The sequence below is a fragment of the Aulonocara sp. 'chitande type north' Nkhata Bay genome, linkage group LG17, assembly GCF_057382095.1.
Source record: "Aulonocara sp. 'chitande type north' Nkhata Bay isolate Kocher_YH1m ecotype deep benthic linkage group LG17, A_spYH_male_GT1.1, whole genome shotgun sequence".
Lineage (NCBI taxonomy): Eukaryota > Metazoa > Chordata > Actinopteri > Cichliformes > Cichlidae > Aulonocara > Aulonocara sp. 'chitande type north' Nkhata Bay.
Window position 1 is genome coordinate 5,000,878 of NC_141360.1, and position 288,358 is coordinate 5,289,235.

The following is a 288,358-nucleotide window of genomic DNA, read 5'->3' on the forward strand; positions in this document are numbered from 1 at the left end:
CTCTAGCCTGCTGGATGGCTGTTCCAGTTCCACTTGTATTTTCTGACAGACTGATTACACCACAAAGGTCATTCAGTCGAATGTTTTGGCTATACTGGATGATTTTTGCTGCATCTAACTATCATTTTGCAAAAGGTCAGGTAACGTTCCTTAATCGCAAAGTCATTACTTGTGCGGAGAAAAATCTTGTGCAGTTCCTGTCAGCAGTAAAAGTACCCAAAAAAAAGAAACAAGAGCTGAGGCAAAAACAATGGAAATAAAAATTAATGAAAAGTCGGTGTATTCCCTGTAACATCCAGTAAAGGGCAGCTATGGTTAAAAAAAACAAAAAAAAAACAAAAACAGGTCTGATTGTATATTTTCTTAATGACTTCATTGTCTCGTTTGGTAGATTCAAGTCTTAGTTGCACCTAATTATGTAATGCTCATTATATAACTTATAAGAAGATTAAGCAGGGAATGTATTAGGGTCTGGCTACTCTGGGATTCCCTTGTCTGGCGAACAATTGTAATGAAAGACACCCAAAGAATTTGACTTTTGTTTTTTTTCTTCATTTTTGGCAAGTAGCCTACATTTTATATTAAACTGCTTTTTCACTAGCCAAAAACACCATTCAAATAACATCACACAACATTACCGTAAAAACCAAGCTGGCTAATCACCTCATATTTCGATCCAAATATAGTGGCATGTGTTTCAAAAGACCATCTATCTCTTTTTGGTATAAAAGATAGTAAATTAGAGTAATTGTATTTCTAGCCAGTAATAACATCCAAATAATCAAAATGTCAGAGGGGAGTCCGGTGTAAGCTATATAAGAGAAAGCCAGGAATAAGGTTTGTGTGAGAGGTTAAATTATAACATGCTGTACCTCTTCCAACTAAAGATGGTCCACCTCCATGTGGGTTTCCACCTTGTGACAAATGTCTCCTCTGCATCTCGTTCAGTGAGCGCCTGCACACAAAGAAAAAGCTTCAGATGAGCCGAATCACGACATTATACTCAGTTTGTTTCTGTGGTCATGTAAATAGAAATGGGTTTGACAGAATTATACAGCAAAACCTTTGTTAATTTGTAAGTTAGTCGAGCTGCAGACTCTACTTTTAAATTTCAATCCTTTATTAAATCACGAGGAGTTTTTCTCCACAAGAAGAATAGAAATTAACACATTTAGTCTGAAGAAGCTCAAATCGTGACCAGGTCAGTCCTCTCTCTGAATGCACACCTGCCCATTGAGTCCATCTCGTCTTGCAGCTGGGTGTTCTGCTTCTTCACGTACTCCAGCTGAGCAGCCAGACGCTCCTTTTCTTCGTGGAGTTTCTCCCTCGCTGCTCTTTCTGCGTGGAAGTCGGAGGAGTAGATCTCTGCCTGCAGAAAGTACAGAAAAAACAAAAACACGATGACTACCATTAAAAGTGGAGGCAATCCTGTTGTGCTGAGGCCTTCTGATTGTTGGGTTTAATGCTAGATTATATATTTCAAGTGCTCACACGTAAAGAACCACTGACCTGAGCCTGGAAAACAGATATGGTCTCCAGCTCCTTCTCCTTTTGGAACATGTCCTGCTTCATCTCATCGATCTTTTTCTGCTTAATAGCGAGAGCTTCTTCAGCTGCTGTCAGCCGCTGCTGCAGCTCCTCCGCCAGATGAGACTGCAGAACCAAACAGGATGGTAAAGGTGCCAGTTATCTCTGATTTTTTTTTTCTTAAATGCCATCAATATTTTTTTTTTTTTTACTGCATCACGTTTGTGAAAATCAGTACGATCCACACAACACAACATAAAGTTACCTCTTTTCTCTGTTTCTCGTCTTTGAGCTCAGTGTAGTCCTCAAACAGTTTGGTGTAGGCGTCCTTCAGCTGCGCCAGGTTGTTCCTGTGTTTAGTAAATTGTGTTTAGCGATTTGTGTGAAGTGACCCGATTGCTTTACAAAGCTCTGTGTAGTCAAAGTACAGTAACACAACCCGATGAAAATCAGTGTCACAATATGACGTTTCTGCACTCTCACACAATCAGTTAATGTGTATGTATGCTTGTGTTTTCTCTGACTTCTCTTCTGCAGTCTTCCTCTGCTCCATCAGGCTCTGGGCCTGCATGCTGTTCAGCTGGAGCTTCAGTCGGTCATTCTCCGTTTGAACGGCCTGTTTCTCCACCAATTGGGCCTTCAGGGTTGCCACATCCTGCTCCACCTCCCGACATCTTCAACCCCCCCCCCCCCAAAAAAATAAGACATATATCAAATAACACAGAACATCAGTTAAACGAGGTATAGCATTTAGTTTAGGTGGTGTTATCTTTCTGCACTTTTCTGTTTTTAAGTTTAACCCTGGAGAAACCATGGGGTCAAATTTGACCCCATGGTTTCCCTAGAAAACCAGTGGGGTCGGCTCTGACCCCATGGGTTCTCCAGGGTTAAAATAATCATTTGCAAGTGTGTTTGTGTGGCCCAAACCTGTCCTGCAGGTTCTTCTTCATGCCTTCTGCTTCATCCAGTTTGCTCTGAGCCTGCTGCAGCTCTTTGTAGAGTGTCATCATCTGAGCCTTCAGATTCTCCACCTCAGAGGCCGCCTGAAATATTTGCAACAGTCGCACACGAAAAGTCACAAACTCGACGCAGGAAGGGAAAGGATTTACCCAATAATGCAGCTTTCAGCAGGACAGATCTACTGTGATATATAAAAAAATGAAAAAAGAAACAAACCTTATCTTTTTTCGCAGAATCCTCTTTGGTCTCTGGCTCAGGTGTCTGGGTGAATTCCTCTACACTGGACTTTTTTTCTTCTAGCTTTCGAATTCTGTTGGATAATAGGTGAAACTAAATAATAAACGGATTATCCATAACATATTCTGGAAACAGAACTGTGACTGGGTTTTTTTTAATAGAGCAAAGACATAAGCAGACTGCTACAAATCTGTTGCTTCATTTTCAGAATAAAAACATTTAAAGCACTTTCACAGCTGAGAAACGTTTCCTTTTGTTGCTGTCTCGTACCTGGCCGTGCAGGCCTGCAGCTCGCCTTGCAGCCTCTCGCTTTTCTCCGCCTCATTCCTCAGGGACTGCAGCAGCTGGCTAACCGTCACCTCCTCATTGTCCATGCGTGACGCTGTCATGCTCGCATCCTGGCGTCTGCTGCGCTCTGCTCCCAATGCCTCGTTCACGCCATCGATACCTCCATCCTGGGAGGAAAAACAATACTAAGACACCAAGCTTCTCCTCCTGTTTGTCATTTCACCAAAATCAGGCTGAATATAAAAAAAAAAAAAGAGTGTTTGATGATGATCTGTGCTATTCATCCGTCCTCACCGACACTTTGATGATCTCAATAAACGAATCATCCTGAGAATCGTGCTCTGCCTTGAGCTGTAGCTCAGAGTTCAAGGCCACCAGGTCATTCTTCTCTGCCTGCAGCCGAGCAACCTGAGCGCGCAGGGCCTCCAGCTCTGCAATCTGATTGGACGATGACATTACATAGCATAAACGCAGAAATGACTAAAGTGTCCATAAATCTGCAGTGCAATATATGCGCAATATTATCAGCTTCACCTGCATTCCTCCCACAGCTCCTCCGGTCTTCCCGGTGTCCTCCAGCCCCCTGCTCAGCTCCTGGTTTTGGAGGGTAAGTGCTTCCATGCGGCCACGGGCCTCCTCGAGCCGGCTCTCCAGGAAGTCCCGCTCTTCCTTCTGTTTTTCCCGCCACGCAGACAAACCTTCAAAGCGCTCTTTCATCGTCAGGTTGGTCTGACGGAGAGCCTCTGAGAGAGAATTAAAATAAATGCGCGTGTTACAAACTCACTCATTCCAACTATCACCAATTTTTCACTATTTGTCCTCTCCCTAACTGCTCTATCCTCGGTCATCCCTGCTCTCACCTTTCAGGTCTCTGTTCTCCTGAATGAGGATGTTCATCTGCTGCAGGGTTTCCTCCAGTGTGCCGGGCTGATTGGCAGAGCGAGAGATGTCGCCGTTCATCACGGGGCCTCCAGACGCCATGATGCTGAGAGGAAGGACGTTTTGTCATGTTTTGTATATTATTTGTATATTAAACAATCGGAAACACTGGCAACAAATAAGTCATCAAGAGAAGGTTGAGAACAAAGCCAAACAGTTACAGTCATGTGAAAAAGAAAGCACAGTCACTATACACATTGCTTTGGAGGGTGGTTGCTTCCTGACATTCCTGGCTCTGGTTGCCTGAGTAGCATAAACTACCAGGTCATACGTCAATAAATATTATTCTTTACCCTCACTGGTAGTCGCTTTGCTCACTTGGAACATGAGAAAGGTTTACTCCGGGCGCACCTACTTCCCTTATCCAGCAGTTACTCGCTGGTATATTGTCTTTGGATAGACAAGACCAAAGTGAAGATGTCTGGCCATAATGTACAACACTAAATTTGGTGTGACCGAAACACCAGCATATCAGCACACACACCTAAAAGCAACTATCAAGCACGGTGGTGGATGGGTGATGATTTGGGTTCTCTCTATATGCCAAAATATTGTAGAGTCAAATGTGAGGCCGTCTGTCTGACAGCTAAAGCGTGGCTAAAACTCTGGTCATGAAACAGGACAATGATCCCAAGCACAGAAGCACATCTACAACAGAACGACTTAAAAAGTAAAGAATCAGTTATACTGATAATAATATATACAGTTATACTCAAAGTCCAGACCTTAACCTTGTTGAAATGGTGCAGAGGTTCTTTCAGAGAGATGCATATGAATAAATACCTGCAAATGTCAAAGAACTGCAGCAACATTGTAAAGATGACTGGGCCAAAATTCGTCTGCAACAAAGTGATTCTTCACAAACTGTTTTGGTATTTTGGTTTAATTTTAGGTGAATAACTAAAGCTAAATTAATAACTCTAAACATAGGTTAATACATCACACACTGTTTTTCATATGAGGCTGTATTTAAATTATTTTAGAACCTGATGAGGACCTGATGATTTTCTTTGTTATGTTCTGATATAATGTTTAGATGTATAAAATTAAAAAGGGTGCACTTTTTTAAAAATAAGATGACTGTATGGTAAGTGTTGGTGTTTGCTGTTCCCACTAGGGGGCACTGAAGCTCACACTTCCAGTTCTACATATAGTGGCTTTAATGCTGCATTCCTCACGTGGAACATTTATCAGATAATATAAAATCAAAATGATCCCATGTTATATATTACGCACTATAAGTTAATTTAAAAATAATTAATACATTCGGGATTTATGGTTTCAAATAATCACAATCACAAGAAGAAATTGACTTAAATACTAACGTTGATCTTTTTTTTTTTTTTTTGTAAATTTAACAGCTAATTTTAATGTTTACCAAAAATAAAAAATGAAAAAATGCGGCATTTTTAACTGCGAATACGTTTGTGTTTAATCTCATTTGGCTTGTTGTTGCCAGTAAGACATGTTTAAAAAAAAATGTCTGCTGACATCACTCAGTGACTCAGTGCTTCGGGAGCCGAGAAGGAGCATGCCGAGGCGAATTATCCCATCAAGAGTCACATGATATGGCAATTTGATTTCAATAACAGAGACACTGTGTTGTCCTTTCGCCCTAACGCCATGGTATACTACATAATGGCCTAAATAAGATGTAACATCACATTTAGAAGCTCTTAACAGCGGATATCACCGTTGATCGCCAATTTACAAGTACGAGTCGGAAATCTCACATGCTAGTTCAAAATAATCGTGTAATACTAGCTTGGAGGACACTAAGTTCGGCCAAAAATAGTTATATTTGTTTTGGCCTTCTTTCAGTATTGTTTTACTTTCACTTTCTTGGAATAGGCCTATCCTAAGTGTGACTTTTGGTAAACAATAAAAAGTTACCAGTAACTTAAAACGAACACGGACGAGCTTTAACCTCAAACAAACTGCGTCACACCAAACGTCAACCGAGTTGAAAGGTTTTAACTCACCTGCTGGCAACTCGAGAACTAAACACAGCCTGCCTGTTCGCGCTGACAATACATAGGCAGTATCGCAAAGGTGGCTGTGTATGTCGAGTAATATTGCTCTTCTAGTTAGCAGGGGCGTTGAGCGACGATACAGAAAAAACGATATTTGCTTCCGGTTGTTCCTTTCAAAGTAAACTCATTAACTGGCGCAGTACTGATAAACAATGCATTTTTGTGTTTGTTGATTTATATCGAATAAATTAACTTTCTGCGTTTTGCGTTATCAGTGATAATCGCGTAAGAGCTCATTATTATTATTATTGTTATTATTGTTATTATTATTATTATTATTATTATTATTATGTTTTGTTGAATTATTATGCTTGCTATTTACTTTCTTTTGTTTTTAGGTATTTTTAACTAATTTATTGGTTATTTTTATGGATTAAAAATTTTTTTTTAGAATCTATGATTATCTCAGTAAATTGGTACCAGCATGCATATATGCCTAGTTCTTGGTTTGCTTTCTTGCAAAAATAAATCATTGAAAGGCCAAGATTTTGACTGGAAATTTACTTTGTGTGCATATGCACCTAGATCACATCAGTGACTCTTTTGATCAAGAGCTTTGTTTTGATTTGTGACAAATAACAACTATAGAGCAATTATAGTGACAGTGTAGTTATCAGTTTAAAATAATATAAAAATAACATTTTCCACTAATGGGGGTTTCAAACAGTAAAGACTTAATTCAACAATTCATCTGAAGTTTATTTTAATAAGCAGTAGATGAATCCGCTAAACCGCAAGACAAAATCAAAGAAACAAAACAACAAACAAAACAAACAAATCCGCAATTGCTACCAGCACTGCAACATCTGCTGAAATTGAAATTCCTCCACCTAAAAATAAATAATGTCTTTATAAAATTAAATTCATCATCAGAGGAAAACCATCATCTTGCGCTGGAATTTAATAAGGCTTATTTCATTAGCCTTATTTAATTTCATTACTATATTCATTAAACTGTATTGTGTGTAGCTATTTTCACTTCTATTTATCATATTAAAAGACTACAGTGATTATTTGTTCTTTCTGAAGTCCTTAGCTTTTGATATTTGTTTTTAGGGCAATCTTAATTCATTCTTCAAGAACGCTTTGCTTTTATTTTGAAAGCCATAGTTCCTATCTAAGTCGGTCTAATTTTCGACAACTCGACACCGAGTTCACTTGTGCGGAGTTTACGGACGGTTTTCATTTCCTCGTAGTGACGTCACGGGGCAGAGGACTGATCTGAGAACAAAGAGCGCCTGCGCGTAAGCAGCGCCGCCGCGGCACGGGTCCATCCGCATTTTTTACACATCGGCAAGAGGCTGACATGTGTGGGGGCGGGGCTAGACCATCAGCTGTTAGCGGGAATTCCCCCTCAGGAGTCACCTTACACTTGCAAACAGGAAAGGAAGGACTGGAGATTCCCTCTGATGTCAGCTTTGAATGATAAATGGCGACGACAGTGTAACTGATTCCGATGGGATATCTGTCAATACTGTAGCATAGAACACTCAGAGGCTACTGTAGTAAAATACAATGGAATGTCCGAGAAACACCATTTCTGCTCTTGTTTGTGCAGCTACAGCTATACGTTTATATATACAGTTATACTTACTTTCCACTAGATGGCAGTCTTATTCAAGAGCAATCTACTGATGTTCATGTTCAGGTTAGTTTAAAGCAGGGGTAGGCAACTCCAGACCTCGAGTGCCTGTGTCCTGCAGGTTTTCGAGTGTCCTTGATCCAACACAGCTGATTCAAATGGCTAAATTACCTCCTCAACATGTCTTGAAGTTCTCCAGAGGCCTGGGAATGAACTAATGATTTGATTTAGGTGTGTTGACACAGGGTGATGTCTAAAACCTGCACTTGAGGCCTGGAGTTGCCTACCCCTGGTTTAAAGCAATCAGAGATGGTCACTGTACTTACTGGAGGTTGAGCTTAGAACTGTATGGAAGACTGTTAAAGTGGTTATAGTTGAGGAACTGAAAGTGATTATTAATCTTTACTATGATCTTATTTATTTATTTTATTTTATTTTTTTAGAAAGAGGGGCAATAGATATTAATGAACATTTTAACAAATGTAAATATGCCAGATTATAGCCTTGGGCTAATTTCCATCTGCAGACCCTCTGGCAGGTTGGTGTTAAACACAAGTTAGTAAAAACATACAGAGACACTATTTACAGGTCATGTGACAAGGACAAAAACAGTGATCACATTATACTAGAACAAACAATGACAAGGAGAGTGGACACAGAGGACAGTATAGATAACAATAACGGAAACACATCAATTATATTGCACAAACCCCAGTATTGTACATGCCCTGACCATCGTGATATTGCGTTCACCCATTGCACTAACAGTTGTTTTCCTTTTTGTAATACACTAACTCTTTTTCCCGTCCAATATAAAACATGATTATTAAACATGATTACATGTTTGTGTGTCCCTCAGCCGCCCTTTTAAGTGACTCTTAAAGATGGGTAGACTTGTACTTTCCCTCACTGACAGTGGAAGACTATTCCAGAAGCTCACTCCCTGATATGACAGAGCATTCTGTGAAAAGGTGGTCCGCCTGAGTGCCAGTTCACAATCACCTCTAACAGTGGCTCGAGTCAGTCGAGACCCAGCAACACTGCTAGACTTTTGTTTAATAAAATCACTCATTGGTGGAGGCGCCAGACCATGTATAACTTTGTATATTAGACAGGCAGATTTAAATAATTTGAAATTAGTAAAATTTAAAAACTTGTATTTTTCTAAAATTTGACAATGGTGATATGAAAAAGGTTTTTTATCTAATATTTTCAATGCTCTTTTGTAGCATACTTCAATTGGCCCAATAGCAGCAGAGCTCATATAGGACCAACTTGTAATACAATATTCAATATGAGCCAGTATCATAGAATGCAGGAATGTAATCGCTGCTGTGTCTATTAATGATGTGCGGATATGTCTAAAGTTCTGTATATTAACATTTACAGTTTTCACTACTTTTTTAATGTGTTTTTTAAAGGATAATTTAGAGTCTAGTAGCACTCCCAAATACTTAAATTCCTCAACATTAATTAATTCTTGTGCACCCAAGCAGACTTTTACTGCAGCCACGGTTGTTTTAGGCTTACTAAAAAACATTGATACGGTCTTTTTAAAATTAAGGCGCAAGCATGAGTCATTCAGCCATTTTTGTAAATCATGTAATGCCAGTGAAAGCTGATGGGCTGCATCATCAGCAGTTTTGGCTTGCATAAAAATTTTATCCTTAATAAAATATTTTAGGTATTGTGAAATGTAATCACATTATAGAGTCCTGGTGCATCCCTTATCTCAGGTAAAAAAAAAAAAAAAAAAAAAAAGAAGAAAAAAGAGAGAGAATCCCTGGAGGATTTTCACCACAGAAATATTGTCTCCCTCGGGATTTCCCTTAATGCTTCAAAACTCCCAGTGATCCTTGTCCAGGAGCCACTGGACCCCACTGACCCACAATAGGTAGCCAAAATCAAAGATTTGTATTAAAGGTCTATCAGAAAGAATGTTGGGACTCACACAACATGACACACTAAGTTCCCAGAATAGCGCTTGAATAACCAAAAAGACCCACTGTACCCCCAGTGTGTTGTAAAACAAATTCGAGGTACCCTGGAACCCAGTGGAAACTTCAGCAGCACCCCCCTTTGGACCCATTCAAATTCTTCTCAGATGCTTTGATTTATCTTCCATGGAACTTCCTCCAGCCAAAACCTGGCTCCTGTGATACCATCTCCCACCACAGCGATTGTCCCTTTATAATCACGTTTAACGCCTTCACATGCCGAAAAGAAGAAGTCGATTCCTCAAGGAAGTATTCGTTTCATGAAGCGACGCGTTTTGTGAAGAACCTGGAGTATATTTGAATTAATAATCTTTTTGATCGAAAGAGTTTTATACATCATGTGGGTTATAATATTATGTCTGAGGTCAACAGGTTCAAAACCTCAGGTTCATCACCTTTTCATCAGGCAAAATACCACTTCAACGCATCGACCACCCCTCATTGAAACTCTAAATATCAAAGCAGCGCACGAGTCCTTGAAGGCATCACCATCGCTCTGTTTAAACCTCGCCTCCTCCAAGCAGGAGAACGGACAGAGCTGCAGGTTGGAGCGGTTAGTCTTTGCACATTCATATTAATCCGACTTTATTCTTTCCAAAAGTCTTCAGACGATTGAAGTTAGCTTGAGTTTGTGTTAATGCTCAAAAACTCTGTCTGAAAAATTATTTTCATTGTGATTTAGCATCATCAAGTGGTTGAGGTAAACACATGTGCATAACTTTTGCAAAATCAACCAGATTTGTTTACTTTCGGCCACTTGGCTGGGTCTCCTGGAAACACTTAGGAAAAAGGAAAGACTCATCAACGCAGACTTTAGGAGGTGCCAGATAAGATTTTGTACGCTTTTCGGGATGTTTCCCACGACTATCCTCCTCGCAACGCTCTGCGTTTTTGCGCATCTGGACACCTTTACGCGTGGCTGCCAGCTCCCCTCGGAATGGCGGCCGCTGAGCGAGGGCTGCCGGGCGGAACTTGCGGAGATCATCTTGTATGCCCGGGTCCTGGCAATCCACCGGGAGCCGGTGGGCGTTGGAGTGGGCAGTCTGTACAACTCCTTGCCCTTCGGGTTCGGATACGGGTACGAGGGCGCAGAGGAAGGGCTGCTGTACTCTGCAGAGGTGGAGCTGCTGTGTGACCAAGCCTGGGGCAGCATGCTGGAGGTACCCTCTGGATCCAGGCTCAACCTGACCGGGCTTGGTTACCTGTCCTGTCAGTCCCACACCGTGATGGAGAACTACTCCTATTTCTTTTTCCTCAGGTGAGGTAGAAAAAACGGTCACTTTTTATTTCAGAAAATTAATTTGATATATTTTTTTGGTTCTATTTTTTTTTTTTGCAAAAAAAATGAAACCAAACCAAACCAAAAAATAACCCATAATTAAAAACTATTTCAGCTTTACCTGAATTTGTCAAATCTATTATTGTTGCCACATAAATGAAAGAGCACCTTTAAATTAACACTGTTTGTATGTAAATAATCAAAGTAGTAAAACAAATGAGTAAATACCACTTTGCAGGACTGCCACTTTTGGCTTTGGCCTTCATCAAGACTTTTTATTACTGTACACCTATCAGCTATAAATTGGAGTTATTAGCAAATGATCAGTTTATCAGCCACACAGATTATGACATCATGATGTATTTCTGTTCTCTATTCTGGCTGTTAAAGCAGACCTACTAGTTATTTTCTTATAGTATACAATACATTGGTGGATGTTCATATTGAAAATGGCCAAAGTTTAAAATAACAAGATCAGTAGATTTGCAAATAATTCCTCAGAACCAAATAGCCAGGGTTCAGAATGCTATTTCTAATAAATTTCTAACATAAATACTCATTATTTTAATTTGTGAATCATGCAAAGCTTCTCCGGTACAATCCAAGAACAAAAATATACTGGAAAGGAGCAGAGTGCATTCTTTTTAAATGCAGATTCAAATGTGCTGCTTACAGTTGTCCCCTTCATCTCCTCTGTAGGATGGATGAGAACTACAGCATCCGACCTCATGGGGTCAACTTCCAAGATGCCATCTTTGCTGACACGATTGAGAACAGACGCACGTTTTCCAGTCTGTTTCAGTTCTCCAACTGCACTCAGGGGAGCCAACCATTTCAGACTTTCAGCCCCGAGTGGGACATGCAGGAAGACAGCAGGGTAAGGCATCACTTAGTCATAGTTAGCCTGTTAAAGTGTTGTACATGAAGAAGAGAAACCAAATGTCTATGATTAAACTGACCATTGCAATCTATAATAAAAAGCTTCATTACCTTCTTAGAAATGTTGGTGGGGTTTTGCTGACACTGCAAACAAACACAAAACTATCTTGTTGTCACAGAGATAACAAATAGTCCATGGGATCATCAGGGAGCAAATGTGTTTTATTAAATTTGGATCTTTATTGCCTTTTATATATCCCTACCCCCCCCAACAAAAAAAACCAAACAAACAAAAACCAAACCAAACAAAAACAAAACAAAAAACAAAACGTAGAATTAAAAAAAAAACAACAACAACAACACCCCCCCCCCCCCCCCCCCCCACACACACACACACACACACACACACACAATGAATATGAGTCACAGTGAAATAAGTATTTGATCCCCAGCAACCCAGCTAGACATCTGACTCCCATGGGTGGGATTTCAAACAACCAATTAATGACACAGATTTCAGCTTGTTATTTGTATAAAGTACACCTGTCCAAAGAATCAGTTTCTTCCATTCCAACCTCTCCACCACTGTGAGCAAGAGCAAAGAGCTGTGAGAAGATGTCATTGAAACCAAACTCAAGCTCTCTTGCTTCACCTGCCATGTTTGTAGAAAAAATGCTGATTATCACCCAAAAAACACCATCCCCACAGTCATGCATGGAAGCGGAAATCATGCATTGGTGCTGTTTTTCTGCTAACGGTACATGATGGCTTAACATATATTAAGGGAAAATGGACAGGACCATGTACCAAAATCTTGGATGAGAAATCTCCTTCGCTCAGACAGAACACTGAAAATGGGTCATGGATGGGTCTTCAGGCATTACAATGACCTGAAACATACTGACAAAGCTACAAAGGAGTGGCTAAACTGGCTGGGCCACTTCATGACCTTAATGTGCATCTTCACACACTAAGGTCATGAAGTAGCCTAGCCAGTCTCCAGACCTCAGTCCTCTAAAAAATCTGTGGAAGGACTTGAAGCTTCGAGTTACTAAGCAACTGCCAAGAAATCTAAAGGGTTGGAGAGTTTCTGTAAAGAGGAGTGGTCCAAGATTCCTCCTGAGATGTGTGCAAACCTGACCTGACCAGCTACAGGAAACATCTTACTGCTGTGCTTGCCAGCAAGGGCTTCTCCACCAAGTAGTAAGTCATGGTTAGCTAAGGATCAAATACTTATTTAACTCACTGACATGTAACTCAAATTTTGCAACTTTTATGTCATGTGTTTTTGTTTGATATTTTGAATGCTTGTTTTGAACATAGCTAAAGGTTTGAAAATTATGTCACTGTATAAATAGTAGCTAATTCCCAAAATCACAGGCCTCAGATGGCTCTAAGGGCTCCATTCCCAACAGTTTTTTTCTAGACTTGGCTATGCATGATGTCATTGAGAGTACATATAGTCAACTTTGATTGGACGCAAACACAGGAGCACCACTCACACGATTCTTCTATTTACAAGGGGCAGCCAATCAGAAGCAAGTTTGCTTATAGAGCTGTTGACCTTAAAATGAAAGGAGCTATTAAAAAAAAAAAAAAAAAAAAAAAAAAAGAGCTTCTTAGAAGAATGAGCCTAGTCAGTCCCCTGTTTCAAATAGGCCAACTTTTTGTGGGGGTTTGCAGAAAATGTAAACCCCCACAAAATGTTTCTTTTAAAAAGTTGTGGTCATTTAAATAACATCCTGTACATTAGGTAGATAATGGATGCGCACAGGCATCCAACCAGACACTTCCAGGGAACGTGGCCGATCGTGTGACTTTAAAAACCATGTTGTTACCATGGTGATAACAGATTAAGGGTCCAGACAAACAGCAGTGTGCAGGGAACTGGAACTGGAGCAACTAACATTATTAGGGTGTTGTAGTTTCGGTAATGTTTGAGTCAGAAACTGGCAATGAATCAACCGCTGTAGCTGAACTATGTGTACGAGCAGAGGGAGGTCTTGGTTTGTGTGTGTGGACACCTAATAATGAGCTGAGTTGTGAGTCCGTTGACAGGAATGTGGGAAAGAAAGATCAGTCAAACTACCCTCTGGCACTGCGCAGAGCTGAACACACAAATACCCACACAAAATGGATTGATTCTCAGAAGGATGACAAAAATGCCCACATGCACAAACAAAAGAATCAATTGTACTGTTAATAAAGTTTTAATATGTGATTGGCCCGACGTAATCAGGTCCCAACCTGTTGTAGATCAAAGCAAACTGATGAGTCGAGGTCCTTCCAGGTTGCACCTCAGGCATATCGGATACTGTCCGTGCACCCTGGGGTCAAAGATCAAATAGCAGAGATCGACGACTTTGACACCACCAGCTTGAAAGCGTGTCAGTCTGCAGCTTTGATCTGTATCAGCATGAAGCAACATATCACGCTGACCTCGGACCAGAGATAGGCTGAAGCTTGTGATGGGAGCTTTGCTGCTGGGATTCAGACATTCATTATCACATCTGCTCTGACTGATTCAAGCTCGCACCTCAAACAAGACAGGACACGGCAGCTGGAGACAAATTTACGACACGTCTTTGCGTTTATTTTGAAAAGGTACAGCTGAGTGGTTGCTGAATAGTTTTTGTGACACACCAAAGAAGAGGCCCTCACTTTGGTGTTTTAATGATGATGAAGAGCACAGCAAACCTGGTGCCCTGTGGATGAAGGCAACATCACACCCTGGAAGAAAAAACATCCTTCAGGATGCTTCTTGAAGGGATAAAGATGATCAATTAAAACACAATTTATGGTGACACTTCACTCTTTGGCAAAGGTGACACTGATATGCACTTTATGTGCTCATTCGCTTCAAGTCTTCCTTCATATCATAACTGATTTTTTTTGTCTCAGTGTTTTGGGTGTGGGTTTTGTTTTCCTTGCATGATTTGGAAATAATGGAGATGAAAATAAGCACAATAGATCCCCTTTAAAGTCAGTGCGATTTACAGACAGCGTCTCTATTACAATCATTTAATACATCCGGTGGACCGTGGAGCATTACGTGGATCTTTTTCATACACTTGTATCCATTTATTGCACTCGTTATCATCATCTTAACACTCTGAAGGATGTTGTGCCTCATTCCTGGCTGACTTTTTCTCTACTGCCTGCAGCATTCACAGCTGATTTACCTCTTCAGCTTTAAATAATCTCACAGCTAATTTAGCCACAGCATTATTTAAGAGCAAGAATTTAACTGTTAAAGGGCTGCAAAGTGTGGTGTTGTAGTGCCTTCTTTTCTGTTTCTGTTCTGGTTTAAACTACAGGATCTAGCCTCTGAATTAAGGGGTCATAGTTCAGGCAAAAAGGGGTTAAAGGTGCTGTTATTGTAGAGGAGGATTCACGTGCTCCTCTACAATAACCTTTAGGCAAGGCAGGACAAAACAGGTGTTTTGTTTGGGAATGTATATGGAGACATAAAAAAAAAAAAAAATGGGGAAAGAAATCTCTCTTCTTTCTCTTTTTATCCTTCTTTAATCTAACAGCCAAGAACCAAGCCTATTAATACTTTTATTATCTAAAGTTAGCTTCCCTCTGTGCTTTCATCCTTCAGCTGCATTTAAAGACAAAAAAATAAATAAATAAATAAATCCCTAAAATCAGAGCTGGGAGGAGGTTTGCTTCTGATTTCAGCTTTGTGGGAACCAGATGCCCCGCCAGAAGGATAGACAGGAGACTTCCTTCACTGCACTTTTCCTGCCAAAACCTTCAATTAGCTTTTGTTCAAAGGCTCATCTTATCAGTAGTGCTCAGAGCTGCTTTTACCACAAGCCAGGTCAGACACTCCTGTGGGTCTAATACAGATATAATACATACATATCATAGGAGTTCTTTGATAGGTCACAAGAAGGCAGGCAGATGGCTCGAACACTTCCTAATCACTTCCATATACAGCACATTTTTACTGTGTATGCATACAGAACTGGTTGATTGTACCCACGGTAAGGGAAGGCAGAATTTTGAACCCTCATGCAAACCCCTTTAACAAGTTTCCTGACTCTCATTAACATTTTATGTACGTGCTTACAGAGGGGTAAAAGGGAGTGCCTGTTTCACTCAAGAGTTAGACACTAAAGCTCATAAAAAATACATTATCAGACTGTTTTACAGAAATAAAGGAGAAAAGTGCAGAAGCCGAGGAGAAATGCCACCCTATGGAGCACCTCTTCACCACCTTTATTTCTTTTCTGCTCTCCGTCTCTTCTTTGTTCCTTTTGTCTCTTCATCACTTTTTCTTTCCATTTTCTAGCTTTCCCTTCCCACGCACGCACAGACAATATAAAATCTGCACAAGGAGAGGAGAAACCCTGGCTTGGCTCTTTAACGCCAGCAGTGGAGCTCTAAAGCCACTAACTGTGTGTAAAGGTGTCTGGCCATGTGTGTTGTCTGTGTAATTGTGTGGACTCCTGCTGAGATTCTACATAAAGTTAGGGAGAGAAATCAAAAAGTCTGCAGAAATGAATGAGGAGTCAGGTCAAGCTGGGCGCAAACAAAAACACCTCTAAATTCTTTCAAACATGATTACAGCCTTTGGGTTTTTTTGTGTTTTCTTTTCCACTTTTGCTTCCATATTTGACATTGTGTCTTTTTCTTTTACTCAAACAAATGAGTTAAAAAAAAAAAAAAAAAAAAAAAAAAAGTTTACATAAATTCCTCAAGTTTGCTCCAGAGCAAAATGTTCTAAAAGCAAGTTTAGCATTGCTAGAACTGGACTGGATGGCCTGTGGTGTCACAGTGCAAAGCATTACAGTGACATTAAACTTGCTGTCATGAGGTTTGCATGGCTGATTTAATTTCTCTGACCTTCCTACATTTGCAGCAGTTATGAGTTATAAACCCCCAAAACCTACAGCCATACATGTTAAACACAGGACAAAGTCTGAGCACCACATTTTTTTCAAATTGTTTATCCAGAGTTACCAAACACCTTCACCTGCTTCACTGTTGCAAATATGTTACAGACAGAATGTTCAGCAAACGCAACTTCACAAAAAAAAAAAAAAAAAAAAAAAAAAAAAAAAAAAAATCATTATTGCGATGAAGACAGTCACTGACAGGTCAGACTTTTCAGTGATGACTGTGATCAGAGTAAGAACTACTTTGTTGCTTTCAGCTATTTGCAGAAGTCTTTCTTCAGAGTTTATTGCATACCTTCAGCATCAGACAGAAGCAGGGTAAGTCCATTAGTGTTTTGCAGCCCGGCAGCACTAATTACTCATGACAAAAGATCTAACACCGAGACGGGATCGATCAGAATCTAATGACAAACACCAGTGTGTCCTTCAGTCAAGTAAGCTCTCACACAGATTTAAAAATCTGATCCGTTCATTGAAGTTTACAAAAGCTTGCATGGATGCGTTCTAATAACGGCACATAAGATAATTATAAACCGAACTACCAAAATATATCCACCATGTTAAGAAATCTCTGACTTCATGTTATTTCCAGTCAGGCAATGTTTCATTATGACATCACTGTTAAGATGTGGTACCTGCACTGATGAGCCAAAATGTCAGACTGAATCAGAACAGACTGAAAGGTTTCAAGGACCTGAAGGGTCACATGTGACCCAACCTGAAGGAAACTGCAACATAGGGCGATCAGTCATTGTAGCCATTTTAGACCACAGTTGCTGTAAATGTTAATTGTTAAATAAATAGAGTTTTGAACAAACTAAGACGACATCCCCATAGTTTCTTGCCTCCCTTTACTGACTTTTGGATACTGAAGAACTTGAATGTTTCTGTGTTCTGTCTTTCTTCACTGTGGACCTTTGTGCATTCAGTTGTCGTCACATGTCCTCTAAATACTGTTTATACAGATGATGCTAAGCAGCAGGCAGGTGTGACCCGGATGTTTTGACAGTTGGTGTGCGTTTGTGTGTCCGTGTGTGCTTGATGCATCCCACTGTGAAATTTCCTAAGAGAACTGAAAAGGCAAGGCTTCAAACTGTTTAAAAAAAAAAGAAAAAAAAAAATATGAATTTGACTTCAGTCTTACTGAATAGGAACAAATGCATGAAATATTTTCTCTCCCTGGTGGATTGTATCCATGCAGAGGGATTTGGTTTTATTCACATGGGTTTCTACCTTTACACTGATAAAAAGGTAAATGGAATTTTATTGCTTGCTTGCACTACAAACAACATGATCTTGTAGTCTGTGCATACAGTGCAGTATCACCATATGGCCGGGTAACATTGTCCTCGTGAGATTATCTTCATCAGTCTCAGTATGAACTATTTAGACTTTAAAATGAAGTTTAATGTAAAGGGGTTTTTTTTTTTTTGTTTTATTTGGGTGTATTGTATTGCAAAACTAATTCCAAGAAAGGTAGTATGCCATATAAAATGTAAATACAAATAGACCTAAACGTCCAATAACTGGTCTTCTCTGTTCCCAGACTTTTATGGACCATTGTTAAAAGAAGAGGGAATGCCACACCTTGGTAAACATGACCACCCTCCTACTAATTTCTGAGGAGGCTTACACTAAGAGGCTTCTTCAGTTTGTAGTCTTTAGTCTAAGCTAAGCACTAAGCTAAAGTCCCTCCAGTTTTAGCTAACAGACACAACAGTAATGTCTTCTCAGTATTTCTTTAACATAGTTTAAGACAATTTTTCAGCAATTGTTTTCCAAAACAAATGGCACTAAAACAAACTGCATTATATGCCAAAACCATACGAGTGTCCATTTTTGCGATCCTTGGTACCACAGTACAAAACAGCAAGCTAAAAGAACAGGGGCTTGGCCTTAACCTCGACTGTGGTCATCTGAGTATGTATGCAGAGTGAGACAAATAGTGAATGTACAGTACATACTTTTAGTTCACAATATTTTTGAGTTTGTATATGTTACTTGTGATAAAGTGCGCCCATAAACAGAGGAAACCAAACGATACATTCCCACTGGGACGTCAACAGCTGTCACCTTTGTGAACCCTGTCGGTTCAGGTCAGCTCTCTTCCATCAAGAACGTGCAACATTAGGGTCCCAGAAACATCAAAACATGTGACCCTTGCATAGGGATGAGAGGTCAATAGTACATTTATATTACACAGGTACCCAAACACACATGTGTTTTTGAAATGGGAGTAGAAGCCTATAGAAAAGTAAATAAGACTTCCTGCTTAGCATGTTAGGCTTGTTACAGGATAAACAACATGCACAGGAGAGAAAACACACACACACACGACATGTAGAGCTCCCACTCTACACATCTAGCTGACGAGATAGCAGCTGGAAGTCTACAACAGTTTGTCAGACACTTAAGACAACAAGCCTTCACGTATGCTAACTAACATCACTTTCTTTCCTCCTTACCCCCAGCTGCTGTGCTCCTCGGTGCAGGCTGCACTGTTTGAGGAGGAGGAACGAGGCCGGAAGCTGCAGGACCGGTTGGCTGCAGCGGAAAGGAGGAACCGGCAGCTGAAGGAGCGAGTTCGCAAGGTGAAGCGTTCCTTGAGGAACGCCCGCAAAGCTGCACGCAAGGCTGAGCAGCAGGCACAGGAGCTGCAACAGAGGCTAAAAGCCTCAGAGAGAATGGCGGGACATCACCTCAACACTATAACACAGAAGGAGCCTCCACTCGGGGGTTACACAAGTGCAGCGATACGTCACAGGATGCAACTTTAAATCGTATAAGTACCACTCACCTGGACTGCAGAGTGGTTGTAGATCTGGAGAGACTGCTGGGCGGTCTCTCTGCAAGGGACGGAGAAGTGTCACTTATGAGTAAAAACACTTTAAAAGCAATACTCTTCACAGTTGTCTTGTAAATAAACTGCTATCCCTTTTCTTTCTACCTGGAACTCCTCTAATAAACTGTGGATAAGCGTGATTCCCACTTATCTGATAAAAATAAACAGTTTTCTGAATGAGAATCAAACATTTCTCTTTTCCCACCGATTCCTTCTTTGGTTGTTCAGCTCTGCTGCCTTCATGAGTGGATTAAGTGGCAGAGCTGTGCTCATCTCGAGATGTTGTCTTGCTCTGCTCTGACACTAAGAGCAGCTGTGAGCAATAGTAACAGCCACAGTGGGAGCTTATTGAGATGTGAAGGACAATTAGTTCTCTTTGCTTTTCAGCTGTTAATTAAAACACAGTTATGATTTTCACAAGGCACCACTTTTACCTCAGTGGAAAAAACCTGCACCAGGGAACTATTTAGGGATAGAGTTCAGTTGCTTTTAAGTTTCATGCCAGAATTCCAGATAGGCAAAGTTTCACAAGCTATAGGTGGTGTCAGCTTTACAATAAAGTCTATAACAAGGATTTTGGCCTCACAGTTTCTCTGGTATAAGATCTGCATTTGCAAATGCCAAATACTGAATAGTACATATAAAAGGATGCATGTAAATTAATAGTCAAATACAAGTTCTTTACCATTTGATCAACCAATCAATTAATGAAAGCCCTGCATTACACTGACATCCTGTCCAGGCTCAGCTATGGTAGCTGAGATAGGCTTCAGCTGATTCATGGAGGGCAATAATATATTCTCTAAATGTGGTAACAGTTACTTACATATTTTCTGATCATTATGAAAACATTAGGATCGTTTTGAAGTCAGGTAAACTTTTGAAATTGGGAGAGCAATTTTAAAAACAAAAGCAAAAAGTAAAGGACTACATATTTGGATACCAATTGGGTTTGAGGTCAGTCCTCATAAGATGACAGCTGATGGTTTCGAGAAGCACTTTAAAGCATGCTCAAAGTTCATTGATCAATACTACAATGACTACAAATAGACTACAGAGAGAAAGCGGACATTAAAAAAACAACTTACAGTCCCAAAACTTTGTGTGCGTGCTGTTTTCACCTGCATAGGTATGCATACAGCACATTTTCAAAGCTGCTGCTTGAAAACAGCTCCTTGTTGCTTCTACACGCAGCTGCCAGTGATGCTGATGAGAACAATTAGACTGAAATGAAAAATTAGAGTTGACGCCCGGAAAAATGAACTAACCGACACGCCAAAGATCAAAAATATAGGATCACGGCTGAGTGACACAATAAGGTACAGCTCGTCCAATATCAGTAATGCGATGATGAAACAATTCTTGGATTTCTGAGAGAAGGCTCATTTATTTTTAATGCAAGTTAAAGTCTGTATACACAGCTAGCTTGTGAATATTTTTGTATGAATGATTTTTCTGTATATAAAATTTTAGTTTGTTGAACTTCAGAGTGGAAGTTTGAAGGAGAGAAAAAAAAAAAAAAAAAAAAAAAAAAATCTAGGTCACTAGAGTACAAACAACAAATCCCAGCATGAGCAAGCACACACAAACGGTGTGCTAGTTAAGCTCTGCAGTGACACACAGAGAGTGTAAAGAGAGGTTAAGGGTAGAGGAGACACTGTATGTGTGTCTGGTCCATCAAGTGACTGGAATGTGTTTGTGTGGGCAGCAGTGTTCTGAGCAGCAGGATCTTGCTGAAATATTCCTCTGGAGGGAGGCCATCGCATCACGAGACCTCACCGAGTGGAAGGAAAACAAATCACTAAAGCAGGACATATTGAGGGGCAAGCCAGAATGGGATGTAGACGCAGGGGAGATCTTTTTCACCAAAAAACTGATTCACTGTGTCTGTCTTGATGAAAAGCTTCGTGATGATGAGGTGAAGAATAAGGCAGGAGTTTATCACCTGCAGTGTAACGATTGATGAGATCCTGGGGGGGAACAAGCTTAGAAAAGGAAAACGCTCCTTTTTTGTACATCCTGCCGAGAGACTCTTAGGTAGATGAAGTAGCCATTTAAAGTGACCGTGGTTTGATTTCATGGGAAAGCTGTTGTTTGTGAAAAATGTTAAAATATTTGAACATTTTGCTGGAATATTGTATCCCTCCAGGAAGAAAGCATGTATCAAGAGGAAATGCTGTATCCAAATACATACAGTGGTGTGTGAAAGTGTTGACCCCTTCATCATTTCCGATTATTTTGTATGTTTGTCACACTTAAATGTTTTATATCAAACACATTTAAATATTAGCCAAAGACAACACAAGTAAACAAAATGCAGTCAACCTTAACCCTATGTCATAGTCTGCTGTGTGTATTGTTTCAGTTCAAATCATATAGCACCAAATCACAATGGTATATTGTGAGGTAAAGACCCGACAATAAGTGAGAGAAGACCCCCAAATCAGATGAAAAACAATGTGCAAGCACTCGGCGATAGTGGGAAGGAAAAAACTCCCTTTTAACAGGACAAATAGAACCAAGTAGAACCAGGCTCTAGAAAGAGAGGCCATCAGCTGTTTGGGATGAGCAGCAGTAATGGAAGTGAGATACAACTACACAGGACCATAAGACTAACTTTGAAACACAAAATACAACAGAAATGAGACTGATGAAAGGAACAGAATGGACGGACACACACACACACACACACACACACACACACACACACACACACACACACCTAATTATAAACCTGAAGTCACCAGTAACGTCACAGGAGACTCAAGTAACAAGACCATTACATCAACCCTAAAGCATCCAGAAAAGATAAGATAGCCAAGACTTGTAAACACAAGTAAATGGTAACAACTCTATTGACAGAATGGCACTTGATGTGCTTGCAGCAGAGCATTTTATTAAAACCTCGTGCCAACTCAAAGGAATGGTGGTAGAAATGTTCTAGCAGTCAAAAGTGCAACTAGGAATTCTACATTTTATCAAATTGTGCTCGAAAATGATGAGAAAGTCCATCTGACTGGACTTTTGAACAAGCACAACGAAGAAGAAAAGGTTCAAAAGGAAGAATAATGAGGTTAAAGGCCAGATCCAAATCTCTTTGAAATATTGTGACAGTGGTGTTTGCTTATTCTTAAACATCTTGCAACTGAGTGGTCAGGTTTTAGCTACCAAAACTCACATACAATTAATCATTTTACAGGATTTAAAAAAAAAAGAAAAAAAAAAAAGAAATTTTTAAAAAAATGTTTAAATTGTTTTACAGCACATATTTTGGCTTGTGATGAGTGGAATTAAAGCGCCGTTGTTCCCTTTAAATTTCACAGTCGACATACGTGACCTGTGCTTTCTCTGATATGTTAAAAAAAAAAAAAATTGCAAAACATTTGCTGGTTTGTAGGTGAATCCTCCCTTAGTTATGCTGCAATAGGCGTAGGTGTTATGAAATGGCTGCGTGCAGGCAGGAAAAGGACCCAAATTGCAGAATCCGGAGACAAACATAAACTCAAATGCTGATCTTAAACAGAAGAAAACTAAGAATCCAAATAACTTACACATGCAGCCAGAACACACAGCATATATGATGGCGGATAAGGGAGATCACAACATAGACACAAAGAAACACGGGGCTTAAAAAATACAGAGGGAGCAATCAGGGAATGAGAGACAGGAGGGAAACACAGCTGGGACAAATCAGGGCTGACGAGACAAACGAAGCAAAACGAGACACATTAACATTAACTTTCAAAGTAAAACAGGAAACATAACACAGAGACGCAGACTTGTCACAGGGATTCAGCAACTATGGAACAGAAGAGAAATCAGAAGGCACAACTCTGACAAAGAAACCAAAAGACTAGAAATGATAAATAAAGGCAAAAACCAAAGTACAATAATAATGAAAAACTCTAAACTCTGGGTCAACGACCCAGGCACCCTAACAGTAGGCTGCTGGGGGATTCCCATGATGCATTGAGTTTTTCTTCTTCAGTCACCTTTCTCACTCACTATATGTTAATAGACCTCTCTGCATTGAATCATACTTGTCATTATTATTATTATTGTTATTATTATCTCTGTCTCTCTCCCACAGCATGTCTTTCATCCTGTCTTCCTTCTCTCTCCCCAACCGATCGCAGCAGACGGCCGCTCCTCCCTGAGCCTGGTTCTGCCGGAGGTTTCTTCCTGTTAAAAGGGAGTTTTTCCTTGTCACTGTCGCCAAAGTGCTGCTCATAGGTGGTCATTTGATTGTTGGGTTTTTCTCTGTATGTATTAATGTAGGGTCTACCTTACAATATAAAGCGCTTTGAGGCGACTGTTGTTGTGATTTGGTGCTACATAAATAAAATTGAATTGAATTGAGTTGAATCGAATTGAATTGAATTGAATTGAATTGAAGGGGAAAACTATTTTTTGAAGGCTTCTTTTAATGGCATTTCTTTTTTCATCTGCAGAGTCTTTTTCAAAGAAGGAATCAATGTTTCTTTTGCAATATGTCAAATCATGAGTAGGCTGTTGAGGTGGGAGTTAGGGACTTATCTACCTCATCATGCAAGAAATTAAAATGCCCCTCTCCGTGTACAATCACAATTCCACAAAAGTTGGATTGCTGTGTAAAATGTAGATAAAAAACAGGGTGCAATCTTTATCAAATCTAATAACACACATTTCATTAATGATAGAACCTAGAAAACTGACTGGTTTAAACTGACAAAGATTTTTAAAAATGAGGTCATTTTGAATTTGATGGCAGCAACATGTCTCAAAAAATTGGGACGGGCCAACAAAAGGCTGGGAAAATGAGTGACGCTACAAAGAAAAGCTGAAGGAACAGAATTGAGGTTAAACGGCAACAGGTCAGTAACATGATTGGATATAAAAGAACATCTTAGGGAGGCAGAGTTTCTGAGAAATGAAGATGGGCTGAGATTCACCAATCTGCAAAAACTTGCAACTACAATTTGTGGAACAATTTGAGAATAATGTTCCTCAATATAAAAATGTGGAGAGAATGCTAGAAAATATCTTTACTGAAACCCAAAATCTTTTTCTATTATCGTAAAAGACCTTTTAGAATCATCTCTGGTGTAACTATGGTGGTGCAATATGATTTTCAACTTTGTTTGGTTGTTAGGGGCAGTAAAAGGAAAATATATGACTTCCCCCCCTGCTGTTTGCATCCAGAGCTGTCAACCCAAATGACACAGATGATCTTTGCACACAACACGCCACAATCCCGCCTCCATTTCCTGCGACAGTGCTATCTCTTCGTTTCAGACGATCCGCCTGTCATTAGCTTTATAGAATACGCACGATTTGCCGCTCAGCAAAGAACAAAACAAGCAGCGAGCCAAGAGGAGAGGAGAAAACCCTGCAGTGAGAAATGTGATGAAGAAGAGGATGCCTTACAGAGAAGTGGCGAGGAGGGGGGAGAGAAGTGCTGAATTATAGATGAGGAGAAATCAGTTTAAGAAGCACAGAGATCAGTGACTCAGAGCACAAACACACTTACAGAGCCCTAAGTGTTTTTCAAGTTAGCTTGGCAGCCAATTTCAGCGAGAAATGTCTTCAGCGTGCGAGTGTAAAAATGAAGAGCAGTTTTGATTAAGCACAAATTCAGTTGGCAGCTTTCCCATTTGTATGTCTCCATGTATGAATATGTGCATATGTTGTTGTAAAGTGCTGCAAAGTGATGTAAAATACTTTGATTTTCACAATTTTCGTCTCAGTGCTTTGGACTGTGTGTCAGACGGAAAACTGATTTTGAATAAGTTAGCACATTCGTTCCTCTGTATTCAGCCATGATAAAAAGACAGTTGGGAGGAATGTCTCCAACTGAGATGGAGGGGAAAGTAAAGGAAGTGTGACGACCTGAACCACAGGAAGCTCCAACAGGCCAAACTCTGCTAATAAAGAACTAATATTAATACAGCTTATCTTTGATGAGCACATATAGACCTTCAGGCTGATGCCGCTCAGTGCGGTAAAGTCAACGTCGTCTTAACCACTTACTTCAGTTGATAAGAAAAAAAAGAAAAAGTAAACTTTCAAAGAGAGATTTCTTTTTTCATGTTAGCTGATTAACTGTAATCCTGAATGGGTACAAAGGCTGAGAGTATCCTGCAGCTTTCATTGGTGATCTCTTTTAAGCTGTTTTTGGAACCAGTGTGGAGTAAAATTTAAACATGGAAGAAAGTCAACGGTAGCTTAATCTGTGTTTCCAGGGTTCGTGGTTGTGGGGTTAGGGTGATGGGAATATCATGGGACCTTTGCAACATTGCGTTGGAATTGGAAACATAGGACCAAGAGACCATGGGACATGGCTCTCAAAACATAAAACATTGGGATAGAATCCTGGTAATATAGGATAGCAGGGACACTGAGAAAGTTCTTTTAAAACAACGGATAATGGGAAGATAGAAACTTATAAACACAGAACCATGGGACCTTGTGATGTGATCCTGGGAACATACATTTTTGGAATAGGACATTGGGTACATAGAACCTCAAAAACAGAGAAACAATAGGGATGGGAACCTGGAAACACAGGACAATGGGCACATAGGACATTGGGGCAGAACCTTAGGAATATAGGACCTTGAAAACAATGGATACTTTGCAACGAACCGCAATGGGATCATTGTCCCATTAGATAGAAACAACTACTAGTAATGACTTCATGAATTTATTTACAAATAAAAATTTTTTTACCATTAGGCAAATAATTATTAATAATACCCTCACAGATGTAACATTTTCTACAGCTACCTTTAGTACTATTCTTTTTTTTAGACTCCTTTTTTTCTATTGATCCTTCTGAGTTCATTTCAGCAGACGGACTCTGACAGTGGGCTCATCTACAGTGGGGCAAAAAAGTATTTAGTCAGCCACCGATTGTGCAAGTTCCCCCACTTAAAATGATGACAGAGGTCAGTAATTTGCACCAGAGGTACACTTCAACTGTGAGAGACAGAATGTGAAAAAAAATCCATGAATCCACATGGTAGGATTTGTAAAGAATTTATTCGTAAATCAGGGTGGAAAATAAGTATTTGGTCAATAACAAAAATACAACTCAATACTTTGTAACATAACCTTTGTTGGCAATAACAGAGGTCAAACGTTTACTATAGGTCTTTACCAGGTTTGCACACACAGTAGCTGGTATTTTGGCCCATTCCTCCATGCAGATCTTCTCGAGAGCAGTGATGTTTTGGGGCTGTCGCCGAGCAACACGGACTTTCAACTCCCGCCACAGATTTTCTATGGGGTTGAGGTCTGGAGACTGGCTAGGCCACTCCAGGACTTTCAAATGCTTCTTACGGAGCCACTCCTTTGTTGCCCGGGCGGTGTGTTTTGGATCATTGTCATGTTGGAAGACCCAGCCTCGTTTCATCTTCAAAGTTCTCACTGATGGAAGGAGGTTTTGGCTCAAAATCTCACGATACATGGCCCCATTCATTCTGTCCTTAACACGGATCAGTCGTCCTGTCCCCTTGGCAGAAAAACAGCCCCATAGCATGATGTTTCCACCCCCATGCTTCACAGTAGGTATGGTGTTCTTGGGATGCAACTCAGTATTCTTCTTCCTCCAAACACGACGAGTTGAGTTTATACCAAAAAGTTCTACTTTGGTTTCATCTGACCACATGACATTCTCCCAATCCTCTGCTGTATCATCCATGTGCTCTCTGGCAAACTTCAGACGGGCCTGGACATGCACTGGCTTCAGCAGCGCAACACGTCTGGCACTGCGGGATTTGATTCCCTGCCGTTGTAGTGTGTTACTGATAGTGACCTTTGTTTCTTTGGTCCCAGCTCTCTGCAGGTCATTCACCAGGTCCCCCCGTGTGGTTCTGGGATCTTTGCTCACCGTTCTCATGATCATTTTGACCCCACGGGATGAGATCTTGCGTGGAGCCCCAGATCGAGGGAGATTATCAGTGGTCTTGTATGTCTTCCATTTTCTGATGATTGCTCCCACAGTTGATTTTTTCACACCAAGCTGCTTGCCTATTGTAGATTCACTCTTCCCAGTCTGGTGCAGGTCTACAATACTTTTCCTGGTGTCCTTCGAAAGCTCTTTGGTCTTGGCCATGGCGGAGTTTGGAGTCTGACTGTTTGAGGCTGTGGACAGGTGTCTTTTATACAGATGATGAGTTCAAACAGGTGCCATTCATACAGGTAACGAGTGGGGGACAGAAAAGCTTCTTACAGAAGACGTTACAGGTCTGTGAGAGCCAGAGATTTTCCTTGTTTGAGGTGACCAAATACTTATTTTCCACCCTGATTTACGAATAAATTCTTTACAAATCCTACCATGTGAATTCATGGATTTTTTTTTCACATTCTGTCTCTCACAGTTGAAGTGTACCTCTGGTGCAAATTACTGACCTCTGTCATCATTTTAAGTGGGGGAACTTGCACAATCGGTGGCTGACTAAATACTTTTTTGCCCCACTGTATGTGCTTGTCCTGCTTCTCCTCAATGTAGCAGTTGATACTGTTAACCATAATATTTTATTAGAGATTACAGCATGCTGTTAATAGACCTCTCTGCATTGAATCATACTTGTTATTATTATTATTATTATTATTATTATTATTATTGTTATTATTATCTCTGGCTCTCTTCCACAGCATGTCTTTCATCCAGTCTTCCTTCTCTCTCCCCAACCGGTATTTAAAAGTAGAACTGGAGGCTCTCTTCTGTGGAACTCTCTGCCTCTCTTCTTACTTATTTTCACTCACTATGTGTTTATACACCACTCAGCATTTCCTCTCCCTCACTCTCAACAGGTCACAGCAGACGGCCGCTCCTCCCTGAGCCTGGTTGTGTTGGCATTTTCTTCCTGTTAAAATTGACTTTTTCCTTCTCACTGTTGCAAAAGTTGCTCAATTGCAGGGGGGTGTCATCTGATTCTTGGTGCTTTCCCTATATTATTGTAGGGTTTTTGGGTGGATGGGGTGGCTGTACTCAGGATGTGGAGCAGGTCATCTACTAATTGGCAGATTGGTCTTCAATCCCTGGCCGCTCCCAAATATCCTTGGGCAAAACACTAACCCCAAGTTGCTCTCTGATGGTTAATGAGGGATAAAGGACAATGGGGACGTAGATGCTCTCCAGCTTACAATAACAGCATTAGAATTGCCACTAATGTTATATGTTTAAAATGTTCGTTTAATATGATACTAGAGGCAAAAGATATGCATTGTAAGCATGACGTTAACTTCACCAAGACTTAGCAGCTAAATAATACAAAAAGTGAAATTACACCTGAACACCAGAGTCACGTAGTTGACACACAGCATATCAAATGACATGACTGGACTAAATGAAAAGTCAGAGGCTCCCACAAATGAGCAGGATTCATTGACTGGTGATGATACACATCTGTACAGCAGTTCATAACAATCAATCCCATAGCTGTTAACTCAGACAAAATTCTTATTTTAACCAAAACCTGATCAGCGCAGTTTAACAATGAATTTGTTGTGACGCTGGGCTGCTGAAAGGTTTATAAACTTCTGTCACTGAAAACTTCCGCTTATCCTTTTCAGGGTCGCGCTGGAGCCTATCCCAGCTGTCATAGGGCGAGAGGCGGGGTACGCCCTGGACAGATCGCCAGTCTGTCACAGGGCTAACACACAGAGACAGACAACAATTTGCGCTCACACTCACACCTGTGGAAAATTTGGATTAATCAATTAACCTATCCCCACAAACTGCATGTCTTTGGACGGTGGGAGGAAGCCGGAGTACCTGAAGGAACCCACGCAAACACAGGGAGAACATGCAAACTCCACACAGAAAAACCCTGGCCTGATGGTGGAATTGAACTCAGGACCGTCTTGCTGTGCAGCAACAGTGCTAATCACCATGCCACCGTGCTGCCCGTAGTAGTGAAAGCTATCACTACTACAAAAATACAGAGTGATATGTTGTATTTCCAAAGTTTTTTCTGCACTTTTATTGAACCCTTAGTTGCAATGACACATGAGGACATCCAATAAGTAGTGATAACTGGAGTGTAAACCAAAGGAGAACGTGTTCAAGTAGAGTGTTCACTTTTATGCTGGACAGTTACATCTGTTGAAAGGCAAGGCGTGCCTTTAGTGTTTGCAAGATCTGTCCTCTGTGTGTAAGCCATCTGCTGTACAGCATATACATTACATGCAGTCAGACTGTAGTAAAGAGTGTTTGCTCTAGTTCCAGATTCATGGATTCTTGAGTATGTGAGTGTTTAAATATTGAGAGATAACACACAGTCGAAAGTGTTTACATTTGCAGGAATGTAGTTGTCATTCTGACACTGTGTAGTGCTAATAAGTCAGTCTCATTTTGTCGAGTATGCACACAAACAGACAGAGAAAAAGAGTAAATGAGAGTAGAGAGTCATTTTACGATCATTCAGGATTTATTCCAGGAGAAAAGACAAACAAAACACAATCAGTCACTCTGGCCTGTGTTGTTATGGTAACTCTGATATGTGCACATGATTGTCAAAGGCATCTGATATACAAGCCCCATCAACAGAAAATCATCATCATCGAAATCATCATTATCACACCACATTTAAGTGCGGCAGGCAGTGGCCGCTCCGATAGGTGAGAGCATCGTCGACGTAACGACAGTGCACAGGATGAGAGTTTGTTGTGGTCACATGCAGAGAGTAAATACAGCCAGCTAAATTAGCAGGCTCTGGACAAGGACACCTACAGGGAGACACCAGGGGCCAAAGAGCAGCATGTGTAGAGTTTTAGTCCTACAAAGAAATCTTAGCGAGAGAGATTCTCTCAACTGGTCAGTTAGCTGTTCAGGTTAGAGGTGGTGGAGTGTTTTTAGCATCAGCTAAACCAAAGCTAGCTAATGCATTTACTAATGCTAACAAAGTCTAACAACTTTTTCAGTCTAAGAGGACACTGAAATAGTTGGTAACAATTCAAATACATGCTTGTAGTTCCTTGTAAGTTTCAACATAATGCTACTGAACAATTGTATAGACTTTAGCTAGGTAAAACCACCCCCGCTAATTAGTCTACATACAACACACAGTCAGTAGCTATATATATATTTTAAACTCTCTAGCCTTTGCATTTATGACATACAAATAAGTAAGGAAAGTATCAGAGAATTTAGCTACACAATATACGTTATCAACTTAGCCAAACTAAATAAAAAGCTAACGCACATATGGTAAGGTAACATAGTACATTTTAAAATCATAAAACTAAAAGTTCTTTATATTTGCACTTTTGATTCAGTTTTTAGATGCCTTAGATGCATTCACTTGCACTTTTCTTGAACAGAGCTTAATAGTAATCCCTAATTCCTAAATTTACTATTAATTTTCTTCATTGATTTTTCAGAAACTCCTTACACACCAAACACTTCCGCGTGTTAAAAAAAGGTCAGCTAGCATGCTTTTGACAACATCCATTAGAAACTACTTTCCCCACAATGCACTGCAAATTTTTAACCTAAACAAAAAACCTAGATGAAACTCAGCTTATGACCAACTACTGCTTCCATAAAATCTAGTTTTCAAGCAATGAAAGGCTCTTTTTGAGATTTTAAGTCATCTTGCTCATCTTCTGAATACATTTCACTTCCATACAACTAAAACCAGCTTTAAGTATAAATTCAGTGACACAACCACTATTTAGTGTATTTTCAATTTGCATAATAAAAACCTGAAAAAAGGGCAATATAAATGCATGTACTTCCAGTCACATGACAACACAGTCATTCTAATTAGCAGAATTAAAGCAACTTTCATAGTAATAAACATAGTTAATCCAGCAAATAATAATAGTGATAATAATAGTAAGTAATTCCAGGGGTAAATTTTGCCAGTTAGAACAAATACTCTGCTTGGCTCTTGTGGACCCGGTCATCTCAACCTGTGTACGTCTTCACATAATACAGAGATACGAACATCATACAAGGGCATATAAGATTATGCAAACACTCATGGTAAAGTTGAAATCTTGAAGCACTTTTTTTCAACATGCTTGTGTTTTTTCATGAAGGTGCAGTTTTTTTTCTTCATAAAAAAAAAAGAAAGAAAGAAAAGTCAAAGGATGGTGAGTTTAAAGTGGAGAGAGCGAACGTCCGTAACAGTGTGTTTCACAGCTTTGGATTTCTCCCGTTAGAATGGCAAAAAAACAAAAACGTAAGCCTGAGTTCAGTAAACGATGATTTCACCTTTTTAGTTGGACTGACACTGAAGTGATGGTGGAACACTGATGGCATTAAACTGCGCTGTGCAGCTCTGCTGATAGCAGTCGCGTGCTGCCAGACAGTTTCTGAAAGCTAACCGCAAAGTCGGGAAGTAAAGGAGACTTGAAGCTGCTTTTTTTTTGTTACATTTTTTTTTACATTAAAACATTCCATAGAGGATACAATCAACTTCCCTTGCAAACTCACTCGTTCATTCACTCACTCAGACATGCCTGTACAGCAAAGCATTCGTAAATATTACCTTGAAAATGATCATCAGTATTCACAATCTATTTACAGTAGCATGGAAAGACTCATTTGGATTACATTTATGTTCTCTCTCTCTGTAGCAAACAAAAACAGCAGACATAAAACCACAGAGGAGCATGAACCTGAACCCTCTGCCTGCCTCACAGCACATTCAGAAGCCCACACGTCCAAGCTAAAGTGTACGACTTCACATTTAATGAACGGTATTCCTAATTCATTAACCTCTTTGAACAACCTCTTAAATCCCTAATGTAGCTCATTCAAATTCAATAATAATAGGTAAATGAGTGAAATGGTCTTGAATAGATTTAAATAGAGCTGCTGATGTTTTCTTTTGTTTCCTGATCATGCTTTCCAGAAATAAAAAACATTGACAACACACTTCAAATGTTTTTAAAAAATGCATAGCAATTAATGGGTAAATCGACGCGATAACAGTGAAGAATAAGATTAAGGTGGTCATTGGAATAAAGCCCTTACACGGTAGAAAGTTCCCTTCGGTATACATTGACGTCACAGTCGGATTAGTTTCCTCTCAGAAAAATGTGTTGGAATAAATGCAAACCTTCAGAAATCTCAACTATCTGTGCGCAGGCATGTTCAAACATTAGAAGTTTGCTTCTTTTTTGACTGCCCTGACCCACGCTGCCTTAAATATTCATACTCATCGAACTTCAGACTTGCTTGGTTGCTACAGCATTGTGCATAAAGTAACAGAAGTGTTTTCAGCCAATGAATAGTCTTCATGACACCGAGAAGTGCATGCATCAGTAGTGTCACCATATATTATGCAAGTTTTACAATTTATCCTATAGTGCTTGAAAAACAGTACATTCTGCGGAGACTGTAGTTTTATAAACAAGAACTGCAGCATGATTAGTGGTTTTCGCAGTCTTCTATCCATTAAAAGGGTATTTAAAATGTCAAATATCCCACTGCCACAGACAGAATGAAAAGCTAAAGATATACTGACTTTTTATTTCTCCAATATGGGGTGGGCCCACATCCCATAATGTGACTAACTGAACTTAAAATACATAATCAGTAGTTTATGGTCTTTCTGCGACTTTACATTGTGCATTATAGCTGATGGATTTCTATGTTGTCATCCTTCAAAAGATTATAAATGACATTTTTCTTCCCCTGAACAACCTTCAAGCAAAGCCAATAACGAGCGCACCTACAAAAACAGGCGTTTTTTTGCGCATAATGTTTTGGCCGAAACCTATTAGAAACACATCACCTTAGACACACTGCTGGATTAGGCTGGAAATTTTGCTTCATCACACTCACATACTTGGACCCACATCTTATTTTTGAAAAACCAACAGAAGGAAGGACTCTGGGGTCAGAGCTTCAGATGGGGCAAGAACTTTGTAAACTAGGTAAGATACATTAAACACAATGCTGGTTTTGGACTTTTTGTGGGATTATGGCTTAGTCTATGCTAGAGAAAAATAGGATGATGACCTGGAACTTGCATTTTCAAGTTTTCTGCTTTTACTGACGAAAGCAACCAGTCTCCAAACACAGACTCTGAATGGCAGAATTTAGAAATAATTGGTGTGTAAATTAACACACTTTAAAAACAGACAAATTGCCAACACACTGCAATCAATCTCAGTCAGTGTGCTAGTGAGTGCAACTCATCTGCAAGAGGATTTGTCTCAACTGGTTGTAGTCTGGTTATATTCCAATATAAATGCAAGGTTGCCAAGCACCGATGCCATTTTTGGAATAAATTGCCATCATGCAGCAACTAAGTCATTACTTATAGAGCCATTTCTGAGTCTGTTTCAAATCTATGAGGTTCTGATGAATTTCTGTGTATGAAGATGGCAACAAATTAGCAATTTTAACCAATTTATCAAAGTTAATGAGTGTTATCACAAACAGACAGCATGTAATTACCAACTTGTTTCCATTCCATCACAAACTGATAGCAGACTGACTTGGTCTTATTGCCATTTTATTGCCTTCCTGACACACCAAAGTTGCTTTGAAGGGGGCAGCTGACTGCGAGTGGTTGCAGACTGGTCCCAGTGTTCGAAGCAACCATTTCAAAGGAAGCAAGATCATAATATCGTTCTACATCGCCACAGTAATTTTGGACATGCTGCAATCTTCAGCCACTTTTACCCTAGTGTGACTTTGTCATTAGCTGACGATAGGAAAAATGCAGAAATACTTTAGAAACATTACTCCTTATCCTTTCCAGTGAGGGCAAAAGAGATGATAAACTAGATGGTAGATGGAGTCTAACACACAGAACTGTGCAGTGAACCAAAAATGAATTCGAGAAAACTTCGGTGAGTGTAGATTTACTGTCATTTTCACCTTAACCCAAATTTTATCCAAATGTGGCCTCACACCCACCTCATACTGCCACATATCGAGACAAGCACTATGAACACAGTTTTTTAGCAAGACAATTCAGGCAATAAAAATAATGTAAATGGCAACAGATTTTGAAAAGATAAAAGGTCACAAAACGTTCTCTTTAGGTTATTTTGCAGCTATAATTAAGCCCTTAGTTTCCATCTTGAACAACTTCAAATCTGGCTAGTTTTGTTCTAATTTGTCAAGCACTGCAGAATGAACCAAATTGTCTTCATTACCAAGCAATAGTCTTTGGCTACAATTCAATAAAGGGATCGGTACAATTGCATCGAATAAAGACATGACAATCTGATATGTGTGAGTGAGCACCCTACATTGTACAGCTCTGCGTTCTGGGACAGGAAAGGCCATTAGCCATGTTCAAGAGTTCCATTAGGTGAAGAAAACAAAAGTCGGGTTAGTAGTCAAAAATACTGACTGAGTCGTGGATCTGTGCATTTATTTAGAGCCCTGTTTCCAAAAAAGTTGGGACAACATGTAGAATGTAAATAACGAAGAGAATGCATTGATTTACCATGTCCTAACCTCCGCACTGAATTGAAAATAGCATAAAGAAAACATGAAGTAATATTATATATCATTATATATTTGAAAACAGCAAAAAGTTTGAAAGAGTTGGGGCAGAAATAACGACTGGAAAAGTAGATTAATGCCTAAAAAACCTGGACTTGGGTGTTGCACGCATCACCAGTGACATCAGTACAGCCCTGTAATCTCTTAAAAGGTGGTAAAGCCTAACCTGGGGACACTTGCACATGTTTTAGGGCTACACTGACAAGCATAAACCGTCCATAGAGATCATCAACTGCCACCATAGGACAGGTTAGTTGCAAATTACTGCTGCTGCTTTTCTTTAATGGAAATCACTGCATGCATGTGTTCAGAAATGCTTCTGAAAGCTATCAGAAACATTGCGGAGCAGCTGAAATCCAATATCAAAGAATAGTGGGATAAACATTTTTTCTTTTAAAACTACAGCAATCGGCCTCCAGGTTTTTCAAAACAATTGAAATAAGTGGTGATTAGGAAATATGCCCCTGTCCCAACTTCTTTGAAAAGTGCTGCAGGTATCAGCCAGCGTGGTTGGTGAATCGCTGCTTTCAGTCTTTAATTACATTTCGTGACGTTTCTTGAAAATGCTTCAAAAAAAGCTTCAAAAGTAAGCATCGATGCCCTGCTGTTGCCTGCAGTGAGCCCACGTATGTATATGGTCAATAGAAGTCCAGGTCTAAATTATCAATGCTGAAGTCGCGCACCAACACAACACTACAGTAAGGACACAGCTAACGTCCTGAAGCCTGGATCATTAACTGCAATGCTGGCTGGAACAGCCGGACTGTGACAAACCCCAAAAATAAAAAGACTAAATCAGGAAACTGGTGTTCACCAGCGCACAGTGCAGCTGCAGTTTTCCCTGAGCACTTCTGGACTGGGTGCAGCTTGACAAATAAAGAAGGTGAGATCATGGCTTCGGTAGAGACATAAAGAACGACGGCAGGCTACAGCTTCTCCATTCTGGATTGTGTCTCTGAGGACCCACCAGGCCTTTCTTTTAGTAACTATGCTGCGCTGCCTGTAGCTCCTTGGGAAGTCTAATGACAATCCATCTTTAGTTTCTGACTTTTTTACCTGGACGTGTTTTCCAGTAAATACTTATCTCTATGTGTTCTAATTCTATCCTAAACTTATTCCATGTTTCATAATAACCATTATGTGTGTCCCTTAAAGGGCAATTATTATAAAAGTTTTAATAAAGTAAGAAAATAATAAACAAATCAGAATCTTTCAGACAATAAACAAGTTGTATAATGCTCTGACATCCAATCAATAAAGGTTTACAATCTCTACTCAATCTGATAAACACATGTGAATGGCAGCTAATCTATGTCTGATCCTTTCTGTGCAAAATAGATAAAGCGCTTACTCATGTTTCCACATCTCAACAGTCATATGGTACTTTTAAAGCACTTCTTAAAGCACGAACAAACAAACAGAGAACCAAGCCCATAAGGACACACAAATGTCTTAAAGGTGCTATGTGTGGCATTTTTACACGGATAAACCACTGTCAACATGAATTTGCTACATCTGCATCATTTGTGTTTAAAAAAAACAACGACCGCCTGTTTTCTGTGTTCCACAATTACCAGGTCAGATTGGCAGGGAGATGTGTTTGATTAACAGGAAGTGAGATTTGCTGTTTTTAGACCAAGCATCTGGCGATGATGGGAATTGGGTTCTAATTTAGATCCTAACACAACAACAGCTATTAATAAAGAGGAACTACATGTGGTTCATCTTGGGTATTGTCTCATTTGGTTACACTAATTATGCCAAGGTAGCAATATCAATTTGACAATGATATGTTTGTTACACATAGCGTCTTTAAATTTAACAGCAGTTAATAAAAGTAAAACAATCCGTTTGCCAACAGTCAAACCTAAGTCGGAAAAAAAAACTAAATAAATTGATGCGGGAAAGATCAGATTGAATGGGAAGGTTGAACTTGTATGACACCAGCAGCTCCACCGTGAACCACCAACTGCAGCTCACAGGTGGAGCAGTGGACAACCTTTTATCAGGTAATAATCAAAGCCAACTGTGTGAACATCCCCAGTGTGAGACCGTGGGTGTGCTGTGGCTGTGGCAGGACGAGTTTTACGCTGACATCCTGGTGGGTGTGCAGTATGACAATGGTGGCTTGAATCGGTGGGGTGGCGGTAAAGTCCTCTGCTCTCCCACGAGCAGGGCGGGGTACTGGCTGGGGGGCCTATCCGAGAGGCAGTAAAGCGAAGAGAGGGAGGGACAAAGAAGAGGGCGATCGTCTTCCTCACTGGTCGTCCTCGATCTCTCTTTCTTTCCCGCTCTCCCTGCTTCACAGCGCCGTGGCCTCCCAGCTGGTTCCCCGCGGGACCTGGCGTCACTTGGTTTCCGTGAGAACCGGGGCGGGGACCGCAGATGGGTGTGGCCGGTTCAGCTCCGTCCCCGTGGCAGGAGAAGAAGCTGCAGATGCCAGGCTGCAGGGTGTGACTGGTGCAGTGACACCTGAAAGAAGGGAATGAGAAGCTGCATCAGCTGCTTGTAATACTGAAATCCCTCCTTGATTTCCAAAAGAAGTAGAAGACCACAGGCTTGCATTTCTCACTAGTGACTGGATCACTAAGATAAAATTAGTTTCACTTTGATAAAGAAGTGAAGACATGAAACAGCTTTTGCACTGTACAGCTAAATATGTTGAGGAAAAATACAAAATAACGTAGGTAATAAATGTAACGCTGTTCTGGCCCTTAGCTCATGTAATTTAGTGTAAATTTTATTGTTCAGAATTGTATTACAAGCCCTGCCGTCTACTAACTCAATCTTCGCTGAACAAGGTTTACCACTGTTCATTTCTCTTGCACTAAAATCCAATCCATTTATGAGGTGTGTCTATCTCAAAGATGTAACTAGAGCTACACCAATAAACCGCACTGCTCCATCTTTGAGATGAAGTATTAAGTGTAAATCTGTACCGTACTTACATTAACATTTCCTCTCCATTGTCAGGGCTACCCCTCTAAAAAACCAGAAATCTTGCTGTTTATATTTTCAAACAGCACATTTGACTTTTATAATGAAAAGCAGTATTTTATAGAAATACAGTTAGGTCCATATATATTTGGACAAGAAAAAAGTATGAACAAGGCGTGGAACAGCTCATGATCCAAAGCATGCCACATCATCTATAAAGCAGAACCATTGTGATGGTTTGGGCGTGCATGGCTGCCAGTGACACTGAGACAATAGTGGTTATTGATGATGTGACACAGGACAGAAGTAAACGAATGAATTCTGAGGTGTTCAGTGACATACTCATGCTCAAATTGATTGGGCAGTGTTTCATAATACAGAAGGTCAGTGACCCCAAACATACAGCCAAAGCAACCCAGGAGTTTGTTAAACCAAAGAAGTGGAACACCTATTCAGTATGATCAGGTAAATGCACTTTTTCTGGAATTCATAACGTCCCAAATCCTGAAGACACTGCAAGGCACTGCGCTCCCACACTGTGCCCTAAATTTTGCTCATTCACTGTTACATACTCCTATGAACAGCTCACATATGTTCTCTTAACTTTCTGATGCCACTGACACCACTGAATCATACTCACAATCCTTGTGGGGAGCTGCTATGTTGTTATCGATGGAAGAAATCTTGCTGGCGACAGCGCTGGTGCTCTGGCTCTGCGCCGTCTGGCCGGTATTTTGGCTTTGAGCCGGCTGGTTCTGGCCCGCCTGGCTCTGGCTTTGGGCTGACTTCTGCGTCTGACTCGGCCTAGTCGGTGCGTTGGACGCATCAATGCTGCTCCCCATGCTGCTGCCAAGCTGCAGCCGCCTCATGTGCCGAACCACGGCAGTGGCATTGAACGCTTGCTGTGAAGAGCATAGAAACAAAAGGAAAATCTGATCACGAAACCTTGGGACAATGCACGCTGAGCCATCACAACTTAGGTCTGCACTAAAGTATACCCTGCTTTATCATCCTTCTGTTCACTAATGGGAACTATTGTTTAAAAAATTAACATCTAGCCGTATTTAAACAGAGTTCAAACTAATGACTGAGACCATAAACTCTTGAGCCATACCTTATTATGACGACAGAGTTCAATAACCTGGTAACGTTATGGTAAAATATATTGTGTTAAAATGACCTAGTAAATCATTTTCATTTGTGGAACATGGGAATTGTTTGAAATCTGAAGTTTGTTCTTATTTCTTCTGACTTCTTTAGGGGTAAATAGCTGTTGAGAGGTAGATCTTACCCACGAGACAAGCCAGGTTTTTATTGCTGAGTGATTCACCTTCTAAAAACAGTTGGCTGAGGAGCTGTAATAGGGTAATGTAGTCTATTGCAGTAGAGCCAAAACCACAGAGAATAAACTGCAGTAAACAAAATTTACCCTCCATTTGCTCTTGGCAAAGTTCTTTCTGATCTGCCGGCTGACTGACTCATGGATGTTCTTGCAGAGAGCCGTATCCCCAGCGATCCTGAGATATATATATAACGACACAAAAACACAATTTCTTAGTCAATACTTCTGAATGTACATCAACATCGATATCAATATTGATTTGATGGATTTTTGTGATGCTGTTGTGTGTGTGTGTTTGTGTGTGCATGTGTGTTTCTCACCAGGGGTGTCTGAGCGCCTGTTCACAAGTGAAACGCTTGGCTGGGTCTTTTTCCATCAGTCTGCTGATGAAATCCTTGGCTGGGAGAAAAACAAACCAAACATATAAACACCACATTGTTTTTTACCACGTTAAAACCCACTCACAAAACATTTTGCGACACTGAAAATCTTTGACATTTCGATCAGGGAAAGATGTTTTCAGATGTCAGATGTTGCACTGTTTGGTTTCTACTGAGAACGTGGGCTGTGTGTACCATCTGGTTTTCACTGTATCAGCCAAGTTGACCTCTGTTAATTCTACATTACTAGCAATGTGCAGGAGTGATTTCTATTTGCTCTGAGGAAACTTGACACTTCTGAAAACACAAAGCTTTTCTTGACAGTCCATAAATGCGATTTTATCCTCACTAACACAATAGACTGGTGACTGAAATAGACTTCCAGCCAATAGAACGCTGGTTTTACTTCCAGTCTATGCCCGTAACTGTGCTGGTAATGGATGAAACCACACATCGCACACTTACTCTCACATATTTTCATTCCATGCAGATTAAATCAGCGACTATGATGGAAAGGTGGTGTGTGGGCCATATGTGCCACATGATGGACCGAGGAGGCGGAAGGACAGATGGTGGAGGAAGGAGGAGGAAGAGGAGGCCTCACCTGAGTCTGATATGTCATCCCAGTACGGTGCATCAAACTCATAGTCAGCTTTCAGGATCTGCTCGAACAGCTTGGAGTCGTTTTCGTCGTAGAATGGAGGATAACCACACAACCTGCAGACGAGATATTTATTCTTTTGGTCGAATCTTTAACAGTCACTTATTTTCATTAATAAATGATTTCACTGATTACTACAGTCCCTTTACTCATTGTCACCCTTTTGAAATGACTGCCTTGCTTAGGACACATAGTGTTAAATGCAAACACATGTGTATGTAAGAGACAGACTAGATCTGTGTCTGTAAGGGAATACTGTAACCCAGATTAATCTTTGTAGCTACAATTTACATATGTCCCCTAAATGCCTCACATGTAGGCAACAGTGTAGTGCCACAGGCAGATTTGTGTTTCTAGACATGAATTTGACAGGTTTTCTTTTTCTCTTTTCAGGATCCCTGAATATGAAATGAATATATTTAATTTTTAAAAGGTAAAAAACTCCTTATTTAGAGATTTATAGCCTGTAAGGATTTTGCTACTCATGGCAGAGACCACAATTTGACTTAAAAATCCACCCACCCTTCATTTTTCTGTATTTTGCTTCCAAGAAACCAGACTTTCTTGTAATTTAAAAAAATCTAAATTTTCCTTTCTACACTGGCTGTTTTTTCACCCATTTTCAGTTCAGTTGTTGTATCCAATGATCTTCAGAGGATTCTTTTTTTTTGTTAAGTCACTTAATGCTGACCTCTGAATCACTGAAGCATAATAAAGCACATAACCCAAGGGACGAACCAGTGTTGTTTCTACACAGACAACAAACTGGCAAAGAGCCCATTTTAAATTGTATCTTAATGCACTTTGTTACTAGCAGCCTGCTGCACAAACACATCACTTGTTCCCAGATGAATCTATGAAGAATACCAAAGACAATGGCAGGTATAAACCTGTATTGTTGCACTAACAAGGTGATTCTCAAACAGCTATTTAGCTGAAAACCTGGTATATCGCAGCATGATGTTCAGTGTGTTCTTTAAAAGAAAATCCAAGGGAACTGAAAAAGTGGGGGACAATAGAAGATGTGGCAGGCTTAAAAAAACTAGCCACAGCAGGTGATCATCTGCTGTTCACTGAAGATTCTTCAGAAATAATCTCAGTGGAAGGGTGCTATAAAAAAGCCTTTGACAGCCAGGCTTTGGTATACCAAATTACACAAGACTAGACTAAAAATCTGTGGTAACAGATCTTATGGACTGATGAATAGGAATTTGAAATTTTAAGTTTAAATCACCATCAATATGTACAAGAGTGAGTGTCTACTGACATCTGCAAAACACGGTTCTGTCGTGGTTCCGGGCAGAATTTCAGCCAGTGTTGTTGTGACAACTGATGAAATTATGAACATAGAAAAGTCAGAGTCTGATTGGCAGTGGCTTCATTGTTTAGTATGACAATGATCCCAAACCCACTGCCAATGCAGACCTGGAGAGAAAAACACACAGTGGCCTACCAGAGCCCAGATCTCAACATTACTGAAGCAGTGAGGGATCGTCTCGACAGAGAACAGAACAAAAGGCAGAAAACATCCAAAGAAGAGCTTTGGATGTCCTTCAGGAAGCCTGGAGAACTATTCCCGAAGGCTGCTTAAAGAAATGACAAGATAGCTTGCCTCAGTTGTGTACCACTTTTTGAAATACATTATCAGATCAAAACAAAATTCCTGTTTAGGCTTTGGTGCTAAAAACAACTTTGTGAAGTACTGGGTTAGGTTTAGAAAAAGATCAAATATGTGGTGAAGATAGAAAATATACATCCTATAAAACTTAGTAAAAGATTATTGCTGACTGAGTCTGGCTGTAGGAAATCCGAGGTACTATCTAAAAGGAGGAATGTCCGCACTTCAGAATGCATCTGTGAAGGCAGGTTGTGGCTTGCAGTGGTCGCTTTAACACTGGTAACAAAGAACAATTTGCAGTCAAGATTTAAGTACTCCAGTTACTCTGCTACCCTCCAGTACCCCTGCTAAACTTGCAAACTTGAATTAATAGTAGGTGGTGTCGCAGTATTGTTGTCACATCTGGACTTGAGCTCAGAGCAGTGTATTACTGTGACTGCGTAGTAGCAGTGGTAGTTGGCTGTATCGCCTTAATCGCATTAACATGAGATTACTGGTTCTTGGTGCTGATGAGCACAAATGAACTTAAGTCCAAGTTTGATTTTCCATAACGACACAAAGCGGAGCAACAGCAGAGCTGCCGCTCAGCCCAAAACACCTCATTACCGAGGTTCTGGATGCACCAGGAGATTTTCATAAAAACTCATTAAAATGCCGTTCTCCATCAATACACACCGGAAAGAAAGAATAAAAGGGAAACGCACCGGGCAGAGAGGAAGGAGGACTCTGCCTGCCGTGAGGGGAAAAGGGCTTTCTGATTTGTTTTTTTTGCTTTCTCATTTGCTTAAAGACTCACTTTGTCATGTTACTCGGCTGACCCTCCACTCCATCGAACACACACACACACAAATACACTTGCACTCGGGATCCTGGCTGATTATCATGGTTGATTACCTGATGTGATCTTTCCACCTGAGCAGCAGTCAAAACCTAACAAGGTCTGAATCCCAACGCTAATTGTGCTAATTGCCAGCAGGGAGTTGCTCTTTCTTTTACCCTGCACGCACACAGCAACACACGGACATACACACGCACAGCCATTTCTACTGTGCTGTCAAATCCACCAAATGCTTTTTACTAGCAAAAGCTTTTACTGCACTACTCACCACAAAGTACAGCGTAAAACGGGAGAAAGACAGAGAAAAAGTCAGCGCGAGAGAGTCACGTGAGTTTGTTTGCGCCTGCTTTCCTCTCAACCACTGTGAGCTCTCTGATTGCTCCTCAGGTGTTAAACATAAATGAAGATGCAGAGGCAACATACACCTTAAAATAACTCCAACAGTGGCGTTCTCAACAACAAGATTGCAGTCTGAGCACACAAACATGGTTTCCATTGTTCACCAACACTGGTGAAAAACAAGAAAATGAAAATGAAATCTCGTCACAGACGAGGGTGAGAAGGGTGACAAAGGCTAGATGGAGATCCGCTTAATGAGCGTAAATGTGATGTGAATGGAATGCATGTTTACAAACAGATTTTCCAGTTAAGGTGTTTTCAATTTTGTGATTCATACATGGCCGAGCCAGGTCTCCATAGCCCAGCTGATGATTAGAAAACTACTAGTATGAAAATGGCTGTTTTGTTGTGCTGTTATAAAGACCTTCATTCTATTTAATTACAAAGATTACATCCAAGGGAACTTGTAAAACGACTTTAATAGCTACTCAGAGATTTGATATAATGTTAGATGGAAGATTTGGTAAAAATATGTCACAGGAGGAAAACCAAAGGTGTAAATAACACACTAATTAAACACGATTACAATAACCTAAAACTGCTTCATACCTGTGTCTAGACACGGGTTATTTCAGTTATTTCAAAGCCTGCATGGCCTCTAGGGGCGACAACTTCTCTGGTCTCATTGTATTGAAATCTATGAGAAAACGACCCTACTTCTTACTGGTTTTATGACTTTAGTTAACAATTTCCTAATTGGTTTTTTCAAAAAAAAAATTAATTCACCCTACAGCATTACGTGTATACAACGGATGGACAAGCTAATGGTTAGCAGTCATGTGACTCAATGCAAGGCAAACCTGTGAATGTATTTAGCTGATTGACTTGGCCGCATTTCTGGCAATGAACACGATTATCACAACCTTAATGATGAATAAGGCATCAAGAATTCAGATTTCCCACCGTGACCATGACCCGGTGCTAATGGAGCTTTGGTGCTTTCTGGTGATGTCAGTCATGGTGATTGATGGAAACTGCTTCCTGTACAGTGGAATATAAAGAAGTTTAATTGGTACTTACAAGATGTAGGCGATCACTCCAATGGACCAGCAGTCGACCGCTTTACTATACGGCTTCTGGGCGAGAACCTCTGGAGCTGATAGAGAGAGGGAGAAACAAGCAGACACAGCGGGGTTAGAGAAAAAAACGGCTTTGGAACGACCTCAGTTTGGTGGTAAACCTAACTACAGTGCGTTTTTACTTTTTCAGCTTGAGGTCCAGTAACAACTGCGGTGTGATTTTTATATGAAAAAGGGGCTGTTTAATGAGACTGAGTACAGAGAAAATATGCAGACACCTCATGTCTGTTGAAATTAAAATCACATGCCAGTTCGGTGCACGGTGGGAAATATTCTGCAGGAGGTACAGATTCTCATAGGTGCAGAAATACATGGTACAACTAGCTCCAACTAGCTCTTCTAGTTAGCTTCAGACCCATTTTCTCTGCTGCTGGTGTCGGTAAGGGAGGCTTTCCAGGCCCGACCTTTCTCTGCAGCTCATTACCGAAGGCCCTGGACAGAGCAAATTACTGATGACAGCGAGGTCGCCGTAATATCACCTCACATATACACACACAAGGCTCTCGAAATAGATTTGGCATGCTCACACACATACACACAGAAGGAACACCAGTCATATCTGAGTCAAAATATAAACTTTGCACACTTGTGCTGAATCTGAGTGCTTACATTTGCTTATTAGTCTAATCTGACTCATTGTGTGTGTGTCTGTTCTGGGTTTTCTGGATGCAGAACTCGAGCATTTTTACCCACTGAGATCACCGTGTCTGCAGCTCACTAAGTCCAGAGTCGGTATCAGGGTACAATCATAATGTGTAATTTCTTAATAGTCAATCACTGAACTAACCCCGTAGTGGGTCTTTGGCTATGTCCTATTTCCAAGCGTGACTTTTCTTTTTGCTGGAAGAAGCAAATTTAACAGTTGAAAGTTATCATAATGAGAAAATGAAAAAATAACAATGAAAACTGAGTCTTTCATTCAAACGCAGTTGTAAATTGTCACCTTCTTTGATTGTATTTTCACACAAAGCACCTTGAGTGGAAAAACTGCAGGAGTTCCTCTCACGGATGAGAGGAATTGATGCAAAGTTCTGACCTTTCAAAGTAAAACGATGCAAATTTTTTGCTGACTGGGTGAGAATGTGAACTGACTCTTTAAAGATAGTACACCAAAAAAAACCCTGAAGAACAGCTGGGTGCTTTGAAGCGCTTGAGCCAAAGACAGCTGGAGTTCTTTCAGGTTCTTGAAGATATTTCCCAACTCATCTAAAAGGCCACTCCAGTTCTGCGAGTGGCTTCGACTCAAGCACTTTAGTCCACCATGACACGGACGATTGAGAACCTAAACAGACACACAGCTGGATTTAGTAAAGCTGCCCTGCAACAAAAACGATTCAACATTTATGTACCTTTCTGTGTGAATAGTGGGAAATGATCTGTTTGTGCGACTTATACGACTTTTGCAACATGCAAATGTGTGTCACCGAACCTCTGTCTCCTGTAGAATGCAATCAAAGAAATGCTCACACACAAGCAGATTAAGCACACTGCACACAGAGATTCACACAAAAATGAGATATAATATGATACAGAGCATGACTGTCTGTCTCAGAGTGATAAGCATGACTGGGGTGTGTGAAGAGCACAAACATGCATCGCTCCAGATGACATGGGAAGAAAAGAGATGATGCAGGAAGTGTAAACGGCGTCAGATGGGAACAACATGTGCTCATTTAATTCATCACGTGTTTGTTGGCTCACAGGAATCATTACAGAAACAGCTAAGTCCAACTAGTCGAACTAGGTCAAACTTTGTAATGCTCGGAGAGGGTCGAACGAACCCAAAGAGCTACATCTTAGACTCTACAGGCCTAACAGGGCATTTAGAAAACGAATGAACAAGAATGACTTGTCAGCAAACAGCCTCTTCTCTCGAAAAATGGCAGCACATGTTCGGTACGTAAGGTTCCATTTGAACAAACCAGACTGTGGAACAATGTCCACACCAAAGTGAGGATCTTTGAACATGCCAGGTTGAGAGAAAACCAAATATGGCACGAACACGTCATACCAACTCTCAAGCAGGGTGGTGGATGAGTAATGATTTGGGCTTGTTTGGCAGCCACAGGACCTTGACAGCTATTGTGTCGACCATAAACTACTCTGTTTATCAAAGGATTCATGAGTCAAATGTGAGGCCATCTGTCCAAGAAAAATGAAGTCATGAAACAGGACGATGATCCCAAGCACAGCAGCAAATCTGCAACAGAATGGCTGAAAAAGGACAGAATCAAGGTGTAGCAGTGGCTCAAAGTCCAGACCTCAACCTGATTGAAATGCTGTGATGGGACCTTAATAGAGCCACGCATAAATGAATGCCTATAAACTTCACTGAAATGACGCAACTTTATAAAGAAAATGGGACATAAATTCCTCCACAATTATGTGAGAGACAGATAAAAGTCACACAAAAGACAATTACTTCAAGTTATTGCTGCTAAAGATGCTTCCACAAGCCACTGAATCATGGGGTACGGATAGTTTTGGGGGGGGTTCTTGAAAAACTGTGTTTTTCTCCTTTTTTGTGTGCAGTCATTAGTGTGTAATGCCAGAAGTGATTTGAAGGTCTGGATGAACTGGACCTTCATCTCTCGTTACAGCATTTTGCGACTTTGGACAAGTTGCAATTTATCTGTGTAAACAGGTAAGCTAGTGTTAGCTCACAGTTGTCAGACGAAACCACAATAGATTTTTTTATCTCCAAAAACAAATAAAGATCTCTTTGTTTGGTTCTGGCTACTGTTAGCTAACACTGGTTATTTTCTTGTATGTCTTTTAACGACCAAAAACAGTAACAGCACTAACAAAATTCAAATTCAAATTTTATTTGTCATGTACACAGTCATACACAGTACGATATGTAGTGAAATGCTTGGACAACTGCTCGTGATCTAAAGAAAACAAAAAAGGAAAAGGCTATGAATAAGATAGGAAATAAATATGAAAAATTAAAAAGGGTAAATTTAACTAGGAAGGAATAAAATATAAATTAAGGTTAAAAATGAAATAACTGTACAACACAAATTAGAATGAAGGGTAAATTTAACTGGGAAGAATAAGATAAAATATATAAATTAAAGTTGAAAATAAAATAACTGTACAACAAAATACACAATACACAATATAGAACTATATAAGAATGTATGAAGGAATCTAAATCTAAATAAATATATACACAATAACAGCAGCTGTACAAGTATTAACCGGAAATGAAGAATATAGTGACCAGTGTTGTGCAAAAACAAAGTCCAGAAAGTCCAGTGTGTGTGTAAGAACCATATGTGTGGGTCAGTACTGTGTGGTGGTGTGATTGAGAGACCGTATCGCCTGCGGGAAGAAGCTCCTCCTCAGTCTCTCTGTGTTGGTCTTCAGGGAGCGGAATCGCTTTCCTGACCTCAACAGAGAGAACAGTCTGTTGTTGGGATGGCTGAGGTCCTTCACGATCTTCCTGGCCTTGGTCCAGCACCGCCTGCTGTAGATTGAGTGCAGGTCAGGGAGCTCGGAGCGGATGGTGCGCTCAGCTGACCGCACAACCCTCTGTAGAGCTCGTCTGTCCTGCATGGTGCTGTTCCCGAACCAGGTTAAGATGTTTCCCGCCAGGATGCTCTCTATGGTGCAGGAGTAAAAGTTCCTGAGCACCTTGGAGGGCAGTTGGAAGTCTCTCAAGCGTCTGAGGTGGTAGAGACGCTGTCGGGCCTTTTTCACCACGGTGTTGATGTGACAGGACCATGACAGGTCCTGCGTGATGTGAACTCCGAGGTATTTGAAGCTGTCCACTCTCTCCACTGGGCACTCGTTGATGACGGGGGTCTGGTAGTTCCTCTCCTGCTTAGTGCTGAAGTCCACTATCAGCTCCTTTGTCTTACTGACGTTTAGAAGGAGGTTGTTCCTCTGGCACCAGTTCTCCAGATTCCTAATCTCCTTCAGGTAGGCCGTCTCGTTGTTATCAGAGATCAGGCCCACCACGACGGTGTCGTCAGCAAACTTGATGATGGTGGTGGAGCTGGTAGTGGCCACACAGTCATATGTGTACAAAGAGTACAGCAGGGGGCTCAGAACACACCCCTGGGGGGCTCCAGTGCTGAGAGTGGTGGAGGCTGAGACATGTCCGCCCATCCTTACTGCCTGTGGTCTGCCAGTTAGGAAGTTGGAGATCCACTGACACATAGATGAGCTGAGTCCCAGATGCTCCAGCTTGGTGGTGAGTGTGGAGGGAATTATGGTGTTAAATGCAGAGCTGTAGTCTATGAAGAGCATTTTAACATAATTCCCCCTTCTAGTGTCCAAGTGAGTGAGTGATGTGTGGAGGAGATGAGAGATGGCATCGTCTGTGGAACGATTTGGACGGTAAGCGAACTGTAGTGGGTCCAGTGTGTCTGGTAGTGAAGAAATGATGAAGTCTCTGACCAGGCGTTCAAAGCACTTCATCACTACTGAGGTGAGGGCTACAGGGCGATAGTCATTGAGAGAAGCAGGGTGGGGTTTCTTCGGGACAGGAACAATGATGGACTCTTTGAAGCATGTGGGGATCACCGACTGAGATAAAGAGATGTTGAATATCTCAGTGAACACAGGAGCTAGCTGGTATGCGCAGTCTCTTAGGATACGACCTGGGATGCCGTCTGGTCCTGCTGCTTTCCTGGTGTTCACTCTCTTGAAGGCTCTCCTTACTTCATGCTCGGAGATGACGAGCACGTTTCCGGTGCTGGCAGTATCTTCCTGTCTGCAGCCGTTAGCGCCGCTAACACTAGCATTGTTGGAGACCTTAGCTGCAGCCTCGAAGCGAGCATAGAAAGTGTTCAGCTCATCTGCCAGAGTCACGGCCGCGTTCGTCATACCGGTTGTTGGTGCTTTATAGTCCGTTATTGTCCTTAGTCCCCGCCACAGGCTCCTAGAGTCACTCTGTTGGACTCTAGTTTCCTCCCGTAGCGCTGCTTCGCCTCTTTCACCGCCCTCCGCACGTTATATGACGCGGCTTTGTACGGGTCCATGTCCCCCATCATGAGTCCCGTGTTGTAGGCAGCGGTGCGGGATCTCAGAGCGTCGCGGATGGTTTTATCCACCCACGGCTTCTGGTTGGGAAACGTTGTGATAGTCTTTGTCTCCACGGTATCATCCGCTAGTTTCCCGATGAATCCCACAACCGCTTCCGTAAACACGTTGACGTCATCGTCGGAGCTGTTTCTGAACATGCCCCAGTCTGCGTCATCGAGTGCGTCCTGTAACGCGGCCACCGATTGATCCGTCCAGCGCGCGACCTTCCTCTGAACCGGAACTTCCTGTTTCAGCCTTTGTTTGTATTTTGGCATGAGGAAGATGGCGGCGTGATCAGATTTGCCAAACGGGGGGCGGGATTGTGCCTTGTAGCCGTCCTTGACCGTAGTGTAGCAGTGGTCCAGTGTCCTTTCACCCCTGGTGGGGCAGGTGATGTGTTGATAAAAGTTCGGCGCTGCGCGTTTGAGGTTGGCGCTATTAAAGTCCCCCGTCACAATAAGCGCAGCGTCCCGGTGTTGTGTCTGATGCTGTGTGAGTGCCTCATGCAGCTCGCATAAGGCGGTGACCGTGTCCGCTTGTGGTGGAATATAAACGGCACTTACAATGACCGATGTAAATTCCCGAGGTAGATAAAAAGGACGACACATGATGGACAGTAGTTCCAGATTTGGTGTGCAGGAGCGTGTGAGAGGAACAACGTTCGCACTGTTGCACCAGTTGTTGTTCACCATTAAACACACGCCGCCTCCCCTTGACTTCCCCGAGTCCCGTGTCCTGTCCATGCGGTGAACCGAGAAGAACTCGGCCGGCTGGATGGCGTGGTCCGGCACCGCTGGGTTCAGCCATGTCTCGGTGAAGCAGAGGAGATTGCAGTCCCGAATGTCTCTCTGGAACTTTATCCTGGCCCTGAGGTCGTCAAGCTTGTTCTCCAGTGACTGGACGTTGGCGAGCAGGATGCTAGGCAGAGGTGTGCGGTGTGCACGAGCTCTCAGCCTGTTCCTGACGCCGGCTCGCTTCCCTCTAGGCCGCCGCCGCTTCCCTTTGTTCTCCCTCGAGATCTCACTCGGCCAGCTCGGATCCGGAGTTAAAAACTTTGAATTGTGAGTACATTGTATACCAATAGAAACAAGAGTGTCACTGTCATACCTAATGTACCCAATGGTGATGATTTTGCGGATTTAGAAACGCTGAAAACTAACTTAAAAAACAAAGACAAAGAAAAAGTGGTCGGAGCAGTCGTGACGGCAGCCGACCTCACCGGCGCCATCTTATCAGAGGGGATAAACTGTGATTTTAAGAGGAAAGAAATAAGAACGTTGAGGACAGGCGGTGACGGTGCGACCGGCTTACCCACATATCCTGGCGTGCCACAGGCAGTTGACATGACGTCACCGCTGCCCTCCATCTTTGAAAGACCAAAGTCACTGATCATAATCTTGGACTCGTCTTGAGGATTAAAATACAACAGGTTCTCTGGCTGAAGAAAGAAAGAAAGAAAGAAAGAAAGAATGAATTTTGGATTACAAACACTGTCACTTTGTTTAATGTCTCAGGCAGTTAATAGACAGACAACCTTATTGCTCATTTTACACAGTCTTGGTTAATGGAGGTCACTCTGACCAATCCATTCCTTCAAACAGCTGACACACACTACACTCACCCACAATGCACTGCATGTGTCGAGCTGCTGCCCTTATTGCAGCAGTAAATCAAGGGCTGTCAAGTGAGAATGAAGCACTTGTGTGGATTTAAAGTGTGGAATGGGAGAGTGAGTGTTTGTGTGTATGTGGGGTAAGACTTCAGTGAAGAAGCAGGGAATGTGTGTGTGTGTTTGAGTGTTTTACCTTCAGGTCTCGGTGCACGATTCCCATCCTGTGCAGGTAGTTAACGGCGTCCAGGACTTGCCGGATCAGCGTGCTTGCGTCTTTCTCCGTGTAGAATCCTTTTTCCACGATTCGGTCGAACAGCTCGCCGCCAGACACCCTGCAGGACGGGACAAAGGGTGCATGTGGGAAGAAGAAGACCTTACACACACAAACACACACACAGCAGTATCTGGTAGCAGGCTGGGGGGATTTGCTGGGTTGATATTTTTGGTAATTTATGAGCAGTACAGCTTCCCAGCCAAGAGTTTGTGGAAATGGTGAGCCATGTGCCAGCTCACACACGGACAACCAAACACACACACACACACACACACACACACACACACACACACACACACACACACACACACACACACACTGATATTCCCTGCAGCTTCATAATTGTAATATATACACATTTCTTTTGAAGATGTGCTAAAAGTTGGCAAAGCATCCTTTAAATACAGTGAATCCTTTCATTTCTTCCTTCATACACATTCACCACTGACTTAAATATTTTCTAACTTCTCCACGATTGCACTGCAGCTCTCAGAGTTTTATAATATTTCAAGAATATTCTTTAATCTTTATCCTACTTTCTTTTCCTTTCACTGCAGCAGAAGCCAAAGAAAAAGCTTAAGTTAAAATGTCACAGTGGAGCAGTGGGGGGAAAGACGTAAGAGCAAGAGGAGACAAAAAGGACCGATGTGTGTGAATTTGTGCGTTTGTGACGTGCGATATTACTGCAGTAGTAGATGATTAAAGATGAGCCTCAATCTTACAGAAAGGATAATTCCACTTCATTTGTTTTTCTTGTCCCAAAATGTGAGCGGCACATCAGATTCCATGAATACAGGGCAGCTCAATTTTGAGAAAAGATTATAAGAGAAGGACAGAAGACAGCGTGTAAGTATTCAGTGAGGAAAAAAACCCGTCTCCCATCAAAGTGATCTAAAGGTTCTGAAATATTTGCAATGCAGCTCACACTGTCAGCAGTCGGAGAAAAAAACTCATTTGTGACCCAAGAAAAACATTTAGGAAGTAAAAGGCAAATTTCTCCACCCCGGGCAAATTCTTTCAACAGTTAGTGTTAACTTTTATGACTCAAGAGCACATGAAACAACTTGTCCAGGTATACACAACATGCAGTTTATGCAGGTGAGAACAGCCCTCCACTTAGTTAACAGACACACAGCTCCCCCTACTGGAGAGGACCATCTTAATTGCCCCAGCAACATTAGCAGTAATAGAATACATTAATAGTATTAATATAAAGAATGAGCACAAAAACTTGATAGAAGTAGAACACCTTATACAGTATGCTTTGATTTACACACGAATAAAAATGACAAAAATAAATATACCCTTCATATATAGAAACACCCATGGCCAGGAATGTGTACATATGACAGAAAGGACACATGTGGATTCACAAGGGCAAACATGTCCACACACACAGATCAGATTCGAGCATACAGTTCACACTGACGACATAAAAAAAAAAAAATCTAAAAGAACCACTAAACCAAATTTTCTCTCCTCAAAGAGGACAGCGACTTGTTCGGTTTTAGAGAGCGCAATGCCTGGGCATGACAAAAAAGGGCTGAATACACACACACACACACACACACACACACACACACACACACACACACACACACACACACACACACACACGATACAACGGAGATCAGCCACCAGGCTGCATTGTTGCATAAGTGTTTGCGTAAGAAGACCATGGCAATCAGACAGGAGCTCCCACACAAGAACACAACACAAGTGCACAGTCACACACGTACAGATACAAGGGCAGGACCATATACACACATACACAATACACACATTCGCACACATGCATATACACACAGTGAAAAGGAAATGCAGAAATGCAGCGAAAGGCGAGCACAAACAGACCAAAATCAAAACACAAACACATGCAACATCGTAGACACAACACAGATCCTAAGACACACAAACACCAGAATAATGTCTGCCAAATTACCCGCATTCATCATTTCTCAATTGATATATCATTGCAAAATGCGGGAGATCAAAGATCCCGATGTCAACAATGCTCCACGCTGTGCTGGATATGGGTTTAGCCTACACTATTTCACCTAAAAAATCAACAACAACAAAAAGAGACAATCTGTTTGATTATGAGCTTTAAGCATCATACTCCCAGCCTCATGTGACCATGGCTCCACTAAAGCAGGTGTCCCCACCCAGGGCACAGCCCCCGACATCCGTCACTGTCAGCAGGGGAAGACTTGTTAAACACACACATAATGGCCAAGTCTAAAAACGCTCAAAGTATCACCCTGTTTTTTCATTTCAGGCAAGAATTTATGTCTTTGATGATAGCTACAAATGATTTTAAATGACTTTAATTCCACAGTAAAGAAATGTGATCAGCAGCTAAAAGCAGAATCATAGAGTACTACTCCATAATGTGAATCAGCATGGCATTTGCGGAGTACTCTCCCAGGACAGGAGAGAAATATGTTCCCCATGTTTCGTGCCTCAGTCTCTGTCTCTGTTAGCTGTTGGCTTGCGTTTTTAACTTCCTGTTTTATTTGAGCTTTAAAAAATTAGAGATGAGCTTAATGTTAATCCTGACTGCCTGTGAGTATGCATTTGGGTCCTCATTCACCTACATATGACAAGATGTTAATCCTGTCAGCAGTCTGGATTCCTCCATATGGAAGCCACAGTGTTGTGAAACTGAAAGAAACTGCAGGGGCCTAACCAGCTTGGAAATTTTCTTGAACAGTGTTTTGGTACAAGGTTTTTGTGTCATTGTGACCAAAGAAATTAATTGTACCATGACAGCACCTGATATCTCTGGCTGGAGCCTTTATAAGAACTCTAGTAAGAGGAGAAGGGCAGCAGAGGATGTGATGATGCCATTCCAGTGGTCCACTATGATCCTGGTGCCAATGGTATGGTGACAGCCTTCTCTAATCAAGAGTACAAAGCATGTATGTGGAATTGTCATAATTTGGTAGGTTGGGCTGGGTTTGGTTCACTTTCTCTCAGGTGGTTAACTCTTCACTCTCAGGTGAAGTTGCTGGTTGGACTTGGCTGACCACATCAGCCCAGCGTGCAGGAGTTCTGACCAAACTGGTCAGTTTCAGGTATGAAGCAATGGTAAATAGACTGGTTCTTACGTTATATTTGTCTATGCCTAAGAGCTTTCTATCTGACATTTACATTCACATTCAGTATCTTGCCCAAGGCGCTTTCAATATAGACTGGAGCAGCCAGGGAAACCTCCAAACCACCAACCTTCTGATTAGTAGATCATCTGCTCTACCTCCCAAACTACATCCCAAACGAACAATATACAGTGGGGCAAAAAAGTATTTAGTCAGCCACCGATTGTGCAAGTTCCCCCACCTAAAATGATGACAGAGGTCAGTAATTTGCACCAGAGGTACACTTCAACTGTGAGAGACAGAATGTGAAAAAAAAATCCATGAATCCACATGGTAGGATTTGTAAAGAATTTATTCATAAATCAGGGTGGAAAATAAGTATTTGGTCAATAACAAAAATACAACTCAATACTTTGTAACATAACCTTTGTTGGCAATAACAGAGGTCAAACGTTTACTATAGGTCTTTACCAGGTTTGCACACACAGTAGCTGGTATTTTGGCCCATTCCTCCATGCAGATCTTCTCGAGAGCAGTGATGTTTTGGGGTTGTCGCCGAGCAACATGGACTTTCAACTCCCGCCACAGATTTTCTATGGGGTTGAGGTCTGGAGACTGGCTAGGCCACTCCAGGACTTTCAAATGCTTCTTACGGAGCCACTCCTTTGTTGCCCGGGCGGTGTGTTTTGGATCATTGTCATGTTGGAAGACCCAGCCTCGTTTCATCTTCAAAGTTCTCACTGATGGAAGGTGGTTTTGGCTCAAAATCTCACGATACATGGCCCCATTCATTCTGTCCTTAACACGGATCAGTCGTCCTGTCCCCTTGGCAGAAAAACAGCCCCATAGCATGATGTTTCCACCCCCATGCTTCACAGTAGGTATGGTGTTCTTGGGATGCAACTCAGTATTCTTCTTCCTCCAAACACGACGAGTTGAGTTTATACCAAAAAGTTCTACTTTGGTTTCATCTGACCACATGACATTCTCCCAATCCTCTGCTGTATCATCCATGTGCTCTCTGGCAAACTTCAGACGGGCCTGGACATGCACTGGCTTCAGCAGCGGAACACGTCTGGCACTGCGGGATTTGATTCCCTGCCGTTGTAGTGTGTTACTGATGGTGACCTTTGTTACTTTGGTCCCAGCTCTCTGCAGGTCATTCACCAGGTCCCCCCGTGTGGTTCTGGGATCTTTGCTCACCGTTCTCATGATCATTTTGACCCCACGGGATGAGATCTTGCGTGGAGCCCCAGATCGAGGGAGATTATCAGTGGTCTTGTATGTCTTCCATTTTCTGATGATTGCTCCCACAGTTGATTTTTTCACACCAAGCTGCTTGCCTATTGTAGATTCACTCTTCCCAGTCTGGTGCAGGTCTACAATACTTTTCCTGGTGTCCTTCGAAAGCTCTTTGGTCTTGGCCATGGCGGAGTTTGGAGTCTGACTGTTTGAGGCTGTGGACAGGTGTCTTTTATACAGATGATGAGTTCAAACAGGTGCCATTCATACAGGTAACGAGTGGGGGACAGAAAAGCTTCTTACAGAAGACGTTACAGGTCTGTGAGAGCCAGAGATTTTCCTTGTTTGAGGTGACCAAATACTTATTGTCCACCCTAATTTACGAATAATTTCTTTACAAATCCTACCATGTGGATTCATGGATTTTTTTTTCACATTCTGTCTCTCACAGTTGAAGTGTACCTCTGGTGCAAATTACTGACCTCTGTCATCATTTTAAGTGGGGGAACTTTCACAATCGGTGGCTGACTAAATACTTTTTTGCCCCACTGTATGTGGGCAAAAAAGTGCACCGTTCTTCGCCAGAAAGTCATCGCTGCTACGGTGACAAACTCCCACGGTTAATTCCTTGTCTCAAAGTTATTCGTGCCTGGAATCTGCCTTGAAAATCTGTCTGCTCAAGTCACTCTTGCCTGTGGATGACACGAGCATCGCTCCATTGCATTGAGCCGGTGAATCTTGTAAAGGAAGGAACTCACCGGCTCAAAACCTGCCTGCCCGCTCTTCACCTGTACCGCCCCACCTTGGTAACCCAGCTGAGCTCCTATTTATCTCTGTAGAAGGTAAGACAATCTTAAAAAATTTAGATGACCTTATGCTATGTACTCACCACCCATATATGAGTATTAGCATTCTCTCTCATCTCTAATAGACCTACAGTATGTGTCATATCTTATTCAACCCAAAACACCTTTTAAACGTGCACACAGTTACCTAAGTCTGCTCACTAAGTCCGGTTTATATCTAATGATGATATTCTGGCCATTTTATTAGCTAGTAAAGACCGGGATGAGACAAAACACCCAGCATGAGGGGTCCACAAGCTGGTGTACTCCTAGTGCCAGTCCCAAGCCTGGACGAATGGGAAGATTGTATCAGGAAGGGCATCCGGAGTAAATTATGCAGATCCATCTGCTGTGATGACCCCTTGGGAAATAAGGGAGCAGCTGAAAGTACTTTACCTTTATTTGGGGAAGACACACAATTATATAGCTACTTGATATTATACAACCCCCTCTAATCAAATTTCCCTGTTATTACAAACAAAATATTATGAGACATAACAAGATTGAACGAGTGGTTCCTAGGAGCTCTGTAATCCTTAACAGCAAATAATCTAAAATGACATACTTTCTATCTTAATTTTGTGTCTTCACATCCATCTAGAGACGGCATCCATCTAATTTATCTGCATCCATCTGTGTGATGTTTGATGATGTCAAGCCACAATTACACACAGCAACACTGCTGTGACTACAAAAAGAACAAAAGAACCCACACTTCGTTTTGTTTCAATGAATTATTGAGCAGGCATGCTGGACGCTGATGCACGGGCCCATCTGCAAATCAATGCATCCTGTTTTTCGCTCTCATTTTATTCTTAAAGTTCTGACTGATGCTCAGAGTTCCAAGTAATGATATGTAACCCCACTGTTATCTTTGCCTGCCTGGTTTGCCAGACAAGTGCATCACACAGGTTAAATAGCTTTCACCTCACCTTGTCTGCAATGTGTCACAGTTGTGCTCTAACTTTGTTAACATGTTCTTGCATAGCCTGGACAATAAATTATAGAATTCCTTTATTTTAAAAAAACAAGCAGTGAGTTTCATCTGAAAAGCTGGTTTTAGGGCAAATTAAGACTGTCAATATATAAGACTGTCTTGATAAATAAATTCATTTAACACACTGTACGATCCTTAGTATGTGCAGAAAATTGAATTCCATGGAAGAAGCTTCATTGCCTTCTCTTGGCAGCCTGCCACGTCCTGTTCGGTGATATTAGGTTTCTTCTGAGGAAAACTCCACAGGATACCTAAGCTGTTATGGTGTAATGATGGAGAGATCCCTGTGTGACTACGACTGGCTATGACTATAGCCACCTTTAACAAGGTCACCTATAATGTATTTTTTTTTAACCCAGCCTCATATTGGTGTGCATTAGCCACACCTCTGCCACACTGGGCTGGCGCACTGCAATGTAGTGCAGGGCTGTAGGGTGGAATCATGACATCCTTGCTTACGATGCAAGAACATTTTTGAAAAGTAAATGTTGCAGCAGTCAGCCCGCTTGTCATGTCACTGTGCCTCATTCATCTCTCCTCTGTCAGCTGATGTGTTTACAAGCAGGCAGTGCTATTACTCTCACCGGACGATGGCTGTGCATCGCTGACGACGGCAAGCCTCGTTTTCTGCTCGTCACAGCAGAGAGACAGAGATCTGACCGCTGCCTCATTAGCTGAAATGTAGGGAGGAAAACCCCACTCCTGCATTTACACCTCCACTCTGCTTTTTTTGATCTCAAGCTTGTTTTTTCACGTGAACACTTAACTGAGATTAATTGTCTAAAATATCATGCAAACACAACAATTACCCTAATTAGATTAAACTCCATATCTGTGCAAACACAACCTGATTAACACAGCGAGACAGCTATTAAGCAACAGCACAAAAATAAGATCTTATTGTGGCATTTATTCAGGCTTTAGGAGAAAATGTTTCTGTTTCTTGTTCAGAGAACGCACATGCACACGTGAATATATATATATATATATATATATATATATATATATATATATATATATATATATATATATATATATATATATATAAGCTGCAACCACCAAGTACCTGCAGAGGGTCAGGCAAGTCCTGAGGAGTCAGCTGAATAGTAAGAACAAGATCCGGGCCATCAACACGTACGCCCTGCCCGTGATCAGGTACCCTGCTGGGGTAATAGGCTGGCCAAAGGAGGAGATAGAAGCCACTGACATAAAGACAAGAAAGCTCCTTACCATGCATGGAGGGTTTCACCCCAAGTCCAGCACCCTGAGGCTGTACGCTAAGCGGAAGGAAGGGGGCCGGGGACTGGTGAGTGTCAGCACCACATTCCAGGATGAGACAACGAACATCCAAGAATACATTGGGAAGATGGCCCCAACTGACCGAGTGCTCAGTGAATACCTCAGGCAGCAGAAACCCAAGAAAGAGGAGGGAGACGAGGAACCATCAAGGAAGGACAGGCCCCTGCACGGTATGTACCACCGGCAGATAGAGGAGGTGGCTGATATCCAGAAATCCTACCAGTGGCTGGACAAAGCTGGACTGAAAGACAGCACAGAGGCACTAATCATGGCAGCACAAGAACAACCTCTGAGCACAAGATCCATAGAGGCTGGGGTCTATCACACCAGGCAAGACCCCAGGTGCAGGCTGTGTAAAGATGCCCCAGAGACAATCCAACACATAACAGCAGGGTGCAAGATGCTAGCAGGCAAGGCATACATGGAACGCCATAACCAAGTGGCCGGCATAGTGTACAGGAACATCTGTGCCGAGTATAACCTGGAAGTCCCAAGGTCAAAATGGGAGATGCCCCCAAGGGTGGTGGAGAATGACCGAGCTAAGATCCTGTGGGACTTCCAGATACAGACGGACAAAATGGTGGTGGCTAACCGACCGGACATAGTGGTGGTAGACAAACAGAAGAAGGCGGCTGTAGTGATCGATGTAGCGGTTCCGAATGACAGCAATATCAGGAAGAAGGAACACGAGAAGCTGGAGAAATACCAAGGGCTCAGAGAAGAGCTCGAGAGGATGTGGAGGGTGAAGGTAACGGTGGTCCCCGTGGTAATCGGAGCACTAGGTGCGGTGACTCCCAAGCTAGGCGAGTGGCTCCAGCAGATCCCGGGAACAACATCGGAGATCTCTGTCCAGAAGAGCGCAGTCCTGGGAACAGCTAAGATACTGCGCAGGACCCTCAAGCTCCCAGGCCTCTGGTAGAGGACCCGAGCTTGAAGGATAAACCGCCCGCAGGGGCGTGCTGGGTGTTATAAATGGTATATGTTTTTTTTCTGCATTATTGTAGGATCTTTACCTTACAATGTAAAGAACCTTTAAGTGACTGTTGTGATTTGGTGCTGTGTAAATAAAACTGAATTAAATCCTTTAAGTCTTTAAAGGATTTAATTCAGTTTTAAAGACCCAAATAACTAATCTGATTAGGTCTTTAGGTGAAGCTAGCGTATAAGAAGTGTAAGTAGAGAGAGAAGAGTATCATGTAGGGCACTCTTTTAAAGGGTCATACTGTAGAACATAGAAGAGCTCTAATCAGGCAAATGCTTCTATAAATGGATCAAGTTGGGTCTTTAACATCAACTTTTTAAATTGCTAATTATAGCTGACTTGTAATTTAACTTTGGAAACACATTTTCTGCGCAACAATACAACCGAAGAAAAGACCACAAAAAAATCAATATGGTGGTCAACTCAGGACTAATTGCAATGTTTCAAGACTTTTGGAAGAGCCCCCACTGAACGGAAAGCTATCCTGCTCTTTTCCAACTCCAGATTTTTATTCTTTAATCGAGCAGCTTTGCATGACTCACAGGTCAACTAATCCTTACTTATCTCACACCGGGACTTGGTGCAGCCCCTGAGTTAATCCTCTGTCTGAAACAAGTTATTTTAGTTCCCTTTCCCCTCCCTTTAATCCAACTTTCTTCTCAGTAGCTGCCCCTCAGTCGCTGTGAACCTGAGATGACTATATTAAAGATATCCTCTGTCAGTGACATCTTACTTAGAGTAGAAAAAAGCCTGAGGATTTAGTGTTGTCTGAAGCCTCAGCTTTCGACTCACAGGTATCACAGCCTTTGTACTATTTTGGGGTTTTTTAAATAGTCCTCTATTTGAGGCTTTTCTGTTTTTCAGGTTTGTGGAGTTTTGCTTTTTAGTTTTGGGTAGTTTGAGGCTTAGACACATATTTTAAGTCCCTTTGCAAGGTTTCTAAGGTCCCTGCATTTTCTTTATTCTAGTGATAAATATTGCTCCCTCATTGTTCCCTGACTTCTTGTTAGGTTTTTTAAAAACTCAGGTCAGTGTTACTTTTGGTTACTGTTTTTGTTTTACATTAGAGGTTAGTTTTCTGTTGTTTGCTGTGTTAGTTTTGCTTCCTCTCAGTACTCCAGATTCCCTAATTGCTCTCGGTTTCTGTTAATTACGTTCGTCTTTACCTCATTTCTCCTGTTTGTCACCCCCCAATCAGTCCTCAGTGTATTATCTTGTAACAAGACCAAGAGCCATGTTCTAATGTTGCTTCAGTCTCATCTGAACACATCCAAACTGTACAAATGAACTGAAGAAGTGAAATATAGCCAACAACCCAACTGTCAGTGGACAAGCCACAACAAACAAAGGCTTAAAATTTTGAATACTGACAAAAAAAGTTGTCTGCTTCTGTTGAGTCCAGCTGATCACAAGCTTCCCACAAGCTCAATAGAAGAAACTGAAAAAGATGATACTATTCCAAAGGAATATAGAAAACTGTGTTAAGAATCCCAGGTGCTACTTTGTTTGGATTCATTGAAAGCCAGTTCTTTTATTTATTTATTTTTTACTGATATGCAATTCACAGCACAAACAGCATCAATATAAAGCCCACATTGCACTCGGTTGCATCGATTTTCATAGCAGCATGGTCTGATTGCCTCCCTGCGGTCAAGGTTACGTAAGACAAGCTATGATGAACAGGAATGAAGGAAATTCTGTCAGACTGCATTGATCTGCCATACTGCAATTACATGAGAAATCTGCAAAAATCCTTGTTTTTAAATGTGGTTTCTGATTACTGAATAAGAAAACCAGCACACCACTGAATACAAATGAGGTTAATTAGTACTGTAATGATCAGTAGAAATGCAGCTATTGCCAAGCTTCACTTTGCAGAAGCACTGTTGAGTTGGTGCTCTGGGAAAACGCAGCTTTTCAGTCACCATTTACAAGAACAGTTGGACACAGCTGCACAGGGTTAAAATAGATGCAGAGATGAAGCTGCAGTTCTGTGTTTTGCTTGGAGAAGGACAGCATGCAATGCTGATGCTAGATCAAAAAGGATTCTGAGCTACTCTAGCTTTTGATCCTTTCACATTGCCTTTTATATTATGACAAATTCATAATACATCTGGGCATCATAACTACAACTGACACACTGAAATAATTAGTTCAGCACATGTGCAAATAATCACTTTGGGCACATTTTGTTTCTATCCAAACTATGGTTATCTCAGGCAATTTTAGCTCTGAGAACCACCATGCCACTGTGCTACCCCTTGCAATAGTATAAAACATGTGCATATTGTTTGCAAATTAATATGTAAGTTACCCACATGCCCAATTTGTTATATATTCAAAGTGGGTTAAGCATTTAACCATGTTTGAAGCTGACCTGTGTTCAAGCAGATTGTACCTGGAAAAATAGTGAGCAGGAGGAAGATATAAAGAGAAGGAAAGCAATGAAATAAAAAAAAAAGCAGAGGGCAGATGGTGTGAAAGAGGAGAGGAAAAGGGGATGGAGGGTTAGAGGGAGATATCAGAGACCGGTCTTTCTTGTTACTGTTCTTTTTCTCAAAGAAATAAAACAGCAGGTACAGCCAACGTCTTTTGGTTACAGTTTTTTACAGACGCTAGGACACATTTCTCAATACTTAGGTCACTTTTGCAAAACACTTCACACAATCCTCCTAACTGACTGTCAGCTTGGCAAAGCAGTTCATTTCACATTCAAAATGCACTACAACTACCAAAACACTTCATTCAGGTCTCAAATAAACTCATTCTTCCAGAACACTAGCAAAGGTTGACAGCCGACAAACACACTTTGTCACCCACAAAACAATGACCTAAAAAACACTAACAACATGTAGCATTACACAGTGTTTACTTGTGTAAAACAAGGACACATCTCTGTTTATAATTTCAATATATGTTACTGGAATGAATCAGACATCATGCAGAATTCGTTAATATTTGTTTATGTATTTTTTATTTTTTTGCACTAAGTAATCCCAAAATACAAGAATGTGTATACACACCATCCACTGATTCACATACAATAGTAATGCTAATCTACTCGGTCTCCTCCATTTGGCCACAGGTTCTCATCCACATCACATCTTATGTCATCTAGGGCAACACACCTAGGAAAGAATCTTCTGGCATGGCAGAATTGAAGGAGTTGAAAAATTGAAGGAGTAACACCTGTGTAGATGTTCATCTACAATGAGAATCAGCTGTGGCTGGTTAAACTGCATTTTTAGATTTACAGTTTTTTACAGCCGCTAGGACACATTTCACAATACTTAGGCCACTTTTGCAAAACTCTTCACACAATTCTCCTAACTGACCTTCAGCTTGGCAAAGCAGTTCATTTCACATTCAAAATGCACTACAACTACCAAAACACTTTATTCAGGTCTCAAATAAACTCATTCTTCCAGAACACTAGCAAAGGTTGACAGCCGACAAACACACTTTGTCACCCACAAAACAATGACCTAAAAAACACTAACAACATGTAGCATTACACAGTGTTTTCTTGTGTAAAACAAGGACACATCTCTGTTTATAATTTCAATATATGTTACTGGAATGAATCAGACATCATGCAGAATTCGTTAATATTTGTTTATGTATTTTTATTTTTTTGCACTAAGTAATCCCAAAATACAAGAATTTGTATACACACCATCCACTGATTCACATACAATAGTAATGCTAATCTACTCGGTCTCCTCCATTTGGCCACAGGTTCTCATCCACATCACATCTTATGTCATCTAGGGCAACACACCTAGGAAAGAATCTTCTGGCATGGCAGAATTGAAGGAGTTGAAAAATTGAAGGAGTAACACCTGTGTAGATGTTCATCTACAATGAGAATCAGCTGTGGCTGGTTAAACTGCATTTTTAGATTTAAAATATGTTTCAATAAAATATTGCTGTTGAATTTTGCTGTCTTTTCAAGTTTTGCATTGTGTTATTGTTTTGGCCATAAGTTTAACAGTTTTGAAAACAGTATGTAAGCACATGCAAAATGTCCTGTCCGTACAAAGATTTTTGGCAGTTGTTGTGTCTGAGTGAGAAGATAATTCATGAAATTTGAGAGATGTAGTCATTGAATGCATTTTGTGCCAAAACAATGATAACTGGTCCTCAGTTTAGCCCACATAGACTTCTGTTGTGCTCACTGTGTGAGGAGTTTTGCAAACGTGACCTAAGTATTGAGAAATGTGTCCTAGCGTCTGTAAAAACTGTAATGAACTACTGAATTTTGAAACCTATGTTAGTCAAAGTAGAAAAAAAATCTTGCCTTTGATTCTTAACCTTAACTTTAACCACAGTCACTGCTAGATCAAGTGAGAGCACTCAGCGATAATAACTTGCTTCTTTACCAAACAGCAGTCAGCTCTGTTAACTGGTTTATCCATGACAACAGGAGATTTAATCAAAATGTTAAGATTGTAGGTTAACAGCTTAACCACAGTTAAGACCTTTGACTGGAGTCTGGCCAACAGAAGGATTTTAAGTGACGTAAAAGCTTAAGGAAACTGTTTCTTAATTTGTCATCAGAATGGAGTGAGGAGAAAAAAAGCGCTGCCCAGACGTAGTTAATCTGTGTTTGTTATGTCTGGAAAGTCATCCATTTATCTTGCCATCAACACATTGGCATCTTAGCTAGCTAGGACCTAGAGATTAGGTACAACCTTGGAAAAGTAACTAAGCATATGTAGATAACAAATTTACAAATTTTACAGCAATGTTGATAGGAATCTTTGCTTAGTACACTACAAGTAAAGTTTCTGCTTCTACATTTTTAGCTCGTAGACTAGCTTAATCTAGCTAATTTGAAACACTTCATAATCTAATATTACTAAGTGAGTGCTGACTTTATGGCGATTTAATGCTTTAGCTGGCACAATTATTATTACTACTACTGGTAATATTAATCTAACTATAATGATTGCATGGAACTATTTAACAATCTATATGTTTGTGTGTGTGTGTGTGTGTGTGTGTGTGTGTGTGTGTGTGTGTGTGTGTGTGTGTGTGTGTAGCAGTCACCAAAATTTGTATCCACAAAGGAATTTTGTTCCCCAGGGAAGCGTTTTGCTAGTAATGATAATATCAATATTGCATTTCAACGTCTCTAACATCTGTTTTTAGACATGTAATATTGCATTTCTTAAAACATTTTTTTTTAAAATAAGATTGCAAAAAGCCATTAAGATTGAGATCTTTTTTCAAGGAGAAAAGGTTTGGGACAAACTTGACAGATAAGGATCTGCAAACCTAAAACTGTTTTACTTTAAAAAGGGCTGGTAGTTTCATACTTTTTGGAGCTTATTCCACTTGTAAGCAGTTTAGTAAGTCGAGGCTATTTTAAAAAGGGACAGCTCTTAAAATGAACCTGTATTAAAATTAGTCTGTTTAAGGGTAACAAGAGCAGTACAGGGTAATAAATAAATATCATACTACTCCCTTAGCATTAATAATTGCATCCCAAGTTGCTATGACACAGTGAGTTATATGCAGTAAAGTATGTGGATGTGATGGCTAATAATGAGCGTCTATAGCTGCTGTGCAGGATTATTCTCATACAAATGCTTTTGACCTGGATGGAAAATGCCAAGGTTGTATGTACAACTCTGCCTGCTGCTGAACATAAATACCATTACAGTTTTTTCTGATTGCTTAAGCACATTTTTTGTAACTATTGGCTAATTTTGCAAAACTCTTCACACAAATAAGAAAACCTGTCACCCAATCATCAAAACATTGTAGTTCTCTTGCAAAAGCGAACACAGCTAGACTAACTCTTCACACCTTCGTAAAAATGGTGTTTCCGTATCAAACAGTGCACACAAGCCATCATCTACTAAGCACACAATGCGCCAACTGCACACTGATGGTATGAATACAAAACACATCTGGCTTTTGCTTTCTCTGTGCACAAGGTAGGCTATGTCAGTTTGAGCTCATACTTCTGTCATAGATCCATAAGCATAGAGGGATCCAAACGTCAAGTACTGGTGTTTATTCAAACACATCAAAACAAACACAAGTGTTTATTTTCAAGTATAGGATTATTTGCAGTCGCCATAATGACTATATGGGTTACTTGGTCTGCAGTGAACATGCTTCCTCTGCCCCCAGTATCTGGTCATCTAGCAACTCTGTAAAGTAACAATTTCAGTATTTTTACATCAATGGTATTGGTGTGTTTCTCATTGGCATATGGCAGTGCTACAAATCTTTGTGCGAAGTGACTGTACTGACCGATTCTCATTTCAAGATGTCCTTATGGTGCTTGCTACAGTGTAGCGGCTCGAGTTAGGCTGGACCCGTTGGCCAGCTACCCTCAGGGTCACTCCACGGTTGATTACATGGTCCACTATTGTAGCTCTGATGTCATCAGCAATTCTATTTCTTACTCTTCCTACCCTTCCTCTCCCCCCTCCTCATTTTCCTCTCCCCCCTCCTCATCTTCCTCTTGCTCCTCCTTGTCCTTGTCGTCCTCTTCATCCTACTTCTTCACCTCCACGTCCTCTTCCTCGGCCTCCTCTTCTTCTCACTCTTTCTGCTCCCTCCATTGTACTCCGCACACACAGCTTACCTGTATTATAGTGCTTAGGCAGATTGCAAAGTGAACGAATTATCTAAAAAAGTTTTCACATGTGAAAGTGTGCCAGACAGTTGGCAAATTAGTGTTAATGATAGCCATACATGTGTATACTTTTGCTAGGAGTGTGTTGGAAATTTGGTAATTGAGTGTTGTGCAGTGAATTGTGCCTACAGTTTTGCAAAGTGTGTGTTACAAAATTGCAAACTGAGTGCAAAGCAGTTTTTGTGCTTTTAGTTTTGCAAACTCAGTGAGTGGTTTTGCTATAAGTCTGAATAGTTTTAGAGATTGTGCTACAGGAATCACAGTTAGGGTTTAAGCATTCAGAAAAAACTGTAAATATCGTTGATGCCAGTTCAAACTTCCATTACTAGATCAGGTCTGACTTAACTATGTCACAGTAACCTCACCAAGTTCACCTAGCCCCATATTAAAGAGTTGGTGAAACTGCTGACAATTTATCAGTCGTCCACAGTAATAGGATCTATAGTATACTACGAGGCTTTGACAGAATTGAATGCAAATTCTTCTTTAATCTACATATTAACGTTTCTTTCTTTTAAAACCAGGCTTATCGTCCAGGCAAAATAACCTCATTCATGCTCAAATCTTTAAAGTTTAATTGAAAAAAATACTTTTTTGACTATGAGAAAGCTGATAGAGGTACATTTGCATCTTCTAACAACTGTGATCAACCAACATGGTCTCACTCCCAAAGCATAACATTTTACACTAGGTGACAAATTGTCGGTATATTGCGCTTCCGGGTTCCCAACACGTCCCTATATTACAAGATCAGAAAAATGAGGAAACATGAGAACCATTTGGAATGAATCTACACATGTAAGTTCGTTTTACGTAAATCGCTTTGAAAAACACTATCTAACGTCATTAAAGTGCTGGTTAAGGCTGGGGATAAGGTTAGGGTTAGGGATAAGGTTATGGTTAGGGCTGGAATACATGGCTGGAACGTGTATTACCGTGGGAGCGTCATTCTACTGGATGTCATCCATCACCCAGCGCGTAGCATAAGAGCGTGGAAGGTCACCTTTTGCGTTCCTTAGAAACGCCTTGGGACTTGAGAAATCGTCAGTATATTACGCCTCGGGAGTGAGAACGGGCTGGATCAACACCTTGAGAGCCTTTTTTATCCAAGAATTCCAACAGGGTGCAAAATGTCATAAACACAATGGCTTACCACCAAATAAGTGAGTGGATTATCTGCCAGCTGTCATAGGTAGGTTAAATATTAGCTTTAACTTATGAGCTTATTCATAAGTTAAAGACCTCAAAATCGTTTCCTGTATTGCCGCGAGTTGGCACAGAAACACAACCACCCAAACACATGCGGTAGGGGAGCAGATAATCCACTGGCATCGGCAATAAACACGCCACTGTTGTGTAAACCACGGCTCTGACTTCCACCTGAACTTGACTGATTTGTTTCCAGCTCGAATGCCAAACTTCCAGACCAACTCCTTATGTAAGCAGCTCTAACCTTGAAGAGGAGGTTAGTGGGACACCTGTGGGTGAACCCTTTCCTCTAGTGCTGACCATCAAAGCAGAGATGTACATCAGATGATGTAATAGAAGCCTCGTAGCGGTGTGGTGGGCTTTGAGTACGTGTGTCTGTGTGTGCGTGCATGTGGGAGGACTGGTGGGCTTTGTGTGTTTTTTGTGTGTCTATGTGATGGGTGGGTGGACAGAAGAACGAGAGGTAAAGTGTGAGAATTTGAAAACACTCTGTAAATTAGCAACAATTTAAGTCAGAAGCAAATAAGAAATACGCACTCCGACATCTGAAACATTAAATTATTATTAATAAAAATCAAAAACAGAACAACAAAGAATTTGTATTCTTGTCCCTCGCTATAAGAAAACCAAAATGTCTGCCAGAATAAAATCTGACCCACTCGAGAAAGATTTAACATATAAACTATAACTAATATTTAAAATGTACTCATTTGTAGGCTAAAATTTCACAATAGGACAGCTTATGCCCTCTATAATATGATATTACTTTTGTAGCACCAGCTTTGTCTTAAAGAAATAATATGTCTTCTTTTTTTAATTTCTACCCTACTAATACAATATTAAATAACAAACCCCAACCCCGCCCCCACAAACACACCCACAAATATATTACACAACAGCTTTTACAGGCTGACGAGTCCCATTATGTGACAGAGCAGAGCTTGCAGTCACTAAATGAAATGGTCTTCCAGGGAGATGTGGGTGATTTGGGGGTCTCTGTTCCCATCAGTCACATTGTTGAACACAATGTCCTAAACACAATGACGACAACAGAAGAAGAAAAAGAACATTGACTCACAGCTGCATAATCAAGTAGAGGTGGTCGGGGCTCTCGTAGATGTCTTCCAGTGCCACAATGTTCTCATGCTTGATCCTGCAAAACAAAGACAAAGCAATCAGTAAAGATTTGTTTTTTTGAATCTGTTTTTTTAAAGTTTCTGCCACAGCCACAGTCCAGACTAATGCTCCAACTGTCTTTTGTACACCTTAATATTCTGAGTTGTACATTGTTAACACTTTATGTCTCAACCAACAAAAAAGTGTCACCTCACGATCCATTTCTTAGCTGCTCTGAAGCTACTGATTGAATTAAACAATGAGTTTTAATGAGCCTCCCACATGCCCATCTATACTATCGCAAAGTAATAAAGTCATAGACAGGAAGTTAAATGACAGTAAAGTTCCTGATTTCTCAGTACTGATTATAGAAATTTCAGTTTTTAGTCGTGTTAAACACTTGTTGAAACTTATTTTTCATATATTAAGATGATTTTGGACATCCTTGCAAAATACTATAATAAATAATATATATTGTGTATATATGTTGTGTATTTTGTAAAGAATATGAACATACACATGCTGGTAACCATTAGTTACATCTTACTAGTACAGGGTTAGACCCACTTTTACCTTTTGTACTGCCATAATTCTATATATTACAATCCCAACAAAGGCCTGTAGTCATTCAACACGAAGTGTTTTCTTGTCTTCTTCTGAAATGTAGTTGGCTGTAAGTATTAAAAACTGGAATTACTTTATTTCTTTGCTTGCCCTGTCTCCCTCCCCTCATCCACAACCGGCTACAGCAGATGGCTGCTTTTTCCTGTTAAAAGGGAGTTTTTCCTTCCCACTGTTGCCAAGTGCCTTCTCACAGGAGGTTGTCAAATTGTTGGTGTTTTGTTTGCATTACTTTAAGGTCTTTACCTTACAAAATAAAGTGCCTTGAGGTGCCTTGAGTAGCGATTTGCCACTAACTAACTAACTAAGGTACAGAAAAAAATACAGCTGAAGGCAAAGGGGGTTTGGTTGGACCTTACTGAAGAGATTTACTGAAAAGGTATTAAACCAATAAGAATCACACTGAATTATAGGGCATTAAACAATTTATATTTAACTTTATACAGTGTGCATGTTTATCACAATCCTAACTAATCCAAGGCAGCTACCATGTTTTCTCTGCCTCATCCATACTCGCAGCAACCAGTGAAGACTGTGGTGTACACAACTCCAGAAAAATAAATAGCAATTGTACATTGAATTTAGATCCTTTTGTAATTGCAAAAATCAAGAAAAAGTTATTTTACTCTGATGCCAGCACAAACTTTTCACAGAAATCGAACCAACAATCTATTTCAACCAAAACCTCTTCACACTTTCCCATCACAATTTCTGCTCATTTTTTTTGCTTCTCTGCTGATTTCTCCATGGTTACAGCAGCATGATGGGGTGTTTCCCTTCTTCCGTGTGTGTGTGTGCGTGTTTGTGTGTGTTTGTCAGTGTGTAGCTGTCTGTTTGTTATCCTAATATGCCGTGCCTAGTGGAAACACGACTAATTTTGTGTGCGTGGTTGCAGGTTAATCATCTTTTGCACAGTAAACAGAGGTAATCCCCCCTGGCCTAACTCAGGCATATACACACAGAGGCGCACACAGCAGGTGTGCAGGTAAACATCTAACACCTATTAAAGAGCGTATGATCGCAGCGGCAGCAGGTATGAATCACAGAGCTGAGACGTGACTCATACTCATGCTCATACAAGTACTGGTTGAAAAGGGGTAATGTGTGTGTGAGCGTGTGTGTGTGTGTGCCCTGTCAAGGATAATGAACGGCTGACAGGAAAAGCCTGAGTGTAATGGCAGAGCAGATCCGGAGCGCATTCAGAAAAACCCTCTTTTTGCATTAAATGCCTGGTGTGGCAGTTAGTTGTTCTCATTCATGGATTTCTCCTGCATGTATCTCCTGTTACTGCTGCACATAGACTGGGTAAATAACGGGATTGTGTCATTCAGACACAGGCCTCTTCGACATTAACGCTTCCTCACGCCTTCATGCCGACATCCCCGCAACGGTGATGTGAGAGCCACGTTTGCCACACGTGCAAAAGACTCAACATTTGATCGTTAATTAATTAATTTTTCTCTGGCAATGTCACAAACAGCAAGGTTTGCGTGCTTGTGTCTTTGTGTTTGCTGCAGTGTGAGTTTCAAAGCATTGTGCCCTACCCCTAGCACATAGACACTAAGAAATTGATCTCTCTTCTGCAAAAAGCACGGCGCGCATCAGAGGCAAATATAGGAATCTTACAGCAGATTATAAAACAGAGTTAGTAAGATAGTGAGACAGGTGACCAGATCGCTCATTCAGATGTTAAAAGACACCTTCAGATGTGAGATCTGTACATATTTTAAAATATATCAATATATTTTTAAAAACAAGATTAAAACAAAATTAAGTAGATAATTGCATCTGTGCTTTTTGTCCAGATCAGCACGGGCTTGGAGAAGGCATTTGACTACATCCCTCGCAGGATCTTGTTCAGCAGGAGTATGGGGTACGTGGCTCATTGCTATGGGCTATGTGGTCCAGTGAGAGCTTGGTTCATATTGATGGATACCCTCCCCTGTGGGTGGTGGACTCTACTGGTGCTTGTTATTGATTCTGTTCATGTTCACAACTTTCAATGGGCAGAATTTCTAGATATAGCCAAGTGTGGTCTCAGGATCTCATCTTTGCTGTTTGTAGATGATGTGATTCTGTTCGCTTCATCAGACATACAGCTCGTACTGTGGCTGCTCGCCAAAGTGTGTGAAGCAGAGAGAATGAGAATTGGCACCTTAAAGTCCGAGACCATAGTTCTCAGCTGGAAAAGGGTGGCGTGCCAACTCTATGGCAGCAATAAGCTGCTGTCACAAGTGGAAGACTTTAGGTAGCTCAGTGTCTTTTTCATGAATTAGGGGAGACTGAAATGTGAGACACGAATATGACAGATGGATTGGTGTGTCGTCTGTGATGCATATGCAAAGCTGTTCATTTACCGGTTGATCTACACTAAGAAGTCTGGTGGAACGTGACGACTTCACTTCTTGTTGACAAGAGCTGTCTGATGGCAGGTAAAATGGTGCATGTGGTTTTCTCTGGAAAAAATCAGAGGTGGGACTCAAAGAAGCTGCTGTGAATGACATATTTTGCCTAAGCTCACCCAGAACACAGAAGTGTTTCAGCATGCGCTGAGGTGCTTGCAAGAAAAGTTGTGCTACTGAAGATAAGTATTTGACGAAACAAGATGATGCTTTTGTTAGCGCTTGGGGTCAGATTTACAGTTCTTTCCACCGTCTGCTGCCACCAAAATCTCTGAAACTTGCCATAACCTGATCCAGCAGATTTCCCTCCAAAGCTAAATTGGTGTCTCTGCCCTGCACAAGACTGCTTGAGACAGAATCTGCTCACTGATGCTCTCTAACATGCACTGAAATTACGCTCATTTGTCTAAATGGATGTCTGCTCTCTCCCTCGTGGATCCAATTTGCATTTTCTCTAATGTTAACAGTGAAACCAAATTACCAAAGTTATTGCATTTAATGGCATAATAATTGCTGCAGCACTTTGATTTTTCTGTGTAACTGTAAGATCACTTGTTTGTCTGTAGGGTGAAACAGACGAAGACTTCTCTTTCTTGATCATTTGAAATGATAACTTTGGTGTCTCTGTGATGTAGTGCTTAAAAACATTCACCTTTAATGTGTAAGATCTGTGATTTGAGACCAGGCGGTGAAACAAAGCCAGCCGAAGGCGGTCACAAACCAGCATGCTCTTAGTGTTGGTGTCAAGCCCAGACGAGGAGGGTTGCTTTAGGAAGGGGATCCGTTATAAAATCTGTATTAAATCAACATGTGGATCCATCTTCTGTAGCAACCCCTTTGGGAAATAAGTGAGCAGCTGAAAGAACCATGTCATTTGAAATGATTATTTTAACAGTTTGCAATGGGAAGCACACATTTCTTTTTGAGCTTTTCCTCATTTTCTGACATATACTGTTGTAGTGAATGCTCAGTAAGTTTTAAACACTGAGGTCAGTGCATGTATAACTAATTCCCATAAATGGTAAATGGATTGGTTTTTATATAGTGCTTTTTACTCTAATAATAAATGGACTGGTTCTTATAAAGCACTTCTATACTCTAACAAGCTGCAATGAGTCTGAATAAGTCTTCAATGAACAGAGCTCGAAGGGCCACGGCTGCCAACTGGTTGTATTCTGGGTATATTCCTATAGATCTATTATTAATACTAGTCTTTTGTCTGGTCAAGTACCTAAGGAGTTTAAGCATGCAGTCATACATTTACTTAAGAAACCAGGCTTAGACAGTTCAGTCATATCAAATTTTAGACCCATCTCTAAGCTTACCTTTCTTAGTAAGATTCTGGAAAGGAATGTTTATACTCAGTTGATGGACTATTTGAATGACTCTCAATTGTCAGAAATCTTTCAGTCCGGCTATAAGCCATTTCACGGTACGGAGACAGCCCTGGTAAAAGTTATGAATGACATTCTGATAGCGACAGACTGTGGTAAATATGCAGTGCTGGTCCTGTTGGACATGACCGCTGCATTCGAAACAGTGGATCACGATTTGCTGATCTCCCGCTTACAGCACTGTGTGGGAATTTCTGGTTCGGCACTTTTGTGGTTAAAGTCCTATCTTTCAAATAGGACCTTTTGTGTTAAGTTGGGGTGGGCTTCATCCTCTGTGGCCCCTCTGCTTTGGGGTGTGCCACAGGGACCTATTCTTGGGCCATTATTGGTCTAAGGAGCTTGGAAAGAAAAGCGTCTGGATTTCTTTGAGTTGCTTGAAGACGTTTCACCTCTCATCCGAGAAGCTTCTTCAGTTCTAAGGGTCAAATGGTGGAGAGTCACTGAGAGACCCCAGATTTAAACCCAGTGGGAGTTTCCCCCCAAAGAGGGACAAAGGACCCCCTGATGATCCTCTACCTAATCACATGAGCCAAGGTGTGAAAGCGGGTGTGGGTCACAATCAGCCAGGGTTTCGGGTGAGCTCCTTGTGAAACCTGGCCCTACCCTATCATGTGATTTCCTGAGGTCAGATGGCCCAGGACGTGTGTGGGCGTTAAGGCGTCTGGGAAGGGATCTCAAAACTGGATTATAGATGGCAGACAGTTGGTGTCGTAAACCACCACCTCTGTTCAAAGATGGTCGCTCACAGTGGACGTAAATGGCTTCTTTCACTCCTCTTTCAAACCATCTGTCCTCTCTGTCCAAAATGTGAACGTTGGCATCCTCGAAAGAGTGACCTTTATCCTTTAAAATCTCCTGAGTTTCTCTGATACACCGGCTACATAGGGGATGACTGAGAACCTTCACAGACATCTTGGGCCATTATTGTTTTCACTGTACCTTTTGCCTCTTGGTGCGATTTTCCGAAAACATAAAGTGTCATTCCATCTATATGCAGATGACTGCCAGCTTTATTTACCTTTTAGTCATTCTGATAGTCTCCCAAGTCAACCTCTGCTTGACTGCCTTAGTGATGTTAAAGCATGGATGGCAAAAAACTTTTTAAATTTTAATGATCGGAAGACAGAAGTGATCTTATTTGGCCCAAATCGTTTTTCTCATGCTCCAGATGTTGATCTTGCAGCTTTGACTTCCCAACTAAAGAGTTCGATCGCAAACATACAGCTGGTCATCTTCACCTACCTTTGATGACCACATAAACGGGGGGGTAAAATCAGCATTCTATCACCTCAGACGTTTAACGAAGGTTAAGCCCTTTCTTTTCAAGAGTGACTTGGAAAGTGTTATTTGTGCCTTTATTACTTCACGTTTAGATTATTGCAATTCTCTTTTAATAGGGTTGCTGCGGCACGATTTTTAACTGCGGCATGATTTTTAACTGGCAGAAGGAAATTTGACCACATCACTCCGATTTTGGCCTCTCTACACTGGCTTCCAATTGAATTTAGGATCCGTTTTAAAGTCCTTTTATTGGTTTTTAAATCTCTAAATGGTCTGGCACCTGTTTATTTGTCTGACTTGTTGAAGCCCCATGTCCCCATTCATTCCCTTCAGTCAGCTGAGCATTTGTTGCTTTCAGTCCCAAAGTCACGACTGAAACTTAGAGGAGACCGAGCGTTCTCTGTTGCAGCGCAGATGCTTTGGAATAACCTTCCTCTCCATATTAGACAGGCTTCATCAGTGCCAGTTTTTAAGTCCTTATTAAAAACCTATTTTTATTCCCTGGCTTTTAACTCTGTGGGTAACTTCCCTTTCTTAAATTTTATTGCTATGTCTGGTTTCTGCTATCTATTATTATATTTATATTTGTATTGTACAGCACTTTGGTCTACCAGGTGTGTTTTTAAAGTGCTATATAAATAAATGATGATGATGATGACAGAACAGGAAGGCTGCTGAGCGAAAGGTAATAGTAAAATGAAAATTTCTGTCCATGCAGACACATACACATATGTTTTTCAACAATTTATTTTAATTAATTGCTGTCATATCAGAAACAGACTGGATGCAATTGGCAACTTGACCCCACTCAATTGCAGACCGACTTTGCCTTATGTCAACATTTATGGCGTCTTTTAGTGACGGGTTGGTAGAAATAACTTACTACCGCAATACTAAGTATAATGCAAAATTCACAATAATATCACTTTGTGAGTGAAGTATTGTGATAATATTGTATCAGTGATTGAAAACGTCATTATCACGTCATTTTGTGTGTATTTGTATAACTGGCATGGGGAAAAAATATAAAAATACTGAAACCTTATTTTGGGGCAAAGTCAACAAAGATTTGAAGTGATTTTAAACCGATTTGATGACTTCAAAATAACTGCTCAAGTATCTGGGCAGAGACAATGTTCCTGCTGATTGCAGAGACTTGCTACTTAAATGACTTTGCTGTCCATTCAGACCTTTAAGCAAAATTCTAAATTCTGTTACTTAAGCACAAAAGTGTTTGTTCGGCTCTTGTGTGACATTGTAAAGTTGAATCTAACATGTACTTTAAACACCAACAAGAAACGCCGTATAACAAACAGTGTTCTTAGCCTAACTCTTGACGTTAATGTTTTGCAGCTGCTACACTGACAGAATTTTCAGTCCTGAATATTGTTTGTATTAGGGTAGGCAGGCTGTGGATCGTGACCTGGGGGGGGGGCTTGGTGGGGTATGATGCATCAGAGATGCACAGTTGCCCCGGTAACCAGGAATTAGTAGACTTATGTTTGTGTTCTCGTGTCACAGCACTCACTTCCTCAGCACGGCAATCTCATTCTCGATGCTGCTCTCCTTCCCCTTCAGAGCCTTCTTAGGGATGCATTTCACTGCAAACATACGGCTGGTCAGCTTCTCCTGGGCCAAGACCACCTCTGAAAACGCCCCTCTGTGAACACATGCAAACTCATGTGAGTCACGAGCAGACTTGTACATTTAAATATATATAAAAGACTGAAAAAAAGGTCAATAATTTCAGTGTCAGACAAAATGTATCTGAATATTTCTTATGTATCTCTTACAAAGACAAGCATGAAAAAACATAGATTACGTATTTGAGTACAAAGTTTTAATGTTTATCAAAAACATACTCCAGTTAGCACTTCCGCTTGAAATCAATTTTGGAATCTTCTGTCTGCTTTATTTTATATAATAATGAGCAAACTGTGTGTCCATCCAATAAAAACAGTACTTTACAAAAAAGCAAAAAGATTTAAAAATAAGTGAATTCAGCTAGTTTTCCTTTAAGATTCCATGTGCAGCAGGTAAAGTCTGATATTAACAGGCGGAAAATTACAATGAGATTGGATCTGCCAAGTGTAACGTGAGAGCACTGGCATTTTATTTTTTTTATTAGCTCAGAGCGAACGAAAAATAATTTAAAAGTTTTGTGTCTCATTTTATACACACAGACGATCCTCAGTAATAGTCATGAAACTGGAATTAGCCAATTGGAGGATTCAATCCAGATCCATCTTCCAGTCCTTGAACGAGCGTGTGTGTGTGTGTGTGTGTGTGTGTGTAAGTGGGCATTTGTGCATGTGTGCGTGCGTCACGAAGACGAGCAGCGTGATGAATGAAGATGAGCTTATTGCGAGTTAATCTGCCTGAACCGGGTGTTGACTCCTGAGTCGATCTGCCCTCAGCTTCACCGGCGCATTAGAGTAAACAAGGGGAGAAGAGATAAGAATGCATGTCTTTATCTCATCTCTAACCTCCTCCTCTTACTGTCCAACATTCTGACTACCTGCAGCTGACACAAATCCGAACTTTATGAAGTCTTCTAAAGGCGCAGCTGTATTGAATTTAGGAGGATAAGCTCTCTTAAGGCACTTTATGATCCGTGCTATTTATCTGAACTTTTAATTCCACATCCTCATGTGCAAGATCCCTAGTCACAACTTCTTTTACCCTTCCGAAATCGAATCCTTAGCAAAACTTTGCATCCAAGGCCCTAAATTTATATAACATTGGCTTGTTGGCGACGTTCCATCTAATGCTTTCATGCTGCCCAAACAAATCGTGTGCCAAGTAAGATGAAGCCTCGGAAACCCTGCAAGGCCCCTCAAAGCCCCTCCTTGATGAAAAAAAGGACCCTGTGTAGCCTTTCGCGCCCTTGACAAAGTATCAAAAGAAGCTGTTATTGAGCTATTTTGCTGCAGTTTACAACATGACTTCATTACTTATTCCTAACTACTAATTAGCCCTGACACTGAGGAAGGAGCACTCATGACAAAGTAATGAAAGAGTAGATTGCAATGTGTATTTTTCTCAAACTTGGACAGGTGAGCAATCACAGTTTTACAGTTTACCTTCAAGAAACCCTATCGAGTAATATATCATATATCATTTGCCCTACCCAGGGAGTTGCAATCTGACTGATCTCGTTCTGTTTGTAAATATGATCAGAGATGGGCAGTAATGCGTTACAAGTAATGCTTTACTGTAATCTGATTACTTTTTCAAGTAATGAGTAAAGTAAGAGATTACTACTGCAAAACAAGTAATTAGATTACTGTTACTTTCCCGTAAGCATGCTGCGCTACTAAACCGTGATTTTGTTTGTGAGAGTGTCTCATGACACTGACGTACGAGTGTGCGACGTCCGTGGCAGCAACAAAGGTGTGTTGATCAACAATGGCTAATATGGAGTGCGGGACAGAGTATGGCCATGCAGCGATAAAAGCTGGGAAGTACTGACATTACTTTGAGTTTGATTCCTTAAAAAGTGACAAAAACATTAGCGTCCACTGTACACTGAAACTTCTTTCTACAGCGAAAAATTAAACTCCAAATCTGAGCAAGTGTCACGACGTGTGGAATTCAATAAAGGACCCATTCTAAACTAAATATGTAAACGGCTGAATTAATGAACAAAATATTTACACAAATTTGCTGATGTTAAAGGGCTTTTAAGTTTACATGGATCAAAACTCAGCGCTTTCAAGAGGCTTTTCACAATAAAAGCATTTTTTCTTCATCTTTACAATGGCTAAAAAATTACTTCCACTTTGGGTTTGTTTTCATACCGTCAAACACCACATTAAACCGTTATTACAGCATCCCCGTTTTTTAATCCATATGTATTTTGCTGAGTATTTCTGGGTTTTAAGCATCACTGAGAGTGCAAGAGGATGTTGTGAACGGGCTTCCTTCTGCATCAATATGTTTGTGGCAACATACAGAAATCCCTTGGGCTCCCCGAAGCGCATTCAACAAGCTGTCCATCAGCCACAAACTTGAGTGCAGAGAAAAACGGTTTGTCACCATCTTTCCTGCAGTCGCTGGGGCTTGGTGTTTTTTCTCATGCCTCTCAGTGGGAATCATGTTTCTTCTCACTTGTACTTCCTCCTCCTCTCTCTCCCTTATCTCATCCTTTCTGTCTGTCATCTCATGCTTCGAACATATTTTACTGCAACAACTGATCAAAGTGATAAAAAATGATGATCTGTCTGACTACCGATTCTCAGTTGACTATGTGAACAAAAGAGAGACCTGCTTGCACTGATAATGGCAATTGTGTGTTTCGGTGACGTCAAAGCCAGACAAAAACAAGCAGGCCGTGATGTTTGTATTGTTGCTTCATTCAGTCAGAAGTGCTTAGAGCCTTTCATCCACAACCCTCAAAGAGAGCTATACATGAATGAACATCCAGTGCAGCATAAAACCACAAAGAGACACGTATATATACACTGTTAAGGCCACTCTCACGCACTGCCAGGCTTGTTTGAGTAAGAGCATTAACCTGCACTTAACATTCCTTTGTTATAATCCCATAATAATGGCTAATATCAAAATCACAAATAAACAAGAGCGCATTAGCCGCATCAAAACTATAGGTTGTAAAATGATACGGGACTTTCAGCTAAACAAGCCAGGTGCTCCCATTCTATGATAATTGTTGGCTTTAATTTTCTCTCACACTGATAATCTTTCTAATGCTGCCAACCATTAAAGCTTGTGTATTCAACATTTTTATAGTAACAATGAATCAGAGGATTGTGTCATTAAGGGGCCACTTATATGTCATGGAAACAGAGATCTACCACCCAAAACTGCTCTTTTCTCATTGTTTTAGTTTTGTAGTCTACAGTTCTATAACTTTATTTATGTATTTATTACATTAAACACTGAAATGATCATGAAATAAAATTATTAAAATTAAAAATAAACCTTATCACAACCCGGCCATATTTCTTGAGAATGCAAACCATTTGATACATTTGAGTAAAGATCCCGTTTTATATAGTAGTAAATCATCCAGCATGGTTGTTTAGCTAGCTAACAACTCCTACTCTGTGATCCAAATCTGGTCATGTCTTGGTTGAAGAAACAAGACTCCTAAATTTAAGGTTTTAAAATGGTAGTTCATGAACAATGGGTAACACTGTGGCCTTCTTTCATATACAGACTATGTCATTTTATTATCACTCCATGGCAAATTTGTTCTCTAAATCAAACTTTTCTAGCTAAGCCAGAAAAGCCAAATCTTTATTCCTACTATGCCTCTCACTTTCTAGATCAACCAAACTGATAAGCCATCAATGCTTTCATGGCAACCGATAACCTACTACACTAACGTGAACAGTTGAATGATCACATTTTGTTTTTACAGGCAGAAACACATGTGCATGCTGTATTTGTTCTTGATGATTATTTTGCAAAATCAAAATTAAGCTGAACTGCAGGAGAAAGGTCAGAAGAGAGAGCTGAAAATGTGACTGGAGGCAGAATGGACCTCATCACTGTAGTTCCATGCAGTTCCACACACACCACTACCAACAACAGCAGGAAATCAGCATGGTCCACTTCACATTTCGTCAACTCTAAATTCATTCACACACTAAGGGATATGTGGGGTTCATTGACTGGAGGAAGGGGAACCTGTCTAACATCTGGCAGCTGAGCTCACACGATGGGCTGTGTTTGTACATCTGTTTATCCCAGGGCTTGACTAGCAGGTAGTCCCCAGTTTGCTGTTACCTGCGGCAACAATAATTGCATTTCCTCCTGCAGGAACTTGTGTAATTGTGTCAGTCGAGCTCCCCTGCTTCCTTCAGTGCACTGAGCGGGAAATGTATTGGCAGCAATGGTGTGTGCATGGGTATGTTTCTCCACTAGATCACATATCCAACAGGGAAACAGTCTGTCTCACGTGCACACATGTGCACCTCAACCCACACACACAGAGTGTATGATAGATGTGTGCGTGTGTGTGTGTGTGGGGGGGGGGCTGCTAGGACAAGCTGACAAGGTGAAAGAGTGTCTCATTTAAACTGACAGGAGCCATCAGTGTTTGTCAATGTCAGGCTGAAAATACACTGATCTAAAGTTGTTCAGTCATCACATTCATCCATGTTTTGATAAAAGCACCTAGTAAAACTGCTATAAACAGATCTCAGATTTCCACTGGTGTCTTTCTTTTTGGTGTTGGGGACACTATTTCCAGGTCCCGCAGCGGGGTTGGAAAATTTCGATGGTTTCAAATGTCTGAAACGGCACTGGCAAACATTAGGTGTGGGTTTCAGTCTCTTTAAGGCTGTTCTCTCAGCTATTATGAAAACAATAATGCACAGAGAAAGAAAACTATTATTACAAGAGAAACCTGATCAGATTCCAATGAACCAGCAACACCAGGTTGGGGTTTGAGTGAAACAGAGAATGTGCTGACAATGGTGATGCTCATCATTGTAGCTGCTTTGCAGGTATAATGTTCAGCATGTTCAGAAGAATGGTTGGCTCATTATAGCTTGTGAACCAATTGGATGTCCTAGATTGTGTTTCCAATGTTTTGTTGAGGAAATCCTTCCACGTCCACTGCAAAAGTTTGCTGTACTGGTGTGTTTATGGGTGTAATGCCATATTGGTCACTTATAGACACAGAAAGTCAGTCTGGGAAGGTGAGCTGACCCAGCTCCACTGAAAACGTATGACATTTACACAGATAGGGAGGGGACAGTGAAACAAATGGATGACATGATCAAAGCAAAAGGCTAAGTTAACCAAATTATTTTCAGTTACCCTGTAGAGTCACTACAGGTCACAGAGGGACTGGAGGTTGTTTTTGCTAACTTCAGTCATTTAACATTTCCCATGTTCTAACTAACTGTCTGCTCTTTACTCAGAAGGTATAAAAATGGGTGTAGCTACCGAGTTTGAAAAGCAAATCCAATGTGCAAATTCCTTGGACCTGCATTCTTTCTAATCACCAGTAGGGGGTGACTTTTGTGGCTCCAAAAAGACATAAAATGGCCCCCAGCTGCCCCACACTGATGAGTTTATGGTCTCAAGTTTCAAGACTTACTGAATACAAGATGGTGTCCCTTTTGTAAATTGGTTAAAGTCGGGTGTGCAAATATTAGTCAGTGTTTGTGGGCTTTAAGTCGGATCTCATCCTTACTAGTCTGGTCAAGTATCAAAAAGTCAAAGCTCCAAAAACCGGACTTTGCAACCCAATGGGTTTTTGTCCCCCCAGCCAAAAAAAAACTACAACACCAAATCCAAAAAAGTTGGGATGCTTTTTTATTTACATTTCACAAACCATTTTAACTTCTTGGAATTGTGGTTATAAACTCCGCATTTGATAAAATAAACACAGCTCAGCTTTTTTTGTGGTTTATTTGGCATGATTCTCAACAAGGTAAGGTACAGCAGACTTGCAACAACTCTGACAATCTAAAATGTCACTAATGATAATTAATGACAATGAATTCATTTGTGAAAACTGTCAACACATCCCTCGGAGATTAGGGGAAAACACAAACTTCTTCTCATGACAATATCTCCACTGCCTGCACTCATCTCAAGTCCTCATCGCTCCAAAGCTTCTCTTCCCTCATTATATTATTATACCAATGCTGTATCTCTGGAATACAATCTCAGTTTTACAGATTTTATTCTTCTTCTATCTGAAGTCGAAATGCTCCTGAATGTGAGCAGTCCTGTTTGTCAAAATGAAAACTACAGGCTCAATAAACATTTATCCAAGAAATTACAAGTGCAGTTGAATGAGAGGAAGTGTTACAACAAAAAGCAGCTGGGAAAGAAGCTGTAAGCTCTCATTCATACTCTCTTACTCTGTCTGTGTGTGTCTCTCTCTCTCTCGCACACACACACACACACACACACACACACACACACACACACACACACACACACACACACACACACACACAGAGCAGGATAATGTCAGCTATGGAGGTCGGTGCTTGCCCGATCAATAATTAGCAGTTTAATCAAAGCAGAAGTGGTTGCCTCTGAATTGACTAATACACACACACATAACAGAAGGCCTGATAATGACAGAGCATGGACAAGGACAATTATACGGCACGAAACTAACGTCATCACCGGCAGAGCACAAACGCATGCACCATTATTTGCATGTGGTTTGAATACAAAGTAATCTGCTTGAATTATGTCTCACTGTCTTGGTGGCCATTCAAAAAAGAAAAAAAAGAAAAAAAAAGATTACCACATAGAGGAAGCTCATGACATGCAAATGAGAAAAAGAAGGAAACCCAGAGTGGATAAAAAAGATTAGACAATAGGAGAAACTGGTCGATAAAATGTGGTTGGCACATAGGACGTCTGAACTGGTGGAGTTTGGGAAAGAAGCCATTTGTCTGTTCAGGGCAAATATTTCACCTGAAGTAAAATTCACTGCTGGCCAGCCGGCAAAGTCGCTTTGGCTCACTGGGATTCCACCTCATGATTTTGTCACTGTTTATGCAGGTTCAATGAACCAGGAGAAAGAGGATGGGGAAGGGGCAACAACAGGATGTGATCTCACTTTGGGTTTGACACAGTGACAGTTGGCTTTGTTTTGTCGTATTTCATTAATTTAGGCAGAAGTACTTCAATCCAAAGGAAGGGAAAGTTTGTATATCACTGTATTTTGGCTCACCACTCAAAGGGACTGGCAGGTCAATAAATCTAGCAGGCCTAGCTGGATACTTTGCCTATCCAAATGACTATAATGTCTTTTGTTTCAGAACTGCATTGATTAGCAATAAGGTATTACTTGTCTTTGAGCTTGAGCACAACTTGAGTGAAGACCCATTACGTGTTCATTTTGTGTAGTAAATTCTGACTAATATTCTAGGTGGAGTAGTGTAATGACTCACCATAGACTAAACTTATTGGCCCTTTAGCCCTAGGAGCAAACAACCATGCAAGCCTTAATGCAAATGCAAGTCTTCAGCATAAAATTTATTTAACAGCAAATATGTCTGCTGTGAAAGGTTTTGTTATGTGTGAAACTCTGACACAGTCAAACTATTCCGGAAGGTAGTAGAGACGTTCAGCGGGGTTAGCAGATATTTGGCGGATGTTCATTTTGGCAATGGTTGTAGCATCAAAAATAATCTCGTTCTGTTATTTTCTGTTGCTTCTTAGAATCTTGGCGTTGCTTTTAGTTGCATTCACAGCTAGTTCAGATAGCATCTGCAGAGCTCAGACAAAAACATGCTGGCTGTGAATGCAGCCGGGGCAAAGTCTTTATCCGGAATCTGGAGAAATCACCTCAGAGATGAATTCGATGATGTGCCTAACAACACCCTAACAACATGTAACAACAAAGGCCCCAACTACTTGCTTTTTAAACAGCTGCTATATCTGCTACAGTAGCTTGAAAAGTTTAAAAGTAAAGTGTCTGTCAGCGTAAAGTGAGACACTTCCTTTGTATCGGCCTCATCCTCGACTGCTGGTGCCAGATGGATGTCCCAACCTGAGTTTGGTTATGCCAGAGGTTTCTTCCTCTTAAAAGGGAGTTTTTCCTTCCCACTGTCGCCAAGTGCTTGCTCATAGGGGACCACCTGATTGCTGGGCTTTTCTCTGTATTATTGTACAGTCTTTAACTTACACTTTACACCTCGAGTTGACTATTGTTGTGATTTGGTGCTATGAAAATCAAACAGAACTGAATTAAACTGTGGAATGTAGTTCTTTACTTGACAATTTCAGAACATCTTTCAGCTGCTTTTATCTTTCTTTTCTTCTTCACAGGGTTCTCAACAACAGATGCCTTTCCAGACATAACCCTCCAGTAAGTTATGTCTCCTTCTGATCAAGGGTTTGTCATGTTAAACTAATGTAACTGTCTATTTAATTAATTGGAAGCATCTTAGGTGGAAACTGTCATTAGAATATTATCCATAGCTTTAAGAACAGATTGAACTGTTTTTATGTTGTATACGTATATGTTGTAGCTCAGGAGGTAGAGCAGGTCACCTACTGATCGGAAGGTTGGTGGTTCGATCCCTGGCTCCTCCAGTCTGCATGCCAAGTATCCTTGGGCAAGAATCTAACCCCAAGTTGCTCTCCGATGCATCCATCAGATGCATCAGTGAATGTCTTTGAATGTAGTTAGAAAAGCACTCAGTTTAGAGTCAGTGCTTGTGAGAATGGGTGTAAATGTGGCATGTTGTATACAGCGCTTTGAGTACTCTAGGAGAGTAGAAACGTGCTATATAATAATCAGTACATTTACCATCTATGTCCCAATATGTTTTGAAATTTAACAGAAATTAATTCAACATTTAACTTTTTTCTATTAATAGTTTATGTGAACATTTAAAATTACTCTTTTTACAACAATATTGACAAAGGAATTACATCACAGATGATTATTCATTTATTTAGTTTTTTAATATTGCTGTTGTCCTCTGTTCAATTTGTCATTTACTGGTGATGGTGTACCTTCTGTCTCAGACTATCAGGTCTCAGCATGAATAATGGAATAAAAAGACCTCACGAAGCCTGAAGCAGTTTCAACCAGAAATTTCCCAAAAGACGTGGACACATTTTTTCTGCTTTGCTCCTCTGGCCTAACAGAAGCAATATTTTAATTTTTGATACAAAAGGGAAAAAAACTGGACATTAACAGCTACACAATATAACTTAGCTGATCAGTTATTTTATGTTTTAAATTCAAACGAGACAAAGAACTGTAACTTCAGCATTACAGTGTGCAAACATTTCATCATGCAATATCCCACCAAATTTATCAGAAGACCTTGTGTGGGGTTCTGACCCACAGGCAGAAGGCTGCTGATCTGAGTCACTATGGCAACGGGAGGTAGTGCATGATAGATGAGGATTTTATTATGACTGTTGTCTAAATGAAATGGAGCAGAAAAACAAGTCAGGTGAATACAACAGACCCCCTGTTTTTGCTTTTTCAGCAAAACTTCTCTAGCCTAGCTTGTCACCATATGTTAAAGACATAAACACTCGGAGTGAAAGAGAGCTGAGGAACCTCCTTCCATGTGTCTTCCTCCCTGTGTTTTGTGTGTGCGCGCTATATGGCTTTGTTGCAGAGCACGTAGGCTTAAATAGCACTGTTGCCACGGCAGCAATTAAGTGCCAATTATAGTCTGTATTCTCACTGTGGCTCTGACAGAAGAAGATGAAGACAAGAGACAGAGAGCGCACTGAAAGAAAATGCCTGTACAGTCTTCTGCGCAATTAAGACCAAAATCCATCCTTAGATACAAGAAGTTGCCCCGACAGGGTAAATCCAACCCACTGTCAATTTGGGTGTGAATAATTCACTCTACTCCACCACCAACAGATGGATCATGCATCCAACACTCTGTAGGACAAACATTAGGACAACATTCACAGGAACACATGAACCCTGTGAGGTTACTTCAGCTCTGCATCTATAGCAAGCAGCTAATGAAAACAGATCAGTTGTCATAGCACACCACTGCTTTGTGTTTTTCTGAGCCTCTGAGCCAGGATGGGTTGAGCAGATCTTCTCTAACCGTGTGGGGTGGAGTCTGGAGTCTTGCCACTCTCCGGCCAGTTTTGCTCTAGCCCGTTTTTCTCACTGGTTCAGCCGGTTTATGACATCATTGATATCTCCAGAGCAGGATTAACTGGAAGCCAAAATGGAGATTTCTGCTCCTGCTGAGTGGTAATTCGGCTCTCCTATGTTATTTGTATGAATCTCTGGGTCTTAAGAATGGAGCAAAGTGAAATACAAAATATTCATTGTGTTTCTCCATTTGCTGTGTAGTAGCCATGTCATGAGTGTGCCAAAAACAAACAAACAAGTTGTTTAAACTACCCTGTTTCAGAGCGCAGTGTAACAATGCTCAACACTAACTCACAACATTAGTAGATCCACACATTTTCTAATTGGCTAATTGTCGGTCCGCCTGTGGCTCTCATTGGACTGCTGGGAGTTTAACTGAGAAACTGCTGTTAAATGCCATAATACCAAATGAATCAGTCTACCCAGTCCAGCGTTACTCACCTGAATTCAATAATATTTAGCATAACACAACAAAACTCTCCATTTGGAAGAGGTCTACTTGGTGTGGTACATTTTAGTTTCGAAAGCTAGCGGTACTTTAACTACAAAATGTGCAGCTGGTAAGGTTACCAGGCATAAAAAGCACTTATCTGAATCATCTTGCCCTCAGGAAATGTGCACGCTGCTGAGATCGACGCTTGCTTCAGATGAAGCTGAAGACTTGAGTGTTGGCCAACTTGGCAACTGTATTTAGTTTAAATATATGTCCCTGGGATGCTCTTTGTCTATACAGTTGTATCAAACTGCTAGCATGGCACAAACACAAGCGCTCAGCCAACAAATTAAATTGATGTTTGCTGATTTGGACAAAGGAATACGTGATGTGAAATGAAACTATCTGCTGCAAAACAATGAAGATTTCCACCAAACTACAGCAAAAACAATATCACTTTCCCTCATTGCATTCAGAAACATGTACATGAAACTGCTTTTTTACCCCTGGTTTCTGCTTAGAACCAGATGAGCTGCTGATATGTCTCTGCTTTCATGTTTCTTTCTTTTCATTTACACTTTGAACAAAACGGATCTAAAATGTGAAAGAGTATAATCTGACACAGTACGGGGCCAAGATTTTAATCAGATCCATGTCACCCCTTCTGACATGCAAGACTTTACAAGCCTGCACAGTGATCAAAGAAGATGAGTATCACAGTCATCACCATGCAACATGCTGTCAGTGCTCACAGCGGTTCATCGGTTAATCTATTCTACATGTACTTTATAGTAACCCCCACCCCCCCAATATGAACAGAATAACATCCATGAATATTATTAACAAGCTGATTCTGTTAGTGTTTGATTATGACATCCATGATACAAAACTTAATTAAATGAATTTATTGAAGAGACCAACACAGTAGTATAAGATGTGTATGTGTGTAATTCAGTGGAAATGTGGAAGGACTGCACAGGAAAGAGACACAGACAAACAGTAATGAACAAGCGCTCTCTAACTCAGCTACTGAGGCATGGATTTACCATGGAAACAGCCTGGACCACTACTGGGATGTCAGGACACTCCCATTATGTTTACATTAATCACCATGGAAACAGCTTTGAGACTCGTGCGCGAGGAAGTGTGCGGACTTTAGATAATCCAATAAGACATGTGGAAGTGGAATACCCTGTTTATGTTCGCTACAAGGAACAAGTTTACAAGTAGGTGAGAGGGACAGTCCTCCGTTCAGCTTCTGTTATGTTTTCATATCAACTTTATAATGCTGGGCGTAGTTGTGTGTCGGGTGTGTCGTGGTGTTAACGGTTGGATCCAAGGACTATCGGCAATTACCAGTATATTGTAAACATGTAAGACCATGGCTTTGGTTTTTATTGTTGCCTATAATGTGATCATTCCTAAAGATAACATTTCAGAATTACTTGATAGTCTTTGATAAAAACATGCAAATCAAAAATAAAATGCCCACAAAAGCGTCCATGTGGCAAATAAAAAAGGTACAAGGCTGACTGCAGTGACGGCAACACAAACACTGCTAGCAGAACAGCAGAGCCTCGCAGTCAGTGCATGCTGAGCGCGAGACATATGGAGGGACAGAGAGAGCGAGAGACAGAGAGAGAGGACATTGAAAAAATTGCAATGCCAGAAAGGGCTAAAGATAAAAAATGGGCATTTTTTTATTTATTGATTTATGTAAAAGGGACAGTTTGACATCAATCCAGTACAATACAGCGTGTTGTATTATTGTCCACAATGCACAAACAAGACTGACAACATTTAATTACATAAAGCACAGCACACTATAAATACAAAACTACAAAGGATACTGTGTTCACATATATATAATCACACCTTAATGGTCATATTGGAGCATAAGTAATTCACACCAACATTTGTATCTGAGTGCATACTAATACAACCTTACATTTTATAAAAATGTCCCAACTTTAACCCAGTCCATAGACTGGGATATGAGTACAAAGACAAGACCTACATTTTAATGTTTTGTTTTTTTTATCAGCAAAAGACAATTGATTTTATATTGCTGTATAGGTGTCCAGCTTTAGAACATCATGTTTAAAACCTGGTAGAATAAACAGTTTTGATGCTCACTGCATCAGAGAAAAGGACATTTTCAGTTGTCCCTTTCGTGACAACCCCAAAAATTTCAATATGACTCATCACTGATTTAACTGTATTAAGGACTTGTTATGTTAAGTTATGTGAGATTAAGGGTGCGGCTGATTTGAGTGACAGGTGGCTACAGAAAACAGGGGCTGTAGCTGCCAGGCATTACCTCACCGAGGTATATGATGAATAATAAGACTGAGAAGCTATTTATGGACTCCCTGGTCCAGATATGTATTTTATTGTTTTATCACACAACCATAAGCTTGGTAATGTATCTAGCCTACCAGTTTCATTATCCACTTTTAACCATATAAAAGCAGTTTTCCTTGCAGCAATTAAAAATGAACCAAGCACCAACAACAAGAACATATTAAAATATGATATAAAACCATTTTAACTGTGCAGCCGATGTCTGCTTATGTCCACTAATTAAAGCAGGGTAAATGAGGTCATGATGAGGAGCGCTCCAGCTGGTATATATTCAGTACATGTACTATGTCTTCATGTTGGAAATGAAAATGTATTCCCCAGAGTCTCTGTCTTTCTCTCCTCTGTACCGCCTCCCTTTCTCAGATCTGCTGTTTTGTGTGTGCTTCTTCGTAATAGTGGGAGGATAGCACCACAATCAGTGAATACAACACTAAATCTTCTCAAATTGCTCCCTTAGCCCTACGTATACGCTACTTGCTAACCAAGTGCTAGCTGATAACTCCACCCTAAAAAAACACGTTCACTTCTGGCTCCAGCAAAACACCAAGAATGGGCAAACCACTGAGTGGCATCAACATGGTTAAATCTTTTCTATACAGACTATGCTTAAGGTTAGAGTTGATCTATTACACACTGTGAGGAAACGTCACTGTATAGGTGCTACCCTATTATTATATCTCATTTATCCTAAGCTGAAGTCACTCTTCCAGTCACAGTTCATTATGATTACATGATTTACCAAGTGTGTGGGTGGCTAGTGATATCCAACCATGTTCAGACAGGTGTACATCACGGCCTGACAATTCACTGAATGTACCTTGTTTGAGTTTAATAGAGGAGGATTAGTTCTTCCAGGAGTCTCTCTGTCACCGCCTAGACTTATGTTATCTAATCTAACTACGCTCTAAACGATTTCTTAATTAACGCAACAGTTCTAAACAAATGGACAGGTCTCTAATATGTGCACATATTATACATTGTGTACATTGTATCATGAAACAATGGAACCTCTGCAGACAACATTGTGGCATTTGGAAGTGTAAAAGTGAGCTTTACCTGGGGGTAACTGTGACCGAGGACCTGTCCTGGGGCAACCATATCACCTCAGTTGTACGGAAGGCCCAACAGCGCCTCTACTACCTGAGGAGACTGCGGAGCGCACACATTCCCAGATCTCTGATGTTGAACTTCTACAACTGTGCCATCAGCAGCGTTCTGACGTATGGATTTCTAGTGTGGTTCCCCAGCTGCACCAAGGCCGATCAGCAAGCACTCCAGCGGGTGGTGAAAGAAGCTGGCAGAATTATTGGAACAAGTCTGCCAGAGATCAGTAATATCTTCCCCACTCGCTGTCTGAGGAGGGTGCACAGTATCCTGCGGGACCAACATCACCCTGCGCGCCACCTTTTCCATCTGCTGCCCTCAGGGAGAAGGTACAGGTCTATACAGGCCAGAACATCCAGACTGGCCAACAGCCTGTATCCACAGGCTGTGAGGCTCCTGAACTCTCTGCCCCCCTCTCACGGACAATAACCATATCCAACTTCTTAATAGCAATGAACTGGTCTGCATTGGTGCATCATATCTTTATTCTCTTCCCCCTCCTGCCCCCCCCCCCCCCCCCCCTCTTTCTTAAATAGATAACTATCATATCTGATATCATATCTCACAGTACAATAATATTGAATGGGTTGCATTGTTGTATTTTGTCATGTTTCTCAGGTCTTTGTCTGAATTTCTACGAACATTATTGCTAAGGATTGTCTTATTGCATTGGAGTCACACTGGGTTAAATATGTACACTTGGGTTTTAAGGGGTATTTATTATTTTCTTCTTTTTTTTGGGTTGTATGGAAGCCCCAAACGCAATTTCATTGTTCTTGACAATGACAATAAATAAATAAATACTAAATACTAAAAAGCTTAAAAAGTGCATTTATAGTAAAGGAGACTATGAATGAAAATGTTATTACAAAAAGGAAACAATGCCTTCTCAGTGGCTGTCTAGTTTTATAGACATGTAACACAGTCATTAACAAGTCAGTCTTTGTCACCAATGGTTACCTACGTTTGTGTGATATTTAATGATGACATCACTATCAACAAGCCTACCGTAAATATTTAAAGGTGCTCCTTTTATGTCAGCAATAATAGGCAGCACAGTTGCCATTACTAACACGCACATGCTCATACTTGTTTTTATCAATCTGAATAAACTATGTAAATTCTTGAGCAGCTCTGCCGTATTATTTTACAAGCACACAAACTATACTGCCGTCACACCCAGACACAGTCACACGCTGCAGAACAGGTGTCAACATGATTGCGCTCCAGCATAATAGTTATTCTGGCTCTGTTCGACAGATTGTAAATCACTGCTAACTTCACAAACGCCCAAGTTACCCACACACACACGAGCACAACAAGAAGAGTGTAATCGGTAGCAGAGGGTTGCTTAGGGTGGCCTCCGGGTTGCAGTCAGTGGAATGAACTGTCACATCAGTGAAATGCATGAAATGCCGGCCCTTTATTAGGCCTGAAGTCTTCCCGGATGATGCAACCTAAAAATGATGTCAGCCCAGAATGATGCAGGGTCGATGAGTGAAGCAGGAGACATCTGTTTGGTTTTAAGGTGCTGCCAGGTTGAATCGGTTACCTTTGGTACCTTTCCAGTCTCTGTAATAAATGAAGCTAACAACGGCAGGCTGAGTGGTATTAATCCTCTCATTTAGCCTTAATTGGAGGATGTCGCTGACAAACAGACAGGAAACATGGGGGGAAGAGGGGAATGGCATTATGTCTATGTGAAAGCCGATTAGAAGCATGCTTAGTGTAGAGGACATGACCGAGAAATGGATGTTTTACAGCAGGGACGTAGCTTGCGTTACTTCCATTGCCAATTCACAATGGGAAAAAAAGAGTTTCCATAATGATTAAAAAAGGTCAGTGCAGAAACCAGATTTTAACCTAGTGCTTTAACCTATTTGTTAACAAAAATGGGCACCTTTAAGTGAATTTTCATGTACAATTCCTGCCCCGGGATTATGATACACTGAGCCAACGAGACTAAGTGGTGCTGTGTTAAGTAGTATAAAGTGCAAATCTACTTAAGAAGATGTGGTAGTTGCTTTACTCCAAATTCAAATGCTGAATAAAGAATCTTTTTTAATGCATATGCAAGCTAGACTGTGCATAGAAGAAAGAAAACATTTGTTTTTATAGGACAGCAGGTTTGCTGAGCACGATCCTGAGTTCTTCAATTATAATGATCATAATGTATGTATGTATATTTGTGTGTATATATACCCTATATTCTCAATTTGTAGGCCCAGTTCCACAACCAGCAGAGGTGTATTACAATTTTCCCAGTAAGTTAAATGCGTGTTTTGTAAGCTAATCAGTAAATCAGATTACTAGCTAGCAGGCAATACAGTGACTTAAAAATATAACAAACCATAATATTATCAGCTGAACACAAATGATGCTGTTTTAATAAATTAAAACGTATGTCGAATATTTTTAGCACCATCTCTTTTTATATCTTCAGCTTTACACTGAGAATTTTTATTCATTAACAGTAGGAGTTACAGAAAGATGGTTGATGGTAAGTTAAGGTGTGTGGGTGTTTTTTTTAAATATAACAACATTTTTTTTACAATCCTTGCTTCCTGTTTTGGCGCACCTGTCAATTAAAGTGGCCACATCCTACAGCCCAGTATCCCAGCGGATGAGTTCCATAACTGTGAACATTCTTCTTAATCCAAGTTAGGGATTTTAACTGGAAGTCAAGTAGCCACTTTGAGAAGCTTTTGACATTTCTGCATTGGTTGTTCGTCCGGTGGGAAGAGTCAGGGAAGAGCTGTGGGAGAAGGGCGATCTCTTTTCAAATTCTGACTTACTGAAGCTTCAACTGCATGTTAACACACTGATTCATTCATACATATTTAAGCATCTGAACACTCCCCTTTGGTCTAGTTTACATCGAGATGCTGAGAATACAGATCTGCATTCACAGCACTCTAATGTGAGAGACAAACAGCATTTTCCCAGACTGATTGGGGTAATATCCAAACATTTTCTTTGATTAGTTTGAACTGCTGTGGGCATCACTTGCGATACTGTTTGCATCCCAGTGGGTTTTTAAAGCACGCATCGGTTTAAGAGGGCTGACTGCATTTAATGTACATGTAAGCCCAGGCCCAAAGTGGCTTTCAGATAAAGGACTCAAACCTATAAAGGCTTGTGCTTGCCTCAGCTGTTGCACAACATCTCTTTGGGGGCAGGGATTGTCACGGACCCGGTGCCGGGGACTCGGGGTTCGTGAACAGTGTGGACCTTTATTGTTATTAGTGTATTGGATGTATGTTTGCTGCACTGTGCTCTTGTGTTCCATGCTGGTGTGTGTGTGTGTGAGGCTGGAGGATGAAGGACAGCCACCTGCAGGCCTGATGGGTGTGGCCCTGCCAGCTGCTGGTCACGCCTAGCTTACCACACACCTGCTTCTGATCAGGATCGTCGGGGGAGCTACTTAACAGAGCGATGGAGCTTCCTCCGGCGCAGGATCGTTGAGTTAGACTCCATGAGGACAGCGGAACACAGGACTGCAAGACACACGGGGTGTGTGAAGGCACAGGGGCAGAGAGCACGGGATACCAGCACTTGGGAGAAGACACGTCACGGGAGTCGAGGGAGCACTTTTGGAGATTTAATGTGTGGTGTACAATTACCTCACTGTAAATAAACCCACTGTTCATTCCATTAAGTCTGCGTTTTGGGTCCTTTCTCCTACATCCCCCACAGTCTGCCCTCCAGACCGTGACAGGGATAGCTCAGTAGGTAAAGTGGTCACCCCATGATCGGAAGGTCGGCGGTTCGAATCCACTTAACGGCTACCCTGAGGTACCCCTGAGCAAGGTACCGTCCCTACACACTGCTCCCCGGGCGCCTGCTTAGTGGGCTGCCCACTGCTTCACTGAGTGAATGGGTCAAATGCAGAGAAAAACAAGTAATTTCCCCATGGGGATCAATAAAGTATCCATTATTATTATTATTATTATTATCTCTCTGTCTCTGTCTCTCGAAGTTTGAGACATTTTAACACTTCAAGATTCAACATTGTGTTCTGCTCAAGGACGACATGAATGCAACTGGCCCAAGTCAACCAAGATACACACACATATGCACACACACACATTTATCTGCGTACAGTAGTGGGACTGAAAATAGGTCTGCTATAATACAGAAAAAGCCTCCAAGGTGAAGATGACTGTGTGTGTGTACTGTATGTGTGTGTCACTGTAAAGTGTAACGCTTACCAAAACACAATGTGTATGTGAGTCATTTAATAATATTTAAATATGTGTGTGTGTGTGGGTATGCGTATTAGTTTTGGTATGTTTTATGTTTTCCACAGAAATTCCACAGGATTAAAATTTGGTGTGTGTGATATGCTGACATTTTGTTGGCACGGTGTGTTTTCAAGACCTGAGTCATGTATATCAGAGTGAGTCTGCCCCTTTTGTGTTTGTGCTTTTGTGTGTTATTTTCTTGTGTTGTGTGTGTGTGTGTGTGTGTGTGCACCTATGGTCTGCCCTAAATTACCTGTCCAGAAGATAGAGTGTGTTCTGGCCAGCAGCAAAGCTCCTGCGGTGCTGCTTCCATTAATGGCAGCGATCTTTTACAATCTGATGGGCAACGGCTAAGTGTTACCACAGCAACACTACTGCATGGCTGCCAAATATTATTTGGGTACATCTTGTTATGTTATAACGAATCTGAGCCATCTAATTGCTATATATAAAGTTCTGAAAGGTTATTATGGTGAAATAAGAGTTGAGAAGCAAGTAAGTTGTTAAGAAAAAACAAACTATCTACAAAATTCAGAATGGCCCGTCCATTGATTACAATTAATCCCATATAAATGTATTTTAACTGCTATGAAATGCTTTCGAGTAGCTAATACGAGCATTCCAGGATAAACTGCACAGTTTCAAGTGTATTATGTTCACAGGTAGAGATTACTTTTATATAAGTTAAACATGTAAACCAAAGAAAGCGGCGGAAGAAATAAGCAATAAAAAGCGCTTAACTGTATATGAAAGATGGACAGTTTGTGGATTTGGACTGAAGCCCTAATTTTAGAACTGCAAAAATTAAGATATTGTGGTTTTTTAATATTTAATGACTGTATTAAAACAAAAAAACAAAAAAAAGGGTGGAAAGTTTTCAGTACCACTAGCGAGCTCCATCAGCAGAAACACAAACACAAGCTAATTAGTGCTAGCTAGCACTAGGGTTTCACTCACAAAAACACACAGACTGCTACTGCAATTAACTACACAACAAGCTATGCTGTTTGTCAGCTAACAGCATTAAAATACTCAAACACCATAAACAAAGTTAAGAGGTCCAGTTAAGTGAATCCATGGTCGTGTCCAAATTCATGGGCTGCATCCTCCTGAGGACCCAGCCTTCGCGGTCTACGTGGGCCGGGTCCTCAGAAGGTCGGGTAGGCCGGAAGTAAACGGCTGGGGAAATTGGACGGTCTAGCCTTCTGATTAGCGTCACCGCTATCTCGGTGGAGTTTAATAAACTCGGCCGTCTGCTCCTTGCTTTCTAAAATATAACCAGACACTGGCGTAAATTCTCGACCATCTCACACTTCTGTTTAATCAGTTTTCTGTTTGATGTTTATTCAGCTGTGTAAAAACCAAGGAGGAACCCACCAGGGGGATTAATAAAGTTTTATTTTATCTAATCTAAAAAAAAAAGAAAAATTAGAGAAACCTTCAAATGTATACAAAATATGGATATGGGTCGACTTTTCTATATGGATCATATGTGCAAATTGACCTCAAATGCGACGTGATAGTGAAGTAAGCCACAGCTTTTGGGTAGCTGGGGGTAACTGAGGGAAATGTTTATGTCTAGGGAGTCGGTAACGAGGGTCAATTACTTTAATCAGCCGCTTAAATCAGACATATTCAACTGTGCTTACTGGCATTGTGCCTTTTACAACACAGTAGGGTGTTGCATTCGTGATATCACTGTGTCGTTTCAATTTCTGTAGTAGTGCACGATAGGGGTGAAAGTGTCTGGGACTCGTGAGTGCTACAAGGCACTGGCAATGCTTCAGCTGGTGAAAAAGCTTAATGGTATCACCTGCATTTGTGGAAATATGCTTTCAAAACAAAATGCTGTGCGTGCTACTGTGCTTCTTGGTCAGAATTTAAATTGCCAAAATCTCAGTGCAAGAAAAGGTTGTGCAAGGGTGCAACAAATAGTAAATCAGAATCATCAAAATCAAAATTCTGAAGTTGTTTGAAGATAGTAAGAACAGTAACTAATTAAATTACACCTTATATTACAAATTATAACAAAAATTGCTCTAAGATATAAATATCCCGGTATATTATGCACAATTACAGTGGAACAATACCAAACCTGAAGCCTTGCCTGTTGGACCTGTTGGTTCTCTTCTTTTATTGTTGGCTTGTTTCAGCACAACAACTAATCTTTTGTTGGCCTGGATGTGCGTGTATGTCCTTACAGAAGCAACAAGCAGCAAAAGCAGTAGTATATTGTGCACAACTTCCCTGTTAAGCTTGTATTACACTCCTGTGATGACATGTGGAGCTGATGAGTACTTTCATCTACTCCTTAGGATTGGACTGATGGCTGCCATTAAGCTCAATCTTGATTCCAGAGACAAGATTTCAATAGCCGTCTGCTAATATGATTCAAAGGTATCCTCTGGTGATTTCCAGGGTCGGAAAAAAACCCAACACATTACTACGCATGAGTGCATCACTGAACTGAATGGAACAGACCTCTTTTGGAGTTTCCCTCCTCCTGCCCTAAAAAAATCAATCCTAGCAGGGCAATCTATTCTCCTGCTCAGTGCTACCACAGCAGCAGACCAGAGATAAGGGAAAGCACAGATCTTTATGTTTGTGTAGAGGACAAAGGCACTGGCGCACACAGCCTGATTGATCATTTTATTATGCATTCGAAGCACTGCATCCTGTCAGGTGCTTCTGGGACGAACCTTTAACGCCGCTGCGGTTTACCATTAATTAATTAAGACTGTGATGGCAATCGTGAATGTGAAGATTCCATTAGCTTCTACTCTGTGTTCTGCATAATGAGCCACTGAGCTGGACTGGAAGGCCGATCTGAATCGCTGTACAAAATAAAACAGGAAGACAAGTGCTGTACTTTCAAATCAAAAGCTCTGTTCCTAGTACTGGCAGATGGTGGAAGGAGTGAAAGGGTGACAGGGAAAAAAAATCACCTCCAGCTTACTTATTCTTTGGCAATGAAAGAGGACAACGCTCAGAGCCCCTGAGGCCACCCCCTTAGGCTTCTACTTGCTTCGATTCCCCTCCCTCATTGCTTTTCATTACAATTCCTCATTTCTTATCTCTTCTTCCTTCCCCTCCTCCTCCTCCGCTCTAGCATTTCATTTTTTTTTTCCTGGCTCTAATGGAAGCAATAAAGCCTTCAGGGGAAATATGCTAAGTTGCTTTCTGACTTGATTTCTGTTCAGGTAGAGGCTGCCACCCTGGTCAGAGCAGTGGGTATAACAGACATCAGCGTCTACTACTCAAGTGTCATCTGGGATAGGTTCAATCCTAACCTGGAAAAGGGGTTAAGAAAATGGATGGCTTGGAACACTTTCATAAGAATAAAAGTCTTCAGTGGCCCTCTGTGATCTACTTAGTGGATATCCAACTCAAAAAAGCACCACGCAGCTTTGTGTGATGGGAACTGGACAGAAAGCTACGGCGTTCACTGCATTCGTCCATCACGTGCTTCTGTGGCAATGCAAGGAATTATGGGAGAAGATGAAAATGAATTAAGCATTGAACTGAAGCCCAGGCGTGTACTACGGAACAGTGTGAGTCTTAAGCTAATTAATAGTATGGTTTGCCAACTGGGACCGCTTGGCAGCTCTATAGAAGCGGCAGCTACCTCTGAGTGGCACTAACAGGAAACACAGGCCAGGTATGGAAGCCTGAAGTGAAACTACAACAGAGAAAACAGCACAAAGCATGACATTTACTGACAGGCACTTCATTTTGACTTATCCAGGAAACTGCATCTGCTGTGTTTCAGTGACAGAGTGAATCACAGAAGCATTTCAAATCAGAATGATGGCATTTCGTTTCACTGTCAGGTCTTTGAGACTAGTTCAGTCTGACTCATACATGGTGTAGGCTTCTTAGCTAGCAGGCTGCAAGGGTTTTAAAGACATGCTGAGGTCAGAAGGTCTAATTTCCTCCAGCATGAAACAATTCTGCAAGGACATTGTTTTTATTTAACTAGCTGCTGAAAATATTCTTGTTCATTACATGTTTAGTCCATTATTTTGCTAAAAGCCTCGTTGCCACTGCTAAGATTCAACACATCTTTCTCATTTGACCACCAGAGCAACATTCTCAGAAACAGCGGCCCCTACAGGTACAAACATGAATGTACCCAAGAGGACTAATTACTGCACCTCAGTCTAACATGTACCTAAATGTTACATATACAGCATGTCTTACACATATAATATTAGATATTTGCGTATTTTTCCTCTTTGATATTAAGGTGTTACTGCTTAATCTTGAGGTTCTGAATGAATACAAATATTTATATGAAATAAATTAATGACTATCCATCCAGTGTAAAGTTGTTGGCCATTTAATTTAAACATATTCCTGTATTCCTTACATTATTTTGTCTTTTGTGGCATTATCCCAACTGGGCTGGACAATCTGGAGTCTGGACTTAAAATTGTGTCAAATGTGTCAGAGGCAAGATTTAAGAAATTAGTACAGGTGTTACAATAAAAACACAGAACTTGTTGAAAGCAGTGACTCACAGTCTTGCAGACATCCCGAGTCATAATAAACACGTCCATCAATGCCTCATCAAGCAAGCTGTAACAAGAACTTACCAAACTAACATAAACTATAACTACGGATATCTCTTATGTATTTTTTCCTTTATTTTAGTTAGTTTTCCAAGTTTACAAAATCATTTCATTTAGTTTTGTTTTTTTTTCTTCAAAATTTTAGGTTTGATTTTTATTGTAGTTGATAAGATAAGATAAGATGCCACACAAATTATTTGTGCCACTCCAAAAAAAATAATTTCTGTCCACTATAAAGGAGAACATCACAGCCTGATACCTGCAGGTCTGACAGCAGCAGGTGTATCACTCCTGTTTCTACCTGGAGACAGCAGTCGCCTCATTGTTCTGACACACAACACAAAATTATCCACAACACTACACACTAACTACACACTCCAAACACGCTAAACGTCACAAATCTCTCACATCTCAAAACTCTCTCTCTCTCTCTCGCCGTCACTCCTAATCCGTCAACCCCCCCCCCCCCCCTTTTTTTTGTGTGTGTGTGTGTGGGGGGGGGGGGGGGGGGGGTCGCTGCGCTGTCCTTAGATAGTAAACGTGACGAAACTGTTGAGGAAAAAACGCCGCGTATATATTGTTTATCATGGTTTTACGTGGCCTATCAACACAATTTATAAACTGGTATATGTCACCTTGTTGCTTTCTCTTTAAGTGGTCATGTGATTGGCTTACCACGACTACTTTATTCTTCCTCAGTCAAACAGCAGCACTCATCTTGTGATGTGCGGATCGATTCTGAAATATCAATTCCTCCGATACCAATCATTTATGTTCTAGAATCGATTCTCACATTAAAATATCGATATTTTAGTAATTTAGAGTAAATTTGTGGTTTATCATTAACAGGAACACAGTGGAAAGAAACTATAACATTCGGATTGTCTACATTCAAAGGAACTACTTCCTCTTCCGCCTTTCATAGTCATGATGTCATGGTGGGCTGGGATGATGGTTTCCTCTTAAAACCAACCACCCTTTCCTTGGTCTTTACAATCAAGAAAAGACTTGCCCTTTTCCATTATTAAATAAAATGTTTGAGAACTCCCTTTGTCTTCGTCTCCATTATATAAGAGGCTCATTGAAGATGCTATGATTATAGACTATTTTATTATAAATGGAATATAACTAACTCTAACTAATTTATATCTATAAATTGTAAAACGAGTTCCCATCCTAACTATCACAGGTAGAAGTTGCCTTGTGGGAGAAAGGCAGATTATTTGAAGAGAGCCAACAAAGGCTCAGGGAGACCTGTAAACTCCAAACAGAAAAGTCCCATCTGGCCCACCTTCTTGCTGTGAGGCGACAGTGCTAACACTGCACTGCTGAGCCACCCCCATGAATAAATCAGATTTGAGTTTAAAAAGCTTCCAAAGGAGCTCACTGGAGAACAAAAGGAAATCTGGGTTGAAAGAAAGATTCATTTTTACAATTTATTTATTTTTAATATATATATTTTTAAATAGTTCTGCCGGATCCCAGCAATTAACCTGGCGTTAACATGGTGGTGTCACTGTGAGGGTTCCCAGCCTAAAACGCTGGATTTAAAGTCCCGTTAACAGTTTTGTTGTTGATTTGTACACAGCACTTGAGAATCCTGTCATTACTGACCTAAATGTTGCCGGTGTTTGTTCTGGTTTGTTATGAATGAGTTGAGCATTTCCACAGGAATTAGCACTGAATAGCTGAAATCAGTTTGACATCTCGGCGCTGCTAAATTTGAGCTACAGCCTTGTAGCTTTTCCGCTCGCCAGCTGTGGAGACTCCTCATCACTAAATGCATTTGAGGCAAAACTGCTGGTGTGTCCATGTGTGTGTATGCACGTTTGCATGGGTGTTGAGGGGGGACACCTATCTGTCTGCACAGATTGACACGTGTTTCAGACCTCTGAGTATTAATGATCATAAACTTTAGTCCATTATCGGATCAGCGCTCTATTTCAAGCCTCCCAGCAACCGCATCCAGCTTATAATGGCCCCGAGCTTGAAAGCCTGTTGTCCCTGTGCTGTTGTGACACTGCTCTGGTGAACAGCTGTGTGCACACTGGTGTCTTGCTGCTCATGTCTAAATACAGCCACCTATTCAAATAGATGAACAGTGCGGGGAAGTTCATGTAGGAACATCAGAGGATTTGTAGGAACAGCCAATTTCTGTGCTGTAATACATGTTTTTGCTTTGCTTTGACATTAAAAACCATTCTTTATTGTAACCTTTCATTTCTTCACTCTATTACTCTCTCATTTACGGCACGCACTACCATTTGTTGTACATTAAAAAATAAAATGTCAGATAAATTTGAGGCTTGGCGTTACGCAGCAGAAACTTTTTTTTATATTTTACTGTGACTCCATTTTTCCCACTTATGGAAAACAAAATCATGTTTCCCCATTACTTATTAATTAATTAATTAATTAAATGTTAATTAATATTATATTAATTAAATGGCAGCCCTCAAATATGCTGCACTGAATACACTTTCTTCAACAAGAAAAAAACAAAACCCTTCCCTCTGCATGATATCCAACATGAGATGTACGGAGATGACAGTCGGACAAAATTAACGCAGGTGGCGTCGAGAACTGGACGGTAATCTTTCGCTTTGTTTTTCCTGACTGGGGGATTTGGTTTCAGACCTGTTGCGCAATCCTAAAGAGTTCTGACAACAACATCTGCTGTTCGAGAGGGAAATCAGGGATACAGCCTGCTGGGGCACAAATGCTTGTTGTGATGAGATTAGCAGTTGGGGATGACCCCCAGCACCCTTGTTGTCGTGATCAAAGAGGACAAGGAGTGCTGGGGGTCGGTAGACTTGCAGCAGCATGAGCAGTGTTACTGTTTTCCGTTGGCCTCTCGGAACATCATTAAACATCACTCGAGTATGTTCGGCCACGTTTACAAATATGTGCGTGGAAAGGTTCTTAACCTGCTCTTAAAGGTTTTTAATGATCTTTTATTAATTGCTGACTCTGCCACTTTAGTGCTTTTAGATCTGAGTGGATCATGGGATTATCTTGTCAGGACTGGAGAGCTGTGTGGCTATGAAGGAACTGCACTGACAGAAGTTTATCTTCACCCGCATCCACCCCCCCTTACATGTGGGGTCCCTCAAGGATCTATCCTTGGTTCACTACTTCTTTCCCTTTACATGCTCCTATTAGGATATATTTTCAGAAAATATGGAATCTCATGTCACTGTTATGCCAATAATTCTCAAATCTACTTTTACACTTAAAAAGAATTCTATGGATTCCCTAAAAATTTTGCTTGACTGCCTCGATGACATTAAATCATGGTTTGCATTACATTTTTTCAATGTTCAAAAAACTGAGATTGTACTGTTTGGACCTTCTGACCCTCGTTTTTCTTTTAGGGGTGACTTGGCCTTCTGGAAAATTGCAGTTTTTCATTTGAGAAACAAATAAATTCAATTATAAAAGCCAGCTTCTTCCAGCTCAGGGCCTTTGCAAGAATTAAAAACATTTTGTCATCTGCTGACTTCAACAAAGTGATTCATGCATTCATTTCATCCAGGCTTGACTACTGTAATAGTCTTTAGACCAGGCTCTGCTCTCTCGTCTTCAGCTAGTTCAGAATGCTACAGCCTGACTCTTGACAGGCACTCGTAAACACGACCATATTTCCCCAGTCTGGGCTTGTTTACACTGGCTTCCAGTATGTTATAGAATTGATTTTAAGATTTTATCGCTTGTTTTTAAGTCTCTAAACGGATTAGCTCTGTCAGACCACTCTGAAATTTCAATAAAAATACTCCAATTAGAACTCCCAGGTCAGCTGATGAGTTGCTTCTAATTGTTCCTAGAAGCAGACTGAAACACAGAGGAGACCGAGCCTTTGCGATTGCTGTGCCCAAACTTTGGAACCTCTTCAAATTAGGATCTCTCCAACACTCGACATCTTTAAAACCCGTCTGAAAACACATCTTTACTAACTAGCTTTTAATTGTGACTCCGTTTTTGTTTTGTTCTTTGTGTGCGTTTGCTCTACTTTTTACCTTTTTACTATATACAGCACTTTGGTCAACCTGTGTTGTTTTTAAATGTGCTTATAAATAAATTGATTGACTGATATTTTAGTGAATCAGACTTTTATCTGTATAAGGAAACACACTTACCTGGACGTGAAGCAGAGAGCAAAGCTTGCATTGCTAAGGCGGAGAAAGTGCGACTAGAGAAACTTAAATAATTGTGTCTGAGACCTGAGGAGGAAGCCAGAGAAGTGGCAGCTTTCCGAAGTGTTCCCATCTGAGCAACAACCATTTCAAATAAGTAAATGAATAAAAAGTTGCATTCGGGCTAAAATAATGGGGGTGCTAAACAGTGATGAGAATAACGGCGTTACAAGTTAGTACAGTTACAGTTACTAACAAGAAAATGCGGTCCGTTACTATTTTTCAACAAACAGATGGTTGAAGCTGTGTTCAGCTTACCGCATCTTATATCAGTTGCACGGAAGTAGCTGACTACGTAAATAATCTGGACGCTACAGCTTTAAGCAGCTACGCGTGCTCCCGCGGACGGTAATCACGATCACTGTCTAGCACAACACCTGGGGCCAAGGGGGCCAAACAATCGCATGAGTGCTAGTGATGTGCACTGATTTCCTTTCCGATCTGATACCAAGTAATATTCAGGGTTAGGGCTGTTCGATATAACGATATATATCGGATGACGATATAAAAACGTCTATCGTTTCATTTTACGCTATCGTTTGTTTCGTGGTGTTGCAAAATAAACTGTTTACAGCAATATTTTTTCATCGTTTTGATGTCACTGTAGTGGTTATATTAATTTCTTAAAGTTCCCTCTTTCTCTTATATTTAATATAACCACACTACGGACGGACAAGCGCCTGTTTTTATGCGTTATGGTTAGCAACAACGATGGTAACACCATTGCATGTCCGCTTGTTTATGTTCCACATAAACCTTTCACAATAAAGCTCAAGATCCTGTTGAGACTTTTCAAAATAAACTGTTTATCAGACATTTTCAACTTAATAATGCAGGGTTCATCATATAGAAATAAAAAAACTGAAGTTGTGCGCTATTTGAACACCTTGCCTGCCTGCAGGACTAAAGGACTCTGTGAGAGACGTCTGTCTCGCCCTAGCAGCACCTGTCCCTCTCCTCCTCTTCAGTTCACCTCAACATACGCTCGTCATATTCTGTGATATGATTTACTCTGAGGTGTTTGACAAGGTTAGTGATGTTGCCACAACCATACATGCCAACCCTCCCGATTTTTCCGGGAGAATATAGAATTTCAGTGCTCCTCCCGAAAATCTCCCGGAGCCACAATTCTCCCGAATTTTTCCAGATTTTCCACCCGGACAACAAAATTGAAAAACCATATCACAGATGTCGGCAGCTACTTAGTTTTAATATTACTCTTATTTCTCTTTCTGGGTCGCAAAAAAACTTTTAACATATTTTCAGGTGAGAATGTAGCTGTGTAAAGTTCAAATATCTGAGCCGACCAACACATCGTCTTCAAACCCCCGCGGTCTTTCACTACTCGGGTTAAACGTGATATATAAGTCACTTTGATAACTTAAAAATGTTATTGTTTGGCTTTTTCAGTGTTTTATTTGTTTGTGACTAAATCAGTTTGGCTGAGATTAAAGTTATTAGATTAGATTAAATTAAACTTTATTAATCCCTCTGGAGGGTTCCTCTGGGGTTTTATCACAGCTGAATAAACGTCAAACAAAAAGAGAGTTTACATCAGTGCCCGGTTATATTTTAGATAGCAAGGAGCAGACGGCAGAGTTTCACTCCACTGACGGAGCCTGCGACGTACTACCTGTCTTTCTTTAGACGACGAAGGCTGGGTCCTCAGGTGGAAGCAGCCTCTGAATTTGGACACCCCCGCTGTTTCCGGGCCGGCCAATAATAACAGTGACATTTAACATATTTTATCCGATAAATAAACCCTGTAAAATGTATTTATCACCCCCCAAACTAGGGCTGGGCTATATCATACCGTTCACGGTAATACCGGTGTAATTTTGGGCAACGATAGGAAAATGAAATCGCGATAGAATATGGGTAAAACGAAGAGAAGAGCGAAAGTGGATCGTTAAATTAAACGGATGAACCAGAATTGGTTTGTAAAAATGCTGCAACTTTAGTGGTGTGGAACTGGTTTGGCTTTCGTCCGTCAGATACACAACAAAGCACTATTTTTGGTAGAGCATGCTAGCGGGCCGTTGTTATTACCGTGTTTTTTGGAAAATACAGCACACTTAAAATCAATCCTTTGATTTTTCTGAAAATCGACAGCACCCCTTATAAACCCGTGTGAATTCTGGTTGTGTTTACTGACCTCGAAACAATTTTATGTGCACGGCACTCGAAAATCTGTCAGATGTTTTAGTACGACTTTGCTAAGCTACGAAGCCGCACCGCTTGATGGATTGTTGGAGCATTACGGCTATCATAGGCAGGAGCTTCGCGGAGTGATACGTACTGTGCTTCAACATAACATTACCGTATTGTGTGTGTATAACCTCTTTTTAAGTTTTGTGGAGATTATACATGGTTATGCTGAGGATATGTCGGCCAGTTTCCACTGGAAATGCCTTTTGGTTAAACTGTCAGCGAGGAATTTGCATTTGCACTGTTAAATATTTATATAACTTTAATGCCCATAAAAAACAGCTGCTTGTTTAAATGAAAATACATTGATGGGGTTTTTTGCACTAATAAAGTTGTGGAGTAGTAAAGTATTTTGTCTAGTGTCAATTATATCGTCAGTTATATCGTTATCGCAAATATTCAAATGTATATCTTGATAAATACTTTTGGTCATATCGCCCTGCTCTACTATCTATATTGATGTCCCTCCGGTACACCTGGACAAATCGTGTCCAGGGAGAAGGAGGTCTGAGCATCTCTGCAACCCTAACAGACCCACAGCTGGGTCTGGTCTGCAAAACACATGGATCCCATATAACAAAACACTAAACAAAACACTAAACAAAACACTACAGGATTATAAACAACTAACAACCAATCACAGTTTACCAGCCTGAGAAAATGACTCAACGGCAGAAATAAAGAAAATGGAACAGATGCACAGATAAGCCTGGTGACACACTGTGAGTTTTCAAGCCTCAAACTGATTGTGAAAAAAAAAAATCAACGTGCACGTACATATGTACAAAGTTACCTACCTACACCCCCCACACACATACACACAAACACACACAAAAGCATGTTTGCATACACGCACTTTTAAAAGCGTGGGCTTGCAGTCCACTAATGAAGTTGTCACATAGCAAACAATCATCTTTTGTTCTATTTTTAAGCTGCTATTTATAACAAGAAGAAAAGAAACTTTCAAATCGACATCGTGTATGTTGGCACAGCAAAGCTACACAATCGAGATAAGCAAAGTAGAGCTGCAGACATAAAGAGGAGCTATAGAGAGATCTCAAAGGTTGGAGAGATGAAGGGAGGGTGGACTGTGAAGTCCCAGAAACAGTGTAGAGAACGGTGCCAACCGCAGGGAAGTAGAGCATCAATTAAGGGCAGCGTGCCCTAGATGGGACAGTCAAGTTCCCACAATGCATCACCATCACGGCCACCACTTTACTTTCAGTCTCTGTTTTACACACACACAAAGCACAGCGCTAATGAAAGGTTTGGCATACACTGTACTCAGTGACACTTTTGCAGACCTCAACAAAATGTATTGTTAGACTATCTTCATGTATTTGTTGTTCAACATGTGCAGATATGAACTTTTCTTTTTTAACTGAACACATTACTGAAAAATGTTCACGGATGATGTTGTCACAGTCTCTAAGTCAGAGCAGCTTCAGTGTTTGTAGATTGCACTCTGCAGCACATGTAGCAGAGTAGCATCACAGGTAAGCACATGCTGTTGTTGAGGGCAGCAGTATTCAGATTTGACTGCCTTACAAATGCTGGAGGATTGGATGAATATATTGGCTTTTTGGCCAAGTTAATCACTGGTTGTTTTATTGTTTTGGTTTGTGAGTATGCCTAAGGCACAGTGATGTGGTGGTAAGCGCTGTTGACTCACAGCAAGTTTGCACGCAAACACGTCCTGTTCTCTTCAGGTACTCCAGCTTCCTCCCACAGTCCAAAGACATGCAGTTAGTGGAGTTGGGTTAAACAGGGATTCTAAATTGACCTTAGGTGTGAATGTGAGCGTGAATGGTTGTCTGGCTCTCTGCATCGATCTGTCCAGATGCATCACTGAAAACTCAACTTAGTAAATCATTCACTTCTAATCTCCTCCATTTATTCATGTACGTCTGGGTTGTGTGGATAGATGTCTAATCAAAGAAGACCTCTCTCTTCCCAGCCATCTCCTTTGCCTCTGGCAGCAGGACACCTAGGTGCTTCCAAGCCAGATGAGAGGTGGAATCTCTAAACATATCCTGGGTCTGTCCTAGTCCTCCTTCTGGGAGGACAGAAGGAGGACTAGGACAGACTCCTCCTCCAAGGGAGGAGGGAGCCAGTTGAGGTGCTGGAGAGATCCGGAATTGCATGGTGAGTCTCTTCTGAGGTAAGAGATAAGGTGAGTCCCAGTGACCCCTAAAGGGAGCAAAAGAAGAAGAATGGGGGCCTAATGATGTCTTCCCATAGACTTATATAGAACTAGAGGTACTTTTGAAACCATTGGAGTAGTACCCTGCAAACTAGGGCTGAACGATTATGGAAAATAATCTAATTGCGATTTTTTGCCCCAATATTGCGATTGCGATGCGATATGCGATTATTTTTTAAGGTCTTTGTCTTCTGTATTATTAAACAAAGACAAGCAATACATCATATAGTATGACCAATACTATATTACATTAATTTTAAACTGTTCTTTCCTGGAAGACAGACCTCTGTTATGATGACATGAGGTGATGCATGAATTGATGACTGACATTTTTATTTAACTTCTTCAATCACAACAGTATATTTGAACATACACAATAGTTTATTTTTAGCTTACAAACATCTGAGCATAAAGTGCTGACAAGGAACCCTGGTGTAAACATTAAAATGAAAGTCAGTACAATGTGCAGATTGCAGAAATATACATAAAAAAAATCAGTGGCTTTACCACACTCAGTTTTTCGACATCTGTGAACTACTAGACAGTCATTCAATTAAAAAATAATATTAAATAAATAAAACTAATAAATAAAAAATACACACATCTTACTGATCTCTGCAGTCAGTAACATTACACATAAAGTGCAAACATAATAGCAATTGTATAAACACACACACAAACACGCCTTTAAAATTTAAAGGCGTGAAATTGGACGGTCTAGCCTTCTGATTAGCTAATCAGAAGGCTAGTTCTGATTAGCGTCACCGCTGTCTCGGTGGAGTTTAATAAACTCGGCCGTCTGCTTCTTGCTATCTAAAATATAACCAGACACTGGTGTAAATTCTCGACTGTCTCATACTTCTGTTTAATAAGTTTTCTGTTTGACGTTTAGTCAGCTGTGTGAAAACCAAGGAGGAACCCACCCGGGGGATTAATAAAGTTTTATTTTATCTAATCTAATAACTTTAATCTCAGCCAAACCGATTTACTCACGAACAAACAAAACACTGAAAAAAGCCCAACAATAACATTTTTAGGTTGTCTAAGTGACTTATATATTACGTTTAACCCGAGCAGCGAAACTCCGCGGTGATCTGAAAATGATGTGCCGGGAGTTGTGCCGTTCTCGGCTGCATCAGTAACCCTCGAGCTCCCGGCTAGCTGTCGAGCTGGTGGGTAGCAGACGCCTCTGAAAACGTCGAAGCACTTTTGCAAATATGGGATATCTTGATAAACCGAGCAGATATTTGATGTTTACACAACTACTTTCTCGCCTGAAAATATGTTAAAAGTTTATTTTGTGACCCAGAAAGATTAGTATGAGTAATTTTAAAACTTAGTAGCGGCCGCCATTGCTGGAAACTGGAGTTTGGCTGGGCCGCGCTATGAATTCTGGGATATGGTAGTAATTTGGACAGCCTTCGGCGCGTCGCTGTGACGTAATCGGTCTACAAATGCGGCCTCAGGAGGATGCAGCCCATGAATTTGGACATGTCCAGAGTATAATCGCAGCCTTTGCGGTTAGAAAATTGCACTTGATCATGTCGCGATATTATCGCAAATGCGATATATCGTTCAGCCCTACTGCAAACCATAAAAAAGAAGACTGGTTTAAGGCACTTTAACCTGCATGTAGCCTTACTTTTCAGATCTGGAACCTACAGTTTATGCATATCACCAACCTCAGGTACTTCTGGCTCACAAGCCATCCCTACACTAACATTTATATTAATGATATCAAAGCACTAAATCGATATAGCAATAAAATCACAGCTAGTTTTCCTGTTTGTTGGTTTGCAAGCCTTAGCGTTTCCTCCTCAGTTCGCATTTGTCGCTCTCAATTGTGTCATTATCGCATTTATTTATGAAATGGAAAAACGGTTCAGGGCGCAGGGTGGGGAAGATTATATTTGGAACTCTGGATATGACCACAGACCCCGGATGCTTAAAGTTGTCCCGTTCGTCTTCATCATCATCCCTCCTGCTGAGAGCTGCAGCCTACCTGAGGCTCTCACACACGTGTACACACAAAGAACACACTGCTGTTAGTGCTGAATTATTGAGCAGAGAGCGACAGGGATGCACAGAGCATGCACACCAGGAGAGGGTAATAAGACACCAAGGAGAGCTTTATGTACATGACTCCAAACACACACATAAACACGAACGCACACACAGCTGCCAGCGTAAGCTAATCCTTCTGAGGTTTATCCAGTGTTAGGGGACACAAATATATGTCACACATTGGTATTAAGGCCCAGAACAGAAGAGGTGTTTAAGTGCACACAAACACACTATCCCAAAAAGAATCAAGGATGATCCAGCATGAGGAGACGGTGTCAGGTCTGTGACATCAAATCCTGTCGGTGCAGATGCAGCTCCAAAACGCTGACGCAGAGCACATTCAACACTGCAGCAACAGTCTGACTAGTCCTTTTTCAACTGCCCTCCTCAAAAAATAACTAAATAAATAAACGTGCTGCTACACCCGAACACAGTGCTGGTACCGAAGAAAAAAGTTACCCTGGAAACTCAATGAGCAAACACACTCAGGAATACAGGAATTTTTTTGTGAGCTGTTCCAGTCTGCTGCTTTCTTCCCTGATCTTCCAGCTTCATCACTCAAAACGGATCTGTTTCACATCCAGTCACCTCTCATCTTCCTCTTCTTCTTCCTTCTCTCCTAACAAATTACTCCCTCATCCCACACACACAGACACATTTGTATCCCCTTTCTGCTGATGCATCAGGTTCAAAGATCCGTCAGCAGCAGCCCTGGTTAATGTGTGGCTGCAACATGGCCGACTCGGATCACTGAATCCTGTACCAGCCTGCATCCTGAGCTTGTGCGTTTCTGTGTGTGCCTGTCTCTGTGTTTAATGTCGGGTCCAAAATTTGTGGCTGTTGTGGCGCAGAAGCAGACCAGACAAGCTAGCGGTCTAGCATCATTACACAATGTGACGGAACTTCCTTCCTATTCAGGGGAAGTTCTTCTAATCTGTCTGCTGTTAATCCCAATCTGTGTCCGCCCTGTTTGTCTCCCTCCAGGCTGCCGTCCAAACAGGCGCAGCTCACTGCTCGCAGCAGGAAAACAGAGAGGGCAGACAGATGCTCGCAGGGACTGGCTGTCAAGAGATTTGGGAGGCGTGGACCTGTGTTTCTGTTGCTGTTTAAATGAGGAGGAGAGGGAGCAAGGAGAGGAAGTGTGAAGGAGTCTAATTTGAAGTAGAAAAAAGCTTGCGAGTGCATTGGTGATACTGCTGTTGCTGCAGCTGCCAGGGGAATGAAATTCCTGCAGTCTGTTAAAGCCTCGCTGTCATCCACAAGAAAATCCCCTTCACGGCTACAGCTTAAGGTCACCTTTAACAACGCAGCAATCCTAAGTCACTGTAGAAGCCCCTATGTAAACATCCCATACAACAGAAAAGCCACCAGGAAAACAAACAAGAATACAGAAGGAGTCACTAAACGAATGTAAATCCATTCAACAGCAATAACTACTGTACTTACTTTGCAGGGAAATCAGAGACATCTGTATGCACAAAATTCAAGGAAAAACCAACATAAAGTGCCTTAGTAAGGCGAGTAGCCACCACTTACTGCCAAACCAGACGGGCTAGTCTTGAGTATTCCAGAAACTGCTGATTTTCTGGGATTTTCCCACACAATGCACTCTAAGGTTTACAGAGAATGGACTGAAAAAGAGAAAAAAGATGTGGTGAGCGGGCGTTCTCAGGATGGAAATCCCTGGTTGATGCCTGAGGTTAGAGGACAATGTCCAGGCTGCTTTGAGCTGATAGGAAGACAACGGTAACTCAAATAAGCATCTCTCAATGCACAACACAAAGACCCTGCCAAGTACCTGTCCTGACAACTAGGAACGGGAAAGTCAGGCTACAGTTCACACAGGCTCACCAAGACTGGTTGACACGAGTATGGAAAACATGGCCTGCTCTGATGAGTCTATCAACAGTTCAGCCTGCTGGCGGTGGTGTAATGGTGTAGGGGATATTTTCTTGGGAACCTCAGTAGGAAGTGAGCATTGTTTATTGCCGTTGACCATGTCCACCCCTTTATGATCACATTGAACCAATCTACTAGTGGGTAATGTGCCATGTCATAAAGCACAAATCCTCTCAAACTGGTTTCTTGAACATGACTCATCAGGTGTATCTGACATCCCCATATTGGTGTTGTTCCTGGATCATGTTCCTGGATGTTGCTAAAGGTTGTCTACTGATGTCTACGCAGGAAAAAAACATGACCGCAGTGTTGAACCTGGACCAACGCTAATTATGATGAACAGCAGGAACAGTACTAATACAGGTATATCAGATATCAGAACAGTTACCAGACCTCAACCCAACAGAGCACCACTGGGATGTGGTTGAACAAGGAAATTCACATCATGAATGCGCAAGTCAACAAAACTGGAGCTACTGTCTGATGCTGTCAAGTCAATATGGACAAAATTCTGTAAGGAATGTTTCCAACACCTTGTTGAATCTCTGCCACTAAGAATTAAGGTAGTTCTGAAGGCGAAGCAGGGGTTCTACCCGTTCATTATTAGAGATGTGTACTTAAGAAAGTGGCTGATGACTGTATAGGTATTTAGCAGATAAATCAACAGACAGGGCCAACATCAGCCAATATTAATAATATTTAAATGCATCGCTACCTCTAAAATGACAAGTGCACCCATGCCATACCAGTAAAAAGCCACCCATAGCATAAAAAACACCCTTTTTACAAATGATTTTGTCAGCTCTAACACAATCCTCAAGTCTCTGCATGTTTTGTTATGGAATAAATGAAATACGTGTACAGTCATTTCCATGGGAATCTGACAATGTGATGCCAAAGATGAGCGCAACAACATTGATTACAGCTACTCAAAAAGCTCTCAAAAGCCCTGCAAGCCTCTTTCAAAACATTACGAAAATACTACACTTGATGTGCTGATACCACAAAGCCCTGATTTAAAACCACTACAATCATTTATGTGTGTAATGTCACTGATTAAAAATATATGTCGACAGGCAGAACTAACGACGAGAGGCCGAAGTGGGTATATAAACGACTGAAAAGATAACATTTGTGAATTGTGAAGCTAGCTAAAAGTTCTCAATATTTGGTGTAAACAGTTATCACGCTAGCTAAAAGTAATCCCTAACAAACTGAAACAGCTGAACATCTTGTGTAAGCGGAATATTCAGCTGCTATAAAGTCATTAGTACATAGTACTCGGTGCTTTATTACACAGCGATGCCACAGCACGAAATCCACTGACGTGATTAAAGCCCCCCGCTGAGCAACCACAGAGCTCCGACAAGCATCCGCAAGAAGACTACAGTAATAGCAACACAGAAGAAGAATGTAGAAAGCGGTCCAAGAGTCAGCACTCATGCACATTTCAAGTCCATTTGAACGCTGCCCCCGAGCGCAGTAAGGTCACCGTAAACTCTCCCAGCAGCCCCGTTTGTAGACAGACACAAGCCCGGATGGATATTACTGGACTATCACTCAGACCAACGAGGTGAACTCAGACAAAAACCGTGTGTACTCACGTGCCGAGGACTTCTTTAAAATCAAAAATCTTCTTAATGTCGTCGACTTGTTTTTTCCACGTTTCCCCTCTGCCGGTGGTGTCTCCGTTCTCCCGAGCCATGGCGCTGCTTTGCCGGCCCAAGTCCGACCCCAACACTGGGCTGCGGGAGCAAGGATGCGAAAATAAAATAAGACTACAGGAGGAGGGGTGGTGTTGGGGAAGAAGACGTGGGCTAGAGTGTTAGGGGTTTGAGAGTCCTGATGGTCTGGGATCCGCTGCTGCAGGACCATGTGAGTCCTCCTGCAGGTTACCGTGTCCCCGCTTCCTCCTCCTCTTTCTCTCTCTCACTCTCTCTCCCTTTACCCGCTCCCCTCCTGCCTCCTCCTCCCGTCTGGATAGTGGCTGAGTAAACGTGGACGAAAGACAAAAGAGCCTCCGCCACGGTCTTTCAAAATAAGAGCATGTTACTTGACAAGCCAAAATTTAGCTGGAATAATATTATAAATAATATTTTTTCTTGCAACCGCCACAGCTATTATACAGTCTTCAATCAGCCCCAGAATCCCTAGGCTAACAGTAAACTCAAAGCATAGGATCTAAGAACGGGGGAAATCATTTGCTGACGCTATCAGACTTCATTAGCTTATGGTATGAACAAGGAAAAAAAAGGTGAAAAAAAAAAACCCTGTAAAACACAATAAAATAAATCGAGTAGACTAATTTTTTGGACTTTCACCAATGGGTGCGGGAAGTAGTAAACAAATTAATTAGTCTAAAAAAAACACTCTTTCAGATTTTTTATTTTCTTATCCAATGACGTTTTGTTTTTGTTTTTTCCATTCACTGGATAAGAAATTAACCAATAATTGAAATAACCTATTTTCTGGGTTTACAGTCAAATAAAATGGAAACTCATACTTCACTTTCACCAAACTGGTTAATCACGTCTCACTCTTGATAGATGTTTTATCAAACAGTTTCACATATACGCTATCTGGAGTGATTTATTTCACGCCACTCAATTTTTTTCCCCAAAAAATTTGTTTTATATTGAAGACAGAACCTCACAACTTCCGGCATCGCGTTTGTCAAGCATCTCTAACTTGGCGGCTAATCTGCCTCCACCTGCAATTCGATAAACGTCTTTAATAAACGCCTTTAATTGGTGAACCCCCCCCCCCCCCCATCAACATGTCGGGGGACCAGGAGGGGGGTTCCCACTGGTGCACAAAATATCTAGTGTGTTCAAATTCCACCTCTTTGCTTCTATGATTGTGATTGTTTATTTAACAACTGCGTCCAAGTCATACTCTGGCAGTGAGTGTTATGACATTAAAGGGAGCCGGTGGAATGCTGTTCCTTGCATCCTGCTACTTCTTTTGAGCAGCAAATTCGCAATGCGCCAGCATTATGACAACAGCTATCACGTATTCATCACCATGTGGGATCCCTAAAGGCGTCCATGTGGCTCAGCGGGGCGCCCAGGGATCAGCGGGGAGCCCAGCTGCAGCAGCGTGCTCACCTAAGTTACAGTGGTCCTCATAACACCTGGATTGCAGACGGAAAGAGCGGTGATCCCCGGGCTCTGACAGCTGCAGGGGCTGAGGTCAGCTCAGGCCGCGTTACTGCCCACAACACACGCGCACATACACGCGCGCACACACACTAGGTTATGTTTGCACTATAAGGAGACAGAGAGAGATAGAGAGAGAGGGGGGTGGAGGACAATGTGTTGCAGCTTCAGCTGCTCATGAGTATTCCGGCTGCAAACTACTGCAGCTCTTCCTCAGCAGCATCCGAGGAAAACTCCTCTCCCCCACGCTTCTCCCCCCTCATCCTAGTCTTTTTCTCTGAGTCAGCAAATCTGACCTCCCCCGGTGAAAGATGATTACCCGGCTGCAAAGGGAGGGAGGATCCGAGGTGGGTGTTAGAGCCATGGTTAAAAAAGAAGATGAAGGTCAAGGAAGACGAATGGGGCCCACTTACTGCCTGCAGCTTGAACACTGACATTTTAAATGCAGACATGTGCGCACGTACAGAAATCATTTGCCTGGCTGAGATGCTGATATACATATTTCCTCTAATGTCAAACCCTCCAACGATTTCACACTCTGAAATGGCTTGTATTAAACGATCCACTCCCAGCCCCCACCCTCAGTACAGCTTCCATCCTACCTGACATCTGACTTGATGTAATGTGTGGATGGATGAAAGGATTTCTTTAGCAGCTGATGTTATACTGAAATGCAGTCACGATCTACCATATTAAGGAGCTGGGGTTGACACATTTGCTTAGGTGCCAACCAAAGAAGCTGGATTTTGCGGTACTAAACATTACTGTCTTTGGAACAATAGGTCAGGGTTTCAATCCTGGTCAGGGAATGCATTCCATAAGAGTATCCACAAAACACTATACTAGCCTGGAAGTCAGCTGTTGAGGAACAACGACAAACTGAAAAGATGTCTGAAACAAGGCATACATGGACTCAATGAACTGGCAGCTGACTCAATGACAGCGGATATATATGCAACACATGGGAACTATAGAATAGCAGAAAACAAACATCCACAATGACTGAGAAGCACGTGGCAGCTCAGTGCTATAACACAAATAGAACACAGATATGACTGAAGCTGGAGCTCCAGAGGTTACTGCACAGCATTTAGCATGAGCAGCATGGATATGATGAGGCAGCCCTGGTAAAGGACATCAGTCTAACTGAAGCACATGATGCCCAACCACTTGAAAGGAGAGATGCTGAGGATCAAAATTGACGGCAGAATAAAGGTAGCAACCGAGGCGATCACACCCAGCAGAAATAGAGATTCATCAGACCAGGCAACATTTTCCAATCTTCTGCTGACGAGTATTACTTAGCCTGTATGAACTGTAGCCTCGGCTTCCTGTTCTTAGCTGACAAGAGTGACACCTGGGCCCTGTTTCAGGAAGCCGGTTTAGTGGAAAAACTGAGTAAGTATACCCTGAGTTAACGAAAACTCTGGGTTTTCGGTTTCACAAAGCGAGTTCAGCTGCAGCCTGAGTGAGTCACTATGACGACACACGCCGTGAAGCTAACCTGCCCCCTAGCAGGTTTACCACAACTAACCCTGACTGTCTCCGCCCCTTTGTCGGAAACCTGACAGTAGGAAGTCTCAGACATGGCGTGTCCCTTCCTTGAAGAGCCGGTAGATATCGAAGCCCAAATTCTCCGCAGAGCTCTCCGCCGGGAGAGAGTGATTCGAGCGCGTCTGGACATCTTATCATTACCTGATGATTTCCTGTGCGAACGTTACCGTTTCTCAGCACAATCTATAATTTATTTGGATAACATCCTCAGGCCATATATTACGCATGTGACACATCGCGGACATGCTCTCAGTTCTGTACATATTATTTGTATTGCACTTCGGTTTCTTGCAAACGGGAGCTTTCTGTATAATATTGGTGACGCTGAGCACGTTTCCAAGGCTACCGTCTGTCGGGCAGTCAGGAATGTTACAGTTGCACTGAAACGTCTCCTGTACTCGTTTGTGGTGTTCCCCGGTCACAGACCCACAAGATTCATCAAAGAGGGATGCCACAAAATTGCAGGTATCAGGATGAACAAAACTTAATTTATGATGTGGTGATACTTGAACTACTACTTAAATTTTACATTTATTTTCAGGGTTCCCAGGCGTGATTGGCTGTATAGATGGTACTCACATTCCAATTATTGCTCCTTCAGTAAATGAAGGAGACTATGTGAACAGGAAGTCTTTCCACAGCATTAATGTACAGGTACATAGTTCCCTGTAGCATTTCAAACTAACAAATTATTTCATCATAGTAATGGATGCTAATTTGTGTTCTCTGCACTGTGAAGATCATATGTGATGCTGCCAACATTATCACAAATGTGGAAGCCAAGTGGCCAGGCTCTGTCCATGACTCACAAATATTCCGTGAATGTACACTGAGCACAAAATTTGGACATGGTGAGTTGAAAATACTTTAAAATATATAAAGACCAATTGCTTCAGGGACATTTGAACTGAAGTGTATCCTTCTGTCTTAGGAGAGTTCACTGGCTACTTGCTTGGTGATAGGGAGTATCCATGTTTACCCTATTTGCTTACCCCTTACCCTGACCCTGAACTGGGCCCACAGCAGCGATATAATCTGGCTAATTGCAGGACAAGAGCCAGAGTTGAAATGACTATCGGAATGCTTAAGGCCCGGTTCCAGTGCCTGCAAAGACTCAGGGTCACCCCAGAAAGGGCATGTGACATTATTGTGGCATGTGTGATTCTTCACAACATTGCCACAATTAGAGGAGAACACTGTCCTTCTGAACCAAACATCAGCAGTGATCCAAACCATGAACATCCTGACCCTCCCACGGACATACAAGATGGAAGAGCAGTCAGAGACACCATATGTCACAATCATTTCCTTTGACCCATCACCTCAACATGTTGAAAGAAGAATAAACAGATTTTTTGTTCAACTGGCTTTATTGGTCGCCTGTGTTTCCTGTACACAAAGTATTAAAAGATGTAAACCTCAAAGTGTCTCTGTTGCTTCCTCCTCTGTAACAGCTGTCAATGTTTCTTCATTATTTTCCTGTAGTAAAGGAATAAACAACATTGCTGTTCTACTGTAAACTCATATAATCTGTGGAGTATTACTCACAACTGCATGTTGGTCTGGCTCAACAGGAGGCTGCACCAGATGCAGTACACCATCACCATCAACTGATAGAATATGAGGTTTATACAGGTCACTTATAACTTACAAGGGACCAAATGGCAATTAACAAACATACCAAGCACCTTACACTTCATTGTCATTATGCTCTCAAAGACAACCAAGACTGAGGCAAGGCAAAATCAGTAGGAAAATAACTTCACTACAAAATAATCCATTATGGTAAAGAGTTTATCAAATGAATGAGTAGCACTGCGAAGGTGACTGTGAAGAAAGGATGTATGCACATCATGTATTATTTTGAATTTACCCCCTATGTAGGCACTTGTGTCTTGCGGGGTTATTGCCTCAGAGGATGTCCCCGCAGAGATGCCTTCGGCCACAGGGCGCCCACTGTTTTGGCTGAGGGCCAACTGCTCAGCCTCTGTGAGTGGTGGTGGTGGAGGACCCCCACCTGTTTTTCGGGCCTCCGCTTTTTTTCTGTTGGCTATAACGGGTCACATTTGAGCATACAGAGTAAGCAAATATGTACTTGTAATGTGCTCAGATAATTTCAATAAGTGCTTACAGAAAGAAAATTTATGTAGCCTCTAACTGCAATTGATTTACATGGGACAAACAGACCAAGCACTATGGCTCATAATACAATTACACCTTACCTGTTTGGACTATATTTTTATATTTCATTTTTACTTGCTTCCAGGCACGTTTGGGGCCTGTTGGGTTGCACCTGCGCTCACATCACATCACAAGATAAAATGTATAAAATAACAAATAAAATAACATATGATAAAATAACGTGTTAAATGGGTGGAAATCCCTCGATCAATGTTTATATTAACACTCACGCATTGACTCTGTCGGCTATGTTTTGCCATGCATGCTTTTGCAGCTGTGGCTGTGTTACTTTTTTCCGCGGAATTTGCATGTTATCGGCATATGCTGCCATCAGAATTTCGGCCTCAAGCGCTGTAAAATACATTGATCACGCCTTCTTTCCCTCCGTCTCCATGGTGACTCGCTTAATCTGTGCTCCGCTTATCAGGGCTTTATGTATCCTCGTCCGCGCGCTTCACTTGGGGTTAAAGCAACTCCGCGTTGACTGAACTAATTGTTATCAGCCTTTCTGAAACGGAATATTCCGAGTTGGACAGTTCGGGGTTACTCAACCGTGAGTGTCGTTTTTCACTCTGAGTTTTCCAAACCGGCTTCCTGAAACAGGGCCCTGGTGTGGTCTTCTGCTGCTTCAAGGTTCAGTGTGTTGGATACTCAGAGACACTCTTCTGCATACCTTGCATACAAGTGGTTAATTGAGCTATTGTTGCCTTCTTATCAGCCCTTATTACTGCCATATGATTGGCTCATAGACATATACTTTAAACAGTTGAACAAGTGTACCTAATAATGTGAGCAGAGAGTGTAACTGCAGGCCTATCGTATCTGTATTTTTTTTTAGCTTGATGCACTTAATGAACTGGACTCAGTGCGATTGTGTGTGTGTGTGTACATCTATATTTTTAATCACAGACTGGAGTTCATCATTAGCTAAGCTTTGTATTTACCCTTTAGTCTTTATGATCACGATCAGATTTTGTGATTTGCCCCCTCCCCCCAGCAGCAAATACCCTTTGTCACATTTCAGCAGACAAGCTCGTCCTTATTTGCAGGTCAAACTGGATGTTTACATACACGTTTCAGTTTCATAATGATGACAAGTGGTGAGGCGTATTCACAATATTTGTGTCATGCACACTGTTGCTGCTCGTCCACAGCGGTTTACCTGGCGAGCTGTACCTCTGACACCCACTCTTTCATCTCCCCATAATTGCTCCATCAATCCAGTGAAGAGGAAAAGGGGGAAAAAAGGAAAAGAAACAAAAGTACTGCCCTGTGTCGTGCGTGCGCAGCTCATTTAGCTCTCGGGGTAATGAGAGCTGTTGCGTAACAGTGCAATCAATTTCTAATGTGCTGGTTTACAGCACCCACCAGACTGACAGCCGAGTCAATACACGACAAAGAAGTTTAATGGTGTTCTTTGGAGCAACAGTCTACATTGATGCGTGATGAGGGGAGAGAGAAAAAAGAAATAACAGGACTCCAAATGAGCGCAGGGAGCAATGACTGTGTCAAAACTGCTCAGAGGAAATTGGCAGGGAAAGATGGAGGAGCTGGGATTTCTGGCAAGAAAATTAAAGGTGACTCAGTGATGAAGGGCTTTAGTGTTAAATAGAGAAGTCTGTCAGCCCCATAGGTAAAGAAACAAACTGACACTGTGTGTGTGTGTATCAAATTGATTTCAAACCAAGAGAGACTGTTTTGAGATGTGATACAGATACACAGACTACTCCACAGGCTCAAAGTATAAAAGCAAACATTCTTTACATTGTTAATGAATACATCATTTTACAGTAACACAGTCCCCGCCCCCACAAAAAGTGAAATAACCAACCCCTGGACACGGCAGAGGCCTCTATTAAGATCGGCAATAAGGCGCTAGGCAGTGTCGAAGGAAATGAGTCCCTAAGGAACGGGTAACACGATCTGCTAATTTAACATGCTCCATTCGAGTAATGTGAAGGAGCTATTTAGGAAATCCCGGGTACACCGCGTACCATTCTGAGATTTAAAAAAAAAAAAAAGTAGAAGGAACTGGTGCTGAAACAGAAGAGAGGGTGAAGAGTCACTTCATGCAGATTTTATATGGAGAGCCGATGACGCTGATGTCACTGTGGCGCGTTCTCCTGCTCTTCCTCCTCCTCAGACTCTTCCTGTTGGCTTTTCTTCTGCGAACAGGAGAAGGAGGAGAGGAGAGTTTAACCCTTCACTGCAGTCACCTGTCATTTTACACTAGTGTAGTATAACATTAGAAATTAGTACTTTTCTTGTACGTTTTTTATGGTAATGCTAATCAAAAACTCTCCACATCATATGATTAAGATCACAGTAACGGAGTCAGCACCAGATGAGCTCAGCATGTCCAGTGGTTACTGATGGGATGCTCTCTAAAGGTCCCAGCTGCTAGTACAATGGTGGTCAGTCAGTGGTCAAACTTTAGAGAACCTGGGCTACATGCTGGTGCAAGACGTTGAGTCTTTTCTGCTGCAGCCGCAGCTGAAAATGCACTCAATATGTCTTTTGTTTCAACGCCTGAATGGCAAACAACGTTTGTGTTCATGCATGACAAACAGGTCGTCATGCATGAACGCAACTTTCCAGGACCTACCAGCTTGAGGAAGTCGATAAGTTTGTATGCATCCTCTCCTGTGGAGAGGTCGACAAAGTCCCGTGGAATTCTGTAGCTCAGACAGGGGCTGGGTTGCACCGTCACCTCGCTGGTGGTGTAGCGGAACGCCGGGCCTTCCTGCACAGGTCCACAGACACACTGAGCATTCATTAAGACTCCAGAGTGTGTTGCAATACGGGACATACAGTATACAATGACTGACCTGCTGCTCTGCAACCTCTCCAGACGTCAGCTCGCCCCAGGTGAACAGCAGCGAGTCAGTCACCTCTCCGAATGGGTTCAGGTCGATGAGCCACACCCTCCCCTGCGACACACACGAAGACACATACAGTAAATGCAGCTCACAAAGTGTGTGTTGGGTTTTTTTTGATTTATCAAGAAAAACATTCAGTATCGAGTTACCTGGCTGTCTCTGTAAACATCAAACACAACTGTAAAGCAGAAAAAAACATCTGAATGAGTAATCATTTAACATTCACACTACTGTCTCGCACAACTTCAAAAAGCAAACTTTTATTACCACCTCACATTAAACATTAAAATCACAATTAAGTGAAATGTCATCAGTCTTCGCTTTCATTTCCGTCCTGCCTAAATGACCCCATTTTTAACAGTACATATTTAATGACTTTCATTACTCCGCAAAAAGTCTGTTTCTGTCTGAGGAGAACTTACGAAACTGAAAATATTGCATTAAAATTTACATGTACAGGGAAAAATAAAAGCAGGCTGATGCTCACAGTCTTCATCCAGGAAGTTGTACTGGATGTGCTGGCTGAAGAAGTCCTGAATGGCCTGGCTTATCTGCTCCTCCTGCTTCAGGATGTGCTGGTAATACTGCGTGTAGTCTCTTGGGGAGATAGCTGGGAGATCGCACAGACACATCGTCAGCACACTTTAGATTACATTTTATAATTGGTTCTAAATTAGCCTCCTGAATAACTGTGCAGAGAATTTTAAAAAATAATTCCCGTCTCATGCATGAAGCGTACTCTCTTTATGTCCATTTGTAGCCACTCGGTGGCTAACGTGATCAAACGCAGTGCAGATATTTATGGACAACACTCGTGTAAAAGAAGAGGAGGGACAGTTTTTACCGATCAGTTTGTTTTCTTTGACAAAGCAGCGAAACTCTCCGCCAGGAATCAGCTCACTCCACTTCCTCAGTACCAGCTGAAGAAAGAAGACAAGTGTTAGAGTGTGAGACAACCATTAAAGAGGAGACACTGGCGCTAGTAAGCCAATAGAAATACTTAAATACGGCAGCAGATTTGTTGATAATACAAGGAAAGCCAAAGAATGTGTTAGTGCTCTGCATGCAAATTACTCCCAACTGAATCAATATGTAATGAAGTTTTCAGATGACACCATTATTCTTAGCTTACTCACATGCAAGTCTGACATTTTAAACCAGGACTGGACAGGCTTGTGAAAAAACTGAAGAAACGATGGTAGGTGCAGGATCCTTTGCAGATCAAACCTCTCTAACTGTTTTATTTGATCTTATTTAGTTGCACTATAGTATTTTTTACCCAGTCCTGTTATGTTCATGCAATTCCACTGAGCAATGCATATAAACAACAAAGGGATGTGAATATTACTGTACACAGCAATGACATTACACAGGTTACTTTGTACAAACACACTGAAAGTGCGTTTACTTGGCTCATAAATGTGGCCGTGATTGTAAAGCAATCAATCAGCATCTCCGTTTCCTTGGAGACTCCAGGATTTCGGTTCTGCTGCAATGTCTTTTTTTTTCTTTTTCCCCAGCGTGCTTCAGTCCACCTCTAACACCTGTAGTAGTCAAGTTTTTAAGTTTTAGTTGAATGGCAGGAAAAATCATGGGATCGACTTCCCCGACATTTTTGTATTTTCGCTGGCTGGCAGGATTTTAACCAATCCTTCACATGACTGAACTCCAAGTTTGTGCTAATAAATGCTGGTAGGAAGTACAGGCTCCCTTTGTGTAAGCACACCAGCTATAAACACTCATTTTTCTCCTCTGTCAGTTAAACTGATAAATAAAACAGCTCATGCAGAACAGAAAGGATTTAAGGCAATTCTTTTTTCTTTTTTTTCTTAAATTGACTCTTTATCTGTTGTTTACTTCAACTCTTTCCCTCCTTAGTCACGTATTAAGGATAAACCTTGTTTCTCTCTTTTGAACTGACATGTTTCTGTTGTATTTCAGGTCTCCTTCCAGAACTAAATGACTGGATGTGACTGGTGATCTTTGCCTGTATAGCTTATCTGGACTACCCTCGGGAAAAACCTAATACCCAATCTAATAGTTGACAAACTCCATCTTTATTGATATAAACTGAGGTGTCAAAACTTATTAGGGGAAGTCAGAAAAGGTCGCCACTTGTTGCTCTCATGTTTGTGGGTGTGTGTTTTTTGATGTAGCGGTTGGCTGACAATTATTAACTAATCTTATTTCATATGCAAACAGCCTAATGGCCAACACAGGATGACTCACCAGGTCACGAAAAACAAGCCTGTAAGAAAATGACCTCTCTTGACTTATGACCCAGTCATCGCTTTTCTGGTGAGTTTTCAGTCTCAGCTAGTTACTGAATACAATGTTTGTTTTTAAGAAATTACTGTTGTATTTGGAGTCAAACAGATCATAGAGATCAGGGTATGTTTTAGAAGTGGCTGCTGTATGGAAAGTCCTCAGGCTTTTTAGTCAGAGCCAGCGCTCCCTCATAATCTGCAAAACCAAAATAAGCTCGGGGTTATAATAACAGGTGCTGTCACAATGCAAAGAGACTAATCAAACATGATTTCTTTTTCTGAAAATGTTGAGGAGTGTAAATGGTGAAGTTTTTTGTGAAACCGTTTGTCTCCAGTTTTTTGAATAAGTCTTAAATTTTAATCTTTGCATTTTTCTGTTGGGTTCTGAAAATGCCAACTTTGGGAGCCAGCGAGTGACTAAAAAGACACATTTGTAGTTTGTGTTCATAAAGTGACAGCTCAGAAAAGGGTTTTACTTTTAGTTGTTTCTAGGTTTTATTCTTCTTAATCATAAAGAGAGGTGGCATTTCTTGACTCCAGCTATATTTGTTATTGTCAGAGGGATTTACTCTGCTGTGACGGCTCAAATAGAAGAGCTACAGCTGAACAGAAACGCTCTCTTGGTCTTGCTCTGAGCTCTGTATTACAGTGGGACAGCAGTATTACACTGTTTCACCCATCATCCTCACCATATGCTACTAACAGCTGCCACTGGCCCTCGGGCCATACTTTGGCAATCTTTTAACAGCGATGAGAGACACTGTGAGCTGATTTAAGTGCTCGAGTAATTTCAGTTATTTCCATAACGACGCGGGGTTGGCAACCAGCAGAAGCCAGAGGGGTTTTTTGTTCTATCAGTCCTTTTAAACAAGAAGCTAAACACTCAACAGCACCTTCAATATTTGCATCTGTTCAGCTGCTCATTAAAAGAATGATCTAATCAGCCAATCACATGACAGAAATACATTTAGGCATGTAGACATAGACAAGGTGGCCTGTTGATATTCAAACTAAGTAAGGTGATTAAAAAGACTTTGAATGGTTGTTGCTGCCAGAGAGTCTAATCTGATCTACTTTTTTGTTGTTCCAGATTTATGTTGTATTATATTTTGTGAACATGTGTAAAGCAAGAGTAAATTAAGCCTCAGGGTAATGACACAAAAACATATTTGGAGACTATTCTTCTTTATGGTGGGAAAAAGAAAGTATATACCTCATAGTTGATGACTGGGTCTGGGGAGTCCTGGTCGCTGCATTGAAGGAATCTGAACATGGAAATGACAAAAAAGTAATAATAAAAACCTTAAAAATTTACTTTTCACTTTCCCCACACTGAATGTTTGTCATGGAGTGTGAAGCAGCGAGAGGTAAATCTACAGCCCAGCAAACACTGCCAGTTCAAATGGGCCTGCGCACACCACACCAGGTGTTTTTCCTTTTTTCTTTCTTTAAACGAGCCCAGTTGTTTACGATTGTGATGTTGTTGTTAGGCAACGGGACTTACGGCTGCGTGAGGTCATGCGTGATGAAGTCGGAACTTTTGAAGAGCAGAAATATATCACTGAGGCTGCGACACTGCAGGGAGCTGTTCAGAGCAATCCAGTTCGCATCCTGTAGGGAGGGGAAACAAACACACACGTTAAGTTACACTGGATATAAAACGTGTGCATTCAGCTGTTAAAATGACAACATGCTGTGCTGTTAAAAAATGAGACCACAATAAATCATTTGAAAATGAGGCTGCCAAGAGTCCTACATGTTACAATCTCCCAGATTCTCCATGTGTCTCGACTATGAGGTAGGATGGCAATAAAAAAGCCTTTTCTTAGAAAGAAAAACATCCAAGCCAGGTTACAGTTTGCAAAAAATACATCATGTCTCCCAAAAGCATGCGGGAAAATGTGTTACAGTATGATAAGACTACACACACAATTCCAAAGGCATGTTTGGTGCAAAAACCAAGGTAAAGCATGGTGGTGGCATAATCATGATTTGAGGTTGCTTTGCATTAGTCAAGGTGAAGGGAATTGTGAACACTCCCAAATACCAGTCACTTTTAGCCTAAAACCTTCAGTATGACATGACAGAGAGCCTAAACGTAAATTCAAATAAAATGTAAATTCGAATGGCAAAGCTGGATTTCAGATCAAACAGAAAAATCAAATCAAAACAGAAAATCTGAGGGGAGAAGTTAAGAGGATTGTGAGACGGCCTTACAATCTGACAGATCTGCAGAGGTTTTGCAAGGAATGGTGGAAAAATGTTGCAAAGTCAAGTTTTGCCATGCTGATAGACTGAATGTTTTGATTATATCAAAAAGTGCTTCACTAGTATTAGCTTAAGGGTGTGCCCACTTATGCAACTAGCTTGTTGCACTTGGATTTATTTGGTTTGCACTTGAACTGTAAAGGTTATAGGTCACATGAAAGGTGGGAAACATGACTTATTATGGTTTCGTCACACTAACATCAGAAAAACCTGGCAGAACTATATGCCCTCATCCTTAATGAATAATTCATGAGGCATTTAGTGACAAACAGATGTTGGTCATGCTAACACTCTTCAATCTGAAGCAGAGGAAAGCAGTGTTTTTACCCGTGGTGCGCTCCAATTGAGTTTAGGGAATACACGCCCACCCAGGCTGTTTATGGCCTCCAGCACTTTAGAGGTGAACTCTGGAAACTCAGGAGCCTGGCAGAAACATGACATTTCAGGCTGTTATTCCCACCAAGCAAAATGATAGTACAAGCTTAAAGGTGAGGTCATGCACATTTATTACATAGATGCAACCTGATTTAAAGAAGAATGAGTTCACCTCTTTAGCTTAAATGCTTATATCTACATTAACATAACAGCACACATATGAAGAAACATATACATGGAAGTAATGTAAACTACAAACTGATACTCGGCTATTTTTTAGCAAAATGGTTTTACGTAATCATCCGAATTGACTGTCTTTGGTTTAACTGTAAATATATAATAACAAATAAATGAGGCGCATTTGGACCCATTAAGGACACTTACAGTGACTGTTGTAGTTGTTTCATCGTCTGACCACTAGAAGGGAGGAGAGAGTTAGAAACATGATCGGCCATGCTTCACAAGAGCATCCACCACTGTAACAGCACATATGTGACACCAAAGACGTAAAAGCTTAATATGTCCCATTTAAGGTTTTAAATTTGTTTCACACTTATTTAGGTCATATTCAGTGCGATAGTGACCGTGCGATCCATTTATGATCTCTGTGACGTTCTTCCAATCTTGAAAAAAAGGCTCCAGCTTACCTGAATGTCTTCCTCTGCATCTGAGTCGCTGTTGTTAGTTTGTGTCTGCTGTGTGTTGTGGTCACTTGAGGGAAGAGAGAATGAGGAAAAGTGTAAAATCAGAAGAGACAGCATGTAATCTGTGAGCAACTGTCAGAACGCCCAATTACGTTTAAATCATGATTTCCACGACAGAACACGTTTGTGAAATTTCACATAGGAAACATAACCGTGTGTGTGTGTGTGTGTGTGTGTGTGTAGTCTGATACCTTCCAGAGACTACCAGTGTCCCATCGTCCAGTAAATAGTCTATTACATTCTGAGGCAGTGGAAGAATCAGACTGGAAAACAAGACGAACCACATCACGTGTATAATACACAGAAACCAACAAAATATATGAAATAAAAGCACAGAAGTAGAAGAAGGGTGCACTGTTTACTATTTACACTCACAAAGACAGAAAGGGCAGCTGTCTGCTTTTTGTCTGTCGGCTAACGTTAGCAGCCGGCTAGCTGCCCTTTATTTTACAGCAACAATTATAAAAACGTTCAGTGGACTTGCTCTACAAACGTTAGCAGTTTACCTTTTAATCGTATGTTTCTTAAATATCGGATACCAAACCGAAAACTGACAGTTGACAACTTGCTCCTTCTTCATGCTGCAATATCCTGTAAAGGAAACGAGTCCATCAGTAAATAACTTCCGAATCTCTTTTAGAAACACATTAAAATTCTGGCTTGAAATTACACAAAATCTTCACAGTTATGAATCGATTTTAATGATTTTAATTTTACTCAGAAAACGGTGAAAATAAATACATTAGTTAGCTGTTGGTACAATTAAAAACCGTGCCATAAGTTTTCGCTCAGGGAATCATTTTCATGGTGCACATGTAGGCGTGCAGTGAGCTGACGGAGATCGTTTATTAAAAAGAAGACCTCACTGTGGATGCCTTAAACTACAATTGTAAACGTAAAAAAATAAAAAAATGTTATTTATTTTAAAGAATTAACCGGATTCATATATAGGTGTATTTTCCGTGAAATGTCTTTTTTTTTTTACTGCAAACAAAGCCGATAATTAAAACTAGAATGAAGTAATTGCTGGATTTGTATTGTAAATATTTCATTAAAAATGTTAACATTGAAACTGTTTATTGAAATAGATTTAAGTTTCTCGGTTCTTCCCATTATTGTGACGTTTGTTGTATCAGGAAGTGGCAGCAGAGTGACTCATCATCGTTTCTCTACTCTCTACAACTAGTCACACACGAAAGGGAGTTCACGTGAGTTAATTTGAGTGTTTTTTACAAATTTACCGGATTGTTAAAAGTTTGAAATACTCGAGCTCTGGCAGTTTGTAGCACTGTGAAGGGTAAAGCAGATACCCGCCGTTAAATAAACAAAGACACACAGGGAAGGAAAGCTAAATGCGGAAAGGTAGGGGGAAATTGAACGGTCTTGCAGTTGCCTGGCTCTGGCAGCTAATTGAGTAGCTCATGATCTGAAACGTCTCTTCAGCGTTTAAGCACGGGTCGATACAACTGCTGTATTTTCCTGCCCAGGTCAGGCTTTCTGACTCGTCTTTCTTTCATTTTCAGTCGGACAGTAACAATGAGCAACCACGAAGAACCCAAAGACACTGCAGCTCCTCACATTGTGAAAGAAGAGGTGTGTGTGTGTTTAAATGTTTGTGAATGAGGGCGTTCAGAAAAAAAAAATGTCGACGCTAGCAGTATAAAATTGCTATAATAGTGCATTGGCTATAAATTGGCTTCACTTGTGTAATATAAAAATTGTGTTATACAGTTTAAAGTAATAAAGTTTCAATGTGGAGCTTCCATGTTAGTTTACTGAACAGTAGGCATGTGATGAGCTGTGTGTATGTGTTTGTTTTCTAGCTTATTGCGGCAGGGAAATGGGTGAAGCTGGAAAAGACTACATATGTGGACCCCGCTGGAAACACCAGGTATTGTTCTGTCTGTGGGTTTCCATATTCTCAGTGAGATTAATTAACACTGATAAATAGTGGATAGTAATATAAAACATAGCCTGAGTTTAAAATAATGAGTGTATGTGCAGTGACAAAAAGATCTTTATTTAATTTAGAAATTTGGGAAATTTTGGTGTTTATCCAGACAAAACAATAGATTTAATGTGTAATATAATAGCTTAACTGAAATGGAGTAGCTTGAAAGAATAACACAGAACACATTGCTGGTCTGTTGAGGTGAAGAGAGAGTCAAATGTGAAAGCAACGGTACTGTTTTACTGTTAGTGCTACATCCCTACCCCCACCAATGGTCATGATCTATGGGTAGCAATGGAAAGAATGAGATCGCGAATCCACACTCTGGAAATAAGCATCCTCCGAGTGGTGGCTGAGCTGAGGGCGAGAAGGGGCTCGGGGTAGAACCGCTGCCTCTCCACAAAGGAGTCGTCTGAAGTGGTTTGAGCATCTAACATAGTGCCTGGGTCCCTTCTAGGCAAGGTATGTCTTACTTGGAGGAGACCCCAGGGTAGACCTAGGATTTGCTGCGGAGGTTATGTCTCTCAGATGGATTGGGGAAAAACTCTTTCCAATGGAAGACTTGGAAGAGGTGGCTAGGAAGAAGGAAGTCTGAGCATCTCTGCTTAGACTGCTACCCAGCGACGTAGACACATAATTCAGTTTTTTTCACCATCATCATTCATTTTTACTCTTAGCGAAGTACAAACCTGTCTGAAACACTCAGTTTCAGACAGGTTTTTTCTGCTCTTGTCTCTATACGATGTCAGTAGATGGTTATGTGGATGTTTCCTCTCAGGAGCCCCACCCACCAACTGTTCAAAAATGTTGATTTTGATGGGCAGAAGAAAGTTAGCTTAACTGGAAGAGGAAGGAAGGATGGTAGAACAGCACAACAGGTCCACCCTTAAACTACTTTGATTACCTGTTTTAAACCTCCAGAACCTGGGAGACTGTGAAACGGACAACGAGGCGGGCCAACACTGAAGCAGATGGTGAGCGTATCTTCTTTCATTTTCTGGTTGTTCAGCTTTTGCCAGAGTTATTGAAGGCTAACACATATTTCCTCCAGGTGTGGGAATAATCGCTCTGCTGAAACGGACGCTGCATAAGGACTGCGTAGTGATGGTGAAGCAGTTCCGCCCTCCTCTGGGATGCTGCACTCTGGAGTTTCCTGCAGGTCAGTTTTTTCACTCATGATGTGCTCGATGATGGAGTATGTTCCAGGGTAATGAAAAGTGCTTAATCATCTCCAAGTTGGCACTTTGTTATTTTTCTGTTGTTTAGGATTGATCGATGAGGGGGAAACTGCCGAGGCGGCTGCACTGAGGGAACTGAAGGAGGAAACTGGTTACACAGGAGAAGTAGTAGGAGTCACTCCAGGTACTATTACACACCATACTGCAGAAATTCAGGGATCGGCAGGATGAAGTGTCCATACACATTTTATCTTTGAAAATTCCAATAAGAGCGATAAGGTTAAGTAGACTGATAAGTTTGTTTTGGCTAACATTATTGCTGTGCTTGCAGCAACCTGTCTGGACCCTGGTCTGTCTAACTGCACCATTCAGACTATCCTGGTCAACATCAATGGTGACGATGTGGAGAATATCAACCCAACACAGAAGCTGGGTGAGAAAACTTTTCACAACTCAGTTTTTTCACCATCATCATTCATTTTTACTCTAACTTGTTTAGGACATAATTCAGTTGGCCATGTTGCCTTCATCACTTTTCTTAGATTCACTTACAAGCAGAATTCCTGTGCAGTAATCTGAAGCCGGTGCTAAAATAATTAAACTCTATTCTAGAGGGAAAACTTGATGACTTTCAAATATATATTTTTTACCCTGAGCTATGCTTGATGGGTCACTGTTTCATCTGACATGATCACGGACAGAAATGACTCCCCACAGATAGCAAAGTGACCCCTGACTGGATCGACCCCGGTGTCTATTGCTGTCTGTATAGGCCAGCAGTCCACTGTTCACCTTAGCTGTTTATATGCTGTGTGAAGAGTTTCCACATCTATTTACTCTGGAGGAGGATGTAAAACTTTGAAAGGAGTCTGACACAGGTCATGAGTCGGTGAAGCTCACTTCTGTCAGGCAGCTGTAGTGAGGTGAAAATTTGAGGATATGTTGAAGTTTTCTGTCAGTAAGCGCTGCTGTTTTTGAAGCTGTTAGCCAGCGTTTCTGAAACTGTCTTGAAGAGGATGTAACGTTGCTGAACTCCGAACTACAAGACTGTCAGGAATTAATAAGTATGTTTGCTCGTTTTTCTTGTGTTAGTCACATTGTTTCTTTCCTCAGATGATAAAACATAGATGTCATGAGACTTCAAGTTGTTGTAGATGGAACTACACAGTACTGTGTAGTGCTGTTAACAAAAAAAGAAATAGGCCTTCTAATCTGTACCAAAATGTTATGATTTACCTGGATAGAACTTTATTAATCCCTTGGGTAGGTTCCTCCAGGAAATTCAGTTTCCAGTAGCAGAACGCCAACAGAAATTTGCATAGTAAAGAAATAGAATGTAATATAAAGTAAAGGTGAATGAAAGAATATACTATTAGCATATATACAAATATAAATACAAAATATATAAATAGGCAATGAAATATACTCGTTTATGAGATGTAGCAGCCAAATGTCTATTGCACATTTCAACTATTGTCAGTCTATTGCACAGTGATTAGTTCTTCTTCAGTGATTGTTTGCAAACACTAGTTTGGTTTTCCCCACCCTCCTTTGTCCTTCCCTTTCCCCTCCCCTCCAGAGAGGAGTTAACCAGTTTGACGGTGTGTGGGACAAAGGAGTTTTTATTTGTACTATTGCTCCTGTAACATGATTTCTGTCAGAGTAGGAGAATATTAGCTTACTCTTAATTAGTTTTGGTGCTTAAATGCGTTACTGTAATGAGCTCCTTGGACAGCTTCTAGAATTCATTTGGTAGTTGGATCTTCACTTTTCTCATGCAGGCTTTTACATTGCTGGGAGTAACAAGAGGTTATGGTAGTGTAGTTTATTGAAGCACACACAAAGTATCTGCCTTAACAAGCCTGTGCCCCTTTTTTCTTAACAATTCATTCACAAATGGATGAAATGGTCATTTAGAGGTTTTGGTTGTGTTAATTAAAGTTAGGCCAAAATGAGTAGTTGGTTCATCATTTTTCCAATCTGTAAATTGAAGATTTTGTGATCTTTCTGTTAAAAATTAACAATACCTTCGTGACTTCATGTCACTGTAGCTCACCTGCTTGAGCAGCTGATCTAATGCTGAAGCCTACTGCAGCAGTCTGGGTTAGTGTAATGGCTCGAAAGTCTCAGTTGGTTTTGACATTCAAACCTTCCAGCCTCTGCAGTTCAATTGGCAATTTAGAAGCAAAGTATCAATCCTGTCGTGCTATTGATCCGATACAATACCAAGACTAATTGCATCTGCTGTCTCCTGTGAGTTTTACCTTTGTCATAAGCATCTGTACTCAAACATGAACTGTCCGTATCAGATTGTCCCACTGTTATGCAGCGTTCACGCGTTAAACCTCCTAAAACATGAAGAGAAACTCAGTCTTCCCTTTTTATGCTTCTTAAAAAACCAATATCATTATGTTAAACTTGTTCTCTTGTGTTGTTTTTTTCCCCCCCACAGATGATGGAGGTGAGTCATGTTTCAGTTCCCTTTTTAAGTAGCCCTCAGACATAAAGGCCCATGTGACCATTTCATTGATCTTCTCCTTCCAGAATTTGTCGAAGTTATTCTTTTACCGCTTGACGAGTTCCAGACCAAAATAGACGGTGCGACTTTTCACACACTAAAGTTTGTGCAAGCATTCAGACTGTAAGAATTAAAGCCTAACATGAGCTTCCCTCATTTTATCCCACAGATTTGTTGCAGAAGGAAAAAATAATGGTGGATGCTAGGGTGTACATCTTCGCCATGGGGATGGCTCAGGCCTTCTTTAAGCCAAGAGAGCTGCCTGTGCTGAAGCAGTGAAGGCAACCTGCTGAAGATGAGGATTGACAGGAAGAAATAGTCTCTTTTTTGTTACACGGGGCTTCTGCATAGGAGCACAAAATTTGGACGCGTGTTTTTAAAAATGAGGATTTTTTTTTTTTTTATTTCAAATTGTGAAATCAAAATATTTGTGCTTTTGAGACTAATAGAGCTATGTGTTTAAAATCATACTCAAAACTGAAAACTTGAAGTCAGAGGAGGAATTCAAAGCTGTGAGAAAGCAAACCTATGAAGAAGCCCTGTTTACACTACATGTGCTGGACCAGTTTTTGCTCTTGGTGTGAAGATTCCACCATAACTCATGGTTGGGCTTTAAGCCTGACAAATAGTAGTTTCCAAGTTTTTATAAGATAGCTTGACTTAACACAGGTTCTTGTAGGTTGTATTTACTGATTTGAAAACATTCCTTTACATGTGCTTACATACTGTTTGACTTAATGAGAGAAAAATCCACCTCAAACTAATTACCCGTTTAAAAGCTGGCTGTTTGGGCTTTGTGGGGAAAAAACAGACTTCACTAAGTTGAATAATTCCAGCTCATGTCTCCTTTGGTCATTTCAGAATGGAAAGGAGCCAATGGTCACAAAAACTGTCACAAAGTGATAACGGTAACATAATTGGCAGATATATTAACATTTTAAGAGCGTAACTTCTCTGTAATGTACAGCAAATGAACTCTATTGATTTCAGTGACTGCTGTGCCTCAAACATTGATGCGGTGCAATTACCTGGAGATTGGTACTGTATTTACCCTAGCACTTAGAAATTACTGACCCATGAATAAACATATTCCCCCTACTTGTTCTGGAATATGTGCTTCTGTTTTAAAATTTACACTTTAACAAACAAAGATATGGAAACTACACGGTTGTTTGTTTGGTTTTTTAAAATTTACTTTTTACTGCTTTGGTGAAGAAATTTGTGGAACAAAAAATGATTTGAAGGCAAATGCTTAGAGTGCTCACTTTAATCAACATCGAACTATTATGATGCATTTTTTTTTTAAATTATTATTATTTTTTTATTCTTTTGCTGTTACAGTTGTAAATGCTCATAAGAAACATGGCTGCCATTTCAAATAAGATATGGGAATGTGTAAATGAGCCCTGTAAGCCAAACAGAGTTCTATCTGTTATATTAAGGGTCTACTAATCAAATCAGTTTGTCATTTAAATAAGAGGATAATCTTTTATATTTTATTTAATCGTTTTTTAAATTGATTACATTAATCGTTCTTGCTCACTTTTGCAAAAACTTTGTAGCATCTGGATCAAGCCATTGAAAAACTGGAACTTAGCTCGATGTCGCAAAATGCGAATTTCAGCTTTCCAGTAGGTGGCGATGATGCGCCTTTCAAGTTGGTTTGAGATTCAAAGAAGAACAAACCGACCAATTACACCAGACCTGCAACTTCAGAAGCTTTCCTCGAAAACAAAAACATACATGAACGTTTTCTCCAATGAATCCCTGTTAACGTTAAATTAGTCCGCTTACATTTAGGAGCAGTCGCGTTTTTAAAGTAGTTTTTGCATTAGCAGTACTTCTGGGAGAAGTACCGCTAATGTTAGCAGGCACACACGGGCTAGCAGTGATCGTTTGTGGACGTTAGCTTGGGTGTATTTTCTGAGGCTGTTCGTGTGTAAAGACTTCTTTACGTGAAATTATGGGGCTTTGTTACTGAAAGATTGTAGGTGTAGCAGCAGAAAATGGAGGTGTCTGTTAAAGGTAAGTTCAGGATTTAAAGCTAAGTACACTGTATGTACTCATGTACTACTTTTGAAATGCACGTATACGAAAAATAAAGTTTTAACGAGATTTTTTAGACTTGTTGCCTTGTTTTATCCCACAAAACTGAATATAATCTTTAATGGTAAACTAGTTAGCAAACAATTGTAGGCTGAAATCTAAGGAAAGGCTTACCCTGCATGCAGGATAATCCCAGTACTGTGATTTGAATTGTTCTGCCACGGCTGGATGTTGTGTGGTTTCCTAGGAAAGGCCAAGAGGAGGCACCTGAATGCAGAAGACTGTGATGGACTGGGACAAAGAGCAGTCCTCACCCGGCCTCACACCTTTAACCAGAGGATGGGCAACCGTGATCCGAACCGGGGGCTTTACCCCAGGACACCCACTAAGCGGCCAAAGTTTGGTAATGTGGTGTAAAGCTTTTATTACAGTGTGGTGTGAGAAAAGGAACACTGAGCATGTGACTTGGTAAATGTTAAATGGACTGGTTCTTATATAGCACTTTTCAACTCTATATGAGCACTCAAAGTGCTTTATACAACTAATTAATTCACCCAATCAATAACTGTTAAGTGCTGACTGCTTAACAGATGACCTGCTCTACCACGTGAGCTACAGCCACCCCAGCTTCTTTGTGTCATGTCTTTAGGAGGAAGACACAGTTTTTGTAGTGGACTGTAAACCCAGCAGTCAAGCTCTGATTGAAGTGCACTGCATTTAACTGTAAATTTAATGCAATTTTAAATATGAGACCCAAAGATATGTTGGAGCAAATAAGGCTGAAAACCACCAATAAAACTATCAGAGATCGGCAAAGACCTTAGAATTTGATAAATCAACACTTAGCAGCTCAGTGACAAATGAAAGAACACAACAGACAACCTTACTAAACTAAACCAATGATTTATGGATGTATTTTTTGCCTTTTGACAAAAAGTCTAAAGAATCAGATTATAAATCTTTGTCCTTTTTCTCTTAGCACCTGCCACAGGAAGTCCTTCTGGGAGACAGAAGGGTATCAATGAATTTTTTTCTGTGGCGAGAGTCCTCAGCTCCAGTCTGCACAAATCCTCCCTGCCTTCCACCTCCAAGGAAGAGCCAAGAGCTGCAGAAGAAGAGGAGGATGAGGATGACGATATCAGCCTGTTGGCTGTACCTTTGGCACCACAGCTCAGGGTAACAGAGGAGGAGGAGATCGATGACAGTCTTTTAGCTGCTGTGATGATGCCAGAGCCTGAGGCAGGCGAGGAGGAGGAGATTGACGATGCCAGCCTGTTGGCTGTTGAGATGATGCCGCAGTCTAAGGTGAAGGAAGAGCAGCAAGTGGATTATCTGGAGGGAATGACGGCTGAGATGTTTGGGAATGATGATGAATTTGACCAGTGTGACATTGATAATGAAGAAGAGGAGGTGGAGGCCCTTCCCGATGCCCACTTTGGGCTCCTGGGCAGCAGAAGCGGCTTGCTGAAACCCCAGGGCTGCATGGACGACCTTCCAGAGGAGGTGCTGAGAGAGGTGCTGTGCCTCCTACCTGCCCAGGACCTGTACCTCAATGTCAGGCTCGTTTGCCATCGCTGGAGGAACATCGTCCAGGACAGCACGGTAAGATGACACCAAACAACAATCGCAAAATGAGCACGTGGAGCGAAATGTCAAAGTCATGTTGGATGTGCTTCTCTTCACAGTTTGTGCCTTTCAAGAAACAATACTATCGCTACATGATGAGAGAGAGGCATACAGAGATGGAGATCTGCTCCATCCTGAGGAACAGCGGTATAACAGGGCCAGCACCTTCAGAGCACAGCATACGAAAGCTAGTTGTGTAAGTTACTCTTTCTTTAATAAGAAAAATTACAAAACAGTTGAAGTTCTTGTAAAATGTCCACCACAAGAAGTCTCGCCTAGAACTGCAGAAAATTATTCATGTATTTCTGGTTAATATGATTCCAATATGACTGTTTTTGATCTGACTGGGAAGGTTGGTTTGGGAAGTGATGCAAGTCTCTCCTGTATACGAGTTGCTGTGGCCACCCTCGCTGTAAAAAAAAAAAAAGTGTAAATAAGCTGATCTCACATTGTGTGTGTGTGTGTGTGTGTGTGTGTGTGTGTGACTGGAATTTGATATCAATTTCTCATTTTTAAAATGTCACTCTGTGTGTTTGTGTGTGTTGTCTTTATTATCAGTTTAATGGCTCAGCATAAGGTTGGAGAGCGCTTGAGGCCAGATGACGTTCTGGAGCGTGTAAAGAAACATCGCCTTTTCCCTCAAGCTGAGGCCTCCATCAGACTGCGTATTTCTGATGTTCAGAAGCACTTTAACCTTGGAATTACTGTATGACTCACTCATTAATACATAAAAAATGCCATGTGATCATATAGAGACAATCTGAGTTTTAAAGTGTGTCCACAATGGATCTGATTTCCAGGGTCCTAACCCGTATGCAGCCATGGCTGTCATACTGATCCTGAGTGAGGGTGTTGGTGATGTGCAGGCCTTAGTGTCTCTGCTCACGGGCTGCATGTCACACTCGGCCATCACAGAGTACCTCTGCCACATGGCCATGATGCTGCTCGCTTTAGAAAGGAACAAAGTCACTGTCAGTAACAGGTAAGATGAATAACGAGTAGCAATCCGGATTTCTGTTCTCATCATTCGGCACACTGTTTGTTTTTCTTTTTTCTGCCTGCTCAGGTTGCATTACAACATTTACTATGTCCTTCACCTGATGGAGAATGGCCCGTTCCCTGTCAGCTCTCCACAGAGCAGGTGAGGTCAAAATATGTTAGCTCTGTAATACCGATACAGGGACGCTAAATATCGATATTTTATTCAATACTTTGAGAAGACTGAATAAGAGCGGCTCAGCAAGCTTTCTTTCTGTATGTGATTTGAAGCGTTTCTCTTGTTGTTGCAAGAATTTATTCCAACTGATCCTATAATTCTCAGCAGTTTCAGTCAGCTCTGGTAAACTCTCATTAGGTGAAGCCCATTAACCGATTAAGATAAGAAGAACTTTGTTTATCCCGAGGGAAATTCTTTTGTCGCAAACATGCTCAATGCAACAAGAGAAAAAATGAGCGCAGATAAAATAACATAACTATTACTACAAGTAATTATGACAAGTGACATAATGTTAGTGCAATGAATAAAGAGAGTAGCAGCATATGATGGGGGGATGAAACAAACATTCAGTAACATACAGGTGAATAATATTGCACAATCTGAGTGAGAACAAAATACAATCATATTAATCCTAGAAAATCATCTACCGATGAAAGAAGAGTTGTACAGTCTTATTGCCACCGGCAGGAAGGATTTCCTGTGGTGGTCAGTTCTGCATTCAGAGGCGATGAGGTTTTTTTCCTACGTGTGCTCCGATGGCCCATCATGGAGGCGTAGAAGGGTTGTCCATGATACTGAGACACTTTTCTAGCATTCTCCTCTCAGACACCTCCATCGGGTTCTCAGTCTGACACCCAGGACAGAACCAGCCTTGTTCAGCCTGTTGCTATCAGCTGTCTTCACCCCACTGCCGCAGCACAAAGCTGCAAAGAACACAACATTCTCTACCACAGAGTGATAGAACTTGGTAAATATTTTCCTACAAACATTAAAGGACCTAAGCTGCATCAGTAGGAAAAGCCAGCTCTGGCCTTTCTTGAAGACAGCTTCTGTGTTCTTGGACCGTCCAGTTTACAGTCAGTGTGTACCCCCAGGTACCGGTAGTCCTCAACTACCTCCACAACAGCCCCTCTGATGGTTACAGGGGTAGGAGGAGGAGCATGCTTCCTAAAGTCGACAATCAGTTCCTTTGTCTTTGCGATGTTAAGTTGGAAATGATTTAGCTCACACCACACAACAAAGCTGTCCACCACACTGTTGTATTCCTCCTCCTTTCTGCACATGACATGACTGAGACTTGTACCTGAAGTCAGACATGTAGAGGGTAAAGAGGAATGGTGATAGGACAGTCCCTGTGGCACTGTGGCTTAGGATGTTATTCGAGTGGCAGCTCTTCAGCCAGACATGCTGTGGTCAATTTGTTAAATAGTCCGTAATCCAAGCTACCGTTGATGCATCCACCTGCATTTTCTTGAGCTTATTGCCCAGCAGTGATGGACTGATCGTGTTAAAAGCATTCGAAGAACATGACCCTCACAATGCTCTCAACAATGTCCAGATGAGAATAAGCCTGGTCCAGCAGGTAGGTGATGGCGTCCTCCATGGCGATACGGGGTTGATAAGCAAACTTTAAGGAGTTCAGCCAGGGCTCCACCAGCAGATGCAGGTGAGTCTCTCCAACGTCTTCATGACGTGTGAGGTCAGAGCCACTGGCTTGTAGTCACTGGGGATCGACGGGTTGATCTTTTTGGGGACAGGAACCAGGCAGGATGTCTTCCAGAGTGATGGGACCCTCTGCAGTTTCAGACTCATGTTAAAGATCTGATATAGAGCTCTAGACAGCTGGGCAGCACAGCACCTGAGGGCCCTGGAACAGACGCTATCAAGGCCAGCAGCTTTGCTGAAGTGGAGTATGCACAGTTCCCCTTTGATGTCATCTGCTGAGAGGGACAAAGAGAGACAGGCTGAGGGAGCAGGAGGGGGGGGGGGGATGGAGAAGATGGGAAGAGCTGGGGGGGGGATGGAGAAGATGGGAAGAGCTGGGTGTGGGGACAGGAGATGCAGGGCAGTCAAACCTATTGAAGTGCAGATTTAGGTTGATTGCGCATTCAACATCCCCATCCATCCACACACCTCTTTTGTCTCAGGCCAGTAATGGCCCACATTCCCTTCCACACCTCCCTGGTATTGTTTTCTTGGAGTTTGCTTTCCAGCTTTCTTCTGAGGGACTTGTTTCCCTCAGCAGTCTTGGCTTTAAGCTCCTTCTGCACACATTTCAACTGTTCTTTGTCACAGTTTCTGAAAAATCTCTTTTTCTTGTTTAGCGTAGCTTTGATGTTACCTTGGGTAACAAGGTTTATTGTTGGGGAAGCAATGAATGTTTTTTTTTTTGGGAACCACATTTTCCGCACAGAAGTTGCTATAGTCTGTAACACAGCCAGTCAGATTGTCAAAATTGTCCCCATGAGCATTACAGAGAACATCCCAGTCCGTTGCCTCAAAGCAGCCCTGCAGAGTCTCTTCTGTCTTCCTTGTCCATCTTATAACAATTTTTGTGACTGCAGGTTGCCTCGGGATGATAGGTTTGTAAAAGGGCTGGAGGTGGACAAGGTTGTGATCAGCCCTGCCCAGGGGAGTAAACAATGATGATTATGACGAGGGAAAACTCTCACGGTAGATAATATGGTCGAAGACCAATTGCTAACAGTTCAGTATGTTTATTACGCACAGCCGTCCTCACCTTAACGTGACTAGAGGAACACCAGCGGTTGTTTACATAAAGAGCGAGTCCTCCTCCCCTTATACCGTCATAATTACTTGCAAGTTGCTTAAACCTTCCTTGATGGAGGTTCAGTCCTTTTCTTTTTTTTTTTCTGGATCTAATCATGTTTCAGCTCATGATGTTTGTTTAACGGTCTTAAGAGGGATTCAAACTGCAGGCCAAACTAATTCACTGGAGACCATTTTTTTCTGATTGATTTTTGCTTATTCACATAATAAACTAACAGCCAGTGTGATTTTCTTTTTTCTGAACTTGTATATGTAATATTCAGCAGACATTTAAATAATTAGAGCTGGACTGATGCTTGAGGAGTTTTAGCACTTTTTTTGTTTGTTTCTGGTGTCTCTGCTAGGCGGCCCCAGATCCACCTCACGCAAGAACAGCAGCAGATCCTCAGCCACAATATCCAGGATGACCACGTGGTTAAGATAATAGCATTTGCAGGTACAGTAAGGAAGTGGAATTGGAGACAGTGCCCTTACATGAATCTTTTAGGCCAGCCAGAGTATGTGTCACTGGCCAGTGGATTGAATGTTTATAGAAGAACAACACTGCAATATCCATTTTTATTAACTTTTCCCATTCGTTCCCATTGCGTGTACTGTCTGCACTAAATACGTTTAATGCTATAGGATTTGAGACATCACCAGGGGGCGCTCTTTCTCCTTTATAACACCTTGGTAAAATGGGTCTAATATGCTCATTTTTATACGCTCATTTCTTTATGTTATAGCTGTGGGATTGCCCTGGAGGAGCATTACATGAAGCCTTTTAGCCTGAAATGAGCCCTTTTACCTCCGGTCTCTTTAAGGTTCTGCAGCAGACAGTGGTATAAAGATGCCGTCAGCCCGTAGGGAACATAGATGTAAAATATGAATCTTTTGTCATCAGTGCAGCTTGTGTGATGTAGGCTACATTTGCAGATGACGGGTCTTTGTGTCGTAGCTTCATTAAAGGTCAGTGCTGTGTGACACAGGTACTGGGAAGACTACCACACTAGTGAAGTACGCTGAGCAGCGGCCGGACCTTCGCTTCCTTTATGTGGCCTTCAACAATTCTGTGGCTTCGGAGGCACGCCGCCGCTTCCCCAGGAACGTGGACTGCAAGACCGTCCACTCGTTGGCCTATAATGACGTAGGGAAGAGGTGAGAATCAGAGTTCTCAGATGCTCGTGATGGCAGGCCTTCGTTTTAATACTATCGTGCTCTCTTCTCTCCCTTTCAGATACAAATTCCGTGACAAGCTGACCTTTAACATGAAGGCTTTCGCCATCAGTTCTGTTCTGCCCAAAGGCCGCGGTGGCTTCACCAAGGCCAAAGTGGTTATGACAACCCTCAATGCCTTTATGGCTTCTACAGATGAAACCATCACTATAAGACATGTTCCCAACTCTCGTGTGACTAAAAACAACTTCCGCAAGGATATAGATCATGATGAAAAACTGGTATAAACGTTTTAAAGTATATAAAAGATCGGCGCTGTACCTATGAAGTAAATTATTATGAAGCTACATCTAAAGTGTGTTTTGTGTTATCATGAAATCCTTGTTTCAGTTGGTCGTCCGTGATGCACAGAGAATCTGGAAAAAAATGAAGGATCTGAATGAGAAGTCAAAAGATGCCTATTACATGACCCACGATGGTACGCCAACTGTGAAATGAAGAAATATAATTATGTTTACTACGTTGTGTAAAGAAATGATGGAGGATCCCTGGAACATTTCATTCCCAGGTTACCTAAAGTTATGGCAGCTCCAAGACCCAAAGCCTTGCTTGTCGGGTGCATACAATGCTCTTTTCATTGATGAAGCCCAGGACTGCACTCCCGGTACTGAAATACTCCCACAGGCTCACATGTTTGCAGAAAAGCAAATCCTTGATGATTTAGCTCAGCTTTTATGCTTTCATGTTGTCCACTGACTGTTGTTTGTTTTGTTTCAGCCATCATGGATGTGCTGCTGTCTCAGAGCTGTGGGAAAATCCTGGTTGGCGATCCTCATCAGCAGATCTACACCTTCAGAGGAGCTGTTAATGCCTTGAATGTTGTTGAACACACCCACATCTATTACCTCACCCAGGTACACACAACTACCCAAACACACCGTGGTAAACGTGGACAGAAAATGCATCAGATGTGTCAAAGTTGACAAATACAGCAAAAGAAGAAAGATGCACTATACTGCCAAAAGTATTCACTCACCCATCTACATCATTGAATTCAGGTATTCCAGTCACTTCCATGACCACAGGTGGATAAAATCACCCAGGCATGCAGACTGCTTCTATAAACATTTGTGATAGAATCGCTCTCAAGAGCTCAGTGAATTCCAGTGTGGTACCGTGATAGATGCCACATGCTCCTCGCTACTAAATATTCCACAGTCAGATGTTAGTGATATTATAACAAAGGGGAAACGATTGAGAATGACAGCGACACAGCCATGAGATGGTAGGCCGCATAAAATCACAGAACGAGGTCAGCAGGTGCCGAGGCCCATAGTGTGCAGAGGCTTTCTGAAAAATCAATCGCCGCAGACCTCCAAAGTTCATGTAAGCTTCCGATTAGCTCAAGAGCGGTGGGTATAGAGCTTCATGCCTGAGCAGCTGCATTCAAGCCTTACATCATCAAGCGGAATGCAAAGCGTTGGATTAGCCCCTTAGTTCCACTGAAAGGTACCTTTAACGCTTCAGCATACCAAAACATGTTGCACAACTTCATGCTCCAAACTTTGCAGGAACAGTCTGGACCTCAAATGTGCTTTTGGAATAATCATCAAAAAGAATGTTTTTGTTCCCATAAACACACTCCTACATCTTGTAGAAAGCTGTCCCAGAAGAGTTGAACTGTTGAATTTGGCATCTGTTTATATGAAAGAGGAGGCATCAGATACAGTCTGGTGACATGTAAACAAAGCTTAAACTCAGCTTTTTGGCCATCCGTTTTCCATTTTAGCACAGTGCGACCACACCGGCAGTTTCCTTCGGCATGTTGTCAGTCAGTTTGGAGTTCCAAGGAAAAGTTAAAACCTTAAATCTAGTAGTAGCTAATATTAGCTAGTAGCTCATAGTCATGCACATCAGCAGTTACAATGCAAATCAGGTTGCAGTTGAAGAAGATTAAAGGACATGTGACCATCTCACTCATTCAGCTTAAACGTGGGAGATTGCAGCTTCACTTGGGCTGATTCTTCCAAATATTCCAGCAGGAATTATGATGTCACTAGGAAAAACTGCTATCAGTTTCAAGTAGCATGTTATCTTCACTTAACCTGCTTATGTTGGCGTGTGTCAAGTAGCTGACTGACACCTGCAAGCAGGAAGACAACTGCCTCGTGTGCATCTTTTCCTCCTCTCACCCTAAATAAATCGGTCACAGCAGATGGCCGCCCCTCCCCGAGCCTGGTTCTGCCAGAGGTTTCTTCTTGTTAAAAGGGAGTTTTTCCTTCCCACTGTCGCCAAGTACTTGCTCATGTCGTATGATTATTGGGGCTTACAATAATAATACAATACAATAAAATAAAAACAATAAAATTGTATTGAAGCATGTTATAAAGTTTGCAGTTATACTTTCCCCTGCTATTCAACTGTAAATTCTAAATGTCTTTATTAAAAAAAAGGATCAAGCATGTATAATCTTTTTGCTCCTATTATTAAACCTTCATGCCATTTATGTTGTCCAGAGCTTTCGATTTGGTGCTGAGATCGCCTATGTGGGTGCCACCATCCTCAAAGTTTGCAAGGGAGTTCAGAAAATTCTTGTCGGAGGAAACCAGAAGGGTAAACTCTTCCTAAAAATGAAAAAATATGTGGTTTTTCAGAACCAGTTTCAGTTTTTTAAAGACTTGAGCATAATTGATTTTGACTGTTTTATTTATTCTGTAGGCGGGGTGTGTGACAATGCTGCAGACAGAGTCGTTGAGGCTGTGGGGGCAGGTGCATGCCAAAGCCGAGGGAAGACAGCCATCTTATCTAGGTGCAATTTCGGCGTGTTTAGTGAAGCTGTTCGACTTACAGATGCAAATCCCAGCTGCAGGCTCCACTTCATTGGCGTGAGTGTGTATCCACATATAATTATACGAAGGGATGCGTTACGTTGCGGGTTAAATTTGATCAAAAATGAAGACTTTATTGTTTGTTATCAATGTATGTAACGTTTAGAAATCAGTACCTGATATTGATATTTTCCCTCAGGATATAAAGAACATCGGGCTGGACCGTATCATGGATGTATGGCACCTGCTGCAGCAAACAGGGCAGCAGCTCCAAGAAGGAGAACGAAGACCTCACTGTAAGAATAAAATGATACACAGCAATGGAATATAGCATTTCTCATAGCATGAGACTATTGTGACAGGAGTATATTTGTGGTATATTTGCTTTGCCAAATAAATAAATTGTATGCATGTTTTAATCCATCTGCTCTCTTTCAAACTGCATTGACCACTTTTTAGACCATCTGCTCCATCTTCTGATTGGAGTGGCTCTATAGCTTGCCATTGATACCAGAGCCGAACATATCTTACCAGCCACTGTTAGATTGTGGGGACTGAAGGTGGCTGTTTAGCAGCAACTTTCAAAATCCTAATAATCATATTGTTGCTTTGTTTAGGGGAAGAAAAAAAAAGTAAATAACAAAGTGTATCTCTGGCCCATGAAAAGAAAGTTTTTATTCTGTAATTATAATTTATTTCCTTTAGGTAAAAGGCTTTTAGTGCTTTCAACAGCTTTGTTTGTGTAGGTTCAGTCATCCAGGTCAGGCGCTTAACTTGAAGGTAATGGGATTCATTTTTTAGGTTTCCAAAGACGTTTCACTTCTCATCTGAAAAGTTTTGTTCAGTTCAAAAGATTTGGTGGGGAGTCCGGTTCTCAAGCACTTTCATTTACTGTTTGTTTAAAAAACTCATGAAAAGTTCCCAAATGTGTTTTGGAAGTTCAGGTATTCAAAGATCCATGAGGTAACATCTTTCCTCTGATTATGATCCAAATATTAAAGATGTCCACGAAGTCCATAACCCTGCAGTGATAATCAACCTTATTCATACTCCTCCTTTTAACCACGATCAGGACATATTTAATAATCTCTTTATTTCCGTTGTTCTGTGCTGTGTTATTGCTCTAGTTTTACAAATGAAGTAAAAAAAGGAAAAACAGCGTTTCAAAGAACTCAAACTTCGGACACTAATGTTGAACTTTCTCTGCTTTCAGACATCAGGGACCCCCTGATCCGCTCGTTCGCCTCTCGTCGAAGTGAGAATCCCTTCTTTGCTTTCAAAAAATATGTTGAACAAACAGAAGATAATGAACTCCAAGCAAAGGTGACCATCGTGGAAAAGTATCGGAAACGAATCCCCGAGCTGGTGTCAAGACTGAAGGCCTGTTCTGAAAACGACTTATGCAATGCAGGTACACACACACACACACACACACACACACACACACACACACACACACACACTGCATTATCCACAAAGAAGCCTGGAAAAACAATAACTTAATAAAGTGACTTCAGTTACTAAAAAGAATTTAATTTATTTTTTTTAACCTTTATTTAACCAGGAAGATCTCATTGAGATTAAAAACCTCTTTTTCAAGGGAGACCTGGCCAAGATAGAAACACTTATTCCTTTCCTCAAATAAGGATGGCAAATGTCTTTTTGGGTATCAAAAGCGGGATTGATTTTAGAAGTTAAAATAATTTTGTGTTTGCTGAAAAATGAAGAAACGGCAGCTCAGTTTTTTTCCTGATTCTTGCTTGTTTCTTTAGGTTTTACATTCACTGAAAAACTGGATTTTGTATTTCCGTTTAGAACGTAGTAGGATACGATGTAACTACAATAGTGAGGAATATCGTGTCGTGGGAGGAAAAAAGACAACTTCTGCTTTCTACATGGTGCTATTTTAACCACACTCATAAAAAATCCCCTTCAGATTTTTGCATGCAGCCAGATTCAAATGTTTGTACAGCATTTCTGGGGAATTCAGACTTTTTTTTTTTTTTTTTACTTTGGTGGAGCATAAACATCCATTACTTCATTTTTAGCTATTCTTGAATTTGCTTGTGTTTGCTGTCCATTTGAAAGCTCTGCTTCCAGTTCCACTTCAGTTTTTGTTTCATGATGACATAACATAATCACAGACTTGCTTCAGATTTGTCAGCTGCACATACATGATGTGAATCTCCTGTTAGTGACGTAGATCGACCAGTAAATTGAGAGCTTCGCTTTTACACTCAGCTCTTTCTTCACCATGATGGACCGGTACAGCATCAGCATCACTGCAGCTGCAGCACCAATCCGTCTGTCGAACTCCCGCTCTCTTCTTCATCATTCGTGAACAAGACCCTGAGATATTTAAACTCCTCCACTTGGGGCAGAAACTCGTCCCTAACCTGGAGTGGGCGCTGCACCCTTTTCCGGCTGAGGACTATGACCTCAGATTTGGAGGACACAATGTACCCGTTTTCTGATGGGTACATTGGGACTTCTTTCATGTGGTTGTCATGTTTAAACAATGCTCAGTTGTTGATAATGGACCCAAAGGTGTGTCAAGAAAATCCTCCCTATATCACTACACTACCAGTACCCACAGCCTCAATGCACAAAAGTTTATTCTATTCATCTGGACGTAGCGTTTTCAGTGTGAGAAACGTTTTGTCACTCATCCAAGTGACTTCTTCAGTCTCAGCTCACTGCGGGTTTCCCCAATCTTATAAAAAGTACAGTTGCAGTCACTTGGATGAGTGAAGAAACGTTTCTCGCACTGAAAACGCTACGTCCAGAAGAACAGAATCTTCTTTGGGATTTACTTATCTGGATGACTGAGCATGAATCAAGACACAGCCTGAATGGTTGACAGAAGGCAGGATGGATCCTTTCATGTTTTTCTTTTTTTTTTTTTAAACTGGCAAACTGACTCCCAGCTCTTATTTTGTCCTGCTGCACCTTTGATTTCAGTCAGTTCTGCACAGTTCCTTTCTTTAACTGCATGTACATGTGAAAGCTCCTGAAATATGAATCTGCATCCAATAAAAACTTCTACCCTGGTTTGTTGTGTTGGGGTGGTCAGTACAGACTCCATCACAGTAAAATACAGTGGATTTGTTCTAAATAATTTGAAGATGATTCCAAATCCCTTTGCTGACTCATTCACATTAACCTTATAGTGATGTCTATAAATCTTCTCGTGATGACTTCATGCGTCATGCCAGGGGCTTAAATGACATGGATGACAGCCATCACTATAACCACTGCCGACACTCAATAATTTTCTATGTGTTTAATAATTTTTTATTTAATTTGATGCTGATTTGTTGAAATTGGAACAAGCACCAGGAAGTGAAGCAAGAGAAAAAAAGCAGGGGACTCGTCGTCTTCTTACTCAGTGACAGTCTTTGTCTCTCAAACCTCACCATCAGCAACTATAGACTATTTATTTTATTGTTATGGAGATGTTCACATGAGCTGGAACATCTTTTCTTTTGTCTCTCTTTTTTCTTTCAGGATTAGATGACTTTAATTGTCTGGAGGATGGAGTCTTTCTTTTAATGAGTGTTGTTTTTCCGCTCTGTGTTCTGGCTCTCCTTCCAGACTTCATAGTTGGAACTGTCCATAAGTCTAAAGGTCTGGAGTTTGACACCGTGATGGTCACTGATGACTTTGTCAAGGTTCCCTGTTCTAAGCACAACCTGCGCCACAGTCCTGAATTCTCATTTGGTATGTTATGTTTTTTGGGTTGTTGTTGTTTTTTTCTTGGACCTTTTTATCACGAGTGGCATGAAGCACGTCTAGTAAGGAGGATGATTTCTACCTGAAAGCGGGAATGTTGTTTAACTGTTGTTGTTTCTCCCCCCGACACACAGCTAAAATTCCTGACGATGAGTGGAACCTGCTGTACGTGGCTGTCACTCGTGCCAAAACGACTCTCATCATCACAAAAAACATCCGCCGCATCATCACAATGGCTGGGGTACGAAACTCTCACTGTGCATCTCACTTCTTATCCTATTGCTGTGCAGTTTCAGTAACGCCTTCACATGTAAACCTCATAATGGCATCGAAACAACACGGTCATGAGAATAGATGCACTTCATTTAAACCAAACCTTGAGAAATGACTGTGACAGCAGTTACAGCATTAAACACAACCTGGAGCACATTTAAAAGAATGAAGAAATGAGAAAATTTAAAGAACGAAAAAAAGCTGCCCCTTGCTCTCAACTCGGGACCCGCCCAGCTTCACGTTGTCAACCCTTTCGCCTATTGACGCTTGAAGCCACACAGTGTCGTTGACTTCCTAGTTTCAGATTACTGCAATGCTGCTTCTCCCTTACTGTGTGTCCCGTAATTTCCAGTAAGTGGCACTGAGGGTGGTTTGGATCCATGTGTTTTCCATTATGATTCAAAGACAGAATTTCCTCCAAAAATTACTTTTCAGCACATTTTACACGTGGCAGTACAGTATTCAGGACAAAGAAGTATTTCTTTGCAGTAACATGACCAGGTTCGCATGACTTTCAGTCCAAAAATGCATCAATCCCTCTGCTGCCTTCCGGACTGAAAAACCCCAAAGCCAGGTACAGAATGTGGCCGGGGAAGTTTAAATGCAGCTCCATGAAACAAACACAGTTGTGCTGGAAGTTTCCATACACTCATCATGGGCATGACTGTCATAATTATGTGGGTCTTTTTGGGGGGATTTCTTTGAACTATTCTTTTTCCAAGGTGGAATGATTACACAGCAGATATTTTTAATGACTTCCAAAAACAAGAATTGGGAAAATTAAATGGAGAATTGTAGATTTACAAAATTTGGTCATGTCTTTCTGAGCGATTTCTTAAAATCTGTACGTAAGTACAAGATATTCAGATGGGTCACTCCTTTCAGGATCTGGAAGACGACCCAAGCTGATTACAGGATTTATTCCAGGCAGCAGATCTTTCAGTGTGAAAATAAAAAAAATAAATAAAAAAGCAATGAAGTAGAACAGCGACTGCTATAACAGGCAGCTGTGCCAACAATTTAAAAAAAAATCTTTTTTTAATACCACTTCTTGACAGTGATCACTGTTTGACAGTATATACAAACACTAATCACCCTTTCCTCAATACAAAATATAATATAAGAAGGTGCTCAGTGTTTCCCTTTTGTCAGAGGAAAAAAAGACATGACTTGCTGGACACTGAAAGTTTTTCCTCATCTTTTTTTCTGACTGTTTCTCCACTAGTTTAGCATTTAGCTAAGCTAGGGTCAGCATGAGGAGGTACCTGGGCCCTACAGAGGTTGCACAGGTAGTCCAACTCTTTCACATGGGACATCAATGCATGTCTTTGCCAGAAGGTTTGCTGTGTCTCCCAGCACAGTCTGAAGAGCATGGAGGAGATTTCTAGGAGGGTTGTTACAAGCGTGAAAGGGTGTGGAGAAGCCATGGAGAACACTGTGCTTCATCATCAAACGTGGCTGGTTTGGTGGTGCAAATTGAAACAGCCTGCAGCATCATTTTCTTCACTTTGATTTTCAAGGTGTTTTTAAATTCAGCCCTCTGTGGGATGATCATTTTCATTTCCATCAAATGATGTGACATCCTTTTGTTATTTTCAAATTCAAATTCAAATTCAAATTTTATTTGTCACACACACACAACCATACACAGTATGACATGGGGGTGAAATGCTTGTAGCTGTACAATGCCCGACCATTAAATGACAGAAGAAAAGTTTTACAATATTTACAATTTACTACAAAAATTTACAAATTAACTTAGGAATTTACAGTAAAGAATGTGCAAATAGCAGAAGAGATTATAAAGATAAGGATTATAAATTATAGGAATTATAGGATTATAGGAAATGTGTGGTGGTGCGTGTGGTGACGTGTGTGAGAGTCCAGTCCTACACCTGGTTCAGGCCCCGAATAGCCTGGGGGAAGAAGCTCCTCTTCATTCTCTCTGTTTTGGCCTTAAGGGAGCGGAAGCGCTTCCCAGACCTCAACAGTGAGAAGAGTCCATTGTTGGGATGGGAGAGGTCCATCATAATCTTCCTAGCTTTGGACTTGCACCGCTTGGTGTAGATGGACAGCAGGTCAGGGAGCTCTGATTGAATGATGCGTTCTGCCGAGCGCACCACCCTTTGCAGATCTCGTCTGTCCTGCTTGGTGCTGTTCCCAAACCAGGTGCAGATGTTTGACGTCAGGACGCTCTCGATGGTGCAGGAGTAGAAGTTCTTGAGCACCTTCAGTGGCAGATGGAAGTCTCTAAGTCTTCTGAGGAAGAAGAGACGCTGACGGGCTTTCTTAACCAGGGTGTTGATGTGACAGGACCATGACAGGTCCTGAGTGATGTGGACACCCAGGTATCGGAAACTGTCCACTCTCTCCACTGGCGTGCAACTGATGATGAGGGGTTTGTAATTCCTCGCCTGCTTTGTAGTGAAGTCCACGATCAGCTCCTTAGTCTTGCTGATGTTTAGGAAGAGGTTATTCTCCTGGCACCAGGTCTCCAGGTTCCTAATCTCCTCCAGGTAGGCCGTCTCGATGTTGTCGGAGATCAGGCCCACAACAGCAGTGTCGTCAGCAAACTTGACAATGGAGGTGGTGTCGGATGTGGCTACACAGTCATAAGTGTACAGTGAGTACAGCAGGGGGCTTAAAACACAGCCCTGAGGCACTCCAGTGCTGAGTGAGATGGAGGGGGAGACTTGTTTTCCTACCCTCACTGATTGGGGTCTGTCTGTGAGGAAGTTGAGGATCCACTGACACAGTGATGAGCTGAGTCCTAGATCCGTCAACTTGGTGAAAAGCTTAGAGGGAATTATTGTGTTGAATGCTGAACTGTAGTCCACGAACAGCATCCTAACATAATTCCCTCTGCCAGTGTCCAGGTGACTCAGGGATGTGTGGAGCAGGTGAGATATGGCATCGTCTGTGGAACGATTATTATATTTTGTTCCCATATCAGTATAGATATCCAGTATGATTTTTTTTTTTTTCTCATTGATCTGATGTATTTTGAAAGCACTGTATTTGTTAATTAGCATTTCCAGTGACTCAAAGGACTTTGATTTTCAGCCCCTTATATTTCCAGTACAGCTAAACTAAAACGTTTTCTGTTTAGGGAGGTTTTATCAAGCTTTGATTATCTTTTGTAAACATAGACTGTTGCCTGAACTCCACGATAAAGTTTTCCCATTGTAAATACAGCCCAGTCGGTGTACAGATGTTGGGAGCCGAGTCAGTGAGATCAGTTTTTGCAGAAAGCCAAACACAGTTTAAAACGCACACTCTAAAAGGAGTGGTGGGGAAATTGCATGGCCATAATAGTCTGCGGTTGTTGTCTTTTCTTTTTGCTTCTTGGGTGGTTGTTGGATTCTGTTTGGGGAGGGGTATGTGGTAATGACACCTTCACCTCAGTTTTGTTTTTTGTTTTTTTTGAAAAAAAAAAGTGCACACAGAGTTTGAAACTTTGGTAACACAACAGCAATGAAGTTAATGCTGCCATCGCAAGTGCAGTTTACGTTTACAGTTTACCCTCTGTCTCCTCCTAGATGGTTTAAGGATTTTATATATACGTGTGATGGTTAAGGAAACAGATTCCAATACGATAGCAGCTTTAAACAGTGAAGGAATCTCCCTGAAGCAAGAAGAAACAGAAATAGCTGATCATGTTTGCTCTGCTTTTATACTTCCTGTGTTTTCTCAAGTGGCTTTCACTTCTCTGTCTATAAATTACTACCAAAACTTATGGGCCCTGTATTGTTTCTTTTTCATGGAGTGTTGTTACCACGGTAATTTCAGTGTTCATCTGGAGGACGAACTGCACCCACTGCACCACCGTAGGGTCTCACCAAGAACTTCATCTCGATACCTAATGGGAGTCAGGGTGCTTTTGCCTAACCTGTAGAGGTCTGTGTGTCCCTCGATGGATATGCTTCCCAGACCATCACTGATCCACTACCAAACTGGTCATACTGAACAATGTTACAGGCAGCATAATGCTCTCCATGGCTTCTCCAGACCCTTTCACGTCTGTTACATGTGCTCACGGTGAACCTGTTGTTATCTCACAGGGCATCAGTGGTAGAACTGCCAATTCTGATATCATATGACAAATACCAATGCCAGGCAGTGAACACAGGGCCCAGTAGAGGATGTTGGGTCCTTAGGCCACCCTCACAAAGTCTGTTTTAGATTGGTCTGAGACTGAAGTAACTGCCTGTCTGCTGGAATCTTCTCCATTCTCTTAGACTGTGCTGGGAGACACTGCAAACCTTTTGGCAATGAAAGATAATGATGTGAGACTACCTGTGCAACCTCTGTAGGTTCTAGGTATCATATCATGCTGCCAGCAGTGACGCTGACTCCAGCCAAATGTAAAACTATTGTCAGAACGGCCACCTTATAGCTGAGTCACTAAGACCAGCTACTGTTACTATGGGCATCTATTCGTTTTGTTCTTGTACATAGACGATTCTTTTCATGTTCAGCCTTGTGAAACTCAAAAGCTAAAAGTTGTGCCACATGTAGTTTGACATGGTTTATGCTTTACGAGTATCAGTGCACATCACAGCAACAGCTGGGTGACACGGGTGGGCTGGATCTGGCTCATAGGTTTGGTTTTTAGCGTGCGCGCTCCCAGACTGTCTATCAAATGTCCTGCTCCTTGTATTCCAGGCGGTTTTATCCATATAAATGAAACTGTCTGCCATTTCTCACTGTTATCTCTAGGAGTACTTTTTTAGGTCAGAGATGCCCAGTTCCCTACTGAAGAGCGACCAGCCTCTCCCATGCTCCATCGCAAACTGTCCCAACTGCATCACCCCAGGCTCAGCCTTCATCATGTGCCGACAGCAGATGCGATGTGTAAGACCCTTCTTTGATGTAAAGGATAATATTATAATATAAGAATATTATTTAATTCTTGTTTCTACTTTTGCCCTCCTGCAGACCGATGGGTTGTCTCAAGGCGGGCCGCTGTGTGAGAAGTGTGTGTGGACCCGCGTCGGGCCCATCGCCTTCCTCATGACCGAAGACGTGCTCTCAATGGCCGAAATCCCACAAAGACTCGACCTGCCGGTCCATCATGCATTTTTCCTGGAGCTTTTTTTCTAACTGCTCGTCTTTAAGGAGCTACAGTGATACGGTCCGGTCGGGAAAATAGATCGAAATGCTCAAAGCAGGACACAGACAACTGGGGTTAATGTTTAGTTAAACAGACCGACTACTGAAAAAGTATTTTGTCTGTTGTGATTATTTTTATACTTTTTGTATAATTTTTGTGATTTTTGAATTGGAGAGTAGAGCCTCCAGCCTGTGTGACTATTAAAAAAAGTTATACTACAGAATAATTTGTAACTTTTTGCAGTTTTTAAGAATGGTCCTTGTTTGTAATCTCATTTTGTTTTGCTTTACAAGCCCATCTGGTTTGTGTTCAAAAGCAATGACCGATAATTATAACAGGAAACTTCAGTTTCTGTATTGTTTCATCAAGTTTAGTTTTTAAACTTAGAAGTTAAACAACTTCCAGATGGCTGGTGGGGTGACAGAACAAATGTGTTTGCATGCACTAGTCTTAACTGAAAAGCTGTACAAGTTCCTTGAGTTATGGAAAACAACAAGAAAGACAGGAAGAGCAAATGTTACTTAATGACGGCAAAATGTTGACATATTTCAAGTGAGGTTACTGTGGAAGTGGTGTTATCAGTGTCCACTTCCTGCTGCCACAGTCTGAAGTTTGTTGTGAGATACGAGACTGCAGTGATCTTATTTGCAGAAAAAGAAAGCTGTAAGCTCACACTCAATACATTTAACACAACTTGTCAAACATGAGGCTTGGGGGCCAGATCCAGCCTGCCAAAGACTCCCAACATGGCCCACTGGAAAGCTTTGGAAAAGGTGAAGTCATACATAAACATTTAAATGACAAAACATGACACTTACATGACCCTGGTTTAGTCGGACAGCCCTTATTTAAACATCTAGCACTCACGCCCAAAGTAATGGTACGTATTTAGTCATGATGTGGATATCAACCTGAAGCACCGCACAAACAACTTTTTTTAGTTGCCATCATATGAAGGTCACAGTTACAAATGGAAACACCTGCTGTAATATTAACATTTTCCGTGATACTAAAGATATATATATATATATATATACAAAGAGGAGACTTTCAATTTCGATCTTTAGATTTTCTCAGGAAGAAGAGCAGGTGGTGCCACAAACATGTTTTGCCTTGTTTTTTTTTTTTAAACTTTATACAGAAAACTTTGGCGTGCCGCTGAGCAAACTGAAATTATCTCTATAATCTATAATCTCTCTTGGTGGTTTTAACACAGGAAATCAGTACCCTTGCAGACATATTGCGTGCAAAGAAACACACCTATAGTTGGCTGAAAAAAATATAGCAGATATAAGAAGCAAAGGTACGTTAAAAAAATATAATTAACATCCCAAGGCTACAAAAAGTTTTGCTTCAAATGCACTTATAGGGCCTCATTATGCAGAATCACGGATTGGCATGCAGACTGGACCACAGGGATCAAACCACCAACCTACTGATTAGCTGATGACCTATAATATCCACAAGGAGAGAGCTCTTCAGCTGACGAGAAGAATTTTCTAAGGAGAAGGACTTTAACACACCACAGATTTCAGCTATCATCAGAGAGCCTTAATTTAAACAAGCTGTCCCTAAATGCTTTTAGGTCATGACATGATGAGGAACAGGAGTGTAGGCTGATCACCTCCACCTTAGAGCAAGGGAAAAAGAGAAGTGAGAGAAGGCAAGAACAAAAGACAAGAAAACCTTGAGAAGCCCAGACACTTCCTAGATGTAAAAGTCTGGTACATTTCAGATTAATTAAGTGCTAAATAAATCAAAGGATGCCGTTCTGTTTCTTGACTGGGTATCAGTGGGGATAAACATATTTGGCTGGTTCAATAAAGAAACCAACTGCTGGCTGTTTGAACAAATGTTTCTTAAAGATATGCAGCTCAGCAGGAAGAAATTCCATCGCTTGATGATTTAATCAGTGTAACTCACAGATATGTTTATGCACAAGCCAGAGTTTGCCTAGAGGCAACATACCAGTTTGATCTGGTTTTGGTACCGTCACGGTAACAGCCCCGTGTCTGCTAATAGCGGAATCAACAGCTCTGCTCCTCGTATATGTGAAAAAAAAAGTGTAACCAAGTTGATCCCAGTTTGTAAAAGGGCAGATGCTACAGCACCAGAGGCATGCTTGACCCAAAGGAATGTCATCGTTAAACTTCCTTTGCGCAATTCTTGAGATCTGTCAAGACAAAACTTCCATTTTCAGTGTCTTCAGATGTGCAATTGATTCAATTCAATTTTTCAATTCAATTTTATTTATATAGCGCCAAATCACAACAAAAGTCGCCTCAAGACGCTTCATAGATACAGAGAAAAACCCAACAATCATATGACCCCCTATGAGCAAGCACTTTGGCGACAGTGGGAAGGAAAAACTCCCTTTTAACAGGAAGAAACCTCCAGCAGAACCAGGCTCAGGGAGGGGCGGGGCCATCTGCTGCGACCGGTTGGGGTGAGAGAAGGAAGACAGGATAAAAGACATGCTGTGGAAGAGAGACAGAGGTTAATAACAGATATGATTCAATGCAGAGCGGTCTGTTAACACATAGTGAGTGAGAAAGGTGACTGGAAAGGAAAAACTCAATGCATCATGGGAATCCCCCGGCAGCCTACGTCTATCCATCCATCCATCCATCCATCCTCATCCGCTTTATCCGGGGCCAGGTCGCGGGGGCAGCAGCCTAAGCAAAGAGGCCCAGACCTCCCTCTCCCCAGCCACCTCCTCCAGCTTATCCGGGGGAACACCAAGGCGTTCCCAGGCCAGCCGAGAGATATAATCTCTCCAGCGTGTCCTGGGTCTGCCCCGGGGCCTCCTCCCGGTGGGACATGCCTGGAACACCTCACCCAGGAGGCGCCCAGGGGGCATCCTTGTCAGATGCCCGAACCACCTCAGTTGGCTCCTTTCGATGTGGAGCAGCAGCGGCTCTACTCTGAGCCCCTCCCGGATGGCCGAACTTCTCACCCTATCTCTAAGGGAGAGGCCAGCCACCCTTCGGAGGAAGCTCATTTCTGCCGCTTGTATCCGCGATCTCGTTCTTTCGGTCACTACCCACAGCTCGTGGCCATAGGTGAGGGTAGGGACGTAGATCGACCAGTAAATTGAGAGCTTCGCTTTTACACTCAGCTCCCTCTTCACCACGACGGACCAGTGTAGCGTCCGCATTACTGCAGCTGCAGCCCCAATCCGTCTGTCGATCTCCGGCTCCCTTCTCCCATCACTCGCGAACAAGACCGAGATACTTGAACTCCTCCACTTGGGGCAGGAACTCATCCCCGACCCGGAGTGGGCACTCCACCCTTTTCTCAGGCCTCAGATTTGGAGGTGCTGATCCTCATTCCCGCTGCTTCACACTCGGCTGCGAACCGTTCCAGTGCGAGCTGGAGGCCCTCACCCGATGAAGCCAACAGAACCACATCATCCGCAAAAATCAGAGATGAGATTCTGAGGCCACCAAAGCGAAAGCCCTCCGCCACTTGGCTGCGCCTAGAAATCATTGACAGATAGAGCTGGGTGTCATCTGAATAGCAGTGAAAATGTATGCTATGTCTTCTAATGATGCTGCCTAAGGGAAGCATGTATAATGTAAACAGAATTGGTCCTAGCACTGAACCCTGTGGAACTCCATAATTAACCTCAGTGTGTGAAGAGGACTCTCCATTTACATGCACAAATTGGAGTCTATTAGATATGATACAAACCACTGCAGCACAGTACCTGTAATACCTACAGCATGTTCTAATCGCTCTAATAGGATATTATGGTCAACAGTATAGAACGCTGCACTAAGGTCTAGCAGGACAAGCACAGAGATGAGTCCACTGTCAGAGGCCATAAGGAGATCATTTGTAACCTTCACTAAAGCTGTTTCTGTGCTGTGATGAGCTCTGAAACCTGACTGAAACTCTTCAAATAAACCATTCCTCTGCAGATGATCTGTTAGCTGTTTGACAACTACTCTTTCAAGAATTTTTGATATGAAAGGAAGGTTGGAGATTGGCCTATAATTAGCTAAGACTGCTGGGTCTAGAGATGCTTTTTGAGTAAAGGTTTAACTACAGCCAGCTTGAAGGCCTGTGGTACATAGCCGATTATTAGAGATAGGTTGATCATATTTAAGATCGAAGAATTAATTAATGGCAGGACTTCTTTGAGCAGTTTTGTAGGAATGGGGTCTAAAAGACAGGTTGATGGTTTGGAGGAAGTAATTATTGAAGTTAACTCAGAAAGATCAATTGGAGAAAAAGAGTCTAACTTAACATCAATGGTACTAAGATTAATATCCAGCCAATCTGATTTGGATCTGGAGACCATTGCTTTCACAGAGGCTGCCAATGATAAAAGCTTGACTACATGATGTACAAGCTGTTCTTATCTCATCACCTCATTAGTAGGTATTTGGATGTCATGCTCATGTTGCATTGTGCTAGCTGAAGAGAGAGACATCACTTCGATCTCGTCCCAAGGATTACGTATAGGCCTACACTCGAACCTATACCTGTTACACAGCTGAACACCTTCAATTTGCATGCATTTACTGAACTTTGAACTCCCACACTTTCTTGTGGAATCCCTTGTAATTGCTAGCGATTTTGAATTAATCTATTTGTGCTTTAATGAAATTCCTTTGAGGAATTTCTGGACATGGAGCGTTTCTATCTGTAAGAAGCATCAAGATATAAACAAATCACAAAATAGAAGGAGCGCTCCACACACAGACAGGCAAAGGAAATATGAAAGAACAAACTTAAAAAATGACTAATCTCAGTTTTACTTAGCAGGGGGACAAATTTAGCTTATTTTGGTATTGAAACTTAACAGAACTTCAGATTAAACCTCAAGTTTGGTTAAACTAATGTCTCAGCCCAGGTGTGCTTTTTTTACTCTGAAAACTTCAGTCATTATGAATGTTTACTACCTCAACGCTTTACCAGGCGTTGTTGACTCTGTGATGGTAAAATGCTTCTGCTCTGCATCACATAACAGATGGAAGTGTGTTAATATCGCTCCAAGCCTGGTTGTCTCTGTGGTTTGGAGCATACTGGGATATTGATTCTGCACTCTTACATGGACAGCGGTGGTGGGGTATAAAAGACTTTCATGCACTTTACTGCACATTTAGAATTAATGTGATAAAAGCTGAAAGTACACGAGATATTTTGCATTATTTTACACTGTTTAATACAACTGCTATGAACTCTTTCTTTAATAAATGTAGTGTTTCTACTACCAGCACTTCTACATGTACAAATACTGCTGCCAAATCTGTAACAATTAAAGCTTAAGATAGAGGGTCCCCCAATATGACTATTACCTATTCTATTCAAGGCTATTAGTTATTCCCATAGACAAAGACGTGTGAACTGTGATATAGCTACTGTTTAATAAATGTGCATCTACCATCTTCTGTGGTCTCTTTAAACAAACTTTTTTGTATCTAACCACAGACTGTGGTTAGATACATTTTCATTTAAGTTTTAGTTTTGGTAATGTTGATACATATTAATTATTTGGAGGGGACAAAAATATTTTCTCTAATAGATGCCATAGCACCTCTCCTGGGCTACTTATAAATCAAGGGTTATAAATCCAAGGCCCATCTAGTGTTTAACTAGCTTGAGAATAAATAGTGTGGAAATATGTTCGTTCATAGTCATTAAGGTCGTTTTTCTTGCTAACCAGAATCTGGATATTTTTGATCTTGTGACTATAAATAAATAAGGCTTATGTATACACTGGAGCAGGTACTTGGTCCATTTTGGACCGCCTTTACTTTCCTTGCATCTGAGACTTGAGATCCCTGCTCTCCTCGCATTATCTTCTATACACGTGAGGCTAAAAGCGCTCCCAGTTTGGAAGCAAGCGTCTTTTGGATCCCCATTTAAACTGCTTTGAGGAAATTCAGGGGATGGACAGCTGCCTTTGGAGAAGTCTGACCTGATGTTTTTGTTCCCACAACTTCAAATTCCAGCTTAAATAATTCTTACTATCCATAATACACTTCAGCCACTTTCCCCCAGGCTACTCTGACGCTAGGATGTCTCCCTCTGAGCTCTCAACTTCTTTTTTGAATCAAAAGGCTTCACTATGGGAAGTTATTTGCTTAAAAAACGTTTCAGCATTCAGATGTGTTCATCTAACTGTTGTAGTGCTCATGAAATGAAAATACATTTAAAAAGAAATCCACACAAAAATCAAAACAGCATAATCATATCACATCATTCTGTTATCAAGGAAGACCTAGTGTCCTCTACACGGGACAGAAGATAAATATAAAGGGGCTTGTAAAGATAAAGATGTAAAGATAAAGGGGCTTGTAGCCTATTCATGTAAAGCGAAAGGTTGACATAAAACGTAAGCTGGATTGAACTAAGGTATCAGCTGGGTTCACAGGCAGAATTACGCATTGCAACGTGCGCATCGAACAATTTCTTACCACGGTTCATTGTTCATTCAGAATTATTCTTAAGCAGGGCTGGGCAACTCCAGGCTTTGAGGGCCGGTGTCCTGCAGGTCTTAGATATCACCCTGGGTCAACACACCTCAATCACATGATTAGTTGATTACCAGGCCTCTGGAGAACTTCAAGACATGTTGAGGAGGTCATTTAGCCATTTAAATCAGCTGTGCTGGATCAAGGACACATCTAAAACCTACAGGATACCAGCCCTTGAGGCCTGGAGTTTCCCCACCTATGCTCTAAAGCATTGGGCGTGCCAGTTAAATGGGTGGAAACAGAAATATATTTAGCTCGAGGTGTATTGTGGAGAACAATGTTTTAAGACAGCAGCATTAACGGCTAAAACAAACAAACAAAAAGGGAGAATTTCTGTGCATAAGGCACGACAACAATGGTTTTCGAAAACAAAACAGTTTTTACTTTATTTCATCATGAGTGAGAGGATTCTGGCCCCATTCCAAGTCTGTTTGCAGAGCATAAACAAACCCAGGTAATTAAATACTGACAATTTCCTTCTTGCATAGTTTTGTGCATACACACTGTGAAGAAGGCCCATGCTTTTGAATTCATTACTGTCAAAATGTCACTGATTTCAAAAATCCTTTTTCAGTTCTCTCTTGGTGGTTTAACACCTCTGTATACCCATACAGCTGTCCTTCTAGCAGATCTCCTTTTCTTGAATATCTGATTGTCTTCATCTCTGCCAGGATGAAGATCTTCATACTCTTTCTCTCCTTTACTAATTCCATGTATCACAATACACACTACAATAACAACTGAAGTGATGCTGTTTACTAAAACTCTGGGATTTTAATCTGATACTGGAAAGTTTAGTTTGTAAAAACAATTGAATGAAGTACCTTTAACAAGGTGGTAGTGAAGATAAAACACTAAAACACCACTTAATCATTCTCAAGTAAGAATGCTCCAATTTAGCGGCTGAATTAAGTAAAACAACTTCACTATAAGTTGAAACAGAAGAAGAAGAAAAAAAGAAAAATTATGCCTTAACAGAGTTAATTATGTTTATTTTTATTACATAAAAGAAGCAAACTGCTGCTAGGACAGAAACAACTTGTTAGATTTGTATTGTTGATTGTCATTTATGCTTAGAAATATTTACTTATATATGCTTAGAGTTTTGTAATTAGTTGTAGATTGGTAGAGGTTTTGATCCTTGATAGTCTGCAAACTTTGTGTGCATTAGACAGCACTTTGGGAGCATGAGAGGTCATACCGTGTCTTATTGTTTTATGGTAGGATTAACGTAGTTGCGTCTGTTCTAGTCTAAGTGCTCTTTGTTTAGATGAACTGCAGGACTTCCTCACCGTGTTATCTAGGATGAACCATCTAGGGTGAGGGGGAGGCTACCCTCTTCCTGACCAAGGATGTTTGACCCTTTGATCAGCAGTCCCCACACACACACACACACACACACACACACACACACACACACACACACACACACACACACACACAAAGAGTACCTTGCCTGTGTGTGTGTGTATGTAGACGTCATATGTTAATGAACTTATGCATATTCATGTAACCTCAATAAAAGAACAGTGGTACGGGAGAACGGACGAGAGCAACTGGGGTCAAGCGAAGGAACGGTGCCTGTCCGGTTCTCTCCCGTGCACGAGAAACATGAAGAAGCTTGCCTACTTGTGTCTTGCTTTGCAGTGTAATTATATTGTCTTCAACGTTCCAGCGGATGGGTTCAAGCTACAAACCTATCACAACTGAGTAGTCTTTTTTTATTTATTTATTTTTTATTAAGCTTCTTAGGCTATATAAACAACTAAAATAATAGCAAGATAGCCCTGATGATTTGGGAATGGTGTTGTTGGAAGTTATTAGGCTGTGACAAACACCATCTGACCAGAGTCCAGTTCTATGTGAGGGTAAGAGTCAGTGGGAAAGCCACAGGGTACTACAGTATCTACGAGTCCACTTCAGATGGGCCAGGATTCATGGGTTTTACTTCATCTGGCGTCTGCACTGGGATGTGCTTTTTTGACTTCCTGAGTTACAAAAGGGAGAAATGGCAATGAGATTGATTAAAAAACAATTAACTGTAACGTGATGGGTGCATGACAAAATTCATGCAAGCTCGCTGTTATCCAAACATTTTCTTATACCTTTGATACATTAAGGCGATGATGCCCAAAGAGCAGAGAATCACCAGTAAAACAATGACAGAGATGGATGCCAGCGTTGCTGCTTTAGAAGGTCCTGCTAATAAGAGAAAATACTGAACATCAATTTCTACCCACGTACTCCTCTCATTCTCATTTTCTCCACAGAAAATAACACATATAATATGGCATTTTATCAGACATGATGGCTTTGTGAATCTTTCAAGTGCTTCAGCGTAAACATCAAAGACTATAATGAAACTCAGTGGGATTCTGAGCTGTGCCTGCAGCGTGTCCTAGTCTAAAAAAAATCTGGGAGGGGGGGTATTTAATGCTAAATAGTGCAAAGGCTTACATGGTCCGAAAGCAGGAAGGAACGCTAGGGGAAACAAATAACCAGAAGCCACAAGTAATACATATACAGCTAACTCAAGGAGCGGAAACACTATGAAGGCACACAAGTATGTTGGGCAACTCAACAAAGGACAAGGGAGAGCGAGAGAAAATAAATACAAAATGTGATGAGGCTGGGGAACACAATGTGAACAAATCAGGGATGACAGACTGAAACATGCAAACCTGTCACAGAGAAAACTAATGGAAAGAATAAGAAAACAACAACAACAGACTGTACAAAATAAGCTTAACGCAGAATATTCATGAAAATAACCGTAAACTGATAAACGAGGAACTAAAACTCACGATACTTAGAAATGTGGCAAACAAGAATAAACAATAATGATGAAGAGATTAAGATCAAAGTGAAAATAAGTTCGTCTTTACCTTTGGTAAAGCACTGCGGCCAAGATTGAGTTACAAGAAAGACTTTGACCATTTAGATCACACTGGAGTGCACAGATGTTCTTCTCACTATCTCGTTTTCTGCCGGAAAATCCCCCACAGTCTATGGTGTCAGTAAATGACCACAAATTAGCAGCAAGGCTCTGTGGCAGTGTTAACTCTGTTATTAGAGCAGTGTGTTAGATAAGCATGTGAAACCTCAGATACATGCCTTTCTTTAGAGACTTAAGAGCTAAAATCTAAAAACAAGATATAGCTCAGCTAGCTAGCTCAAGGTGAGGCTTCACTTTGACTTCACACTGCTTTTCTAAAGAATACACACCATTCATAGCTTAGACTCATTAGCAGGGCATATTTGGCCTATGGGATGCCCTTGAAATTCCTTTTATAGGTGTTTGTGTTTCATCTGTGGTGCTTTTAAGGCAGAAAGATGAATTATTTCTGGATGCTACTAACTGTTAATTGTCAGTGTTTTGTTAAACTGCTTTGATGACTTCCTTAACTACCCATGTTTATCTGTCCTCGATATGGTGGTTAAGCTCTGAAAGGTCATCTGATGATGAATGTTCCAGTTATCTTCTCTTGGTCTTGAAGAGGACGAAGAGGTGAGTTCATAAGCACGTTGGAAAGGATGCGGTTAGTCATTCATTTTGGCTGTAACGCCAACTGAGCAGGTAAAAATAAACTGTCAGCAACAGCGAAGCAGAAAATTACTGCTCTTGAAAGAATGCGGTATTGCAATTTGGAGCATTCTGGGAAATAGACAAGGATTGCAAAAATTTCTGGCACAACTTCACCTACTTCCAAGGTGCATGGAGAGGATGAAAGAATTCACAATGCAGGAACTCCAGCAATACTTAAGGGAAGATGAACAACTTTAATAATTGACTAACGCGTTTCAGCTTGTTGCCTTCATCAGTGATTGTCTGGCACAGAAGAATATCTCATGCACTTTGGTCATATATTTAGTTCTAGAATGCATACATTTGATCAAAACTTGAGAGGATTGTGTCAGTTCACACAGTTTGTTTTAATGCTGATGCAAAGTCTTACATTTGTGACCTTGCGCTTTTTATGCATGATATGATAATATGCTAACTGCAGCAGTGTGTGCACAGTGGCGTCTGTGCACACAAAAAAAAAAAACAAAAAAAAACAAACAAAAAAACAAAAACAAACAAACCCCAAAACCAAACCAAAAACAGCCCAGAAAATAAAATACTTGAAATATTAGAATATTGCAGTATGTAAATTACTTTTCAACACTAACTAGTCCGAGGATTATACTTCAAGTACAAGCAACCACTGCTCAACAAGGTCCAGTGGGCACTGCAGTCTTCCCTTGTGTAGCTTATCTACACAAGGGAAGACTGCATTGACTACCACATGATGCTCATGAACACCCTTCACAAGGAGGGTAAGCACAGTATATGGAAGACCAGGAAAGTCAGTCCATGAAATAAAGCTGTAAATCACTTTCTAATGACTTTATAATTACTTCTATGTTGATAAAATATTTGATATGTTACCAGAGAATACCACTACTAATCCATCAATAAATACTTTATTAAACAATTAAAAGCCTTGATTACATGATTCATCAATGCAGAATTTAAAAACAGAGTATGTATGGGTGTGTGTGTGTGTATATGAGAGATATATATATATATATATATATATCTATATATCGATATCTATCTATATATCGATATCTATCTATATATCTATCTATCTATCTATATATATTTAAAAAAAAAAAAAAGGCAAAATGTGATCTCCCTACTGTAGTTCATATCTTACTGCATTTCCTTTTTCCATTCACAGTAACATGTAATAAATAATTTAGCTTCTCCTTTAAGATCAATCTCCATACCCAAGTAAAACTTGATGTACTTCGGTCAGACAAATCAGACTTGCCTGACTTAACAAACAGGCATAGCTAACAAAGTGGCCAGTGATCGTTTCTCTAAGGGGCTAAAAGCCAGGTATAAATAAGGACCCACACAAATTACTGAATGTTTGAGCAGAAAGCGTAGCAGCTCCAAAAGACATGTTGTTACTGGCCGAAATAATACTCTGCAGAAAATTGAACAAATAATTTGGTCTGCTTGTGTCCATCTAGCCTGATTGATACTGAAGATAGGAAAGTATTAACACAGTTAATCTCTGTGACAAAGCAATACATTGCATCAATGCCTGGCTAGAGACAACATTTAGTCTGAGTAACTCATTATCAGTTTTAGTATTTTCATGAGATCTGAATAATAAATAAAAGAAATAGAAATCAAACATTTCCCACCATAGCAATGGTTGACCCAGAGGGATGTGAACGATAAAGTTCCTATAGAGTTGTTTTTTGGTAATGTGAAGCTAGAAAGCTGTTAAGATGAAAGTTACAGATTGAGCCTCTTGCACTGCCATATTAACATGGCTGTGATTCTTTGGGATGACGTCCACAGAAGTTCAAATGGGTTATCAGGCACTGATGACAACCAGTCCTACGTGGAGGTAAGAGTCTATTCTTCACTGTAGTGGGATGTTGCTTTTGGTAAAACACTGCTGCAGCTCTCTGCAACCGCAACAAAGTCAGTGTCTTTTACTGGTCCACTGCAGGTGGGCGAGGACTCATGCATTCAGTGTGCACAGCTCCTCTGGGTCTTGGTTCACTGGGGTGTGCTCTCTTCGCCTCCTGAGACAAAAAGGACAATCAGGATTGAAATGGATTAAAACCAGCCAACTGCAAAACAATGAGTATATAGAAAGACAATCCAAAAAAGTCATTTTGTTTTTACCTTTGATACAGTAAGACTATCCCTGCAGTACAAAGAGTCACCAGTAAAACAGTGATGACTGTTGCCGCTGTGGTTGTTGCAGCGTCTGCAAATGGGAGAGAAAATCCTTAATGTGCTCTGATTCAGTTTCTTCACTGAAAAGAGGTATAACATGACTGCATCTCATTAAATACAACAATTCCAAGTCTGCTTTGTGAGTTAAGTGTTTTCAAACAATCTCAGAGAATGTACCGTCCTAAACATCAATGAGGGAATCCACACTGCGAGTCTGCTCTGTGGCCTTCAGCATTTCTAAAACGTCTTGCTTCACAAACAGCGTTTAGCCTCAAGGGACTCCCTGCTTGTCCATCGAGAAGTTGCATCACTGACTTACAAATAATACACAGACACTCGCAGACCATTATGACCACCTGCTTCCTTTTGCTACCAAAGCAGTCCTTACTTTACTAGACTTCCTTTGGATGTATCACAGTGGGGCCTGCGTGGATTAAAGTTTGATCCACACATCCCACAGATGCTTGATGTTCCTACTTGCTCACTAATATATGCCACATAACAAGTGCAATGATGAAGAGATAATCAGTGTTATTCACACCACCTGCTAGTGGTTCTAAAATATGTTATGGCTGATCAGTGTATTAAATGAGATCTCAGATAAGAAATAATAATGCCGTTGAAGCTTACCAATTTCAAGCGCAGAATGAGTGGCGTTCTTTATCGTGTCAGTCTGTCCTGTTGTCTCCATCACAGGTTCTGCTTTTCCAGTACAAAATAAAATTTATACAAATTAGTGCAATTGTAAAGGTAAAAAGACGTAATCAGTGTCATGCCTGAAAAGTTTCTTATGCATGTACATGCGGCTTTGTGAAATGCTGGGGGAAAAGCAGATATCAAAAGGTTATGCTTTATGTACCACTTAGTAAATTACCACAAGGTGGGGTAAGGTTGGGTGGCAGTGCTTGTGTTTTAATAAAAACACAAAACAAACACAAACAAACCCCATTGCATTTATGGCTTATATAACCTATGCTTTATTTCACAGGCTTATCAGCTGAAATCCAAACATACACATCCTTCTGTAACAGCTAACCAGTTCAATATATGTCTTGACTTTGATAACTCTTTGAAAGTCTGCTGACATTTCTCAAACAAACGATCCTTGGTTCATCACAATTGATTCTCCTGAGTTTCATTCTTTTGGTAATCTGCAGATTCAGGCGTGGACAGTTACTGCATCTGCCCAGCAGGGGGAGCTCCCAATGCAACAGTGTTTTTCCTTTAGAAAGCCTCACTTAACACTAGTATTTCTTCATACATTTTTAACAGAGTAAATGGTTACATGTAAATAGCTGTGTCACCATTTCAAAGTCAAATGATTTTTGTTGTCCTTTTTGTTTGGCTTTTTGCAAAGAGTCTTAGTACTTGAACAGCAATCGAACTATTAGCTCTCAGAAATTACTGTGTTTAATATGATAATTAACTAGTGTTACAGCATTTACGATAAAGAATAGTATAGGTCCCCTTTAAATAACTGCTTATATAAATACTGCAATGACAGCTGTCTGGACTCAATGGAAGAGACGGCACATTAGCAGCTTCAGCTGTTGTTTTGGTAATGATATCTGTACTGCTTTAAAAAACAAACAAACAAAAAAAACCAACCCACACACATTTATGTCAAAGTATGATATTTTTTTACTTTTTATGTTAATGAAGCCCTAGTTTTGAAACTTGAGCCTGTGATCACAAAAAAATAAATAAATATTGAAATTCATTTAGATATCGTCTTTATATAGCCCAGAGAAGTTTCAAAGATGGCTTCAGAAGCCCAGACTTATTTCTCAAGCACTTTGATAATATCCTGTGAACCAGCATTAGCAAAAATATCCTCCATTACATGATTTTATATGCTGAGGGCATCAGAGTCCTGCAGCCCAGGTATTGTACAATTCCCTTTTTAAAATCCAGTTTCAAGTGCAGAGAAAGGCTGATTCACCTCTGCCTAAGACTTTGACCTTGGTATTAAAACCTTAGATGGCACCTGCCCAGTTTCGGTTTCAGTTCCTCCTAAATTATTTTCATAAAACCTTTCCTTTGGAAGGACAGCAACTAGAGATGCACAATCTTTTTCTCCCCCGACCTGCTGTTTGCTTAGAGTTTAGTTACACGGCCTGCACCCATTTAACCAGTTACTCTTTCCAGTGTACAGCTCTCTTTCACCTGTCACCATTTGTGGTTAAGGTTCAACTGGAACTGCTTTTGAGGTTTGACCTGTATATAGCTGCTGTTTGTTATGAAACAGATCTGGGTTTCAGACTTTGTGTGCCGTGTCCTGGCTTTAGCATGACAGGGAAGGAAGACCCAGAGCTCTAAAGGCTAACAACCTTTTGAACAGCACTGTGCTATTCAACACCCAACCATAAAAACAAACGTGTGCTGTTGATGCTAATGATTGTGTATCACAACATTGTAGATTATCTTAAAGATGTTGATGTAAAACCTCAAAAACTACTTCAGTTCCCTTTTCACATCATATTTACAGTACAGTCCATTAAGTGCCCATCCCTAGACGTCCCTTATGTCACTAATGTAGAAAGTAGTTTCTGCTACAAGACAATTTTTTTTAAATTTGAGATTTTAACCAATTCCTTGCATAGCTGCGAGTGCCTAAACCCATCTGCTTTCACCTATCCTTGGGCAAGATACTAACCCCAAATTGCTCTCCGATGCATCCATCGGAGTATGAGAGTGTGTGTGTGTGTGTTAGCTATAAAGCACTTAGAAAAAAATGTGCTTGTGTGAACGCACAAGTTGTGTAAAGCGCATTGAGTGCTCAGATGAGTAGAAAAGCGCTATATAAGAACCAGTCCATTTACATAATCTGGACTTGGTGGCTTGGAACCTTCCTTCCCACTGTTACCAAAGTGCTGCTCATAGGGGGTCATATGATTGTTGGGTTTTTCTCTGCATCTATGAAGCACCTTGAGGCGACTTATGTTGTGATTTGGCGCTATATAAATAAAATTGAATTGAACAGCTGATTTCTTTCTATAGGTGACCGAATTACTAAAAGTGGTTTCAAAGAAATTTGTCAACAGTTTCTATTGAAATTTTAGCAGCAATGTGGCAAGCGTAGCATTGAAGACGCCAGATTTTACCACATTTTTTTAACCACATTGACACTTTGAGTCAGACAGATTTCGTTAGCTTTCAGTAGTTCTAACGAAACATGTCCACACTGCATGGATTACTAAAGCGTCCAGTTTGTATCTTCAAGATCACACAACGTTTGTGTTTGATTACTGGCCTGTATTATTCATACTTACAAATTGAGGGTTTAGGCAGTGAAGACTACAGGATGTTTATATATGATGACGGTCCTATAAGTGTGCACAGTTTGACTCTCTCTCACACACACACACACACACACACACACACACACACACCTCATTGTTATGACAACTTGGAATGAAATTCCTCGTGCCAGACCTTCCATGGACACTGGTGGTCTTGTAATATGATGTGTGGTGCACACTCCACAGAATTATTCATTCAACACAACGTTCCACCGCTGAGGGAAATCTCTAAGGTTGGATTACAAATTAATCTTTTTGAATTTCCTTCAGTCTTATAAAAAAAAAAACAAAAAAAAAACAAAACCACTGAAGCAGTTAAAGAAAAGCACATGCCCTCAGAAGTCTTCTAATTAAGCACTGCAGGCACTGACAGGTTAGAATAATTGTGCAGTAAGTAAGTGTAATTTGAAGCCTATCCATTCTCTTCCACTTAGGCAAACAACCATTCGCACACAGATTCACATATATGGGCAATTTAGAATGACCACACACACACACACACACACACACACACACACACACACACACACACACACTTCAAGAACCAGTACAGTTCCTTGGCGTAACCATCTTACTTTGACATCATGTGGTCACAGATAAAACAAAGCAGATTAGATTCTGAAGGGCTACTTCTGGCTCAGAAGCAGTTTGTTTTACATTCAACATCTGGTGAGCCATTAGGTGCTAGAAAAGCATCTCATATCTGAACGGTCCCTTCTCATGTCCCTCTTGGTCTCAAGCAGAGCTGATTAAATGACAAAAATATATTTATATTGTAGAGGGTGCCCATTTTAGTGATAAAGGTGTCAAAAGGCTTGAAGGAGAGTACAGTGGGGAAAGACCAAATAAACCCCATAATTTAGTAGCTTGTAGAACCATCTTTAGCAGCAATAACTTGAAACAATCAGACTCGCATCCTTGAGGAGGAAGTTTGCCCCACTCTTCTTTACAATGTTGCTTTATTTCATTCGGGTTTGCAACCATTTGTTTATTCATAGTATTCTCAAGTTGTGCCACAGCCTTTCAGTCAGGCTGAGGTCTGGGTCATTGCAGACCTCAGCAGCTATGCCTGGGATCACTGCCCTGACTCCATGTGAACAGAGCTGTGAGACAAATGGCCTCATATTTGACTGTAGAATACTTTAGTATATAGTGGGGCTCATGGTCAACTAAATCACTAGGAAACAAGCCCAAATCATCACCTCTCTGCACCACCATGTTTGACAGCAAGTATGAAACAGAGCCACTGAACACAAGAGTCCCTATAAGCAGTCTGGTGGATGAGGTTAATCATGACTTTGGGCGTCAGTAGCAACATTTCACCTGGCACACTTGAAAGCAACAGCTCAGCAGAAGCTAACTGAGAAAGTACGTATGAATTTAAGTTCTTTACCGTGGGTGGTTGTCTGTGTACTGGTTCCTTGTTCAAGCACTGTGCTTGAATTCTGCATCATCTGGGCAGTAGAAGCTGTTGCTGAGAAGAAAAAACCCACCTCTATTAATACTATAAAAACCCTGACCACATCTCTCACTGCTAAGATTAGTTGTAGCACGAATTATCCCTCTGTTATGAAACATGCGTTTGTTCCATTATCCCAAACTAAAACCCCATAACTATCTTCAAGCATGCATGGAGTGTTATACTGCGTTTGATTTTACATTAGTTAGCTTCAACATGCCACGTATATTACAATAGCTGAAAAATACATGCAGGATTTAATGTTATCTATCAGTCCATTTTCTTCCACAGGGGCAGCAGCCCACGCAAAGAAGCCCAGACCTCCCTCTCCCCAGCCACCATTTAATATTAGTAAATGGCCTGTATTTATATAGCGCTTTACTAGTCCCTAAGGACCCCAAAGCGCTTTACATATCCAGTCATCCACCCATTCACACACACATTCACACACTGGTGATGGCAGCTACATTGTAGCCACAGCCACCCTGGGGCGCACTGACAGAGGCGAGGCTGCCGGACACTGGCGCCACCGGGCCCTCTGACCACCACCAGTAGGCAACGGGTGAAGTGTCTTGCCCAAGGACAACGACCGAGACTGTCCAAGCTGGGGCTCGAACCGGCAACCTTCCAATTACAAGGCGGACTCCCAACTCTTGAGCCACAATCGCCCCTAGTAATGGAAATTAACATTTTGTTAAACAAAATGTTAAGAGGAGCTGGAGTTGTATTTGTTGCTCCCAGATGAATTTTCCTCACTCATTCATGACTATCACTTAGTCATGAATGACTAAACAAGTTACCTATGACTAACCACATTTTTTGGAAAGCTTGAGTTAAATTTCACTAAACACACCTGGGCATGATTACGGTCATATCTGTTAAAGAAATCACTCAAGCAGATCCTGTCTGACAAAGTGAAGTAGATGTCAAAAAGCAACACATCATGCCAACCCTAAAGAAACCATCATGGAGTGGTGAGCCTACCAAAATTACCCCCAAGAGCCCACTGGCTGCTCATCCAGGAGACAAAACTACAAAAAGCCCCAACATTTACAAAAAATAAAAAATAAAAAAAAAAATAAAAAAAAAAATAAGAAAATGCAGGCCACACTTGCCTCAGTTAATGTCAGTGTTCATGATTCAGTACCAACAAGTAAAAAACAAAAAAAAACAAAATAAAAAAAAACTAAGTTTTTTTTGTTTGAGTAAATAGTCAATGGACTGATGAGACAAAGGGTTGAGGTTTGGATTTCATTACATCTGGAATACAGCTAACAAAGCACTTCATGAAAAGAACATCATACCAACAGTCATATGGTAGTGCAATGATCCCTGTCTACTTTGCTTCTTCAGAATTTGAAGAACTTGCCATAATTGACTGAAACAATTATTCTCTCAGTCAGAAACTCCTGTAGGAGAATGTCCAGGAAATTCATGCCATGAAGCTCAAGTGCACTCTGACAATGATTTAAGAAATCATTAAGAAAAAAAAAACAAAAAAAAAAACAAACAAAAAAAAACCCAACAACAACAACCAAAAAACAAAACTGGCTTTCCAGGCTTAAGTTTGTCTAACACTTAGATTTGTGTGATGATCTGAAACATGCAAGCATGACAAATATGCAAATAACAAATAAGGGGAGGGGTGGGGGTTCACAGCCACAGATGTACACAGCAGAAATGTAAACTGCCCCACTGATCATTTACAGTTAATCTGAGCATGACAACTGCTGTGAAATGAATGACTCATAGGAGCTGGGGCATTTTTACTTTACTGTTAGTAAGGGCCCAAACCAAGTCCCATAATTTGCAAAAGTTAGTTCTTGAAGCGGTGATTATGATATCAAGATTGTCTGGTTGCTTAGCTGAGCTGTGTTGAACTATAATGATTAAAGGAACTAACCATGGGAACACTACCAGAAGTTTCTGTTACTGGATACATTTTGATTTGACAAGAACAGATGCGCTTCATTTCCATGATGCTAAAAATCATAAATAAAGAAATAAAACTAAATTTCTTGATGTCATTCAAAGCAGATTTGCTACAGATCAAATCTTTTTGTGTTGCTGTAGGACTTGAGGTTTCACTACAGTAAACCATTTCCTTTAATAGTAGCTGCACTGCAACACCTCCTGGATTACTTTGAGAGTCATTTCACCCAAATTACCCAGTTCAAATGTCATCTTTTAGGACCATTTGCTCACTGTACACTTAAATAGCCCATGTTACATCTACTAGTTTGAACATTCCAACCTGTAACACTGCAATATATCAATAAGAATAATAACTTAACCCTCTCAGGCTCAAATTTAACTTTTTGTTGCTAATGCACAACCAAGTCCTGCAGTGGTACTTCTGAGTTATATTTAAAAAAAAAAAAAAAAAAAAAAAAGCCTCAGAAAATATGTATGTGGGGTAATCAGGTTGTTAGTTTTTAACTGTTGCAAATCGGCAATGCCTGCCTCGAGAGGGTTAAACTAAAAGGAAATTCATGTGTCTTAGCTCATCTGCCATTTGTATGAGAATTAAGAAGCCTGATGGCTGCAGGTACTGGGGTTTGTTTTTGTTCCATAAGAAGGTGTAAAAAATGGGTGATAAAAGTAAAATGAGTAATATATACACAGACACTATACATGGCTCTAATATTAGTATTACTGTCACACCGTTGAGACATTTAGTTTCCTTTTAGTTTATTAGTAGTGGTTATAGATCACGGTTTTTGATCGTCACAATCATGCAAATAGAGAACTTACTGATAGCGGAAGTACTGACGGAGTAAGAGGAAATATCAGTGTGACTCTCTGCAAAACCAAACCATCATTAAGCACACATGTCAGCAAAGTATGGCAAACACCATTTTCCTTAGACAGACGCTTACCTGTTGTTGTTGTACTTGTTGCTTTTGGTGGTTGTGTTGTGGTTATCCTTGGGTCAGCTGAAACATGACAAAGAAATACAAGAGATGCATTTAAAAAAAATAAAAAAAATAAAATTAAAGTGGGAAAGCTTAAAAGAAAAAAAAGAAAGAAAGAAAGTACTGTATGGATCAGAGATCTATTATAGATTATAAATCTATTATCACCGCATTCTGGCTGAAAGTATTATAGACTTGACTAAGATCCAACTATTCCCCATGTCCAGGGTGTTCTACAGGTAGACAGTCAAATCCCTTTTACTTTGCATTAAAGTTCTTCACTTCACTGCATTCCCATGATGCACTGCTCTGCACATCTGTCTGTCACAAATCAACCCGATACTGGTCTCCATCTGTTCCACTTTGCCTGCATTTTCTTCTCCTCTCTTGCGCAATGTTCGTTGTTTTGGATGGTTGACAATAGACATTTAAAAAGGCATCTACATTCCCTCTTTGCATACTCAGCTTTCCAACAATCTCCCTCTCATTTACATACATGTACCGTGTCTTGGTTCTATTGACTTTCCTTCCTTTACTTCTCCAGGCTCTCTTAAACCTGCTTCCTGCTCCCACTAAAGATCGCGATGTGAACATTCTAGTCCACACAGACTCATGTCTGACCTCACTCGTCATTATCATAGCAAACAAGAAGCACCAAGAGCTGGTCCCTGATGTAACCCCATCTCGACAATGACCTCATTTGTTGCTGCATCACCCTCAGATTTTTCCTCTGCTACTTCTGACTTCCTCATGAAGCACCAACCTTATGCTTTCACTAGATTAGAGACAGTACAACTTCTTTTGACTTTTTATATACTTCTCCATCAGCACTCTCCAAGAAAACAGTGTATCTATAGTGCTCTTTCTACAAAGCCTTGTGGGACGACAGCAGGAAACGTGGACAGCTAATGAGGCTAAGAGTGGTACACATTGTGAGTATAATCAGCAAGAAGGCAACTAGGAAAGTCAAAACAAATACAAAGCACAAGAGACAGAGTAAAAACTGGAAATGACAAAGACTCAGCCATGCATACTTGCAGAAGGATGACCATGAGACAAAACTGGAGAAACAGAATAAAGAACCAAAGGCAAAAATAGAGACTGAAAAGCATCAGATACTCATCTCCACATGCATGATAAACAGAATTAAAAAAAAAAAAAAAAAAATCAAACCCATAAAACATAAGTCTGGGTACAAGACCCAGGGCAAGTGACATTTTATCCCCACTATAACTGCACATCACTGCCATTCTTGTAAAAATAGATATCAGCACCAGTGCACTTCTTCATTCCTTAAGCATTGTCTAATTGTGTTACACAGTGTCTCAAAAAGTCCACTGCACTCACTTCCTCCTTACTAATCCTCTGGATCCCCTAAATTACTAAATGTCCTTCCCCTGCTCTCCCTTTCTCATGTCCTTCTTTCATGGAACCTTAAAAGTGCTCCTTCCATCCAATGTTTTGAGTCTATAGACAATCTTTCATCAAATCTGTTTCCTAGCAGGTGAATAAATGTTTGTGGTGTGTAGAAACAGGTGCATGCGAAATATTCACTCATTTCCTTTTACAGTAGATAATGTCACCTTTGCGCCAAGCTAGAGTCTAAAAAGGAAACTGCTCACAGTTATCAGCTGTGACAACACAAAAACAAACCACATGTGGGTGGCTTTCCACTGCACCCGAAAAGGAACCATTGCATTCTCTTATCTCTTGTAAATTTCAGACTTCCAGCCAGACACCTGACGTCAACAGTTCTAGTATGACTCTACATTTGATAAATCGGAAGGGAGGGCGTGCCAGTGTACTACAGAGCGTGGGATGGTTTAGTCGGCTGGTTTGAACCGAACCATCTTGAACCGAACCATCTTGACACACGGGGCTGTCAGTACTGTTGAGGTTTTATCAGTAAACAGAGGCTAGTGTGACTTTTATTCAGCCAGAGACAGACAAAGACTAAATAATCCACCGATAATCAGACATCCTTCGGTTGTGCCACAGATACCAGGCACCAGCCTATGCTCTGTATTAATATTTTAAGTTCCTCCAGGGAACGCATGTAGGGGCTGGCCTTCTATAAACCCTCTCCACCCATTCATCCAAGAGCAGACTTTCAGGGTTACCTAGCAATTCAGTCATCCCCTGGGGTAATGACTGAACATAACAGCTCCCATTTTTCAAAGTGATAATGGTAATGGATTCATGTTATGATAATACCAGTACTACTACTTCTGAGCACTCAAAATTCAGACTGTCAGCACTATTAGCAACCATTAGCTGTAATCCAAGAATCTAGAGTTATAACAAATATGGGTTCATGGATACTGGATTTGTAATCCTCCCCCCCCCCCAAGGCCAAATCTAATGTGAATACTTGAAAGTTAACCAAGTGGAACTTTTTAAACTAAAAGGGAAAAAGAAAAGCAACAAGCCGCAGTACCGCTGTTTCCAAATGACCTCAGCTTGGAACTTCAAGAGAAGAGAAGCCTCTTTGAACCATTCAGCTGTGTTTGGGACCTCGTAACAATGTACCGGTTTACATGTGTGTGGATAGAGAGATGTTTTCATCTTTGGTGTTAAGAAATGTACCAGCAAATAATACTTACGTATACACACCAGCGATGGTTTGCTCCACTGTGCTCCAGGATTTTTGCATTTGATTAAAGTTGAGGTTCCCGCTTTTCTCAGGTAACCATCCATACATTTGTAGCGAAAACGGTCATCTATTTTGAAGCAGCCTTGTTGTGGGAGGTTTGTTAAATTCAACTTTGGAATTTCTGGACATGGACAGCTGTTATCTGTAAAAATAATAAAGATAATTTTTTTAAAATAAAACCATACGATTAAAAATAAATAACCAGTATTTTTTTGGCGAATGGTGTACGTAAGTTCCATAATTCTAACTTCTAGCAATGTACTAATGGTAACCTGATGTCGTCAATAAAAACGTTTACACCATCACATACACATCAGGTCAACCCCGCTTCTAAGTCAAAAATTTAGCAGGATTCATAACGATACACACTTGCGACTTTCAGCATTTAGGTTTCACTATGAAGATTTACGATACGGAGACGGCGAGAAACAATGATTTACCAAAAATAAACAAAACACAAATCAAGCCGCAGGTATGTCTTCAATAAGCAATTATCCCCCTCCGACATATCTCACCGTAAAACGCTGACGTGTGCGAGTTTATGCCTTCTATTTGAACGACTTGTCTTTGAAGGTGATCAAATTTAATCACTGATTAAATAAGCGATAAACTATAAACAAAACAAATTGCGGCATGCGCAGTTTAAAGCACTTTCTGGAGCGTACTCGGTCGAGTTGAAATTTGTTTGCACTTACCGCTGCTGGATAATTGAGACCAACATACTATCATAACGCAGACGGGGAAAGCCAGTGAAACCAGAGCCATCGGACACCTCGGTAGTGACTTAAAACATGTTCACTAAATAAAACCAGGCCGGTAAAGACCATCGTCGCTGTCGCCGCGGTATTTCTTTTCGTTCACACTTTCGCTTTATATCATGACACTCCCCTTGTGCTGTGTGTGATCCGCCCATTTTAACAACAGGGCATATTTCTGCAGAAATTGCTGGTTTCAAATGAGTCATCCGGGCGCCAGATGGCGCAAGACCGTAAAATCCCGGCAAATGTTGGCTCTTGGTTTTTGTTTTTGCGCTCCGGCTTCCGTTACGAGCAGTGAGGAGGTATATCAAATGTGCTGGTTAGCCTTTTTAAAGAAAAAAAGTAGATTAATATGAACTGACTTGTAATTAATTTTAAATTCTATTTAATAGTGGTAGGTATAGAGACAGTGGAACGAATGTTGGGTCTCTTCTTGACACATTTCATAAGGAGCAGACATTAGCAACACTAGCCTTAGCTTTCGTTAGCTAGCTAACGTTTCCCAGTTTCTCCTGGGAAATTTGCTTCAGTATCAAACGACGGAATCACAAAAGGTTATAGCGGAGATTTGTGATTTAGCTGTTGCACGTTATAACCGATTTAATTTTTTTTTAATTTTTTGCTTTTCCAAGCAGTGAAGGGCTGAATGATGATACCGTAGGCTCCATAAATATTGAGAAGTGAAACGTGTTTGTGTGTCCGAAGGCAACAGGAGCACTGACGGACAGCAATGTCGCTCTATGATGACCTCGGTGTGGGTGCCAGTGACACTAAGACCGAAGGCTGGTCCAAGAACTTCAAGCTGCTACAGTCCCAGCTGAAGGTGAAGAAGGCGGCTCTGACACAGGCCAAGGTGCGTGCAGTACTACACATGTATTATAGTGGGCTGTCATTCAATCAAGCTTAACGTACACTTTTGTTTATAAGATGGTCAGAAATGATGATACTAGTGCTTATGTGTGTACATGTGTACATTTTTATTAGCTTGTGAAAAAAGCTCTTTTTTTATATTGTTAAATATTAATGTAATTTAATTAACAAAATATTTTATATTATTTTACATTTGGTCTGAAAAATGTTATGAATGTTTTGAATTAAATCTGGTCTAGTACATCCCAGTCTTGCCTCATTCTTCCCTTCTATGTAAAACTGAGCGGTTGCCGTCAGCCTTCATTAAGCTGTATGATTTAAACACAGTATCAGACTAAGTTAATAGTTCTGCAGATTTTAATAAAACTTCTGCAGCTTTACAGGACTTTTTAAAAAAAAAATAAACAAATGGCCGTGGATGGAGCAGCTACGAAGCTCACTTTTCATCACTTTGGAGTTTGTTGATCAGGTGCTTTGATGAAGGACTCCCACTCACTTTTTCCCAGTAAAGGTTTTAATGTTGATCACAGGAAGCACGCTGATGTTTTGGACACCTGAAACAAGTTTTCTTTCACTCAGCCTGAGCTTACCGTCTCGGTAACGGCTCTGCCTTTTTGCTCTTTGCAATCTGTGTATGTGTAAAAAGAATATGGCTCCATCTTAAACCAGCGTCATCATCACTCTTGCCGTTGTGTTATCAGTGCTTTTGTTGAAAACTGGCGGCTGTGTGGACTTAATTTGGTCAAACCTATTATTTACATGCTGCTCCTAAATAAGTTTCTATTGTAGGTTTGTTTTTACATGTAAATGTGGGTGAAATGCTTGCATTTCCATGGTGATAATGGCACGCTACAGAGTCGTATGTTAAACGAAGCATCAAAGCAAAAGATTTGTGTTTAAAAACTTTTTTTTAAATTGAAATATTTGATTTACTTGATGAATCATTGCAGCCCTGGGCGACATAGTGGTTATTTGAGTTACAAAATAACCCCTATGAGTAAACCACAAATGAGTATGCCGAAAAGCATCTCTGAATGAACTTGTCTATATACAGCAGTTTTCTTGCCATAATTTGGGCTTGTTTATACAGCCTGAGGTTTTTTTCTTTTTAATGCTACTTCCTTTCTGAGTATTGTTGCTGACCATGTCCATCCAATCATGACCACTGTGTGCCCATGTTCTGATGGCTGCTTCCTGCAGATAGCATCCCATGTCACAAAGCTCAGATAATCCCAGACTGGTGTCTTGAATGTGATAATGAGATCCCTGTGCTCGAATGGTCTCTGCAGTCACCAGATTACAATTCAGTAGAGCATGTTTGGGATGTGCAGCCAACATATCCGCAGCAACTGTCTGTCATGCCAGTGTGGAGCAAATGGTTTTCTGTTTGATGTATTTCTACAGTCACTGATCAGAAGAAGAACAAGGTTAATTGGTTGTTTTGTTTATGCTGTTTTTTTTTTTTGTTGTTTTTTTTCTTTTCTGTAGACCCAGCGGATGAAGCAGACCACCGTCTTGGCGCCTGTCATTGATCTTAAGAGAGGAAGTTCCAGTGATGAGCGACAGATCACAGACGCTCCTCCACATGTTGCGGCTGGCCTCAAGGTACGGCTCACAGTGTTTGTTATGGATGGGTACTCAAGACCAGTGTTAAACTGTTACTGGGTTGGTCAGTATGGAAATATTGAAAAACACCTGGACAAATTATGCTGTTTGTGCAGCATTACTTGAGTCTTAAATATCTGTAATGCTGCACAAACATCGGTCAAACGGTCTTTTATAACGACAAAGCTGGTGGTGATCGTGTCTGACGTTGCTGTGTGTTCACATTCTCTCTGATCGTGGCTTGCAGGCTGAATGTTAAAAGCAAAGGCTCACTTTGTGACAGGTTGCATATTTGTAGAGTAACACCAGCAACCTTTGGAAAGCTTTACAAGGATTCTTTTAGTCAATGCTTCCTCGGATATGATGAGATTTGCTGAACTACAAATAAAACTGTTTCCAAATCAAGTCGAGACTGAATGCTGTTTTTAAAATAAATCTGCTGATTTGTTTGATAAGCAGCAGCCACTGCTTCTTTATTGGACACTGGTCAGATACTAAATTCAAGCTTATTCTCAGTTTCTACATGAGACAGGAAGAAACAGATTTACACGGCTGTCGTCATGGTTCAGTGATGAGTGTATGTGGAGCTGCAGTCGCTCCTTTCTGGGTGACAGTGAGGCAGCGCTGCAGTAGAGATGAGCAAGGTGGAATGAAATAAGTTTTATTTCTTTAGTTAAAAACAACTGCTCTTTGCTTTGCAGGTATAAAGATAATTGAAGAATCACATCACCAGTCTAATATGCGTAAACATGTATAAAAACCACATTTCCCCTGCGTTCATCCACCCCTCGTGTGCCATAAATCCAGCTTTATCTTTAGTATTACATATAGTATTCTATAGCGTAATGTTGTCAACCAGTTCTTTCATGTTGTCTGTATTTTGCTGTTTTTAATTTTTTTTTTTTAATTTAATTCAGTTGGATCTTTGCCAAAGATGCAGAGGGAGAATATAACAGTGTCCAGTGTAAAAATTGTAAAGGAACTCATTTATCTCACTCATATGTTGCTGGTTCTTGCTTTAGGATGCAGTCCCCAGTGCCTTCTCTGCTAGTGATGTGCTGATCCCCTTAGCAGACGAGTATGACCCCATGTTCCCCAATGACTACGAGAAGGTGGTGAAGCGTCACAGAGAAGAACGGCAGCGACAGAGGGAGCAGGAGCGGCAGAAGGAAATTGAAGAGAGGGAAAAGTATGGCTGTTTTCTTTTCTTTTGTTTTAAATTCTCCTCAGTAGGCGATGTATTATACAAGCTAAAGATTGACAAACTAGATGAAATAAAATACTTGAAGCTTTCTATTCTTCCACATTTAAAATGATTAAAATAGATTTTTATTTATTAGTTTTCAGGAATTTGGAGGATCTTTACTTTGATTTAGAAATGAACTGAATGAAGCAGACAACTAAATCCTGAATGTGGGCGTTGTGTCTGCAGGAAAAGGAAAGACAGACACGAAAGTGGAGCTCCCAGTGGTTTCTCTCGTTTCCCGGCAGCAGAGGAAGACTCGGATGAGGAGGAGGAGTACGAAAAGGAGAGGAGGAAAAGAAGTGAGTTCTTGAAACACTGAATGATGTTTTGACTCTGATTTGCAAGTAAAATAATCTGTGATCTGATCCTTATCCACATTGTTTAGACATTTAGCGTCTCGTGATTTCAAATCAGTTGACACCCTAGATGGTTTGTGCCCCTCCCAGAGATTACTTGTCTTTGTTTTCTTATCATAAATTGATCACTGAAGTTATTTTGAAAGTAAAACAAAAAGTAAAACCCACTTGCCTGATTGTTTGATCTGTTTTTGTCTCTGTTTCAGGCATGGGTGGAGCAGCCATTGCCCCTCCATCTTCCCTTGTGGACAGAGATGGTAAGTCTGATAAGTCTGAGGGGATATTTATCTTAGTAGCAGCATACAACTGGCTCACTGCAGAATAATGAAGAGAAACTGTAGGGGTTTTTTCTCCTGCAGGGTTAGGATTTTTAGGGAAAATGGGGCTTATGAGCTTGAATACTTTTAGTAGAATTTCATTTAAAATATATCTGAATTTTCTTTCTGTGTCATGGACACAGAACGTGACACACAGATTTTGGGATCTTGTGAAAACCGATGGGCTGGTAAAGTCAGGATTGTCAGGTTTGAGCTTTGCTCCACCGTGCAATACCATCTGAGAAGTATCTGATTGGGAGTGGCTTTGTTTTTCAGCATGATAGCACACATTAATAGTGTGTTTACACGCATTGGTAGATAAAGGTATGTTTTTACTGGATAGATAAAGGCACACCTGGATATGCTGGAACACTATCACTCATGAATTGGCCTCCTCAAAGCCTAAACCTCAACCTTATTGAAGCAGTGTGGGATCATCTCGACAGAGAACGGGACACAAGGCAGCCAGTGTGTACTGCCACACTGCATTTTAAGTTTTTTTAACTTTAACACAGTACAAAAATTTAGCTTTCAGACTTCTGAATGCTCATTTCTTTCTGCTCCTAGAACCATATAATGGCAGTAAGAGTGGATATCATATACTGTAATTCCAAAAGTGCTTCCTCACCCACTCACTCACGGCCAAAGTGGATAAAATCAAGCATGCAGGCATTCAGACTGCTTCTACAAATGTTTGTGGGTGAATGGATTGCTCTCAGGAGCTTAGTGAATTCCAGTGTGGTACTGTGATAGGATAGCAACAAGTCTAGTCATGAAATTTCTTCACTGCTAAATCTTCCACAGTCATCTGTTAGTAGTATTATAACCAAGTAGAAACGATTGAAAATGACAACAACTCAGACATGAAGCAGCAGGTCATGTAAAATCAGAGAGCGGGGTCAGCGGTTGTTAAGTGAATGCCTTTGGCAATATCGTGTATGTTTGTCTCAGGTTACTACAGGGCGGCCTGTCGAGGAAATGGAATGATGGTGGTGTTAAAGTTAAAGGAAGAGGAACTAAAACATGGTTTCAGACAGGATGAATATAGCTGTATTTACCAACCCCCATCTAACTGTGAATCATGCAGCTCCAAATAAAGATGTGGCGCTTCAAATGACCATAATAGGTCACCTTTATATGCCTAAAGTTTACTTTGAATGCATGTTGACATTGCAGTTGAGCCCTTTGTTACTGCATTATAAATCATCAGCCATTTTCTGTTTGTGTGTGTGATCTCAGGCTCTTCATTTTCCTATGAAGATGAGGGCCGTCCTGCCAGAGGCTCAAAGGCGGCCATCCCTCCACCTATGTATGAAGACTCAGACCGGCCCCGCTCACCACCCGGACCGACCAGCTCCTTCCTTGCTAACATGGGGTGGGTGCTTATATTACACAACAAGTAGATTTATATAGTTCATTTATTTCTGCTTGAATAAAAAGTACTTCAAGTTAAGTACTACAGTTAATCAGTTGTATATCATGTTTATATGTACTGTATAGCTGAATGTTTCATTAATTCTCCTTCTCCTGCAGAGGCACAGTGGCCCATAAGATTATGCAGAAATATGGCTTCAAAGAAGGCCAGGGCCTCGGGAAGCACGAGCAAGGCCTCAGCACGGCACTGTCCGTGGAAAAGACCAGCAAGAGAGGTGGAAAGATCATCATAGGTGACGCAGCAGAAAAACGTAAGAGCGACCTTTGTGCTTTTTTTTTTTTTGTCCTTTCCATCTTTAGCTTAGGGCTGGGCGATGCCTTTGTATTTGTTTTGTTTTTAAACGGTACATTAGCAGGTTAGATCAGAGAAGTTGGTTGATCGAGTTATAATTTGATCATTGTGTCACATAAATGTTTGTGCAGTCATATAGATGTTTACGGCTCTCTCCCCTGCCCCCACTCTCTCATTACTTTGAATTCTATGCTCACTCTCACAGTGAAAACCAAAACTAAACTGCACTTAGCTGAACTACTGTCATTATTTTAAACATAAGACTGCCATTTGTTAAAAACGGCATTACGTCTTAACTAAATATACAAATTAAGAAATGTATATTAATTTGTAATCATGTGTCAGACTGTCAGTTTAGGTTTTTATACAAATTCCTGCAAATGTTTCACTCTAAAAGCCTCGTTAAGAAATGAAGCTGGTTAGAAAGCAAAGCAATAAGCTAATGTTTTCTTTCATGATGCTTCAAGAGTTGACTTAGTGAGTCAGTTTACACTTGAACTCACTAAGCGTGGGTAAAATTGGCACATACAAAAAGACCTTGTAGGAAAACACAAATCATCATTTGCAGTCAGGTCATGACTGTATCTGTGTTAATAAAGTTTCTGTGCCACTTGTGTAAATAGGCACATTACAGTTTAGTTGGGTTTTTTGTGTGTGTGTGTTAATGTTCCCATGATGGACCAATCTCTGAGTAAAAACAGAACTAAAACCCTGAAATACTGCAAACCCATCAGCTCACTGTAAAATGATTTCTGCTGCTTGTAATAATCATCCTTACGTGTCTAGTAAGGATTCTTCTCCCTCCATTACTCAATGTTAAGTTCACTGTACCTCTGTATATTATAATGACAGTGTTACCTGAAGCATGCAGCGTGTGGGTCTCAACCCTAAACATGCAGGAGTGAAAAGCCAGAGGTCGGACCCAAAGCTTTGGCTTCGTGCTTGTAGCTTTGTGCCATCCAACCGTGCCAGTTAGGCGCTTGTAAGACTCCTAACAGCATTTACGACAGGCACATGTGTGCCTGGTGTGGCTGTGGGGTCACGGCAGATGGCTGCCCCACCCTGAGCCTGGTTATGCCAGAGGTTTCTTCCTGTTAAAAGGGGAATTTTTCCTTCCCATTGTCACCAAGTGCTTACTAATAGGGGGTCATCTGATTTTTGGGTTTTCTCTGTGTTATTGTCGGGTCTTTTCCTTACAAAAGTCATTTAATTCAAGAGGGTTGCGGCCCACTTAAATACCAGAAAATGCCATGGGCCAAATCTTAAAAGAAAAGTCAAGTTACAAGAGAAAGCAATTCATTTCCTAAAAATTCGGTTTAAAAAAACCAAACAAAACCATAAGCAACACAGGCTTTTTTGCTCTAAATGGCTAAAACGTATTGCAGTCATATGCTAAGTGCTGAGCCACTGTGTGACCCACCTACCACTGGGCCCCAAGTTCCAGTGCAAGAGCAACATTACTCACTACTCTGCCCTAAATAGTCAGAGTAGTGAGTAATATCACAAACTAATCACTTCCTATTACCAGTTTTAATTCCCTTTTTATAGAAATGAATCATTTTATATAAATATGTAACTGTAAATGTTTATAACGTCAAACTGAATTTCTGTGATTACTGTGGGCCACCTGCAGTACCTTCATAGCCCACTCGGGGTCCCCAGCCAAACCTTGAGTATCACTGCCTTACAATATCAAGCTGCTTGACGTGACTGTTGATGTGATTTGGCGCCATATAATTTAAAATAAATAAATAAATATATAGGTCTCCATCAATTTTACAGTTTTGGTTTATTGGCTTCTGTTTATAAAATACTCTTTTATGACCCCTTTAAACTAGGTTAGCTCAACTGGATTTTAAATTTTGTTTTATTTTTTTATTTCTTCACATTGTGCTTCAGTAGCACGTTACTCTCAGCCTACCCCTCAAGATCCACATCGCCCAGCCCTACCGCTCGTGTTCTGATGTTTATGCCCCACCCCGCCTTTCTGTGTTCCTTTTCACCCTGTCTGCTTTAACGTGATTTTCTGTATCTGTCAGCTGCATCAAAAGCTGCTTTTATTGTCTCAAGCCTGTCCTGGTCTGTGTGAGCATGTGGATTATTTAGCCGTCCACTGTTTTCACATACTTTTGTTTTGGGTGTGACCACAGCAAGATTCCATTTCAATATCAGTTAGATGTTTTACAGTGACCTTTACATGCATGTCTTTTCATTTTGTGTGTGTGTGTGTGTGTGTGTGTGTGTGTGTGTGTGTGTGTGTGTGTGTGTGTGTGTGTGTGTGTGTGTGTGTGTGTGTGTGTGTGTGTGTGTGTGAGAGCAGCAGGCTCCAGCCAATCAGGTGCCACTGAGACTTCAGGCTCTGCAGGTTGGCCTCCACTCCCATTTTCTCCCTTTCATATTGCAGAATGTGCCACACGGATCATCTTTAAAGTTTGTGTTTGCATGACTTTTATATGCATGCATACTGTCACACAGTTACTCTATGCACGTGTCACAGATTCATTGTATTAGCATGAATCTCTGCATCCATGTTCTCTACGCAGCATATTTGTGTTAAAACAGCTGTCAGCTTGGACACATCCAGTTATTGATACCTTCGTACCTTCCTGACTTATCACATATGGTAACTGGGGGTATTATAAGCTTGTAAAGTAGATGAGGATTATTTCAAAGCTAACTTACTTTATTGGAACCTTGCATAACCACATTTAATATAGACGTGTGGACTTTGACCTACAAAGAAAGAAGGCTGCTAGTGCTTCCACTGCTAACATTGATCATATTAAGTTGGTGTTCTCTTACTTCAAGAGTAGATGATTAGTTTAATGGTTAAATTTCTGTTTAATTAGGACATTTGCACTTTGGGACACCTACATTCTTCCATAGCTTATTGATGTGAGTTTGTTGCCACATTTGACACCAGGCAGTAGCTAAAAGTGCGCTAAATGGAGATAAAGTGTGTATCTGTTCTCAAGGGTAATACTGCACACTAGGGCTGCACAATTAATTGTTAGAAAATCGCGATCTCAATTCATACATATGTGCGATCTCATTTCCAAATGACAACGATTAAAAAAAGGAAAAAAAAAGATGACGATTGTACCGCATTTTGATCCGGGACATAATCTGCATGAAAACAAATGACAAGGGCGGAGCCTTATACCACGTGATACAGAAGCCAGCAGGCAGGGAAAAAAACAACGGAGAGCATGTGAGAGATGATGAAGCTGTAAAGGCCAAGAAAGTGACAGGAGAAAATCCGTCCCGGTCAACCACCCAAACATCAATAACGGGAACCTTATACCGCGCTTCCCCATACCCGTCGAATTCCCGCAGGCACAAAGAAATTACGGAGGCTATCACTTATCACCTGGCTAAATATATGGTTCCCATCAACACTGAGCAAAACAAGGGATTTAGACAAACCCTAGACAAACGCTACACTGTGCCGTCCCGCAGCTATTTTTCAAATGTTGCACTACCTGCTGTATACACACAGTGTCGAGCAACGGTGGAGACGGAATTACAAGCAGTACAACATTTTGCGGCAAAGACAAAATGTGAGACATTTATGGTTTTTATGTTCAGTCTCAACTGTTACGAAGTTGATGTGCACTTAATAAATGCAATAAATATTTATATTGGAAAAGAAAATCATGAGAGAATCGTGATCTCAATTCTAAGCAAAAAAAATCGTGATTCTCATTATATGCAAAATCGTGCAGCCCTACTGCACACAGCTGTATCCATTTTGTCTGGCTCACTTTTATCAGCAGGAGTTTTGTTTGCACTCTGTCTATGACCCTGTTCACAGCGCACTTAGCTCCACTCAGTGTTTCACATGTAGAGACTGCCCTCTGGTGGCGTCATTATGCAGTGCACTATAATATGACAACCTCGATACAGCATCAACAGTATATAACACCAAATCTCTGTCTGTTTGTTTGCTTACAAACTCGATCTGATAATCAGGAGTTGAGTAACCCAAACTTGGCTCATATCTTAGTCCCCTGAAGCTTCTTGTCTGTATCAGATAATGGGAATATTATTATGTTGCCTGGCAGACACCTACCAGTGGGCAAAAAGTGATTGAGTTTGTGCACCTGTAACACCTTCAGAAGGATCTTATTATTTTAATTTAATGACATTAGTATCTAATTTATCATATCTTGAATATTCATATTTCCATGTACATCTGAAGTCAAGTTTAAATGGCCTGCATTTGTTTACTGTATTTAGGGTCTATATCAAAACTTTAATGTTGGATAAATAACTGTATAATTGTACTTTTATGCTAAGGGCTTTCAAGCCATGTGAATTCCTCCAGCCTACTAAAGCACTTTCTTTCCAGCTTGTTATTTTTGCCAGGTGCTACTGTAGGTAAACCATAAGGCTAATGTAAATAAGCCAATGTCATAAAAAATTAAGTTATAAAATCCTCTTTTACTATATCGTCTTCCATACCAGTTTTTCATTATTCACGTAATCTGCGGTAGACACTGTCTGGATACTAAGTGTTGTAGTAGATTCCACAGCTGGTTGACTTAAAAATCATATATGCATGGCAATACATCATGCTGTTTATAAACATACTATGAGTCCCCTAATTATCTTCTATTTATCAATTTGGCCTCGATCACCTTTTTGTAACTTTTGTAAATGCGATTCGATCAAACAATACTGTAGTCTTGGTATGTACTGCAATCTGCAACACAAATGCTCTGCTGTGCCATAATGCTGTGATGCCGCCCAGGCTGAAGCTGCAACCCGGCCTCAATATGAAAATTAATTTTAACCTCCTAGGACCTGGCGTCCACATATGTGGACATCACTTTTTGGGTTATTTAGACCAAAATACTCAATTTTGCTCTACAAGGGCCTGATATCCACTTACAAGGACATTATACTGCTACTGTTCTATCAAAATTTTAAACGAATATCCTCATATGTGGCTCTTATTTTTCTTAAAGACAAAAATCTGGTAAAAAAAAGATCTGGTAATTCTTTGTTTTTACGTTCATTGGGCCCCAATATGCCCAAATATCAAAGAGAAATTAAAATGCATGCCGTGGAAGGGTTCAAGTCTTAGGAGGTTAAGTCTTTCCTGCTTTGAATTTGGTCTGTGCTTCTTATAGCAGGGTGCAGAGTTTTGCCTGTACAGCATGCTCTTTGCTGCCAATGCGAACAAGCTTCAAGTCTCCCTTATTTTCCCCTCTCAACAGCTTTTCATCAAATGTTTGGCTTCTGTGCAGTTTTCGCTCTTTGACCTGTTCTCCTAACCCCTGGACAATCATTTATGACAAGTCAAATCTGCAATGTATTCCATTATGACTTAACCCAGTAAAGCCTGCGCATTCACATAATTGCCTTAAAATTCCCGCCTATTTGTCTTTTTTTAAAAATTGGAGCATTTATGGAAAATTCTGACAAATTAAAAAAAAACAAACAAAAAAACCCCAATTAACATCAATTCGTATACATGAGGGTTTTTTTTTTTTTTTGCAATTTATTGCTTATAGCATATATATATATATATATATCTCTCACGTTCGTACAATATAATATTGATATTGTACGAACGTGATATTATGTTGTTCAAACAGGAAAAGTATCTTGTTAGAACAATAAACCTTTCACGTTATAACGTGATACACTTGTATTTTTCTTTTGCCTGGGTGGCAGCTCTACGCTTCCGTAGACTCCTCCCTGGCATTAAACATGTCAGTGTTTCTGTTTAACCACTAGAGGGCACAATTGGATATCGCTCCATCCATGTTTACCTTATCTGTATGGCTGTTGAATAACTTGAGCTCTGTTATCAGCGTTGTTTATTGTCCAGTTAAATGACTGTCAAATAAGAACATAGCTACTCTGATAGTCTCTCATATTCTCAAATGTGCTAGCAGCTTAAGCACACCCTTTACCCCTTATTATTATTAATTAGTAATATCAATACTTTTGTCAGATCGTCATTTAGATTTCCGAAATGTGGAAAAATAGTGTGGAAATTGCATTTTTTTTCTTTTTTGTTTGTTTGTTTGTTTGTTTGTTTGTTTGTTTGTTTGTTTGTTTTTTTAGTTGTTTAACTTAATATCTAAACAGAAAAATATAAAGATGAGCAGGAAAACTTCAGCTCTGTTTTGTTTTATACATTTCAGTATTTGAGTGAGACTGGCAACTTGGCCACTTTCCAGAAATCGTAACAGTTTTATTACTTGAATGACCCAGAACGACCCAGAGTGGCTTCTCAGCAGCACAGTAAAAGCCAACTGGATGTCAGACGAAGCAGATATCAGACCAGCTGACGCAAAACAAACTGCTGAATTGTTTCATTTATCATCTGTGTTGAATCAAGCTCCCAAGTTTTGAACAGTCCCGCACAAATCCACTTATCGTCCGACACCTTCTGTTGCTCCATCCAGCATACCTGCTGCCTGTAAATATTCTGATGATAAGGAAAAAATTACGATCACCTCTGTTTTCTTCCAATCAGCTGACTCCTCCAAGAAGTCTGACGCGAACCCGCTCACTGAGATCCTGAAAAACCCGACCAAGGTGGTCCTGCTGAGGGTACGTGTATCCCTGTGTGCTGTTAAATTCCCCCTTTCTAGGTTTGGCTACTATAGCATTAGAAAAATGATCAGTGGGTTATAAGTGGCACATGTTATTATTTCAACACAGAACACTGGGGTGATGGAAAGACTGCAGTTTTAATATGAGATTATGACTAGTCTGATGTCCCGTGCAGCTTGGTTACATGTGTCGTTTCCCTTCGTAGAACATGGTGGGGCGAGGAGAGGTGGACGAGGACTTGGAGGGAGAGACGAAAGAGGAATGCGAGAAATACGGCAAAGTAGTTAAATGTGTCATTTTTGAGGTGAGATGAAGTGATTTATAAAACTCGATTTACGTAAAGTCATCAAAACAGAAGCGTGAAGATTCTTTCCGCTGTCAGATTGCAGAGGTGCCAGATGATGAAGCCGTCAGAATATTTCTGGAGTTTGAGAGGGTGGAGTCGGCCATCAAAGGTCAGTATTCACTTCTTTTAAGCGCCATCCCTGGAATAGGCCTCAACTCATGAGATATCGGGCATTTGCATCAGACCATGTTGCCTTCAAGCGTCACAGGAGTTTGAGGAACTTCCTCGCTGTGCACTTGTTCATAATGAAAGTGGTTGCCTCAGACATTTCCATTCTCATTTAAACAATGGTTTTCAGTCTGCATATGTAGGCGACTGTTTCCTAAATTACTTCATGTAACAGCATCGCACTTTTCCTTTTTCTTTCTCTTTTTTTTGGGGGGAGGAATCATTGCACAACTGCTCTAATAATGTGGGTGAAAATGTGTCCCATTCTAAATGAGTTGGCCCAGATCGGAAACAAGGTGAGACTCCCATTCCCTGCGGTGTTACATCATTTGTGACCCAGCAACCCAGGCGTCTTATATCACAGCTCTCAGAAAGCAGGGCAGGTTCTCAAAGAACGACACTAAAACCTGCCATAAAGAATCAAATTAAAAGTCTCACACTAAGTGATCCGTTTCTGCAGGTGATGACGAAGCATCCGGAAAGTGAAGTCTGAGGGCATGTTCTCGCACTCACAGGCCGGAGGTGATTGTTGTATTTAGTGTCCGTCACGGTAGCTGTAAATAATATGCTGGAACCCAGTTAAACCTGATTTTCTTCTGTCACTGTGTGAAAATGGGTCATGTTTTTCCTCATGTTAGCTATGATTCCCCTACAACAGGGGTGCCCAATCCCGGTCCTCGAGAGCTACCGTCCTGCAGCTTTTAGATGCATCCTTGTTCCCACACAGCTGAATCAAATGAATGGCTTGTTATCAGGCCTTTGCCAAACATGATGGCATGCTGAAGAGGTAATCAAACCATTTGATTCAGCTGTGTTGGAGTAGGGATGCATCTAAAAGCTGCAGGATAGTAGCTCTCGAGGACCGGGATTGGGCAGCCCTGCCCTACAGGGAAGAGAACGGCGAGTGTAGCATCTAGCACCTGGTTCATTTAAGTTAGTGTCTTCTAGTAGAGGTGATTTAGCTTGTTTTTGCTCATGAATTCCATTTGTAGTTGCTTTGGATATGGCTGGAGTTGTTCAAAGTGCAGTTAAGATTTACCAGTCTGCCCATAACATCCACATTTTTATCTCCCCTCCAAGGTTGCATCTTTGTGCACCTCTGGTCATCATGTGCAACTAAGACTTGAATCCACCAATTGAGACATCAAGCGTGTTGCCAATCTGACTGCAATCTGTCTACATTTGATTTAAACAGACCAAACAGCGCGGTTGTGAAACACCCTTTGATGGCTCCCTTTAAGCCCTGTTCTGATCTTGACCGCTCTCTCTGATTTTTATCGCTCATCTTGAATGTGCACAAAACGCAAACGCCAACTTCCCCGTTAAAGCAATCGATGCTGTCTTCAGTGTTGAGACAGGGTGAGCGTGACAGTGACTCAAAAGTAGTAAGAAGCAGTTTTGGGTGACAGGATTCCCAGGTCAGACGGTCGGCTAAAGCCTCTCAAATACTGAAACATACTGTATTCTGCTAGAACACTACTAATCAACATGCAGAGTTGTTGCTGTTAGGTTTTTTTTGTGTTTTGTTTTTTAAGCAGTGGCAACACAACAGTACATCACAGTAGTGTTCACGCTTGAAGGAATGCAATACTACCCAAGAAGATAAGTTTGAAGTTAAATTTTCCCGGCTATTCTTTGAAAGGTTTAATGGCTACATAGAAACCAGCTAAATAATCCTGTCGGTTCTCTTCACTGCTGACGTGAGTATGAGGTGATGGAAAGGTTACAGAGCCTGGCGATTGCACATTGTCCTCAAACAGAAAGTTGTTCATTACCTTCATTAGATTACAGATAGTAAATGACAATAGTTAAAGGAACAGTTTGTCATTTTTCTGAGAAGTTGTAAAGATTTATAATGATGAATTTAGATCTGTTGTTGGACATTTAGCACTTTCTGCTTGGCATTTACCGAAACAGCACAGTGACAGTATTGCACATGAGAGGTGGAAACTCAGATTTTTGCAATTGGCCCTGTTGCATAGGCGTTACTCGGAGTTCCTTTCTCAGGGCACAAAATTTAGTGAGGGGAATATTTAAGTTTTGCTATGCATAAGATGTATATCTAATAACAGTTTTTTTTCACATTGGTTATTGCTTTGTAGAGGAGACATCGCAGTAAGTTAAGGGTGCGCTTATTAATTTCAGATGAGGATGTGGTTAAAAATGGATGGATTACAAAGCCACCTAATTCTAAATTTGTTTAGTGAACTCCGAAATGACCTGGAAACTAAAAGAGTCACGCAGTGCCAGCGGCAGCAAAACTTATTGCAATTCTTCAATTCTCGGTTTCTGGTTCCTGTAAACTGCGGCTTCTGTGGCTATTTCACAGCCTGCACGGAGGGTCAAAGCGAAACAGCTGACGAATGGCAAGAACAGGGAGGATGACTATGTTGAATTTGGACCCTGTCCTTAGTATATTCAGGCCTTGGATATGGATGTTGGTCTGATGCATTTATGTTAATAAATCTTTATTAAGGAAAAAATGTCTCTTAAGTTTTTTTTTTAAGTTTTATTACACTGAAATTAAAGCATTTTGATTTCAGGGTCATAAAAGGTGCACATGGTTTTCACCATGATCTCGTGATCCTCTAACATATGACTGTTTTTTTTTTTTTTTTTGTCATGGGTTACACAAATTCAGCTGCATGCACTTTGGCAATAGGTGTTTTTCTGTCTCTTTCTCAGCGTAGAACCGTTATGGTGGTACTGTCAACATCGAAGCAATTACTAAAGCCTGTTTCCATTCTAACGAGCTCATGACTGCCACTGTAGGCCTACACTGAACGTACACATGTACAACTGATTTATATTGATATGCTTGTCCTGTTAGTAAATTACCCACAGCTCTTGGCAGATTGTGCGAGTCACATTGAAATGAACAGAGTGCGCCTGCGTTTAGAAAACAGCACAACTTTTGTAAATCATCCGCACCCATAACATAAAATAATTGCTCTCTAACCCTTGTGAAGAAAGCACGTTTAAAAAATGGTCTGAATTCATCTTTGAAAAGATGCACAATTGTACACTAACCATCTGTTTCCATACGAATCAAGATGTTCCCCTTAGCTGCTGTAGTCATAACACACGTTGTTTTGTGCATATGCACATGCTTTATGGCTGTCTACCAACTGAAGTGATCTCCGGCGTCCTTCAAGATCCATTATCATGCTTGGGACACACATGCCTCAGTGACTAATGCTGAATCCTGTCCTCTCTCACACAGTCGGATAAGACGCGTCCTTTTTAAAGGATCATTACCTCAGTGGTTCATCTTTAGGAGACGGTCCTGGGAAATGACCCTGACATAAAATTTCCTATTTTCCTAGAATGCAGACCTACGAGAGCCAAAAAAAGTTTTCTTTTTTTTCTCTTCTTGAGTGTTGTTTGCTGGGAACTACCAGCATGAGCCGGCTGTTTTTCATAAACAGTGTAATAATTTATTTTTTACAAAGGAGAGATGAACTGATCTTTGGAGGTCACAGAGAATAAATCTACCATAAAACATATTGAGACAATAGTGACTTTGTTTTAGTTTGTTGTGTTTTGTTCTTCCTGTGCGTAAGTGATACAACATTCTCATGTTAGTAGGGATCTGCTTCAAAGAAACACAAGGTTTCCAGATTTGTGCCAGATGCTCCACAGCATCGGTGTTCTGATGTCTTTGATGGGCCTGTTTTGATCAGTGTTTTTAATTGAAGGCCACATGCTTACCCAGTAAATATCAGAATAGGGTGCAGCCTCAACTGTACAACTTTTTAACAGCCATATTGTTAAAAAAACAAAACAGCATGCAGCTGAGTTGTTGGGTATCTATACTGATGTGGACTGGGTAAAATGTTAGGAGTGAAAAGATGCCACGTTTGTTTCATGGAGATGGAAAAAGATCAACATTTGTATGTGAAAATGAAGGAGGTTGGTCCATTGGGCTGAAATTTCATTGCAGCAACTCAAAATGGTACTCGGTAAGCCCCACATGCATGTATGCATTACTGATATCACAACATGCTCCTAATGAGATCATGGGTGTCCTTGGGGGATTTCCTCCTAGCTCGGAAGCATCAATGAGTTCCTGGATGATGCAAGGTGCAACCTGCCAGTGTCAGGTGGACTGAAACATAATGTCCCAAAATGTGGTGGATTTTGTTCTTTTTGCATATGACTCTACTTTGTTTTCCCAGGTTCTGACATTAATTGTTCCTCTCTTTTGCAGCTGTTGTGGATCTGAACGGACGATATTTCGGTGGGCGAGTTGTCAAGGCCTGCTTCTACAATCTAGACAAGTTTCGGGTTTTGGACCTCGGCGAGCAGGTTTGAATTCACCCTGGGAAACTACAAGAACCACCACACAAGGAGCTCACATCATCTCCCCACATGTACATAAACCTTTTTTATATTTCCTGAACAGCAGTCTGTGTAGTGATACATGTCTGTAGTATATTGGCTTGTTTGTCCTGTGTTTAAAAAAACAAAAAACCTTTTATGTAAAAAGAATAAAGGATATAAACAACATTGAGTTGATGGTTTTGTCATTTTTACATAGAAAATTTTCTGTTTCTGGTTTTAGATCTTCATTAGTTAAGACAACAAAGCTCATTCTTCATGTTGACTGTCGTTGTGTTCTTAAGTGTCAAAATATGAACACTAATATAACGAGAGGTTAAACTCTAGAAACCCACTCCAATCATATGTTGTATCTCCAGGAAGCCTACTTTCCTTGTCTGACGTTTGTCTGACATAACGCAGGTTCCTCGCTAGTGTTAACACATCCCCAGGCAGAGACTGTCTTGATTTAGCCTTGCCAGATTATAGGAAGGGGACTGGGACAGTGAACGCAACCCCAGCCTCATTCAGAACTTATGTAAGTGCGCCAGAAGGGCCCTGGAGGTTCCCGTGAAAAACGTCAGGAAGGATCCCACTGGAGAAGGTTTAAATCAGATCAGGGAAACGGGTTGGACAGAGAAACAGAAACAAGAAGCGAGACCCATTTAAAAGATTTAATCATTCCATTCATTTAGGGTTGCAGTGGTCAAAGGTTGAAGTGATGGGAGTTAATGGGTAAAAGCTGAGGAATAAAATCAAATGTTTGATCGACTGCTCTTGTTGATCATTTTGATTATGAAATAAGCCCAGCTAAGAGAGCATTAAATTAAACAACAAAATGTAAGTTGATTATTCAGTGTTTTACTGAGCGTGTGCAGTGTGTTTGTGTCAGAGTGCAAGCCAGGAGCAGGGCTTGATGTTGAGCGCGTGTCCTGAGCATGCACAGCAGAGTGCTGTTTGGTCTATGAAACTAACGAATGTGTCAACAGTGCAACTTGAGGGGGGGTGGCCACGATGTTTGCTCACAGTAGTTCCCGTAGTGGAGCGCACACTCGCACACCATGTACTGAGCTTGAATATTTATTGCACTGGCCTCAGTTTGATTCCACCATAGGCCACTTGCTGTAAGTTGTCTCTTTCCTGTCAGCCACTCCAGTGTAAATGACGTAAAGCGCCTTGCATGTGAATCATATCCCACGTGTGGTATGCTCCCCAACAACTATCGGGTCGCCTCCTGCAGCATTCTCAGGCTGATCTTCAACAGTGTTGTGCAGCACTTGTCAGGAAGTTACCCCGAGTACATTACTATTTACATGTTGGCTGCTGGTGGCATAATTCGAAAGAACTGTTTATGCTTTCGTAGTTATCCTGATGACAACTTGTGTCCAAGATATTACTCCAGATTCTGATCTTTAAATCAACAAGGTGACAAAAATGAATTTTCCACAGCCACTTGCATATCAAATGCATGCTAATTGAAGACCACTGCTCTGCTCTTACTTCAAAGGGTCATCTTTCTCTTGATCTCTACTCTCCTTGTTTATCTTCTATTGGGCCTTGATGGAAGCCCTCAGTTCATCCACTGTAGGAATCAAACAGTTTGAACTCTTCTCCCTTTAAGCCAGCTTTCGTCTGATTGGCTGCCCCTTGCAAACACAAGAGCACTTGAGTGGGACTTCTGTGCTCACAGGCAGAGCTCAACATCTATGGCCAGGTCCAAAACTACAACTAATTCCCTTGTTAACGACATGCCTTCAAAGATACTGGGAACATCTACTTTGACTTTGGAGGTTAAAATCCGGTATGTGTCTTTCACATTAGAGACAGTTAAGCAAGGTTTCTGAATAGTTTTTAAACTAAACTAAATCATGTCATAATAAATTGTTTGTTCATTGAAGACTGGTTCCAGGTGACTTCCATAGCTTTACAGAATAGCCCGCAGAGAGGTCATTACAATCCTGACCTTACACCGTGTGTTAGGGGGCACAGTTTGATGGCATAATCCAGAAATGTAATACATTTAGCCTGTAGTGATGTAGTGATGATGTCCTAGTGAGGTGGCTGTTACATTTTTTCCACACAAGTTGTATTTCGGAATATTAAAGAAAGGTTAGTACTGTCCAAAGATACTGAGCCAACCCTCGTTTCTTTATATGTTGCAAGGAAAATGCGAAACTGTACATACAAAAAAAAGAGTACAATCGCAGTTCACAATTGTGAAACCTGGCCCCACCTTATCATGTGAATTCATAAGGTGGGGCCAGGTTTCACAATGAGCTCACCCGAAACCCTGGCTGATTGGGACCCGCACCCATTTTCACACCTTGGCTCAGGCGATTAGAGGATCATCAGGGGGTCCTTTTGTCCCTCTGTGGGTGACAGTGATACTCCCACTGGGTTTAAATCTGGGACTCCCCACCATTTGACCTTAGAACTGAAGAAGCTTCTCGGATGAGAGGTGAAACGTCTTCAAGCAACTTAAAGAAGTCCAGACGCTTTTCTTTGCAAGCTGCTTTGACTATGATGACCTGGATGACTGAGAACCTTCACAGACATGTCCCTTAGTTAGGCTCCCGTGACCTCAAATGATGGACTGATCACCTCTCCTCCCCTTCATTCCATGCATACCCACCCACACACACACACACACACACACACACACACACACACACACACACATCAACAAGCTAAGTGTTTATTGTTATATTGTTGCTCATTTCCTTTGTCTCCCTGGTCCTCTCTCACCTTTCTGTCTGTGTGTTCTTCACATTAAAGAGGGAGTTTTTTCCTCCCAACTGAGTGCTTACTTAGGGGCAAATTGAATGCACAAAGCGAAGTACTGCAAATGATCCAGTCATTACTTTTAAATACATGTCTGTAAATTTTATCAGTATGACTCCTCAAAAAGCTCAACACTACATGTTTACTTTCGAGACTGTGATTATTTTCTTAAACATTTAACTGTAATCACTTTGTCCTTCTGTTCATCAGTTCAAGATGAGATTAGTCCTCCGTGTAAAACTTGATAACAAAGCAGAAATCCCTTTGTGTGTAGAAAGATGTCAGTCAAATAAAAGACTTAATCAAGATTTTCCTTCAAAATAATGCTTTAATTACCAGATGCCTATACAGCCTTAGCCCCATTTGGATTAACAGCTATTTTTATGGGAGCTCATTCCAAGACAGACAAGCAGTTTACTCTCCTGAGACAAAATACAGTCTGCATCACTGTCACTGTTCCTGCATATTATATGAAGCAACAGCAGTCTTAAATATATATATTTATGGTTTTGCTCAGTCATCAGCAGTTTTCTTATCTCAACACTTTTTTGCTCATTTCCAACTCTTTATTGCTGACCATTTTTACCATATGCTATTCCCCTGCTAATTCGCCCCTTAATTCATGTTTTAAGCTAGCTTTCGTCCGATTGGCTAGCTCATGCAAACAAAACATTTAATAAACAGCAGGTGGGTGGGGCTTCTATGCTTATCCACTTGTTAGGTGATGACATATCAGCCCAGTTTCCAGGTCCAAGCTTCTATTGCAATAATTGAGGTTGTCATCTTTTTAGGATGTTTGTGTCTTGTTTAATTGGATAGCAACCAGCCTCATTCTTGGTCTCTTCAGCGTTTTATTTGCACACCAGCAAATTAGGAAATCTTTAAAATCTCATGGTGTACACTGCAGCCCATGGGCACTTCAGAAGATTTCAGGATCTTACTTAGGATCAGGACTTTTTCATATCAAGTAATCAAAATCATGCGGCAACATATAACGACTAACCTTGTGATGTGGATGGATTATGTCAGATGCTTTCCTGGCTGAAGTTTAGTTCTGCTTTATGATGATATGATAGAAAGTTATAGCAGAGCTGTGCATTTTACAATTTTTAGAAATTCTTCAATCGGAACATAGTGTGTCATCTTTAGGTGGGAACTAACTTGCTAATTTCCTGCTAACATCTAACTGCTAAACTTTATAAATGCTTTATTCAGAAATCCTTGGAAGTTAAACTTTATTGTAACACCTTAGAGAAAAGGAAATTGTGAAACAATAATCAGAGTAATAATTCTCAATGTAAAAATGTGAAGACTGATTATCTCAGTACCTACAGTATATAATATAAAAAGATTCTGAGAATCTGGAGAAATCTGTGCACAAGGGACGAATGAAGGAATAAATTAATAGAGGATGTTTGTGAACTTTGGGCCCTCACTTACAGAAATCAGTGTCTGTGAACATAGTTTTCTGTTCCATCCATGAATTCAGGTTAATGCTCTATCATGCAAAGAAGAACCCATATGTAAATACGATCCAGATGCCAGCATATTCTCTTGGATGAAGCTAATTTAAAATGGACTGAGGAAAGTGTAAAACTCTTCTCTGGTTTAATTTACATTTGGAAAACATGGATGCCAGAGAGGAGGCATTGTCATTGGTGCTCAGTACACCAATAACAATGGCTTGTTATTGGTGCTCAGTACAAAAACCTGCTTCTCTTGAAGGTATGGCAATGCATCATTGCCTGACCAACTGGCAGCTTGCGCAACTGGAAAGGAACCATCAATGCTGAAAGGTATATGCAGGTTTTAGAGCAACATATGCTCCCATACAGATGGCATATTTTTCAGAAAAGGCTTTGCATATTTGCACACAATGCTAAACTGCACCCTACGGCTGTTACAACAGCATGACTTGGTAGTAGAAGACTGGGTGTTGAACTGGCCCGTCTGAAGTCCACACCTTCCACCTATTGAAACTATTTGGTGCATCATGAAATTGAAAATATAAACCAGTTCAAAGTGCAACAATATTTTTCTTAAAATTGTGGACCTCTACAGTTTAATCGAATAACTTTATTTATGTTCTGTTGTGAATAAAATTTGAAGGTTTATGGGATTTGCAAATCATTGTATTCCATTTTTATTCACATTTTACATCATCCCTATGTTTTCAGAATATGGGTTGTAGATATGGAGCATTTATATTGTTTAGATCACAGGGATTACTTAACTACTTAAGTAATCCCTTACTTAATTACTTATTATTTAGAAATGAGATCAACACTAATCAGACCATAGTTAGAACAGTATACATATTTAATAAGACATAAAATAAGAAAAAGCACTGTCAGCCCCTTTAATTAGGACTAATGTGGCTGTGACCAAAAAAAAAGAAAAAGAAAACAAAAACCCTCCAGTGTTACAGTTGGTGGAAGGAGTGTGATAATATTACTATCTAAAATTCCAGAACTGTGTCAGTGCTTCTACAAACATTTATATGTGTCCTGCTTTCTTTTTCTGGGGAAAATATGTTTTTTTTTCACAGTCATTCCAGCTGAACCCTTTCACTTCAGACTCTGAACATATCTCAACCCTCCAGGTAAAGTTCACAACCTGACCTTGTTTAACTCTTAATCAGCTTGGGGGTTGGAGGGGGGGAAGTGTGCGTGGTATGAATATTTACAATGGATGTAAATTCCACAACTATTGTGCCCACTGTTTGTCCAAGAGGAAAGAGTTTGTCACTCTGATTCATTCTGTAAACAGGACACGATGTAGAGAATCATGGTTGGTTTGGGGAAAAGGTTGAAAGGAGGTCAGAAGGAGTCCCAACTTAGGCAATGAAGAAGTTTCAGATTGTCCCATATTTTTTTGATGTTACTATGTGGCACTTTTTTTTTTTTTTAGAAAGATCTCACACACGTCAATACATTTTTAAAAAGCCATTATAAAGTCAGTAATGGGATATATATATATATATATATGACATATATATATATATATATATATATATGACATATATATATATATATATATGACATATATACAATGACATATAGTCTATATGTCATTGTATATATGTCATTAAACCTCTCCAGGTTCTTCAGCTGTTAACCAAACCTGAGCTTCTTTCAGTATCATTTGTCTGTCATTTCTGCCTTTCCACGTCATTTCCCTTCGAATGTCCTCATTGCGCTATAAGATGAAAGCGTGCTTGGCTAATGCGGGCATTTTTGAAAAAGTTAAATCCACACCAGTGTATGTCTAATGATACCCATTGTGACTCAGTGGGACGGCCCAGAATGAGGAAGGAGAGAGAGGTGATGTGAGGCTCTGCACGTCTCTTCTGGGGTTGGTTTCACACATCTTTAGACTGAACAAAGTAGCTTAGATTTTGTTGGGGGTTGCGAGTGGACGTGGAGAACGTGGGGGGGGGGGGGGGCAAATCATCTTGACCACAAAGACCGCGGACGTGGAGGTTTCATACATGAAATCGTATCAATTTCGAATCGTTCTTTGATAAAATACAAATAAATAAATAAAATAAAACGCATAAATAGCCCCCTTTTATAAAAACTTTATCAGAATTATCCTAAAAAATATAAAAACAATAATATTCGAAAATATTATGAATACACAAAAATACACAGAAAAATTGTTAATTCACACTACACGTTAGACCGAGACAAAATGGAAATTAATGGCAATGCTGCATTTTGAAATGGTAAAAAATATTTTAAAAATAAACCTACAGCAGAAAGCTTCAGGAATATTTGAAAATCAGTCTTAGAGAACCACATGGAGCTTTAATTAATAAATATCAGATATCAGTTATACCCGCCGCTGGCGCCGCTGCTAAAAATAGAATGAAATGAGTAATATACCGTGGATTGCAGTCGGTTTAAGAACTATTGCACACAATGTCGATAATGAAAAAGGGGTTACGTATTAAGTGCTGTTCTAAGGATTGCCACAGAGTGGCGCTGTGGCGCAGCTTGTGTGCGCGTGTAATATGTGTGAACGTATGTGCTTGCGCGCGCGCGTCCCAAGTCACGTTGTCTGCCGGCCGCTCGGGCGGAGTTAAATAGCGGATGTGTGGCACAGGCCGGTAGATTAAACCCGGCTCTGCACCGGTCAGTACGCTGAACACACTGAACGGAAGAACTACGCTCTAGTTTTACATCGCCTCCGGCTCTTCGAAGTCTTTTTATCGACGGGATTTAAGCGTCTTAGTTCTCCTGTGTGCTGTGCAGTTCATAAGGCCCAAAGGAATGCCCAGAGAGCTCACCCAGAACAGGATCCAAAAGATCTGGGTTCCCACAAAGGATGACAGGCGGAGAGGTAAAACACTGCATATATTATATTATTCTTTGCTCGTGGGTACCTCAGTAGTTTCTTAAATGTAACGATAACTGGTATTTTCAATGTATTTTCGCGTATTAACGTACGCTAATCAAGCTAGTTCTTTCTGTTTTTTTTCTGACGACATGTGAGTGTGGTGCTGGGTGGGTATTGCCGTATGAATGCTTATCACGTCACCAGGTCGCTGCATTGCTGTAAAACAACCCCGTAGTGTTACTTTTGTGACTGAATTGCAGTTTTGGTCCAATATTTTTGAGTCTTTGCACCTGCCGCGTACGCCGGTCTTCTAAATCGCCAAGTCGAAAAACCGGCATCATTCATTCATTGATTGGTGGTCTCGCGCAGCACGTGCAACACGTCACGACCTCTCTCCGGCCTGACAAAGCTCCTGTTGCCATGGTTTGTGCGTTCCCCATCCCGCGCAACCTGCGAACGATGCTGGTTCCGTTTTCTGGTTGGTCAATCGGCAAATGCCCGTGAATGGGGCGGTGACTCGAAGCCGTTGCTTTCTTGCTTCTGGATCATTTAAAACTGAATTAAATGCTAAAGGAAATGACCTATTTGATAGAAGTAAAGCGAATTTCGTGTGTGTGTGGGTGTGTGGGGTTTTTTTTCTCCCTTTTTGGTCTTTGATATTTTGTGTGCTGTTACAATCATTTGCACATTTCTTATTAGTAAGTTTAGAAAAAAAATCAACATAACAGTATTTTTACCCCACTTCCAATACACATGAATGCACTGGCTACTTCATTCTGCTTCTGACTGATTATTGATAGGATTTTGCACATGGTTCACCAATCGTCTGTCAGTGCTGGGAGTTTGGCTTAAGCTTTGTTTTAGGTCTGATCCAGAGATAAACCTGCAAATTTATCCAACTGAACCTTTTTGTCATAAGACCTAAAACTATTGGTGATCAGTTGTGAACGATGGAGGTTCAACACAGAGAAGGCTGACTCTGATGTCTGAGCATCTCCTTAAAATTTGATCCGTCTTTCCGTTTAAGCACTTGTGTTGTGGAAACAAGATTAGCAGTGCTGTGGGGATGCGTGGGCCTATTTGAAGATGAATGGCTGATGCTGCACGGACGGAGAGGCAGCAGGCGTGACACGAAGCAAGCCCTGTAAAATCTCCCATGAGCTTCTGGGGGTGGGGGGCTTACTGTATATCTGGTCATGTGAACACAAATTGTCCTGGCTCGTGAAGGCTAACAGAAGTGGGTCAGATGTGCAGTGAGGTTGAAGCTGAACGTGAGCCCGCCAGCGGGAAATGGAGATTATAGGTTGGTGACTTGAAAGAATAATTCAAAACCTGATATTTATGCAACTGGATACAAACCTTAGTTTGCACAGCAGTCAATTACTTAAAGTCAGTGTTTCATTGATGCTAGTCAAAATAATGGACCTGTAATTAAAAGAATTGCATACTGTCGAAGTTTCAAATAATGAGATTGGTATATGTTCAGCTAATCACTGGAGCAAAAAACTGACTTCACATAAGTTACATAAGGGTATATGTCTGTTATGGTCATCTGTGACCACAGAAGCCCCAGCCACTTGCTCATCAAATGTTTACGATGAGCAGCCGATCAGCGTATTGTTGGCTTAAAGAGAGGCTTGCCTTAAAGAGATGGGACCTAGGGGACCAAAAAGACCCCTAGAATAATTGAAGTTAAACACACAAAACATGTTTTATGTTTTGCAAACAAGCGCAATTGTGATATCTCACAATGTCTCTACAGCAGGTGGTGCTCCCCACTTCGCCAACCCACCCACCGTCATTGTCATGGTGGGTCTGCCGGCTAGGGGCAAGACGTACATGTCCAGGAAACTCACCCGCTACCTCAACTGGATCGGCATGCCCACCAAAGGTATGCTTACAGACGGCAACACACATTTGTACACTGTTCCTATTTGTTCAGTAGCTTATCAGTTTCACAGTAACACTGTGGTCCTGGAAGTAAATGGCATCAGCTCATGTTTCCAATTCTAGGACATTGTGTTCACACTTGTTTGTCTTCCTCGTGTGTGTTGCAGTCTTCAATGTAGGAGAGTACCGCAGAGAAGCAGTCAAGAACTACAGCTCTTATGATTTCTTCAAGCCTGACAATGAGTGTGCTGTGAAAATCAGGCAGTAAGTCTCCCCTCATGTTACACAAACACCCCAAATAAAAACATATTTTGTTTATTTAAAAGAAGAAGAAAACAAACCTTTCTTATCATTGCTTTTCAGGCAGTGTGCCTTAGCAGCCTTGAGAGATGTCAGGTCCTATTTGAAGGACGAAGGTGGCCAAGTAGCGGTGAGTTTTCCCATTTTCTCAAATAACTTGTTTCTGTAACAACCTTATCCTGTGGTGAAGCTTTTCTTAAACCTTTCTCTTTTTTTGTAGGTCTTTGACGCTACCAACACAACAAGAGAAAGGCGAGACATGATCCTCAAGTTCGGGGAAGAGAATGATTTTAAGGTACATGCTGCTAACGTTATCGGAGTACCAAAGTACTGAATCAGTGATGTGGAGCACCTTTCTAAACAAAGTCTCACTTTTCTGTTTAGATCTTCTTCATCGAATCTGTGTGCGATGATCCCAGCGTCATTGCGTCGAACATCATGGTGAGTCACAAATATAACCTCAGACATTACTGTGCTGTTTTTACACAATGCTCACAAATCTCTGGCATCAGGCATGTTGTTCGCCGTCTGACAGTTTTCCTTCCTACGCAGGAAGTGAAGGTGTCCTGCCCGGACTACCGGGACTGTAACAAGACTGAAGCCATGCTGGATTTCCAGAAAAGAATCGAATGCTACAAAAAGAGCTACCAGCCTCTGGACCCAGATCAATACGACAGGTAAAAAAAAATAAAATTAAAATTTAATTCGCGGCTTAGATTTTTCTTGCTGGTTATGTCGCCTCATTGCAAACCTTCAGATGAATCATTTGCATCCTGTCTTCTCCCAGGGATCTCTCCTTCATCAAGGTAATCGATGTGGGTCGCCGTTTTCTCGTCAACCGCATCCAGGATCACATTCAGAGCAAGATCGTTTACTACTTGATGAACATCCACGTCCAGCCCCGAACCATCTACTTGTGTCGGCACGGGGAGAGCACGGACAATCTGAAGGGAAGGGTGGGGGGTGACGCTGGCCTCTCTCCTCATGGCAAACAGGTACAAAAGAGAGCATAAGAGCTTCCAGTTGCTCAGCTGATACTTTTTAAACCTTTCATAATGAACACCAGGTGATAATATGACTACTGCTTTGCCTGCTGTAGTTTTCATCCGCCCTGGCTCGATTTGTGGAGGAGCAGCAGCTGAAGGACCTGAAGGTCTGGACGAGCCAGCTGTGTCGCAGCATCCAGACTGCCGAGCACCTCGGAGTCCCGTACGAGCAGTGGAAGGCTCTTAATGAGATTGATGCAGTGAGTGTCACTCAAAGATGTATTTTTAGGTTGTATTACACATTGCTAATTGCACATCATGTCTAAGCTGACTACGTGCGCGGTGTGTTCTTTTAGGGAGTCTGTGAGGAGATGACGTACGATGAAGTGAAGGAGAAATTCCCTGAGGAGTTTGCACTGAGAGATGAAGATAAATATTATTACCGCTACCCTGCTGGAGAGGTACACGAGCAGCCGTTTGGTGCATTGACACTTTACCTCATAAAATATAAAGCAAATAGTTTTTTAAACCCCCCCCCCCCCCCCTTCCCCTTCTACCTCTGCAGTCCTACCAGGACCTTGTGCAGCGGGTCGAGCCAGTCATCATGGAGCTGGAGAGGCAAGAGAACGTGTTGGTTATTTGCCACCAGGCCGTCATGCGCTGCTTGCTGGCCTACTTCTTGGATAAGAGTGCAGGTGGGTACTCCAAATCCCACAAACCCGCCTGGGTTCAAGGTCAAATCCAAATGTGTCCTCGCATGCGTTTTTAATCTTTATTTATATTTTCCTTGCCATTTGTTATTCCAGATGAAATGCCCTACCTGAAGTGTCCCCTCCACACGGTGCTCAAACTCACCCCAGTTGCTTATGGATGCAAAGTGGAGTCAATCTCCCTGAATGTGGAGGCAGTAAACACCCACAGGGAGCGACCAGAGGTAATGGGAGCTCATTTCTGAGAGCTGGAGTCATTGTCACTTCCTGTGTCTGAGCAGCTGCTGTTCATTGTCCTTATTCATGAAACTCCATGCATGTGTTTGACCATCAAGTCTGTTTGTTTTGGTTCCCTGCAGGACGTTAAGAGAGGTCCTGGCACCTTGATCAGGAGGAACAGCGTGACTCCCCTTACCAGCCCAGAGTCCAACATTAAGAAACCTCGCATCGACGACCTGGACGAGGCCCCAATCCAGGAGTTGCCCCCCTCTGTTTCTGCGCTGGCCCTCTGCAGCCCATCACACATACCCCTCACTCTCCCTGGACAGGTGGGATTATCAAAACCTTTAAAATTATACTGGATATCCAGCTGAACAGTATTCAGGAAGTGACGAGTCACAGATGCGTTTCCTTCCTGACAACTTTCTGCATGCGTTCACTCACACTACTTCTCGTCCTTTTTTCTTTTTTTCCCCTCTGCCCTCTCCTCCTTTTCCACACCTCTTAGCACTGGCTGGGCAAAGTTTGCCTGTAAGTATTCAGGATATTCTGTCAGCCTCTTCTACTGTGTGCTGTGTCGTATTCAATGACATTTCTTTTTCCGGACTTCCACAGTACTCGACTGTTTTACAGGAAAAACAATGTATTAATAATAACTCTAATCTAAACTTGAGTAATGGGAAATGATGATTTGTTACAAAATCCTGCCTGTGGAAGCAACGGGAAAAGGGAAGTTCTTAGTTCATGGGGAACTCCCACGTTTTTGTTTAGCATTCCTGTCATTCCAACCTGTTTTCATCACTACTACACTCCTGATCCTCATGCTGACTGTCCTGTTCTTGTCTTTGTGTGTTTTGGTCTATTCTCGGCCTGTCTTGTGCTGCTTAAAGGTGCACCATCCTCCACTATCTAAAGGTGGTTTCGCTCTTAGTCTTTCAAAGGTAAACACACTTTAAAGGTTATGCAGTTTCTTCAGTTCTTCTAGCAGCCACATCAGTGCATTACTTAAATCTGCCAACCACAGCAAAGTAGGATGAGTTGGCTTAAACTGTTCTGTGTTTTTATTTGCTGAGCGGAGCCATGTTCGAAATCATCTGTAAACAAACTTAATTGTATAATTGAATATGCAACAGCAGTACACTTCACTGGTGGCATGAGGATAGGATTTGCTGGTGCAGTGGAAAAGCATGAATGACGGTGCAGGGTGTGTGCATTTGTGCGCATGTTGTCATAATCACCCAAGGATTAAAGCGATGCAGCCACCTATTTGCACAGTGGCAAACTCGACGCAAGTTTTCACAGCACCTAAAAATATCAAAGAGCAGATTAGGGCTGAGAAAACCTGCATGACGTAACGTGTGGTTAAGACATTACACTATCTTAGGCCACTCTTTGCGTAAGACTGCTGCCTTTTGTGTTATGGATCTGTATAGTAGCTATGTAGTGCACAGCTGCCGCAGTACAAAGTGAATCTAAACTTCTGTTTTGTTTGCAGAACCTGATGAGCTCACCTGGTTGCCATGACATCCTGCAGCCCTGCCAGTGAAACATTACCGACATGTGGATCATTGAAGAGTCGGTGCAACATCATCAAAGTAAAATTGTTGTTCTCCAAAATCGACTTCTTCTCTCCTCCTTAAAGCCCAGGACACAAGTTGCTGCACGTCTTACTGTTCAAAACACAGTTATTGTATTTAATTGATGTCTCAATTTTTTTTTCCTTTTTTCTGTGATTGAATCTGTTTTTGAAAAATATTTTATAGAACTTTTGCATCTCTGATGGAAACCAATTTATTGTGGTTTATTGCTTTGGAGAGACCAAAGACTGTTTCGCAGAGAACTTCTTTTTTTTTTTTTTTTTTTTTTTTTTTGTCTTTAGTTTACATTGTCAACTTTGTAGTAGTTGTACACTGTATTTTCACGTACTCATGTTTTTCTTTTTTCTTTTGAAAGTTATGTAATTGATTGGTTTGTATGTTGACACTACACAATGAGCAATGTTTTGCACAGTGGTGAAACATTTTGCTTCTGTTCGTCAGTTTGTTTTTCATGTTACTGCACAGTAATGATGGAGGTGATCTTTGCCGTAGAGTGCCTGTAGTGCTTGTTTTGCAAGCCTAATGCTGCTTCTCGCCATTTTTCTCCAGACTCGTTACATGAGAGGCGCCACATTTCACCCATGAACTCTACATGTCATCTCAATATTTAATTTCTCCATTTAGTTTCAGTGCCACAGTGCACGCTGATCATTAGAGATGTCTCTGATGGGAAATGTTACTTCAAGTTTATTTTCTTTTTGCTCTCATTGTCTGCTACGCACAAAGTTAAGCACCTATATTTTTGTTAAAATGCGTGCTGTTAATAATAGCTCTGTAAATCTTAGTGTACATATGGTGTAAGTGACATTGTATGGGAGATGACTTGGAACCCTTGTGGGGAGACTTGATGAAAATGTGTGTAACTCTTTGTAATACTGTGTTGTGACTGAATGGAAAGTGTGACGCCTGTGCAGAAAACTGCTGTATCAGGCTTGCTTGAGATACTTGAAATGTTTTCTTTTTGTAAAAGTGTTTTGTTATATTCCTTATTTATTTTTAAGTAGTTGTGAATAAGTATTCAGAGGGAAAGACACTCTGTTTTGATAGAACTGTACATTATTATATTTTGTGCAATTTTTTTCTTTTTTTTTTTCTCCCTTTTGTTGAACCATTAAATTCACTTCATGGGGGAAAAACCCTGTTTGTTTTCATTGGCCCATATCCAATAATGCTCCGGCTACTCTGGTTCCTTTTATGGAGCTAATGTGTGCATGACATTGCATGTTCTGGCTGTCTCACCTATTCACATGAGTCACGGAGTTGCACAGAGTTACAAGCTGCTTATCAGCCTAAAATGGACTCAGGAAGTAATGACTAGCACTGATAAGCCTGACACTTTTTCTCTTTTTTGTTTTTCTAAAAGAAGGTTGAGTTAATAGTGCAAATTTTGTTGCATGGTAAATGGCCTGTATTTGTATAGCGCTTTTCTAGTCTCTAAGGACCCCAAAGTGCTTTGCACAACCTGTCATCCACCCATCCACACACACTCATACACTGGTGATGGCAAGCTACATTATAGCCACAAATTACAGAAGGCATGGTACAAAAGCAGAGTGCAGTGCTAGCATGACGTGAGTTATTTCTGCCAGCATAATGGCTTTGCAGCAAGAGTTAGCATGCTGAAAGTTACACTATAGCACAGATGAGGTAAATGTATACTTGACATAACTAGAGTGCCATATAGCACAATACGAGAAAAATATCTGGATTAAACAAAAGCAAAGTAAATCTGAAAATTAAATACACATACAAAGTAATGTATCAATATAGGCAAGGCAAAAACAGGAATTAAGATGACTTGAGTGAAGATCAGAATAAGTATTCACTGACATTAGGTGGTCAATGCAGCACAACAGAACTTCCTTGCTGTGTGTAAAGTGTTGTGATGAACTGTTATCACGGTAAATGTTGCATTTGTACAGAGTAACTGTCCTTGTGTCAGCAGAGCTGGATCGGTCTGTTAGAGAAGGTTCTCCACTGCTTGTGGAGTAAATGGTGCAGAGGGTGGTCAGGATTATCCATAATGGACAACACCAAAGCTTCACAGTAGTCATCATATTACACTGCTAAACATCAACATGTTGATATATGGAGGTTCACATGTACCAAAATTATGTGCACTCATGTTGTGCATGTTGTTTCTGTTATTGAAACTTTTAGCTAAACATGCTTTTATTCATTCAACTTTGAGCTCTATTTGTACCACCTTTTTGCATTCTGTGTTGCTTTAACCATAAACAAGTTTAATTTTTTGTATAGTAGTTTACATTTGGACAATTGGGCATTAGTTATAACTGATTATACACACAGTCATACAATACATTTTAAAACAGGATATAACTAAGTTGATTAGAAATAAATATAATTTATTTAATATAAATTACATTGTTGTTCAATGCATGCTGAAACTATTGGCTGATTTCACTTGATCTTTATGCAGCTATTCTGGGTTCCTTGAAGACTTATTCTGTAAGGAAACAGTCAAGCAAAATTCAAATCCAACTACTTGCTTAACAACGCCAGCCAAACCAAAGGAAGAAGACAGCAACACATTTAAACGACTCATCAGAACGCCCTAAAGAAGAGCACAAAGGGCCCCTGAGGACAGCATTCATAACAATACAGAAAAACGACACATGAGGACACAGAAAGGCTCAGGCCGACGACAGGAAACAAAACCAATGTTTTGTCAGGACAACTGACAAAACATTGGTTGTTGACATAGTTTTGTCCCAAGCGAAGTAGACAGTAGACAATAGAATAGAAGTATTTTTTTTGGTATAAATGAGACCTCATACATTAGAGCATTTTTTATAAAGTGAAGTACAAATTGTTCATTTTATTTTCTATGACAAGACAGTCGTCAGACTGCTGGTTAGAATGGTAAATAACCATCTGCAGTAGACACCCTTCGCTAGAAGTGCTACTTGTTCAGCACATGAATGGATCTGTGACCTTTGATCTCAGCCTGTATGCTAATGATTCACCTCAGTTTAAGGGCCAGTCGTCAAAAAGCTTAATTAGGCTGTTACCAGAGTCCTTCAGAGCATTTCTTAGCCATCACTATTGTGAAGCATTGTTTAAAATGATTTTATTTTTTATGGCCGCAGGGATATTAGAACTGCACGGATGTTTTCTGGAAATTATTCTTCGATCACTACCTTTGCATCATCACCATAGATCCTTATTATTCAGTTAATAAGTTGGGTTTATGTACAAAAATATTTATTTGTGCAGATGACACAATATCTCCATTGAGATATGCAAAGTAGGAGTTGGTTTGAGGTCCGTCTTTTCCAACTAGTTTCCATAAGTAAATGACTCGAGAGTTTTATTGCCTCCTGATATCTAAATGTGCTCCTGGCGGATGGAAAATTCTGGCTTAGCTGCTGCTAAGCAAAGGCATACAGTTGAAAAAGGACTTCATTCAAAATGTGTGCAAAATGTGCAAAAATCACCACAGTGTATTGCAAATTTCCACATTTTCTGTTTACCACTTATGAGCTCATGAGACTTGATGAGTTACCAACAGCTTAAAATCAGAAACACATGTCAGTAGTTTGGATTATTGTTTTAGCCTTGATGCGCTTGATAAGTTACTAAAATTCACTTTAATATGAGCTAAACATTTGTCATACTAGATGCTTCTCCCTTCCTATATTTGCCTCTCTCCTGCCACTGTGTCGCACACACTATATTTGCCAGCTGGATGTGGTATTTCCCCATGTCTGAATCATGGGCAGACCGAGTGTTTTGGCTCTGTTTGGTCATCCTGTGGGCAGAGTGGCTATGTGACTGCTGTCAGGTACACCACTTGGTGCTCCGCCTCCCTCTCAAACACACACACACTGACCGGCTTCCTCAGCACTCACAGGCAGTGAAACTCTAAAACCTACTTTGCATTGTATCTTTGCATGTTGTTGTCGCTCACATTGGTACACTTTACCTATTCAAGTTTTCTCCTTAGTAATAATCAGCATTTTGCATCCCGTTTGCTCACATTTTATTATATTAATTGACCCCCCCCTCCCCATGTTATTGCCTCGTGCTTGACTGAGATGTGAATTTAATGACAAGGCTCCGGAGTCTAACTATGTGTTGCGTTTGGCAAGCACAGACTGAAGCAAACTTGCATGTGGCTTGCCACTGGTAGTCATGGTTAGCCCGGTGTGTGTGTTTACATGTGTGTTGTCTGTAATCTCTGTGGGAGAGAGGAGTTGCTGTGTCAGGCATCTGAATGGTATGTGGACTTGTTATTAACAGTCTGAACTAAGCTAGCAGCTCCACAAATAGCCGTCTAATGCTGCGCTGACGAAGGATTGTGTGTGATCCCAATCAGCCAGGTTACAAAGGCAGTAATACCGACTGGCCTAGTTGATCAAGGCTGAGCAATCTACTCAAAACTCATTATCTTACTTGAATGTGGACAGTTGAGATTAGCATAAAAAAGAGGACGGGTGACATTTTTAACACTCTCTTTCACAGACTGATTCATCATCATCAGGTGACCGGGCATCATGTCTCACTCTGTCTTACCCATGACTCAGCAGCTTGTCCTGCTTAGTTCTTACTCATGTGTCCCTGTCCCACTTGAGCCCAAAGTAATCTTGTTTCATACAGAGTGTGCATGCAGAATCACAGAGACACACACATTGTATGAACTCGATGACCCAGGTAGACTCAAAAGTGCAGTGATTTACAGCCAGGGGTTGCTCCTGCTTCTGCAGCCAAGTATATGGAAAGATTTTGTGTAGTTGACTAGTGAATAGCTGAAAGTTATGGGGAAAAAAAAGGTTTTTAATGGTGTGAAGTAATGACTGTGATTCAAAAGTCTAAGCTAGGTCACTAAAAGTAATCTGAAAGTGTTTAAAATTGTTGAACATGCCCCGAGTGCAAGCAAGCTTTCCTAAAATGTTTAATGGCAGAAACAGTGCAAACACACTTCATTATTATTTATGGGGAAATAAAACTCTCTTAATTAAATTAAGACATTTAAGACATGATAGGTGATTCTCTGCAAACATCTCTTCAAGACGTCCCTTCAATGTTGTTTTTTATTACCCGCTGGAGGTTTTTGTTTGCTATTTTACACATACAGTGGGGCAAAAAAGTATTTAGTCAGCCACCGATTGTGCAAGTTCCCCCACTTAAAATGATGACAGAGGTCAGTAATTTGCACCAGAGGTACACTTCAACTGTGAGAGACAGAATGTGAAAAAAAAATCCATGAATTCACATGGTAGGATTTGTAAAGAATTTATTCGTAAATCAGGGTGGAAAATAAGTATTTGGTCACCTCAAACAAGGAAAATCTCTGGCTCTCACAGACCTGTAACGTCTTCTGTAAGAAGCTTTTCTGTCCCCCACTTGTTACCTGTATGAATGGCACCTGTTTGAACTCATCATCTGTATAAAAGACACCTGTCCACAGCCTCAAACAGTCAGACTCCAAACTCCGCCATGGCCAAGACCAAAGAGCTTTCGAAGGACACCAGGAAAAGTATTGTAGACCTGCACCAGACAGGGAAGAGTGAATCTACAATAGGCAAGCAGCTTGGTGTGAAAAAATCAACTGTGGGAGCAATCATCAGAAAATGGAAGACATACAAGACCACTGATAATCTCCCTCGATCTAGGGCTCCATGCAAGATCTCATCCCGTGGGGTCAAAATGATCATGAGAACGGTGAGCAAAGATCCCAGAACCACACGGGGGGACCTGGTGAATGACCTGCAGAGAGCTGGGACCAAAGTAACAAAGGTCACCATCAGTAACACACTACAACGGCAGGGAATCAAATCCCGCAGTGCCAGACGTGTTCCGCTGCTGAAGCCAGTGCATGTCCAGGCCCGTCTGAAGTTTGCCAGAGAGCACATGGATGATACAGCAGAGGATTGGGAGAATGTCATGTGGTCAGATGAAACCAAAGTAGAACTTTTTGGTATAAACTCAACTCGTCGTGTTTGGAGGAAGAAGAATACTGAGTTGCATCCCAAGAACACCATACCTACTGTGAAGCATGGGGGTGGAAACATCATGCTATGGGGCTGTTTTTCTGCCAAGGGGACAGGACGACTGATCCGTGTTAAGGACAGAATGAATGGGGCCATGTATCGTGAGATTCTGAGCCAAAACCTCCTTCCATCAGTGAGAACTTTGAAGATGAAACGAGGCTGGGTCTTCCAACATGACAATGATCCAAAACACACCACCCGGGCAACAAAGGAGTGGCTCCGTAAGAAGCATTTGAAAGTCCTGGAGTGGCCTAGCCAGTCTCCAGACCTCAACCCCATAGAAAATCTGTGGCGGGAGTTGAAAGTCCGTGTTGCTCGGCGACAGCCCCAAAACATCACTGCTCCCGAGAAGATCTGCATGGAGGAATGGGCCAAAATACCAGCTACTGTGTGTGCAAACCTGGTAAAGACCTATAGTAAACGTTTGACCTCTGTTATTGCCAACAAAGGTTATGTTACAAAGTATTGAGTTGTATTTTTGTTATTGACCAAATACTTATTTTCCACCCTGATTTACGAATAAATTCTTTACAAATCCTACCATGTGGATTCATGGATTTTTTTTTTTCACATTCTGTCTCTCATAGTTGAAGTGTACCTCTGGTGCAAATTACTGACCTCTGTCATCATTTTAGGTGGGGGAACTTGCACAATCGGTGGCTGACTAAATACTTTTTTGCCCCACTGTATTAATCTGGGATCATACTCACACCCTGCAGATTTTCTAAAAACTAAGCTCATACTTCTGAAGTAATGGACTTCACTCTTTACACTTAAGCTTAAATTTCAAAACTTACATTTAACTACTGATTTTATCTACTGTTCTGATTTTATCTGTTTTGATTTTATATACTGTTTTGTTTGTTTGTTTGTTTGTTTGTTAATTAGTTAGTTAGTTTATTTGCTTGTTTTAATCAATTTTAAATCATGCTTTTTATTTGTTCTTGTTTCTAATGTCTCTGTAAAGCACTTTGAATCACCTTGTTGTTGAATTGTGCTATACAAATAAACTTGCCTTGCCTTGCCTTACACTGGAAAGACAGAGGGACGATTATGCACTGTGACGTCCAGAGGCAAATAAGCTCTTGATGAAGCAAATGATACCACAGGAATAAAATTTCCATGTAGATTTACATAAATGGTGTAAACACTAAATATTGCATGGCTGTCTGTTTGCAACTATTGCACAACCAATTAAAACCAACTAATTAAAAAAAGGGAGACATGCATAACCTTTTTGTATTCTCATATGTTCAATATTTCCTGGTTTAATGTACTGTTATATTCAATACAGTGAAAAATCATCCTTTGTTTCTTTATATTTTGCAAAGAATATAAATGTAAATGCAACATGTTAAACATACATGGAAAAAAAGTATATAAGACAAAACAGTTTAAGCTCTAATCAGCTTAAATGTCAGTCTATGTTATGGCCACCTTGATTCTTAAACACAGTCTGTTGTCTCTAGGACAAGCCATTTTTGCAAGTAGCCTTCTGGAATAGTTCTCAAGAGTTTCTGGAAGTCCTTCAGTTTAACAGACACAACAAAGTCTCTTTGCCTCTTGGAGGCAAAAAAGCAAATCTTTCTCATAGTACTGCATATTATTACTGGACTACTACATAGACTGACTACTTGACTATTCGACCTTAGCCCTATCTCCTCTTGCTGCTCCTCTCATAAACATATTTGAGATCGAACCAGAACCTTTTTAAAATAAGATTACAGCACTGATGTTTAAGAGGTGGGAAAATTTCTTCTGTCATTTGACAGCGCAGACACATACCTTTGTGCGTGCATTGCAACACTGTCAGAAAATACACTTTTATGCTTTTATGACTGCTGGTCATCAGCAATCAAATTCTTGGGGGGGGGGGGGGGTGTACATCAGCGTTTGGGATTTGGTTGGGCTTGAGAGTGGAAGTTTACCGGCTCTACCAGCAAAATGCATCTTACAACAAACTCTGGCCCTGTGCTCCACAGACCCTGCCACTCTTTACCTCCAAATGGGCCAAACTAAGTTTTTAGAATACTCAGGCTTCAACAAACAAATAAACACACCACTTTTTATGAAGAACAGAAGACGTTGGTCGACCGTGGTTCAGGGGGTTGGATGAATGGATAAATGCAATCCATTATTATATAAAAGTCCTTGCAGAAAGGTACAGGGATGCTTAAGCGTGAATTATGCTTCAGCTTAACTTATCTCGTAAATGGAAACTCTTTTAACCCTACGCTGTAACCTTCTATGTAACCTGATGTGCACCTCCTGAGAAATGTAACTATATGTCAGGTCAATGCAGCCCACAATGGCTTGAATGGCGTGGAAGCTTGTGGTGTAGGGTTCAGTTTCCACTTACGACGTAAGATTTCCCACAGAGGTCTAAATCACGTTTTATTAGTTGATAGTTTGATGTGTATTAACACAGATATCTGTTTAATGGTAAGAATTAGCCAGTATTTTATCATACACACCCACCCTCAGGCTAAAGTTGAATTTGTGTTTTCTGTTTCTGTCCAGTAAAGAATGCATTACCTGCATTATTTGTGCAGGGGAGTGAAAACTCATCCCTCTCTCTTTGTGGAGAAGCCATTGACAGGGAGATTTTGCACTGAATGGAGAGGATAAGTCTTTCAGCAGGCCTTGAATGGAGCTGAGTAGATTAAATAGAGCATGTGTTATCCCTGATTACACTGATGGTGGAATAATAGTCCTTTTACGTGCTGCTCTGCAAAGTTGCATCGGCCTCACAAAATATTGTTTTTACTGTAGTGAGTCATCCTAATGTTTCGTCTGTGTCACATGGCACTGGTAGATACAATGTGACACAAAAGCAGCACCTTTCCCCCCCAACCATATTCAATGCTTTTAGAATACTTACGCTAACTTCTATTACTCAATAAATGTTCTCTTTTCATTTCCAGTAACATAAAACATGGCAAAAATGAATTTTGGTTTTGTTTTAAGTCACCAGTTTTTAAAAAAAGTTGTTTTGTCACACTCTTGTCACACAGTGTAAGACAATCTTTAATGTAAGACTTACCCTACACTGCACATCCTCAATTTACTTTTGTTTCCAGTAAATGTGGATGACACTCTATTCTCTATGTTGCATTATTTCATTATTTGTGTTTCTTTCTGAACAAGAAGGTGAATTTGATCTCCAGACTACTAAGGGTCTCAGGATTATTATTTTGGTTTTCAAAAATTTCATGTATCTTTTATTCTATTATATACCTCAATGACCACGCTTTGATTAGAAAACCATAACCATAAGGTCAGAGATATGGTTTAAGTTAGACCCTGAGCTGGGATGATTCAATTGGGTAAAGATGGAATTATGTCAATGAATGTAAAGAAAAGCAGGCCCTGATGAGACATTGTTTAGTGGGAGCTCCCAGTAAGGCAAACAGTAATAGAAAATCAGTATGTTGATGGTGGTCATGACCGGTACACCACTGTAAGTTGATCTCTACTTTTAGAAAAAAAAGGTAAAAAATGAGAGGGTAATATTTATTAGGTAGGTTTAAATACAAACATTTCTACGACTGTATTTTTGGTCTTTTTGGAACCAAATAAAAACAATTGAATTAAAATGAACTGAACTGAGAATTGAGCAGATTATTCCATTAAGGAGGTCACAGAGGCCTTTAGTTTAGTTGCCCCTAAACTTTGGAACAGCTTGCTCCGGACAGTTAGGACCTCACTAACACTAAACATCTTCAAGACCTGTTTGAAAACTCTGTTTTATTCCTTGACATTTAAACACATTGATGTTTTTATTTTTTAATTGCTGATTTCTTCTTTTAATTATGCAGGACTTTGGCCATCACCTGCTGTTTTTTTTTTTTAAATAAATTGACTTGGCTTGACTTGTGTTTTTTGAGGTTTCTTTGAATTGATGACTTGTAATGTAACAATATAGTGAAGGTTCTGCAGAAGGATACACTAGTCAGAAATACACATTAGGAAGTTGCTTTTGTTTCTGTCATAATGCCTATATTAACTAGTGTACATCAACAACAGGAAGTACAGTGAGAGTGGTGGGATGCAGCAAGCATACCTGACTGGAAATGAAATCAGGATGTTGTTTTCACAGAATGAAGAGCATAATTGTGCAAACAGGGATTTAAATATAGAGAAGTTAACGTCTGACTGACTATAACAGAAAATGAAAATGTACATTTTTTAAACAAACTAAGTCAAAAATAGCTACATATGAAACCAAAAAGCACACAACTGAGTTCCAATTTCATCTTTAGATAGTTAATGATTACTGATTTGTGAGCTTTGTTCTGCTGGAGGTTTCTTCCTGTTAAAAGGGAGTTTCTACTTCCCACTGCCAACAAATGACTGCTCATGGGAAGTTATCTGATTGTTTGGATATTCTCTGTATTATTTTTGGAGTATTTAACTTCAAGCACCTTGAGGCGACTGCTGTTGGGATTTGATGCTATATAAATAAAACTAAATTGAACTAAACCTGATCAAAAAGTATTTACAGTACACTCTGAATGCAAACACTTGAGTTGCTTTAATGAAAAAGAAAGCCGGAATAAGGAAGTGATACTGAACAGGCTTTATCACCCAAGAGTTCTTCTGACATTATTAGACAACAGAAGATTACTTCCTCATATCAGTGTACCGGATCTATGTAAATGTCATCTAAGTTAATGGCTCGCAATTTGATGAGTAAAAGGATCATCCAGGTGTGCAGACATGACAGCATTAGGATAGACAGTAGAAAGTGGGATGAGTGATAAAGAAAACTATCAGAAAAAGCAGAGGGAAAGAGTTAGGAGAAGCCAGATGGTGAAGCCTGAAATGGAGAGAAAAAGCAAACAAAGGGGAAAACAGAGGAGAGAAGAGATGGTGTGAAAAGGAGGAGGGGCAAGGTGTGAAGGAAAAAAGCAATCAGGGAAAAAGTTTTAAGGATGAGTACTTGGTGAGGTAAGCGAGGTCACATTCATCTGAGTTTATCTCCGCATCCTCCCCCACCTCTTTCTCCTTTCCACTCTACATTAATATTGGATGCTAGAGAGTGATGTGCTGAGGCTCACGTAGTCTCAGGAAAGAGAGAGAGAAAAGCAAGGCGGGGTAATGTCACTTATGGGAAGTCAAAGCAGCACTTGAGCATTACATAGTTTGACACCAACAGGTTGACCAAACCACTTATTTGGTCAAGGAGAGGAAGAAAAGAAAGCGCCAACATGCACATTCTCATAGCTTAGCAGCAGAAATAAACTAACTGGCTTATTTTAATCTCACAGGGTGGAGCTGCTGATGTAACATTGCCAAGATTCTGAGGTTGAGACATCTTGAGTTCATTAGTCCGACTGATCACTGTAGACACTTTGTCTGGCTATGTATGCATTACTGTGCCTTCACCCTAAGTTTTCAAATTACAAACTAATGCTGGAGCTCCAGTCAAACAGTGACACAGTGAGAACAGCCCGATGCCTAGAAACAATACTGTCCATTTCCTAGCAAAGTATTGTTTCTAGGCAAAGTATTGTGAGGTCATTCAGAAACGTTTTTGTTGGCAGTAATTCTAAGTGTGAAAATTGTAAAGAAATCACACGTAAACACAGAGGATTATGTTTATTAGGTTTACAATGCCAAAGGCAATGAAAATAGCAAAAAACCAAAAAACAACAGCTTCAAAAATGTAATAAAAGTTAAGCCTGATGGTTCTGAAGTCTCACCGCTGTGAGTAGCTCCGCATGTTTGAGCTAGCAGACTTTTATGCTGCATGCCCTTCATGACCTAAATGCATTAATATCTCCTCCTGAGATCAAATAGGGGAGCTTTCACTTGTTAGACAAATGTGTAAACTACCAATGAGAAATACTTTATTTATGCACTGATTAATCTATCCCATGCTACTCCTACTACTACTACTACTAATAATAATAAATATTGAAGAATCTCTACATCCTTAAGTAACAGAGTTTGCTCATCCACTTACTGTATACAGCTTCTGTGTTGGTCTTCATGTTCAGCCTCTTGTTGATGCATTCATTGCATTCTGTTTTTATTTACAATTGATCAAGATTCCGACTGTTGTAGAATCCGATAGATATTATACAGTAAATCTGTTTAAAGCAGTACTGATAACAGAGGAACTAGCTGTAAACTCAACATTAAAACAAAACAAACCCATTAGAAATATAATGATTGTTTTATCATTACAACACAAATTTGTAAAAAGTTGGGAGCAATGGAGGCATTTATTCACAGAGCATAGGAAGGAGGTTGGGGTGAATGGACTGGTTAATAAAACGCTGGACTTTAGGTTGGGAACCTGCTACTTGCTTCTCAGTTCAAGTGCTTGCAAAAGCTTTGCAAACACTCCGGTTGCAAAACTCAGCTGTGAATAACAAGACTACTAATATAATTTGCGAAGCTGCATGAACAAAAATCATTTTAATTAGACTGCTGAGACCAGCTCAATACAAAGAGGCGTGTGTGAACATGTTTTGTGGTTTGGCAGTAATGTAAAGAAGCACTGACTAAGCACATTCATCGCTATTTTATAGCACTGCTAATTTCTTCAGAATTCCTTCAATCTCTGTATTAATCTAAAAGTAAATCTTTTTATTTAATATAGCACCTTTCTAGATAAAGATCACAAAGTGCTTAACAACAACTTTGTTACGTTGTATCTCTAACGCTAAGCGCTCATTCAGGTCTTCCTTCTGTTCTGTATCGCAACCTTTTTTTTTCACTGACTGGTTTAATGTCAGACAATATTATCACGGACCGGTCTGAAAATACAAAATAAAATGATACGACCCAGACAAAAACTGTGGTATTTTGTAAATATAATAATAAATGCAAATAAACGCGAATTCACTGTGTAATTGTGTAACTTTATTAGCAGAATCCTCCTGAAACAGCATTGAGAGTAACATCCTCCTCTCTGCCCCTTAATGCTCTCTGGTCACTATGGTAAATATTTCTTTCAAAATAAGACACACAACCACAACATGGGAAAACCCCAGGGAAACTGAGCTAATGATAAAAACAATGAAAACCATAAATTTCACACCCGAGGCTCTCGCGGCCCGGTACCAAACGACTCACGAACTGTGACCCCGGGGTTGGGAACCGCTGCTCTATCTGACTGTCCAATAGTCATACACATAGTTTAAATGCTGTATAAAGGAGATATGTCACCAGTTCCAAGTGACTAAAATGATTAAAAAAATGATTTCCATTTTCTTTTTTAAATTTTAATGCAGAAAAGTGACAGTTCAGATTCTGGTAAAAAAGGATGACATATCCTTCCTCTTTTTATGGAAACCTCTGCGACAACGTATGACAACGTATTTCAAAAAAAAAAATAAATTTTTTTTTTAATTTAATCTGTTTGGATATATAGACATATGGCATGGACACTTGGCTCCTGTAAGCCAAGTCAGCTGTTTTTAAACTAATATTGGACCAGAATCAAGTAGTTCAGCGAGAAATCCACAGCTGCTTGGGCATAGTTTGGTCAAAGCATTCAGTGAGGTGTGAGATTATTTTGGTGTCTAGAAAATGTTTGCATAGCTAAAAGTACAGTTGATATCACAATGGCAAACATTCCAGTGTGTGCCAGTGAATATTTAAACAAGGTTTTTAAAAAAAAAAAAAAAAAAAATATGACCTTTGATAACCTTTTCACAATCTTTATTTTACTTTATTATCATTATAAAATATGTCCGCACAAACAGTGAATGTGTGTGTGCAATGATACTATCTCTTAGGGCAAAACAAAGATATTGCAGTTGACATTGGTCACAAATGGTGGTGATGTAATTATTTCAAGAAACACAGAAAAGTACCATTTCATCAATAAGGACCCTCAGATTGTCCAGCTTGAGTATGTAGAATAAATTGGGCAGCAGCTTATGTTTAGACAGTGAGAGGAAAAGTACTGGAATGAATTGGATTTGCCTCTATGACCCAGCCGGACAAGGTGACGTATCCTCAGTACACTAAGAGCTCATTCATTCTGCTCGGCCCACAGCTATTGTGTTCATGTTTGGGTCTGTGTATATGTGGACAAACTTGTAACAAAGCACAGAGTCAGGCCAAGTCCACGAATTACATGACGAACCAGATAGTGTAGGAAAATTACAGTGGAAGTGAGAACAACTGTTATGATTATGAACTGTGTTTAGGTCACATTTTCAAAGCATAATGGGTTCAACAACAAACGTAACTGCATTACATATACAAACAAATAACAGAGGAAAGTGAACACAATGAGAGCAGTGAGATGCCTTATGTCACAAGTCCCAAGAACCCATGGTCAGGGAGCCAATTGTGCCACCTGCTTGTTTTATGTACCAACAGCAACACGCTGTTTACACTTCAGGATTTTAGTTAATGACCTTATGTAAGTGCGGAGGATGTTTATGCTGAGAGTATCTTAAGTTGAGGGGTTACTTCACTAACACTGCTGCGACACATAAGTATGGGACAGGGAAGCCCGAGCCATTCCCAGTGCAATTCTTTTTACACTTTCTTGCATGTAAATGCTCTGCGTATGGCTTCTTTGGAGAGTCACAAATATTCAACAGTAGCAGGACAGATTAAACGTTTTACAGTTTTATCACATTCATTGCTGCCATCTTGGATTGCTAACCTGGGGCTGGTGGAGCTGCTCCAACTTTCTGAGTAGGAAATCCTACTTAACAGTGAAAATGGATCAAAATTCCAACTGGGAAATTCCATCTTCTGACTTAATGTGAAACACACCAATAGTCTGCCAGTTTGAGTGAAAAATAAGAACGATAGTGAATAAGAAGAAACACTGACATTATCTTGGTAGGGTGAGTCAGTAATAAATAGGACAGGTAACAACGGGAGTAGCATCTGTAGATACACAGTTACAAAAAAACCCAAAGGAAAGTAAAACAGGAGCAGATAAAAACAGGAACAAACCAAGAGTGAACATCAGAGTAGGTTTTCATAACTTGAGGTGGCTTGTGGGGAGTGGACGATAAGCATAAAGCTGGATTTACAATGCTTTTTGTAGACTCGTAAAATTAATTGTTAAGTAAGCTGCAGTGTTAGCCTTGAATCAAAAGTCTTAAATATCTGACAGTTAAAATACTGAGTTAACATTTTGTTGGGATGTGTTTCAGAAAAAATATAAACACAGCATGTGATTACCATGATAGAGCTAAACCGAGGGGGTCTCAGAGCATTGACTGTGGGAGGACACGCAGTATCCACACAAAACTGTCCCAGGTGACAAGGAGATGCGGACCTGGGATGTTCTTACAAATTCATTAAAATTTTCTGTTAAAACACTGCCCTCTAATGGTGAAGGTTTATTAAGATTTATACCAGGTAATAACAAAAGGTACCTTTAACTCTTATGGTCTTGAGTGTAATACATGTATATTTTTTTGGAAAGTTGTTGAAATACCATTTCTTCAGGCTTATTGAGTGACAAGGGCATCAGAGGTACTCCTACTCCAGAATGACAAGCAAATAAATAAACCTGAATAATTAAAATAAAAATTTTTAGTGCCCAAAACTGCTACAGGTTTGATACCGAATAAATAAATAAAGTTTCCAAGCACTTACAGTACTTTTTAAAAAACTAGATAGCTTTGTTTTTTGTTTTTTTTGTTTTTTTAGAAAAGAAGAATAGCCTTCATACAGGTCAAGTTCTTGTGCAAAGATTTTACAGCCATTTCTTCAGCTATTTCCTGGTTAAGAACAGGTCAAAGGAAATATTTCAAAATTAGAAATGTGCCACTTTCACAATTTACACCTACTAAAAATGGAACCAACTTGAAAGTCTCCTTTTCTTATAAAGAAAATACAAGTTACGCATCCTTGCATGCCAGAAACTTGTCTTCTGTAATTCATAGAACTGAGATTGCATAAATAGTTTACAACAATATAGAAAGTAAAAGCAAAAAAACACAGACTTTTTCGGTTACCTTTCATGTCCTTTTTACACACATTGACTAATCACTGAGGAGAACTAGTGTAAAAAGCTAATATGAGATAAGGTGATTCTTAAGCGTTTGCCAGAGTTTCAACAGTTTCGAAACACAGTAGCACTTCATAATTCAGCCTGTGACTTATGCAGTTTCCCTACATTTACCATCTAATTCGCCTAAACTTAGGGAGTCAGTTTTAGTATCTAAAAATATATACCAGCTCTTAATGGTACATAATAGGATACAATAGAAAAAGGAAGTAATGGATGGCAGTTTTAAAGGAAGTAGAAACAAACATAGGTTATTTTGAAAAGAAATTAGATTACTCCCTAAATTTACAAGAACTGTATTCTAAATGTTTGCATCTAGGCTGGCTGTGGCTCAGAACGTAGGAGACTGTGTAGCAGATGGAAGGTCACTTGTTTGAAGTGTCCTTGGGTAAAATAGGAAACCCCAAATAGTCCCTGATGCATCCACTGGTGTGTGTGTGTGTGTGTGTGCGCATGATATTTAGAAAGCATTTAGAATAAAGTCTGGTAATGGGAAACGTCTGAGTCTGAGCATCAAGGTCAGGAAGGCATTACTGTGAGAACTGTGTGTCTCAAACACTCCATGATTTGTTCAGTTTCATTGCTCATACTTGACACCACAATACGTGATACCTAACCTGACCTCCAGTTTGCTAGGCTCTTTGCGTCAGAGCACTAAAAATCTTCAAATTAGTCAGATTCATTGCAAAATTGCATTGTGCTTGGGAACGATATATTGTTATATTTGAGGAAGCATTCACAGGAATGCTGTGCTGTATTGAGGAATCAGGTTCCTTTGATGATGCTGAAATAAGTGATGATTGTCACTGTGCAGTACGTTTTGCAACCGGTTTGGATATTTTTAGTTTCATTGTTTCCAGTGTTGAACAATTCCCTTCCACAAACGTAAAGGCTTTAGAAATTTCGGCTCACCCTCAGTAACCTCGTAGTGTGTACAGCCAGTTATCGCTTTTCTTGTTGAGGAAATATGAGGTGTCAGATATGAGTGGTTTCAAGTTGAGTTCAATTGATTTTGCAATCATGTATGAAAGGTAAAAATTTTTCCCATTGTCCAGCCTATCTATGTGTTCAAGTGCTTTTGATAATGTCAAAACTCTAAAAACATATCCTATAAGCACATGCTAATGTATAACGCTCACATCCTTTGTACGCATGTTTTAACCCTCCGAAGGCCAAGCAATCATCGCTGGTCACCCTAACCTTACACCTGACCTTAATACTTTTAGTCATTCTTCTGTCATTTCCAAGATTATGGAAACCAGTTTTTATTAAAAACAGAAGTTACATATTGTGTTTGCCCAGTATTATTGTTAGGGTCTGGTTAGGGGTCATCACCAATGATGTTGATTTTAGTAGTAGTAGCAATATAACCTCAGGGTGGTCAAAGGTCCACTGTCACCTTCTTCAGTTACCTACAATGGGTCTATAGATAAAAGTAAAAAACAAATTAAATTGTTAAAATCAATTCAAAAGACTGGCCAACAACCAAATGACCTAATGCTAACAGGAGCTGCAACATTTGTTAAGCTGTGGGTAGATGCCCGACTCCGTCACAGCAGGTGGATTAAGTCCAGGAAACTAAAACTCCCTGATCCTCTGTCCTCACCTGGAGGACAGTTCTAATTGTCTTTAATGATGCAAACACATCCATTTCTTTACAAATCTATCTTCCGATTTATCCTCTATTCAGTTAACCCTGTGAGCTCAAAGTCATCATGGCTGGTAACCCTGACCTGATATTTTAGAGGAAAGCAAACTTTTTCGTTGTGTCTCATGTTTCAAGTGTTTTTTCATCCTTTAATTGACAAGACGTGTATAATTCTTGGAGAAACAAGAGCATCTCTATTAAGGAACATATCATGACAGCATACGCTCTTAGCTGCTGTATATCCTCTTAACAGTCAGGTTACATGGCCCACTAAGATAACCTCGATCCCTATATGGGGAATTAAGTACATCAAACATAGCACAGACCAACATGTAAACTAAACATTTGGTTTCAAGTCTTGATCTACTTAACAAAGTTAAAAATTAGTACACTGACTTAAAACTAAAAAAGTAAGTTTTTTTGTTGCAAGCATTGCAAAATTCTAAGAGGCATACTGTATTAACATATATGATCTGCTCTTGAACTCAATTGTTCTTTGTGCAGTCTGAGAATATCGATGGTGATACTGCATCTCAAAGATCCAGTTTCTTCTCTGCCCACAGGTACATACCTGGGATAAACATGATGACATGTGCAAGGTTTCTGAATGTCACCTGTCAAAGGCAACACCTTGACTTCCTACATAACTGGCTGAGGTGCGGTCAACGACACAGCATTATTTGAAGTTTTGCCAGAAAGACAGTTTCTGTCCCGAGACTTCAATCCAGTAGTTAGAAATAGTAACAATAGTCAATTGTGATAAAATGTAAAACTGATGCAATTCTTAATATCAGAGCTGCTGAAGGTCAGGTATTAGCAGGCTGTACTACAGTGTCTCAAATGAACACAAAGTCGACTTCGATGTTGTGTTACATAAGATGAAAAAGCCTCAAATTGCAGACAACAGATGCATGAAATGCTCTTGACAAACCAAAACATCACCAAGGAGAGTGCAATCTAAGGCTAATGGAAATGTACACATAATTCTAAATAATAATAATGATAATAATGATGGTCAATTTGGTAATTTCAGTGTATCATCTGCTTTGCTTGGTGTCACATGGTTGACTGGATAATGCACCGCAATGGTTTTACTTCACTTTTTGTTTTGCTGTTTTCAGAATTACACAAGTATGAATTATGAAGATAAAACAATTCTTGGAAGCTGTCATTTACTCTAAACCTGTGCTATTTCTCTTTATAATTTGGTCCATTATAGTCAGTGTGAAATATGAAGTGATTGCATAGCTGGTGTGTTGAATGACCAGCAAACGGGTTCATACACATGCTTGCTGACCAGTGTTTATGTCTAATGTGAATATAACCAGCAATCATTTCTATTTCAGTTTGGTAAATCAAGGTAAATTATTGGAGTACTTTTACCTATAAAAAATTAGCAGCAAGTGCAAGTGTATATATTTGTTGCCTCTGTATCTGAATGTATTGATATTTTCCAGTTGCATAGTGATAGAATCATAACCACATGACGAGCAAAAGGCTTGTGAATTTCCCTCAGAGCAGCTGACCTAAATGCTAGCCTTGCTGTGATGCACCTGTAACACTGCTGTCATCGTGTTTTATGTGTCATCATGGTTGCTGACTGACACATATCACCTGGGCACACTTCTGTTTCTCTGACATGTTGTTCTTGTCTTTTCACACCACAAATTCAAAATGTTGAATACGATGCAGTTCCTACCACAATGTAGATGCTTTCCTAACTATATTTTGTTAGCTAAGCTAGACATGCTAATTGAGACCTGTTGGTTATACAGTGAGGATTTGAGCTGAAACAGGAGTAATTCTTTGAAAAAGTAAATTGCTTATTACATATATATGAACATAGTAGCCTAAATATTTAGTTACAGCCAGTGGCTCCTCTTAGCTTATGACTAATGCTTACACGAGAGATAGCTAACCTGGCTAACTGGCTCCTGGTCTGTTTTATAGTTTTTAAAGTAGCTTTAACAGTTTTTAACCCCTAAACAAAGTTCAGGTGTTGCATGATATACTTATGACGTGCATAATGTAAATAAAATAGACTTGACCTTTATGACAAACTCCATAAATGACATTTGAAATGCTTTGCAATTGGATGCTAGCTCTAGCTGCACACTTAAAGGTATAAACATTATTGTATTATTATTATTATTATTATTATTATTATTATTATTGTATGAGTTTCTTCTAACTTTTGGCAAGAGAGTGAAAATGTCTTAAATCTTAACTGTTAACAAAAAGTGTTATGCTGCAGTATAAAGAGTTTACACAGTTAAAAAACAAAACAAATTACAGGTTACTAATAATGTGTTGGGCAAGCACGTGCAGCCCAAACAGCTTCATGTTTCTGGAATGGTTGATTTTTCCATCCCCTGATTTAGTGGTTTGACTAAGCACGTGGAGAGGGCTGTCTAACATGTTGGCCATAATCTCCCATCACTGTCATTTCTGGGTAAAAGTCTGACGACTGTGCACACCATAGCATTTAACATTGTATCATATCCAAACCATTCAGTAGCTAATCCCTTCTCTGCCTGCCCTTAGGGCAGTCCGTGGCACCTTGGAAGATATCGTTTCCATCATAATACAAATATTTGCTAATAAGATAAAGATTAACAAATGACTATTTTTATAAGGAGACATCTGGATCCAAAACATGCCAGCAAAATGCCCCTCATTACAGATCTCAACCATCTACCTGATCTGGTCAGAGGTCTAGGTTCTTCCTTTAACTTCTTGCAGGTCTATATTTTGTAGGTATAACCTGGGCTAGATGATATTGTTAAATATAAATCTATGCTTCTCGATAAATATAGAAATCCTTATTAAAGTATATTGAAATGAAGATGGACTGAAATATAGGATAGGCATCAAACAAAAAACACTACACTGTATGAGTAGATTAAACTACATGGTAATTTAAGTAGCACATACTATCTGTGTCCCCAGTCATTTATGTGTGCGGTCACGGTTAATCTGTATGTCTGACTGTCTCGTAGTCTGTGTCGAGATCAGTGTGTCCTCTTAAATTCATAATGCCATCTAATCTGAACTCACAATCGCTTTGAACTCATGCTGGTGGTGGATTAAAATCAAATAACACACACACACACACACACACACACACACACACACACACACACACACACACACACACACACACACACACACACACACACACTCACACACACACACACACATACACACACGTTTTGGAATGATTCCCATCATGACTCACTTTCACTGACCACACAAATGAGTGAGATAGGCAGTCTTGTGACAGGAAGGGAAATCAAGTGTTTCTCTTGAATTTCCCAGTAAAATACTATTCATATGAAGGGAAAGCGCACCCTCTAGAGGAAAAACTGCAGAATCACTGTAAAATGAGCCAATGGAGGCCGCTCCCGAAAGCTTTACTGCAAATAATGTATTATAGCCCTTCTGATACTTAAATCTTTTACGATTGTACTGATTCTAAGTAGATTAAGTACAATCAGAGCACGATGCTACTTACATTTTGTTCTGAGTTTTTGATTTTAGCAAATCAAACAAACTGGTTTCCAAGCGCAGTTTTTCTGGTTCTGTTTTTCTCTGCTATTACATTGGACGTTACAAGCTGAGAAAGTTCACTGGAGCCCATTATTTTTAAAATTAATATCTAAATTAACAGCTGAAAATGAGAATTAGATTCAGAACTTGTAGTAATCTGCATCAAATATGAAAAGTGAAAGAGTCTTAGAATTATGTTTGTGTAAGGAGACAGGTTTTATGACTGTGACCTCATCTGGAAATGAGGAAACATCCTGGCAATGCTGCATTTGCTGTGGCTGCACAAGAGCTCGGCAACAAGGTGACTGGCAGCAGACAGAATTATAAAAAGTCGGACAGGAAATGTGCTGACTAATAGGATTATGGGTTCGCTGCATTAGAGGACTGCATTAAGCTGTGCAATGTGATTGTGAGTGGTTAATTAATTACAGTGAAACAGGAACCCTGGCTTTCACTTTAGGTTTGAGGACTGTAGGTAAATCGTTTCCTTGTTTGGGACATTTTTTTTAGTCAAAGCATAATATATTGTATGTAAAGACAGATGCTTTTTTACATTTTTATTATTATTATTATTTTTTAGTATTTTAGCTATTTTTTTTTAAACTACAGTCATTTCTGTGTCATCTACAGTTTTTGCTGTTGAACTGTGCACCCAGGGGATCAAATATCCCCTGGGTGCTGTCCATAAAGAGTGACAACAAGATCACTTTTATCTCCTACTCGACTATTACAAGATAACACTATTTCAAGTAATAACACATCCACAGATGTCTCCTTTAGTTTCCAGCCTTGTATGCTGAACAGGTTCTGATCACATGACACCAGGGACCTGTTGCAAGGAAGCTTTGACCCAAGTCGTGAGTCAAAGGAAATAAAAAACCACAATAACTAAACTGATTAGCTTCTATGGCACCATTGTGCAGATGTTTTTGATAGAATTAGATTGTTCAAAAAGTCAAAAGTAATAAGTAAAATTATTTACGGGTAATCTGAAATAAAAGGCTAGGTTTTAATGCTTTAATTCCCCTAAACAGTAGTGATGGGCAGATGAAGCCCCATGAAGCACTGAAGCTTTTCATCCAATTGGTTCACCCCAACGCGAAGCTTCATGAAGCTTCATTTGCTCTAGCAGGACACCTACTGGACGTAAAAATAATAGCTGGCATGAATTTGAAGAGTGTGGCATTTTGCACACAGCCTGTAAATGTCAACAACAAAAGGAGTGTGTAAAACATGTATATTGTAGTGATGGCAGTATACTGTGTATATTTATAGTGGCAGTATGGGAAATGATTATTTGGAAATGCTTGAAATGGAAATGATCATTTACTGTGAGGTGAGGTGTGGTTGGGGTGTGGACAGTAGTTGTGCTTTTGTAACGTTGAGGTATGGACAGCTACACAGTCCTGCCTGTTCACATTTTATTCTGTAAAAACTAAATTTTCACTGCTTTTATGACCTTTTTAGTGGGGAGAACATAGCTAGGATTTAATGATTTAACAAATCTTTTTAATCCTTTGTCCTCCACAATGCTAAATGGCTGGGAGTCCTCAATCACCATGCTGACCAGGTCTTCATCTATTTGAGATTGTTCTCCTGAGGAAAGACAATAAAGATAAAGCACAAATATAAATATCACACACGTAACTTATTACAGTTGTATAATATTGTTATATCATTTAGTAACATTACTGCATCCTATATTATCATTGCATTTGATGGCTCACCTGGTCTTGCTCCACAATCGGTGTCCCCCTTATTCTCATGCAAAGCTCTGTAGTGCCTAAGCATGGATGAGGTGTTGTTGTTATATCCCAGCTCCCTGGCACATAGCAAACACTTCACCTTGTACAAAAGTCAAGACAGCTCAACATAAATTGTATTGCACCATCAGTATCATGAAAATACATCTTCTGTAGAAATTTACATACCTTGCTGGGAGGAATAAGATCAAAATGTTCCCACACAGGGGAGGACATCCTCCTCTTCTTAGCTGGCTCCATTCTCTCCTGACTTTCCTCACTCTCATAAACCTCCAAACGGTCTCCAAACTCTCACTAACCGCAACTCTCCATCAAACACCCACATTTTTGAATGAAGTCTGAGGGGTTTATATCGCTGTCATATCTCGCGACAAAGTTCGAACCACTTCATGAACCAGTCACGTGGTACAGCCGGGCAGTGAGGCTTCGGACGTCATCATTTTCAGCTCCTCCCATAAATGAAGCAAGCCTCGATACGCGCTTCGCGGAAACGCCCCCTCCATTACTCGACACACGCTCCGAAGCCTCGATACAGAACGTAATATCACTACTAAACAGTGATTTCCTTATGTTGGGAAGCATTTAAGTAACAAAGTGTTGCAGGTTACCTTTGTGGTGGCCATCTTGTTTTCCCAGTATAGAGGAAGCCTGCCTCAATTGAAGCTCTTTTATAGGCCAGTCTGTATTAAGAAGGTGTGTCTTTAGAGTATTTAAAGGGAGCAGGAAATGGATTGGGGGCCATTTTGAGAAGTTGCTGTCTGCATGTGCATGATGTTGGCAAGAGATAATAAAACAATTACTTTAATTAAGATAGAGTGAAGTCTGATGTTTCCCTCACCGCCCCTCACTGCGTCACAGTTGGCGTCAGAAGTGGGATTCAGTTACGCCTGTGAATGAGGGACAGAACACGCTGAATGAGGGGTGTAGGACGTGGAAGAAACTGTTGGACAAGGAAAAACCCCCTTGCTGACATGGAAGAAAGAGAAGGTGGACGAACAATTGAGCCAGGTCCACCACCTGAAGGAGCAATGGCTGATGAGGATGATTTTGAACCAGTAGTACGACCTAAGCAGACTGCAGTTGGTGTCGTGAGTAAAGAACTTTCTGAACCGGATATTTTTGATGAAATTAGAGAATTTATGCGGCATTCTAAAAGAACAGAAGCAATACTGTTTGAACAGATAAAACAACTGCGTGACAATATACCAAGGCTGCAACATGTTGTACATTCTGAACTTCAGCCTTCTGTCCAGAGTGACATTTCCACAGCAGCTGTTTGTCCAAAGCAAGAGGCTGGGCAGCTGCCTCCATTATCAGCTGTACAGCCACCTCACGGAGCCACTGAACACCAAGCTGAGCTGCCTCCTCCATCTCATCCACTGCTTGTACAGTCTCAAATGCACGTCGTTCAACCTGCTCCAGTGCAGAGAGCAGAAACACACCGTGGGGGTGAGCCAAGAATACCTGACTTCAGGGAAGGTGAGGATCCTGAAAGTTTTTTTGTACGATTTGAACGCATAGCTAAAACGTGGGGATGGCCGCAAGTTGAATGGGCAGCTAGAGTGGTCACCTTATTGACTGGAAAAGCCCTTGAAGCTTATGCTGGCATGGATGAAGAACAGTCTGACTCTTATGAGGCCATTAAAGCTGCTGTGTTATCCAAGTTTAATGTAACAGAGGAGACCTACAGATACCGGTTCCGGAGCACCAGTGTACCCGTGGGAGAGAGTGTGCGTGAAACCTACAATCGGATAAAGGGACTCTATAAGCGATGGATGTGTCCTGACAGTCGGCGCAAAGAAGAGATCGGCGAAACCATTATTTTGGAACAGTTTCTTCGCGTGCTGCAGTCAGACGTCCGCACATGGGTGAAAGAGAACAACCCAAAGACAGGAGAGGAAGCTGCAGATCTGGCTGAACGTTACCTAGCTGCTCATCGTGAACCTTCTAAGTCAAAGATGACTGTGGGGAGACCAAAGTTTGGGGAGGTAAAACCTCCAGGGGTGACTAGTGTTGAAAGCTTGGACACTAGGGGTGGTAAGAAGCCTATACATTGCAGTCAAAGGTACAACCTCATTTGCTATTACTGTCAGCAGCCTGGTCATAAAGCTTCTTTATGTCCCCTAAGAAAACCAAAGTCAGTAGAGTTGTGTGTAGTTCCCTCCACAGGTCTTGAGGGGGAACTTACTGGTGATGGTTTAGTGCCACATAAACATGTGGTAGATGTTTCAATAAATGGCCGAACAGTAAAGGCTCTTGCTGACACTGGTAGCTCACAAACCTTAGAAGACTTATTTGAAGGAGGGAGTAAACTCAGGAAAACAAAACGACAACGTAGGCAGGAGAAAAATAAAAACAGTGGTAGGGCAAAATTTCCAGAACCAACCTTACCAGTCTCCACCTATTGATCTTCAGTGGGAGTTTCCCAATAATTTTAGAGAAAGACAGGAAAATGATTCATCTTTAAAACCTCTCTTTAAGAAAGCATGCAACGTGGATGATGGAAAAGAAAATGATGTAGGGCTTAAAGGTGTAACTGGAGAACCTTTCATAATAAAGGATAAACTTCTGTATCTAGCGGACATGGAGAAACCCAGACTTGTTGTACCAAAAGAGTACCGATCAGTAACCCTGCATCTGGGCCACACTGTACCATGGTCAGGACATTTAGGACAGGCAAAGACTTACAATCGTGTTGCTCAATGTTTTTACTGGCCAGGATTGTACAAAGATGTGGTTGACTACTGGAAAACATGTCATGAATGTCAGAAAGTGGCTCCTACCAAAATTTCAGACCGAGCCCCGTTGCAAACATTACCAATAATGGATGTACCTTATGAGAGAATAGCTATGGATATCATAGGTCCTTTACCTAAGAGCAGTACTGGTCATAAATATGCGTTAGTCATTTGTGATTATGCCACAAGATATCCGGATGTTTATCCACTGCGTTCTCTGCAGGTCAAACACATTGTTCGATGCTTAGTAGACCTTTTTTCCAGAGTTGGCGTTCCAAAGGAGATCCTGACAGATCAGGGTACCAGTTTTATGTCACATTTGATAAAGTCTCTTTATGACCAACTTGGTGTAAAAGGCATTCGAACTACTCCCTACCATCCAGAAACGGACGGTCTGGTGGAACGATTTAATGGTACATTAAAGCAAATGTTGAGAAAGTTTATTGATGATACAGGCAAAGGTTGGGATAAATGGTTGCCTTTTCTGTTGTTTGCATACAGAGAAGTACCACAGGCTTCAACTGGTTTCTCCCCTTTTGAGCTGCTTTATGGAAGGCAGGTTAGAGGCCCCCTGGATATGCTGAAAGAGAACTGGGTGGCTGGAGTGGCACCGGGGTCTACTGAAGTGGCTTCGACGATGAACATCATTTCCTACATATTGCAGATGAGAGACAAACTGGAAACGTACAGAGAACAGGTTAGAGACCATATGCAGAAGGCGCAGCAAAAGCAAAAGGTATGGTATGGTATGACAAGCATGCCTGTGAGAGAGAACTAAAGACTGGTCAAAAAGTTTTGGTACTTTTGCCTACTGGACCAAGTAAGTTGCTGGCTAAGTGGCAAGGACCTTATACTGTGGCCAGAAAAACCGGCCCAGTGACATATGAGGTCATTTGTCCAGAGAAACACAAATCAAAGCAACTGCTACATGTAAACTTGTTAAAAGAGTATCATGAAAGAAATGCCCCAGAAGCAGGTGTGAAGCAAATCCTGATGGTACAAGATGTTCGGCCTGAAGACAGTGGCATTCTGGAGGTTGGAGAAGCTGAGATGAGCCCATTCAGAGGCATGCCCAAATCTGAAGACCCTCCTGAACATCTGACTGAAGATCAGTGGCAACAGTTGAATGAGGTGAGGCAATCCTTTCCATCTTTGTTCTTAGACACACCGGGGTGAACAAATGTCATAACACATAACATCATCTTGAAAGACACAAAACCTCTTCGTCTTAAGCCTTACAGGATACCAGAACGGATGGTGGAACCGTTGAGGAAGGAGGTTCAGATGATGCTGGAACTGGGAGTGATTGAGCCCTCAAGGAGTGAGTGGTCAAACCCCATTGTACTTGTTCCAAAGAAAGACTCCCCTCAACTACGATTTTGTTCAGACATGAGAAAGCTAAATAGTATTTCCTGTTTTGATTCTTATCCAATGCCACGGATTGATGAGCTACTGGAAAGACTAGGAAAGGCCAGATACATTACAACCTTAGATTTGTGTAAGGGTTACTGGCAAGTGCCCTTAGAGCCATCCTGTAAAGAATACACAGCCTTCCAAATTCCAGGAATGGGCTTATTTCAGTACACCGTGTTGCCCTTTGGTCTTCATGGGGCACCTGCAACTTTTCAAAGGTTGATGGACATTATCCTTAATGGTTGTTCAAAGTTTGCAGCTGCCTACCTGGATGATGTGGTGATTTACAGTGAGTCTTGGGAGGAACACCTGCAGCATCTAAAGGTTGTGTTGGCAAAGATCCAGGAGGCTGGTTTGACTCTGAATGTGAGCAAGTGTGCCTGGGCACAAGAAGAGGTGAAGTATCTAGGATACATTGTTGGCCATGGACAAATAAAGCCACAAGTTGAAAAGGTAAAGGCTATACAAACAATTCCCAGACCTAAAACCAAAAAGCAAGTGAGGTCGTTTCTGGGCTTGGTTGGCTGGTATCGGAGGTTTATTCCCCATTTCTCAACCTTGGCAGCCCCTCTTACAGATCTCACGAGAAAACACGCTTCTAAAGTGATGTGGAATGACTACTGTGAACATGCCTTCCAATGTTTAAAGAGACAGATTTCTGAAGCCCCTGTTTTGCAAAGCCCGGATTTTTCCAAACCATTTGTTGTACAGGTAGATGCCTCTAATGTTGGACTTGGAGCAGTGCTGGCTCAAGGAGAAGCTGGTGAAGAAAAACCTGTGCTTTTCTTAAGTAAGAAGCTGTTTGACAGGGAAAAAAACTATTCTACAGTAGAGAAAGAAGGACTGACAATTAAGTGGGCAATTGATTCGTTGAAATATTATCTCCTTGGAAGAGAATTTATTCTTCAGACGGATCACTAGTGATGGGACGTTCTGTATCGAGGCTTCGGAGCGTGTGTCGAGTAATGGAGGGGGCGTTTCCGCGAAGCGCGTATCGAGGCTTGCTTCATTTATGGGAGGAGCTGAAAATGATGACGTCCGAAGCCTCACTGCCCGGCTGTACCACGTGACTGGTTCATGAAGTGGTTCGAACTTTGCCGCGAGATATGACAGCGATATAAACCCCTCAGACTTCAATCAAAATGTGGGTGTTTGATGGAGAGTTGCGGTTAGTGAGAGTTTGGAGACCGTTTGGAGGTTTATGAGAGTGAGGAAAGTCAGGAGAGAATGGAGCCAGCTAAGAAGAGGAGGATGTCCTCCCCTGTGTGGGAACATTTTGATCTTATTCCTCCCAACAAGGTATGTAAATTTCTACAGAAGATGTATTTTCATGATACTGATGGTGCAATACAATTTATGTTGAGCTGTCTTGACTTTTGTACAAGGTGAAGTGTTTGCTATGTGCCAGGGAGCTGGGATATAACAACACCACCTCATCCATGCTTAGGCACTACAGAGCTTTGCATGAGAATAAGGGGGACACCGATTGTGGAGCAAGACCAGGTGAGCCATCAAATGCAATGATAATATAGGATGCAGTAATGTTACTAAATGATATAACAATATTATACAACTGTAATAAGTTACGTGTGTGATATTTATATTTGTGCTTTATCTTTATTGTCTTTCCTCAGGAGAACAATCTCAAATAGATGAAGACCTGGTCAGCATGGTGATTGAGGACTCCCAGCCATTTAGCATTGTGGAGGACAAAGGATTCAAAAGATTTGTTAAATCATTAAATCCTAGCTATGTTCTCCCCACTAAAAAGGTCATAAAAGCAGTGAAAATTTAGTTTTTACAGAATAAAATGTGAACAGGCAGGACTGAGGCTCAAAGCCTCAGTGTGTAGCTGTCCATACCTCAACGTTACAAAAGCACAACTACTGTCCACACCCCAACCACACCTCACCTCACAGTAAATGATCATTTCCATTTCAAGCATTTCCAAATAATCATTTCCCATACTGCCACTATAAATATACACAGTATACTGCCATCACTACAATATACATGTTTTACACACTCCTTTTGTTGTTGACATTTACAGGCTGTGTGCAAAATGCCACACTCTTCAAATTCATGCCAGCTATTATTTTTACGTCCAGTAGGTGTCCTGCTAGAGCAAATGAAGCTTCATGAAGCTTCGCGTTGGGGTGAACCAATTGGATGAAAAGCTTCAGTGCTTCATGGGGCTTCATCTGCCCATCACTACGGATCACCGATCCCTGGTGTGGATGCACTCCAAGCAACATCAGAATGCGAGGATACTGCGCTGGTGCCTAGCCCTCCAGCCATACCAGTTCACCGTCCAGCATTGTCCGGGTAAGAACAATCTTATTGCTGACTATCTTTCCCGTTTGCCGGAGATGTGTCGACCAGAAAGGGGGGGGGGGGGGGGGTAGTGAGTAATGTTGGGAAGCATTTAAGTAACAAAGTGTTGCGGGTTACCTTTGTGGTGGCCATCTTGTTTTCCCAGTAAAGAGGAAGCCTGCCTCAATTGCAGTCTGTATTAAGAAGGTGTGTCTTTAGAGTATTTGAAGGGAGCAGGAAATGGATTGGGGGCCATTTTGAGAAGTTGCTGTCTGCATGTGCATGATGTTGGCAAGAGATAATAAAACAATTACTTTAATTAAGATAGAGTGAAGTCTGATGTTTCCCTCACCGCCCCTCACTGCGTCACACCTTATCTGTATGTTTAGACAGATGCTTTTTAAAATTTTTATTATTATTATTATTATTATTATTATTATTATTATTATTATTATTATTATTATTATTATTTTTTTTTTTAGCATTTTAGCTATTTTTTTTAAACTACAGTTATTTCTGTGTCATCTACATGGAAGTGATTATAATGATTCATTTAAACACAAGTTCAGTCAATATTACCTGTAAATATGTATGTGTATGTGTGTGTATATACACATATATGTATATACACATATATGTATATACACATATATGTATATACACATATATGTATATACACGTATATACACGTATATACACGTGTATACACGTATATACACGTGTATACACGTATATACACGTGTATATACACGTGTATACACGTGTATATACGTGTATATACGTGTATACACGTGTATACACATATATACACGTGTATACACATATATACACGTGTATACGTATATACGTGTGTATACGTATATACGTGTGTATACGTATATACGTGTGTATACGTATATACGTGTATATACGTGTATATATGTGTATACACGTGTATATACGTGTATACACGTATATACACGTGTATACACGTGTATATACGTGTATACACGTGTATATACGTGTATACACGTGTATATACGTGTATACACGTGTATACACGTGTATATATATATACACGTGTATACACGTGTATATATATATACACGTGTATACACGTGTGTATATATATATACACGTGTATACACGTGTGTATATATATATACACGTGTATACGTGTGTGTATATATATATACACGTGTATACGTGTGTGTATATATATATACACGTGTATACGTGTGTGTATATATATATACACGTGTATACACGTGTGTGTATATATATATACACGTGTATACACGTGTGTGTATATATATATACACGTGTATACACGTGTATACGTATACATATATACACGTGTATACACGTGTATACGTATACATGTGTATACACGTGTATACGTATACATGTGTATACACGTGTATACGTATACATGTGTATACACGTGTATACGTACACATGTGTATACATATATACGTACACATGTGTATACATATATACGTACACATGTGTATACACGTATATACGTATACATGTGTATACATATACACACACATACACATGTGTATACACGTATATACGTATACATGTGTATACACGTATATACGTATACATGTGTATACACACACATACATGTGTATACACGTGTATACACACACATACATGTGTATACACACACATACACATATATATGTGTATACACATATATATGTGTATACACATATATACACATATATGTGTGTATACACATATATACACATATATGTGTGTGTGTGTGTACATACATAACACTTTCATGGAAACTGCATTCAAATAAGTCAAATACACTATGAATGTCCTTAGGTTTCATGTGAACTGAACTTAGCTAACTCTGCAAGCATGCCACCTGCTGGATGAGCAGAAGGTAAGCAAGTAATACCACTAACCTCACTTTTTAGCATTTCAGCCAAGGGTAAGCAATGAGATCTCATGTATGGTTTACCCTAAACATTTATGTAGCCTGCCATAGCATACCAAAAATGTTATGAAAATATCCAGCCATATATGTATAATTTGGCTTTGCACCATTTCAGCAGCTGTAGTTTGGACTAAGTTTGGAAATTAAATGGAAAAAGATGTAAATAAAAATGTTATTTTTATTTAGGTGTTTTATTATATATAAAGGAGGATGAATCCATGCTTCCATCTTGTTTATGCCAAATTCTTTGGTTATTTGACTTTTGCCTTTCACCCAGAGAACTGCTACTTACTGGATGTGTTCCTTTTTAGACTATTCTCTATAAACCTTAGAGATGGCTGAGTTGGAAAATCCCAATAGATCAGCAGTCTCTGAAATACTCGGACCAGCCCATTGGGCGTCAACGAGTATTTTTACTATTTACTATTTTATTTGCTCACTTTAAAGTTTAGCAGGTCATCTTGACTGCGTCTGTGTGCCTTAATGCACGGAGTTGCTACCATGTGAGCAACTCAGTGTGTATAATATATGTAAAATAGATTTAAGTAAGGAAAAATATGCTGCAGAAAAACACAAATGTAAGGCAAACAACTGAATTTGTTTAGTAATTCAGAAATGTTACTAACTTAATGTTGAAAATATAAGAGGTACAGATGTTTATACATTTGAAAATGCATGTTTGAGTAATACAACAAATAGACAGCTGAAAAACATCTAGTTACATTCGTTTTTATGCTAGGCAGCAATTGCAGTCCATACACAGAAGTGTCTCTCAGCCTGGTTTGCAAAATGTCATGGTATGGTAATATATAACATATAAAAATTATAAAAAATACATTTGAATATAACGGTGATTCATTAAGCAATCCTAAGACTGCAGCTGACAATGCTACAATCAAGTTCAAAAACTCAAAACTGTAAAATACTGTTGTAAACTTAGTTATGTTGTGGCTATTTAAACTCCACAAACTGTAAGTCTGCTAATGCCAGAGCAATAAGTTTGTTGTTTACAGTGTGTTGAAATAAATACTATCAGCAAGCAACAGTAAACAGGTTAAAACACCAAAGATCATTAGTAAAAGGAGATGTGTGCAAATATATTTTGCTTTGAAAGGAAAGCCAACACCCTCTCGTGTGCCCCCACCGTTCACAGGAGGGGATAGATAAGTTCTCTGCTTTGTGAATCAGGCAGTGGTCAGAGATTGAGATCCTGGCGGTCCGATAAATCTTGCTTTAGAAACATGGAATTTCACTTTTCATTCCCAAATATGGTTCAAGAAGGAACTTCACTGAGTCAGAACGCAACGTTTTGATCACACTGCTTTTTTTTTAAAGTTAGAATTTCTTAATATGAATCCAGCTGAAGACAAAGTGATCTTTGATTGCACCTTAAATTAAAATATGCTCTGAAGTAGTTATATGTACCATATCTGTGTGCTTGTGCAATTCATATAATAAAGTTAGACTCAAGTTGGACTGACCTCTGTCACAAGCTTACTTGGAATATTATTAGGAGTGCTTAAATTACACCATACGGTGCACTCTACAAACAGCTTACTTAACTGACACGCCTTGTAAAAGGGCTGGCTTCCTCTTCCAGCAGTGACATCAGTGCTTTAGTGATTAAACTATTTTTAAGTTTTTAAGGAGCCACGTCCTTCCCCAAATGAACCTAATACATCCTCCTTCTTTCTAGATTTCTGACTTCTACTTGGCATAGTGGATGGCCTTTTAACAGAGTTCATGCTCATATACTATACCAAACGCATCAGTAAAATCTGATTGCAAATGTTACTGTTATGGTGGACTTTCATGTCTGGATCCATTGAGGTTTCTACCGCTGCTTTATGGATGGCCATCAATCTATCACTGCACACAGAAATGTCTTGTGTTTTTATTTTATTTCAGTTTTTTAATTATTATTAAAAGCTACGTCTAACTGCTCCCTTATTCACAAGGCTTCTCTACAGCTCTGCATGCTGGATTTGGAAGATTTTTATGGTCGATGCCTTTCTTGATGCAAACCCTCAAGAGATTTGTGTTTCCTACCAGGACTGGACTGGGAAGCTTTTCCTTGTTAGACAAATGTGCAAACCACAACACTATTAATAATTTAAATTACAGCTAGAGATTGCTCTGCTTAGCTTAGTATATATACTGGCTCTGCACGATTCTTTCCAAAGGCAGCAGATCCTGGAAAGATGCTGCACCTTGCCAAGAAATAGTCCCAGTTACAGTTTTGTGATACCATGAATTGTCATTTTCACAATAAGGTTTTTAGTTGATTTCAGAAATTGCATGTGACATTTTAATCCGTGAGCTTTCGAGGTGCTGAGAGGTGGATTTTGTTTGTGGATTTTCTGAGAGAGCCTGGCAAGCCGAAGCATGCTAACCAAACACCAGATATCCGTTCTTCAGTATAAAGAACGGATATCTGGTGTTTGCCTGTGAAGGTTGTATGACTGATGCTTTTCATCACCAGCTTATTTGTGTACTCATTCCTTTAGCTTGTGTAAATTGTAGAGAAATGCTTTCCTCTGAGGTTTTTCTGTCCTTCCGACCACAGAAGTCCATCAGTGGTAATACCTTCAACAAAGTTTCTGTAATTTCTTTGATTATTATCAAATGGATTTCCTTGCCATTTGATAATTTCCTTGCTCTACATCCTATTCTCAAAAAAGACATTTCTTTTTGTGAACCCACACAAAACGTCTGCCAACTTTGGAAGTGGAAGACCCAATCTCAAATAAAAGCCCTAGCCATTATCATCAATAATATAGAATCTTAAAATGGTACCCCATTTCACTGTGATGGTATTGGGGTATCTTAAGTTATGTGGCATGAGTAACTTGCCACGAAGGTCCCATTTATATTCTGTCTGCTGCCTTTAGGGGTTTCCACAATGGATCATCTGCCTACATCCTCCTCTGTCACACCAACCCACTGAATGTCCTTCATCTCTACATCCATGAGCATCCTCCAAGGTCTTTTCCTCAAGCCTGGCAGCTCCATCTTTAACATCCTTTGCCCACTATATGCATTATCCCTCTTTTGTACAGGTCCAAACAATCTCATGCTTGCCACTTTATTAAAAAGATAAGTATATCAAAGAGAGGGCTCAGGTTGAGCTGGTGTGGAGACAGTCCTCTCCCTCCTGGTCACTCCCAACCAAAACTTTTTCTTTATCTTCAGCGCTGCCATTTTCCATTTCTGTTTTTTTGTAGGCGGCACCTTCTCCAAACCATACATCATAACGGTGTCACTACATTGTGTAAACCTCCCCCTTAAACCACCCCAACACTCATCTCCACCATCCCCACCCAAGACTCTGGAAACAACTTGCTTATTTGCAAGAGGAAGACTCCCTTGGTGCTAATCTAGCCTACAGAATTTCAGATGTGCCATCCACTGAAAACATTTATATGGTTAATGAACAAGTGAAATCCATAAACAGGAAACGAAAAAGATATAGTTTACAAAGTTATATGAAGTTGTCTCCTCTACTTCTGAAATGCTTTACAGGGCTGTCTTCCTTCTCTCAACACAACCGGTCGCGGCAGATGGCCGCGCCTCCCTGAGCCTGGTTCTGCCAAAGGGTTCTTCTTGTTAAAAGGGAGTTTTTCCTTCCCACTGTAGCCAAAATGCTTTCTCACAGGAGTCATATGATTGTTGTTTTTTTCTCTGTATGTATGATTGTAGGGTCTACCTTACAAAAGAAAGTGCCTTGAGGTGACTGTTTTTGTGATTTTGTGCTGTATAAATAAAACTGAATTGAAGTGAAAGAATGAAAAGTAAAAGACAAGCATCAGAAACATTTGATATGTTGTCTTTGTAATATTCGGATTTGTGGAACATTATATTCTGAGCCTGCATTGTGTAACCTTTTCGTTTATCTGACTCAAAATAAGTTTAGCCTGAAAAGAGAGAGACAAAATACATTTTCTTTACGAAACATTTTCTTTGCTACATGACTTTAAAAGTATGTTTTATAATGTCACCAGTTTTGGTGCTGTGGTTGATTAAAACACCACATGACAGTAAAATAGTATTACTTGCATGTTTTTTCCTCAACATGACTTTTCTAGGCACAGTTTAATCTTGCAATGTGTCACAGTATTTAACAACCCAAAATAAACTTGGTTTGACCCAGAGGGATTTGAAAATATTCTAATGATGATGACTTTGTAATTTCCTTTCCCTTCTCCCAAATACTAGAAGGGAAAACTCCAAGTTGGTGTGAGGCCTACTAAAGTAAAATGCAGCATGACCTGGGAGAGTACTTTTCCTCATGTACTGCTGTACATAAGGAAAAAGTGGTAGAATGAGCTTATGACAGATGTATTGCCTTTGGCTCCGAGCCTGCAGCTTCCTACTATGTTGCCGTTTGGTAGTAATCACTCAGAAATAGTTGAACAACTTCCAGCAGAAATAGCTGGAGGAGTAGCTCCAAACCCTTCTATTTACATCAGTTTCAAGGACAGGGAGTAAAACAAAAAATTGGGGAAAATGTATCTATATCCTTTGAATTTCTTTTATGTGTGTACAACTGAACCAAGAAAAAAAGAGATTTTCCATTAAAAACATAGGCCTTGTGCATGTTTTGTGCAGCACTAAATAAAGCTTGTCAGAAATATCAACATTGTGAAATATGAACATGGCAGAATTTAAATAAAGAAATAACTCCATAAATGGACAAAGGGTCAAAGAAGGTCGCCACCTTTCTGGTTAGTTTATGTGACTTGCATCAGAGAGGTCGAAGGCTGTTGTGTTCACATGATATACAAACTGGGACAAATTACTGTTTAGATCACGAAGCTTCAGCTTCAGTGGGTCCACATCAGATGATTCTTATGGGAAAAAAGACACTGGCATTGTGCACTACAGGCAACAGAAAGCATACTGGCCTTGCCACATGGCTCTATCCTTTAATATGTCAAAATAAATGTCATTATCAGTACTAGAAATCTTTCCGTTGCATTTTAGGGATTAATTAATGTGTTTCGGGATGAAATTCTGTATCAAATGCTTAATACAAACACTGCTGTTGCAAAAGTTAAGTGTAATTATTGTAACAAACAATTACACTTACAAAGTTGCTTCAGTTCATTGAGGTTTGTAGCCAAGGTTGTATGTAAAGCTCTCTTAAGGTCCTGTGATGGGACTGAGGTTGAGGTACGGAGTTTGGCTGGAACATTAAAATATCTTGATTCCTTTCTTCTTTAGCTATGATTAGCTTGTAAAACCACCTTTAGCAGCAATAACTTGAAGCTATAATCTTTTGTATATGAACAGTACTCTTAAGGACCTACCATAGCATTTAAGCCAGTTGAAGTCTGAACTGGGCCACTGCAATGTCTTGACTCTTTTCAACCATTCTCTTGTACATTTGCAGTTGTGCTTGGAATCATTTTCCTGTTGCATGACTTAATTTGGGCTAAACTTAAGCTATTGAACAGATGGTTTTGTATTTGACTGTAGATCACTTTGCTATACAGATGAGTTCATGGACGACTCAGTGACTGCATGCTTGACAATTTGTCATGGGGTGTTTGTGCACCATGTTTCGGCAAATGTTGTGCCGTGCATTGTGGCAAATATCTCCATTGGTCTTGTATGCCCAAAGAACATTATTCTAGAAGTCTTGCATTTTGCTCAGGTGCAGGTTTGTAAGTTCCCTTCCAAACAAGTCATACTTATTGAATATTTTCCTAAATATGCTCTTGCAAACTTTGATTTGTAACATGTTAACTGAGCCCTGTAGATTTTAAGATGTAAATCTTGGGTTTTCTCCAGCAACAATTACAATTTCAATACCCAAATTTCACTTTCACTTTTTTAATACGTATGCCACCAGCATAGATTTGAAAATAAAACCACCCAAGTGTAGACTTTAGCCTTAATTCAAGAGCTTGACCAGAACATTCTGCTCTTGATCTTGACGAAGGCGGTCGCACTTTTCTCCTCTCCTCCTCTCCCTTAGCTTCCCTGCTTAGCCTCTTATGTCCTTGTCTAGTCTTTTGTTTTTTGTATTACTTTTCCCTGGAACACTCTCTCACAGTCTGTTCTCTAAAACCTAAAAGAGGAATTATGGATTGGATCAACTGGTCCCTAAATGCAATTGACACCCCTTTCTCAACGAGAAGTTTGGGCTTGGGTGAGTCTGAGTGCTGAAGATATCTACCTATTCGGAACCATGATAACAGGGTTCTGGCTGATCGGAGCTGGCTTGGCCCTGACTTATCGAAGAATTAAGAAAGTGGAACCGGCTGTTCAAACCCCCACAAGGCTGCCCGCTGGGATAGGAACGATGGGAGAGGCGTGAGTTTCTCAAAATGGGCTCATTGAGTGCAGCACAGATAAGATCTTGGAGAGGCTACGGCTGCTGTGAATACTCAGAATAAGATCTCTGACTGCAGACTGGATACATCTCGGAAGGGCTAGCTCGGAATAACATCTCTGGGCGCAAATTGGATGACATCTCGGGGAGGCACACTGTCGTGAGTTCTCAGAAATCGGCTCCTTGAGCACAAGAAATGACAACATCACAGAACGCAAGTATGGCGAAGCTCGCGGCTCTCCAACGGGAGATTGAGAGACCAGTGTTGGACTGTAGAACTGCTTTGAAATTCATATGAGCTGTTCGCACTAAAGTAAAAACCACCATCACTTCATGCGGATACCCCCTTTCGGCGCCAGCTGCGGTCTCAAGGCTGGAGCTGAACAACAACACCCTGATAACGACTGTGTTTAGTCTGTTCCTTCCCATTCCGTGCAAGGCCACCTGGGTTGGCTGGAAGACTGTTTACTTAGCCTAGCAGGGCGAAGGACACTGTCTCAGCTGAACTCTGGACACGCGCACACATACATATACACTGATATGCACACACTCATCCCCCCTCCCTTTCCAACCGGCTTCGATGCTTATTCCCTTCCGATGCTGACGGTGGATCAAGGAGACCAGCGCACGCAGGCCCGGATGTACTGTCTAATTCGGCTGTCTCTCACCCTTTACCCACCCCTGTTGCTTGTCATGTGTTTCTTTGGTGTATTAAGAGTTTTTTCATGTGCTATGGGCAGAGGTGTTTTTTTTTCTGTTCTCAAACTGATCTCCCTGTTGGAGCTCAGTCTGGGGGGAGTTATTTTTTTTTCTCCTTATCTTTCCTCATGTGGTGCATTTTCCATTGTTATACCTCTCTGACCTGTCTTCCCCATGTGATGTTTTGTGTAATGTATGTATGGTCGGAAGGGTAAGATGGCGCTGGCACGGCTGGAAGCCTTAACCCAATTTCTCTTGGGATGAATAAAGTATTATCAATCAATCAATCAATCAATCAATCAATCAATCAATCAATCAACATAATATTAGCTGAAATATACTCACATTTCAAATGCAAAGTAATTAAATTAAAATAGGTTTATGAAAAAAGTACTGTATTTTTCAAATGAATGTGTATTTCTGTTACTATGTTGAGAATGATTTAGATCTGGATTCTAGTGAAGTGTTTTTCATGGCTGTGAGCAAAATTTTACATCCAAACAGCTTCTAAAACATAAAAACATATGCATAGAAATTAAGCTGGGGGATGTTCTTCAGTTTGCTGGATGTTATAGAGGTTTGTCTCAATGACCACTGAAAGCATCCTGCAATCATGTAACACTGTTGTTGTAAATTGACATCTAGGATTTTTTTGATGCCGTGGAGCTCTCATGTCTGTACTTAATTTCTAGGCTAGCTAGCCAGTTAGGGTGCTTCTATAGTAGATAATCCACTGGCTTGATTGTTGGATAGCACTGTCAAAGTCAAAGTAAACTTTATTGTCATCTCTGCTATATACAGTACAGTATATAGAGAGACGAGACGATGAGGTTTCAGTTCCATTCAGTGCAAAAGAACAACAATAAATACAGGAAGAGTAAGAATAAATACATAATTTGTCATGATCCTGGGTCCTTTTGACCCAGCGTTTTGTGTTTTCTGTTATTGTGATTTTGGTTGTTTAGTGTTTATTCGGTTCTGCCCATGTATTCCTGTGTTAAGTCTGCGTTTCTTAGTCCGTGTCCTTGCATTTGTAAGTTCCTGTTTTATTGTGAAGGTCTCTGTCTTATGTCAGTGTGTTCTGTTTACGTTTCCCCTGCCTCGTCAGCTGTTATGTCTTCCAGGTGTGTTCCCCTCCTGTTTCCCATCCCCTGATTCCTGGCGTGTGTATTTATAGTGTGTGTTACCTCGTCCTTGTTGCTGGTTCGTCTGTGTTATTTGGTGTTTTCGTGTCTGTGAATCTCCTGCCGTCATTCTGTGAATTCTCCCTGCAAGTTGCTTTCTCTCGTGTTCAGGTTTGGTGTTTAGGTTTTAGTTTTCCCAGCGTAGTTTATGTCTAAGTTCGGTTTCTTGCCACACTCTCCTTTTGTTTTTTATCACTCGAGTTTTGTGTCAATAAAGCCCTCTCACTTCACTGCATATCCGCATCTTGGGTCCTTTGTTAAATTCACACGGTTTGCCCCGGCAACCCGTGACACAATTTGAGACTAAGGTAAGGGGAGTAAATATACACTTTGAGGCAGAAAAGGGTTAATAACAGTCTGTGGCATGAATAAGGCACGGCGGGACCACGGAGCGACGTTCAGAGCCAACTTTATTAGATTCACATCACACCACACCACCACCAACCCCTGAGTCCCCGTGTTTTAACACGGCGGGCGTGATTGCGGATGCCGTGCAGGTGCGTCCGCACGGCACCGCAGACCACGCCCCACCACATACCCCCATCGCCCGATTGAGGCCGGGGAGCAATCTGGCCGAACTTACTCCCCCCCCCCCGCGAACTGGGGCGAGACTCGGCCCCTACCCATCGGCGCCCCAGCCCCTGACCAAGCGACGGGGAAGCGTCCGTTCTGGTGGCCGCCCGCGCATCCAGCGGCAACGGCGAAGCTGGTCCGGAGGTCGGCCGCGTAGCAAGCGGCCACGGCCCCACAGGCATGGCCGTGCGCTCCTGCACACAGGCGGCTGGGCAGACGTCAGGCGCGCAGAATCGACTGGTGGCAGCGAGGCTGGACTAGCCAGCCCGCCGATCCCCGGCCTAGCGGGGCTGTCCCGCTCCTCTGCCTCCAACTCCGGCTGCACAGGCTGCCCTGGAGCAGGGACCTCCGTCTCCCCGCACAGCTGCTCCGCCACCGCCTCCGCCACTCCCGTTTGGAGCGGCTCCCCGCCCTGCGCCTCCGCCCCCAGCAGGCACAGCCCCTCGCCCAGCTCTGGGTGGAGCGACCCCTCTGCCTCCGGCAGGTGTAGACCCTCGCCCGCCTCGTCCTCGGCCTCCGATTGGAGCGGCTCCTCCACCGCTCCCGGCAGGAGCAGCCCTTCACCCGGCTGCTCCTCCTCCTCCGGCAGGCTCGGACCCCCGCGTGGCTCGTCCACCACCTCCGGCTGCCGAGGTGACCCACACGGCTCCTCCACCGCTTCGCTGTCCTCGGGACACACTTGTGGGGGTGGCGCCCAGGCCCAGAGCAGCGCCGCCAGCTCTGCCATCTTCCCCAGGTGGCGTTCGCTCTCCTTCCGCAGCTCTTCCTGTTGGCGACGCACCTCCGCCGCCTGCTTCCGCTGGGTGGCCGCTATTTCGGCCACCATCTCGGCCAGCTCTTTCCTTTCCTGGCTCTGGTAGGTACCCGCCATGCCGCCTCCTGGGTTTCGGCACCAATGTGGCATGAATAAGGCACGGCGGGACCACGGAGCGACGTTCAGAGCCAACTTTATTAGATTCACATCACACCACACCACCACCAACCCCTGAGTCCCCGTGTTTTAACACGGCGGGCGTGATTGCGGATGCCGTGCAGGTGCGTCCGCACGGCACCGCAGACCACGCCCCACCACACAGTCTAACATGTACAATTTACAATTGAGATATAAAGTGACCTTGAAGTGGTTTAAAATGGCCATAGCAGCTTTACAGTTTACAGCATGAGTGATTTAAAGTGACCTTGAGTTAAATAAAGTGACCAACATGAGCACTGTCACAGGGACATGTGTTGTTGCAATGTCCATGTATCCTAAAAATGAAAAAAAAAGTTGCGTCACTAAAATGATGAAAGTGCAAAAGTGAAACAACAGGAGCGCTACTAACATGCTCACTGACATCTCTCAAAAAGCAATTCAGACTGCTGTCACAGTTTCCTTCCATTTGAATGAAATTATTTGCTGGTTGTGGAATTTTCCCAGTGATCCTTTAATTTTTAATAGGACTGCCTCCTGCAGCGAGAACCAGGTGCCACAGGTATTTCCAGTGCATAATATTGCAACTTAAAGTGATCTAGGTGTGGATCAACAGAAGAATGAACAACAGCATCAGAACTCAGGAAAGGAGACAGGATTGTCAAAGACCTGGTAGTTTGCTGGTGCGGCCAGAGATTCAATCATTTAACCTGGGGATGCCTTTGCACAGGGTGTCGCAACCTCATGACATATAGTTCACATTTAAGATTTGAAATGCCCTTTTAATAAGGATATAAAGTTTTATATGCATAAAGTTCTATATAACTGAAGTTTACTCATATTTTACTTATGTTAGCTTATCAATGAAAGGATTACAGTAACTTGGAAATCCCCTCAAACAAAGGGAGCCTTCTTTTGCCATCTTTAACTTGTCCCCATTTCCCAAAGGGTATCGTTGTAATATTCACTATACCTAACAGCAGTTTGGAGAGTCCTGCCATAAATAAATGAGACTTGTTGATCAGCCGATATAACCACCGACATCTGAATTACAAAGAAGCTTTGGAAAAAGAAAGAGAAAGACAACCTTTGTTATGTAACAAATTTAGTTTTGTACAAACCTCTGCATATAACCACGGCGCCTGCCTGGACGTCAAGCAAAACATCTAGTCTGGACCAGTTTTAGCTGTCATCATTTTCACACTAATTCAGGCATCATATCCCGAAGCAGGGGCAGTCCAGAACAGATGAGTTACATAACAGAATCGGTTCTGTATTTATGGCTGTACCAACATGTATTAATATTTATGTGGAAGCGTTGCATACCTAGGAATCATCTTTATTTCCAGAGTTACCACAGTTAAGTTACACTGATAAAGTCAAGGTATATCTATAAAACATCAAAGAAAATAATAATGTGACTTGTCATAGTAATTAATTAACAGTGTGTGAATGTGTGTGTGAATGGGTGGATGACTGGTTGTGTAAAGTGCTTTGGGGTCCTTAGGGACTAGTAAAGCGCTATACAAATACAGGCCATTTACCATTTACCATTTGTCATAGTAATTAGTCCATTTTTTTCTTTTTTAATAGTGAGTAAGCTGTTTGGCAGTCAAAAGATGGATGTAGTGACATGCTACAATGCCACCCACTGGTTCCTGCGTCACTGTTCACTATCTTGGTGAAACACAATGTGCCAAGAGAGCACCAGGTGTGAACTGTAAAAGGCCATGCTCAGTGAGCAAACCCTGAACTCCTTTTTGAAACATAGTATGACCAGTTGGCTATATTGTCTATTGAGTATGACCTGATATGGGAGATTGACCCTAAAAAGTCAGTACGAAAGTGTTCACAGTTTTTGTGTCAGGTTGACTTTTCAGACCAATCTTCTATGCTGTCTATAGTAGAGATACTGGATCGGATATCGGCGAGAAATAAAAAATGTAATCCGATCCATTAAATATCAAAAAAGCACCTCACAAAACTTGCTACACGGCGTAACTCGACTCATAACCGTAGCACTTTGCAGCAGTATGCATCACGTGATAGAGCGGCTGTGTGTATTTGTAGCCTCACCAGGATTTCATCTCCGAGGAAGTTATCCCAGACAGAAGTAAAGCAAGTGTGTAAGTTCATCTCTGAATGTTTGTAAACCGTTCCCACGTTAAGCTTAACAACAGATATATGGAGCGACTGCCTCTCTCTCTCCCTCTCCTGCTGCTACTTCAATCGTGAAACTGCTTAATGATCAGCTGATCGGCTTTTCTGTCGTGAGTCCATCTCTCTTCTTTGTTTTTGGCCCACTTCGCTCCAGAAAGAGGAAACCAGCGGCTGAACAACAGCAGCACGTTTAAGCTTGATAAGCTGTTGTTAGAATTTATTTAATATTACTTTCTACTCCAGGATCTTTTTCTATGTAGCTGACGGCTGGTAACTGTGCAGGGGCGGATCTAGCAAAGTTTAGCCAGGGGGGCCGATAGGGCATGAACAGGGAAAAGGGGGCACAAAGACATACTTTTCTTTCTTATTCTCATTTAAAATGTCGAGCTTTTAATAATTAATTATCTGACTCTTACACCCGAAGTTTTAATCTGATGTAAAATGTATAGAAGTCCATTACTGTATATAGTAACTGTTAAGTCTAATATACCCTAGTAAGCTATAGTACTTTTTCCTTTGGGAAAGTACCATCTGTGAATTCTGCAATTCTGTTAAAGAAAGATGTTGAATCTATTTAATTATTCTTGAAAAATTATTTATTTCTGTGCATTTCCCCCCTGCATCAAATTAAATTTGATTACATCGATTAAGCATCATGAGGTGGAGGGTGGCTCCCTATTTTTTTTTGCTGGGAGTTTGCGACCCTATTAGTTAGGTTGCTTTATATTTCTGCTAAGTAACTAATAGGGTTGCAAACTCCCAGCAAAAAAAAATACCAGAATAGGGAGGATGGAGTAGGTTTAAGTTTATTAGATTGATCAGTGTTGCTGAACTATGAAATATTTTGGGTGCAGTGTATTTTTTACATACAGGTATAACAGAATAGCTTTAGTGTTGTTATTTATTTAAACTTGAGTATAAACTTATACAAAATGCAGCAAGATATTAAAACATGTTTTGTTGATTTAAAAAACACACTATATCGGATTCATATCGGTATCGGCAGATATCCAAATTTATGGTATCGGTATTGGACATAAAAAAGTGGTATCGTGCCATCTCTAGTCTATAGTGCCAGTTCTTCAGTTGTAGATGTTAATGCTGCTGCCCAGGTTCACAGTGAAATGTCTTGTATCCAAAAACATCTAATTAGCCTGTCACATGGCCTGTGAATCAAAAGTGTCTGACTTAATCAGTTGCTTTCCTCCAAATAACGCCAGAAGAGGCTACTTTTGGCAGGACATTTTTTTAACTATGATTTCATTTTATCTGGACTCCTTTCCACATTGTGTTGTACAAAGTATATATAGAACATAACAGAACAGCAGTAATTTATGCTATCTTACCTTGCTTACTCTTTGCACAAGGTATCAGGTGTGTGCCCATTGATCAAACAAAATCTGTGAATGACTATTGTTGATCTACAACTGGGTTGCCAAAACTGAAACAAGTACAACAGATTATAAATTTCACACAATACCAGCATTTATCTACTGGCATGAAAAGTGAATGAACTTTTTCTTGATTTCTAATAAACAACCGTAGCGGTAAATTCCATGTTAAATCAGGTTTCAAATCCAGGAAAGCATGGGACATAGATCTTATTGTTGTTGTAGTACTGTACAAAATGATCAGAAGGATATTGTGAAAATGGATTTTACTTCAACCACTCCTTTTTGCTACATGGTAAGGTTATGCCAGATGGATGATTGTCCTGGATCAACTAATGTCGGTCCAGGTTTAACACTGCAAGGGACCAATCACATTTTTATGATGTCATAATTTTGCAACATGAAAAACCCCCCAAACAAACCAAAACACACCAAAACAACAATAAAAAACATACAAAAAATAAAAAACATGTTGATGTCCTGCAGGAAATAAATTAAGAAAGGGGGAGTTAGTGTCAGGGTTAGGGTTGGGGGTTAGAATGTGATAGTGTTTAGGCGTAGGGTTACAAGGACTATGGTAGTGGGGTTAAGCTTACTGATTGTAATTAACTATAAGCTATTTTTTTTTAGTATTTTTTTTTATTTTATTTTAGAATGCAGCTTCACTTTCAATGATGTTCATGAGATGTGAATTTGCTAGCCCCAAATTTTCAGCACACACTGAATGCCAATGAAAATAGCAAGAAGTGGATGTCTAAGCTTCTTTTTTACTGGAATCAGAGGTTAAGCCATGTGCTAGGGAGCAGATTACTGTGTTTAAGTATTACAATTCAAATTGCCATTGTAAGACTGAACATGTAGAGAAATACAAGAACTCAACCTTTGCTAGCAAAGCTGCAAAAAGCAGCGCAGGCTTTTTATTTAGGGTTACACATCCATCCATGGAGCGATCAAGAGCAGCTTTATGATTTGTCACATTTACATTTAAAAAACCCAGTAAACTCTCTGATGGGGAGTTTATCAAGCGGAATTTGGTGGACTTTTCTCCGCTAATAGACCTTGTGAAAAGGAGAAGCATTGAGAATGTACCCCTTTTCAGGCAAAATGTAAAATAATTGCCCAAAATGGGTTATGGTTAATTATAAAGACTGGTGACTTAAAAACTTCAGGAACTACTTTTGCTGTTTCATATATTGTTGGTGAGACTTTTGTGCATTCTAATTTCTTTATAGTTCATATTTAATACTACAAACTCCTTTTGTATCACCATCTATCATTATTTTAATCATAGGGAACAACAGTCCTTATGGTCCAGACGCTTTGACGTCATCCTCGGGAGGCTTCCACTAAGACAAATGCTAGAGGATATTGCTGTGACGTGCAGACCACTTTATGAATGGACGTCCGTTGTTCAGTGGATGAAAAGGCCTCATAATCTGCATGTCAATTTTCAAAGAGATCTGATGTGAAACCCACCCACACCCACTTAACCTCCCCTGTTTTGTCTTGTAATAGTTTTCCCCTTCCCAGTTTTTTAAATTTTACTTCAGAGTAGTGAGAGCCCCTGTTACTCCAATTAGGGATAAGAGGGGGCTGTGTGTTGACGCTGATGGCTGGGGCTTCCCTGATGATGCTATAGGAGGATTACTGGCCTGCTGTGCCACCTCTCTGCTAGATTATAACCTTTGGATTATGTCTCTATTTACCCAGAGAGGAGAAAAAACAGATTTCACTTGAACCCCATGTGACACAGTTGAATGAAAACTAGACTGTAATGTATGACTGTCATCTATGTCAGTTAAGAGAAAGTTTTATTTATACATATCTTGTTTGGGATATTCAGAATTTCCAAGTCAGCATTTAAATTGTGTTGCATTTGCATGTAACACTGGCAGAACATGCAAATCATAATACTAAGAAATTATGCATGTTTCACAAGGCTCTTGTGAAATTGAGACATGACTGGCCTTATAAACATGAAAAAGGACTCGTGTCAGTTTGTGGTCTAAACCAATCAGGTTAACACAATGCCAAGGAGGAAAGAATTCAGCAGTTGTCTAAGAGAAGTATTTGTCTCTGCCCATCAAAGGAAGGATTATATGGCCATTGACAAATAGTTTGAAGTCCATCATTGTACAGTGAGAAAGATTAGTCACAGGTGGAAGACAGTTCCCAATCTTCTTGCCTGAACAGCACAATCACCTCAACGTCAGGCAATGCTCCAAAAAATTGCAAAAAACCCCAGGAGCTGCATCTCAGACTCTAAAGCCCTCTGTAACTATATTAAAAGCTGAAATTCATGAGCGCATATGTAGGAAAAGACTGAACAAGTACAGCTTGTTTTTAAGAGTTGCTAAGAGAAAGTCATGGCAGCAGAACAAATTTCGCAAAGTTGGGTCTGAATGAACCACTCGACTTCTAAAACCACGTCCTATGGACAGACAAGACCAGTGTAGAGATGTCTGGCCATAGTGCATCGCAGCACAACTCATTCTAACTGTCAAGTATGGTGGTGCAGGGGTGACAATTCGGGCTTGTTTTGCAGCCACAGCAACAAGGCAACTGCATTTATGGATCTGACCACAAACCTTCCCTCCCTACAGGACATCTACACCAGGAAATTTTGGTCCAGAGCAGCTCAGATACTGAAGGACCCGTCCCACCCCAGCAATAAACTGTTCCAACTTCTGCAATCAGGCAGAAGGTTCCACACCATCCGGGCAAAAACAGAGAGGCTGAATAGGAGCCTCTATCCTCAGGCCATTGGGTACTAAAGGACAATCTTGGATGAAGTGATGATGATATCTCCCCCCCCGACCTGTCGTTCTGGTTCCCCTTTGCTGTAGCATTTGTGTTGTATCTTGTCAATCTCTAGCTGTCATGGTCCTGGGCCATGTGGGCCCAGTATTCTTAGTTTTCATGTATTTTTGTATTTTGTTCTTTATTTAGGCCATGCTTCCTGGGTTGATCTGTTACGTTGTTCCTTATGTGTTTTCCCTTCGTGACTCTTACCCCCTGTGTGCCCCTCTGTGTATTTATGAGCCCTCGTCTCTCTTTGTGCTTTATTCTATGTTTTCCCCAGCCCGTTATGTCTGCGTTCTCCCCGTGCTCTCTCTCCTCCTGTTTGAACCTCTGTGTACTTCCTGCTTTACTTTGCCCATCTCCCATCAGTGTTACGTTCACTCCTGCCGTGTCTTGTTATGATTATCAGTGTCACCTGTGTTCCCCGTGTGCATCCACTTCCCCTGATCATCCCTCATGTGTATTTAGTCTCTGTGTTTCGTACAGTCTGTGTCGTGTCGTCTGTGTTCTCACCTCCATGTTTTCACGGTCAGTCCTTGCAGTGATCATCATAGTCTGAGTTTTCTTAGTTTGTCGCAGTATTAGTTTTCCCAGTTTAGTTATAGTCTAGTCACGCCATCCCTGCTTTGTTTGTGCACTTTGTCTTCAGCCATAATAAAGGCTCGCTTTCTGTTAAGTCCACTCCCGTCTACTCACTTGTGTATGCACCTGGGTCCATCACACACACCACCGCACGGCCTGTCTCTGCAGACCGTGACAGTACGCGTACTGTCACGGTCTGCAGAGGTGCAAAGGTGGCCACGGTGACAGAACAGATCCGGAGGCTGACCGCGCGGAAGGCAGCGGCGGCGGCGAAGGCGGAGCAGTTCAGGGGGCCGGCCGCGCGCAAGGCAGCGGCGGCGGCGAAGCAGTTCAGGGGGCCGGCAGTGCGCAAGGCAGCGGCGGCGGCTCTCCAGTGTCAGGCGTACTGGCCGAGGCCCGGTGGGCACAGGACCAGTCAAGGCGGGACCAGACGAAGCACAGGCTGAGGCGGGACCAGACGAAGCACAGGCTGAGGCGGGACCAGACGAAGACTCTGAGGCTGCAGCAGACGAAGACTCTGAGGCTGCAGCAGACGAAGACGAAGACTCTGAGGCTGAAGCCGGAGCCGGACCAGGCGGAGCAGGAGCAGCTGATGCAGAGGCCGGACCGGGCGAGGATGACGGCTCTGAGGCTGCAGCTGACGAAGCGCAGGCTGGAGCTGCAGCTGACGAAGCACAGGCCGGAGCTGCAGCTGACGAAGCACAGGCCGGAGCTGCAGCAGACGAAGCACAGGCCGGAGCTGCAGCAGACGAAGCACAGGCCGGAGCTGCAGCAGACGAAGCACAGGCTGGACCAGGCGTAGCAGAAGGTGGCTGGATGGGCTCCTCGGGCCCTCCAGCAGACGAGGCGTGAGGCCGGACGGGCTCCTCGGGCCCTCCAGCTGAGACAGGAGGCTGAACGGGCCCCTCGGACCCTCCAGCGGAGACAGAAGGCTGAACGGGCCCCTCGGACCCTCCAGCTGACGTGGCATGAGGCTGGTGCGGTTCTCCAGAACCCCCAGCTGACGAGGAAGGCTGCTGAACGGGCCCCTCGGACCCTCCAGCGGAGACAGGAGGCTGAACGGGCCCCTCGGACCCTCCAGCGGAGACAGGAGGCTGAACGGGCCCCTCGGACCCTCCAGCTGACGAGGTAGGTGGCGGCGTGGGAGCCGCGGAGTCCTGGATGAGCTCATCCGAGCTCCCAGCAGGAGCTGATGCAGAGCCAGAGAGATTTGAGACCCCTGGCTGAATGTTAAGCTGACCAGCGGACCGTACTGCTATCGGGGACTGGGCTACAGGAGCTACTGGGGCCTGCGCTACAGGCGGCACGGGAGCTACTGGGGCCTGCGCTACAGGCGGCACTGGAGCTACTGGGGCCTGCGCTACAGGCGGCACTGGAGCTACTGGGGCCTGCGCTACAGGTGGCACTGGAGCTACTGGGGCCTGCGCTACAGGCGGCACGGGAGCTACTGGGGCCTGCGCTACAGGCGGCACGGGAGCTACTGGGGCCTGCGCTACAGGCGGCACTGGAGACTGAACTGAGGGTGGCTGCGAGGGAGCTAACTGAACTGAGGGTGGCTGCGAGGGAGCTAACTGAACTGAGGGTGACTGCGAGGGAGCTAACTGAACTGAGGGTGACTGCGAGGGAGCTAACTGAACTGAGGGTGGCTGCGAGGGAGCTAACTGAACTGAGGGTGGCTGCGAGGGAGCTAACTGAACTGAGGGTGGCTGCGAGGGGGCTAACTGAACTGAGGGTGGCTGCGAGGGAGCTAACTGAACTGAGGGTGGCTGCGAGGGAGCTAACTGAGCTGTGAAGGGCTGCAGACCCTGGTGGCTCCGAGGGCCCCCGAGAGCCAAGCGTGTTCCCCGAAAGATGTGCTGACTATCGGGGGTAGGCCACGGCTTTCCCCGGAGCTCCTCCTCTACGTGGGTGCAAGCTGCTTGCTGCTGCTCACAGAGACCGGACTCCATGATTTCCTTAGTAGGTCTTTCTAAACAACTAAACACTGTACTGTCAGTCTCCGAACACGATTCAGTCATAGTGTCCGGCCCCGGCAAATCAATGCTCATCTCACTCTGCTTCATAGAGGGGACGTGAGGCACGAAAACGCAGTCACTCACCGGAGTTAATGCGGTGCCACGGTGGCGCCGGCGCCGCCCCCTTCTGGTAGCTGGCGCGATGGGCGCTGATGGCACCAATGCAGGGGGTGATGTAGCGGCGATCTCCCGGTCGTCCGCCCACATCCTTGCCAGAAATGAGGCAGGCGAAGTAAAGTCTAAGCGGATTGGAGACGGCGAGCGGCTGGTAGGCTGTGCAGCAGGTGAGAGGTCCTCCTCCGGGATGAGCCAGGGCTTCCACCGGAGCTCGTCCTCCCGATAAGCCCGTAACACCTGCTGCCGCTCTTCCTCGCCAAAGTCTATGGCCTCCGTCGTCTCCGTGTGCCACGCCGTGCGGCCAGACCGCGGTGAAGACGCAGGAGCTGGCGGGGCGCGAGCGGAGGGTGTGTCGGTGGCGAGCCTCACCGTTCCAACCGCAACTGCTTCTGGCTCACGAAGCAGCGGGGAAACGGGACAACAGCAGGGCTCTGGCGGCACCGCCCGCACACTAGGCAGCCGTGGCTGCGGACAGAGTTGGAGAGCGGTGATGAGAAAGTCAGTGATCAGCGGGTGTAGTGCCTCCCATAGCCAGGGAAACACAGACACGCATACTCCCGCTTGGCGGGCTAACTCCTCCCGTTCCTCCTCTCCGGAGCACCGCAGCCATTTACCACATAGTGACTCCACCGTCTGGAGGATCTCCCTCTCTTGTGTCGCTGGGTCCGACATGGTCGCGTCGTACTGTCACGGTCTGCAGAGACAGGCCGTGCGGTGGTGTGTGTGATGGACCCAGGTGCATACACAAGTGAGTAGACGGGAGTGGACTTAACAGAAAGCGAGCCTTTATTATGGCTGAAGACAAAGTGCACAAACAAAGCAGGGATGGCGTGACTAGACTATAACTAAACTGGGAAAACTAATACTGCGACAAACTAAGAAAACTCAGACTATGATGATCACTGCAAGGACTGACCGTGAAAACATGGAGGTGAGAACACAGACGACGCGACACAGACTGTACGAAACACAGAGACTAAATACACATGAGGGATGATCAGGGGAAGTGGATGCACACGGGGAACACAGGTGACACTGATAATCATAACAAGACACGGCAGGAGTGAACGTAACACTGATGGGAGATGGGCAAAGTAAAGCAGGAAGTACACAGAGGTTCAAACAGGAGGAGAGAGAGCACGGGGAGAACGCAGACATAACGGGCTGGGGAAAACATAGAATAAAGCACAAAGAGAGACGAGGGCTCATAAATACACAGAGGGGCACACAGGGGGTAAGAGTCACGAAGGGAAAACACATAAGGAACAACGTAACAGATCAACCCAGGAAGCATGGCCTAAATAAAGAACAAAATACAAAAATACATGAAAACTAAGAATACTGGGCCCACATGGCCCAGGACCATGACACTAGCTGTGAGAACAGTTCCTTTACCAGTCAAAAGTTTGAACCCACACTCTCATTTAATGTTTTTCTTTATTTTTGCCACTTTCTACATTGTAGATACATATTGAAGACATCAAATATATAAAGAAAGATATATGGAATTATGGGAATTATGTAGCAAAGGAAAAATGTTAAAAAACTCAAAAATATGTCTGATATTTTAGATTCCTCTAAGTAGCAACCCTTTGCTTTGTTGACAGGGTTCATTTGGAGAATTTCTTGTCTTTTTAATGGGGCTGTGTTGCGCAGAAGTCAGGTTGGTACACAGCTGATGACTCCGCCTCAGAAATAAGGGTTCCAGTAGCAGACACATCTCTACATCAACTGTTCAGAGGAGACAGCACAAATCATGCCTTTATGGTCAAATAGCTGCTAAGAAACCACAACTAAGGAAAAGCAACAAGCAGAAGAGATTTGTTTAGACTGGTGGAAATTGTTTCTTTGGTCTGATGAGTTCAAATTTGAGATCTTTGGTTCCACCTGCCATTGTCTTTGTGTGGTGAACGGATGATCTCTACATGCATGGTTCCCACTGTGAAGCATGGAGTGTGGGGATGGTTTGCTGGTGACACTGCTGGGGATTTATTCAAAATTGAAGGCACACTGAACAAGCATGGCTTCCACAGGATCCTGCAGCGATGTGCCATCTCATCCGGCTTGGGTTTAGTTGGACCATCATTTATTTTCCAACAGGACAATGACCCCAAAACACACCTCCAGGCTGTATAAGGGTTATTTGACCAAGAAGGAGAGTGATGGAGTTCTGTACCAGATGGCCTGGCCTCCACAGTCACCTGACCTCAACCCAGTCGAGGTGGTTTGGGATGAGATGGACCACAGAGTGAAGGCCAAAGTGCCAACAAGTGCTCAGCAACTCTGGGAACTCTTTCAAGAGTGTTGCAAAACCATTTCAGGTGATGACCTCATGATCATCGAGGTCATCGAGAGAATGCCAAGAGTGTGCAAAGCAGTAATCAAAGGGCTATTTTGAAGACTCTAAAATATAAAACATGTTTTGAGTTATTTCACACTTTTCTGTTTACTACATAATTCTATGTGTTCATTCATAGTTTTGATGCCTTCAGTGAGAATTTACAATGTAAAAAGCTGCAAAGAAATAAAAAAACCCCCCCATTAAATTAGAAGGTATGTCCAAACCTTTGACTGATAGCGTGTGCGTGTGTGTTTGTGAAGTGAGCACATGTGTGTCTGTCTGCATCTGTGTGTATAATCTGTGCATGTTGTTAGAGCAACAGTCTCTGGTGGATTAGTCTGTAAGCGTCATGCATATACGTCATGCATATACGTCATGCATATACGTCATGCATGTTAAGAGTGGGATGATGAGAGCCATTATGGGACAGTGTCTCCCTTGCAGTCTCTGTTTCTCTTCCTCCCAAAATGTTAAGACATTTCTTTCAGTTTAAAAATCACGATTCTTACAATGAAAGAAAAAAACCCATCATTACTTTATAATCTTAGCTCTGTTGCTATCACTGGCACTGGATTTGTTTTCCTCTGGTGGTGAGACAGTCCATGAAATTTTAATTTTATGCTTGTCAGATGCCGGCAAAGATAATACAATGAAAGCCTTGTGGGCAAAAGATTTGACAGGTAATGACAGATGGCAAGATCTCCTTAGATTAGACATTTTTTGAAACATAAAGCATATTTCCCAGATTATTCGAGCTTTTATGTCATTGTCACCACAAAGGATTACATAGACAACCCCCAGTAAATGACATCAGACAAAAAATCATGTTAAATGACTTTTGGTGTTTGGACCGGAGGCCTGTTTGGTATCTGCTATGACGGATCTTCATCCAGAACTGCATCTGCTCCTAGCTATCATAAATGAAGGGATGAACTGGAAGAGTTGAGTGTACTTAGGTCTTGATAAAAAATAACGAAAACATTCTGACATTCAGTGAAAACACCTGCTTGCTGTAAAACACAGTCACGTGAGGAGAATGGAGGATCATCTTTGCTACAGAGATTACACAGATATCAGGGAAACAGGTCAAAAGCAACAACTTTAAGACGTAGTATGAGTTCTTCCTGGCAGCTGCTTGCAATTTCAGGGCATTCCAGATTTTACTCTGAAATAAAGATAATCAATGCTATTAGTACATTTTCTTTCTTTCCTTCGTTTGGTTTTGTATGTGATAAGGATTATAGACTGTAAATAAAGATATCCACAGTAAAATCACTTTAAAGTTCCTGATATGTTGGTTATTAGAGCCAAACGTGAACATCTTTGGATGTGACGATGTTGGGTTTTGTTACTTAAGCAAAAGTAATGTCTTGTATTACTTATTACTTTTAATAATTTGCTTTCCAGAGAAAGTAATGCATTGTACTACTCATCACATTACTTTTGCATTGCTCCATGACATGAGTTCAAGTAAACTGTGGTAGAATTATCACTGCCCATTCTATCTGCCCTTAAGCTGCACAGTGGAAGTGATTCACACATGATGCACTGCTTTGAAGCTGATTACTGGCTTGCATAGATTTCATGCTTCAGTTGTCTTGGTAATGGTGTATTTACTTGCAGGTCATATGTCTATCAGTGGAATCCTATGCCACTGATAGTCAAGTGACTATCAGTGGCTGATAGTCACTTCATTTTCTCACCGCAAGGTTGAGAAAAGTTGATCTCGGTAAACTGCTACCTCGTGTTGATTTTGCCTGTGTTTCTGACTTTCTGTGGTCTCTGGTTGCCACTTTGTTGCAAGTTGCTTCCATTGTGAACTTAGGCTACAGTCCCACACACTGATAGAAATCCCTATATGAATGAGAACATACATGAATCTTTCTTTTAGTGTTTCCCTTCACTCACCAAAAAATGCTCTGCCAGGCCTTATGTCAAATAATTTGATTGCACTGGTATTTCCAGACCAGAATTTTTTCTGGTCTCTGTTTTAATGTTTTTTCTTTATTTTTATGACTGATTTTTAATGCCAAGGTAATGTAAATGGGCTTTTGGTGTGTCCGCAGCCTAAGGACAGTGCTATGGCCTTCGCGTGTTTCTGAAAGACACTTCTCATTGCAACTTTGATTGTGTAACACTTGCTGCATTATAGCCAGGCAAACCTTCCACATACATCAATATAATTTACGTTAGTTCATGAAGCACAGATACGACACATGAAACAACACTTTTGTGTTCATGTGATACTTAGATGGATGTTTAGCTTTTGAGCATTAATCAGTTTTTAGGGTTTGACAATGTGTAGCATTCAGCTGAAAAAGACAAAGCGAGGCCTGAACACAAGAAGTGAACGCAGGTCACTTAATTTTCTGATGATCTCACTGACTAAGGGGTGATTACATAACATTACAGTAGTCTTTTTTTAATCCATTATGCCACAGACTTAAAGGCCTCGTGTGATGTCTACAAACACTGTTGCTTCTTAGACTACAGTTCAGTTGTGACTGTTATGAAATTCTGTTTTGACACCTGCGGTCAAACCGGGTTGCTCCTCACGAGGTTCACTAATGGTCAAAAACAGAGTCTTATTGTAACAGATCAACAGTATACTTGTCTGTTGTTTATATCCATCTTTGAACACAGTTAAGCTTTTATGTACAGTTAGGTCAATAAGTATTTCAACAATGACACTTCACGTAATTTTGCCTCTGTACACCACCATATTGGATTTTAAAATCATCTAATCAATATGTGATTGGAGTGCAGACTTTCAGCTTTTGTTCAAGAGGTTCAGTAAAAGTATTGGACAAACCATTTATAAAGCATGATCTGATGTTTCTGTGTTATTTCTACATCATTATAAAAATGCTGGGCCAATATTTGCTTGCCAAACAGGATCAACACCGAAACTGACCAATCATGAATGATTATTCAGTTGGCATTAGCCAAGAAGTTAGTGAATGATATTAAAAACTACCACTAGCAAACTAATACGAGTAACCTAAATTTGGCTAGCAACAAGCCTGACTTGATAATATATTTGTTATACTGGATCAATTCCAAAAGGTGGATTCTGTTCATCTGGACGTAACGTTTCCAGTGGGCGAAACGTTTTGTCACTCATCCAAGTGACTTCTTCAGTCTCAGCTGACTGCAGGTTTCCCCAAACTTATAAACAGTAAACTTGCACAATAACTAAATTTCTGCAATTGCAGCCATTCCCCAACTCTCTGTGAATGGTACACATAGTCTTTGATCAGTGATCTTTGATCAACTGGCTTTGATCAGTGGTTGATGATCAGTGGTCATGACAACTGACTATGGCTATGATATCACAACATGACTGGCCAGTTGCAATGTTGATCCTGAGCCAACATTATTATGATGATGCAGGAACAACATAAATGCATTTTTACACATAATCTCCAAATTTCAGACGCTGGGGTACTTGAGCAAACTAACCCGATTTTAAATGTAAGTATTCATTTTAGTACTTAGATGAACATTTTTGCATTCAATTACTGCTTGAAGTCTAAAACCCATGGCCTTTACCAAATGGTACATTTCACCCCTTGAGATGCTCAGCCAGGCCTCTACTGCTTTATTACTTTACTTTGCTACCTTCAGTTGCTGCTTGTTTGTGTGCCTTTCTGTGCTCAGATTTGCTTTCAGTAAGCATGCTCTTTTGGGTTGGACCTGACCACTGAAGTACATCCTACTTCATCGCCTTGACAAACTCTAGGGTTGCTTTTGCGGTATGCTTTGGTTCATTATCCATTTTAAGTGTGAAGCACTGTCTGATCAGTTTTGCAGCATTTTACTGAATCTGAGCAGTTTCATCTTTCCAAACAATTTCTTCCAGATATGGGCAGGCTCTTTTAGATGTTTAATAGCTAAGCTGGCCTTCTTGTTCTTGAACGTGACCAGTAGTTTGCATCCTGCTGTAAAGATGTCTCCTGGTTGTAGAAAACGACACTCTAGTGTTCTTATCTTGGTGAAGCTGTTTTCTTTAACCATTAGGAACTAATAGCGTTGCTAAACTGACTACTGCATTCATTCATATTTAGAAATGTACCAGACTGTACATTTCCACATACATGGTATACATATACCAAATGCATGTTCAGCATTCGGAATAATCTCCAAAGCATTTATGGGCATAATTTGTCATGAAATAAAGAGGTAAAAGAGGAAACAGGGGTAACATAGAATTTGATGGCAACATTACTTTTAACAACAGTCTGTACACGTCTAGGAATTGATTTTGGGGGAAATTGTGGGTCCATTCTGGTCTGAAATAGGGTAGTCAACGGTCCTGGGACTTCTTTTTCATATTTTTCATCTCATAACCAAATGATTTCAGTTGATGAAATTCTGGAGGTTCAGCACCCGGATGCTTTTAACACACAGCCAGGTTGCTATTTCAGGCCTTCCATGAAAAAGACAATCTGCATGGGAGCATATGCTGCTCTAAAGTCTATATATACCATTAAACATTGATGCTGTCTTTACACAACTGCAATTTGCAAAATCTACAGGCAGTGATGCAGAATAATGCCTGATTTTAATGCAGTCATCTCTTACTCAGGATCATGGGGATCCAATAATGATTTTTGACTTTGTCCCGTGTGCACAGAGATTTTGCCAGTTCTCCGAATCATTTGATGGTCTAACGCAATGTAGATAATGAGATGTTAAAAGTCTTCACAATATTATGATGGAGAACATTTTTCTTAAATTGTTCCACCATTTGGATTCTTTGGTTTTTATGTTTTTTTTGTGGCATTTTTGCAAATCGAATCTGAGCAGAGCCGTGTTTACTTCTGAGAAACTCTGTCTCTCTAAAATGGTCTTTTTATAACCAATCAAATGATCATCTTTTATGCCAATTAAGCAAATTAGCTGCAAAATATTCCCTCAGCTGTTTTGTTTTAGTACCACTTCTTTTTTCAGCTTTTGGTTGTTCCCATCTTATGATTACCGCCCAGTAGCACTCACTCCTATCATCACTAAGTGCTTAGAGCACCTGGTCCTAGCACACTTCAAATCCTGTCTCCCCCCCACCCTGGACCCCCACCAATTCGCATACCGCCAGAACAGGAGCACAGAGGATGCACTCTCCATCACACTGCACTCTGTCCTCTCACACCTGGACAACAACAACACCTACGCCAGAATGCTGTTTATAGACTTCAGTTCAGCATTCAATACAATCCACCCCTCACAACTCATCAGGAAACTGACAGACCTGGGCATCAGTTCCCTCATCTGCAAATGGTTACTGGACTTCCTGACCAACCGCCCCCAACATGTCCGGCTGGATAACTGCTGCTCATCTACAATTACAATGAACACCGGTGTACCACAAGGCTGTGTGATGAGCCCTTTCCTCTACTCCCTCTTCACCCACGACTGCAGACCTGCTGATGGTTCCCACACCATCATTACGTTTGCAGATGACACCACGGTGATTGGCCTCATCAGTGACAACGATGAGGCCGCCTACAGGGAGGAGGTGGATCGTCTGGCTGAGTGGTGCGACACAAACAACCTGCTGCTTAACACCGAGAAGACCAAGGAGCTCATCGTGGACTACAGGAGGAATGCTGACCCACATCCACCCATCCACATTAAGGGGACGGCTGTGGAGCGTGTGAGCAGCTTCAAGTTCCTGGGAGTTCACATCTCCGAGGATCTCACCTGGACGACCAACTGCTCCAAGCTGGTCAAGAAGGCTCACCAGCGCCTCTTCTTCTTGAGGACTCTGAGGAAGAACCACCTGTCCTCAGACATCCTGGTGAACTTCTATCGTTGCACCATCGAGAGCATCCTGACCAACTGTATAACAGTACGGGAACTGCTCTGCCTCGGACCGGAAGGCGTTGCAGAGGGTCGTGAAAACTGCCCAGCGCATCGCCGGAGCACCACTTCCTGCCATAAAAGACATCTACAGGAACCGGTGTCTGAAAAGGGCTGGGAAAATCATCAAAGACCCCAGTCACCCATCACATGGACTCTTCACCCTCCTGCCCTTTGGGAGGCGCCACAGGAGCCTCCGGACTAAGACCACCAGGTACCGGAACAGCTTCTTCCCCACAGCTGTCAGACTCCTGAACTCTGCCTCCTGACATCTGACCCATGTTAAACTCATGGACTGAACATACACACACCCACAATGGACAACCGTACCCTCAAACACACAATAATAACATGGACTGAACCACCACTCACAACCACTAGCACTTTATATAGCCTCTGTAGAAACTATATCTCACTTATCTTAACTGCACTACTGTATAGCTCTGTGTAAATAATCATTCTGTACATTCGATAATCTTTAATCCTACAACTGTTTACAACTTGCACAGTTCCCATTTCTGTATAGCTGTATATCTCAGATTCTGTAAAGTTATTTATTTCATATTCTGTATAGTTTTTCATATTTATATCCTGTTCATAGCCTGTACATAGCTTGTACTCACTACAGCCTGTACATACTTATAGTTATAGAATATTCACAACATACTTCATACCGTGTACATTATGACATACCATAATAGACCCATTTCTGTAATATACTCACATATCTATATTATTGCTAATATATATTGTAATATATCTATATCACTAAAGCACTTCTGGATGGATGCAAACTGCATTTCATTGCCCTGTACCTGTGCATGTGCAAAGACAATAAAGTTGAATTCTAATTCTAATTCTAACTTTGAGACATGCTGTTGCCATTAAATTCAAAATGAACTAATATTTGATGTGTTTTTAACATATGGGTTTATGAGGTTTATAAGCCATTAAATTTTAGTTTTATTTCCATTTTAAACAACATTCCAACTTAAAAAATGTAATCATAAGAAATAACAAATTTTGAATGTTGTGCAGTTATGAAGTGAACCTTAGATCACCTCTGCAGGGAAAGACATTTCATTCTGATTCAGTTAAGCACACTGCTTCGCTCTATACGCGTGCATGAAAGAGATTCACTATTGAAGGTTTGATTACATAACAGGAACTGGACTAGCTAGAGGCTCTGAAAAATAAAATCTTAGGCTTCTTTTATTGCTAAGATGTCAAAGAACAATGAGACATTTGGTATCAGCAATTTAAGACCAAACTAATTTTGACACAACACAAAAGAGCTTCACAAAAACTCCTCAGAAGTGCTGTTAAGTGGTTTGCATGCAATTTTAGGAAGCTTGAAGTCACCGGATCTTCTATCGTGACAAACTGAATATTGTATGTGCTGGTATTTAGGGGAATTTAGAGAGTTTACTTTTGTGAGTAAAGCAGCCCGTTTGTATAATGATACTGTTGTAATAGTGGTTGTGAAGGTCTTTGTTCTTCGTGCTCTGAAGAGTAAGGAAAACAGGCAAGAACTTAAAGATCTGAGGTTAGACTATTACTGTAACATGGATTTGGAGTTTGGTCGAAAAGCATCCAGTATCCAACCATGTGGACTGAGACACACATTTTCTCCCACTGGCCAGGGACTGAGTTTCAGTTGTGATATCACTAGTTTGTCTCTCTTTCCCTCTATCTAAATAAAGAAAACTGATTTTGGAGAAAGATCTTACTGTAAGATTATATTACTCCTCTCTCAAACATGATGTCTAAATTTGGCTTCATTTTGTAATTGTGTTTTAATGACAGTGCCAAATGTAAAGTGAGGTTCTGGAGAGCTGGAATGAGAAAATAGGCCCAACCCTTGTGCTGCCTTTGGATATTATAATGAAAAAAAAAAAGGCTAATAAAAAGTTAGCTTGAAATATTTTACTGCTAATATTCATGCTAAATGTGATGCATCAGTTTAGCATGAGGTGATGAAAGAATGCTTTCTACTTTCACTTTCAAAAAACTTTAAAAAAACTTGTGCAACCATGTTGATACACTGTATACAGTGGGGCAAAAAAGTATTTAGTCAGCCACCGATTGTGCAAGTTCCCCCACCTAAAATGATGACAGAGGTCAGTAATTTGCACCAGAGGTACACTTCAACTGTGAGAGACAGAATGTGAAAAAAAAATCCATGAATCCACATGGTAGGATTTGTAAAGAATTTATTCGTAAATCAGGGTGGAAAATAAGTATTTGGTCAATAACAAAAATACAACTCAATACTTTGTAACATAACCTTTGTTGGCAATAACAGAGGTCAAACGTTTACTATAGGTCTTTACCAGGTTTGCACACACAGTAGCTGGTATTTTGGCCCATTCCTCCATGCAGATCTTCTCGAGAGCAGTGATGTTTTGGGGCTGTCACCGAGCAACACGGACTTTCAACTCCCGCCACAGATTTTCTATGGAGTTGAGGTCTGGAGACTGGCTAGGCCACTCCAGGACTTTCAAATGCTTCTTACGGAGCCACTCCTTTGTTGCCCGGGCGGTGTGTTTTGGATCATTGTCATGTTGGAAGACCCAGCCTCGTTTCATCTTCAAAGTTCTCACTGATGGAAGGAGGTTTTGGCTCAAAATCTCACGATACATGGCCCCATTCATTCTGTCCTCAACACGGATCAGTCGTCCTGTCCCCTTGGCAGAAAAACAGCCCCATAGCATGATGTTTCCACCCCCATGCTTCACAGTAGGTATGGTGTTCTTGGGATGCAACTCAGTATTCTTCTTCCTCCAAACACGACAAGTTGAGTTTATACCAAAAAGTTCTACTTTGGTTTCATCTGACCACATGACATTCTCCCAATCCTCTGCTGTATCATCCATGTGCTCTCTGGCAAACTTCAGACGGGCCTGGACATGCACTGGCTTCAGCAGCGGAACACGTCTGGCACTGCGGGATTTGATTCCCTGCCGTTGTAGTGTGTTACTGATGGTGACCTTTGTTACTTTGGTCCCAGCTCTCTGCAGGTCATTCACCAGGTCCCCCCGTGTGGTTCTGGGATCTTTGCTCACCGTTCTCATGATCATTTTGACCCCACGGGATGAGATCTTGCGTGGAGCCCCAGATTGAGGGAGATTATCAGTGGTCTTGTATGTCTTCCATTTTCTGATGATTGCTCCCACAGTTGATTTCTTCACACCAAGCTGCTTGCCTATTGTAGATTCACTCTTCCCAGTCTGGTGCAGGTCTACAATACTTTTCCTGGTGTCCTTCGAAAGCTCTTTGGTCTTGGCCATGGCGGAGTTTGGAGTCTGACTGTTTGAGGCTGTGGACAGGTGTCTTTTATACAGATGATGAGTTCAAACAGGTGCCATTCATACAGGTAACGAGTGGGGGACAGAAAAGCTTCTTACAGAAGACGTTACAGGTCTGTGAGAGCCAGAGATTTTCCATGTTTGAGGTGACCAAATACTTATTTTCCACCCTGATTTACGAATGAATTCTTTACAAATCCTACCATGTGAATTCATGGATTTTTTTTTCACATTCTGTCTCTCACAGTTGAAGTGTAGCTCTGGTGCAAATTACTGACCTCTGTCATCATTTTAAGTGGGGGAACTTGCACAATCGGTGGCTGACTAAATACTTTTTTGCCCCACTGTAAGTGTTCACCCAGATGCAGGTGAGGTATAAAACCTAATAGAGCCTTTACTAGCAGTAAAAACCAAAGTCAAAGAACAGACAAGACACAGCTGGGGTAATACATAGGTGACGGTAATCAAGACAGTCACAGCAAATGAGAAATACCAGTCAAGCAGTCCAAGCATGGCCAGGGATCGTTGTGCTGGCTGGCCCAGGATTACATGCAGCGAATGTGGCAGCTTTTTTCCCAATTTCCTAAGGCTTCTGTGGCTTAAAAACTTGGGTACACCTTAACATCTGTGTTCCAGCTCAGGCACAGGAACACAATTTTCGGTGTGTTTTCAGGTGTTTGAAAAAGTTAAGTTGCTTTGCGGTGCAGATACAACTTTGCAACACTCTTTAAATATGATTTCTTCTTGGTTAAAGTCACTTTTACTGTTTACTTTCTGATGTGCCAAACATCTGAATTTGGTTGTATATCTGTCTTATAATTTAGTGTTACTTGTTAAAGCTGTGCAGTGCAGGGAACAGGTGTGACTGGCCCATGGAGATTAGTGAATGCTTGATCACGATCGATAATTATGGGAAGCCAAAATCGTAATCAAGATTAAAATTTGATTAATTATGTAGCCCTTCTTCATCTCTCTCTGCTGAGTTCACTATGGAAATGATGTACTGTTTTGAATGTGAAAACCAAATCAAAGTGTGAGATAAAGAAGGTAGGCAAGGCAAAAAACAAAAAGAGCCCTTACTGACAATCCAAAAAAAACAACAACCAAAAAACCAAACTGGGCACAAAACTGAAACCAAGCTGGCAGCAACTTAATTTTTCTTTTCAAATGAAAAAAGTGGTCCGAATCTTTGTATTTCACTGATAGCACGACAGCAGCAAGCTTGGCACTGTTGCACACAGAAATCAGTGCTCCACTGGCATTTGCTTAGAAACTGCAGAAGAACTCCATCCCATCTACATGGGAAAGAATTTAAGAGCTATTCCCAGGCACATTATTGATTTTCCCATGTGTCAAAGTTTTGATACACTCACAACTGGCAGGGGCAGAACAGGGTGACCGCATCCAAATAAACTGACAGAGCTCCAAGATTTGACTTGGAAAGAAAAAAAAACTGTATGTGTGTATACTACAATTTTTTAGCATTTATATAAATATATATATATATATATATATATATTAAATATATATATATATATATATATATATATATATATATATATATATATATATATATGTTTACTTTTTGTATTAAAGTCATGTTTTTGTGGATTCCAAATGATTTTCTTCAACAGTGAGAAGACTAATTTTAGCTGTTGGTGACATAACTTATTCCTAAATGTAGTATGCCTCTCCTGGGAGTGAGTTTGCCATTTTCTCCAATAAAGCTTTTCCCTTGGAGCCTTCTGTCTTATGTATGCTTTACAGAAGATTATTATGTGCAAGTTGAAGTGAATATTATGTGTGCATTCTAGAGATTAATGTAAATGAAACAATTCATTCAATAGTTTTGATTAATTAAAAGTACTGCCACAGACCACTAGATGACTATTAAAAGAAACGGCAGATTTATAGGTTACACATGAGAGCAAAATTCTCAGCAGCTACCGCAAAAAGGATCAGGTTCCAGTTCTGGACCACAGTAGCCCCAACAATGTTTGGCTGCTAACACGAGTGGTAATAGTGTTGAAAGTGCTGGAAGTTTCTGGATGGGAAGCAGTGGAGGGATCGTAACATGTCAAGTTAGTGTTCTTGTGGCTTTGAATGGATGTTTCAGACAGTAATGTGAACTTCCTGATCCTTATCTGACTCATTGAAATTCTTTATTGGTCAGCCCAGTTTTTAGAATTATGGTCATATTCAGTGTGTGTAAACTCATTTCCCTCCTCCCTTTTTAAACAGCCTCCATCATCTTTAGCTGACTGTTTTATGCTAGGGTGGCCTTACTCTATTTTTTACCTTAAACAAAGCTGGATTGTTCCCCGACTTTTAACACACTTTATAATAAAAGTAAGATTTTATGATAGTGATGTTGGAAAGGATCAGCCAATATTTAGTTCCAGCCCTTCTTTTTACTTTGAAGAAACAAAAAACACACAGCAGCAATAACAATTCCTTCAGGGATCTAAGCTAATGTTTGTTCTGCCCTGAAAGGTCAAAAACCTAATACCTATCTGAAATCATGTCAAAGAGCAGAACTTTTGTGCAGTCCCCTTGATGGCCCAATCAAGAGTCTGTCTGTCGCAAAAAGTTTTTCTTGTTGCCATATTCTTACCGTAAAGGAAAATTATGTTTTGGCATTTGTCTTCAAATCAAATTGTCTCTCTGTCATCATGTGGCGTGCAAAAGCACTTGGTTTGATGATGAAAAACAAGCAGATTTATTTAATCATGAAAGCTTAACTGCTCACACCAGGAGAAGCAGATATTTTTAGTGAAACCAAAAACTCATGGGACTTGAAACAGAGAAATGTAGCCACTTTCACACACAGCTGATTGAGAAAGAGTTGAAAGATGAATGTGTAAAACTTAATGTATATAAAAAAAAACCCTCCAATTCTACGAAGTGGGAGCCATAATCACTGTAGTTCTCTCTCTCTATTCATCATTTCTCCATCAGACAGAGTTTTGACATTGCTGTGTGCCAGCTGCCTCAACGCCTCTCCATCATCTTCCTCTTCCTTCATTATGTCCCTGCCGTCACATGCTGTCACTTCCCTTTCTTCCCCCGCTTCGTTCACTCTTCAGTCTTGATGGTCCACTCAGGGGACTTTTAAACTGTAGTATGTAGAATGTGCATTTCTGTATTCATCATCAAAATGAATCATAATGACAGATACATTTTTAGAATGGACTGTTCTTCACTATTAGCCCTTTTCCACTAGTATCTACTCAGCTTGGCTCAACTTAGTTTTGGACGTTTTCTATTACAGTCAAGTACCACATAATGTGCATGGGGTTCTTATAGCAATGTGGCAAGAAGTCCAGGTCATCTGCTAATCACAAGGTTGGTGGTTCATCCCTGGCTGCTCCAGTCTGGATGCCTAATATCCTTGGGCAGCTACTAAGCCCAAGCTGCTCTCTGATGCATCGACCGGAGTATGAATGTGTCTAAATGGTAGATAGAAAGTAGTTCTGCACTGAAAAAGCTCTTGTATGAATGAGTAATGTTGTACAAAGCACTTTTAAAGAATCTGTTGATTTACCATTTGCTTTTTTTTTTTTTTTTTTGGTCCAGCCATTTACCTCATTGCCAGCTTTCAAAAATGGTGGTTTTGATTTTCATGAACAAGATGCTCTGACTTGTCGAGTGACACCACTCAGTGGCATGCAGTCTCTTGATGTCATATTTTCAGATCACTTGGAACCTCTAAGCTGCGCGCGTGCGCAATTGCGCACTGCTGGCACGGTCTCTGTGCACAGAAGATCTGCGTTGCGCACAAAAAAAATCTAACTTGAATTGAAATTAAAATTAAAACTTTAACAATTCTGTTTTGCAGTGTTAGTCAGTAAGTGACTGGCTGCTCCCATATGGGATTAGAACAATGCCACCTTATCCCATAGTCCAGCCAATGATGCGATTCACATTCGTATATATAATATCGTATTTTAGCTAGCAAAGCGGCGCGGCTGATGTGGAACGTGTACAACCATTGGAGATGTGAGCAGGACAGACGGAACAATTGATGGAAAAAGTGTGGACTTTATATCAGTTTTTAAATTGTGTTGATAGGCCACGTAAAACCAGAGTTATGATAAAAATATATGCAATGTTTGGTTTTCTTCCTGAATACTGTCGTTGTTTATATTTACTGCGGGAAGAAACGGTAAAAACGGCGTTTTATAAGGAAAGCGCTCGAAAGCCTGTGAGCAAAAACAACGCCAAAAAACCCCACCCTTTCCTATTGGTGGAAAAATGTACCATGTCGACCAATCAAAAAATTATATGACAACATCGCATTTAGTTGTTTAGGAAGGGGGAAGTTTTAGGAGTGTTTTGAGATGTGAGAGATTTGCGACGTTTAGCGCAAATCTTGTGTGGTTAGTGTGTAGTGTAGTCAATAGTTTTGTTGTGTGTGTCAGAACAATGAGGCGACTGCTGAATGTTACAGGTGTTACAGCAGTGATACATCTCCTGCTGTCAGGCCTGCAGGTATCAGGCTGTTGTTCTCCTTCATCTCATAGTGGACAGAAATTATTTTTTGGAGTGGCACAAATAATTTGTGTGGCATCAGATTTGATGCAGAACAGCTGATTGTTCTGTAAATAGTTTGAAATGTTTATTTAAAAAAACGCCTTGGCTGCATTTTTAGGTAAACAGCTGCAAAAAACTTTGTTGTTTGCATAACTCAGTTACTTTTTTTGAAGAAGTAACTATATAATTAATTGCCAACATTAGTCATTATATACGGTATTTTGCAGACAGAGAGTTACAGACTCTCCCAGACCACAGACTCATACTCATAATACAAGTCAACTTTATAAAAAAAAAAAGAAAGTTGTGTTTTCAAAACTGGAGTTAAAGTTAAGTTTTACTTCCAATATTGTTAATATACTACATAGGTCATGAACAAGATTTTTTCATTGTAAGTGGGCTAAAGCAGTTAATTAAAAGTAGTCTAACATAAATGCTGTAATTTGATTATTTTAATAAACCATGTAACTTGGATGGATTCGATGCTGGCGTGACCACAGTGCACATGTCTAATGTTGCTCACAGTGGTCCAAGTGTCCGCTCAGGGAGTTTGTATGTTCGCTCAGACACATGAAAAATTAGAGGGAACATTGCTTGGAACCCCACCTAATGGAAAACTTGAAAACCAGAGTTCAGCTGAGCTGGAACTAGAGGAAAAGGGCTGTGTGCACTCTTGGGGGAATGTTATCCGACTAATATTGTGGCTTACTTATTAACACTCTGGCAGTATCTGGTCACTAGCGAAAAATATTAACTGATCGATTTGGAGGTGGATGCTTGTGGTTATGGCTAGGTGAAATCATACACAATGAGGGTGTGGCACAAAATTTTTTGGTTGCTAGCAATGTGCATGCAGTTTGCAAGCAAAACACTGGCTCAGTAATCACTCAGTAGTTCTGAAACTTAAAGTAACTTAAACCAATTGTCAAAAGGATCAGCTTTTATTTTTAGGGTGAAAAGTCTCAGTTTCTGGCTTGTGTAAGACAACACCAAAGCCAAAAAGAGAGTGAATGTTAGACAATGTTAAGAGTTTAGGAAACATTATGATGCCAATAGCATTTCCCTAACCTAAGGAAGTAGAAAAATGCCTAAAAATGTTAATCAGCCATAAAAAGTTATTCCTCAGCTGTCTTAGGAGGAGATTCTTGAAAACCAATGAAAACAGATGGAGATTTCTTCCAAGATTCCTTTGGGAAAAAACAGATATGCAAGTGTTATAACCCCCTAAGCAGCAAAGACGTTATCTGGCACTGGGTGTAGCAAAGAAAAAAACTATTTACCACCAGATAGTTAATGTCAGTAGAAGTAGTATTTATTTTACCATTGAGGAAAACCAACCAATTGCAAGACAAAAATAAACACAGGGAAGCTTTAAGCTTTGGGCTCTCCAAGGCCAAAACAAATAAAATATCCCCTTCTAGCTTAAAAGGAGTGCTAGCTACAAGAAAAACAGTAGAATTGTTGAGCGGTCTGTCTAACCACAAAACATTAGAAAAAGTGCTGGAACAAAAATGACAGGGAACCCCCACCAGCTTCCACTGTGACCCGATACACTTGCCTTTGTAAATGTACACATTTAGCCACTTAGAAGTCATACCAAGCTGCACAAGGTTGTACAGTCACAGGCAGGATCAATGCAGATCAAGGCCCAGAGAACAAAAGGCATGACATGTTCAGATGGCTGATGAGCTGCAACACATCTCAGCTGCGGGAATAAGGAAAACCTGAAACAATGGAGGAGAAAGAGCTCTATCTACACATGAAGAGAGCCCCTAGAGGTCACTGACCATGACAGTAAAGTTGACAGCTTTTACATTGCAACTCTATTGAGTATTTTTCTCTTTCTTTTAATTGACAATGCTGAAAGAGAAGGTTACATGAATAAAAAAATGAGATTGTGATGTGTCGCCTCCATCTGTGGTCAACTGAAAATCAGTTGTCTTTAAAAAGCAATTTGAAAACCATTATCACAATAGCGTCCTTTAAGCTGCGAGGCATGTGAATATGCATTATGCGTTAAGACCTTTTTTAATTCCATCAGCTGCTAACCGAAAAGACACATTTCCTGCTGTGAGATGGAGAATGTGGAGTGACTCTGCTGTCCTAAATCTTTCCCTCATGCCTCTCCATACAGGACAGGGCCATGGAAATAATTCATGTTGTGTGTCCTCGTCCTTGGGAAGGAAAAAAAATGCTGCCGACATGTCTAGGACGAAAGGAGATGGGAGGAGAAAGACGTCTGAAAATAGAGGAGGGGATGACAGAGGGAGAGATGGATGGGTAGAGTGTAAGAGGTAGGAAGAAAAGATCGTGTGAGGGACTGTGAGAGACTTGTCAAAACCTGGCCTCTTTGCTGCTTTGCCAACTCCTTTTAGCATGCTGCTTACGCGTATTCAGAGTGGGGTATAAGTGTATGTGTCTCTGCATGCTAGGAATCAGCACCTCCTGCTATCTCAAATGCAATACTCAATTTATGGTTTCTAGTTTTCCTGCAAGTCAGTGCATTCTTAAGTAGAAAAAAGAAGATAAACACATACTCAGAACTGAAAAACAGATATACAGCACATGATCTACACATCAGACAGATAACTCAAAGCAGTCATAAAAGATGCAGTGAAATCTCCCCATGATAGTCACTGCATTTTTGTTGAAAGATAGTTGAAAGATAGCCTTACTCTGATGTTTTAAATAGATAACACACATTCTCAAATCCCGATAGCTGAACCAGAACTTGTGTGATTATGTGTGTATATATTTGAAGACATTCAGTGAAGCACCTTCAAGTCTTTAAACTCTTTAATGAACTCAGTAAAACAATCATTATTATCATCCAGCTGAAGGATCGATGAGGTTATGCAATGGTGAGGCTTCTCTTGTTTGTCCATTCTACTACTTTACATTTCTACTCCTCCTACGCTATTATTCAAATTTTACACACAACGATCACCTAATGGGTCTACACCCTAAATGTGTAAAGATACTGAACCGTAACTTGCTTTCAATTCAATTCAATTCAATTCAATTCAATTCAATTCAATTCAATTCAATTTTATTTATATAGCACCAAATCACAACAACAGTCGCCTCAAGGCACTTTATATTGTAAGGTAGACCCTACAATAATACATTCAGAGAAAAACCCAACAATCATATGACCCCCTATGAGCAAGCACTTTGGCGACAGTGGGAAGGAAAAACTCCCTTTTAACAGGAAGAAACCTCCGGCAGAACCAGGCTCAGGGAGGGACGGGGCCATCTGGTGTGACTGGTTGGGATCAGAGAAGGAAAGCAGGATAAAGACATGATGTGATTCAATGCAGAGAGGTTAATAACACATGTTGAGTGAGAAAGGTGACTGACAAGGAAATACTCAATGCATCATTGGAATCCCCCAGTAGCCTACACCTATTGCAGCATAACTGATCCAGGGTCACCTGGTCCAGCCCTAACTATATGCTTTAGCAAAGAGGAAAGTTTTAAGCCTAATCTTAAAAGTAGAGATAGTGTCTGTCTCCTGAATCCAAACTGGAAGCTGGTTCCACAGAAGAGGGGCCTGAAAACTGAAGGCTCTCCCTCCCATTCTACTTTTAAATACTCTAGGAACAACAAGTAAGCCTGCAGAGCGAGAGCGAAGTGCTCTAATAGGGTGATATGGTACTACAAGGTCATTAAGATAAGATGGGGCCTGATTATTTAAGACCTTGTATGTGAGGAGCAGGATTTTGAATTCAATTCTGGATTTAACAGGAAGCCAATGAAGGGAAGCCAAAACAGGAGAAATATGCTCTCTCTTTCTAGTCCCTGTCAGTACTCTTGCTGCAGCATTTTGGATTAGCCGAAGACTTTTCAGGGAGTTTTTAGGACATCCTGATAATAATGAATTACAGTAGTCCAGCCTGGAAGTAATAAATGCATGAACTAGTTTTTCAGCGTCACTATGTGACAGGATATTTCTACTTTTAGAGATGTTGCGCAAGTGGAAAAAAACAGTCCTACATTCTTGTTTAATACACTGAACAAAAATATAAACGCAACACTTTTGTTTTTGCTCCCATTCCCCATGTGATGGACGTAGAGACCTAAAATTCAATCCAGATACACAATATAACCATCCCTCCCAAACAGTGGTCACAAATCAGTCCAAATGTGTGGTAGTGGGCACATCTGCTATATTGAGATAATCCATCCCACCTCACAGGTGTGCCACATCAGGATGCTGATCTGACATCATGAGTAGTGCACAGGTGTACCTCAGACTGCCCACAACAAAAGGCCACCCTGGAATGTGCAGTTTTGTCTCACAGCAAAATGCCACAGATGCCACAAGCAATGAGGGAGCGTGCAATTGGCATGCTGACAGCAGGAATGTCAACCAGATCTGTCGCCCGTGCATTGAATGTTCATTTCTCAACCATAAGCCGTCTCCACAGGCGTTTCAGAGAATATGGCAGCACATCCAACCGGCCTCACAACCGCAGACCTCGTGTAACCACACCAGCCCAGGACCTCCACATCCAGCAGGTTCACCTCCAAGATCGTCTGAGACCAGCCACCCAGACAGCTGCTGGAACAATTGGTTTGCACAACCAAACAATTTCTGCACAAACTGTCAGAAACCGTCTGAGGGACGCTCAACTGCATGCCCGTCGTCCTCATCGGGGTCTTGACCTGACTCCAGCTCGTCGCCGTAACAGACTTGTGTGGGCAAATGCTCACATTCGATGGCGTCTGGCACGTTGGAGAGGTGTGCGCTTCACGGATGAATCATGGTTCACATTGTTCAGGGCAGATGGCAGCTGAGAATGTCCCAGTTCTTGCATGGCCAGCATACTCACCGGACATGTCACCCATTGAGCATGTTCGGGATGTGCTTGACCAGCGTATACGACAGCGTGTACCAGTTCCCACGAATATCCAACAACCTCGCACAGCCATTGAAGTGGAGTGGACCAACATTCCACAGGCCACAATTGACAATCTGATAGACTCCATGCGACGATGTGTTGCACTGCATGAGGCAAATGGTGGTCACACCAGATACTGACCGGTTCTGGGTCCCCAGACCCCCAATAGCGCAAAAAACTGCACATTCCAGGGTGGCCTTTTGTTGTGGGCAGTCTGAGGTACACCTGTGCACTACTCATGATGTCAGATCAGCATCCTGATGTGGCACACCTGTGAGGTGGGATGGATTATCTCAATATAGCAGATGTGCCCACTACCACACATTTGGACTGATTTGTGACCACTGTTTGGGAGGGATGGTTATATTGTGTATCTGGAATGAATTTTAGGTCTCTACGTCCATCCCATGGGGAATGGGAGCAAAAACAAAAGTGTTGCGTTTATATTTTTGTTCAGTGTATGTGCATTGAAGGACATGTCCTGGTCAAAAATGACTCTAAGGTTCCTCACAGCGTTACTGGAGGCCAAGGTAATGCCATCCAGAATAAGAATCTGGTTAGATACCATATTTCTAAGATTTTCAGTGCTGCATTCTCCTTACCTTTTTTCCTACAATCAATTGTGCCTGAGCCCTCCCCCCCCCCCACACACACACACCCAACACACACAGAGCACAACACAGCTTCTATAGCATGTGACACTATACATTAAAGAATAAAATAGACAATGAAAAGGAAGTCATGAGGGAAATGATAGTGGAAGGGAAAGAATTAAGAATCACAAAAAACTCTCTTCCATTCTGTTCCTGCTCCTCCAGTCTGAGATGCTAATTCAGTAATTGATCCTGAGTGGCTGCACTGAAGTTACACTGTGTGTGTGTGTGTGTGTGTATGACTGGGGTTACAGCCCTTCTTGTTCTGAATCAGGGATGTGGAAGAGGAGGAAGGGTCACCGCCTGGGAACATAAAGAGGTAGAGGAGGAAATTGCACAGAGAATGAGAGAGGTTTCTGCTATGGAAGATACTTGGGTGAAAGATTTAATGTTAAAACTACAGACAAGTGCAAACAAGACAGAGAGAAGCAGAGAGCAGAGTGGAGTTGCAAAAGTTGTGTGAATTATAATGATTCTGGAAATATGGGTAGCATGACAGCAGGGCAGGACTGGAACAAAAAGTTGGCCTATAGTGCAATAACCAATCACAATAACAGTTGCTTCAAGGCACTTTAAGGTAAAGACTCTACAGCAATACAAAGAAAACTAAGGAAAACACCAACAATCATATGATCCCCTATGAGCGACTGCTTTGGTGACAATGGTAAGGAAAAACAGTCTTTTAACAGGAAGAAACCTCCAGCAGAACTAGGCTCAGGGCAGGGGAGAAGGGAAGAAGACAGGAAAAAAGACATACTGAGGAAGAGAGCAACATGGTGGTGGTAGTGTGGTGTTCTGGGGTTGCCTTACTGCTTTCAGGACCTGGACAACTTGCTGTAATTGATGTAGCCATGTTTCTTTTCTACCAGAAAATGATGAAGAAGAATGTCTAGCCATCAGTTCATGCATTGAAGCTCGAGCTCAAGTTATGCAGCAGGTCAATAATCCAAAATACACCAGCAGAGCCACGTCCAAATGACTTAAAAATAAATAAATAAACAAATAAATAAAGACATCCTGCATATAGCAAAGAAAAAAAAACTGGCAGCACATAGTTATGAAACTGTAAATGGTTAAATAGCAGAGTAAGAGGGGGTTTATCATTTCTGCTTGCGCTTCTGTAAAAGTGTGAGGGATTTGAGGCAAGTTTGTTTGCACGCTCAGAGGGCCAGGAAGGGTTAGCATTCATGCTAGGGGATAGAGTTCGCAAAGGTGTGGTTTACCTGCACGGCACAAACTGGGTGAAGATGATGTTCAAACTCTTTCCCTTGTACACATAACTTTACTGAGATCATTTTATGTAGCAACTTTACAAATTTTGCTCATTGAACATTTATAGTTTGTGCGAGCAACTGCATATCAAAATAACCAAAAAGCAAAAGAAAGGGAGAAAAGAAAGGGGCGATGACAATGGAGATTAAATGATTAGTATTCTGCTTTTAATTTACTGACCCCAAAATCAGTTTTTGGTATTGCCTAACATTTGTGTGTGTGAGTGAGAGACAAAAAAACAAAAAAACAAAAAACAAATCTTGAAAGACGGCAGAAGCAAGCATGGTGGTCAGAAATGAAAAGTACTGTTTAGGCTTCACATTCACATGCATAACATAAGTTAAACAACAAGCACATGGTCTTTTCTGGCAGTTCACTGCCTCAGCTTAGTGATGTCACTGTGATCTTTGTGAGGCTGAAAACATCGTTATTTTTCTTCTTTCTGCTAATCAGAGCACCCTTATAAATAAAGACATTCATTATTTTTGCAGCTGAATATAAAATCCATTCCTTTTCATGACCTAATGCCTTAATTTGTTTGAATGTTTTTAATGCTGATGTTTTATAGTCAGTAATTTTTTATGAATGTTGTCTTTTTAAATGGTGGCTGTTTTACTTGGGACAAAAATTCTTTGAGCATTCATTCAGTTCCTTGTATGGGTGTATAAATTATGCACAATGTTCAAATGGGATTTAAGATAACAGCAGAAGAGCAGACATATGGTGGAAAAAGTCTGAGATGCTTTTGGATAGCTAAACCCCAGATCTGAGAAATGTCTGCTTTTCATCAATCCAGCTCTAACGTTGGCCTGGATCCGATTTTTGTCCTCCTGGACTGAGGGGTAAAATGTCAGCAGAAAGCAGCACCCGGTCAAACCATCAGCTCCAAAATCCCACTGAGATGAGCTGAGAATTGACATCAGTGACTAGGCTGATGCAAACCGAGCCAGCAATAAAATTGCAAGAGATCTTACATCACACAACTAGCTCTATTGAAAGTATTGCAATGTACCATTCTGATCTCCCCTTTTTATGGGTGCAAAAAATGTAATATTATACAAAAAAATTGAGGTCAAAATACAGTAAAATACTATATTAGGATTATTAGTATTTGTTTAATGAAAATGGATCTGGATAAATTAAATACCTCTGGGACTAATGTGCCAATTCCAAAACTACAGTAGTTTGTATAGCCACTTAAGGCTGGCTATAAAAGTGTAGTCAGTCCCTGTAGTTTCTTATGCTGTAAATATCTTTACAGCAGCACATTTGTCTACAGTAAAAACAATAACATCAATGAAATGGTAGTTCATCCCGCTCTTGTTTCATATCAATTCATAGGTTATTGCACAGAGGTTAAACCAATGCTGTAGAAGAGTAGAGAATAAAAACAAAAATTGACTTTCAAACAATGAATCAGTCAATATTCAATACTAATCCATCAAATTCTTCTGTTTTTAAATGATAGAGTTGTGCTATTGATAAGTTTATAACTCACACAATCAGCAGCTGTTTAGTACTTTTCCTTCGTGCCTTCAGATATACTCAGCTTTATTAACATAGTGAATTTTTCAAGTCTTATTGACCAAAGTGCTTAAAGAACACACTTTTAATGTTACAGTGCTTTTCCTCTTACACACACTCCTGTGTCCATATTTTATCTTCTGTTGCAAAATCAGCTGCTCTACTGTTAATACAGTTTTCAATAACTGTAACTGGTGTCGAGTGACCCGGTGTGTCTTTATCCTGTCTTCCTTCTCTCACCCCAACCGGTCGCAGCAGATGGCCGCCCCTCCCTGAGCCTGGTTCTGCCGGAGGTTTCTTCCTGTTAAAAGGGAGTTTTTCCTTCCCACTGTCGCCAAAGTGCTTGCTCATAGGGGGTCATATGATTGTTGGGTTTTTCTCTGTATCTATGAAGCGCCTTGAGGCGACTTTTGTTGTGATTTGGCGCTATATAAATAAAATTGAATTGAATTGAATTGTCACGGTCGGATGGTCCTCCCCGGACAACGTGCCTGCTGTGTGTTTTGTTTGGTGTAGTGTGAGTCTGAGTCAGATGGACCCTAGTCAGTGAGACCCTGGTTCAGTGGGTCAATGTATCACGATGACTAGCTAGAGAGGAGGTAAGTAGTCGGGTCAGCGAGTGGTGTGGGAGTGGCTAAGTGTGTGTGTGTGTGTGTGTGTGTGTGTGTGTGTGTGTGTGTGTGTGTGTGTGTGTAGGTATGTGACTTGGTGAAGTTGTTTTCTTGGTGTTTCCCCCTTGTTTCCCCTAGTGTTTGGTCATGTTTTCTTGGGGTTTCCCACTTGTTTCCCCTAATGTTATGGTTAGGGTTTCCCAATACTGATGTTTTGAATATGAATAAAATAAATAAAAATAAATATGTTTAAGTTTACCAGTATAATAAATCTAATAACAGGCCTCCCTCATTGAGAGCCCCTGTATGTGTAGTGCAGGATGAGGGTGAAAGAGACACACTGGGGCCACTAATTTCAGAGTTGTCTGACTTATAAAATGTATGATTTCATAAAAATAAGTTGCGTAAAATAAATCCAAATAAATAAATGATGATTGACAAACAGTTTTTAAAAGGAAACATTCCTCTGCATTTGAATTAAAAAGGGATTATGTTACAGTAAAAGCCATCGTAAAATGCGCTACAGACATGATAACCAGCTTCATGTGAGCACTTGTCCCGTACGTTGAACTTGCCTGACTGTAATGGGCTAAGTTTCCATTCAGCTTAAACACTCCCAAAAAAATCTCCAGGACGCAGACGGTTGAACTCCAGGAGTTTTTACTGGGCACTTTTGTGAAACTGTAAACACAATACAATGAAATATACTGTAAACACAATACAATGAAATATATGAAATGTATTATAGATGCAATAAGCTCAAAGCATCTGGCTAATTATTACAGCTTGACAGCCTAGCCGCACAGCTTATATGAGACACAATAAAGCCAACTGAATAACAGACAACAGTTCAAAACGCTTCACCGCTTAATTATACAAAATGAATTATACTCACAGACTATGCCTTAGCGGAGGGAAAAGGATTAAACCTGTAACGGTGGAGCTGGCGACTGCGTGAGCCCACACACCAATATCCAGAGCCACATGGTAAATTTAGTTCCTGACTCCCAGCGTGCACTGCTCTCATGTTGTCATGGTTACGAAAATACACAAGTCGCTCTAAGCTGCGATAACGAGATAAAAAGAACACATAAGAACACATTTCTGGAGGCATAACACTCCCCGCTTGGGATCTTTAAAGAGCCCACATCAATTGGCGGAATCGGACTTTGGAGAAAGAAGCAGAACTACTTCTGTAATGGGACGAGAGAATCCTCTTCTATTTCCATCCTTGACGACCTCCACTTCGACTCTTCGGACCAATCCGTCCTTCCCTGGAAAGGTTTTCGTGATGATGCCCATGGGCCACTCATTTCTCTCTGCCTGATTATCCTTTAAGAGAACTACGTCCCCTTCTTGAAGATTCGGCTGTTTCCCTTGCCACTTGTGCCGAAGTTGCAGTGTTTTGAGGTATTCACGCCTCCATCTGTTCCAAAACATGTCTGCTAAGCTCTGAACTTGTTTCCACTCCTCTCTGAAAAGATCTGCTTCCTCGAACTTGCCTGACGGCAAAGGAGGCGTGGAACCTGTTTTGAGAGTCAGGAGCATTGCCGGTGTGAGGATGCAGGGCGACTCCGGGTCGGATGACACAGGGATGATCGGCCTTGCGTTCATAATTGCAGCTACCTCGGACATAAGCGTGGTCAGAACCTCGTGTGTCAGGCGAGACTTTCTCTGTTCAAGCAGCATGCAGTCCAAGATACGGCGGGCGATGCCGATCATCCTCTCCCATGCGCCACCCATATGAGATGCATGGGGTGGGTTAGACACCCAGGTGCAGCTCTGTTTGCTGAGGTACTTCTCCACCCTGTCAAACCCTGGGTTTTCCTTGTCCATCCCCAGTTCACGGGAAGCGCCGACGAAGTTAGTTCCGCAGTCCGAGTGTATCTGCTTCGCGGGGCCCCTGAACGCAAATAATCTCCTCAAGCCGTTAATAAAGCTGCTAGCACTCATGGCTTTGATCACCTCAATGTGCACCGCCCTGGAACACATACATGAGAACATCACCGCCCATCGCTTGGAGTTCGAGACTCCTCCTCTTGTGCGGCGTGAAACGACGTCCCATGGTCCAAAGACATCGACACCTACGTAGGTGAAGGGAGGTGCTACTTGTAGCCGTTCTGCCGGCAGGGCTGCCATCTGTTGATGTTCGGCCTTCCCTCTCAGTTTCCTACAAGTGATGCATCTGTAAAGCAGACTGCTGATACAGCGTTTGGCTCCCACGAGCCAAAACCCTGCAGCCCGAATGGCACCCTCAGTAAGATGTCTCCCTTGGTGTTTTACTGCTTCGTGATAGTGGGACACAAGCAGAGTGGCGAGGTGATGCTGGCCAGGAATGATGATGGGATGAGTCTCGTTCATACCTAAGCCTGACTGCTCGATCCAACCTCCTACCCTAAGTAGTCGATCCTGGTCCATAATGGGGTGCAATCTCCACAAGCTGCTAGAAGATGGTATGTTGATTCCCGAGTTGATGCACTTGAGCTCTTCTGCGTAGCACTCACCCTGGACACTCTTTACAAGGCACACTTCGGCTCTCAGCAGCTCCTCTTCTGTAGGACGACAAATGTGCCAGCCTCGACATTCGCTCTGCGTCGAGCAAGCGAAAGAGCTAGCTACGTGGATCAAATGTGCGATGGCTGCACGGAGTGTGCTGAACTTGGAGAAGCGTTCAAAGCGATGAGGGTGTACCACACCTTTGGCGACGTGGGTGAGTTTCGTCGTCACCTGTGGACGCACTTCGGCATCGATGTCGGGGTTGACAAGATTGTATGTCTCTTGAAGCTCGGATGGATGCCCTGATGCGTCGCAGAGAAAGGCTGGTCCTTTGAGCCATGGTGTGCTGCTGAGCAGGGCTGATGCTACAGTTCTTGACCCAACATCAGCTGGGTTGAGATGCATTGGGACGTACTTCCACTGGCCGGGACAAGGTGACTGAAGGATTCGTTGGACCCTGTTGTGTATGTAGACATAAAATCTCCTTGACTGGTTGTAGATGTATCCCAGTACGACTTTGCTATCTGTGTAGTAGGTGATGTTGTCAAACGTTGTGTCCATCTCTGCAACTATCATCTCAGCGATCTCGACAGCGAGCACGGCAGCGCAAAGTTCATGTCTAGGGATAGTTAAGCCAGGTTGGGGAGCCAACTTTGCCTTCCCAAATACAAAGCCAATCTCGGTCTGTCCCTGCTTGCTAGTTACCCTGATGTAGGCTACGGCTGCTATTGCTTTGACCGATGCGTCGGCGAAGACACAGAGTTCTCTCCTTAGGGCACCTGTGGTGGAGAGGGACGTATAAGGGCGTGGTATTTGGAGCCCCTCCAGGTCTTGGAGAGACTGTTTCCATCTAGTCCACTCGATCTCCATGTCTTTGGGAAGGGGTGCGTCCCAATCCTCCGCTTGCAAGGTGAGTTCTCTGAGTATCCGTCTTCCGTCAACTGTGATGGGTGCGAGAAACCCTAGGGGGTCGTATAGGCTGTTCACGGTCGAGAGTACCCCTCTGCGGGTGAACGGCTTCTGATCGATCTCGATCTGGAACGTGAAGGTGTCCGTGCGCATGTTCCAGAACAGTCCCAGGCTACGCTGGATAGGCAGATCATCAATGAAGAGATCTAGGCCATTGAAATCCTGAGAGTGATCCTGGGGGGGGGGGAATGCTCTGATGACCGCAGAGCGATTTGATGCAACTTTGTGCAGCCTGAGGTTGGAAGCCACAAGCATCTTCTGCGCTCGTTGGAGAACTGCGATGCCTTCTTCCTCTGTGCTGAAGGACTTTAAGGCATTGTCGACATAGAAATCGCGGTCGATGAATCTCCTGGCATCGCTGCCGTAGTCGGCCTCTGCTGCCTTAGCCGCCCGCCGCAAGCAATACACTGCGACGGCAGGCGAGGGGCTGTTACCAAAAAGATGGACCCGCATCCTGTAATCCACGATGTCAGAGGTAGGGTCGTTGTCTCTATACCACAGGAAATGGAGAAAATCCCGGTGGTCCTCTTTCACGATGAAGCAGTGGAACATGTGCTCGATGTCAGCAGTGATTGCAACCTGTTCCTTCCTAAACCTCATAAGAACACCTAGTAGGCTGTTATTAAGATCCGGACCAGTGAGTAAAACATCATTGAGCGATACTCCCTCATAGGATGCACTGCTGTCGAAGACCACGCGGATCTTGTCCGGCTTCCGAGGGTAATATACACCGAACAGGGGCAAGTACCAACGCTCCTGACCAGGTTGCATGGGAGGGGCGGCTTCTGCGTGCGCCTTCTTGAGCATCTTCTCCATAAACTCTAGGAAGTCAGCTTTCATCCGTGGTCGTTTTTCCAGTGAGCGCCGAAGTGAGACGAGGCGTTCGAGAGCCTGTTTCCTGTTGTTGGGGAGTCGCCGTCTCGGTGACCTAAACGGCAGAGGTGCGACCCAACTGTTGGAGCTGTCCTGGCAACACTCGGCTTCCATTATTCTCAGAAACTCTAGATCTTCCATGGATGGAGCAAGTTTGTGGTCGTTGGGAGTGCGAGCGAAGACAGTTTGCCCCAAATTGTCTCCAATTAGCATCGTCGAGGTTAGCGCTGGATGATGTTGATAGTCACGTGCTTGTCCAAACACCTCTGTCACTTTGATCTGGTTGTTACATGGCTGGAGATGACTTGTACGACCGTTTCCTAGAACGGCTGTTTTGTAACTTCTCACCTCCAGTGGTCTGTGAGCACCTCCGAGGCACACATCCCCGACAATGACCCACCCCAGGTCAAGCCTTTGGGCGAAGGGAGCATCTCCTGGGCCACTTATCTGCTCTCGGAGCTTGTGGACCCGTAAGATATCTCTGCCCAGTAAGAGAAGAATGTTGGCGTCTGGGTCTGGAGGTGGTATCTTGTCAGCGATGCATTTTAGGTGGGCATGATGGTAGGCTGCACCGGGGGTGGGAATCTCCGCACGGACATTAGGGATTTGGTTGCACTCGAGGAGGGTAGGCAGAGAAATACTCAATTTCTCATCCAATGGCTCTACGGTGTAGCCGCTGGCTCTCCTCCCCGATGTCTCCGTACGTCCCGCGCAGGTCTTTAGTGTGTATGAGTACGAGCGCCCAGAGATCTTGAAGGCTTCGAAGAACTCTGACCGCGTAAGAGAGCGATTACTCTGCTCATCCAATATAGCGTACATTCTCTTGGCTTCCCCTCTGCGTCCGTTTGGGAACACCCTGACGAGACAGATCTTAGCACACGCTCTGGCACTCAGACCTTCCCCACATACCTGTGTGCACGTTGACTTGACCTCCTGGTTATCCGCTTTGTCCTCCTCCCCGCTATCCTCTGAGGTGGAGGGGAACGACTTGGGTTTCCAGGTAGGTGGGTGGGGGTGGAGAGCTGTTACGTGAGCAGCGCTCCCACACTCAGTACATGTTATCTCGGCTGTGCAGTTCTTTGCAAGATGTTCTGTTGACGAGCAACAGCGAAAGCAGACGTAGTGTTCTTTCAGAAGCTGTTTGCGATCGTCTAAGCTCTTCTCACGGAAACCTCTGCATTTCCTCAGAGGATGGGGCTTTTTGTGCAGGGGGCAATGTTTATTCGGGTCGATGCATTCCCTGCTTTCTTTAAACTCAGACTTGGCAGTGCCTGAGACCTGTGTCTTGTGGGCGTGAACGGACGTCTTCGTAGGCCTCTCCCATTTATTCCTTCTCTCGGCTGGAGGGCTTGGCATGAAGAGGTTGAAACTTGGGTCCGTACGTGCTTTCGCCTCGGTGCGGATGAAGTTCACCAACACGGAGAAAGGTGGGAAGCTGACGAAATGTTCTTGTTTGTATCTCGTCCCGTGGTATAGCCACTTTTCTTGTATGCTGTATGGAAGTTTCTCGATGATGGGCTTAATTCCTCTGGAGGTATCCAAGTACGACATGCCTGCGAGGTAGTCATCTTCCTTGGCGGCTTGTAGCTCTGACAACAGGTCGGCTAGATCCCGGAGCCTCCGTGGATCCTTTGTTGTGAGCTTTGGAAAGCTTTCTAGTTTGCTGAACAGAGCTTGTTCGACCGCTTCTGGCGAGCCATATACTTCGTCGGGGCGCCCCCATGCCGAGCACAGTCCAGTAGTTGGATTCCTGATGTTGACCGCTTTTATTCTTCTTACCTGTTCTGCTGACTCTTTTCCCAGGTGTTTGGTCAGGAGGTCGAGTTCTTCTGCGGCAGACAGGTCTAGATTGGCAATGGCGTTCTGGAACGATGTTTTCCAGGCCCAGTAATTTATTGGCTGGTCGTCATATGTGGTGAGACCTGAAGTCACCAAGTGGTTGCGAGCAAGATATTTGATGAGGCCGTTGGTTGTAGAATGGTCGTGGTCACCTCTGTAAGGCGTCCCATGAACGGGCTGGTGCGCGGGAGACGTAAAATCCTGTTTGGGGTTCTGCTGCGGAAGTGTTCCGCTAAATTGGGGAGTTGGAGGGGGGTAGAAGGGCGGCTTAGAGCTCTGTCGTAACGGTGCATCGCTTTTCCAAGGGCCCTGAAGAGCTTGGTGTGGCATAATAGCAGCAGAACCAGCAGCTTGGGTCTTGCATAGGCTGGCCTGCTCGGAGATAAAGGCAGCCATGCGCTGGTCTTTGATAGACTGGGAGACCAGGCTGTTAACTTCGCTGCGTACTTCGAGACCCATATCTTGTAGACCAGCTACTAGGGAGTTCGCCTCTGCAACGGCGGCATCCCTTTCCTTTTCGTCGATTAATGCGTCGAGGCTGGCTTGAATACGTGCTTGCTCCACTTTAAGCTCGATTTCTCTTTTTGAATGTGCCGCTCTAGCTTGCGCGGCTTTCAGCCTTTGCTTTTGCCATGGCGA

At 41.2% G+C, this 288,358-nt stretch overlaps 12 protein-coding genes and 1 long non-coding RNA gene across 29 annotated transcripts in view; 6 read left to right on the plus strand and 7 right to left on the minus strand.

Moving 5' to 3' along the window:
* Positions 1–6,093, minus strand: part of optn (optineurin) — a 7,060-nt gene extending 967 nt beyond the window's left edge. Inside the window, exons 1-12 of the mRNA XM_086269086.1 lie at positions 5,934–6,093; positions 3,873–3,997; positions 3,547–3,755; positions 3,307–3,450; positions 2,995–3,179; positions 2,704–2,797; positions 2,455–2,570; positions 2,052–2,201; positions 1,793–1,877; positions 1,510–1,653; positions 1,227–1,369; positions 873–955 (exon numbers count right to left, since the gene is read on the minus strand). Coding sequence (XP_086125212.1) covers positions 873–955; positions 1,227–1,369; positions 1,510–1,653; positions 1,793–1,877; positions 2,052–2,201; positions 2,455–2,570; positions 2,704–2,797; positions 2,995–3,179; positions 3,307–3,450; positions 3,547–3,755; positions 3,873–3,993 — 1,474 coding nt within the window. The 5' untranslated portion in view covers positions 3,994–3,997; positions 5,934–6,093. The remainder of the gene's footprint in view (positions 1–872; positions 956–1,226; positions 1,370–1,509; positions 1,654–1,792; positions 1,878–2,051; positions 2,202–2,454; positions 2,571–2,703; positions 2,798–2,994; positions 3,180–3,306; positions 3,451–3,546; positions 3,756–3,872; positions 3,998–5,933) is intronic.
* Positions 6,094–10,001: 3,908 nt separating this feature from the next.
* Positions 10,002–20,424, plus strand: ccdc3a (coiled-coil domain containing 3a). Its single transcript, XM_086269388.1, has 3 exons — positions 10,002–10,821; positions 11,542–11,719; positions 19,100–20,424. The coding sequence occupies exons 1-3, from the start codon at positions 10,415–10,417 to the stop codon at positions 19,403–19,405; spliced, it is 891 nt and encodes a 296-aa protein (XP_086125514.1). The 5' UTR covers positions 10,002–10,414; the 3' UTR covers positions 19,406–20,424.
* On the minus strand, positions 14,245–23,064 carry LOC147309499 (uncharacterized). The gene is made up of 3 exons (XR_015125741.1): positions 23,022–23,064; positions 19,426–19,474; positions 14,245–14,451 (listed from the first exon to the last, which is right to left on the minus strand). It is a non-coding gene; the product is annotated as an uncharacterized LOC147309499 (long non-coding RNA).
* A 6,799-nt stretch (positions 23,065–29,863) lies between these two features.
* On the minus strand, positions 29,864–113,061 carry camk1da (calcium/calmodulin-dependent protein kinase 1Da). Its single transcript, XM_086268262.1, has 11 exons — positions 112,729–113,061; positions 75,777–75,908; positions 68,513–68,587; positions 51,027–51,165; positions 50,533–50,659; positions 44,129–44,204; positions 40,197–40,309; positions 39,533–39,611; positions 39,300–39,387; positions 38,511–38,772; positions 29,864–37,405 (listed from the first exon to the last, which is right to left on the minus strand). Exons 1-11 carry the CDS (start codon positions 112,827–112,829, stop codon positions 37,281–37,283), a joined length of 1,317 nt encoding a protein of 438 aa, XP_086124388.1. The 5' UTR covers positions 112,830–113,061; the 3' UTR covers positions 29,864–37,280.
* Positions 113,062–119,401: 6,340 nt separating this feature from the next.
* Positions 119,402–127,101, minus strand: cdc123 (cell division cycle 123 homolog (S. cerevisiae)). The gene is made up of 13 exons (XM_086268147.1): positions 127,017–127,101; positions 126,702–126,773; positions 126,454–126,517; positions 126,191–126,223; positions 125,759–125,854; positions 124,668–124,774; positions 124,377–124,428; positions 121,741–121,816; positions 121,384–121,506; positions 121,046–121,074; positions 120,846–120,947; positions 120,623–120,760; positions 119,402–120,182 (listed from the first exon to the last, which is right to left on the minus strand). Exons 1-13 carry the CDS (start codon positions 127,088–127,090, stop codon positions 120,123–120,125), a joined length of 1,026 nt encoding a protein of 341 aa, XP_086124273.1. The 5' UTR covers positions 127,091–127,101; the 3' UTR covers positions 119,402–120,122.
* Positions 127,102–127,595: 494 nt separating this feature from the next.
* nudt5 (nudix (nucleoside diphosphate linked moiety X)-type motif 5) lies at positions 127,596–132,949 on the plus strand. 3 transcript variants are annotated; one of them, XM_086268149.1, is made up of 10 exons: positions 127,596–127,718; positions 128,034–128,103; positions 128,334–128,401; positions 129,383–129,435; positions 129,513–129,620; positions 129,728–129,823; positions 129,971–130,072; positions 132,092–132,100; positions 132,184–132,237; positions 132,327–132,949. In XM_086268149.1, exons 2-10 carry the CDS (start codon positions 128,047–128,049, stop codon positions 132,434–132,436), a joined length of 657 nt encoding a protein of 218 aa, XP_086124275.1. In that variant the 5' UTR covers positions 127,596–127,718; positions 128,034–128,046; the 3' UTR covers positions 132,437–132,949. The 3 variants fall into 3 exon arrangements, with proteins under 3 accessions (XP_086124275.1, XP_086124274.1, XP_086124276.1); XM_086268150.1 differs by lacking the exon at positions 127,596–127,718 and adding an exon at positions 127,727–127,872; XM_086268148.1 differs by lacking the exon at positions 132,092–132,100 and having other exon boundaries at positions 127,647–127,718.
* A 145-nt stretch (positions 132,950–133,094) lies between these two features.
* On the plus strand, positions 133,095–152,961 carry fbh1 (F-box DNA helicase 1). The gene is made up of 21 exons (XM_086268146.1): positions 133,095–134,182; positions 134,451–134,606; positions 135,183–135,805; positions 135,889–136,025; positions 136,388–136,535; positions 136,630–136,811; positions 136,896–136,970; positions 139,961–140,052; positions 140,585–140,753; positions 140,833–141,052; positions 141,162–141,249; positions 141,340–141,435; positions 141,549–141,685; positions 143,288–143,384; positions 143,490–143,656; positions 143,799–143,895; positions 144,813–145,010; positions 147,194–147,319; positions 147,466–147,572; positions 152,324–152,458; positions 152,543–152,961. Exons 1-21 carry the CDS (start codon positions 134,164–134,166, stop codon positions 152,705–152,707), a joined length of 3,234 nt encoding a protein of 1,077 aa, XP_086124272.1. The 5' UTR covers positions 133,095–134,163; the 3' UTR covers positions 152,708–152,961.
* Positions 152,962–162,971: 10,010 nt separating this feature from the next.
* il15ra (interleukin 15 receptor subunit alpha) lies at positions 162,972–176,306 on the minus strand. 9 transcript variants are annotated; one of them, XM_086268392.1, is made up of 8 exons: positions 175,979–176,285; positions 175,234–175,425; positions 172,595–172,651; positions 172,470–172,517; positions 169,650–169,730; positions 165,585–165,656; positions 164,901–164,985; positions 162,972–164,797 (listed from the first exon to the last, which is right to left on the minus strand). In XM_086268392.1, the coding sequence occupies exons 1-8, from the start codon at positions 176,046–176,048 to the stop codon at positions 164,734–164,736; spliced, it is 669 nt and encodes a 222-aa protein (XP_086124518.1). In that variant the 5' UTR covers positions 176,049–176,285; the 3' UTR covers positions 162,972–164,733. The 9 variants fall into 9 exon arrangements, with proteins under 9 accessions (XP_086124518.1, XP_086124519.1, XP_086124520.1 ...); XM_086268393.1 differs by having other exon boundaries at positions 165,585–165,653; positions 175,979–176,281; XM_086268394.1 differs by lacking the exon at positions 172,470–172,517 and having other exon boundaries at positions 175,979–176,284.
* Positions 176,169–193,757, plus strand: rbm17 (RNA binding motif protein 17). Of its 4 annotated transcripts, none has more exons than XM_086268388.1 (13): positions 176,169–176,343; positions 176,747–176,894; positions 178,400–178,516; positions 179,539–179,705; positions 179,949–180,061; positions 180,325–180,375; positions 181,675–181,810; positions 181,969–182,120; positions 184,482–184,526; positions 188,655–188,731; positions 188,940–189,038; positions 189,117–189,189; positions 193,459–193,757. In XM_086268388.1, the coding sequence occupies exons 2-13, from the start codon at positions 176,772–176,774 to the stop codon at positions 193,560–193,562; spliced, it is 1,257 nt and encodes a 418-aa protein (XP_086124514.1). In that variant the 5' UTR covers positions 176,169–176,343; positions 176,747–176,771; the 3' UTR covers positions 193,563–193,757. The 4 variants fall into 4 exon arrangements, with proteins under 4 accessions (XP_086124514.1, XP_086124516.1, XP_086124517.1 ...); XM_086268390.1 differs by lacking the exon at positions 176,169–176,343 and adding an exon at positions 176,463–176,595; XM_086268387.1 differs by lacking the exon at positions 176,169–176,343 and having other exon boundaries at positions 176,615–176,894.
* Positions 193,758–200,445: 6,688 nt separating this feature from the next.
* pfkfb3 (6-phosphofructo-2-kinase/fructose-2,6-biphosphatase 3) lies at positions 200,446–207,529 on the plus strand. 4 transcript variants are annotated; one of them, XM_086268639.1, is made up of 16 exons: positions 200,446–200,693; positions 202,453–202,581; positions 202,748–202,844; positions 202,944–203,010; positions 203,101–203,175; positions 203,265–203,321; positions 203,433–203,557; positions 203,668–203,875; positions 203,980–204,126; positions 204,223–204,327; positions 204,432–204,561; positions 204,673–204,800; positions 204,936–205,124; positions 205,304–205,326; positions 205,686–205,736; positions 206,291–207,529. In XM_086268639.1, the coding sequence occupies exons 1-16, from the start codon at positions 200,624–200,626 to the stop codon at positions 206,295–206,297; spliced, it is 1,608 nt and encodes a 535-aa protein (XP_086124765.1). In that variant the 5' UTR covers positions 200,446–200,623; the 3' UTR covers positions 206,298–207,529. The 4 variants fall into 4 exon arrangements, with proteins under 4 accessions (XP_086124765.1, XP_086124766.1, XP_086124768.1 ...); XM_086268640.1 differs by having other exon boundaries at positions 202,456–202,581; XM_086268642.1 differs by lacking the exon at positions 205,686–205,736.
* Positions 207,530–234,208: 26,679 nt separating this feature from the next.
* On the plus strand, positions 234,209–241,704 carry LOC147309507 (uncharacterized). The gene is made up of 5 exons (XM_086268643.1): positions 234,209–234,817; positions 234,904–235,021; positions 235,153–235,843; positions 237,688–237,713; positions 240,659–241,704. Exons 1-3 carry the CDS (start codon positions 234,746–234,748, stop codon positions 235,311–235,313), a joined length of 351 nt encoding a protein of 116 aa, XP_086124769.1. The 5' UTR covers positions 234,209–234,745; the 3' UTR covers positions 235,314–235,843; positions 237,688–237,713; positions 240,659–241,704.
* Positions 241,705–246,606: 4,902 nt separating this feature from the next.
* Positions 246,607–247,543, minus strand: LOC147309508 (uncharacterized). Its single transcript, XM_086269881.1, has one exon. The coding sequence runs from the start codon at positions 247,462–247,464 to the stop codon at positions 246,607–246,609; it is 858 nt and encodes a 285-aa protein (XP_086126007.1). The 5' UTR covers positions 247,465–247,543.
* A 5,626-nt stretch (positions 247,544–253,169) lies between these two features.
* LOC147309509 (uncharacterized) lies at positions 253,170–257,209 on the minus strand. The gene is made up of 2 exons (XM_086269884.1): positions 256,188–257,209; positions 253,170–253,206 (listed from the first exon to the last, which is right to left on the minus strand). The coding sequence occupies exons 1-2, from the start codon at positions 257,207–257,209 to the stop codon at positions 253,170–253,172; spliced, it is 1,059 nt and encodes a 352-aa protein (XP_086126010.1).
* Between the last annotated feature and the right edge of the window lie 31,149 nt (positions 257,210–288,358).

What these genes read in the sequence shown, in the direction of transcription:
- ccdc3a (XM_086269388.1), top strand. Translation starts at nt 10,415, where the DNA reads ATGTTTCCCACGACTATCCTCCTCGCAACGCTCTGCGTTTTTGCGCAT. An exon ending in TCCTATTTCTTTTTCCTCAG is followed by an intron (nt 10,822 to 11,541) that starts GTGAGGTAGAAA and finishes TCTCCTCTGTAG; the next exon opens with GATGGATGAGAACTACAGCA. An exon ending in ACATGCAGGAAGACAGCAGG is followed by an intron (nt 11,720 to 19,099) that starts GTAAGGCATCAC and finishes CCTTACCCCCAG; the next exon opens with CTGCTGTGCTCCTCGGTGCA.
- camk1da (XM_086268262.1), bottom strand. Translation starts at nt 112,829, where the DNA reads ATGGCTCGGGAGAACGGAGACACCACCGGCAGAGGGGAAACGTGGAAA. An exon ending in GGATGACATATCAGACTCAG is followed by an intron (nt 39,612 to 40,196) that starts GTGAGGCCTCCT and finishes TTTTTCTCCCAG; the next exon opens with CCAAGGATTTCATCAGCAGA. An exon ending in TTGCCAAGAGCAAATGGAGG is followed by an intron (nt 38,773 to 39,299) that starts GTAAATTTTGTT and finishes TGCTCTTCACAG; the next exon opens with CAAGCGTTCAATGCCACTGC.
- cdc123 (XM_086268147.1), bottom strand. Translation starts at nt 127,090, where the DNA reads ATGAAGAAGGAGCAAGTTGTCAACTGTCAGTTTTCGGTTTGGTATCCG. An exon ending in ATGCAGAGGAAGACATTCAG is followed by an intron (nt 126,224 to 126,453) that starts GTAAGCTGGAGC and finishes CCTCCCTTCTAG; the next exon opens with TGGTCAGACGATGAAACAAC. An exon ending in CAAAGAAAACAAACTGATCG is followed by an intron (nt 121,507 to 121,740) that starts GTAAAAACTGTC and finishes GCGATCTCCCAG; the next exon opens with CTATCTCCCCAAGAGACTAC.
- nudt5 (XM_086268149.1), top strand. Translation starts at nt 128,047, where the DNA reads ATGAGCAACCACGAAGAACCCAAAGACACTGCAGCTCCTCACATTGTG. An exon ending in CTCACATTGTGAAAGAAGAG is followed by an intron (nt 128,104 to 128,333) that starts GTGTGTGTGTGT and finishes TTTGTTTTCTAG; the next exon opens with CTTATTGCGGCAGGGAAATG. An exon ending in GTTCCAGACCAAAATAGACG is followed by an intron (nt 132,238 to 132,326) that starts GTGCGACTTTTC and finishes TTTATCCCACAG; the next exon opens with ATTTGTTGCAGAAGGAAAAA.
- fbh1 (XM_086268146.1), top strand. An exon ending in ACTTTAACCTTGGAATTACT is followed by an intron (nt 136,536 to 136,629) that starts GTATGACTCACT and finishes TCTGATTTCCAG; the next exon opens with GGTCCTAACCCGTATGCAGC. An exon ending in TGTCGGAGGAAACCAGAAGG is followed by an intron (nt 143,385 to 143,489) that starts GTAAACTCTTCC and finishes TTTATTCTGTAG; the next exon opens with GCGGGGTGTGTGACAATGCT.
- il15ra (XM_086268392.1), bottom strand. Translation starts at nt 176,048, where the DNA reads ATGGCTCTGGTTTCACTGGCTTTCCCCGTCTGCGTTATGATAGTATGT. An exon ending in ACCATCGCTGGTGTGTATAC is followed by an intron (nt 172,652 to 175,233) that starts GTAAGTATTATT and finishes GTCATGTTTCAG; the next exon opens with CTGACCCAAGGATAACCACA. An exon ending in TCATTCTGCGCTTGAAATTG is followed by an intron (nt 164,986 to 165,584) that starts GTAAGCTTCAAC and finishes TCCCATTTGCAG; the next exon opens with ACGCTGCAACAACCACAGCG.
- rbm17 (XM_086268388.1), top strand. Translation starts at nt 176,772, where the DNA reads ATGTCGCTCTATGATGACCTCGGTGTGGGTGCCAGTGACACTAAGACC. An exon ending in ATGTTGCGGCTGGCCTCAAG is followed by an intron (nt 178,517 to 179,538) that starts GTACGGCTCACA and finishes TTCTTGCTTTAG; the next exon opens with GATGCAGTCCCCAGTGCCTT. An exon ending in TTCCCTTGTGGACAGAGATG is followed by an intron (nt 180,376 to 181,674) that starts GTAAGTCTGATA and finishes GTGTGATCTCAG; the next exon opens with GCTCTTCATTTTCCTATGAA.
- pfkfb3 (XM_086268639.1), top strand. Translation starts at nt 200,624, where the DNA reads ATGCCCAGAGAGCTCACCCAGAACAGGATCCAAAAGATCTGGGTTCCC. An exon ending in CTCTTAATGAGATTGATGCA is followed by an intron (nt 204,127 to 204,222) that starts GTGAGTGTCACT and finishes GTGTTCTTTTAG; the next exon opens with GGAGTCTGTGAGGAGATGAC. An exon ending in TGGCTGGGCAAAGTTTGCCT is followed by an intron (nt 205,327 to 205,685) that starts GTAAGTATTCAG and finishes TGCTGCTTAAAG; the next exon opens with GTGCACCATCCTCCACTATC.
- LOC147309507 (XM_086268643.1), top strand. Translation starts at nt 234,746, where the DNA reads ATGGAGCCAGCTAAGAAGAGGAGGATGTCCTCCCCTGTGTGGGAACAT. An exon ending in ATCTTATTCCTCCCAACAAG is followed by an intron (nt 234,818 to 234,903) that starts GTATGTAAATTT and finishes CTTTTGTACAAG; the next exon opens with GTGAAGTGTTTGCTATGTGC. An exon ending in CGATTGTGGAGCAAGACCAG is followed by an intron (nt 235,022 to 235,152) that starts GTGAGCCATCAA and finishes GTCTTTCCTCAG; the next exon opens with GAGAACAATCTCAAATAGAT.
- LOC147309508 (XM_086269881.1), bottom strand. Translation starts at nt 247,464, where the DNA reads ATGCCACATTGGTGCCGAAACCCAGGAGGCGGCATGGCGGGTACCTAC.
- LOC147309509 (XM_086269884.1), bottom strand. Translation starts at nt 257,209, where the DNA reads ATGTCGGACCCAGCGACACAAGAGAGGGAGATCCTCCAGACGGTGGAG. An exon ending in CTGCAGCCCTTCACAGCTCA is followed by an intron (nt 253,207 to 256,187) that starts GTTAGCTCCCTC and finishes TGTGCTGTTCAG; the next exon opens with GCAAGAAGATTGGGAACTGT.